The sequence below is a fragment of the Schistocerca serialis genome, chromosome 2 (assembly GCF_023864345.2).
Source record: "Schistocerca serialis cubense isolate TAMUIC-IGC-003099 chromosome 2, iqSchSeri2.2, whole genome shotgun sequence".
Taxonomy (NCBI): domain Eukaryota; kingdom Metazoa; phylum Arthropoda; class Insecta; order Orthoptera; family Acrididae; genus Schistocerca; species Schistocerca serialis.
The window spans coordinates 475,662,595-475,934,488 of record NC_064639.1 but is presented as its reverse complement, the minus strand read 5'-3'; the positions used below and the strand labels follow the sequence as shown (position 1 = coordinate 475,934,488).

The 271,894-nt window shown below is 42.3% G+C and overlaps 2 protein-coding genes across 2 annotated transcripts; one reads left to right on the top strand and one right to left on the bottom strand.

Annotated features, from left to right (window-relative positions):
* Positions 1-29,082: 29,082 nt before the first annotated feature.
* On the top strand, positions 29,083-101,941 carry LOC126456098 (G-protein coupled receptor 54). The gene is made up of 8 exons (XM_050091854.1): positions 29,083-29,188; positions 38,937-39,091; positions 53,340-53,643; positions 54,245-54,423; positions 68,893-69,036; positions 92,969-93,145; positions 101,551-101,822; positions 101,938-101,941. The coding sequence occupies exons 1-8, from the start codon at positions 29,083-29,085 to the stop codon at positions 101,939-101,941; spliced, it is 1,341 nt and encodes a 446-aa protein (XP_049947811.1).
* Positions 101,942-107,673: 5,732 nt separating this feature from the next.
* LOC126456097 (SET domain-containing protein SmydA-8) lies at positions 107,674-257,441 on the bottom strand. Its single transcript, XM_050091852.1, has 6 exons — positions 257,337-257,441; positions 225,192-225,451; positions 158,426-158,912; positions 144,030-144,867; positions 118,740-118,924; positions 107,674-108,084 (listed from the first exon to the last, which is right to left on the bottom strand). The coding sequence occupies exons 1-6, from the start codon at positions 257,439-257,441 to the stop codon at positions 107,959-107,961; spliced, it is 2,001 nt and encodes a 666-aa protein (XP_049947809.1). The 3' UTR covers positions 107,674-107,958.
* Positions 257,442-271,894: the final 14,453 nt, after the last annotated feature.

The following is a 271,894-nucleotide window of genomic DNA, read 5'->3' as shown; positions in this document are numbered from 1 at the left end:
ACAAATGAAATGTAAAACAGTATGTTGTCTGGTACAGTTTAGACTAGGCCAAATGTGACGTGAGCAGTGCTGTATCATTATCCATCAGGAAGTCAGGTGCAGTTTTGACTTTCTAAGTGACTCCTTCAATTGTTAAATTACTATTTATCTTCCACATAAGAGTACGTATCTCATAAAGTGCAGCAGATTAATTCATAAATATATTACCAACGTCTCTCCTGAGTGTTAATACCATAAACATAGTTCATACAATTAAAAACAAAATGTAATCATCGTCATTCTTCTACTATATATGCATCTGTTTATCAAGCATCTTACAGAACAATACAAAAGCTGAATGCAATAATGATCTGAACAAACAAATGTAGCTGCTTTTCCTCCTCCATGTGATCAAAGTACCACAGCACATTGCAAAGAACAATATCCACAATCATCAGTGTATCACTATGCTCAGCATAATTAAATAAATCTTCTACTTGTAAGTAACTGTGCACTCAAGGCATGTATGTATGTAGAATGCAGTCCATATATATTGAACTTTATATCAATTATTTACAATTGAGACTACTTTAAGTAGTTTGTTACTTTCATTGTTCATTTCACCACACAAGACTGTTTAGTCAAGACCAACTGAAATCTGGGGCTAATGCAAGGTGTCATACATTGTAATTTTTTTTTTCATCTCACGTCCTGCCATAAAGAATCTCTCTGTCAACTTAGTAGCTAACAATACTTTAATAACTGCCAATTTACTTGCTACATTCTATAGATTTTGCTGAATAATCTTAGATTACAATCATGCATCCTTTATTTCTTTTTACTATGTCAATTTTATCTGTCACACTTGTTAAAATATTCTTAGATATTATATTGTGTTGATTGATATTCTCAGAGAAACAACACACAGTAAACTGGGCATTTGTAGAAGTTACAACTTCATTAAAGACCTTCTCAACAGATGAAGTGAATGTTGACTTTCTGTAAGAAATTCAGTTGATCAAGGCTTAACAGCACAGAATATTTTAATAAGAGTGTCATTTCCAACTATAATGTAGTACAGTCTGAAAGAAACTGCACAAATATTCATCAGATCTTGATAAGATTTCAAAGTGCTCCAAAGATTGGCAACTTGCTTTAAATGTTCAGAAATGTAAAATTGTGCACTTCACGATATGAAACAATGTAGTAACATATGACTATAATATCAGTGAGTCACAATTGGAATTTATAAACCCATACAAATACCTGGGTGTAACAATTTATAGGGACATGAAATGTAATGATCACATAGACTCAGTTGCAGGTAAAGCAGGAAGCAGACTTTGATTTATTGACTGAATAAAAACGAAATGCAATTACTCTACAAAGGAGATTGCTTTCAGTTCAATCTTTTGACCCATCCTAGAATGCAGACCATGTTTGAGTGATCGATACCTGATAGGACTGATGGGGGATATTGAATATCTGGTATCCCAGTCTGACAATTTGGATACGCTGCCAGAAGGCATGAGCATAGATGATGGCTGCCAGGCGGCACCCCTATAATGTGCAAATGCTGGTGTGTCTGCCACAGCGTTTTGTGTGGGCTACACCCGCCCCTCTAGCCTAACGGCATCATGGGGTCACAATAAAGCCAGCTGCGAAGGGGCTCAGCTGTTTTCTGACTGTGCCCTAGTGTTGTTCATCATACACATCATTGTTGGTTCTTGATCTTGCTACTTCTAGGCTCTTGATTTGGTTTACTCTTCGGGCTTGTATTCTGCTATATCTGTCCACGGCTGTTGTCTTCATTATTGTCAATAGCTGTCCTCCTGTTGTTTTGGCAACTCACCGTCGACGCCCTTAGCTGGTCAGCCTGTGTCTTCGAGTCGTGTCAGATTATGGTTACTAGAATTTGCGACTAGCCAATTATGGATGAAAATTATGGATTGTGGATGCAAAACTTGTGCAGCTAGTGGAACAGCAGCAACAACAGCTGCTCCTGCAGTTCCAACAGCAAATGGACCTTTTGTGCCAGGAAATTCAGCTACTTTCAGATTGATTACAGGTGCAAGATTCATGACCTGCCCCGACTGTGGTCACATCCCAGGTAGAGTCCTGCCCACACACATTTCCGCCATTTAATGATACCAAGGAGGATTGGGACACACATTTACGGTGGCTGAAACAGCACTTCGCCGCATTTCAGATTTCTGATGACACTCTCCAATGGTCACTCTTTCTTTCTTGGGCGTCCCTAGAGACATTTTTCTTGCTTAAGAATTTGGCTCCCCTCTGAAACCTGGTTGCACTCACTTTTGAGGAACTGTGTTTGTTGGTGTCAACCTATTATTCACAATGGTTCCACATGGTTTCATCCCACTCAGAGTTCCTCAGTGCCACCAGCAAGCGAGCTAATCTTATTGGTCAAGGGTGATGGATTTGCAAGGTCTGAGTCTTGCAAAACCCCGTATGCTGATTCCACAATGCGTAACATAATGGTCCAATTGCCTCCCAATCCAGAAGTTCATGTTGCAGCCCTCAAGCTCAACAGTCCTTCTTTGGTTGACATACAGAAAGTTGTGCACTCTTTCAAGATCGAATAGGCAGCAAATGAACGTCTTATGGCCCGCCCCAAGATCACTGCGGTTCAATCACCGTCACAGGCTTAGAATTCTTGCCAGCCTTCTTCCCAGTGGCAGTGTCATGATTCGTCACATTTGGACGTATCAATGATGTGTGAGCAGCCAGTCCTGCCATGTCGGCACCAGCAGAGTCTGCCTTCTTGTTCTGACTGTTGTGTGAGACACCAAAGGGCAGACTGCCTTGACCATTGGGTGCATTGCACCTGTTGTGGCAAGGATGGACATCTCTGAACTGTCAGCCATCAGGTCATTCGAACCCCACTCCTAACTTGCATCATGGGACGATGCATGATCTTCAAGCTATTGTTCCCCAGGGCAATCCTTGCACCCCCCAGTTGTTTATTGATATCAAGATTACTCATCAGGAAATTCATTTCCAAGTCGACACGGTAGCAATTGTTTCCCTGGTCAATCTCCCAACACACTCTCATCTAAGTTACCTGGCAATGGCCCTGCCCTCTCGCAAGTTGGTTGCATTTGGTGACAGTTCTATTCCTCCCAGAGGTCAGTTCACCACTACGGCCACATACAAGGTGGTTACATGACTGCTAAAACTGTATGTTGTCAACATTCCACTGGCAACATTTTTGTCCTGGATGCTTTCTCACTGTTTGGGTTCCTCATCATGGATGAAGTTCAGGTCGTCTCAGACACGGTCCCCTTCCAGGAACTTTGTGACCTTTGTGCCTCTTTCGCATCTCTGTTTGAGCCTGGTGTGGTATGCCACCGGTTTTGAGGCACATTCTTCATTACAGCCAGATGGGATGCCCCATTTCTGTCATGCATGTCTTTCCAGTCTCCTTATGGACAGCCATTAATCTCGACCTCAACCGCCTTCATGACACTGCGGTCATAGAACTGATCAAAACTGATGAACTAGTGGCTGGTCAACACCCCTGGTCGTAGTCCAGAAGCCAAAGGGTTTCTCCAGCTTTGTAGAGACTTCAAGTCAATGATCAGTGCCCAAGCTCTGGTGGAAACCTATCCCATACTATATCAAGAGAACCTCCTCTCAAAGCTTGTTGGAGGTGAATGTTTTTCTAACGTAGACCTTGCTGATGCTTATTTACAGATTCCACGAGACGAGGAATTGCAACACATTGTTGTCATCAATATGCCATTTGTCTTATACAAATACAAACGTTTGCCTTTTGGGATTCTTCTGCTCCAGTGATCTTCCAGAAATACCTGGAACAGTTAACCACGTCCATCCCAGCTTGTACCAATTGCCTGGATGACTTAATTGTTATGGGTACTATGCATCAAGACTACCCATGTAACCTACATTTCCTTCTTACTACATTGTATGATACAGGGTTCGAGTGCCAGTTTTTCCAGGAACAAGTAGACTAACTGTGGCACTAGCTCACCAAAGACAGGATTCAGCCCACTGACCATAATATGTCTGCTATTGACTCTCTCTCTCTCATCCCGAAAACCTCCAGGAGGTGCTGGCTTTTTTGGGGAAAGGAATTATTATTCTAAGTTCCTTCTGCAGGCAGCACACATTATGCATTCTCTCAACTAGTTGCAGAAGAAAGGCGTTCAGTTTCATTGGTCGACAGCCTATGAGCAGGCCTACACAGCTGAAGCGCATGTTACGTTCTCCACCCTGCCTTACCCTCTTTTCCCCATCATGACCCCTTTGTTTTGGCTGCGGACGCTTCACCCTACCGCATTGGTGTAGTGCTGGCACACCATAATGATGATGGCATGGAGCAACCCATTGCCTATGTATCCAAAACACTGGCACCCACCCAATGCAATTACTCCCAGATCGAGAAAGAGGCATTGGCGATCATCTTTGCCATGAAGAAATTCCATGGGTACCTATTTGTTACCCTCATTACAGACCGTAAACTGCTCATAGCTCTTTTTGGGCCACACTCTCGGCTTCCTGAGCAGACAGCCCAGAAGCTCCAGCATTGGACTCTTTTCCTTAGCTCCTACTATTACACCATCGAGCACAAGCCTACAGCACAACAAGCAAATGTGGATGCCCTCAGCACCAGATCTGGTGTTTGACCAACTGGAGCTCTCATACATTGGATGGGGTTTCCCATTACCTCTACTCATGTGGCGGTGGCCCTCAGCACCAGATCTGGTGTTTGACCAACTGGAGCTCTCATGTCGACATGGAACGACAACACACATTGGATGGGTTTCCCATTACCTCTACTCATGTGGCGGTGGACACGCACCACGATCCTATCTTGCGGCCTGTCCTGCACTCTGTCCTCCATGGGTGGCCCATTTATTTTTCAAAGTCAGCTGTCGCAAGCTCTGAGCTCACCTCTCTCATCATTTGTCTGTCATCTACAATGCATCATTTGTCTGACATCTACAATGTGCTCCTGCTTTGAACAGTTCTGCAACACTAATGGTATCAAACACCTTTGTAGTCCTCCATTTCACCCCTCCTCCAATGCAAAGCAGAATGGATGGAGCACACATTTAAGTAACAAATGTTGAAGGCCATGGTTGCATCTACCACAGCAGTGGCACTCACGATGTTCCTGAGCACCTACAGTTCCACACCTGTTCATGACTACAGACCAGGCGAATTCCTTCACGGTCAATAGCCACTTACTCTCCTCCATCTCCTGGCACCCAACTCAAGGAACCCGAGACTTGACACCCTGGATGATACCCTCCTGGTTCATCTGTTTGGACATGTTCCTATGGGGCAAAAACCTCATGGATGCCAGCTACACTGGTGGCCACCCATGGGTGGTGCCTTATGATGATTGATAAACTGAAAGGTTTGGGGCATCAGCACATGAACCAACTCCATCCCTGCCTCCAGCCTACCCTTCCAGCAGTGGATCCCTCTGAGTTGGAGTCCCCACCCTCACACGTCCCCCACCTCATGAGTACTATTTGCACTCCAGGATACTGTCGGCAGCTCATGTAGGCACGGGTATGGAGGGTGAGACATCACCACTGCCTCTGTCTGCTCCGCATTCATCCGCCATACTGCAGATCCCCAGCGCAGTCCCTGACGTCCTGTGTTTTCTCTCCTAGCTGGCGGTGTCCACTGATGGCACACACCTGTTCACCTCTCAAAACATTGGTCAGGGTGCTTCAGGCCCTTTGTGCCCATTTTGGTTGGGAGAGATCTGTTATCTTGGTCCAACAATTGGACTGTTCACCAGAAGACATGGATGTGGACAATGGCTGCTAGGCGGTGATTCTATAACCTGTGAGTGCTGCTGTCACCACCACAGCGTTGTGTGCGAGCCACGCCTGTCATGCCAACCTACTGACGCTCATGGGGGCCCTATAAAGACGGCAGTGCAGGGGCTCAGAAGTCAGTTGTATTCCAACTGTGCTCTAGTGTTGTTCATCGTACAGATCGTTGTCGGTTCATGATCTTGCTATGTCTAGGCTCTCGATTTGGTTTACTCTTTGGATTTGTATGCTGCCATATCCGTCCTTGGCTGTTGTTGTCACCTTCCTTGTTGTCCATTGCTGTCCTTCTGTGGTTTTAGCAACTCATCATCGACACCCTCAGCCAGTCGGCCTGCGTCTCACAAGTCATGTCAGATTCCGATTACTAGAAAATGTGTGCAGAGAAGGACAGCACAAATGGTCACAGGTTTGTTGTATGCAAAGAAGAGCAGGATGAATGGTCACAGGTTTGTTGAGCTGTGGAAGAGTCTCACAGACATGTTGAAAGAGTTGAACAGGCAGACACTTGAAGATTGAGGTAAACTATCCTGAGAAAACCTGCTTGCAGAATTTCAGGAACTGTATTTTAAGGACAACTCTAGGAATATACCAAAACCTCCTACTTATTACTCTCCTGGGGATTGTGAGGACAAAATCAAACTAATTACAGTATGCACAGAGGTGTTTATACAATCATTCTTCCAGCACTCCATATGTAAATGAAATGGGAAAAACTGTTATCTAGAACAGTGGGAAGTACCCTCCGCCATGCATTTCACAGTGATATGCAGAGCATGGGTGCAGATATAAATGGTTCTGGTCTGGAGAGTTAATAATCAACTGAAAGAGCATACTAGGTTTTGCATGTAAAACTAGTATATCCCGTTCCAATCGTGTCACTGGTGTATCCTATCCCTTGAGATGGAGAGCCATCTGTGAAAGCAACCAAGTCACACATCAGTATCATTGGTATTACTACATCACTAGTTAGGTGAAAATTGACAGTCAGCCATTTCTACCCAAATCGGTGACAGTAGGAACTATGACCAAGGTATTATTAACCATCCAGCAGCTGAGAATGTGTCACACTGCAATATTATTGATTTCAGTGACTGCTTTGCAATGTGTGCCACCTTCCTTGATCATTTTCTCATTCCCTCTTCCCCCATACCCCCCCTCCCCTCCATCTCCAGCGCTTCCTTCCTCCCACCCCCCTCTTGCCAAGCCACCAATTTTTCCTGCCAATATCCCAGCAATACTTCATTCAACTTCAGTACCTTGCGGCATCAATTTTCCTCATCCCTGTCCTACAATCACCTCCAGCCCTGTTCATACATTATTTTGTTTATCTTTGTTCCCCTAACTTGTTACTTCACTAGACTAATTTTGCTCTAGCCTCCAATATATTGTTATATAAGAGGTAGTCAAATGAAGATAAGGCAGATGGAAATAAATTAAATAAACTGTTTAGTATTTCAAAAGTCATTGCAATAGTTAATACATTTATGCCACTGTGAGACAAGACACTTCATGGAAAAATGTTTGCAGCTGCCCAAAGAACCATGATGGTGCCCAGGTGTGCACATCTTCATCCGAAACAAATCGACGGCCAAAAATTTTTTCTTCAGGGCTCCAAAAATATGGTATGGAGGATGTGTAAGGGCTTCCCAGAGAAGCTTACGCAGTGTACTTGGAACAGACTTGTCAATATGTGAGCTTGCTTTGCACAAAGAAGTGCATGTATGGGTGCAATCGTGGTTCTGTAGGTAACTGAAAATATGTTTCCATGAAGGCACAGACCATCTTGTCTCTCAGTGGGATAAATGTATAGCAGTTAAGGTGATTAACAGTGAAATAATAAACTGTTTACTTACTTTTTTCCATCTGTTTCATTTTCATTTGACTGCACATTATGTGCTCTTATATGAACTGTTTTCTGATTGTTCATGTTATCTTTATCCTACCCCCGCTCCCCCCTCAGAAAAAAACTTTCTTCCAGTAATCTTAGAGGCTACTTCTAATTGTACCATTAGTGTTTCTTCCTGTTCCATTACCATATGGAGCACAGGAAGGATGACTGTGCAAATGCATCTGTCCCTGCAGTAATTAGCCTAATATTGCCTTTTTGGTGTACTTGGGAGCAATATGTAGGGGAGAGTAATATAATCATAAATTCTCTTACTAGTTAATAACTGCCATTATGTGAAGACCTGCATGGGATGGTTGGCATCTATCTTCAAACATTTTTAGCATTTCCATGATGCACTCTCATGAATCAAACAAACCCGTGGTTATTTGTGCTGGCTTGCTTAATATACATTCAATTTCCCCCATTAGTCTTATGTTTTATGGACCCTGCATATTTGACCAATACACGGTTATTAAAAATGATTGAAGCGATTTCACAGCTCTACAGTAACTTTATTATTTGAGATATTTTCACAATGCTTTGCACACACATACAAAAACTCAAAAAGTTTTTTTAGGCATTCACAAATGTTCGATATGTGCCCCTTTGGTGATTCGGCAGACATCAAGCCGATAATCAAGTTCCTCCCACACTCGGTGCAGCATGTCCCCATCAATGAGTTCGAAAGCATCGTTGATGCGAGCTCGCAGTTCTGGCACGTTTCTTGGTAGAGGAGGTTTAAACACTGAATCTTTCACATAACCCCATAGAAAGAAATCGCATGGGGTTAAGTTGGGAGAGCGTGGAGGCCATGACATGAATTGCTGATCATGATCTCCACCACGACCAATCCATCGGTTTTCCAATCTCCTGTTTAAGAAATGTCGAACATCATGATGGAAGTGTGGTGGAGCACCATCCTGTTGAAAGATGAAGTCGGCGCTGTCGGTCTCCAGTTGTGGCATGAGCCAATTTTCCAGCATGTCTAGATACACGTGTCCTGTAACGTTTTTTTCGCAGAAGAAAAAGGTGCCGTAAACTTTAAATCGTGAGATTGCACAAAACACGTTAACTTTTGGTGAATTGCAAATTTGCTGCACAAATGCGCGAGGATTCTCTACCGCCCAGATTTGCACATTGTGTTTGTTCACTTCACCATTAAGAAAAAATGTTGCTTCATCAATGGAAACAAGTTTCGCACTGAACGCATCCTCTTCCATGAGCTGTTGCAACCGTGCCGAAAATTCAAAGCGTTTGACTTTGTCATCGGGTGTCAGGGCTTGTAGCAATTGTAAACGGTAAGGCTTCTGCTTTAGCCTTTTCCGTAAGATTTTCCAAACTGTCGGTTGTGGTACATTTAGCTCCCTGCTTGCTTTATTTGTCGACTTCCGTGGGCTACGCGGGAAACTTGCCCGCACGCGTTCAACCGTTTCTTTGCTCACTGCAGGCCGACCCGTTGATTTCCCCTTACAGAGGCATCCAGAAGCTTTAAACTGCGCATACCATCGCCGAATGGAGTTAGCAGTTGGTGGATGTGTTAAGTTGAATGAAAAACCCGTTCGAAGTTGCAAATTTCACTTCTTTTTATTCACTGGATGACTAGTTTTGGACCAAAAAAATGGTATATCTGAAAATGTAAAAACCATGTCAAAATTGCAAATGAATGGTTACAGTGCACACAGGTAACTTGAAAATAGGTCTTGACCAGAAACTAGTCTTTGAGTGGAAAAAAGTGAAATTTGCAACTTGGTACTGGTTTTTCAATGTACTGCATTACACTGTTGTCCTTTCATGTAGTGCTGATGGTATTAAACTTAATCCATTGATGATTTCAAGTGCAAAACAATACCAAAACCTGAAATAGTGCCAGGTGTTGTTCACATGCATGACAAGGGTTGGATGGATGAAGCTGGTATGAAATTATGGATTAACAGAATTTGAGTGAGAAGGAGAGTTCTCTTATTATGTTAGATCAGTTTAGTAGTCATTTGAAAAATTCCGTGAAAGAGAAACTGAGACAGGGAAATACAGATCTTGCTGTGATTCTGGAAGGACTTACTTCACAATTGCAACCTCTTGATGTATCGATAAATAAACCATTTAGTGTTTATGAGTGAGGAATGGAACAAATGGATGAGGGATGAAACCCAATATGAATTCAAACCAAAGGGAGCTTTAAAATGACCTACAATCAAACAAGTGGATAAAACAATCATGGTCTAGATTGAGAGAAGCTGTTACTGTTAAATCTTTAAAGAATTGTGGCATGAGTAATGCTCTCGATGGCAGTGAACGCCGTCATATATGAAGAGTACAATGATGACAATGAAGAGAGAAAGAAGAAGAAAGTTCAGATTACGATTTTTGGGATTCTGAAGGTCAGTGAGGTTTTAACTAAAATTTCTTTTTTTATTCTGACTTTTCAAGATGATGATAAAAATGGTAAAATGTCACTTTTTAAAAAAATTGGTTAAAAATTAAAATGCATCTTGTAGTCTGTAGTGTCTTATGGTCTGTAAAATATGTTACTTACGTTATACAAATTGACTTACTGAAAGTAAAGTACTGAAAAATTTAATCAACCCATAATGCAGACGTAAATGTAATCATGTAATGCTGTGATATGTTAAACAGCAGTTTTTTTTGTGTTCACACAGTCCCATTTAATACTAAAATATACTTAGCCTTATGTTGAGCTCATTTGCTGCAATAATGTGGATCAATAAAGATACACATTTTTTATTCTTACATAAATGTTCTAGATATTTATTGATGACAACTTTTATGTTCTCATGTAGTAATTACAGATAAGGGCAAAGCTTATGGATCATTTAGGATAATGTTTGAGAATGGTGTTATTAATAATTTTTTGGACAAATTCTGTTGTTTATAGAACACATTTCCTCATTGATAATGGCACCTGCCACTTTTATGGTCAACTGCCTTTAGTCTGTAATAAAGATTGCACTTTGCTGATCCAGCTCTTGAAGAGCAAAGCAAATATGGCTTGCTAATTGATGCACAAATGCTGAGGCAGTGCTGATAATCTATACTGTCAGATAGGGGCTGGAGTGATACTATCTCCCCTTCTCTTGTGGTCAGATAATGCCATATTCTCATGATGTCAGTTCTATATTTCAAAATTAGGTTATGTGCATATAAAAAACTTCATCATCTCCATCTGTTTCAGAAAATCAGGTTAGTATGAAATTAAACACAAATACTCATAAACATGTGTTGTGTATATGGTATTTCAATTTAATGAAATCAACAAAAGAAAACCTTCAGTGTTTTCAAATTGAAGATAAAACATTTACAATAGGGCATACATAAAAATATGTATATAAACTGTTAATTCATGGAAAATATATATAGTTGAATGGAAAGCAGTAGTGAGACATTAGTTAAGGATATATAAGTAGAAATTTTGTAGTGAACATGATGAGGAAACTATCTCAAAATTTATTTTGTTTTCTAAATTATAACTGTCTATACTGGTATAGATTTATATAAATGCAGATGATTTGGTGATGCAAGTTTGTATTGGGCATCTGAAATGTTTGACTTTTACGTAATATGCTGTCAGTAATATACTGAGATAATAAGATATGTTGAAAAGACCAATTTCTCAATGGTTTTCAAAATCACATTTACTGAAAAGAAAGAAATAAATCACATTTACTGAAAAGAAAGAAGTAAAGTGAATATTACATTGTATGCAAATTTTATACTTCAAGAAATTATATCATATGAAATAAATGAATAGAGTAAAGCATCATTGAAAAATGTAATATTTAATCTTTTCAAATGTAGATATTATGAAATGTTGGAAATTCTTTTTGGTATTTGCTAGTTTCTTTGTTTTCATGAACTGAAACTACCTAAAGCAACTTTGAAATGTGTGCCCATTAAATGGCATAAGGTAGGCTGTTGGCGATCCAAAGCAGTTCAGTAATAATACGGCATATTTTATTAGCTATTTTGTCTAAGGCTTATTAGACTTTTTGGAAAATGGAACAAATGAGTTCTAATAACCAAACTATTTCTTCTAAAAATTATCCAGTTATCTAAAATTCAAGGTTTGAAGATCCCTGTTAACTGTATGTCACATAGAAATGTTCATTGTAAACTAATCTCTCTCTCTTCTGCACATATATAACTGTTATTCTTAGTTAAATATCAGCGCTATCATGTAGATGTTAATAGTATAAAATGAATAAAAACTCCTCACTATAACCGGAAAAGTAGTACCAAACCATTCTTCAAAGTAGTATTTTTCTTGTTAATTTTGTTACGTTAAAATTCACCCATTTTAAATACAAATAGAATATACAGATTTAGTGCTGTTTTGTTTTAATATTGTGTACATTATCAGTTTCTGGTAACTGCTTCACTTTGTTGATGTATATCTTGATGCATCCTACACTATTGAAGGTTCTAGTTCATGACAAAATTAGCAAATCATGAAGAATACATGAGTGGTAAAATGTATCTCACAGTCTCCACAAATTTACAGAATGGGGTATAAATAGGGAATCATGTTTTATGACTAATATTTTGCACAGAGTCATAAAAATGAACTGTATATTCTGTAAGTTGCAGCACCATACCCCTGCCTGTTGTATCCTGTGAAACCTTATCTATGGTACATAGTTTAGGTATTTTTGAAGCCCATCCAATATTTCACTCATAACATAAATCATACTTCTTACAGCGAAAAAAGGATTAAGATTAGTGTTTCTGCTTGACACAGACTATCTGTATTACGCCCACTTCTTCATTTAGTTGAATAACTACACATTTTAAAGAATATTACAAGGTGTACAACTTTGCTTCTGCCGTTTTTTCCCCAACATTTGAGGCTTTAATGAAACAAATTGGTTACACATGTATCATTCAAAGCATTTTCCATCACTGGCCACTACTTTCTCCCATCTTTCGGGCAGTGTATGAATCGCGCATCGAAAAAATTGTTCCTCTTTTGAAGCGATCCACAAATCAATATAATTTGTCACTTCTTCATGAGATTGGAAGCGTTGGTCAGTCAGGTCATGTGCCATTGATCTAAACATGTGATAGTCAGAGGGAGCAATGTCTGGAGAATACGGCGGGTGGGGTAGGACTTGTGTCCAAGTACATTTTGACCTCTTTTGCAAGGTGAGGTTGAGCGTTGTTGTGCTGCAAAATCACTTTATCATGCTCACTTAGTTTTAACACCTCACAGTACGCGACGCTGAGCTGGTCCCACCAAATGCAGAGCATGATCTTGGAGCCGTGAATCTTCGGTTTAGCCATCGATGTGGAAGCATGGCCGGAATATCTCCATGATTTTTTGCGTTTAGGGTTATCGTAATGAACCCTTTTTTTTTTGTCCCAGGTCACAATGCGATGCAGAAGTCCCTTCTGTTTTTGCTTCTGAAGCAACTGTTCACAAACACACAAACGCCATTCAACGTCTCTTCGGTTTCAGCTCACACGGGACCAAAATTCCTTCTTTCTGAATCATGACCATAGCCTTGAGACGTTTTGAAATGGCTTGCTGTGTCACTCCCAACTAATCATCCCAATTCTTCGTGAATTTGATGTGAGTCTTTACTCAGCAATGTGTCCAATTCTGCATCTTCGAAAACATTCTCACTTCCACCACTATGCTGCTCTACGAAGTTAAAATCACCATTCTTGAAGCATTGAAACAACTCACAACATGTTCTTTCACTAATAGTGTCCTTACCATAAGTACGTAAGAGTATTCGATGATACTCAGCTACTGTTTTCTTCATATTGAAACAAAACAGTAACACCTCCTGCAAATGATGAGAATTAGGCTCATAAACTGACATTTTCAATCAACAAATCGACTAATGTTTGAATGATGTTGTGTTGACCGAGGTCAGAGCTAACTGCCTGCTGCTGCGATCTGTTTCTTTCGACCGCTACTTTCCGTTTTCGCCACCTATCACCAAACGGTGGAAGCAAAGTTGTACACCTTGTATATGACATGAATAATTTGTTTTCATGTATCCAAATGTTTTGTACATTCATTGCTTTCTGAGTATTTAAAACTTTTATTTTTTTCACATAGGCCTATTTGTTTATGAGCTATTGTTTGTTTCATTTTGTTGAGTAACTGTCACATGAAATAAATGGATGAACAGGTATGTGGCTATCATAACACAAATGATGACAGTATATCAAGATTAAAGACATTAACTGAACCTACAACTTCAAATATAGAGTCAAACTGCTCTCAGAGGAATACAGACAGTGGCAAACTACTTACTTTTCTACAAGTTAACATATGTTGTATTAGAAATAAGATTTTAGAATTACACATTTATGTAGCACTGAGCATGTAGATGTTATATGTGTATCTGAGCACTGGTTAACCCAAGAACAAGTAAATATGTTTGTTCCCCAAGGGTATGTTGTGGGAGACGTGATATGTAGAAAACAGAGAAGGAATGGTGGTGCTGGAATTTTTGTCAAAGAGGAATAAAGTTTTCCAGAATTGATGTATCTATGTACTCCTCAGAACTAGATGGGGAGTTTAGTTGTGTAAAACTAATGAAGGAAAATATAGTGGTAGTTGGTCGATATAGGTCGCCAGATGGTGATGTAAATTTGTTTATTGAAAAATGTGAATTAATAGTTAAAAAGAAATTGAAGAGTAAAACAAGAATTGCTCTATGTGGTGATTTCAACATCGAACACATCAGAATATGCAGAGGCCAGTTGCTAGGACATTTCTGAATATGCTAAGGTCATTAGACCTCTATTGTACAAATAATTGTGCCACATGTAAGAATGCCTGCACAGACAATATTGTTGTGATTTTCCATAGGGAAGATTTTACAGTCAGACTTGCATGAAGTGGACTGCCAGATTATGAGCCACTACTCCTTACACTCTGTAAGAGGCAGCCAGTTAAAACTGAAGAATCTAAAGTAGTAATGATACGAGGACAAAAGGAAGAATATATAAGTATGTTTGTTGATAGATTAGGAAGTGCAGATTGGGACTTTATATATAATTGTCAATCTGGAAAAAGGGAACCTGAAATTACCTTTGATAACTTCTTTAAAAAGTACACAGATTTATGGTAATCTGGCTCACCAGTAAAAAAACAAATTAGATATACAAGTGAAAGTCTGAACTGGTTTACAGAAGAGCTAGCAGAAATTAGAGGAAACATGCATGTGCTGTACCAGATGCATAAGCAAGCCACTAACCCAGGAGCAGAACAGAGTGTGAACATTCATGGGTCATATCTGAAATGCAAAAAATACTACAAAGCTAAACTACTACTGGCAAAAAAGCAAGCAGTGGAAAACTATGTAGAAAGGGCTCCCAATAAATGCAAGGCAGCATGGCAAATAATGAAACAAGAGAATACACCAAAATGCACAGAAACAGCTATGCTTGAACCTGAGGAATTAAATCAGTAATTTTTAAACTCAGTTGAAGAAATAAGTAACATTATTAAAGCAACAAATTCATCTACAATGGACCTTGTTGGAACACCACTGCTTGTTAACCTAGTACTTCGATGGAGGGCTGTCACACCTGTTGATGTTAAAAGACAATACATTCAACTACCAAACCATTAGCTTTTATTTTTAATAAATGTGTAGAATTTGGAGTTTTTCGAGATGCACTTAACGTATCACAAATTGTCCCAGTTTTTAAAAAAGAGTACAAACATCTTCTCCAAAGCTACAGACCAGTCTCCATTGTTCCAATATTCTCAAAGATATTTGAGGCACTGATACACACACAAACAAGCAGCTTCTTTGAAAAACACAATATCCTATGTAGCAATCAGTTTGGTTTTTGCAAAGGGAAAAACACAACAGGGGCCATCTTGAAAATCATTGACCAAGCCTTAACAGCTTTTGAAAACAATAGCATGGTTAGATATAGTGGGAATTAGTGAAGTTCAGTGGCAGGAGGAACAAGACTTTTGGTCAGGTGAATACAGGGTTATCAATACAAAACCAAATAGGGGTAATGCAGAAGTAGGTTTAATAATGAATAAAAAAATTGGAGTGCAGGTAAGCTACTACAAACACCATAGTGAATGCGTTATTGTGGCCAAGATAGACACGAAGCCCACGCCTACTACAGTAGCACAAGTTTATATGCCAACTAGCTCTGCAGATGATGAAGAAATTGATGAAATGTATGATGAGATAAAAGAAATTATTCAGGTAGTGAAGGGAGACAGAAATTTAATAGTCATGGGTGACTGGAATTCGACAGTAGGAAAAGGAAGAGAAGGAAACGTAGTAGGTGAATATGGATTGGGGCTAGAATTTTGCACAGACCACAACCTAATCATAGCTAACACTTGGTTCAAGAATCATGAAAGTAGGTTGTATACATGGAAGAACCCTGGAGATACTAAAAGGTTTCAGATAGATTATATAATGGTAAGACAGAGATTTAGGAACCAGATTATTAATTGGATGACATTTCCAGGGGCAGATATCGACTCTGACCACAATCTATTGGTTATGAACTGTAGATTAAAACTGAAGAAACTGCAAAAAGGTGGGAATTTAAGGAGATGGAACCTGGATAAACTGAAAGAACCAGAGGTTGTACAGAGTTTCAGGGAGAGCATAAGGGAACAATTGACAGGAATTGGGGGAAGAAATACAGGAGAAGAAGAATGGGTAGCTTTGAGGAATGTAATAGTGAAGGCAGCACAGGATCAAGTAGGTAAAAAGACAAGGGCTAGTAGAAATCCTTGGGTAACAGAAGAGATACTGAATTTAATTGATGAGAGGAGAAAATACAAAAATGCAGTAAATGAAGCAGGCAAAAAGGAATACAAACGTCTCAAAAACGAGATTGACAGGAAGTTCAAAATGGCTAAGCAGGGATGGCTAGAGGACAAATGTAAGGATGTAGAGGCTTATCTCACTAGGGGTAAGATAGATACTGCCTACAGGAAAATTAAAGAGACCTTTGGAGAAAAGAGAACCACTTGCATGAATATCAAGAGCTCAGATGGAAACCCAGTTCTAAGCAAAGAAGGGAAAGCGGAAAGGTGGAAGGAGTATATAGAGGATCTATACAGGGGCGGTGTACTTGAGGACAATATTATGGAAATGGAAAAGGATGTAGATGTAGATGAAGATGAAATGGGAGATATGATACTGCATGAAGAGTTTGACAGAACACTGAAAGACCTAAGTCGAAACAAGGCCCCCAGAGTAGACAGCATTCCATTAGAACTACTGACAGCCTTGGGAGAGCCAGGCCAAACAAAACTCTACCATCTGGTGAGCAAGATGTATGAGACAGGCGAAATTCCCTCAGACTTCAAGAAGAATATAGTAATTCCAATCCCAGAGAAAGCAGGTGTTGACAGATGTGAAAATTACCGAACTATCAGTTTAATAAGTCACAGCTGCAAAATACTAACGCGAATTCTTTACAGACGAATGGAAAAACTGTCAGAAGCTGACCTTGGGGAAGATCATTTTGGATTCCGTAGAAATATTGGAACCCGTGAGGCAATACTGACCTTACGACTTATCTTAGAAGAAAGATTAAGGAAAGGCAAACCTATGTTTCTATCATTTGTAGACTTAGAGAAAGCTTTTGACAATGTTGACTGGAATACTCTCTTTCAAATTCTGAAGGTGGCAGGGGTAAAACACAGGGAGCGAAAGGCTATTTACAATTTGTACAGAAAGCAGATGGCAGTTATAAGAGTCGAGGGACATGAAAGGGAAGCAGTGGTTGGGAAGAGAGTGAGACAGGGTTGTAGCCTCTCCCCGATGCTATTCAATCTATATATTGAGCAAGCAGTAAAGGAAACAAAAGAAAACTTCAGAGTAGGTATTAAAATCCATGGAGAAGAAATAAAAACTTTGAGGTTTGCCAATGACATTGTAATTCTGTCAGAGACAGCAAAGGACTTGGAAGAGCAGTTGAACGGAATGGACAGTGTCTTGAAAAGAGGGTATAAGATTAACAACAACAAAAGCAAAACAAGGATAATGGAATGTAGTCGAATTAAATCGGGTAATGCTGAGGGAATTAGATTAGGAAATGAGACACTTAAAGTGGTAAAGGAGTTTTGCTATTTGGGGAGCAAAATAACTGATGATGGTCGAAGTAGAGAGGATATAAAATGTAGACTGGCAATGGCAAGGAAAGCGTTTCTGAAGAAGAGAAATTTATTAACATCGAGTATAGATTTAAGTGTCAGGAAGTCATTTCTGAAAGTATTTGTATGGAGTGTAGCCACGTATGGAAGTGAAACATGAACGATAAATAGTTTAGACAAGAAGAGAATAGAAGATTTTGAAATGTGGTGCTACAGAAGAATGCTGAAGATTAGATGGGTAGATCACATAACTAATGAGGAGGTATTGAATAGAATTGGGGAGGAGAGGAGTTTGTGGCACAACTTGACCAGAAGAAGGGATCGGTTGGTAGGACATGTTCTGAGGTATCAAGGGATCACCAATTTAGTACTGGAGGGCAGCGTGGAGGATAAAACTCGTAGAGGGAGACCAAGAGATGAATACACTAAGCATATTCAGAAGGATGTAGGCTGCAGTAGGTACTGGGAGATGAAGAAGCTTGCACAGGATAGAGTAACATGGAGAGCTGCATCAAACCAGTCTCAGGACTGAAGACCACAACAAAAACAACAACAACAGCATGGTATCACTGGTATTTTGTGACCTAAGCAATGCTTTCAATTGCATTCCTGTTGATGTACTACTGGGGAAACTAGAGTTTTATGGGGTGAAAGGGAGCACTTTAGCTATGATAAATTCTTATTTAAGCAAACGAAAACAATTCGTTTCAGTCAGAAGTGTACATTCTTGTGTAATGGAAATCAGCACAGGTGTACCACAAGGGTCTATCCTTGGACCCTTTTTCTTCATTGCAGCTATTATTGATTTACCTAAAAACATAGCCCACCCTGTCGTGTGTTATGCTGATGATACAACACTACTTACCACACATCAGAACATTTTAGATCTGAATAAACTAACAAAAGAAACACTTGATTAGGCCCTGGGCTGGTTGGCGCCAATAAGCTCTTGTGCAATCCTGATGAAACCCAACAACTTTAATGGGAACATAAAATGAAGTAGGAAATAAGTCAGCAAAACTCTAAGGTATTCACATTGACTCAGAACTGTATTGGGAGGAACATGTCAATCACGTATGTGAAAAATATCTCGGGTGGCATACCTTATCTTGAAACTAAGGGAGGTAGTGAGCTTGGAGTACCTTAGGGTGACATACTTTGGGCTATTCCAGTCACATATTTCATGTGGTCTGATTATATGGTGGCACTCTCCCCATATCAAGAACATCTTGAAAGTACAAAAAAAGTCTTATGTAAAAGAGGTCATAGGGAGCACTGTCGTCCTCTTTTTTCCAGACTCAGAATACTCACAATTATAAATTTATACATCCATGTGCCCGTACTCTATATTAAAAATAATATTTCAGAATTTATTGCCAGAGGGGCAATACATGAACACAACACCACGCTAAGGGTAATTTTGACGTAGTGCACCACAGATTAGCAAGAACAGGAAATTCCCACAAAGTAAACCCACTTAAAATGTTCAGTGAACTGCCAATTCATGTTCAGTCTATGGATATATTTTTTTTAAAATTAAGTGGTATAGCTGGCTGTCAGATCATCCATTCTATGACATTAAAGAATTCTTTGAGATGCCTGAGGAGGATATTAGCATTTAAAAGCTGTCCGTAGTTAAACGTATTATTGTGTGCTGTGGTTAATTGTGTGTAATTACATAGTGTATACAATAAACAATATAATACTATACTATATTAGATTATGGTATAGCTTATCGCATTAACTTTTAGAAGCTATCCTGGTGTAATTTGGTACACTGCCGTTCTTGAAATGTATTCTACAATGTACTGACACTTGTTTATTTTATTATTCTGTATGTACTAGTACATCCTGTATGACGAAGCCAATATCGTTGTAAAATGATCTATGGTGAATAAAATTCTTGATGAGTGGAGAATGTATAAAAGATGTTTACACAACAATTTCACTATTGTTTTCCAATATTGTTTAAACGATATAGATATACATATAAATATGTCTCATTTAGAGAGCTCTCACCAAAGACCTGAAGTAATTAATAACCATCAGTAAAATTTATCTACTTTTGTTATTAATAAGTGGCACATATAATTGTCACCATTATTCCAAATCTACCATTTAAGTGCCACAGTAGAACAGTTCAATTTCAAATCACAGAGTAATTAATTTTGTCAATAAAATGTGTAACTTTCCTTGTTATAGCATTGGATTGAGGTTACATTATTGTTGTGTTCTTCACATCTGTAAATCAACAGAAATTTGACAGTAAACAAGGAAAGTAGTGGTTCTTTCATTTAAAAATTATAGTTAACAATTAAAATTTTTCAACACAGCTTTTCTGTGATTTAGAATTTCATTTGCAACAATTTGTGTATGTATTATTATTATATACTGTATATTTTTGTGCCTTATTGGCTAAGTGCTGTACTACAAATCCAAAGGTGCAGGGGAATAGTCTTCGACTGGTCATAGGACTTGTCTCTGTCACTTATTGGTTCTTGAATCTTTGAAAGTTATTTATATATGTGGAAAATGCAAAGCTGCACCATAATTTATGGACCACATTAAACTGTAGGTCCCTCTGTAACTGCCAGGGAAGTCAGATCAAAAGCTGGACGAACGGAAAAGTCATATTCATCCACCATCATAATGGCTGATAATTCTCTTTTGTATTTAAACCAGAATTGCCACTTATTGTCCCTTCTATTCTTAATAGAGATTTATAAGTCATTTAAGATGTTAACCCCAGGTTACAGTACTCTGTTGTAAGCTTACACTACATGGATATTATTTGTACATCTTCTAAGTCTGGTTGTGTTTGTGTCATAGTTAACAGAGAAAGTGGTTTATTCTTAGCAATAAATGTCATTAAAGTGATAATCTACTGAATTCAGTATTATTCTCCAACATATGCAGGTAACATCTTTGACCAGAAACAGAGATGAAGAAGGATGTGCAACACTCTAAATAAAGTTTCTTGTGTCATATATACATGCAAAAGTATCATTATACAACTAGAAACAAATATCTATTCCACAAATGAAATTAACTGAGTACTGCTGAGAGTAGGAATAATGCTATATAGATCACATATCCATCTATATCTAATCTACATCTGTCTGTTTATGGGCCGTCAAGAGGAAACCTTTGTAGCCTACCAAAACCCCAAACATCTTATTTTGTGCAGGTTCGTTGATGATATCTTCATCATCTGGACCTACCGCCAAAACATCCTACCCTCATTTTCCCATAACCTCACCCATTCGCTTCACCTGCTCCTCTTCAGCCCAACATTCCACCTTTCTGAATGTTAACCTCCACCTCTCCCATGGCTCCACACCCATGAGAATCATCTAATTTTTGGGTATGGAATGAAAAGTGAACCTAATCTACTCTAATCTAGCCATACTTTGGTTCATATCAAATCAACTAACTGTCAACGGCAACTACATTTTGACAGCTGTCGACTCTTCAACACCAAAAAATCACTCTCATATAATCTGGTCACCTGTGGACAGCATGTTTGCAGTGCTGAGAATTTCCTTAACCAGTATCCTCAAGGTCTCACTAAAACTTTTACAGACAGGAACTCTCATCTAAATCTACTCCACAAACAGATTTCCCATGCCATATCCACACACACTCCTAATCCTCACATCACCCACAAGAACCACCAGCAAAGGAGAAAACTCCTCATCATCCTTTATTATCCCAGACTAGAACAACTTAGCCATATTCTTCACAAGGGCTTCAGCTGTCTACGAGGGTGGTTTGAAAAGTTCTCAGAATCACCACGAGAGGTCAGCACTAGCGCAATGAGTTGTTCATGTGATATTCATTGGACTGTTGCCTGTAAACATATGCCACATCAGTGCTCTTGGAAGAGAGCTGTGGTGGTGGCATGGCTCTGTTGTTGTTCCCACGCAGTGATTTGTGAAGATGGAAAAAATCGAGACTTGAGCAGTGAGTAAGTACTTCATAAAGAAAGGTATGAAAGCAAAGGGCATTCATGCTGATTTCCAGAATACACTGGAGGACTCTGCTCTTTCATATTCAACAGTTGCCAAGTGGACAAATGAATTTAAATCTGGTCAGGAGAGGTTAGATGATGATCTGCACAGCGGTCAGCCAAGATGTGTCACTACTTCAGAAGTAATTGCAAAAGTGCATAAAATGTTAAGGATGATCACTGACTGAAAGTACATGAATTGCTCACACTTGCCAGATGTCGTCTGAAAGGGTATATCACATGATAACTGAAGAATTAGAAATGAAAAAATTATCTGAAAGAAGGGTGCCCTGACTCTTGACGCTGGATCAAAAATGCATGAGAATGGACATACTGGAACAATGTTTGGCCCATTTTAAGAGAAATGAACACCACAGATGAAACTTGGGTACACTACTAGACCCCAGAGACAAAACAACAATCAAAACAGTGGAAACATGCTGATTCTCCGCCACCAAAGAAAGGAAAGACAATTCCTTTGGTGGGAAAGGTCATGGCATCAGTGTTCTGGGATGCAAAGGGGATTCTGTTTTCAGATTATCTCCCCACTGGGCAAACAATTACTGGAGAATACTGTGCTAACCTCCAGGACAAATTACAACAAAAGATACGTGAAAAAAGTCCAGGTTTTGCAAGGAAGGAAGTCATCTTCCATCAAGACAATGCGCCTGCACACGTGCCGTTGCCATGATGAAATTAAACAAACTAATGTATGAATTGTTACCACACCCACCTTATTCACCTGATATGACTCTGCCAGACTCCCATCTCTTCCCAGAACTGAAAATTTTTCTTGGTGGTTAAAGATTCACTTCAAACGAAGTATTGATAGCCAAAGTTAACAACAGTTTTGCAGGCCTGGAGGAAACTCATTTTCAAGATCGAGTCAAGGCACTGGAACATCGTTGAACCAAGTGCATTAATCTACAAAGAGACTACATTGAAAAATAAAAAAAAGTTTTTTGTGATGTAAGTTCTTTTTTCTACACCATTCCGAGAACTTTACAAATCCCCCTTGTATTATGGTGCCCGGAAATGAGGAACATCCCTCCAACACTCTTTTCTACCATAACAAAAGTGATGTTCTGCCCCCTCCCCCTCCCCTGCAATCCTGGTCCATCCCTATGCTCTACCCACTCCCAACCCCTTGCCTCATTGATCATATCCCTGTGCAAGATCCAGGTGCAAGACCTTCCTCATCCACCCAGCCAGCACAGCCTACTCCAGTTTGTCATAGGCTTATCCTGTCTCATCAAAGGCAGGGCCACCTATGAAAGCACCCATGTCATGTACTGGCTTTGTTGCAATTTCTGTATGTATATCATTACATGTGGGTGTAGCTATGTGCTCAAATGAATGGTCACATTCAAACTGTGGCCTAATAGAGTGTTGACCAACAGGGGTAGAAAATAATGCTGAGCATAGCATACTTGATTTCAGTGGCCACTTGATAACCTGTGCCATCAGAATCCTCCAGCTCCCCCACCACCCCTATCCTCCATGTAGCTGGTAGTTATCCTGCATCACATCCTTCATTCCTATAATTCTCCTGGCCCTAGTCTCTGTTAACCTCTGGCACCCACACACTCTTCCCCATAGTCTCCTCTTCTCCTCCACTGTTCTGTCACTCCATTGCAATTCACTCCCCCAAGTCATTATCGTGCATTACACAAACTCACTGGTTTCAGTGACTGTGTGCCGCTTTCCTATCCCATGTACCTGCCATCTCCTCCTGTCTCATTCCTATCTCGTACACTGACAGTCTCTCTCCAAACCATCAGTTACCCCATCTCTTTCTTCCCCTCATCCATTACACATTACACAACTCCTCACCCCAGTTTACCTGCCAATATGCAGTCCTGGGATTTGTATCCAGCTGGCACGATGTAGCTGCACAAGTGTGTGGGCATGCTTATGTATGTGTACGATAACTCCATAAAGGATTGATCTGAAAGCTAGTGAAGTTTTCAGCCTTCTTTGTGTGCCAGTCAACAAGTATGTGCTTCTATTACTTAGTGAGCTGTCACATATACTCCCAAATTATCAACTTCTATGTCTACTACAAACATCTGTGAAATTTGTGGCAGAGGCTACAGAGTGAAATGCTTTATGGAAGTCAAGGAATGCTGAATCTACCTGATTACCTTGATCCATAGCTTTCAGAGCATTATGCAAGTAAAGTACCATTCTTTTAGGAATTAGTGCTGGCTGTCATGGGTGAGATCTTGCTGTTTGAGATACCTCATTATGTTTGAGCCCAACATTTTAATACAAGTTTTGGCCACTGATAACCTTTCCATTGAGTGCCTGTATACCCCAACAACAACAACAACAACAACAACAACACAAGTTTTGTTGATCAGTTCTGCTGCCCTTCATATAGAGAAGTGTTACCTACGCTTTCTTCCACCTATTGAGTACAGTTTTTTGTTCAAGAGATCTGCAGTGTGTTATGGTTAAAAGAGAGTTTAACTCAATCACAAATTTGGTATATAATCTGGTAAGTGTTCTTCAAATAAGTAATGTGAACGCAGCCAGATGACATCATGAACAACCACGAATATTTCATCAGGATCACACCCTGCCAGTTTCAGGGCATAACCTGTAAGTTATTTGAACACTGCACTGCGCTAACTGTGGATGATAACCAGAATACAACAATCACAGTGGCCAAAAGCACAAACTCAGATGGGGACCCTGGTACATAGCATGGCAATGTAGGTGCAAGAGCCGTGAGAGGCGTTGGCAGCAGGAGGTGCAACACTGTACATGATTGGCGGCCATAACGTAACTCTGCCATGCTGTTCTTACCAATAGGGCTGGAACTGTGAGAACTTAGATGTGGTGAATATCCAGTTGAGGGCATCCACAGCAGACTGCGCCATTGTAGAGTAGCAAATGACAATGTATGGAAAATGAGAGTATGCATCAATGACAAGCAGCCAAAAGGTGTCGAGGAAGGGGGCTTCGAAATCCATGTGGATACATTCCCTTGGCTGTGTGGGTGCCAGCCACAGTGAGTAACATCACTGCAAGCTGGCCTGGTGAGCTACACACTTGGGACACACAGCAATCAAGTGTTAAATCTTCTGGCTGACATATGGGCAGTAGACGTAGCAGTGAAACAGCATCTTTGTCTATGACACTCTCCGGTGGCCATGATGTAAGGCCGTAAGATGTTCTGTTGGAGAGAAGGTGGAATGACCACCTGTGGCACAACATGTTGCTTCATCAACAAGATCACACCATTGACATGAGTCAGTCTGTGTCCCAGCACAGAATAATTATGGACAGAGTCTGATGCTTGGGCCAGAGATTATTCATGCCTTTCCCTCTGGATATTCTGCAACACCTGGGTAGAGAATAGGATCTGTGCTGACAGTCTGAGTGACACAAGAACTTGTAATAGCAAAGCTGTCCACTGCCTCCATCTTAACTTGGGAGAAATTTTTGTGTGCTGTGTCGAATGCCTTTGAGGTGGACACTATCAACTACTCTGAACCACCAGAATTGCAATGAGCCAGCGCTGCCCCCAGCCCAAAGCAGGATGCATCAATAGCCAACACAAGTTGGTTGTGTGGCTGAATGTAGCGAGGCAAGGGGCTGAACGGGACTGTCCTTCAAAGTCAAGAATGCTTTGTCATGTGCTGTCATCCAGATGATCAGCACACCTTTTTGCAGGAGCTGGTGAAAAATATGTATAGTAGCCACTTGTGAGTTGAATTTATGGTAATAAGCAACTGAAGAGCATTTTTTTCAAAAGTGAATAAATTTTCATTTTTCTGGAACTCAAATTTTTGTGGTTACATATCAAGTTGCAATGCATGGTCTACTGAAAGAGTTTGGTAAAAATTTGATATTTTCTGTTATATGTGGCTGAAAACTAAAAGTTTCTGAAAAATTTGATATTTGCTCTCAGGCAGTTAATCCACAAGTCAATAAATGCAAACTGTAGTTTTCTTCTGAGAGACTTGAAGGGCAAATAGCACTGTAGGATGTCGCTGTCAATGAAATGAAATGATTGTATGGCATTGTTGGCCAGAAGGCCTCATTTGGGGAAGTTCGGCCGCTGTATTCCAAGTCCTTTTTAGGTGATGCCACATCGGCGACTTGCAAGTCAATGATGATGAAAATGATAATGAAGGACACACAACATCCAGTTCCCTGCTGGGAATTGAACCCGGGCCCCCTGTGTGGCAGGCGGTCAATGATAATATGAGAGTGTTTTCTGGAATCAAAGAAAAAAGGAAATAAAAACAATTACTATAGGCAACCAATTGCTCCCAGAACCAAAATAGAAATTGGTGATTTATACAATAACATTAATTACTGATTGTCACTCAGTATAAGCCTGCTTTGTGAGGGAGAAGTTTGCAATAAAAGAGTAGGTTGTTAGAGTATAAAATGGAGCTTAATACAAGTGATTCAGAAAATGGTATGCATATAACTGAGTCTTCAAATGGTAGGAAGTCCAGGTCAGAAGTGAAGCAACCAAGAAATCCAAGAAGACTGAGAAAATGCAAGGTATTACCTGTTCACATGGACTACCAGATATACCAGTGAACTCAAAAGCCTTACGAAGAAAATAATGCAAAGCAGCTGATCACAGATGTGATGATACCTACTTTTCATCATCATGTAAATAGTTTAAACAAAATTGACCAGGGTAAATTATTACCAAAATACATGGTAATCACATCATCAAAATGCAGTAACATCAAGAAAGAAGGAAAAAGGAATAATACTTTTACAGTAAAGTACAACATGTGCACAACATTTCAACCAACATCTGGGGTGTCCAAAGACAGACTGTGAAATTTGGCCATTAAATATCATGTAACAGAGAAGTTATCAGCTGAAAACAACAGGGGGAGACGCAGCTTTACTAAAGATAAGGAAGTTACACAAGCTGTGGAAACATATCAAAAGTTATAAGTGTAGAGAGAGCCACTGCGAGGAAAAAGTCCAAAAGAGGATATTTTCCACCTGAGCTGAAGACAATCAAAATGGAAAAAGACTACTGAAAAATGAAACATATTCTTTCACCAACTGAATACTATGATATGCTGGAACAAAATCACATCATCAAGATAATAAAGACCTAGTAGTAAAGGATCTCAAATCCACTACTCTAAAAGCCCAATGATCTAAGATTCCTTCACTGCTCAGTGAGATATGGCTTATGAAAAGTCTAAAAAGAAGGCACTGTTGTCAGTATTGGACACTTACAATGGAAGTTCTGTAGAGGTAGAGGTGCAGAAAGCCAGAACTGATTATATGTCATAACTTATGAGACATTTTAACATACCAGAAAGAGCAGAAGAGTTTTCGAAAGATATTGTTGATAGTGATCAATAGATTTCCAGTTTAGTATTGTTGTAGCCAGTATTTTGTATTATATTTCAATAACATTTGTTGCTATTTTGCACTTTTTCTTATCAAATACTTATGGAAGAGTATGATACTATAGTGTTATATTATAGTAATTGGTGTAATTCTATGAAAAATGAACAAAAAAAGTAGCTTTCTTTGTAATTAATATTAAGGATAAAAAAGAAACAGAAGAAACACTTTTAAAGTGTATATAAAGGAAAGTTTTAACTTCCATCTTTGCATTTATTGATCTTTGAAAAACTTGGAAACTTTGTTCCTCTCCTCTGATATAAAAAATGAAAATTTTAGAAAACTCTAACACATAATCAGAATTATGCCTACAAAATCAATGTAAATTTTAAATTATTCCCTTTTGTAATTAATATTTTGGTATAATATTTCAAATATGTATTTCCTCAAAAATTTCCTCTTTTGCATTTATCAGCTTCTGAAAAAAAAAAACTCTCATCATCTTTGCCCAGGAAAGCCTGAACCTCCTTCAATTTAGTAAATTGAGGAAGAGTATCAGTGGCAGTGACATCTGTATCACTATTGGTAAATATGTGCCTGAGGTATTCAATAGAAGTTTGAAAGAAGTGAGATTTATCCAGATTAGACTTGAGACCTATGTCCTGCGGAGTTTGGAACAGAAGCCAAAGGGTGCCGCAGATGCTCTGTGACCATAATTTTGTCCAAATAGTTCATACAGCAGGGGACATGTTATGTGAGTTGCTCCAAGAAACACTGATAAAGAGCTGAAGCACCTGCCATCTCAAAAACCAAATGTTTATACTTGTAGAGACTGTAAGGGGCTTTCACGGTAAGCAGCTGCTGATATTCATCATTAAGTGGGAGCTGCTTATATTTCTCTGATAAATCCAACCCGGAAAAGTACTGTTCTTCTGCCAGTTTTGTCATCAATTCATCCAGATGATGGATGGGGTACATGCTGTTCACAGCCTGTGCTCTAATCGTCAACTTAAAATTATCAAAAAACTGGAGCTGTCCAGATAGTTTCTTGATGATTAAATGTGGTGTAGTTCATTTGCTGGATGAAATACAGCCAATCACAGCAAAAGCCATCAACCAGTTGAGTTCCTTCTTAACTTGATAACGAAGTGACATTGGCACTAGCCTATCCCGATCAAAACAAGGCTGCGCCTTTGGTTTAATGGTAATAAGGGCAGCAAAATGCTTAGACCAGCCAATCTCAGGTGAAAAGATGTCCAAAAAACTCTTGCAAAGTTCACCAAGTTCCTTGCAAGGTACTTGGTCAGAACTGGTTAAGCGATTCGGCAACTGTGACTCTAAATGCTGTGAAAGCATCCAAGCCAAACAAGTTCTCCATGAAAGCAGTATCCATCACAAGAAAAGTTAACAGGTGGACTATCACCTTGTATGTAAATTGTCTGAGATTAGTGATTTGTTGTTTGTTGTAATTTACAGCATGATGTGAAGCTGGAGACAATGACGGTGCACTACAGAGAAGATATACATGATAAGTAATTAGAGACATTGTGGCATCTGTATGTACTTGCAACTGAAGTGGCTTCCCAGTGAGACATACATTGATGATCAATTTGTTATAAGCTGTCACAGGGTTGTCACATGTAGAGTTGAAGATATTAATGTCCGTCAGTTGAAGGGCCAAGTATGGGACGCAAGTGGACATGCTTGACATGCGGCCACAATGTATGCTTTCTTCCAATGGTGGTGGTAGGAGGACCAATGCTTGGGACAGTTGGGCTTCTCATGTTCAACAAAACAAATGGGGAATGATTGAAGTGATTTGTGGGCAACAGCCCACCATAGATGTGTTCATGTGGTAGGTGGTTTACACACAAGCTGTACCACTGCAATTTCTGCCTCCAAGGATATGCCTGAACCCAAGTTCCTGCCATTGGCCAAGTTGACAGTGGCCACGTCTGCTCAGGAATCCAACTGGTGGCTTGCCATACAAGAAACTTTGAATGATGAAACAGGTGACACATTTTGTCAAATGAGAGGAAAAAGGGTTCCTGAAGTGAGGTCCACTTTCTTAACAACTGATACAAGAATGGGAAGGGGGGGAGTGAAATTCATGAGAGAAAAAGAACCTTAATGTTCTAAGCATCTGTTACCTTGAAGACATTTAAGTGGTGCTGTAAACACACCTCGTATGCCTCCCAGTGCTCTGCACACTCATCATAGGTGTGGAAGGGAGGTTGATGGGCTGGCAAATGTTGGGGCTGTGCCAGTAGTCTGGTCAACACCCTGTGCAACATGACACTGTATTCCTGCTGTTTATTTCCAAATGACACTGGCTTTCCAGTTGCTGCTGCAGCAAACTTTGAAGAACCGTCTCCAAAGACATGCTGATCATCATTATCAAACTGCCAAGAAATACACTTGAAAAGTCCATTCACACTCATCACCATTCACATTGTAATTCCACTCACAAATAAGAACATGCACAAAGTTCTAAATTTTTTAATGTGAACACAAGTACAGAGTAGAAGTCAGGCCAAGTTTATAATACAAACCACATTTTATCCTGAGAGGGGAGTCCAGTTACTACCAGCAAATACAGTAGCAAATGAAGAGAGTCTGCTCTGCTCTGGGAATATATGATGTTAGTCTGTTGCAAGCCATCAGTGGCACCTAAAGGCCATGGGACAATGCAGTCTTCTGATGTGTGATTGGGCTGCTACCTGATGGCTGGCCCTGTGCCACCTGCTGCTGGTGCAGGCAGGCAAACTGAATCACGATGGATTATGACTGCAGCTGGAAAAATGTTGTAGTAGCCACAGCACTGGTGCCAGTATAAGACAAGTGTTAACACATTGATTACCATAGCTACATCATCCAATCATGGGTTACCAAGACACATACTAGCAATCTTCAATTATATCTGGTGTAGGGTGAAGAAAAGCATAATTGCTCCTATTCTGAAACCAGGTAAAATCCACATAAAATAGACTGCCATAGACCTATCAGTCTCTCAAACAGTGTGTGTATGTTACATATATGAATGGTGAATTGGTGGTCATGTTGGATCCTTGAGATAAAGGGCGTTTTGTCCAACAGCCAGTATAGATTTTTGGAGGACCGATACACAGCTGACCACTTTATTTGGCTGGAGTCTATTACAAGGACAGCTTATGCCCACTGCCAGTACCTCAATGATGTCTTCTTTGACTTGTGGAAGGCTTATGATACCTCACTCCATTATAACACCCATAGAGGCCCCCTCCCAGTTTTTATCTGGAATTTTTTGTCCCTCCTGTTGTTTTGTGTCCAAGTTTGGACATCCTGTAGTATGCTCCATATACAGACGAATGCTGTCCCAGAGGGGTGTGTGCTAGGTGTGACTTTTTTTTCTGATAGCGATTCATGGAACTGCAGAGGCTGTGGAGCCATGATCTCATCATCACTATAGGTAGACAACTTTTATATTTACTACAGTTCTTCAACGACGAAGGCTGCTGAATGCCAGCTGCAAGATGCCACAACAAAAGCACAATACTGAGCTCTCACCCATGGCTTCCAGTTTCTTTTGTTAATAAGTGTTGGTGTGGTATGTCATTACCTTGATCCATGGCTTTCAAAATATCATGTGAGAAAAGTATGAATTAGATTTCTCATGATTTTTGTTTTCAGAATCCATGCTGGTTATTGTGGATGAACTAAGTCTGTTTGAGATACCTCATTATGGTTGAGCTAGCAGTGTATTGTGAGATTCGGCTACAAATGGATGTCAGTGATACAGGATGGTAGTTTTGTGATATTTGGCAACAAATAGATGTCAGTGATACAGGATGGTAGTTTTGTTGATCACTTATGCTACCATTGTTGGAGATGGTTATGACTTTTGCTTTCTTCCAACCATTAGGTAAAGTCTTTTGTTTTTGGAATGTGTATTATATTATAGTTAAAAGAGAGAATAACTCAGCCAGAAATTCTGTATAGAATGTGAGAGGAAATCTAGCAGTTCTTAGAACCTTGTTAAGCTTCAGCAATTTCAATTATATGCCCCTGCAACTGACATAATACGTTACATTCATCTTTGAAGTGGTGCAAGAATTACACTCTACAGCAACAAATGACTTAAAAATAAACAAGTAAATATAGAATCATTAAATTATATGATGTTCCTTGAACTGCCTTTGTAATCAATCAATCATGCAATGAAATAGCCCGGGGCAATATGTGCAGGTTGTCGGAGGCAGCCGTAGACTCCAGACAATACACAGGGGCATCCAACAACTGACTCATGGCCCAACAACTGTCACAGACAGTTGCCAAGTGGTCTAACTGATGACATACCCCACACATGGCATCCATGAGCAGACAATCTAGGTAAAAATACAACAAATGACTATTGGGGAAGGGCCACTGGGGCTCACCTGATGAGTGGAAGGATGATGACTCCAAGGATTCAAAAACCATTGCAGGTGGGAGTTACAATCCATTACGACCCTATGACTGGCATGACCCTTCTGGGAAAATGAGGAAGCACTGCAACACCACTGCACCATAATTATCAACAGCGTCAACACACAGCAACTCAGTGGGAGGCGAGGCTGCCTGGGGTACCCTGCAGAGCATAGAGGACTGTTACCGTGCATACCTAATTGAGCCACTTGCCAATTACCATAGAGGATGTTACTTGCAGCCACTGTCAGCTATGTGATTCTGCAGTTTAGGCAATTTTTGCTAAGGAAGGGTCGGATGATGTCAATGCCTGACTATGAACCTCAGGATCAGGCGCTAACTGTGTCCAGTCAGCGAGTCTTCATAATAGGTAGCACATGTGTGGCACACAAAATAACACTTGTATGAGAGGCCCTGCAAATCCAGGTCACATACGACTGCCCAAGGCACTTGTGGTGTTGGCTAAACACCAACTGTGCCACTACTACATGAGTTTCGTGTCTGAAATACTGTGTCAACAACTGACAAAGCTCATCAAAGGGGTGTTTCTTGGGCTCAAAGAAGGTATTCAAATTTTGGACAACTTTGCACAAACCCACGCTGCTGAACAACAGCAAGCTGTCCTAACCAACAGGATCGACGATACACCTTACCTGGCAGGGCACCAAGAAGCAGTGCAGGTAATTCTCCCATGTTTTCACAGACTCAATGAAACCAGCTAATGATGGTGGAGAAGAAAACTGCAAAAAAAGGTACATAGACCATTGCCAGCAGGGCAAGGGCATGAAGCAGATCTGTATTCTGCTGCTGCTGGTGTTCCTTCTGTAGGTGCAACCATTCCTGCCAGCACTGCAGAAATGCCTGGTTTGTGGTGGCCCAAAATTAACACTAGGTAAGGGAAACAAAAGCAATGTCATTGCACTACATCATCAGCATGGGCACTTCATGTGCCAATGATGATTCAAAAATAACTTGGGAACAGAACCTCATGAGAGGAATTGAACCTAGCCATTGGAGTCAATCTATGGGAAGCAGAGTCCAAAACCTTGTAGAGACATGCACATGAATAATCAGCATGCCATGGTTGGGGTGGATAATGACGAGCACTCAGCAACAACACTTGGCATGAAGTAGAAGGTGAGGTCTGCAGAGTTTGAACTCAGCATGAGCACCTGCCTCATTGGTTTACTGCCACCCACAGGTAAATACGTCTGTCAGTTGGTCTGTCTGACTTACATGTAGCATATCCCCTCCATGGCAGGTTTCCACACTATTCCACTGTGCAACCCACACCAGGTTTACTAAAACATTAATATAAAAGAAGGGTTGGTAAGTTATACTTATTCATTACCATATTATAATCTAAAACAAAATAAAAATTCACTTTTCTTATGTTCTTGTTTGTCCTTCTGCTATGAATGTGGCATGGTGCTTCCCTTTAATTTTTTTAAGAAACCAAGGCAGGTTTTTGTTCTATTGGACCATGATTCTAATCCTTACAGTATGTAGGAGATTGTTATTATCATAAGGTTATTAATGGCATTTTTCAAGCCTTTAATATTTTGGTGCATGATATTATATTTACTCTCCAATTTATTTATTTTTGAAATTTTAGTCTCTTTCTGTGCTGCCTGTCCAGACAAAAATGTTAAGAAAAATAAAGGAACCCTTTAGACCAAGTAGTCAAAGGAATTTTATTATGCAAGATCATGCAACCCCCCCCTCCCCCCCTCACCCTCCCACCACCTCTGGTGTATGGTCACCCCTCCCCACTGTCCCACCACCACCATCCTTATTCTCTTAGCTGAAAAGGTTTGCTAACCTCTCTTTCCCCTTTCTATTAAAATCTCCTAATATTATCAACTGCAACAGATCTAGTGTGAGCTTTCTAGGAAGCTTGCAGTAGCCCTCACAGTTTCCAGTTATCTTGCTTTGCAGCTTTGTGAAGTCCAAGTTGATTCACTGTAGTACAGTTCTGGCTACATAGACAGTTACACTGCTGAAAGAGGACGTCACCATCAGGGAAGACATCAACATGAAAGGATGGAAGTGGTTTGCAGCTGTCAGCATTTCTTCGATTACTACCACAGGTCCCATGCGAGCACAGGAGAATGTCTCCCATTGCATAATAATGTTCCCACAAGCCTGCATCCATCTGGCGCTGCACGTATCGAGCCACCGTTCACCTCGATGACAGTGTTAATGGAGGTGACCAGCGATGTAGTGTAGAAAAAATGTGACTCACCTGAAGAGCTAACACATTTACATTGATTGACAGTTAAATCCCAATGGTCCCATGCCCACTGCAGTTTTAATTGATGACGTCATTGGATCAACATGTGAACACACTGGGGTAGTCTGCTGTGGAGCTCCATGTTCACCAACATATAATGAATGATGTACTTTGAAAACACTTGGGCTTTTACCAACATTGTGCTCTTTTGGCAGAGATTACACAGGTCACTGTCTATCCTACTCTACAAAGCAGACAAGCCTCTGAACACAACATTCTGTGGAGAGTCGTGGACGTCCAACCACTTAGCACCTAGTGGTGGTTTCACTGTCCTTCTACCTCTTTCTGTAGATGCTCAACAGTAGCAAATGAATATTCAACCACCTTTGCCACTTTTGAGATACTCATTCACAGGCTCTGCATAATAATAATAATATACCCTTTGTCAAAGTCACTTACCTTAATGGATTTTGCCCAGATCAGAAATTATAAAACAGAAATGAATGGTAAATGATAAATATATTCAGTAATCACAAACCAAACACGAGGCTGCTTGGAGAATTATAAAAGCAGAACTAGGTACTACTAACAGAACTACTTGTGATACTACCAGTATCAAACTCAATGAAGTGAATAATTTCTTTATTAATTCTAGTAATGAAGGACACCCAACTCAACAAAATGCCTACTATAATCAGGCACTGATAAACATTTAGAAAAAAACAAAGTTATTCATATTGCACAACAAACCTACAACATCCTTATTCAAGTGCAGACAAACTGCTGTCTTTGATGTTGAAGTAGCAATAGCAAAACTCAGCAACTCAAAATCAGAATACTTGTATGGTCTGTCAGATTTTGTTAAAAAGATAGCAGACATTATACTACAAACACTCTGTTTACTAATAAGCTGACTTTTTATGAGTTTGTTCTTTTCCAGCCTGCTTGAAGATAACAGTAGTTATCCCTCTACAAAAAAGGAGACAAGTCATGTGTTGATAACTACTGTTCTATTTCTCTTATACCAACATTTTTGAGCAAATTTACAAACATTTCACCTGCAATGTAATGCTGACAAACTATCAGTATGACATCAGGAAAAATTCAGCTACACTGAAAACTGTTGAATTTGTTGTTTCGACAGTATTCAATGCCTCTGAAGCAAAATATTCTTTTTCTGCCCTACTGATTGACCTCAGCAAGACATTTGAATCTGTGAGTCATCAGATTCTAACAGATGGACTGAGGTGCTGTCTCATTTGAGATTCAGAACTAACCCTTATAGAATTGTATCTTGACAACAGGAAGCAAAACATACAATTAAATGGTATGAGCTCTGGAATCCTAGATGTTTCTCAAGGTTTTGTACTGTGACTCTTATTGTTTATAATCCATATTAATGACCTACCTATTATTATGCCATGTAAATCTGTTCTGTATGCTGATGACACCATTTTCATTGAAACTGGAAATGACATAGAAGATCTAAAGGAACAAAGCAAAGCCAACCTAAGAATTTCTAGTAACTAGTTTAAAGGCATTTAATTCACTGAACTGTAAACCAAAATAAAACATAAAATATAATATTTTGTTTATGCAATACTAACAATGACTTTATGTCAGTTAAACTTCTTGGTGTGCACTCGGATTCCAAATTAACTTGAAATTTCCACACAGATTCTGTGTGCACTAAATTATCAAGAGTCATACACCTTTAACATAAACTTAGAGCATTAGTGAGTGAAAACATGATCCTCAGCTCCTATAATGCATTTTTCGTAGCCGCATAACACGCTGCATACCGCTTTCGGGAACCCCACTGGGGTAAAAAGAGTTTTTAATCTGGCAGAAAAAGGTTGTCAGATGTGTAGGAGGTACTTTCAAAAACAATATATCTTGTAGGCTGATTTTCAAGAAACTGGGTGTCATAACAGTCCCATTATTATTTATTACTCAATTGCTTAGTCTGCACAAAAGAAAATCAAGAGAGCTACACATTAAGGTAATTATTTCATTGTCATAATACACATCACAAAGAAAAGACTGACCACCCTTTATGAGGCTAAGCAAGACTCACAATAGCTATACATACCTTGGAGTAAAACTGTTCAATGCACTGCCACACTATCTCATTACAAACATTTAGAAATGTTCTACAAAACTCGCTTAAGAAGAAAGCTTTCTATGCTACAGAGGAGTTTTCTGATAGTGCGAAAGAGGATGCAAAATTTTAACTTATACTCATTGTATGTGTGCAAATTTATATGATTTCATTATTTTATTTATTATTATATCTACCATTATGTGTTATTCAGTTTGTACAAACTATTAACATCAATAGTGTGCAAAATGATCGAAGATGAAATAAATAAATGTAGAGACATTAGCAGCAATTAACTGCAAAACAAGGAATGTTGTTTGGACAGATCATAGTGTAAACTTTTCCATTCAAACATATGATGCTTGTTAAATAAGAGAGGTGAAGTTCTCATCTCACCACAGGAAATTTTAAGATCTAAAATGTTTCTCTACAAATGTGTTAAGCATCACAGAATGTCATCAGGAAGTCACAGAAATTCAGCATATTTATCAACATGGATCTTACTATAGGCTTAATATAAGAAGAAGGGGCATGCGTATATACACTAAAACTGGAATAAGCTGTGAGGTTGTAAAGTAAATGAGTAATGCTTTGAACAGCTCTCTGAGTTTGGTAATAGACTTAGAAATTTACAAGATACTGATTTTGTCTGTGTACTGGCTTCAACAGGAAAATTTTAAACATTGTTTAGCACATAACAAGGATTTGTATGAGAGTTATCTGAAATAACTGGGAGGCTATAGAAAGTCAAGATTTCAATACTGATTTTGTGTCAAACAAAAGTGATTGATGGCATTGTATGTAACTGATGTATAGCTTCAGTTTGTTTCCCACAGTAACATTACCAACAAGAATGGAAGGACATAGCACAATAGAGGTTGATAATTTATTGCTGAATCTTCATGAAATGTGTGTGAGAGCCATGATAATTGGTTCATATGACAATGTTTATTAAATGGCAGCAATGAAACAGCACTGTTTTTCTTGTTAGGCTAAGAAGGGAAAGATACAGTTTCACACAATGATAACTGCTGATTCACTCATGCAATACAGAGAGAATTTACTGGATGAACAGTGGGAATGTGAAGGGTTAATGAAAATGAGAAACAAGTTCTTGCAAATTAAAACTCAAAATTTTTGAAACACTATGTTTATCAGTAATAAAATATACTAATGTTACAGTTTAATGAAATGTATTGGCTATCTATAATGTCCTTAACTGAGAGAGTATGGTTCATATAAGATTTGCACATATTATTTTGCTGTCAGGCAGGTAAAATGCAGACATGCGACAATAGTTTGTACACTCATAATTTTTAGCAGTTTTCTATGCTGGCTGTTAACATGAGGAATAGCATTGTGGATCAAAGGTAGAATACTGCTGACAACTTTTAAAATCTAGAGACATCTTGTATTTTAAGTTGTATGGAGAATAGTGGCAAATGGCAAAGCCGGTTTGAGATTTGATGACAAATGGCTCAGGGTACATTTGCTACTAATCAATATCCATTACATATTATGACTCTACTCCAAATTTATATTGAATCAATACATTTGTCTGTGTGCTGTAGTGGGGCAGGGCAGGATGCAAGTTCAATTTGCAAAAATTAAAAGATTGTAACTTTTTCTGGTGGCACTGGTGGCGCAGGGGGTGGGGGGTGGGGGTAAACCTGCCCTCTACTGGCTATTTGCACATAGACCCGTGACTTTGCCAGTATATGAACCACTGAGTGTGCTCTGTACAAAGGTACAGAAATGCTGTATGAAGTTGCATAAATTCTTTGTCTAAAGTAGTAAGATAATAACTAGAGCTGACAATGAGCACTGGCTTGCTTTTCATATCTGCTATTGTCCTAACATATATGTACACATGTAAACAATCCTAGAAATAATTTCCATAGTTATATGTGGTAATAGATTAGTAATAATCATAATTATTGGCTAGTATACTTTACAGATTTCACCTCTGCAGCTGTGTGGCCAGCTAGGCTGACTGTCATGCAGAGGAGCAGGGTTCAATTTCCCATACTGCCAGGGGTTTTTACTTGGTGTGAGGACTATAGGAGGTGCACTAACACCTGTGAGGTCAAATGAGGAGCTGCTTGACTGATTACTAGCTGTTGCAATATCAAGAAACCTGACAATGACCAGGAGAAAACATATTCTTATTGACAAACTACCCTACAGGAGTAAAACTAAACCCATTATTGGCAAGAAAGTATATTGACTCCTGCAACATAAAGAGCTAATTCCACATCTGTTAACCTACTACACGTTACTTTCCAAAGGCTTTAAAGATCAGCTCAAAAGTAATAATGTTTGTTGATTACTTGAACATACTGAAGAAGGGTCAAAAGTGAACTAAGCCAGATACAACCTAGGCAACAGATGAAGAGATGTACATATGCTGGAAAGCATATAGTTTAAATCTTAATTTTATGAAAACTCTTATTATACAGTTATAGGTAAATAAAAATGATTTGTATTGCCCAGAGATTGACATTGCTGGTCAGATACTTGATAAAACAATGGATTTCCTGTTTTGTAGTTCCCAACTGGATGAACAAACTGAGACATGGTCAGCACATTTATGAACTGAAGACAGGAAAATTGGTATTTTTTTTGGCGATATTTTGCCCCTTGCCATCCCACTGAAATATTTTCTGGCATACAACAATCAAAAGTTGATACATTATTTTCTTCAGAAAAGCAAGCAATAAAATATTTTTCTGACATTGATTAAAAAAATCTTACAGTTCTTATACTTGCTTACCAGCAGATGACAAACATTTATATGAATTGTGACTTATTCAATAACAATGCAAGAGACAGAAACAATTGCCATTGATACATTGTGATTTGTCAGTGGCTCTGATTTTGAAGTTGATGTTGATTTCTAAACATATTGTGTAACTCTTATGCAAGTGTGTGGTGTAGTGTATTGTATATTGTTTTGTATATTTTACAACTTCTTATTTTCCAGAAGAAATGTGTCTACCTGTTATTGATCATCGACCTTCTGATCAATGTGATAACTACAGCAGTACTCACAAAGGGATTAAAAATATCTCAGGATGTACTACAAATATATCATGGGAACATTGGGAGAATGGACAGATGGGTGTGGATAAAGGAGAAGTAAGTTTTCATTAGTTACATATTCAGATTTTTCAGATTCATTCAAAAATTTCTCAATCATGCAATACTGTTATTTGGGTGGTTATTTTTTTTTACAGATAATTTGCATGATTTCAGTCAGAATGGAATGGGTCAATTTATAGGCTGCATATATATGTCTCTCTCTCTCTCTCTCTCTCTCTCTCTCTCTCTCTCTCCCTCTCCCTCTCCCTCTCCCTCTCCCTCTCCCTCTCCCTCTCCCTCTCCCTCTCTCTCTCTCTCTCTCTCTCTCTCTCTCTCTCTCTCTCTGTGTGTGTGTGTGTGTGTGTGTGTGTGTGTGTGTGTGTGTGTGTGTGTGCGTGTGTGTATATTGCAGGTCACCAAAATACTAAAATAGCTTATATTTAATAAAGGTGGTAAAACTGAACATTTTTATGAGTCACTGAAAACTAAAGTAACAAGTGTGCTGGACTGGCGAATTTAGTGTACTACAATATAAGGATGTAGACAATGTGACATACAGAAGTTTGGATGGGTCCAGGGTGCATGCATGAATAGCCAAAGTGGTTAAGGAAGTCACTCACAACAAGTGGGAAATCCTTGTTTTCATATGCTGCTATTGTGTAGTAAAGCTATACCTAACATAGCTAATGTCAGGGAATTTGTAGTCAGTTAATTAATTTAAAAAAGTGTAATGTTGTAAAGCACTATATCTATCTCTGGTGTTTAAAAATCTTTGGTGCCATAGATATAAAGGAAATGCCACTATACATACACCCATTTGTCCAGTGAAAGAAAATTTATTATTATAATATTTTTTACATATTGCATTATATATTTATCATCTCATCACTGCTTCATAATGATATTGTACAAGCCAATACATAAATAAACAAACTGTGCCAATTTTAAATTATTATGTAGATAATTACTGAAGTAATAAATTTTATCCTTCTTCTCAGCTTCCTTTGCGAACCTTGAACTGTTCATTGTAATTCATCTTTGAAGGAAAAGGCACCAATTTTTATATAATACTTTTTTTGCAGTTAGGTAGTATCATTTGTTACCTGTGATATTTCCTGGATGAGCATCATTTCTATCTCCATGTGAGTGTTGAACAGCTCCAGATGGGCTTTTTAATGTAATTTTATCTAGCCTCTCACCACATTGTGGTTATGTGCTGATACAGTCGTGCTCTCGTGTAACATGCACCATCCATATTCAATTGTAGGCCTGTGTCATTGTACTTAAATTCTGCTACATACGATACTTCAATGGCCCAAGCTTAGTGTCCCACACCTTAAACATCCAAAAATGACTGTCTTTGTTCATGAGATCATTGGAGAGATGGTTCTAGATTACTTGTGATGTAATACAGTCTCAGAAGGAGGAAGAGCAGATTTATTATTTCTGCCATCTCATACTCAATGTTGTATTGCTTCTACAAGCAGTACTTGTCCTCTGTCTACTGGCATTTGTTGTATCACCATCAAATTTATGACATGTTATAAGTCCTTGAGTATCTCTTCACTGCACATCAATTGATCTAATCTAAACATGGAGAATTGTACAGTAGGAAGGCTGTATGCATGATTGAATGACATTGGCATGCAAAAAGAAAATAATTTTTGACCTTATTATGGAACGCAGCATTCATACTTGATATTTAAATAAAAAGCTAGTCAGGAGTTTGTGACGGATACCAGTCAGTACTACACAATGGCCTCATGCACTAACTGCTCACATCATCTGGGTAGCATATCATTTTATATCATAACTGATGTTGTTTTTATGTTAGGTTTCTAAAGTGGCTTAGTGTATGCTATACATGACCCATTATAAATATTATGTATCTTAGAGTCTTAGCCTGAGAATGGTCCCGTAAACCACATTTGGTAACCAGAATTAAAAATAAAAAAAAATAAAAATATTGCAATCTGGACTGCTTTTTATTAAAATGGAAATAGATATCCTATAGAAACTCACAGTCTCATATCTTACTAATTCTGTTGTAATCTTGTGCTGACTTGATTGTGGGTATTGTCCCCTTTGAGTTGATCTCATTTTCCCTTATGTAAAGGCTTTTTTAGTGGTAAGATCACTTGTAATCTTGTAAACGAAGCCCTAGCAGAGCCATGCAAGAAAAACTATCCTGCTGGTAATGCTGTACTGTTGCTAAGGCCTTTGCTTGTGTACATAATATCATTCTACTGGGGCAGCTGAACTTTTATGGTGTTCCAATACAATGGACGCAGTATTGACCCTTAAGTGGGTGTGCCTATGCATAAAGTGTTTCAACCACAAATAACATTGTCTTGTAGGGTTCCATTGTTGTTTTCCAACTGCAAGCCCATACCTGTTCCTCCACCAATGCTTCAGCTAACACAGTGATTAGTTGTGTTATCATATGTCCAAGTGAGCAGCAGTAATATAAAATTGCAATCTGTGCAAGAAAATGACCCAGATTTTAAGATAGCAGCACAATCCCACAATGAGGCAGTTGTCTATGAGATAATTAGTAATTGAATAAACATTTTTCAGGGCTGTGATGCAACTATGCCATCTACTGCTTTGAGGGAGTCATTACTGTAGTGTAATGCTTGTACATGGCAACAGAGTGACATAATGAATGTTTATTTCATTATTGTTTAATTGCACAGTAATTTAGCTCATGTAATATAAGTTTACTTTATCATTGTTTAATTAAACTAAGATTAAACTGTGATTCTGCTCATGTGGTGGCATTTCCCCACCATGTTGTAGTTCTGGGTGGAGATTTTAATTTGCCGGATATAGACTGGGAGACTCAAACGTTCATAACAGGTGGCAGGGACAAAGAATCCAGTGAAAGTTTTTTAAGTGCTCTATCTGAAAACTACCTTGAGCAGTTAAACAGAGAACCGACTCGTGGCAATAACATATTAGACCTTCTGGTGACAAACAGACCTGAACTATTTGAAACAGTTAACGCAGAACAGGGAATCAGCGATCATAAAGCGGTTACTGCATCGATGATTTCAGCCATAAATAGGAAAAATTAAAAAAGGCATGAAGATTTTTCTGTTTAGCAAAAGTGATAAAAAGCAGATTACAGAGTACCTGACGGCTCAACACAAAAGTTTTGTCTCAAGAACAGATAGTGTTGAGGATCAGTGGACAAAGTTCAAAACCATCGTACAATATGCGTTAGATGAGTATGTGCCAAGCAAGATCGTAAGAGATGGAAAAGAGCCACCATGGTAGAACAACTGAGTTAGAAAACTTCTGCGGAAGCAAAGGGAACTTCACAGCAAAAATAAACATAGCCAAAGCCTTGCAGACAAACAAAAATTATGCGAAGCGAAATATAGTGTGAGGAGGGCTATGCGAGAGGCATTCAATGAATTCGAAAGTAAAGTTCTATGTATTGACTTGGCAGAAAATCCTAAGAAATTTTGGTCTTATGTCAAAGTGGTAGGTGGATCAAAACAAAATGTCCAGACACTCTGTGACCAAAATGGTACTGAAACAGAGGATGACAGACTAAAGGCTGAAATACTAAACGTCTTTTTCCAAAACTGTTTCACAGAGGAAGACTGCACTGTAGTTCCTTCTCTAGATTGTCGCACAGATGACAAAATGGTAGATATCAAAATAGATGACAGAGGGATAGAGGAACAATTAAAATCGCTCAAAAGAGGAAAGGCCGCTGGACCTGATGGGATACCAGTTCGATTTTACACAGAGTATGAGAAGGAACTTGCCCCCCTTCTCCCCTTCTTGCAGCGGTGTACCGTAGGTCTCTAGAAGAGCGTAGCATTCCAAAGGATTGGAAAAGGGCACAGGTCATCCCTGTTTTCAAGAAGGGACGTCGAACACATGTGCAGAACTATAGACCTATATGTCTAACGTCGATCAGTTGTAGAATTTTGTAACACGTATTATGTTCGAGTATAATGTCAGCATGGGTTCCGAAAAAGACGATCATGTGAAACCCAGCTCGTGCTATTCATCCTTGAGACTCAGAGGGCCATAGACACGGGTTCACAGGTAGATGCCGTGTTTCTTGACTTTCGCAAGGCTTTCAATACAGTTCCCCACAGTCATTTAATGAACAAAGTAAGAGCATATGGACTATCAGACCAATTGTGTGATTGGATTGAAGAGTTCCTAGATAACAGTATGCAGCATGTCTTTCTCAATGGAGAGAAGTCTTCCGAAGTAAGAGTGATTTCAGGTGTGCCACAGGGGAGTGTCATAGGACTGTTACTATTCACAATATACAAAAATGACCTTGTGGATGACATCGGAAGTTCACTGAGGCTTTTTGCAGATGATGCTGTGGTGTATTGAGAGGTTGTAACAATGGAAAATTGTACTGATATGCAGGAGGATCTGCAGCGAATTGACGCATGGTGCAGGGAATGGCAATTGAATCTCATGTAGACAAGTGTAATGTGCTGCGAATACATAGAAAGATAGATCCCTTATCATTTACCTACAAAATAGCAGGTCAGTAACTGGAAGCAGTTAATTCCATAAATTATCTGGGAGTACGCATTAAGAGTGATTTAAAGTGGAATGATCATATAAAGTTGATCGTTGGTAAAGCAGATGCCAGACTGAGATTCATTGGAAGAATCTTAAGGAAATGCAATCCGAAAACAAAGGAAGTAGGTTACAGTACACTTGTTCGCCCACTGCTTGAATACTGCTCAGCAGTGTGGGATCCATACCAGATAGGGTTGATAGAAGAGATAGAGAACATCCAAGGAGAGCAGTGCTCTTCATTACAGGATGATTTAGTAATCGCGAAAGTGTTACAGAGATGATAGATAAACTCCAGTGGAAGACTCTGCAGGAGAGACGCTCAGTAGCTCGGTATGGGCTTTTGTTAAAGTTTCGAGAACATACCTTCACCGAAGAGTCAAGCAGTATATTGCTCCCTCCTACGTATATCTCACGAAGAGACCATGAGGATAAAATCAGAGAGATTAGAGCCCACACAGTAGCATACCGACAATCCTTCTTTCCATGAACAATATGAGACTGGAATAGAAGGGAGAACCAATAGAGGTACTCGAGGTACCCTCCGCTACACACCGTCAGGTGGCTTGCGGAGTATGGATGTAGATGTAGATGGTGTGTACCTTGGTAACATAAAATTACCTACTCCTTACATATGTACAAAGTGTGCTGTGCACCCGCTCGTGTTACAAAAATCATAATGCCCACTCAAGAGTTAATTTGATTCTTCTTTGACTCATATGATTGCATGATGTATAACAAGCATACTTCTGAAATAGGAATTTTAAAAACATAAAAACTTTGATATTACATATTTCTTAATCAGTTACCATTTTAATTAGTCTTTGCTCTTAAACACTAATGATTACATGGAACAAATTTTCAGAATTAATTTATTTGGTGATCTTTAATCCTTTAATATTTATTTTCCACTAGAGAGTCTGCAAGCTACTGTAGAAAGGCACCATTGTGTACATCATCCTGCCAGTTTTTAGCCAGGTTTGCTAGTAACTTGATACCTGAGTACCAAGGTTCTTTTTCAAGGATCACCAATTTGTGGTCCTTCTTCTGTGTAATGGAAATGATCATATGACATTAGTGGCTGCGAGAAACCAAGTGCAGTTGTTTGGCACCTGATGGAAATCTTTCTATTTGATGCTACTTCAGTGATGTGTCCATCTTTGTGATGAAGATGAGGTGAAATGATTATCATAGCACAAACACCCAGTCACTGAGAGAAGAAACTCTCTGACCCAAACAGGAATTCAACCTGGGACCCCAGGATCCAGAGGCATTGATGCAAACACTAGAGACCATGATCTGTGGATTTTCGTTGTGTCATATGTTTGTACATTTGCATTTATTACCCACTCTGACCATCTAGGTTTTTGAAGTAGTTTCTGCAAATGACCTCTTTTTTGCCTCCCTGTTTCTTTTTGCATAATGATTATTTGAGTTTTCCCACACAGTTACTTCAGACTGCAGGTACAGTTTGAAGAGTCCGTGGCAAACTTTGCATGGAAGGTATTTGTTCACATATTGTGACAGCTGCTTCATAATGACAGAGCTGAGATTTTTAGGCAAACAAGGTTAACATACTGTTTTCATTTCAGTTTACTGTCCATAGTAATACCTAAGAATTTAATGGATTCTACTTCCTCCAGCTTTGTTCCAAACACCTTTGTATCCACATGCTCGACTTTTCTTTGTCTTTTAACACTGCATATATGGTCTATTTCAGTTTTATAACCAGTTCATTTTCCATGAGTCATTGTGCTGTGATGTTTGCAGAAATATGTGTTTCTCCTGCAAACTGTTTTTGTCTTCATTCAGTACTGGCATGACATGGCATACAACATTTTATTCTCTTTCTCTTCTGTGCCCATATTGTTTACAAAAGGATCAACCAGCGATAGTCTCATTACTGATGCTGTGACATTCTGTATCTGTTTTATTTCTGACTAATGCATGCTGCTGATGAGTAGGGCAGTTTTCCAGGTTTTTTAATACATGCGCTGCCTGACAAAAAATGTAAAGAATCCAAAAGACATGGTCAATTGTCAATGTAACTTCATACATGTGCACAACATCAGCAGGTAAGTAAAAAATTAGACCTGCATTTCTCTGTGACAGCTAGAATGGCCACTACTATGCATTAGTGTTGTTTGTGTTTAGTGTTGTTACTAGTCCTGGTAGGGTGTGTGAAGGACATGAATAGAAGTAGACGTTGAGTGATCACTGTGAAGGACACGGGGATGCAGTGTACTCATGTTAGACAGTGTTATCAGAACCTGACAAAGTTTGAAAGGAGTCTCATTATGAGTCTCCATTTGGCTGGCTGCTCATAACATGAATATCCAGATTTGTGGGGCATTTGGACAGTGGCCTGAAGTTGGACTGTGTGGGTAGCTGAGGGCAAGGACATTTATCGGCAACATTCTAGTTGACCTTGTCTGACCACCACAAGGGATGATTGTCATATTGTGCACCAAGTGCATTGCAACCACTTCACATCTGTCCCTTGTCACCTGAGAACATGGTCTCCCTGTAACATTCTGTGTCATCCTGTATCATTGGTCAGAGACCAGCTCAGCCAGACAAGGGAATTACTGCCCCATGCATAGGCTGCCATTGATGCCATAACACAAAAACTGTGTTTGGAGTGTTGCCATGACCAGGTAGCATGGACTGGTGATGAGTGGCATCGCATAGTGTCATTGATGAATTACTGTTTTGCAGTGCTGCAGATAACCATCCTCAGCATATATGGTAGTGAGTTGGGTAGAAGTCCCATTCTTCCAATGTTTTGGAGAGGCACATTGGTGTTATTCCAGGCATCATAGAGTCAGGAGCCAGTTTGCCTTAAGAAAGGATACACAGGCGTCAATCAGTGAGTGCATCCAGGACAGAGGGAGGTATATTGATAACTGGGCTCATACTGCCAAATTTGACGCTATATTGTAATAACTGAAACAACAAGACATATCTTCTCAATCCATGAAGTTTCCTTTTGTTGCTTTCTCCCCTTCTGTGTGTTTTACTCTTTTTGCCAAGCAGTGTATTTTATAGCACAGTGCTGAGTGACTTGGAAAGCTCTAGAAACATTAAAAATACAACTCTTTTTTGTCTACAGTCTGTGTAATACATTCTGCAAGACTGGGGACTGATATACATACTCATCTAATATATTATGCACAACAGCTTTTGTAGACTAGATGACCAATAAAAATCTAAACCAGTCCAATCACAGCATTGTTTCAGAATGGATAAATCTATAATATCAGCTGTTTATCTTGTCTTTCCCTGAAATAACTTAGATTCAATCACTAACAATTCAGTCAGAGCACAATTACAGAACATATGCAGAGTCCCACAATCAAATCACAATTAAACCTTTCAGTTTATAAAATTACTCAGTTAAAAGATAAATGTCTCAGGTAATTATACTATTAAACAGTAGAAGTTCATAGCTTAATCATTCATGTTTCAGATAGCAAAACTCAATCACGTATGCAGATTCTTAGTAACTAGAGCATCTTGTTCTAACTTTGGGGATGCATGTAGTGTATGTAGAGCCAAAATTTACAAGATAAAATGGGAATTAAATGTATTAATAAAAATAATCAATTTTTGAAAACATAAGGTAACTGGACAGATAAAAAATCTACTCACCAAGAGTGGCAGAAGAACACACATATAAATGGTATTAGGTATGCAAGCTTTTGGAGACAGTGGCTCCTTCTTCTGGCAGGAGGGTTGAAGCGGAAGGAAGAGGTGTGAAGAAAAAGGACTAGCAAGGTTTAGAAAAAGGGGTAGAGTTTGAAAAAGTCACCCAGAAACCAGGGTAAGTGGATAATTATCAGACAGGATGAGAAGGAAAGATTAAGTGTGTTACTGATTGTAACTGATTCAATTGTTTTGTTAATTCATCAAGTAACATTCACATTCTAATGGCATATGAGTCAAATGCAATATAAATTTGTTTTGTTTCTGTAATTATAAGTATACTCCTTTATAGCACAATTTCATTTCTATCCTTCAGCTGATCTACTGTACATGAGTGTTTGCTGTTTGCATAGGAAATGACGAAGTTCTTTTTATCATGGTAGCATTCGGATTACTGTTCATCTTGTATAACAATAAATGGAAAATAGTATAAATAGTTTTTCCATATTATAATGAAATTATCCAAAAATCAATCATCTAAGTAAATCACATAAAAATATAATGGTATTTTGTGTAAGACATTTTGTGCATGTAAATGCCTTGGTAACACCCTCTATGCACAATCCATCATTGAGAAAATAATGTATTGAGAAATGAGAAAACCTCTTCTCCAAAATATTTCAAACACTATTCCATTTCACATATAATGTTACTCATGTAAAACGTAATTTTCATCTGTTATAGCTTTCAAAGATTACATATGTGGCCTGAAAAATAATCTCCTCACTTTAAGCAACTTTTACAGTGAAATGTACTTAAGCTAATACACAAGAGTTATTAAAGCCTCAAATTTTCAGCTTAGTATTATCTTCTTATAGCAACATCCTTTCCCAAAGCTTTCAAACAGATGTATTCAAATGCTGACCATAGATGTTGAAAATGCCAATTGTAAACACCTATGATTATTCTCAAAAGATTCTATACTGAATTTATGGCTGAGTTAGCCCCTCTTCTAACTATAATCTGCTGTAGATCCCTCAAGCAAAAAACTGTCCACAGTTCTTGGAAGAAGGCACAGGTCACTACTGTCTACGAGAAGGGTAGTAGAAGTGACCCACAAAACTACAGTCCAGAATCCGTGACATCGATTTGTTGTATAATTTTAGAACATATTCTGAGCTCAAACGAATGAGGTATCTTGCATGTAATGACCTCCTCAGTGCCAACAGCATGGATTTCAAAAATGTTGATCATGTGAAACCCAACATGTACTTTCCTCACGTGACATACTGAAAGCTTTGGATCTAGGCAATCAGGTAGCTGCTGTATTTCTTGATTTCTGAAAAGCATTTGACTCAGCACACATCGATGCTTATTGTCAAAAGTTCTAACAGCTGTGGATGACAATTTAACTGTGAAGTAAATAAACTAACTTCCACTTCTTTTACGAGATGACTTACTTGACATGGTTGAGCAACTTTCCTTGCTGGTTAGCCTGCTGCTGCAAACTCTCTTTCACTGTCTTCTTCTCTGAAGTATGTTGCTAGGTACAGGAATCTCTTAAGAATCTTTCTACTTATAAAAATAAGTAGACATACAAAGTTTCATTTGCTTCAGCTAACAACCTATATTTGAACTTCAGACATATTACAAATCTCACTCTTCATATAAATGTATACTGCTTCATAAGCCTCTTGTGTCTCCAAATGTTAGAAACAAACTAATTTACATATAAGAGAAAGTTGGCTTAAACACCATGTCCAGTCTCAACACGAGCCGTAATACACATCTTCCCTTCAACAAGGCTAAGACAAAAGTTTTTCTCAAGAGTATCTTCTCATTTGTTCTCGTTATTATAACAATGGTCACTGACACAATTAGCACAGAATAACATAGAAGCTCCATGGTTCTTCCGTAAACTTTCACTAAAACATACATGGATCGCCCGACAAGTACTTGTCATTACTGTTCGACTGCCGTGTCTACATTCTTCTCACGACTGAATTTCAAGCCTGCACACCCAAACAAGTGATGTGCAGTAGGTAAGATTCTATCATCCCACACTCACATCTAAAATATCGTGTGTTTGAGATGGTAGAAGGCTGAGTGGTTCTAGAATTTACACAGAAATTCTCAAAACACTACATATCCCCCCACCTCAGATTTGCACCTGGGGCCCACAACTGGAACTAATTTTTTTACAGTGTAAATCGATTCCACATTAATGCATTAGCATATGGCAGATTGTCGAGAGCAACATGTGGCTGTGAAATTTTGTTTCCTGTTGCGGAAACTACTGTAATGCTTAAGACTGCTTATGGGTATCTGCCTAAGTAAAACCAGAGTCTATGAGTGGTTTTCATGTTTTAAAAAATGGAGAAATTCCAATTGAAGACCAACCCTGTTCAGGATGCCACTCAATGTTAAGAAGTGATGAAAACGTTGACAAAATCAATGCCTTCATTTATGAGGACCAATAATGGAAGGATCATGGTGGTCAATGGAAAATACTTTGAAGGTGATCAAAATTTTGTGTAAAAATATTAAGAAATAAAGATGTTACAATGAATTTCCTATTATTATTATTATTTTAATTTTTTTATTTTAGGCGGGGTCTCCCCACCCCCCCCCCCCCCCCCCCACCCCCCACCCCCACCCCCCCCAATTATAAATTTGTTTGAATGCACTTGTTTTCACTTGACATTATGCATACACAATGGAAAATGGAAAAGTTGCAATATGCTTTTAACTTTAATTATTTCTTAGTATAACTGTACACTACATACCCTGCATCTACTACTCAGTTTCGCAAACCTGTAACGCTTTTAGATCACCACTGTAATATCCTTTGTTTTACCACTCTTTTAAACAGATAATCATTTTCATTGCAACTTACATTTTACGTGACACTTCATAATGTAGTAGCAGTATTTATATAAATTTTCACATAAAATTAAGGAAAGGCAACCATTCCCCTACAGTGAATCAACACATGGGCCACAGAAACACATAATGGAAAACAATATTCACACAAGCTTTCGAGCACTAGATCTTTTTCTAGCAATGGTACACACATTCACACACACAACAGCAGGTATGTCTGCTTGTGTCTGTATAGGTGTGTATGGATATGTGTGTGTGTGCGAGTGTATACCCGTCCTTTTTTCCCCCTAAGGTAAGTCTTCCCGCTCCCGGGATTGGAATGACTCCTTACCCTCTCCCTTAAAATCCACATCCTTTCGTCTTTCCCTCTCCTTCCCTCTTTCCTGATGAGGCAACAGTTTGTTGCGAAAGCTTGAATTTTGTGTGTATGTTTGTGTTTGTTCGTGTGTCTGTCGACCTGCCACACTTTCATTTGGTAAGTCACATCATCTTTGTTTTTAGATATATAGCATAAACATTGCGTGATAGTATCTCATTCTCTGATATGTTTGGAGTCATACTTTTCTTTAAATATTGCTCTAGTCTGCTACATTACCATATTATTATTTAGATCATTATGTAATTTTAGTGAGAAAGTTCTTTTACTGTTTAGTATAAGCTAATTATTTTGTCCAGTTGGTAAGTTGTTATGTGGCAGTGTTTATTGATTTATCTAATTCTTTCTTCCTTTCCCCTTATAGTAAAATTGTGGTGTTATCTGCAGAAATAGTACTTTATTGGCACCCATATTTAAGCTTAGATCATTGATACACAAAAGGAACAGAAGTGATTTCATTACTGATCCTTGAGGTACACAGTATTTAATTTGCTTGTACTCTGCTAAACATTCATTTTGATGGCAACATTAGTGTGTTTGATGCTCACAGCATGATTACTGTTACTCAAGCACGAACAGATTCAACTAGACATCAAATATGATACTTTACAGGCTTTGACAGTAGAATCTGATAATCCACATCTACATCAATGTCTGTACTCTGCAAATCACTGTGGAGCACATGGCAGAGGGTACATCCTACTGTACCATTATTAGTGCTTTTCATGTTCCATTCACTTATGGAACATGGGAGGAATGATTGTTTGAAAGCCTCCATGTAAGCTGTAATCAATACAATCTTGTCCTCAAGATCCCTACTGGGTCCATACCTAAGTTGTAATATATTCCTACAGTCGCCACTTAAAGTTGCTTCTTGAAACTTTGTAAGTAGGCTTTCTTGGAGTATCAAATGAAACTGTATGGTTCTAGAGAAGTTTCCAGATCTCAAACATCTATGATGTAGTTATGCAGACTGAAGTGATGAATGGAAATTTGCACCAAGACTGGGATTCAAATCTGGATCTCCTGTTCACCAGGCGAATGAGCTAACCATCTGCCACCCTGGCACAGGAGCTTCAAACAACTACACAGACTACCCTAGCATTCCAGCGCCCTTAACCCAAATGCGGCATGAATGGGATTTTGGATTGAGGAGGGAGATATGCTAGGGTAGTCCATGCAGTAGTGCAAAGTGACTGTGCCAGGGTGGCAGAGTGGTTAGCTCATTCACCTGGTGAGCAGGAGATCTATATTTGAGTCTCAGCCTTGGCATGAATTTTGATTCATCACTTCAGTCTGCATGTATACATCATAGATGTTTGAGAGTTGTAAAGGTCTGTGGAACCATATAATTCCATTTTATTAAAGCACTTATGCCTGGGTTTCATTTGATGCTGAGGTACTATTCCAGTATAATTGAAGAACCTCTGCAGTACTGTTTGAGTTTAGGTGAAATGGCAAATGGGCTGAAGCATGAATTGGAATCTGGATAAGAGGCATACTGGGGTAGACTGTGCAGTTGCACAAAGCCACTGTGCCGAGGTGGCATAATGGTTAGCACATCAGCCTACTGAGCAGGAGGTCCGGGTTTCAGTCCCATACTCAGTGTGAATTTTCATTTGTTACTTCAGTCTCTATGAATATTTCTTTGGGTAGTCTATGGCTATCTTCATGCATCTGCCAGTTCCATTTCTGCAGCATCTATTAACACTTTCCCAGGGGTTACACAAACCTGTGACTGTTTGTGCTGTTCTTCTCGGTATACATTTAATGTCCCTTGTTAGTCCTATTTGCTATGGGTCCTATAAATTTGAACAATATTCTACGATGGGTTGCATGAGTGATGTTTAAGCAGTCTCCTTTGTAGACAAAGCACTTCCTCAGTAATTAACAAATAAATTGAAGTCTGACACCCACCTTACACCTATGACTGAGCCTATGTGATCATTCCATTTACATCTCTACAAAGTTTTACACCGAATTATTTGTATGAGTGGACTGATTCCAACTGTGACTCACTGATATTATAATAATAGTATACTACATGTTTTTGTTTTGTGAAGTGCACAGTTTTACATTTCTGAATATTTACAGACAGCTGCCACTCTTTACACCATTTTGAAATCTTATCAAGACCTGATTGACTATTTTTCAATTAGAGGAGACCAGTCACTGAAAATCAGAAGTGCTGAGTCATCAGTACGCACACCCTTTTTTGAGCTAGAATAATACACACACACACACACACACACACACACAGAGAGAGAGAGAGAGAGAGAGAGAGAGAGAAAGAGAGAGAGTCACAAAAGCATGATTCACATGCACACACACACACACACACACACACACACACACACACACACACACACCCCTATACCTATTATTGTTATTCCATCCTTGACATTCCTAGTTTCAGATAAACTATGCAAGTTTCTAATCTTGTTTCTAGGGACTAAAATGCCGTTTGCTATCCCAGCCTTGTATTACGTTTTCTTTCACACTTTGTGTTAGCTATTGGGCATATCATATGAAGACTGCAATAAAAGACATTTACAAAAATATTACTTAATGCACCACAAAATTTTTCCCTATTTTTTTCCATATTTCATTTCTAAGTTTAATTCTAAGAGTGTCAGGAGCTGTTTATTTAAAGTATGTGTTTCACAACTTTTTTTCTTCTCTGGGTTTATTTGATTTAAGCTTGTCTTTATTAAATCATGATATGACAATGGTAGTTCTGTTATGTGACTTTCATATTGAATAATTTTGACCCAGACTACATATAAAATACAGGCAACAAATGTATAACAAGAAATTAATTATATGTCCTCTTTTCAGTTTAATTACAGCGCACATAACTTTCCAAATGAAATTTGGATAGTACGGGAGAACTGGGAAATTGCAGTGAAGATTCTTTTTGTCATCCCAATAGTGATTTTTGGCATTATAGGGAATGTTGCAATCATTAACATTGTTATGAGAAATACATTTCTGCGCTCACCAACTAACATGTTATTGGCAAACATGGCTGCTGCAGATGCTCTTACACTTCTTATTTGCCCACCTATGTTCCTTGTGTCAGATTTATTCCAAAACTATGTTCTTGGTAAAGGTGGCTGTAAAACTGAAGGCTTCTTTTCATGTGAGTATCTCTGTAACATTTTCTTAAAATATACGTTTTAGTGAAATATATTTTCATTACTTTTATTCTTTGGCTTCTCAGACTTAATTGTCATATTTTTTCAATGTTGAACCCATTTTCTGATAAGAAACATCACTAATATTGTAATCACAATGTTAGCAACACAACTGTAGAATGTGGACCAGTTCTGAGGACTCAAATTGGGCATTTTAATTCCATTTGAAATGAAATTATAAATTCTTACTGTCCATACCTGAGCTCTTCTGGAGCAATGGAATACAGTATCTCTTCATGTAAACCAATCATTTGTTTTGAAACTCCTCAGATACCTCTCAGAACTTTTTTGATAGTTCATTCTATGGCCTCTGAAGATATTTTTGTCAGGTTCCAAGTAACTCTAATACTTGACAATGGCAATTAATAATGGGTTTGGTATTTCACTGTGGCAAAAAATCCTTATACTGCTTGAGATTATATAAGCCACATTAATAATTTTTAGTAATATCACACTATTATGCAGTTTAAGAAATAATTATGACACTTATTATAACAGTTTGACTTGTAAACACTTGATTTATGAGCAATTTATATGCAAATACAGGTGCATTTCTACTAACAGCTGTTTTGAATCTTTGTATTGTGAGTTATGACCGCCTCACAGCAATTACATTGCCACCAGAAGCAAAATTAACTCACAATGCAACAAAAGTTATCATGGCAGTCACCTGGGCATCTGGATTCTTGATAGCACTACCTCTCATAATTTTCAGAAACTATAAGGTAAGAGACGCTTTTCAAAATAATAATGCAAGTTCTGCAACAATAAGGAGATCTTGCTTTTGTAGTATTTTCATATTATTGTGTGATGCGTTTAAGGAACATAGTAACTCTGAAAGTCCTTAACTTACATCTTTGTTTAATGTCAGTACTCATAAATATGAAATGATATGAAATTAACAGCTGGTTGGTTGAATGATTTGAGGGAGGGGACCAAACAGTGGGGCCATTGGTCCCATCGGATTAGGGAAGGATCGGGAAGGAAGTTGGACATGCCCTTCAAAGGAACCATCCCGGCATTTGTCTGAAGCAATTTAGGGAAATCATGGAAAACCTAAATCAGGATGGCTGGACACAAGTTTGAACCATCATCCTCCTGAAAGCAAGTGCAGTGTGCTAACAACTGCGCCAACTCACTCTGTGAAATTAATAATATGTTTTCGTTATTTTTAGGTTGTGGCATCATTAGATCAATCATTAATGTGAAGCACAGGATAAAACAGCCTCAGTCAGTTTCCTGTCCCATTCCTTTCCTAGTATAGATTGCTCTCCATCTGTAATAACCTTACTGCTATTGCCACTTCAAACCACTGCCTTCCTTCCTTTTACCCATGTTCTTTCCTTTGAGCATGTATGAATACTTCATATGAACATTTATGATTGTGTCCTTTCTTTTTAGTTTATCTGTCATTTTTTATTTGTATGAGAGCTGATTTTTTTCTTAGCTATCATATTATGAATAAGACCAAGGCCTTCAGTTACACTGTTAGCAAATAATCACCTTTGTTAGTCTCGGTTACTCAATTACCAGAGCATCTTCTTTGCTTGGGAGGGTTTTATCTAGCCTGATTTCCTATTTGCTATCTTAGCAGGTCCTCTGTTATCATCTTTCTTTATAATCAAACAATGGAAAATCCAGGATGGAATGTAACAATATTATGAAAAGTTGCTACTCACCATATAGTGGAGATGCTGAGTTGCAGATAGGCACAACAAAAAGACTGTCACAAGCTTTCAGCCATTAAGGCTTTTGTCAACAATAGACACACACACACACAAATGCAACTCACACACACGACTGCAGTCTCAGGCAATTAAAACCACATTGCAAGCAACAACACCAAGGCATGATGGGAGTGGCGATTGGGTGGGGGTAACGAGGAGGCTGGGGCATTGAGGGGGAGGGATAGTATGATGGGGGTGGTGGACAGTGAAGTGCTGTTAGATGGTGGGCAGGGGGGAAGTGGGGAGGGGGGGGGCAGAGAAGTGAAAAGACTGGGTGTGACGGTGGAATGATGGCTGTGTAATGCTGGAATGAGAACAAGGAAGGGCTGAATTGGTGAGGACAGTAACTAGTGAAGGTTGATGCCAGGAGGGCTACAGGAGCATAGTATGTATTGCAGGGAAAGTTCCCACCTGTACAATCCAGAAATGCTGGTGTTGGTGGGAAGGATCCATATGGCACAGGCTGTGAAGCAGTCATTGAAAAGAAGGATTTCATGTTTGGCAGCGAGTTCAGCAACAGGGTGATCCATTTGTTTCTTGGCCACAGTTTTTTGGAGGCCATTGATGCAGACAGACAGCTTGTTGGTTGTCATGCCCATATAGAATGCAATACAGTGGTTGCAGCTTAGCTTGTAGATCACATGACTGGTTTCACAGGTAGATCTGCCTTTGATGGGATAGGTGATGTTAGTGACTGGACTGTAGTAGGTGGTGGTGGGAGGGCGTATGGGACAGGTATTGTATCTAGGTCTATTACAGGGGTATGGGCCATGAGGTAAGGAGTTGGGAGCAGGGGTTGTGTAAGGATGGATGAATATATTGTGTAGGTTCAGTGGGTGGTGGAATACCACTGTGGGGGGAGGATGGGAAGGGTAGTGGGCAGGACATTTCTCATTTCAGGGCACAATGAGAGGTAGTCAAAACCTTGGCAGAGAAAGTAATTCAGTTGCTCCAGTTCTGGGTGGTACTGAGTTACGAGGAGAATGCTCCTCTGTGGCTGGATGGTGGGACTTTGGGAGGTAGTGGGAGACTAGGAAGAGAAGGTGTGGTGTCACCGCCAGACACCACACTTGCTAGGTGGTAGCCTTTAAATCGCCCGTGGTCTGTTAGTATACGTCGGACCTGCGTGTCGCCACTATCAGTGATTGCAGACCGAGTGCCGCCACACGGCAGGTCTAGAGAGACTCCCTAGCACTCGCCCCAGTTGTACAGCTGACTTTGCTAGCTATGGTTCACTGTCTACATACTCTCTCATTTGCAGAGACGGCCGTTTAGCATAGCCTTCAGCTACATCATTTGCTACAACCTAGCAAGGCGCCATATTCAGTTACTATGTATCCTGAACAGATAATATTGTGAATCATGTACTGTCAAGAGTGATGTTCATCATTAATAGATTAAAGTTAAGTATCAAACTAATTATATCCGCTTTCTGAATTCTAATTCCTTGTCAAGTTCCAGACCTCATGTCAGTATAGTCCTTCCCACCTCACGCCAGCCTGCGTGAGCTAAAACGCGTGCATTTCTGTCTCCTCTCGTAACATAGTGTTGGCTCTTCTGCCAACACAACAGAAGGCATGGGAGTTTTGTTTTTGTACATGGTTGGGAGGATAATTACAGTCTGTGAAGGCTTCAATGAGAACATTGGTATATTTTGAGAGGGACAGCTCATCACTGCAGATGTGACGACCGTGAGTGGCTAGGCTGTATGGAAAGGACTTCCTAGTATGGAACGGGTGGCAGCTGTCGAAGTGCAGGTATTGCTGGTTGTTTGTAGGTTTGATATGGACGAAGGCACTGATGTAGCCATCTTTGAGGTGGAGGTCAACGTCTAGGAAGGTGGCTTGTTGGGTTGAGTAGGACCAGGTGAAGCAAATGGGGGAGAAGTTGTTGAGGTTCTGGAGGAATGTGGATAGGTTGTTCTTGCCCTCATCAACAAATCTGAACCAGGTGAGGGGTTTAGGATTCTGGGTTTTTGGAAGGATTCCTCCAGATGGCCCATGAATAGGTTGGCATCGGACGGTGCCATGCATGTGCCCATAGCCGTACCTCAGATTTGTTTGTAGGTAATGCCTTCAAAGGAGAAATAATTGTGGGGGAGGATAAATTTTTCCATGATGACTAGGAAGGAGATTGTTGGCCTGAAATCAGATGGGCATTGGGAAAGGTAGAGTTCAATAGTGATAAGGCCATGGGTATTAGGAATGTTAGTAAAAGGGAAGTGGCATCAGTAGTTATGAGCAGGCCACCGTGTGGTTTCTTTATAACACAAGAGGAAACAAACATTAGTATCTTCTACGAAATTTCATATGAACTCCTGGATACCTGTAATTTACTGCCACAATATTTCAGCACAGAGTCTTCAGGTCATTTTCATGTGAATACTGATGATGTACACCGAGCTCCCCTATTCAAAACACCACCAACGAGATGCACCCAGTAGTCACTGTGCATGTACTGCTTGAGTGAGTGCAATACTCCTGCAAATCAATGCACTATACCATGCTCCCTCTGTGGTAAAAGATTGTCCCACTGGTATCAGATCAACCATCTTCACATAGTAAAACTGCAAACTGATTTAGAGCACAAAATTTTTCTATGACAGAATTCCATAGAGAATCTAACTGGAAACCACTGTCCCAATTGACAGGGGAGTCAGACAGCTGTATTTCCACTGATTAATTGATGGTGGAGCTTGAAAAGTTTTACTTATGAACTACAATTTTTATTTCGTTGTATTTCATCAAGTGACCAGCAGAAATGCAGCGCTCAGGGAAAGCAGGCTTGCTAATTTTGAAGGAAGCAAGTATGCCACTGGTGTTCCACATCGTTATCGTGAGCAATGCATGTCATTTGTCCTGTATAATATTTGCTACACTCACATGGAATCCTATAAACACCTTTCTTGTGCAACTCTTAAGTCTTCTTTGATGGATCCCAAAAGCACTGAGATTTTCTGTGGAGGATGAAAGATCACTTTAATCTTATTTCTTCTTAATATTCTGCATGTTTTCATGAAAACAACAAACTTTTCCCTGTTCTTCTGTTTGTTGATCTTTAGTGCTCTCTGTACTTGTTGAGATGAGTGTTCACTGTTCAGGAACATAATTTGTGGGTGTTTCAATTCTGCTTGCAAGTTATCATGATCTGACACGGTATGGCCTTGGTGGATCAAGGTTTTCAGAAAGCCCATTGTTTGTGCCAGATGGTGGCAACTAGTTGCCTGTGATCTTTATGAGTGTACTTTTGAAATACTGAATGTCAGTTCTGTCATTACTCTTATGTTGCACCAAGCCATCCAAAAATGTATGGGGTTCAGATGTTGAAGTAATTCTCAGAGACTGTCTAAACCATGAGTATCATAAACATATCTCCCAAATACAGTTTTAAAACAGTTGAGTTGATTGCTCACTCCTCAAAATCTTCCATAAAAAGGTTGACAAACAGGGGAGACAAAAGATGCCCCAGGGCAACTCTATCAAGCTGTTAAAAAAGTCCACTGTTAAATAACAAGTATGTTTAGAAGGGAGTGTGCTTGAACAATACTGTAATATCAACCTCATACCTTTTGCCAGTGAGATGTAGCAAGTCCACTAGAGGTGCATTTGAAAATGATTTTTCCAAGTACTTGGTATCTTTACTTAGACCCATTGTAGGCAAGCGTCCACATCATACAACAAAATCAACTAATTTTATCGACAGACTCAGCTCACTCAAGCCGGAAAGCAATAACTTATTGATAAGTTTTAATGTTGTTTCACTTTTTACAAATGTGCCTCTGGTGGGCCCACTTCCCATTGGCAAAAGGTTTGAGGCTGATTTTACAGCTCTGTTCAGGCACACTCTCTCCTTGACATACTTTTTATTTAAAAATGAGTTTTTTGAACAATTTGATGGTGTTGCTGTGGGTAGTCTTTTGTCTCCTCTGGTTGCCAATTTTTTTATGGAAGATTCTGAGGGGCCAGCACTCAACTCAGCTGTTTTAAAACAGTATTTTAGTGATATGTTGATGATATTTTTATAGTTTGGCCTCAAGGTTTTGACAGTCTCTTAAAGTTACTTCAACATCTGAACTTCACACACAAAAATATAGAATATACTGTAGAGATGGAGAAGATAGGTTGTTTGCCATATTTGATGGCTTGGTAAGAGTGATGATAGACTTGGACATTTCAGAGCACACTTATACAGACCTGTATTGAAGGCTGCTAGTTGTCACCATTCAGCACAAAAAACAGGCTTTCTGTAGATCTTGGTCCACAGAGGCCATACCATCTCAGATGACAATAATCTGCAAACGGATCTGGAGCACCTAAAAACCGTGTTCCCGAACCACAGATATTTGTCTCAGCAAGTGCAAAGTGTCCTACAAGCATAAAACAGAACAAAACAACAAAGACGATGAGATCTCCAAATGACAGCTTATCTACCTCAAACTCGAAATGTTTCACAAAAATAGGCAGAATATTAAGAAGACATGAGATTAAAGTGAGTTTCCATTCTCCATCAAAAACCTCAGAGCATTTGGGATCTATCAAAGATATCAAGTTCCATAAGGCAAATATTTATAAGATTCTGTGCAAGAATAACACATATTATACGGGATGGTCAGAAACAGTCTGAAAAGCTTGTAAGGGTATTGCAGGAAAGGTTATGCTGAGAAGCAATTGTTAAGAAAAAATTCAGTATGTTGTACCATTTCTGAGTTAATTACCATTGAAGTTAGTCAATCAGGTCACTGCAAATGCAAATTCAAGTGCCCGCTAGATGCAATAAGTGTCAGTTGTTCTCATAGTGTAGATGATAGTGCAAAAGAGTGTTCAGCCTTTGGTTCATGTTTGATCATTACTATAGTGCCATCTCCAATTTTTGTATTGTTCTCTTGTTTTAAGAAACCAAATGAAGTTTGGCAACATCATTTCTGGTAGGCTGCTTGAATTTGTATGCACAATGCCCTGACTGGCGAACTTCAATGCTAATTAACTTAGGAACAACAGAACACATCAGTTTTCTTTCTTGGATATTATTTTTCAGCGCAACCTACCCAGCAACACTGTTTCAAGCTTTTCATATTGTTTCTGACCATCCTGGGCAAAAAATGTGAACTGTTCAAGATTGCACTGGGGAACAACAGTGGCCTACTTTCCTCCTGCATCCCAGCAAGCCCGCTATGACCGACCATTGTATTTCTACTGGTTATTGAATGAAATACACTGAAACAAAAACTGTAGCCCATGAGTCAATCTTTTGAAGTTCTGTTATTGATGAATAAGTGGAAATAAACAATCTGTTGTTGCATGCTTGTAACAACTCAGAACTACACTTGTGTTCCGTTAGTTGAATACAGGTGCTGATGACCTGCTGTTGAGAACCATATACACACCACCAACACTGCCACCACCACCACCCCAATACAACTCCCTTATCATTTGGGATTGTGACATCCAGTTAGATTCTGGACGGAATCCTGTCACAAAAATCTGTCTGCTCTACACTGCAATTTGACTGTGAAGATGGTTGATATGATATATGGTGTTATTTCACCACAGAGGGAGTGTGGCATAGTGTAGTGACTTGCAGGAGAACTGCATCCACTCGAGCAGCACATGTGCAGTGACTGCTGGATACATCACACATATGCCTGGGCGGGGGGGGGGAGTCTTCAATTAGGAAGCTCAATGTATTTCATTAGTATTAACCTGAAGTGGTCCAGAAGGCTGTGCCAAAATATCATCGCAGCAAGTTACAGACGCCAGCAGTTCAGCCACAATTTAATGAAACTATCTATATGCTGGGAGAGTTTTAAAAGTCCACATCAAATCATAGAAACATTAATTGATTTTTGTCGTGGGGAAAAACATCTTATCATTAAAGGTTTTTGGATTTCCTCTCACTTTCTATTTGACTGATAACTAGCTTTTTCATTTTTGTAAGATTTTCACTCATTCCACTATGGTTTACTCTTATATAATGAAAAAAAGCAGTACATCACTGACTGTGAGTAATTGTTACTAAGACGGAAGCAATATTGTTTTCGATGATGGTTTCACAGACACTCATGTTGACTGTTCAACTGTATCTACTGTTGACTAACCACAGCATTGTCCTAGATGCCTATTTAAAGATTTAAATGGGTCAGTTTTTATAAAATGTTAAAATACAGATAAATATTTATTTAATAACTTTATAAAATACAAGAAAAGTAAGCAATACTTTTACACATATACTAATAAAGTTATAATAATATGGAAGGATATATTGCTACTCTCCATATACAAAGTTGCAGACAGTCACAACAAAAAAGAATGCTAGAAGTATTTCAGTTTCCCAACCAAGTCTTCTTTAGAATTAGAAAACTCACACATATTCATACAAACACAAATCATACGTACATGGTCACTGTCTCCAGGCACTAAGGCCTAACTGTGACAGTATCTGACATGAGCAGTAATCTAACTAGGATGGATAATGGAGTAAGGAAGGAGTGAGGGGAAAAGAGGTGGGGGGGGGGGGATCCGGCTAAGGGTGGGAGAAGATGCTAATGCTGCCTATGGGTGTGGGGTGTGTGCCATGTCATGGTGGGGGACAGGATAGGGCTGTCAGGTGCAGCATCAGGAAAATGTTGGGTGGGAGAGGGGGGGGGGGCAGAAATTGGAGGGAGAAAGCAATAGGAGAGAAGAAGAGATGAGGAAAGGACTATCTAGGTGTGCTGGTGGGACAGAAGACATGTGTAGTGCTGGAGTGGGAGCAGAGAAGGGAATAGGCAGGTGGGGGACAGGGAATAGTGAAGGTTGAGGCCAGAGGAGTTACATGAACGAAGGATATGTTGTATGGAGAATTCCCACCTGCACAGTTCAGAAAACCTGGCATTGGTGGGAAAAATCCGGATGGCACAGGCTATGAAGCAGTCATTAAATTGAAGCACATCATGTTGGGTGGCATGTTCAACAACTAGGTAGTCCAGCTGTGTTTTGGCCGCAGTTTGGCATAGGCCATTCACGTGGACAGGCAGTTTGTTAATTCTCATGCCAACACAGAATGTTCACGGTGGTTGCAGCTGAGATGGTTCATGTCATATGGCTACTTTAATGGGTGCTCTTCTTTTGATGGGATAGGAGATGCCTGTGACAGGATTGGAGTAAGAGGTAGTGGAAGGCATGTATGTAACAGGTCTTGCATCTAGATCTGTTGCAGGAATGTAAGCCATGAGGCAAGCAGTTGGGAACAGGGTTGGAGTAGGGATGGCCAAGGACATTTCAAGATTGGTTGGACTGTGGAATACCACAGTGGGATGGGTGTGGAGGATTGGGGAGAATATTTCTCATTCTGAGGCACAATGAGAGGTAGTCAAAACCCTGGCAGAGAGTGTGATTCATTTGCATCAGTTCTGGGTCATAGTACGTCACAGCAGGAGTGATTCTTTATGGCCAAAAAGAGTATGTGAAGGTTGGTAGGTTAATAATGAGACAAGGCATGCAAGATCTGTTTCTAAAAATGGTTGAGAGAGTAATTTTGGTTTGTGAAGGCCTCAGTGAGACCTTTGGCACATTTTGTGAGGGACTGCTCATCACTACAGATGTGATGACCATGGGTGCCTAGGTGCTTGGAAGTGACGTCAGGGTGTGGAATGGGTGGCAGCTGCTGAAGAGGAGGTATTGTTGATGGTCAGTAGGTTTGATGTGGTGGAAGTGCTGATGCAGCCATTCTTGAGATGGAGGTCAGTACCAAGGCAAAGAATCTGTGCATACAGGTACATAACAAGTGCTAGTGATGGTCTGAGGGCATCCTATTCTTGTACGAACACGTCTTGCCAGTAGAGGTGCTAGTGCTGAGGTACATGAGTGGTCAGTGTCATACATTCAATAGCTTAAAACAGAACGAGCATAGTCATGAACTAAAATCATACCATTTGGCAAAATGTGTGTCTAACTATAAAACAAAAAATAAAATTCCCATTAGAAATAAAAATTTCGCTTAAAGTCAGAATTAAATGTATAAAAAATGTTATAGAATCTATTAAAAGAAAACCTTTTATAACAAAAAGTAAATAAAACACAACATTATGTGAAGGATTGTTAAAGAGTACTTACTTAACTAAAATTCCCAATGGTCTATAGCACATCAGAAGGCAATCCACTGGTGCCAGCTTGTGACCTCTGTGAAATGTTTTGTTTTCCTGTGGTGGTGACTGTAATGCCACCACTGGCCAGTGTACTTGGTCACACACCAAGTTGCTGCAGTGTGTGGTGCCATTCAGATTAGTAAATTCTTAAACACATCAAAATAGGCATTCAGATTTAACTCGTGCAACTTGCAAATAAAACATAGTTTCATTCTTCATTGCCACATTCACTGAAGACACCCACTGATGGCTCATGGACTGTTTCCAGTTACTTGCAATCTAAAACAGTTCCGATCTCCACTGCTGCACACACTAAGCTCTCCCACTGATTACACCTGGACTGTGAAGATGCTGCTGTGCCCACTGCACCATCTTGAGACTCCATATTCAACTATGTGCCACTGTACACCTGGAAAACTAAAACAACAGACATTACTAGCACACATTTTACATTTTTCACCTTGACACATGATTTCCTTTTGAAAACAATAAACTGTAATTATGTACTGAAATACAAGGTGCTGTATTTATCCCTTTCACTACTATTCACTACTCTGAGTCCTCTAAGTAATCTTTAATTGTTTAATATACATTATTTCTGAAGAATAAACAGACCAGTTTATTACTTATTATGTTTGTGGCAAGACAATATGCACAATCTCTCTTTGTTGGTTATATTTAATATCCTCTGTATGTTAACAAAAATAACTACACCAATATGTTTTATATTTGTTCTGCAGTAACTTGTCGCCTGCTCATAGTCATTCCATTTGGTCATTTAAAATTATGAGGCAGAATTATCAGACATTTTTTAGCTGAAATATTTGTAACTGCTTATATTTACCAATCAACACAATGCTGTGACCTGGATTCATCATATCTGTACATCAAATTGCAGGTGATGAATGCGTGTCACAGCAATACGTTAGCAGTTAAATACAACATACTGTGAGTTAATGGTTACTCATTGTGTACAATGTCAGCCATATTATGTATCTTCAATATATACTTATATTCTGTAGTATGACAACTGGTCTATAAGATCAGAAATGATGATGACATGTAACGTAAACAGGTCAGATATATTTTAACATGCACTTGAGTATGGCTATAGAGCCAAAATCATGATTTTGTGAAATGAATGAAGAATAATTTACACTCAAGTGGCAGAAACTTCTTTCAAAAAATTCTACATGACTGTGGTCCCCCTTGAAGGAAAAAAAATTAGTACTTTTTTCCTTTCTTCAGAGCAGTTCTTACAGCTTTGCTCTCTGTCTACTGAATTTTTATACTAAGTGTCTTTCATAGATGAAGACTTGCTTGTAGTTTTAATGGTTGCTTCCATTATACCACGTAGTTATAATTAAACTGAAAGTGTTCTTGAGTGCTGCATAGGTATGTTCATTAACTGGTGCTTTTGTGGAGTATGTTGAAAAAAATAATAGCTCCATTTAATGTCAACAGATGAAAATATGGCGCTGTAAGCAGCCAGAATGTGGTTTGGATCCAGAAAAAGAGGAGGAATGATGAAACACATTTTAAGAATGGTCCTGGTCACATTTATTAGGTTGTGTCACAAGTTGCAACACGTGTTCAGTATGGTCTCCTAATTCAGCGCCACATGCTGCATCCATAACATATCATGGTCAACAGTTGCTCACAGCATATCCAGTGCAACTAGAGTGATATGTCATCATATGCTAGCCTTCGTATCAGGAAGAGTTCAGATACATCCATGGTGCACACAGTCTTTCAGAAATCTGTGCAACCAGAAATCACATGGTTTTAGGTTGGGGGATCTGGATCTCAAAATTGCTTAGAAATGAAGCAGTCATCACCAAAGGTTTCTCAGAGCAAATCTTTCACCTGGAAAGCAACATGTAGTGTCACTCTACCCTCCATGAAAATAGTGGTGTGGACACAGTTGCATTTTTGCAAATCTAGAATCAAGTGTTGCACAAGGAGATCCTTATAATGTGCAGATGTCACTACAAACCTAAGAGTCCCGTGAGGTCTCATCTCCCTAAAGAAAAATGGACTGAGAATGACGGAATTCATGAATCCACATGGCACAGTCAAATAAGCTGAGTGCAGTGGGTGTTCCTGCACGACATGTGGCAGAGTAGAACCCCATATGTGATAGTTCTGAACATTCACGGCACCCTATAAAGTAAAATGTGCCTCATCCATCCAAAGAATATTTCCTGACCACATGTCTTCTATTTCCATGCATGCGGTGTTGTAGCCTCTTTTCCAAAACTTGGTTATTACTTCAATTTCACATTATGTGACATTCAGTTTTTTACTAATTCATCATCACACATCTTGGAAACCTCACTTTAAGGCCAACAAACATTCAGTGAACACAAAAATAGCATTAGTCCACAAAAACCAATCAATAATAGTTTCTGATTGAAATTTTTTAAGTCCAAGCACAACTACATTAGTATCCAAAATTAAAGCAACAAATGGAATTTTTGTAAGGCTGCATTATTTTGCCACAGAAAAGTACAAACAGGTGATAGTAAAGTATAAATAAAGTAAAGAATACAGAACGTAAACAACTGCAACATGCATAATGGTAGACAAGAATGTTCTTCATTTTTTCCAACTTGATGGATTTACACACACATTCCAACAACTGCTTAATGAGCTCAGTATGGGGTGTGACCACCTCTGGCAGTAACACAGGCCTGACAATGGTGGGACATTCAGTGAATGATGTCATCAATAATACCCATAAATAACACCCATTTTTCCTGCAGAGCTGTTCACAATTCTTGGGGATTGGTTGGTGGATGCTGGCGTGATGTAGCCCATATCCATAGTGCATCACAGACATGCTCTGTGGGATTCAAATCAGAAGAGTGAGCAGGCCAAGCCATGCATACAATATCTTCAATTTCTAAGAAAACATCGATCACCTGTGATCTATGACGTCAAGGATTATTGTCAAATGGTTCAAATGGCTCTGAGCACTATGGGACTCAACATCTTAGGTCATCAGTCCCCTAGACTTAGAACTACTTAAACCTAAGGACATCAGACACATCCATGCCCGAGGCAGGATTCGAACCTGCAATCGTAGCAGCAGCGCGGTTCCAGACCGCAGTGCCTAGAACCGCTTAGCCACTGCGGCCGGCAATTATTGTCCATCAGTACAAAGTCTGGGTCCACAGCATCTCACAACAACTGCACAGCAGTTAAAATTTGCAATTTCATGAAGAGCTGTTTGAGTGATCAACATAATCCCTGCCCACACCATTAGGGATCCTCCTCAATTTGGTATCTTTCTACAATGTCTGGGTCCTGAAACCATGTTCCACATTCCCTCCAGATATGAATCTATTGAGAAACACTCTCCAGACCAAATTGGGACTCATCTGTGAAAAGAACATTGACCCACTGTCTGCCTGTCCAGGTGGCATATTGGCAACTCCACTCTAAACGTTCCCTTGTGAGAAGACGCGTCAGAGGTACACTTGCAGCAAGTCTCCAAAATACAGGCCACTCTGCTGAAACATTCTCTATGCTGTTTCCCTTGATACATGATGTCCAGTGGACACTGCGATATCAGATGCCAGTTGCAGTGCAGTTCTTACAGTACTAAGGTGGCACCATCATGCCCTTACAGCCAAATAATGGCTGTCTGAAGTCACACATGGTTGACCCTGCCCCAGTCTTTGGGATACATTTTTGGTCTCTAAAAACTGTCACCACATCTGAGAAACAACAAAGTGATTCACATTAAGCCATATCAGTTTGCGACTATCCTGCTTCCATTCTTCCTATGCAAAGAGTCTGGTAGGCATATTCTCTGTGCCATACTGCACTGTCTGTGGCTGTGTACACATCAAATGTGGATGTGGGACTACCTGACAAATACTACACCATTTGATGGGTGCCCTGATGTCATCACTGTATTGGTCATCTGCTGGCCAGAATGCCATCTTCCATGCAGAACGTGGTCTTACAGACATCTGTTGAGAGTTGGTATGATTATATTGTGACTTAGACACAAGATGGAAAATAGCGGTTCATTGTTTTAATTCTGGACACCAGTGTACTTCATTGAGGTTGCAAACTATGATTATAATATTAAGCACAGTTCCATATAAGTCTTATAATGGTGGAAACCACATGGTCATCAAATAGAAGCACTATATAGAAATGTTATACAATTTCATGCAGTGCAGATAACAGGCCCCTTACTCTAATCAAAAAGTAAATGGGAAAGCACAGCAGTCACTATCCCAATACAAGACAATACATTCAAAGTAAACAGCAGAAGTCACGATTCACATCAAAGAGGAAGAATTGTATAATCAAAGCAACTGAAGGGAAAACTGAGAAGTGCCCTCACAAGACATGGGTGATGTTATGCACATCAGTACATCAATATCTTCCACCTGTGCATTCAGTGGCTGTACTGAATCACCAATTGAGACAAAAATGTACATTTATCTCAGACTGCCATGTGCACATCTGTAATGCTTAACAGTCTTGTGTTCCATACACTTAATATCATTTCCTGCTCCCTTATTAGAGTATCAGGTATTGCTATATGTCAGACATTGTACAGCACATTGCTGATTGGACAGTGATGTAGGTGCAACTCATATGAATTTGGCTTTATTTTGAACTTTTTTATTGTTGTAATTTCACAATAATATGTCATGGAACATACTTACCATTACAGTAAATATTTAATTTCTTTTCATAATGAGTTTTACCTACATTAAAGAAGCTACTGTAACTACCTGAATTCTGTACCAGCTACTATTCTGAAACAATGTTTGCTATCATTCTTGGGATCTGTTTGGCTGAGCTAAGAACACCATTTATGCAGTTCTCCATTATTGTGCCTAATGGTTGTTGTTGAAATGTGCACAGAGCTGATTATAGCAATGTTGTACTTGTGGTGACTAATTCAACAACTGCTAAGTCAACTACCTCCACTGTTTTTGCATTACTTAAGGGCCATCTGTAACTTATGAAATGCTGCAAATTCAATAAGAAGTCCTTTCATTCGATTACAGCTAATGAAGAAATTTTGGCTTCATTGATAAGTCGTTGGCATCTTTTGTGCCAAGTCACGCTGCATCACTCAAAACTGATTTACAAGTAACAATTTGATGCACACAACTCTGTAAGGCCAGTGTAAGCAGCATAGAAATAAGTGACCATTTACATATTTTTCTCAGTAAATTCACCTATTGATTCTTGTATAACTCTTTTGGTAAGATGTCCCTTCATTGTTACTCCTGTTGAAGGAGAAATGTATTTTCTCCCTAAAATATGTATGAATGTTAACCTTCTTTCCTGTGAGACTTGTTGTTTTTCAGGAACGACAATGGAAGAACTTCCGTGAGCAGTACTGCACTGAAGACACTACAGTGCTTCCTGTATATTGGTATATCATACTAATATTACTGGTATGGTTTCCACTGAGTGTAACTACAATGTCATACACAACTATATTTTTGAAGGTATGTTCCTTTTCTTGCTTATCCTTAAGTGTATTTAAATAAAATAGGAGTTTACTGTCCATAAGAAATAAAGTGAATGGCCAGAAGTGGAACTGCAGACTATTGATAGCTCATTTGTTTGCATAACAGAACATTGATGTAAGAGATCTGAAATAAGAAATGTAGCTCTAAACTTATATAACCTAACATTCAATTATACCATTACAGCAGAGCCACCATGAGAGTTGGTGGATCTTGCATGTATGTAAAGGAAGGGATTCTGTATAAAGCTGGAAATGATATTATTACATTAAGTGAAGGAAAATTTGTAAAAATGCTAGCTGTAAAGATAAGAAATCCAGACATGTTCTGAAGGATAATTATGCTATGCATTTGCTGTTCTCCCAGTGGTGAGCTCGACATATTCGTTGAAAAAACCAATCTAAGTATTGTACATGGTTTCCATTCCTAAGGGCAAAATGATAGTTTGTGATGATTAAACATCAATGAAATGAACCAAGATGGCTTCTGCAACACATTCTTGAAAATTAGATACAGCTACAGAATATCACTGTTAGCACTGCCACAAAGGTAACTAAGCATTCAGTATCAATTATTGATCATATACTAAGTGGCATAGAGAAAAAAAGTGATAATGCTCCTATAGATAACCATGGTCTTTCCGAGCATTCCATAGCTGTAAAACACATAACTAAAATACTCAAATACAGAAGGGTTTTCTCTAAGCTAAAAAGAGTTTGAACTATGAAACATGGGAAGACATGCACAAGGAGACTAGCACCAATGGTAAGCTTTGAGAGTTTCTATCAATATTTAAATTCAAATTTGCAGAAATGTTTGCAAAAGTACTAAGAATTGTTAAAGCAGAAAACAAAAATAACTGTATGACCAATGAGATAAGAAAATCCTGTGCAACCTTCAGGCAACTCAGCCATCTAAAAATAACCAAAATGATCCTGCATTTCAAAACAAATACTACTCATACAGAAAGATATATAGAAAAGTATTATTAGCACTGAAAACGTCCCAAAATGATAAAATTACAGAAAAAGGAGAATACAACATAAAAGTGGCCTGGAACATTACATAAAAGTTAACATATAAATTCAGTGCAATGTTACCACAATAAGTGATCCCAAAAAAACTAGCAAGCTTTGCGGATCAGTACTTCAGCAACATATTTACCAAGAGACAACAGAATTTTGACAAAATGAAATCTGTACAAACACTGACCTATGTTCCAAGCACAATGATGCTGTGACCCTCACTGCAGAAATGCTAACAATTATTGTGCACAGGCATAAATAAATACACACCACCAGTAGCTTTCTAGGGACATCAAAGCATGCAGCAGTCATGCCTTTCTACAAGAAAGGCAATCCAGAAAATATAGCAAGACATGGGACCATTTCATTACTGTCATTGTTTTCAAAAGTAATAGAAACCACCATGAAAAATAGACTGATGAGGTACTTCATGAAGTACAATCTTCTGAGGAAAGAACAGTTTAGTTTCAGGTGTGGTAAAAGCATAAGGTCAGCTACAACTACAATTTGTTAAGGAAGCACTAGACAAAGAACGTCAAGTAACAAGCATCTTCTTAAACTTTACCAAAGCCTTTGATACAACAGGCCAGACAATTCTAAATATACTGGTTGTGTGGGGAATAAGGGGCGTAACAAATAAGTAGTCTCAGCAATACAGAAAAAAACAGAGTGCAATGGGTGGAGAACTCTTATACAAACTCCAGTCAAACTATAAAACATCTTTCTAACCCAGTCCTCCAAGGATGTGTACTGGACCAATATTCTCCTTGATATCTATCAAAAGTATTCCCCAGAGTGTGAAACACAGTGAAATAATATTTTTTGCTGATGAAAGTAACATTCTAATCAGTGATGAGTTACCAAGTTTACTAAAAAAAAAAATAACCAAACAAACACTCATGCATGTATGGATATGGTTATAAAAGAACAAATTAACACTTAAAAAAAAAGAAGGTAACACTATTACCTACTTTCCACATCAGCAGAAAACCCAACAGTAACTCTCTAAAAGTGAAAGATGAGCACATAGAATGTGTATCAAGAAAAAAAATTTCTATCTTGTTATTTGACATTGTCAGATTGGAAGATATGAAATCTGTTATGTTAAAATATGTGGATAAAAAATGACTAGGTAATTGAAGTGAGGAACACTGTGTCAGGCAGCGCACTCATCAGGTGGGTGGTTTAGCCATTTCTTGGCCACAGTTTGGCCATTCATATGGACAGACAACTTATTGGTTTTCCTGCCCATATAGAATGCAGTACAGAGGTTGCAGCTTAGCTTGTAGACCACAAGCCTGCTTCTTTGATGGGATAGATGATCCTTGTGACCAAACTGGACTACCTGTGAAAGCAGTTATGTGAATTACAAGTTAAGCCGCAACCACAGTGCTGATTTCTACATGGGCATGACAACCAACAAGCTGTCTGTTCACATGAATCACCAATAACAGAGACCAAGAAACAGCTGGATCATTCAGTTGTTGAGCATGCTGCCCAACACAACATTCTTCTCTCAATAACTGTTTCACAGCCTGTGCCATCTGGATCCTTCCTACCAATACTAGTTTTTCTGAAGTGTGCCTTGTATGGGGATAGTGCCATTGGACAGAGCCTGGCAAGAAAATGGTTTTCTTATTTTAAGAAGGATCATTTTTGCATTAGTGACTCTACACATTCATAGTGACTCTCCACGTTCAGCAAGATGTTTGAGGTTTGATGAAGAGCATTTAAACACATTAATCACAATGATCCACACCAGTGTAATGGCTTGTGTGGGTATGTGGCTGCCTCCACTGCTGTCACCCCTCTATTGAACTCCAACAGAAGAATATGTCAGAAATAATCCATTTTCTCCACTTGGCACTCTACAGTATCTCCAACTGACAAAATCACAATATGTAAATTCAAATAGAAACAGTGAACTACAAATAAAAAATGGTAACCAATAAAGAAACCGCTAGCAACTGGAATACCAACATACAAAACAAAAATTATATGAACTTATGCATCAACCTAATACATCCTTTTGAATCTGCATACTGCAGTCATGTCTTGGTATCCCTCTGCAATTCCCTCCCCCCCCCCCCCCCTCCCCCCGTCCCACACACACACACTTCCCCCCAGTACTAAATTAGTGATCCCTTGATGTCTCATAATGTGTCCTATCAGCCAATCCCTTCTTTTAGTCATGTTATACCACAAATTTCTTTTCTCCACAATTCTGTCCAGTTCCTTCTCATTAGTTACATGATCTACACATCTATTCTATGGCATTCTTCTGCAGCATCACACTTCAAAAGCCTCTATTCTCTAATGCCACAGACCAGAAAAATGCATTCAGGGAAGATTTCCTAACACTTAAATCTCTATTTGATGTTAACAACAAATTTCTCTTCTTCAGAAATGCTTTTCTTCCCATTGCCAGTCTATGTTTTATATCTGCCCCGCTTTATCCATCATTAGTTATTTTACTGCCCAAATAGCAAAAATCATTTACTATTGTAGGGCCTGATTTCCTAATCTAATTACCTGAGCTTCACCTGATTTAATTTGGCTACATCCCATTACCCTTTATTTGTTTTTGTTGGTGGTCATCTTATATCCTACACTTTAATTCCCTCTCCAAATTTTCCTTTAGTGCTTACTGAATGTAAAGACTGAATAGGCTCACTTCCCTCTTGACCACCGTTTCCCTTTCATCTCCCTTGACTCTTACCTGGTTTGTAACTGTAACCCCCATTACTGAAACATTCATCATCTTTCTTGGCTCATTTTCTTTTCACATTCCTCACCCCAAAATTGAGAACTGGTAACAGGGTGAACATTAGTTTCCCAAATGATTCTTCTTGGTTTCTATTCTCCCTTGATTTTGCATTGATACCTCCTAGTGTCTGTTTTTGTAAACAAACTTCCTATCAATATTTTCATTCCTATCTCTCCCACTGCTACTAAAATACCTTCTCACTCCACCCCTACCCCTCCCTCCTCTTGAAAATAATTTCTATAATTACCAAAAACTCTTCTTCCCAGATTCATTCTACTCCAGTTCTAATTTTATCTTCATGTTGATAATTTAGTGCTCTACAATATTGTCTGCCGTTTCTTTCCAAAGCTCTATTCATTTTGTAAATAACCTTCACAGGTTTGCCGCTAGATCACATTGTGCAAATTCCACAATATTTCCAGGGAACAACTGTCCAACAACGTTATCCGGTGGCAAACCCGTGAAGACTATTTACAACACATCCACCGAGAAAGCTTGAAGAGTTACACCTTATTCATTTTATCCACATATTTAAGACACTGTTCAATAGAATCATGTGGGCCATAAACTAATCCCCATTGCAATCTTCGTAGTACTCTCTCTTCAATGCAATGATTTGTGTTAATTCATCACATGCCTCTTCCAAGTGCACTAATGTTAGTAGTTAATTCTTACAATAATCTCTCATGCTCTCAAAGCTTTCTCTGTATTTTGGCTCAGTCAAAAATTCACTTTTAATCATTACCTATTCAGATTCTGACCAAAATTTATCCAAAAGCACATTTCAAATTCTACATAAGACAGTTCTTGACTAGAATTTTCATTTTCTCAGGATAGTGCTCCTTCTTCCAAAAACTTTTTAACAAACAGTTTTCAGACTACCTCAATCATCTGGTACAAAACTGTCTCTACGATGCTGAATAAAATATATTGGATGTAAATTACTAGACACTGAAAAACTTTAGACTGGTTAATCTGCCCACATGCCACCACTATTACTAAAGAAATTTTTTAGTACCACCCCTTACTGTAATTCTACCAATTTCTTTGGCACATCAGCAAAGTTTCCTTCTAGCATGCTGTTGGGATGTTGTAGCTGAATGTTACTATCTATTCAGCTCAAACATCCACGATATCAGAAAACATACATCCTAGTATAGTTCACTTCAAGGCAGCACTACGTGCATGCTATCAATATCTAAACATACACTGCTGTGGCAAGACAGCACAAGAATAGAAATATGGCAACATAAGGTAAAAGCATACATAATTTATTAACATTGACTATTTACAATAAATGTACTTAACTTTCTAAGTGATGCATTGCACTGGCGTGTTATTTCTGATGCATTTGAGTGTAAATAACTTTGTTGTCTCTTGGCATTCTATGATTTAGTCACTATGACTGAAAATCCTTTTTAGACTCTTGTGTTTAGCTGTAGTGTTGCTCCATAAATACCAATTGCTGTTTCAGAACTGTAGTCGCTGCAGAACTTCGTAACTGTTTGTAGAAGAGGTGGAACTGTAATTGCTTCTGAATGGACCTCTTGGAATTGTGCTCTGTTGTGTAATTGCAGGAACTGTGGCAGAGCTATGTTGGGACTGAGGGAGTATCAGCAGGGTGTCACCTTTTGTACCTTTTGGCAGAATGCTCTCCATCTACGCTCATTAGTTGTGGAAGCAAAGTAGTCCAAGGTTACCAGTGCTACCTGTTGCAGCCGGCAACAGTATCAGCTGACGGATATGATGTGTCAGTGATGTGGTGTGAAACAAGCAAATATTCCTGATGAATGAGAGTCATCTGGAGGCAGCTGCTCTGAAATGAGAAGGTGCTTGGCATGATGTGAAGTTATGTACCTTTGTGGTGGTGACCGCTCGTAGTGTTGCTGTGAACCATTTGAACGATATAAACAGAACACCTAAAGATTATTTTTATGAACATCTACATCTGTTTTCACTACCTTTTCTGCCATTTAACTTTACATCTATTTGAGATGTATTTTATTTATCGTTACAGCTGAGAAAAATCTAATTGATATTGCAAACTATCTTTTACTTCATTTAATCCCATGCTTAAACTATAATCCTCACTTCCAAATAGCTTCTGCACACCTCCAAAATTTGTTTTTATTAGACTCTTTTGGAAATTCTTTCTTGAAAACACTGATTCTGTTTTATACCTCATCCACCCAAATATCAAAATTTTTTAAACTGCTTTCAACACTAATTCTTTAATTCTCTGAATTCTACCATGAATTCCAAAAGTTATTTTCTTCTCTTCCGGTTAAAAAGTTTCAGTTTTGGCTATTTCACACTCTTTTGTGCCATAACTCCCGAAAACTGATTATTCTTTTGGGATTCCAATGTTTCACTTTTACATGGTTCATTATTAATCACTAATTGTTCATGAAAATACTTCTACATCTACATACTCTGCAAGGTGGAGGGTACCACTACTACTACTAATCATTTACTTTCATGTTCCACACACAAACAGAAGAAGGAAAGAAAATGACCATCTCTATGCCTCCATATGCACCCTAATTTATCATATCTTATCTTCATGGCCTTTACGAAAAATGTATGTTGGTAAGAGTAGAATCGCTCTGCTGTCAGCTTCAAATGCCAGTTCTCTAAATTTTCTCAATAGTTTTCCTGAAAAAGAATGTTGCCTTTCCTGTAGGGATCCCCATTTGAGTTCCAAAAGAATCTCAATAATATCTGCATGTTGTTTGAACCCACCGGTAACACATCTAGCAGCCCGCCTCTGAATTGTGTCAATGTCTTCCTTCAGTCAGACGTAGTGTGGAGCCCAAATACTTAAGCAGTACTCAATAACAGGTCACATTAGTGCCATATATGTGGTCTCCATTACAGATGAATCACAGCTTCCCAAAATTCTCCTAATAAACCGAAGTCAACCATTCACCTTCCTTACCACAGTCCTCACATGCTTGTTCCATTTCATATCGCTTTGCAACATCATGCCCAGATATTTAAATACCACAACTGTGTCAAGCAGGTCACTACTAATGCTGTATTCGAACATTATGAGTTTATTTGTCTTTCTTATCTGCATTAACTTACATTTAGAGCTAGTTGCCATTCCTGACACCAACTAGAAGTCACCATGTGTCCTCGTACAATCACTCAACTTCAGCACCTTCCCAGACACCACAGTAATCAATCGAAGATTGCTGCCCACCCTGTCAGCCAGATCATTTATGTGTATAGAAGATAACAACAGTCCTATCACACTTTTCTGTGGCACTCTGGATGATACCCTCGTCTGTGATGAACGCTCATCATTGAGGACAACAAGCTGGGTTGTATTACTATAGAAGTCTTTGAGCCACTAACATATCTTGAAGCCAATTCCATATGCTCATAGCTTTGTTAACAGTCTGCAATGGGACACCACATCAAATGCTTTTCAGAAATCTATAAATATGGAACCTGCCTGTTTCCCTACATCCATACTGTACACTGTATCATGTGAGAAAAGGGCAAGACGAGTTTTGCCCAACCAAAGCCATTTAAAACCTTGCTGATTTGTGGACATAAGCTTTTTGGTGTCTAGGAAATTTATGATATTCAGACTCAGAATATATTCAAGAATTCTGCAGCAAAGTGATGTTCAGGACCTTGGTTTGTAATTTCCTGGATCTGTCTCTTACCTTTCTTGTATACAAGTATCACCTACCGTTTTTGCCAGTCACTTGGGACTTTGCTCTGGGTTAGAGACTTGCTAGAAAGGCAAGCTAAGTAAGAGACCAGTGCCAAAGAGTACTCTTTGTAAAACTCAATTTGGATTCCAACCAGACCTTTTGACTTATTTCTTTTTTTTTTCTTCCTTTTTTTTTTTTTTTTCAAATCTTTCAGTTGTTTCTCTACACCAGGGATGCTTATTATCATGTCATGCACAAGAGAGTCTGTGCGATGGTCAAATGACAGTATGTTTGTATGATTCTCCTGCATGAATGATTCTTAAATGTGAAATTTAACTCTTTTACTTTTATTTCACTGTCATCAGCCACAGCACCAGACTGGAAACAAGTTACTGGATTGAAGCCTTAAAACCGCTTAGTGGTTTTACATAGGACCGAAATTTTTTTGGATTCTTGGCCAGACCTCTGGCTGAGGTATGATGGTGGTAGCAATTGTATTTTTTGCACATAGTTCTTTTCACAGATGCATGAATCTCTATTAACCTTTCCATGTCATCATTTGTGCATTCTCTTTTGAATCAAGAGTATTGCAGCCTTTGCTTTCTCATCATTTTCTGAATTTCACTGTTAAATCAAAGTGGCTCTTTTCTGTCCTTAATCCACTTACTATGCACTTAGTTTTCAGACAACAATTTACAGTCTTTTTAATCTTTTCCATAATTCCTCTATATCCATCTTACTAGAACTAAGTGATGTTAATTCATCGTCTGAGTGAGATGCCAACAGCCACTTGTCTGCTAGAAAGAGCAGACATATGTCTGCTTGTGTCTGTACATGTGCGGATGGATATGTGTGTGTGTGTGTGTGTGTGTGTGTGTGTGTGTGTGTGTGCGCGAGTGTATACCTGTCCTTTTTTCCCCCTAAGGTAAGTCTTCCCACTCCCGGGATTGGAATGACTCCTTACCCTCTCCCTTAAAACCCACATCCTTTCGTCTTTCCCTCTCCTTCCCTCTTTCCTGGTGAAGCAACCGTGGGTTGCGAAAGCTTGAATTTTGTGTGTGTGTGTTTGTGTTTATTAGTGTGTCTATCAACATACCAATGCTTTCGTTTGGTAAGTTACATCGTCTTTGGCTATGAATTGCTAGGTGCTATGTATCATTGATCATATGGTGTAGCAACATACATTGCACAAGATCGAAATCCATAATGTCGCGATAAAATTGGAAGCATCACCATTTCCAACATTTACAAGCAACTAGCTATATCCTGGCCAGTCCATGTTATATGAAAACACCATCATCCTGTAATAAACATGGGTGAGTGTAACAGCCACCATAGCCTGGATACCCCCTACCAAAATGCTGCAGAAGGAATACATCCTTGGCTAATCCCAAAACAGTGAGGAATTGTGCCAAAACTTGCTCGAAAATGGTTATTAAGAAACAGTAGCCTCACGCTTGATGTGGTTTGATGACAAATATGAATGGTACAGTAGAAAGCCTGATTTTCAGACATAAAGTTGGTAAGCATTAACAGTAAAGAAACTTGGAAGCAGGGCTCCCACACATAAAGGAATAAGACAACATTTAATTTAAATGCTGTTGCTTCACATCTAGTAGCAACATCAAGAGAACCAAAAGACAAAGTGTGTACAATTAATGTGAAACGAGAACTCACAAGTAAACCTACCCAAGTGATACACTTTGATTTAGATCATCTTTGAAAGTGAAACACATCCTCAAAAAAGTTAAAAAAGTTGAGTTTAGTATTGTTCTGAATTAATACTGTTGAAATGGTAACAGATATTTTTTAAAAAAACTTTGAATAAACATCCTATAGTTTTTAAGGTATGTTACAATGGTGCACCCAGATCTGTTAAAAAAGTATTCTTTAAAAAAGATCCTCTCCGCTCCCCACTACTTTCATTTCAACATTTGGCTAATACCAAAAAGTGTAGCATCATTAATACCAAATTCAGCCTCATATGATGAAGTGGTATTTCAAAGGCACATTTGTCAGAAATAAGCTAAAATATCGCTATATTGCTGTACATGCACCTGATACGCATCCGCTTCAATGGCATTCTTTTTAAATGTGGTGTATCGTTTATTTTATTTTTTCCCAGTTATAACATTTTCAGATTTACTTATGTTTAGTTTGAAGTTGATTGTACATGGTTCTTGTATCATTATTGTAAATCTGTACAGTAATGAGGAAGTGCAGAATTGTATGGGTCAAACCAGTGCTGGATGCACTTTGATTTTGCACACCAAGCACATTGGGGAATTGCAATTTCGTGACAGGAGTTACAAATAGGATCACAGTTTTTACAGCAATAGTGAACAGGTGACTCACATTTAGGTGGTGTCTGTTCTACGTAACTATTCATGTACCGTTTATATTTAAAAAGGTTGGCAAACCTGGAAGAAGAAAACTGATTGTGAATGAAAGTTTGAATTTTTAGAATATTGTTTCTTAATTGCAAGTTAACATTGTAATTATATAATTTCATCTGAAAATATTTTCAAGAAAATTTCCCACGGGCAAAATTTATTTATGTCCAGTGGCTGAATCTTATTTATTTATTTATTTTTATTTGGTGCTGTGACATCTTGTGTGGATATAGAGTGAGTATACCAGTCATTCTGAGAGGAATTTTTTAAATATTAACCTCTTTGCCATGTTTATCAATTGTGCTAAAAATATTTATTTTGTTTTGCCTGGTCCATGAATCTAAATACTAGAGATTTTTCATTTGTAGTAGGTATATAAATCTCTTCAAACCATTTCCTTAGAACCTCCATTCTCCATTTACCATACATAGAAGTCAACACAAGGATATTATCTGTGTTGTATATATCTTTTTCAACTTTTGGTCTGAACTTGCCATATTTTTCTTTCAGAACCAAGAGCAAAGGGGACATTAAATTTCTGCTTGCACCTGTATTGTATTCCTTTGTGTTAAGGATTCAGGGATTTTGCAAGAATTTCAACTTTGGATGCTCCCCTATAGGATAATGTTCACACTACATGCATTTCCAAATTGAAACCTTACTGGTCAGAATTATACATATTGACCTCTCCAATCAATAGTTTTCCATTTCACTGTCTCCACAACTTGATAAGCTCCACATCATGTGTTGGTACTGATTTATGCATGGCAATTTGAAATTTATCTAACAAATACCTGGAAATACGAGGGCCGTTCAGAAAGTAACCTCCGGTTGATTTAAAAAAATACACCAAGTTAAATAAAAATATTTTAATATATACATCTTACAACTACATCTTTGCACTATTTTTCTACATAGTCTCCATAGCGATTGAGGCACTTATCGTATCTCTTCACAAGCTTTGAAATTCCTTCTGCATAAAAATCACCCGCTTGTGCCTGGAGCCAGCCTGTGACTGCATCTTTGAGCTCTTCGTCGTCATCAAACCGCTGTGACCCGAGCCATTTCTTCAAATGCATGAAGAGGTGATAATCACTTGGCGCCAGGTCTAGGCTGTAAGGTGGATGGTTGATAACGTCCCATTTGAAGGACTCAAGAAGGGCCGTTGTTCTGCGAGCAGAGTGAGGACGGGCGTTATCGTGCAAAAAAACGATACCGGAAGTCAGCATACCACGGCGTTTGTTCTGTGTAGCCCATCGTAACTTTTTTATTGTTTCACAGTACACATCTTGATCAATGGTCGTACCACGTTCCATGAATTCAACCAACAACACCCCTTTGGCATCCCAAAACACCGTTGCCATCAGTTTTCTGGCAGAAAACTCTTGCGAGGCTTTTCTTGGTTTGGTAGGCGAATTTGAATGTGCCCACATTTTTTGATTGTTCTTTTGTCTCAGGGTTCACGTACTTAATCCAGGTTTCATCACCGGTCACGATTCTGTTTAACAATGGTTCTCCTTCGTCCTCATAACGTGACAGAAAGTCTAATGCAGAGGCCATTCTTTGAGTTTTGTGGTGGTCGGTAAGAATTTTGGGCACCCATCATGCACAGAACTTACGGTAACCCAATCTTGCTGTCACTATCTCGTACAAGAGAGTCTTATAAATCTGTGGAAAACTGACATTGAGAAACGTCGATTTTCATGAACTTTTGCATCAACTGTCTGAACGAGTTCGTCAGTCACCAATGATGGTCTACCACTCCTCTCTTCATCATGAACGTTTTCTCGTCCACTTTTAAATAAATGTACCCATTCACGGACAACTCCTTCACTCATAACTCTTGGTTCGTACACGGCACAAAGCTCACGATGAATAGCTGCTGCAGAATATCCTTTGGCTGTAAAAAACCTTATGACAGCACGCACTTCACATTTGGTGGGGTTTTCTCTTGCAGCACACATTTAAAACTGCCACAAAAACTAAACTAGCGCAGGTACAACATTCACTCGACCACGGCTTGATGCCGACTGACCTGTTGAGTGCGTGAACGCACAGATGGCGTCGCTACTCCCCCCACAACCCGCACTGTGACCAATCGGAGGTTACATTCTGAACCGCCCTCGTATGTAATAACTTTTCATTTGTCATCCCACCTGCAGCAATTTGTGCTTGCCATTTACAAAGATCTTTTCTCTTTTTGACTTTTATGTATCTATGTTTTATAGTTTCATATTTGTTTTTACCAGAGTGCCAAAATGTAATGGCTTTTTGTTTATAATCAAGATAAATGTCAAATTTTGCTTTTTTATCATCTTTTACTGTTTCTTCATAATGTTCTTCAATTAGGTTAGGGTCTGAAATTACACTTTCAGCTTCAAAACATAAACTAGTATGACTTCCCATAAATATATCAGTGTCAATAGCAGCTTCAATCAAATTTTCTGTGATGGAAAAGTAATTTCTCCTTTAGCGATAATAGTTTCCACATTATATTGTGGCTGATCATCCTTTGTACATAACAAATGCAAAATATTTTTTGGGTTCACAGACATTTTCCCTATATACTGTACTGTTTCTCCTGTATGGACGTGGGTTTAAAAAAAAAATTGTAACTAAATATTGTGATAAATTTTATAAATAATCGACAAGCATGCCAAAGAAGAAGAGATAGAACTACAATGGACATGTTATTCCATGGACTCTTGTGCTTCTATGCATGAACTATCTTTCCTTTGTCTGTCACTTATCTTATCTGCTTGGATTTGGACCTAAGAGGACGTTCTTGTGTAAAGCTCATCTTGCTGTACCAGGTTATAATGTAAGTTGTACTTAAAACCCGAAAAATATAATGGTTATTTTGTCAAAAGAATTTGTGTCGGTTGTCAATCAATTGATAGTCTGATACCTTTATTGTCTTAAGTAGATATGGTCCTTAACAAAGAATTTTCATTGTTAGGCGCCATCTTAGAAAAATCTTTAACATTTTTCTTTTAGCTCAACTACGAGACGTGCCGTTGGTTAGGATAATTAACTTTACTTCAGATCCCACGAGACCAGAGGCAGCTACTAATAATTTAACAATTTTATTTACAGATTTTCTTTATATAATGAGATAAAATCCCAGGCAGAAAAGGTCTGGTCACAGGATTCCAGTTCCATTATAGGATTTCATTTGTAGATGCTACTCTTGTTATCTTATATTGGGGAATCGACATGAAACCACGATAAGTTACATATTACAGTAGTGTTCATTGAACAGACTTGGCAAATGTTCTCTGGTGCAATAGGCACATCCGTAGTGTTGGGAAATAAGAAAAGGACAATTAATTATCGATGATTATGTAACCACCCTGAGAACTGAGCTAGTTACTGAGTGCTTATACAAGTCGGGCTAAATTAAACAACATATTACACTGTTAATAATATTCCTACATTAGTTACTTCTCTTTTATGCTGAGCCATTGCATTAATGTGTGTTTCTTTTTTGTATAAGCCATGGCTCATATTTTATTTTATTACATTACACTAATAGTCACAAAACAAATAAAAATTTTTATTTTATTACATTACAATACATAATTGTGTGTGTGTGTGAATAGACTGTATGTCCAACACTTGTCACACCGGCAGTACAATGAGTAATGAGAACTAAGCATCCCAGCCTGCAGAGCTTCCCTCACACCACTTGTTTGTTATTCCACTGCCCATGCACCTGTGTAAGATTGATTGGCCAAGAGAAAGAGATGGATATCATCTCTGCCGTCCCACTCCTGTCATGAAATCACATTTGTCTGAGTTCTTAGTGCATAAAATCAAAGAGCATTCAGCATTTTTTTTTTTTTAGTCAGACAATTCTGCATTTACTCGTTTTCCTCGTTACTGTACAGTTTTACAATAATATTACATCAATAATGCACAAACAATTTCAAATGAACCTAAGTTAAATCTGAAAGGGTTACAACTTGGAAAAAGGAGTACACCAAATGTAAAAAGAAATATAAAACAACATATTTTATATTTTGTAAAATATATAGAACAGTATATGTATAACATACACTTATTCATCTGGGAATGACCTATTAAACAACCCAACATGGCATGTGGAATTGAAGGGAAGACTTATCACGTGTGTGCACACCAATATAGAGATATTTTAGCCTATTTTTGACAAATGCATCTTTGGAATGCCACTGCATCCTTTAGTATTAACAATGCTTTACATTTTGCTACTACTCAAATGTTGAAATGAAAAACAAAATAGTGTAGGGGGGAGCGCAAGGGATTGCAAAAATAATGGCTTTTGACAAATTTGGGTGCACCATTATAAAGTACATTAAAAACCACAGAACTTTTATTTGAAGCTTTTTTTGTGTCTGTTTCCATTTAATGATATTCATTCAGAAATATTAAACTCAGTTTTTAGCAAGGGGGCGCATCACATCCTTAATGGCCGTATGGGCACATATAAAAAAAATGTGTGTGTTTTATTTTGGTCTACTCTACAACATATTCAAAGCCAATCAAAATCAAATTGTATGCCTTGGGTAGCTTGACTTGTCAGAACTGTAAAAGCGAAAGCCACTGAAACTGAAAAAATTCTTTCCCTCACATGCATAGAAGTTTCAACAATGCTTAAACATGTCAAGCCAGTAAGAGCTGCAGGTTTTGATGATATCCATCGTGCGTTCATAATAAAGTGTGGCAAATACACAAAAGTATGGATGTCTCATTTCTCCATGGACATTATGCAAAATGACAATATACCACAAGAATTTAAACATTCAGAGGTAACTGCTATGCTAAATCTGAGCAACCCCCCCCCCCCCCCCCCCCTCATAAACTAATAGCCCTGCTATCTGTGACCTAAAGCTACTAGAGCAACATATCAATAATAGGATCAGTTCCAGTAAGATGGGCACTGAGGTTATGGGTGAAGTTTAAACAGATTGTAAATCATGCTCCGAACAAGTGTATAGTTAGTAAGTGGCTTAAAAGCAGAAAGAACCACCACAGTTTAACAACAAATTTCAGAATATGCTGTGGAAGCAAAGGCTGTCACACTCTTGGCTCAAAAGAGAATGCACAAATGATGACAGGCAGAGGTTACTAGAGATTTGTGTATCTTGGCAAACTTACAAAAATTGCCACCATCATACCTTAGCAAAAGATCTGGCCAAGAACCAAAGAAAATTCTGGTCTTATGTAAAAGCACTAAGCAGGTTTAAGGCTTCCATCCATACACTGATGCCACATCTGGAGTGGTGGTTGAAGACAGTGAAATGAAAGTAAGAGAGTTAAATGTTGTGTTTAAGAAATAATTTATATGGGAGAATCATATAAACATACTGTCATTTGACAGTCATGCGGACTCCCTTATGGATGACATAGTAATAAGCATCCCTGGTGTAGAGGAACAGCTGAAAGAGTTGAAGACAAATAAGTCATCAGGTAAGGATAGAATCTCAATTTGCTTTTACGCGGAGTACTCAATGGCATTGGCCTCTTACTTAGTTTGCATTTATCATGACTCTCTCACTCAGCAAAGAGTCTAAGTGACTGGATAAAAGCACAGGCGATTCCAGTATATAAAAAGGTTAAAAGAGCAGACCCACAGAGTTACAGACCTATATCCTTAACATCAGTTTGCTTCAGAATTCTTGAATATATTTTGAGTTCATATATAATAAATTTTGTAGAGACTCAGAAGCTTATATCCATAAATCAGCACTGTTTTAGAAAACATCAGTCTTGCAAAACTCTGCTCCTTTCTCAGATAATACATTGTAAACTATGGACAAAGGGCAATAGGCAGAGTCCAAATTTCTAGATTTCTGAATAGCATTTGACACAATGCCTTACTGCAAACTGTTAATGAAGGTATGAGTATACGGAATAGGTGCCCAGATATAGAGTGGCTCAGATGCTTCTTAAGTAATAGAACCCGTTGTTGCCCTCGATAATGTGTCTACGTCAGAGGCTTGGGTATCATCTGGAGTTCCCCTGAGAAGCCTGACATGACTGCTGTTATTTTCTATACACATAAATGATCTGGCAGGCCTGGTGGGCAGCAATCTGCAGTTTTTTTGCTAATGATGTTGTGATGTACAGGAAGGTGTCAACGTTGAGCGGCTGCAGGAGGCTACAAGGTGATTTAGACAAAAATTCTAGTTGGTGTGATGAATGACAGCTAGCTATAAATGTAGAAGAATGTAAGTTAATGTAGATGAGTGGGAAAAACAAACCCTTAGTGTTTGAATGCAGCCTGCTTGACACAGGCAAATCATTTAAATATCTGAGTATGATGCTGCAAAGCAGTACAAAATGGAATGATCATGTGAGGATTAAGGTAGGGAAGGCAAATGGTTGACTTTGATTTATTGGGAAAATTTTTGGAAAGTGTGGTTAATCTGTAAAGCAGACCACAGATAGGACACTGGTGCAACCTACTTTTGATTATTACTTGAGTGTTTGGAATCCATACCAGGTTAGATTAAAAGAAGATGTAAAGCAATTCAGAAGTGGGCTGCTAGATTTGTCACTGACAGATTCAAACAACATGCAGATATTATGGAAATGCTTTGGGAACTCAAATGGTATTCCCTGAAGAGAAGGAGATGTTCTTTATGAGGACCACTATTGAGAAAATTTGGAGAACCAACTTTTGAAGCTGACTGCTGAACAATTCTACTCCGACCAATATACATTTTACATAAGGACCATGAACATAATATATGAGAAATTAGGGCTCAAATGGAGGCATATAGACAGTCATTTTTCCCTCACTTTGTTTGCAAGTGGAGCAAGAGAAGAAACAATTACTTGTGTTGTGGCTTACAGAGTATGTATGTAAAATTCTTTAATTGTATATCTAAAAACAAAGATTTTGAGACTTACCAAACAAAAGCGCTGGTAGGTTGATAGACACACAAACAAACACAAACATACACACAAAATACAAGCTTTCGCAACAAACAGTTGCTTCATCAGGAAAGAGGGAAGGAGAGGGAAAGACGAAAGGATATGGGTTTTAAGGGAGAGGGTAAGGAGTCATTCCAATCCCGGGAGTGGAAAGACTTACCTCAGGGGGAAAAAAGGACAGGTATACACTCACATACACACACATATCCATCCGCACACACACAGACACAAGCAGACATTTGTAAAGGCAAAGAGTTTGGGCAGAGATGTCAGTTGAGGCGGAAGTAAAGAGGGAAAGATGTTGTTGAAAGACAGGTGAGGTATGAGTGGTGGCAACTTGAAATTAGCGGAGGTTGAGGCCTGGTGGATAACGGGAAGAGAGGATATACTGAAGGGCAAGTTCCCATCTCCGGAGTTCTGACAGGTTGGTGTTAGTGGGAAGTATCCAGATAACCCGGACGGTGTAACACTGTGCCAAGATGTGCTGGCCGTGCACCAAGGCATGTTTAGCCACAGGGTGATCCTCATTACCAACAAACACTGTCTGCCTGTGTCCATTCATGTGAATGGACAGTTTGTTGCTGGTCATTCCCACATAGAAAGCTTCACAGTGTAGGCAGGTCAGTTGGTAAATTACGTGGGTGCTTTCACATGTGGCTCTGCCTTTGATAGTGTACACCTTCCGGGTTACAGGACTGGAGTAGGTGGTTGTGGGAGGGTGCATGGGACAGCTTTTACACCGGGGCGGATGCAAGGGTAGGAGCCAGAGGGTAGGGAAGGTGGTTTGGGGATTTCATAGGGATGAACTAAGAGGTTATGAAGGTTAGGTGGATGGCAGAAAGACACTCTTGATCGAGTGGGGAGGATTTAATGAAGGATGGATCTCATTTCAGGGCAGGATTTGAGGAAGTATCCTGTCACAATTGGGGCACTTTTGGGGTTCTTCTCTGGGAGGTTCTGGGTTTGAAGGGATGAGGAAGTGGCTCTGGTTATTTGCTTCTGTACCAGGTCTGGAGGGTAGTTGCGGGATGCGAAAGCTATTTTCAGGTTGTTGGTGTAATGGTTCAGGGATTCCGGAGTGGAGCAGATTCATTTGCCACGAAGACCTAGGCTGTAGGGAAGGGACCGTTTGATGTGGAATGTGTGGCAGCTGTCATAATGGAGGTACTGTTGCTTGTTGGTAGGTTTGATGTGGACGGACATGTGAAGCTGGCCATTGGACAGATGGAGGTCAGCGTCCCACTTCCAGCTCCACTTCCTCCAAAACCTCAAAATTCCAGTCAACACAATCTGGAACCACAACACCCTAATTCAGTAGTTAACCTTTCCTCCAAACCTCTCTCCCAATCTGAAACCTCAGTCCTATCCAAGGGCCTCACCTTCAGCCCCACTCCCAGATTCAACCAAACAGCCTTTGTCAAATATTTACTGTCCTACACTCGTACTCTCTGCTGGAAATATCACTTTGCCACGAAGAAAAATGATCCTAATCCTACTCCTAATGATCCAACTCCCCAAGACACTATCCAAATTGAACCCTGCCTGTAACAGTTCCGTCCTCCGTCACAGCGGGACCCACCTCCTCTTCCTCAAAATCACCCCCTCCAAACCTTCCAGGAATTTCTGACTTCCATCCTTGCCTCTCAATCCTTCATAAAAAACCTTAATCCTACTCCCAACATCACCACTGCTGAAGCCCAAGTTATCCGTGATCTGAAGGCTGAGCGTTCCATCGTCATTCTTCTGGCGGACAAGGGTTCCACGACAGTGGTACTTGATCGTTGGGAGTATGTGGCTGAGGGTCTGCGTCAGCTTTCAGACAACACCACATACAAAGTTTGCCTAGGTAATCCCATTCCTGATGTCCAGGCGGAGCTTCAAGGAATCCTCAGAACCATAGGCCCCCTACAAAACCTTTCACCTGACTCCATCAACCTCCTGACCCCACCAACACCCTGCACCCCTACCTTCTACCTTCTTCCTAAAATTCACAAACCCAATCATCCCGGCCACCCCATTGTAGCTGGTTACCAAGCCCCCACAGAACGTATCTCTGCCTACGTAGATCAACACCTTCAACCCATTACATGCAGTCTCCCATCCTTCATCAAGGACACCAACCACTTTCTCAAATGCCTGGAATCCTTACCCAGTCTTTTACCCCCGGAAGCCATCCTTGTAACCATTGATGCCACTTCCTTATACACAAATATTCCACATGTCCAGGGTCTCGCTGTGATGGAGCACTTCCTTTCACGCCAATCACCTGCCACCCTACCTAAAACCTCTTTCCTCATTACCTTAGCCAGCTTCATCCTGACCCACCACTTCTTCACTTTTGAAGGCCAGACATACCAACAATTAAAGGGAACAGCCATGGGTACCAGGATGGCCCCCTCGTACGCCAACCTATTCATGGTCACTTAGAGGGAGCCTTCTTGGTTACCCAGGCCTGCAAACCCAAAGTTTGGTACAGATTTATTGATGACATCTTCATGATCTGGACTCACAGTGAAGAAGAACTCCAAAATTTCCACTCCAACCTCAACTGCTTTGGTTCCATCAGATTCACCTGGTCCTACTCTAAATCCCATGCCACTTTCCTTGACGTTGACCTCCATCTCTCCAATGGCCAGCTTCACACGTCCGTCCACATCAAACCCACCAACAAGCAACAGTACCTCCATTATGACAGCTGCCACACATTCCACATCAAGCAGTCCCTTCCCTACAGCCTAGGTCTTTGTGGCAAATGAATCTGCTCCAGTCTGGAATCCCTGAACCATTACACCAACAACCTGAAAACAGCTTTCGCATCCCGCAGCTACCCTCCCGACCTGGTACAGAAGCAAATAACTAGAGCCACTTCCTCATCCCTTCAAACCCAGAACCTCCCACAGAAGAACCCCAAAAGTGCCCCAATTGTGACAAGATACTTTCCGGGACTGGATCAGACTCTGAATGTGGCTCTCCAGCAGGGATACGACTTCCTCAAATCCTGCAATGAAATGAGATCCATCCTTCATGAAATCCTCCCCACTCGACCAAGAGTGTCTTTCTGCCGTCCACCTAACCTTCGTAATCTCTTAGTTCATCCCTATGAAATGCCCAAACCACCTTCCCTACTCTCTGGCTCCTACCCTTGCAACCACCCCCGGTGTAAAACCTGTCCCATGCACCCTCCCACCACCACCTACTCCAGTCCTGTAACCCGGAAGGTGTACACTATCAAAGGCAGAGCCACATGTGAAAGCACCCACGTGATTTACCAACTGACCTGCCTACACTGTGAAGCTTTCTATGTGGGAATGACCAGCAACAAACTGTCCATTCGCATGAATGGACACAGGCAGACAGTGTTTGTTGGTAATGAGGATCACCCTGTGGCTAAACATGCCTTGGTGCACGGCCAGCACATCTTGGCACAGTGTTACACCGTCCGGGTTATCTGGATACTTCCCACTAACACCAACCTGTCAGAACTCCGGAGATGGGAACTTGCCCTTCAGTATATCCTCTCTTCTCGTTATCCGCCAGACCTCAACCTCCGCTAATTTCAAGTTGCCACCACTCATACCTCACCTGTCTTTCAACAACATCTTTGCCTCTTTACTTCCACCTCAACTGACATCTCTGCCCAAACTCTTTGCCTTTACAAATGTCTGCTTGTGTCTGCGTATGTGCGGATGGATATGTGTGTGTGTGCGAGTGTATACCTGTCCTTTTTTCCCCCTGAGGTAAGTCTTTCCACTCCCGGGATTGGAATGACTCCTTACCCTCTCCCTTAAAACCCACATCCTTTCGTCTTTCCCTCTCCTTCCCTCTTTCCTGATGAAGCAACTGTTTGTTGCAAAAGCTTGAATTTTGTGTGTATGTTTGTGTTTGTTTGTGTGTCTATCGACCTGCTAGCGCTTTTGTTTGGTAAGTCTCAAAATCTTTGTTTTTAGATATATTTCCCCTCGTGGAATGTTTCCCTCTATTATATTCATATCATAAATTATTTAATTGGATAGATAGGATGTATGTAGATGTAGATATAGACGTAATCTCAGTTGAAAAAACAGGCTTCTGGCCAGAGCAGTGCTGCACACATCAAGTTATGTCAGTTACTACCTACACTGAAGCAATATTTCAAAGAAAACTTAAAACTGCAGTTCTGTTCATTGACCTCCCTGAGGTTTATGATATAGTGTGGAGAGAAGATGCGATACATGAGCTTCTTCACATAATTCCCTGCAAACCAACAGCTCAGCTAATCAACATACACTAATTGACTGAGTGTTCCAAATAGCATGTGACCCAACTTCATTTCCCCAAGAAAATTACAGAATAGTCTACTGCAGGAATCATTCCTTGGCCCACTACTCTTCAGTCTGTATACTGCACAGATGCCAAAAACAAAATCAAAGAAGTTTGCTTATACTGATGAGTGAGTACTTGCAACAAGGTGTAGCTCAATAGAATCATCAGAAGAAATCCCTATAGTGGATGTAGACATAGTGGGAAAGTACTTTTGCTAATGTAAACCAGTCAAATGGCACCCAATTGGAGGTTTCCTGCTTCCACCTAAATAATGGACTCATTGAAGAAACATCAATATATAGTTCAGAAACATTACACTTACTAACAATAAAACACCAAAATACCTCAGTGTAACCATTGATATGACTGTATCTTTTACAGAGCATGTAACGAAAACAGCTAAATAGTTGAAAACAAGAAACAACTTCATCTAAAACTATGTTATAGAACCTGGGGAGTATTAGCACCCACCCTGCACTCTTCTGCTGTAGGTCTTGTCTTGACGTCCAGCTAAATAACATCCAGAGAATGATTGCTGGTGTTATCAAATCAACTCTTATACAGTAGCTACCCGTACTAAGCCACATTGCACCCATCTCAACTATGACATACAGATGTTCTCACAATGAGTGTAAAAAGCTCGTTGATAATATAAATCTACCAGTCCATGAAGATATTGGTGACGCAAACACTAACTGACTGTGCTGTATGTAACTACCAACCAAAATATCAGAGGTCATTGTGGAAGATGTGTTCAATCTTACAAATGCATGGACTCAAGAATGGACCGGACAACAAAATAATAATACACCATATGTCACCCAAAAATTGCTAGCATTTGACTTGTCTTGCAAACCATAGTCATAAACAAAACTAGAACCAAACATGGCAGCTGTGCCTTTTTTCTTTTTTTCATTTTTCTTTTTTTTCCTTTTTTTCCCCCAAAAATGGAGTAAGCATCAATTCCCACTTGTGATTGTGAATATCCGTAGCCCACCAGGCACAGCAGAAAAGAATGTACCACAGGATTATGTGACAGTAGGCAGGAAGACTTCCTGCTGGCAACTCCATAGTTGACAGATTATACACTCCTGGAAATGGAAAAAAGAACACATTGACACCGGTGTGTCAGACCCACCATACTTGCTCCGGACACTGCGAGAGGGCTGTACAAGCAATGATCACACGCACGGCACAGCGGACACACCAGGAACCGCGGTGTTGGCCGTCGAATGGCGCTAGCTGCGCAGCATTTGTGCACCGCCACTGTCAGTGTCAGCCAGTTTGCCGTGGCATACGGAGCTCCATCGCAGTCTTTAACACTGGTAGCATGCCGCGACAGCGTGGATGTGAACCGTATGTGAAGTTGACGGGCTTTGAGCGAGGGCGTATAGTGGGCATGCGGGAGGCCGGGTGGACGTACCGCCGAATTGCTCAACACGTGGGGCGTGAGGTCTCCACAGTACATCGATGTTGTCGCCAGTGGTCGGCGGAAGGTGCACGTGACCGTCGACCTGGGACCGTACCGCAGCGACGCACGGATGCACGCCAAGACCGTAGGATCCTACGCAGTGCCGTAGGGGACCGCACCGCCACTTCCCAGCAAATTAGGGACACTGTTGCTCCTGGGGTATCGGCGAGGACCATTCGCAACCGTCTCCATGAAGCTGGGCTACGGTCCCGCACACCGTTAGGCCATCTTCCGCTCACGCCCCAACATCGTGCAGCCCGCCTCCAGTGGTGTCACGACAGGCGTGAATGGAGGGACGAATGGAGACGTGTCATCTTCAGCGATGAGAGTCGCTTCTGCCTTGGTGCCAATGATGGTCGTATGCGTGTTTGGCGCCGTGCAGGTGAGCGCCACAATCAGGACTGCATACGACCGAGGCACACAGGGCCAACACTCGGCATCATGGTGTGGGGAGCGATCTCCTACACTGGCCGTACACCACTGGTGATCGTCGAGGGGACACTGAATAGTGCACGGTACATCCAAACCGTCATCGAACCCATCGTTCTACCATTCCTAGACCGGCAAGGGAACTTGCTGTCCCAACAGGACAATGCACGTCCGCATGTATCCCGTGCCACCCAACGTGTTCTAGAAGGTGTAAGTCAACTACCCTGGCCAGCAAGATCTCCGGATCTGTCCCCCATTGAGCATGTTTGGGACTGGATGGAGTGTCGTCTCACGCGGTCTGCACGTCCAGCACGAACGCTGGTCCAACTGAGGCGCCAGGTGGAAATGGCATGGCAAGCCGTTCCACAGGACTACATCCAGCATCTCTACGATCGTCTCCATGGGAGAATAGCAGCCTGCATTGCTGCGAAAGGTGGATATACACTGTACTAGTGCCGACACTGTGCATGCTCTGTTGCCTGTTTCTATGTGCCTGTGGTTCTGTCAGTGTGATCATGTGATGTATCTGACCCTAGGAATGTGTCAATAAAGTTTCCCCTTCCTGGGACAATGAATTCACGGTGTTCTTATTTCAATTTCCAGGAGTGTATAAATACCCCAGATGTTTGTCTGTAAGGTTTTGTTTTATATATGTTATACTACACATTCTAAGTCAAATTTTTTATGGATCAAAAAGCCATATGATGAATAGTGTTGGGAGGAGTGGTGGCAGAATCAAGTGAGATTTCTGTGAAACTGTTCTCAGAAAAATGTTGAAAAGCTACCCAGGGAGAACAGCGGAATCTTATACCAGTTCTTCCTCACTCTACTACATTTGTTAAGCATGATCAGTTTTGATATACTGTATGAACAAACAAATTATTTGCATTGTAAAGTTTTTGAATGGAATAGTTAACATTTGTTCTCTTTTACAGCTTGATTACTATGAGAAAAAACTACAGAGAACACATCAAAAAGTATTTGTCAGCTACAAAACAAAAGTAGCTCGAACTATGTTCATTATTTTAGTAGTCTTTGTGATATGCAGAGGTCCTTACACTGCTCTTATATTTGAAAGATATGTCTGGCAAGCACTAAGTCAAATGAATCAAGTAAGTATGAATTTGAATGGTTTTTTTCTAATTTTTTAGTAGAAGTAGTACCAAGCTTCCAGATTTTTAGGAATAAAGTACTGCTTTCATTATTATACGATTTGTGGGAACTTTTAGAAACAATTAATGAATGTTAGACTATGGCATCATAGGTCTAAGGTTTAATCCCTGCTCAGTCCTGTGTTTTAATCTGTCACTTATCACTTCTTTCATCTGTAGCAATGTTAACATGAAAAATACTGATTTACCCAATGGCTCAGAATCCATATTAAACTGTAGGTCCTCCTATAACCAGTTGGAGGCAGACAAGGTGTACCACCTCTAATAGGACCATGTCTAGTAAAGTGCTGTGCTCATCAAACCAATCTTTGGGTTGATGGCAGCTTTACTTAAATTTAGTGCTGTTACCATTTTATGCATCTCAACTTGAAGAGTAATGTTCAATGTGTGAAATGCGTCAAAGATCAACATGGTTTGAGTGAGACAGCTACAAAATGAAGTTATGCTTCTAACATGGAAATTAAGTAGCACTTGGTTGTATTTGCCATAGTGGCATGGAGCAATAGTAAGTAGTCAGAATATAGTACATAGTATTCATCTACATCTGCATCTATATCTACATCTACATTCATAGAGTCTCACATGTACATAATATGTATTAATGTGCATGTGAGGCTCTATAATAAATACTATACTAAAGAGTGATTATCTGTGATGATGCATTGCCATAAACAAGGATATATGCAGTAAATGGTAGTAAAACACAAATTATCATTTTTGATTAAACCCACTGTTAATGAAAAGCTGCAGCATTTGTGTACATATTCCAGCTTTTGAGTATATGTAAGAATAATATGAAGAAGGAGTGAAGGATAATATCAGTTTGTAGGAGTAGTAAGAAAGAAGCGGTAATTAAAAATTCCAATCTAACTGCAGATAAATTACAGGTAGTGTTACAAGCAATATGTGCCTTTACTGTTAACATTTATATTTCACAAACTGTCAGCAGAAATATGGTGGAAGGTAACATAATAATAATGATAATAATGATTAATAATAATAATAATTCCATGTTGCTCAGTAGCCTGATGCAAGTCTTTCAGTTGGATGCCACTTTGGTGATTTGTGTGTCCCTAACGTGCCCCAGTAATACTACTGGGTTAAGGGAATCATCAGTTTAATGTGGAATTCAAATTGATTGTCACTCCTGGTGAATCTTCACATCACTGAGAGGTGAAGGCTATATTAAAGGGAGACTGAACTATTTTGTGGTATGGGCTGGGATTGAATACTGTGACCTTTTCGGTTTCCAGTCATGCACTTCATCACACACAGGCAAAACGGGGAAGGTACATGATGCCCAATACTAAACATTTTCCCACCCCCTGTTCCAAACTGCAGTAGAAAAGAAGATTGTGTGTACACTTTCATTTGTGAACATACATAATGGGTGTATGGGGTAAAATATATTGTTCAGCTTCTCCATGAAGACATAGATCCAACTGATTCTACTGTTGCTTCCTTGCTCTGTATTCCAGTAGTTTATCAAGCAGCTCTATGATGCTCTCCTGCTTAATAAAACTTTTAAGAAACCACAAAGTTCTTTGAGGCTAATTATCCTTGGTAATGATCCCAGAACATTGAAAGTATTTGAGAATGTCTTGAGTGGACTTACATAAGTAATTTCTTTTGTAAGTGAACCATGCCTTTTGTGGATTTTGATGGTGGTCACCATCTGGAGATTGCTTCTGTTACTATTATGTACACATGGGTATTCCATCTAAGTTTGTTGAATGTGATCGATAATTATATAATCATTGTACCTTATTCTTCTTATGTACCACATCTTCTGTTCTCAGATATTGTCGTATTTATTTGTTATTTACATCCATTAAATAATATTTGCTGATCTCAAGCAATTGGCCCTCTTTTAACTGAACTTTTTTAAATTGTGTTACATACCTCTGTATATACTAATATCTGTGAAAAATCCAACACCAAGGAGGATACCTATGAATGAAATTAATTTTACACCACAGATTAGGTACAGGAATATAAAGAAATAATTATTAATACATCTAAAAACAAAGATGATGTAACTTACCAAACGAAAGCTTTGGTACATCGATAGAGACACTAACAAACACAAACACACACACAAAATTCAAGCTTTCGCAACCCACGGTTGGTTCATCAGGAAAGAGGGAAGGAGAGGGAAAGACGAAAGGATGTGGATTTTAAGGGTGAGGGTAAGGAGTCATTCCAATCCTGGGAGCGGAAAGACTTACCTTAGGGGGAAAAAGGGACAGGTATACACTCACACACACACACATATCCATCCGCACATCCTTTACATATGTCTGCTTGTGTCTGTATATGTGCAGATGGATATGTGTGTGTGTGCGAGTGTATACCTGTCCCTTTTTCCCCCTAAGGTAAGTCTTTCCGCTCCCGGGTGTGGAATGACTCCTTACCCTCTCCCTTAAAACCCACATCCTTTCGTCTTTCCCTCTCCTTCCCTCTTTCCTGACAAAACAACCATGGGTTGCGAAAGCTTGAATTTTGTGTGTGTGTTTCTGTTTGTTAGTGTCTCTATCGACGTACCAAAGCTTTCGTTTGGTAAGTTACATCATCTTTGTTTTTAGATATATTTTTCTCATATGGAATGTTTCCCTCTATTATATTCATATCATTGAAATAATTATTAATATACAACTGTACATGGTGTCTCATTTTTAGGGCTGAATGTAGTAGAAACTGCCTTATGTTGCAATCAGTGCCTCTAAATATTGTGGTTCGGTGTCAAAGTCAGCTCAGAATGTTACTGAATAATCATCTATCCTATGGTTTACATGCAAGTCCGAAAAGTGTCATCAGTGATTACTGGAGGATTTTGATTAACTATTTCCCAGACGTTTCTTATAGGTGATATGTGAGGTAAATTTACAGACCAGGAGGTACCAACTGTTCTTCAGAGATGACTTGCACGTTCAACACCTTATGTAACCAGGCACTGTTCTGCTGAAATATTGCGACTGTAGTTGCCTGAAAGAGGTGTTTGGGTATTAAAAACTGGTGTAGCAGATGCTACTCAAATTATCCTTAATATGTTAGAGCCAAGCCTTATAATATAAAATGTTTCTTTGTTGACTATTTTAAATATGTAACACATAAATTTTATCATAATGAATGTTCTGGAGTGTACAATACAGATGTAACTGCTTTGTAACTGAATTGCTTATTTCTAAAGGGTGTCAACTCATGAATGACAAATTATTCGGGAGGAAGAAAAACATTTCACAGTCTTGTTTACTAATAATTTAATGACAATTTTTTTTCTATTATGTAAAAAAGTTCATTTTCTGAAACTTCCCGGCAGATTAAAACTGTGCGCCAAACCAAGACTTGAAGCTGGTGGGACCATGGCCTTTCATGTGCAGGTGTTTTATAAATGAGCAAGCCAAGTATGACTCGTGAACCATCCTCACAGGTTTACTTCCACCAGTACCTGATCTCCTACCTTCAAAATTTCACAGAAGTTCTCCTGTGAAAGTTGTAAGACTAGCCCTCCTGGAAGAAAGGATATTGTGGAGATGTGGCTTAGCTATAGCCTGAAGGATGTTTCCAGAACATATTTTTCACTCTGCAGCAGAGTCTGCACTGATATGAAACTTCCTAACTTGTTAAAACTGTGTACTGGACTGAGACTTAAAATTAGGACCTTTGCCTTTCACCCATATTGCCCACTTTTGTAACATGTAAGCTACAGTCAGATAAGAGTCCACATTAATGGGGAAATGGTTGTAGATTTTGTAAAATATGCTGCTGTATGCTTTTTTTTTGAGTCATCAGTCTTCTGAATAGTTTGACATGTCCGGATGAATTCCTATCCCAAGCTGACCTCAACTCAAAGTAGCACTTGCCCCATACAACCTAAATTATTTGTTACATGAAATGTATTTGCATTTGCAAATATGGAGAACAATCAGCTATGTAACAGATTAATGACAGTGAAAATTTGTGGCATACTGGGACTCAAACCTAGATTTCCCACTTATTGGTAGTGGCTTCCTCATCATTAGGCTATCTGAGCATGCATCACAGCCAGACTCAAACTTTCGTATCTCATCAACTATGTGTGTCTACAACCTGCACTTGTGCATCCATTATGTATATTCTCATACGGGGGAGACATTTTAATTGAAAGTTGCTTGCCTGGTGTTGATGGATAAATATGATATTGCAGTGTCTGTGTTGTTCAGAAATATGATGCAATGTTCCTTTGGAGATGCATGCATACTAGATGTATTACAATCTTTGTGTTCTTCCACACCTTTTACCCTACACAGCTTCCTCTACTGCCATGGAGATTATTCCCTGATATCATAACATGTGTCATATCAGCCTGTGCCTTCTTCTTATCTATGTTTTCCAAATGTTCCTTTCTCCACTGATTCTGTTCTCCTCTTTTCCTGCTTTACCACTATCTGTGATTCACTGCCATACAATGCTGCACATGATTCACATTTTCAGAAATTTATTTCTCAAATTAAGGCCTATGTTTGATAAAACTTTTCTTGGCCAGGAATGCCGTACTTGGTGTGCTAGTCTGCTTTTTATGTTCACTTGCTTTGTTTTGCTTACAAGGCAGCAGAATTCTTTAACTTTGTCGACTTTGTGACCACCAATTTTGATGTTAAGGTTCTTGTTATTCTCATTTATGCTGCTTCTCATTACTTTTGTCTTTTTCCACTTTATTCTGAATCTATATTCTGTCCTCATTAGACTTATTTCCATCCAACATATCCTGTAACTTTTCTTCACATTCACTGAGGATAGCAATGCCATTGGCAAAAGTTGTCAGTCATATCCTGTCGCCAGGAGTTTTAATCTCATTCTTGGACCTTTCTTTTCTTTCTGTCATTGCTTCTTCAATGTACAGCTTGAACAGTAAGGGAAAAAGACTGCAATTTGAGCACTTCATTCTTGGTCTTCCAATCTTATTGTTCTCTCTTTGTTCATTACATATTGTATATTACACATCTCTCCCTATATCATACTCCCATTTTTCTCACAGTTTCAACATCTTATGGCATTTTATACAGATGAGTGCTTCTGCTAGCTCTGCATATCCAATGAACACATATTGATTTTTCTTGAGTCTTGCTGTCATTATCAAGTGTAATGTCAGAACAGCTGATCCGGTGCCTTTACCTCTGGTAACCCATAACTGATCATCTAACAGACTCTCAGTTTTCTTTTCTATTTTTCTTGACAGTAGCTTTGATGCTTGAACTGTTAAGCTGATTGTGTGATAGTTCTCAACTTATCTGTCTTTGATCTCTTCAGAATTGTGTGGATGACATTTTTCCAAAGTCTGATAATATGTCACCAATCTCATACATTCTACACACAAGACTGAATAGACGTTTGGTTGCCAGTTTCCCCAATGATTTTACAAATTCTGATGGAATATTGTCTACTACGTCTGCCTTACTTGATCTCAAGTCTTCCAGAACCCTTTTAAATTCAGACTCTAGTACTCAATCCTTTATGTCTTCCATATTGACATCAGTGATCTTCTTTCATGTTGTCAGACAATTCCTCCTCCTCACAGAGGCATTCAGTGTACTCATTCTACTATTTTGTTATCTCCTTCATGTTTAACAGTGGAATTCCCATTGTGCTCTTAATTTTACCACAATTGCTTCTAATTTCATTGAGGAGTGTGTAGATTTTTCTATATGCCAAGTCGGTCCTCCATACAGTCATTTATTTTTTGATTTCTTCATATCTTTACTCCAGCCATATCACCTTAAATCCCTGCACTTCCGTTTATTTAATTCTTTATATTGCTTTATCCCTCTCTTTCCCTGAACAATTTTATACTTCCTTCATGTGTCAACCAAATGAAGTATTTTTCTGTTAGTCAAGGTTTCTTCACAGTTACCTTCCTTGTATCTTTGTTTGACCATTCAGCATATGTGATTGCCCTTTTTAGAGATGTACACCCCTCTACAACTGAACGACATTCTCTGGTGTTCCTTAAAGTAGTATCCACATCCTTACTGAAGTTCAAATGTATCTCGTCATTCCTAAGTACTTCAGTATCTCAGTGCATTCCACACTGATTCTTCTGGATGATTCTCTTAAACTTATGTCTACTCTGCATAATTACTAAATTGTGATCAGAGTCTATACATGCTCCTGGCTATGCCTTAGAATCTAGTATCTGATTTCAGATTTTCTGTTTGATCATGATGTAATCCAGCTGGAACTTCCTGTCTCTCCAGGTCTTTTCCAAGTATACCTCCTTTTCCTTTGATTATTGAACAGAATATTCATTACTGCCATCTGAAATTTATTGCAGAACTCAGTTAGTCTTCCTTCACTCTCATTCCTACTGCCTAGCCCACATTCTCCTGTAACCTTTTTTTCTATTCCTTCCCATACAATGGCATTCCAATCCCTTGTGGTTGTTAGATTTTCATCTCCTTTTACATACTGAATTACTCATTCAGTATCCTCATACTTTTACTATCTCTTCATCTTCTGCTTGCAATATTGGCATGTACACGTGAACTATTGTTGTTGGCATTGGTTTGTTGTCAAATGTGATGACAAAAACCCTATCACTGAACTGTTCACAGTAGCTCATTCCCTGCCCTACTTTCATATTCATAATGAATCCTAATCAAATTATACCATTTTGTGCTGCTGTTGATATTACTCTATATTCATCTGACAAGAAAGACTTATCTTCTTTTCATTTCACTTCACTGACCTATACTACATCTAGACTGAGCCTTTGCGTTTCCCCTTCAGATTTTCTAACTTTCCTACTATGTTCAAACTTCTGACATTCCAAGCTCCATCTTGTAGATTATTATCCTGTTGTTGGTTATTCCATCATTTTCTCATTGTCTGCTCCCCCTTTTGCAGTCCCTTCCTGAAGATCCAAATGGGGAACTAGTCTGGAATCTTTCACCAATGGAGGGATCATCATGATAATTTTTAAATTACAGGACACATGTCCAGTGGATACCCATTATATTTCTTTAATGCAGTTGTTTCCATTGCTTTCTGTATTCTCATGTCCTTGATAATTGCTGATTCTTCCACCTGTTAGTGGCATTTCCCACTCCAATGGCAAGACAGTGAACCTCTGACCACTACTCTGGACGCTTTGACAAGGCTTCTGGCAGAGCAAGGGTGACTTCTTATGCTGCAAGTCTTCAACTGCCATTACTGATGATATTTTATTCAAAATTTAAGCAGTGGCAGGGTTTGGACCCTTGACCCAGGGCATTTTGATTACTAGTTAAAGATGCTACCCCTAGACCATGACCACAGACAGAACAGTAGCATTCTTAAAGTTGTACGAGTGCGGTTGCGACATCCATATACATCCTCAGTGTAATGGTACAGCAAAGAGCACACTCCATTAGCATCTTTCTTGTCTTGGCCCTTGCAATAACAACAAAACATACCTTCATTTTTTCATGTTGTATATCTCAATATTAAAAACACGTGGCATACTATAAAATGATCATTTTACTGTTTTTTCATCATTGTTTGAAATTTTTCAACTTTGAGCTTCTTATCTTAATATTATCTGTGGAATATTTAATAAAAGTTTACAACAAAAATCACCAATTATTTCAGCATGATTCCAGGTCTGCAACACATCATTTTCTAAAGTGTGACACCTATTGGAGTTGTTCCCCATTAGAAACAATTGCAGACTTAAATCTGCTCTCTACAAGTGGCAAGACAATGTGATGCCCCATTTTATTATTGAAGAATGCATCCATCTCTCAAAAAACCAGAACAGACAAAACCTGCATTTTCAATTTTTGAGGAGTTTGTTAACAAGCAGTTCAATTAAAATAAGCATCAGATATAACTTTTATAGCTTAAGTTCATAAGGGGAGTTTACACATGTTACTCTTTGCTTGGGTGCTGTCTTTGGTATCAGTTGTGCACTGGAAATGGACTTATAATTCAAAGCCTAGATTGCACAGAAATGAAATTTTATCAACAAAGCATGAAAGTATTAACTAATCAATTAAAATCATTGCTGTATCTTCTGCTTTTATGTTATTCCCTATACAACAATATTTGTATCATCAGTGTATGACAGTTCACAACAGATCTCTGTTGTTGTTGTTGTTTCATTTTCTGTTTTTGTATTGTACATTGCCTTTAATTTTGTTATAGGGGAACAGAGATATTACTTCTATTACAGTATTCATTTGTTTCTCAGTAGAATGCTCAGCTATTATTTTGCAATTTTTAGTTTTTATATATGCTTAATATGAATAACATACTTGACCTGGTGTGCTTGAAAAAAAAAAAAATTTTGAGATTTGTTTTAAATGTTTGTGCATCACTGGTTCTTACAGGTGACAGAGAGTTTTCACGAGTTCTGGTTTGCAGCAAAATATTTTCTGTATGTCAATGCTGCTATCAATCCACTGATATACGGATTCACAAATGAAAGCTTCCGCCGGGCATTCCGCACGTTACCGGTGTCCAGATGGGTTTTTGGTAACAGTAATATCTTAATGTCTCCTTTACGGGAGGAAAAACAACGGCACTCCCCAACTCCAGCTCCCAAAGAAACTAAGCACAAAACAAAGAAGAAGAAAAGCAAGAAAGAAGAATATGAACAGAGGCAATGGTTTGTTGAACCAAAACGTTTACACTTAAGTACACTCACTACACAGTTATATATGTGACTTAGTCCATCCCTCAATCACTATGATCAACTGTTTCTATTTTTTTTTCAGATAAGCAATTATGGAAAATCCAGAATATAAGATAATGTGTATAAAAGAGCTAATTGCTATATTGCTATAGAGGAGATGCTGAGGTGCAGACAGACATAAGGACAGGAAATTGCTTTAATTTCAAACACACACACACACACACACACACACACACACACACACACACAGAGAGAGAGAGAGAGAGAGAGAGAGAGAGAGAGATCCAAAAGCTGAATGTTCTTTTCTTCACTACTATCAGCTGCACAGTATCTCCTCTGTTTTTAAGTAGCAATCTGTCCTATCGTACATATAAAATATTAAAAAAAGTTATGTATCATTGTCAGTAACAACCAGGTTGCTCTGGAAGAGACTCATTTGTCTTGTGTGTAATGAAAGAAAAATGATGAAAGCTATCAATACAATTGCTCTTCCATATGACACCTCAGTGTAATAATCATTATGAATGTTATTTGGAGATTTAACACAGAAAATGGAGTTCAGATACATACATTTGATATTTAATCCTATCATGAAATTACTGTTTTGAGTAACTGATGTGGAACTATAAAGTAGAACTTCTGTGACACCCACTTACACTACATGTTCAGAATCTAAATTGATAAATTCTCTTATCAATGACACAAAACAGTCTTTTTTTTTAAATGCTGGAATGTATTTACAGATCAATTATTTGTCAAGTGTAAAAGGATACTGTTTTAATGTAATGCCATGTGTTTGTTGTCCAATGCTGTTACATATAGTGACAACACACAAACTAAACAATTCTTAATAAAGATGTAAGGTTATTTGCTATAAAATAAATAACTGAAACATTTCAGTCTTTAAAAGTGAAATAAATTATTGCAACAGGAATCAGTTTTGAACACTTTCAATTTTGTTTCATTTTATTAATGCAGAAAGTAATTTGCATTTGTCTCTACAACATTTGGAATACATTTTTAACCAATTATCCATGAATTTCAAAAATAGTTTTTAAACTGCAAATCATTTCCGGAGGCAGATATAGATTCTGACGTTTTATTGGTTATAAAATGCAGTTTGAAACTGTAGAAGTTGTCAGAAGATAGGAGATGAAGGAGCTGCGGCCTAGATACAGTGAAAGAAGCACAGATTGTCAACAGTTTCAGAAGGAGTATTAGGCAACAGTTGCCTGAAATTGGGGAAAAGTATAGAAAGAAGACAAGTGGATAGTTTTGAGAGATGAAATAGCAGTGGCAGCAGAGCATCAGATAAGCAAAAAGAAAAGGCAAGTAGAAATCATTGGTTACCACATGAGATATTGAGTGTAGTTGACAAAAGTAGAAAATATAAAATTTCAGAAAATGAAATAGGCAAAATACAATACAGACATCTAAAAACTGAGAGTGACAGGAAGTGTAAAATGACAAAGCACAAATGGCTAGAGGAGAAAAGAAAGGCCATAAAAGCATGTATGACCTTGGGATAGATAGATGCCACCTGCAGAAAAATTAAAGAGGATTTCAAAGAAAAGAAAAAAAAAGCAGCTGTTTGAATATCTGAAAGATGAGAGGAGCATATATCTTGGCTGTACAAGGGAAATGAAATTGAAGATGATGTTATAGAAAGGGAAGATGGAGCTAATGAATCATCCGTTCAATAATTTATGGTTACAAGATACTGACATGAATTATTTACAAAAGAATGAAAAACTGGTAGAAGACAAAATCAGTGAAAATCAGTTAGTGTTCTGGAGAAATGTAGGACCATGTGAAACAATATTGACCCTGCATGTTGTCTTAGAAGGTGGATTGAAGAAAGGCAAATCTACTTTTCTAGCATTTGTAGATTGAGAAAACTCTTTGACAACATTGGCAGGAATACATTCTTTGAAATTTTAAAGGTGATGAATGCATAATGCACATAGGATAAATAGAGGGAGAAAATGGTTATTTACAACTTATATAGAAACCAGGCTGCAGTTACAGTATTTGCAGGACATGAGATGGAAGCAGTGGCTGAGAAAAGTGTAAGACACGGTTGTAGCCTATCTTCCATTTTATTTAAACTGAGTGCTGAGCAAGCTATAAAGGAAACCAAGGAGAAATTTGAAAAGGGAATTAATGTCCAGGGAGAAAAAAGTTAAATCTTTGATGTGTGCTAACAACAAATTAATTCTATCAGAGACAGCAAAGGACTTGGATGAGCAGCTAAGTAGAATGGATAGTGTAATAAAAAGTTGTTCTAACATAAACATCAATAGAAGTGAAACTACAGTAATGAAATGTAGCTGAATTAAATCATTTGATGCTGAGGGAATTAGATTAAGAAATGAGACACTAAAAGAAGTAGAAGAGTTTTCCTATTTGGGCAGCAAACTACTGACCATGGCCAAAGTGAAGTATAAAAGTGCACCACGAAGGAATTATCCAAATGGGGCAGAAACTGGTTGATGCACTGATCATGTACAGACAAACAAATGATTACAATTTCAAGAAAATTGGATGATTTGTTCAAAAGATAGAGATTCAAAAATTGAGCAAGTCAACTCAGTGACATGATGGTCTAGACCTGTGGCCCAAGTGCAAGCCGTTTTTCAGTTTTTTTAATGTCCTCCTGAGAGATAGCATGCCAAATTATTTTCAATTGGTACATTAGATTGTCAAAATCCCAAACTGGTTGGAGGGCCCTGTCCATAGTGCTACAAACATTCTCAAATGGTGAGAGATCTGGAGATCTTGCTGGCCAGGCTAGGGTTTGACAAGCATGAAGGCAAGTAGTAGAAATGCTCACTATGTATGGATGGGCATTATCTTGCTAAAATGTAAGCCCAAGTTGACTTACCAGGAAGGGTAACACAACAGGGTGTAGAATATCGTCTATGCACTGCTGAACTGTAAGGGTGCTGTGGATGACAACAAAAGAAGTTCTGCTATGAAATGAAATGGCACCTCAGAACATCACTCGTGGCTGTCAGGCCATAGGGCAGGTGACAGTTAGGTTGGTATCCCACCACTGTCCAGAGTGTCTCCAGACACATCTTCTCTGGTCACAGGGGCTCAGTTTGAAGTGTGATGCATCAGTGGAGATAATTCTACTCCAGTATAAGAGATTCCAGACCAAATGTGCCTGACACCATTGGGAATGGGCTTGTTGGTGTACAGAGCTCAATGGTAGTCAGCATGACATGCACTGTGAGCTCAGCCCCCTTTCTGTGAGCACCTTATTAATGATCTTTATGATGACTGAAGCCGTAGTTGCATGTTGGATAGCTGATAATGGTGAATCTGGGGCTTTGATTGTCTATTTGATGACTGTTTGGTCCTCATGTTCTGTCATCTCTCTAGGTCAACCGCTTCCTTCTTGACACTGTGTTCACCCATTCCTGTCAACATCGTTGTGTGGACATCATTCTCATTCAAATGATGAGCAATTTACCAACTACTCCAACTGCCTTCTTTGAGCCCAACCACACATCATCTCTTAAAAACTGACACTTGTGTATATTGTTCAGACACCTGTCTGTGAGGCATAGTTACTGTCTGACTGAATACAAGGAATGAAATTTGTAAAGACTTTATGGCCCAGTATTGACATTTCCCTGTTTACTATCCTTGGCAGATGCATGGTGAAAATGTGCTGCACCATCTTGCATTCATCCATCGCTGCCAAAATTTACAGTTTTGCAATTTCCTTCAATACTAGTACAAATATCAATTTGTGGCCAGTTTGCATATCTTCTTCATGGTGCATTGCTCTTTTTGTGTTAAAATGTATAAATTAAAGTGTTAGGCAGTCTTCTCTGTAGGTATTTGTCTGGAGTGTAGTGATATATGGAAGTCAAAACATGAATAATAAGTATTTCAGGCAAGAAGAAAATAGAAGCTTTTGGAATGTGCTGTAACAATGTTGAAAATTAGATAGGTAGACTGAATAACTAATGAAGAGGTACTGAATCTCACTGAGGAGAAAGAAATTTATGGCATTATTCCACTTAAAGAAGGGGTTGGTTAGCGAGACACATACTGTAACAAACGAATCATCAGTTTGTGAATGGAAGAATTTGTGTGTGTGTGTGTGTGTGTGTGTGTGTGTGTGTGTGTGTGTTGGTGGGGGGGTTAAGCATTCTAGAGGGAGAAAATGGCCAGAATTCAGTAAGCAGGGCCAAATGTATGTAGGTTGCAGTAGCTATGGAGAGATGGAGAAGCTTACACAGGGTAGACCAGCATGGAGAACTGCATCAAAGCATCATCAGACTGAATACAAAAAACAACAACAACAACAAGAACTTGAGCAAAAATTACCTTACAAGGTCAAGTTACTTTAATTTGAAATCTGTCAATATTATAGACAAAAACCATTACCATCAAGACATGAAAACCCTGCAGGGAGCAGGGTCAAAACATATTGACCATTATGCCACAGAAAGCAATTTACGAAGGTAGTGCTAATATTTGCAAGATCTTGACGTTAGGACTGGACACTGGAATGTATCCTAATTAGACCCCACAAGCATCACTAAAATGTATTAAGGGTTCACTCTCCCATTCTTGGTAAAGCAGTCTGCTCTCACATAATACCATATTTTCATTTTCTATTGCTTCCAATACTTTGCCCCATTCTATAAAAGCATGAGATAAATTTTTAGATGATATGTTGTTATTAATATATCACATTCCTGTTGCATTATAATCTTACCTGTGTTACATGTAATTGTGTTCGTGCTATGAGGCATGATACTACAGTTTGATTTTAACCTAGTTAATCCTCACAGTTGACTGATTTGATTAAAAAGAATGACTTCATGAACACCAGATATTCTAGAAATTTTTTATTTATAGTAAAGTGATAGTACAGTTTGCTTCTGTGGATATCTGAAAGTTGATTTTTAAGACAACTGGTTTTGGAAGTATGCTATAATGTATCAGTGAAGCTTCTCACTATTAAGAAAACTAGATTTTTTGTTTTAATACTATAAAAAGCAACCAGGAAATCCACTTGTTTCTCAGCCACAGTTTGTCAGTGGCTATTCGTGCAGACAGACCGCTTGTTGGTTGTCATGCCCACATAGAACATATCACAGCGGTTGCAACCTAGCTTGTAGATCACATGACTGGTGGACCACCCGGTTGCTGAGCACGCTGCCCTACATGACATCCTTCATTTCAATGGCTGCTACGCAGCCTGTGCCATATGGATACTTCTCACCAACACCAGCTATTCTGAACTGCGCAGGTGGGAAATTTCCCTGTGATATATCCTACGTTCCCACAAGCCTCCTGGCCTCAACCTTCAGAAGTCCTTGTCCTCACTCATCCAACCCCTTTCCTGTCCCCATTCCAACACTACACAGCCCTCATTCCACCACTGCACCCTGTCTTTTTACTTGTCCCCTTTTCCACTAACCTGCCCCCCCCCCCTCCCCACAGCCCACCGTCTTGCATGTGTGTGTGTGTGTGTGTGTGTGTGTGTGTGTGTGTGTGTGTATCTTTTTGATGAAGGGCTTACTGGCTGAAAGCTTTCTTTGCGGCAGTCTTTTTGTTGTGCCTATCTGTGACTCAGCATGTCTGCTATATGGTGAGTGGCAACTTTTCATTTCATAATATTGTTACATTCCATCCTGGATTTTCCATTCTAGATTTTTTGTTTTCTTGATGTTACAAAGTGTTACATCCTAAAACTATTACACACACTGAGGCTATTGTAACAGATGTACTGTTTACTTGAATGGCTTGTAAAAATAGTTTTGTAAATATGAAAACATGACAGGTAAAGGAATGTATTCATAACAACATTTTTATTAAACCATACAATAAATTTTCTTTGTACTTTTCAATTAATGCTTCAAAATTGATTGTAGATTTGAAAGTATACTTAACTTATAAGATATTGTATATAGTAGGTTCCATCCATATTACATTATTCTTTTTGATATATTGTATATAAAAAGATATACAAATAAAGCAACACTTCATGAAACTATCATCACAGACAGAACATTTTATTGCATAAATATTATTGCCTATCCTAGTTTCTAAGTTATTAAATAAATAAAATTGGATTTCAGTCATCATTTAACTCTGTAGCGAGGGCTTCCAATTTTTCTTCAAGTAATTTTGTCATGTCAGGCTCTGACTGGAGAATTTTTGTTGCATCTTGCAACAGAGTCATTGCTTCTCCCATGATTTCCTAAGAGCAATAAAACAGAAGTCAGGTTACAGTGTTACCAAACTACAAATGAAAAGTAAACACATATGCAAAACATTAAACTGGAATTAATTTTCATACAGTCATTAATGGAACATTGTCAGATTGGCACCATGTCAAACATACCTTTTCAGCAAGTCAAGACAAAACATAAAGCAGCATAAATTACAGGAATGTGTCAAAGTTAATTGAGAGGAGGATCAATATTGAGTCAGGAGGGACAAACAAAACTTCTGAGGGGCTGAGGATTTTTGTGGAAATGCTAACAACAGTGTTGCTGGGCTTATTTTGACTCTGTATTTAGTGGGATGTTGAAAGGGAGTCTAGGGGCTGTAGCAAGGTGAAAAGGTCAACTAGGCAGGGTCTGGGGACCATGAGGGGTTGACAAGGAGGAACACTGTGGGTAGGCTAGTAGGCAGCAGGTGCAGAATCCCTTGCACCCCAGCATCTAGAGGAGCATTTCAGGCATCACCTCCACAAGTTAAGCAGCCTGCTAATTTCCTACTGCTGCCTTGGGGCACCACTACCCTACACTGCAGTCCTGTTGGTACTGTAATCCAGATGCAGTATGATGGCTGACAGATGGTGTAATGGCCACATTGTTGCAATGTAATAAAATGGAGTGGAGTAATATGGAGTAGCAAATTTATTGTGCATTTCACAATAGACATAGACTCACAAATGTAGGAAGAGTCGGCCACAGTACAGTAGGAACTATTTCCAGTCATACACAACAGGTGTAGCATAATGTACACTCTATTCTCAAGAACAACTTTACATACGTCTCCAATGAATACTAGTATAGAATGAACTGTATTTCCTCTCACTCTGTCCAAACATCACCCACACTGCACGATCCAGAGACACTCAAGTCTCACACAGAGGTTGATATCACTACATGTTGATGGGATATTCTGTAAAGGACCTTGTATTGCTCAGCTTCTACAAAAGTATTCTTATTCTCATATACTGATACATTACTGCCATTAATACCAACAGTATCACAGAATAACCTTTGATCATTCATCTAATCTCTGTATTCTCTTATTCATCATGTTCCATAGAGACTATCATGATGATGAACTTTTAAAGATGTGGAATGAGACAACATATACATCATCAAAGTGAAACAGCTGTTGAGAACTATAGTAATGGCAAACCATCATTAAACTACTACAAACTATATGTGCTTACTCAAACTAAATTTAAACTTGCAAACTTAAAAGGAATGCTGCTACTTGGAAAAGGTAAACCTATCACTGCTGATAATCTCCTATTAAAAGCCTAAAATCTTTAATGAAAAACAGCAACAGAGGTGCGATCAAAGCAGAGTGCTGTCACTGAACTGGAAAACCAGACCATCATAGATATTCATAGGCACTTGCAGAATGTTTGTGCAAATCTGGCAGTAAAGGAAAACACAGTGAGTCATTGGGTGAGGCACCCATCATCATCACAACAAGATCATGCAATCCTGTCTGATTTCTCATGTGTGGACGGCTGCAAACAGCTGTGACTCATGCAGTGTTGGAACATGCAGATACTCTAATTTGAGGTGATCAATAGAATCAAAATCAAACACCTTGCTGCTCAATTGGATGTCCCTGTTGGTAGTGCCGACAGCCTCATCCACAAGTTGGGGTGCTCAAAGGTGTGGGCCTATTAGGTTCCTCCCCACCTAACGGAAGACCATAAAGAGCAATGTGGTGCCATTTGTGCAGAGTTGCTTGTGCGTTAAAAGTCTGATTGTGACAATTTTTTGTTAAGCATCATCACAGGTCACTGAAACATGGGTTCATCAATTTGAACCAAAAATAAAATGGTAATTCATGGAGTAGTGTCACAACACCTCTCCTCCAAAGAAAAAGTTCAAAGCTGCACCCTCAGTTGGTAAAGTCATGGTGACTGTCTTCTGGGACTCTGAAGTGTATTGTGCTATCCTTAGGAAATTGAAGAAATGGCTTCAGCATGTTCATCACCACAAAAATTCTAATCAACTTCTTCTTCTCTGTGACAAAGCAAGGCCTCACACAAGTCTGTGCACTGAAGAGCAGCTCACAAAACTTCATTGAATTGTTCTTCCTCATCTGCCCACAGCCCAGATCTTGCACCTTCAAACTTCCAACTTGCATCTGTTTGGCACAATAAAGGATGTGCTCCACATGATGCAGTATTTGGATGACAGGGAGGTTACTGATGCCGCAAGACGTTGGCTCTGATGTCGACCAGTAGAGTGGTACCATGTGGCCATACAGGCTCTCCATGTAATGTGGCATAAACCTGTCACATTGAATGGAGATTATATAGAAAAATATGGTTTTGTGGTCAAAAGAGTGGGGAATAATATGGTGTACTGGAATCCTGAATAAAACCAACCTGCTTTCTGAAAAAAGAAAAATATGTTTTGCTTTACTTGCTGAACAATCCTCATAGATAATCAGATAATTTGTAGAGGAAGTGGCTCTGGAGGCATGGGCTTAGCTTCTCTTGTTGCAGCCCTTGAGGAAGAATGGGCTGCTATTCCTCTATTAAAGGCAAAGGGTGGACACATCCCATAGAATGTCCACTGTTGATCAGATAGCATATAGTCATTGTGTACATCATTATACAACTAAAACTGATTTTTGATTTGGGACATCAGTCTTATGACTGATTTGATGTAACCAGCCATGACTTCCTCTTCTGTGTCAAATTTTTCATCTCAGAGTTGCACATCCACCAAAATTCCTCATTATTTGCTGGATGTGTTCCAATCTCTACTCGTCCCTTACAAATTTTGCCCTCTATGTCAAACATGTTAGGACTGATGGCCTCAGAAGTTAAGTCCCATAGTGCTCAGAGCCATTTGAAGCATTTTTTTTTCAAACATGTTTCATCATCCTGTTCTTTCTTGTCAGTATCTTCTACACATAGCTCTCCTCACCAATTCTGAAGAAAATAACCTCATTTCTTATCTTGTTAATTCACCTATTTTGCAACAACCTTTCATACTATCACACCTCAAGCACTTCAGACTGGCTGGCCTTGGCAGCCAGAGTCAGTGGTCATGTGTGTGTGAGTTGCATTTGTGTGTGTTTTCTTTGTTTGTTGGAGAAGAAGGCCTTGTGGCCAAAAGCTTCCATGTTTAGTAGTCTTTTTGTTGTGCCTGTCTGTGACTCTGCATCTTTGCTATATGGTGAGTAGCAATCAGTCCTTTTCCAATATTGAAGCTGTATAAAAAAGGGGTTTCAAGAGCTATGTCGATTTTGGGTTGCTCAGGTAAAGTGTAGCCCAGGGTCAGTATACCACCAGATGAATATGAGAAACATTCCAAAACTGTCCTCCAATTTGTAAGTGCTATCAACTTTTAGCCACCTAACACTGCACAAAGGTAATCGTTGTCATACCAGTTTCTCACAATATTGTGCAGCATACCAATTGGAATGGGAGAGTTCATAGTTCTGTGACTGCATGTGGCAAGGCATTCACACAGACTTTGAAAAGGTCCATATTCTGAAAAATGCATTTTCTTAATTTTGAAATTTCATACCATTTTCCCTCTACTTTTGTGCAGAGAATGGTATTTTTTCCCTCGAGATTAAGTACAAATGTAAACACCTACAATATAACATGGCTGTTTTCTTTTGAGTATACTACAATAGCTGCTGTGTAAAACTGAATGCAAATCAACAAGGCATCATAGGTTTCTTTTTCCACAGATCAATGGTAAAGTACTGTTGTGTATAAAGGTGAGGGAGTGTCCTTTGGGAATTTAGGAAAGATCACTGGAATGTATACTGCTGCTACATTTATGTGTTGGGAATTTGTGATGGAATCCTTGTGCCATGGAGAGAGAGAGAGAGAGAGAGAGAGAGAGAGAGAGAGAGAGAGAGAGAGAGAGAGAGAGAGAGAGGGAGGGAGAGAGGGAGGGAGAGAGAGGTCCCTTCCTGTAGCTCAGTGAGGCCTGAATGAGGAAGACATTATTGCTGCATCATTGTGTAAAGGTTCATATCCATCACATTTGCAGATCAGCACCGAAACTGTAGCCACAGCAAGTAATGAAATAATTTTGCATAAACGGAGTGACAATGAGAAAACCAGATTCATGCAGATGGTCAATGCTAAATCTGCAGTTTAGTGGGGTTGCAGACATTGATTGCTAGAAATATAAGAGAATTCAGTAATGAATACAAAATCTGTAGCCAGATTCCAGGAGGAGGTATGTGGTCCCTCTTGTCCCCCTTACAGACACCTATGGCCTTAACCCTCTCCACCTTGCCAGATGGACTCCCCACCACTGGCCACAACATCTCCTCTAGAGGCACACGACTGACTCTCCCTTTGGACCCTTGGCCAATGACCTTGCAGTTCAGCAGCTATAAAGGAACAAACTAGACATGAGCCCAACACTTTGCCTGAAGGTAACAAGGGAAATTTGTTGAAATGTTGTGAAAATGCAATAAGATGATGTCACAACTGCAGATAACCTGAGAAGATTTCATCTCTCAGAGTAAGCTTACTTAATTCAAACAAGGCCATTCTGCAGATGAAGCTGATATGTGACTTAATATGTACCAACATACCAAACCAAAATTTCATTGCTGTCAAATGTACTTGCTGTGCCAGATTGAGAGCTTTATACCTTGACCTCATATTCCCTCAATTACCATATTAAATCTGAGTGAATTCTGTTACATTTTACTCACAAAGAAAAGTCACTAATAGTTAAGGATACTGAACATTGGTTGTCCATGTCATAGTACAGTGTTTCAAATATTCCTCTAGAGAGGGAGAAATAATTTTATTAATACAGTGTCCAACAGCTTGAAATTAAGGGTATTTGCAACAGTGTCAGTACTTTCAACTTGTTTGTGGATTCCATTTTGTTGTACATCTCTTACTAAGCACTAGGGCCTCTGACTTTGTTTTTTGTACAGAAAATCTATTCGTAGTGGTGAATATGAACCATCTTTTTCTGTAAATTGGAATGATGACAATGAAGCTTTGTGCCAGACTGGAACTCGAACCTCGATTTCCCACTTCAGATGAGCAGTTACCTTAACTGCTTCGGCCATTCAAGCACAAATTCCAGCCAGACCAAAACTTCCATATGTCATCATCCATGTGTCACAACTTGCATTCATACAATGAGGAATGAAGCAATGTTCCTTTGGACATGCACGTATGTACAAAAGATCATTTCTTTGTACTTCTTAATAACAAGGCGCTGCTGTTTCATATTTATTCACCAATTCCAGGCCCCTAACTGTCAACAAATACAGCCTTCCCAGACAGGAATATACATAACATACAAATGCAGGTCATGACATGTCAATGGCAACATATCTGGTCTGGGCAGGATTCATGCTTGGATGGCCAAGCATGTATGTATGTATGTATGTATGTAAAGCAGTTAAGGTGACCGCTCTTGTAAAGCAGGCAATCTGGGTTTGAGTCCTGGTCTGACACAAAGTTTCACTGCCCTCATTCCAACTTACAGCTGTATATCGTGTCTATTGATGGCTATAGTCACTGCAGGGTCTTTGAACATGCGTACTTGTCCAAAGGAACATTGCGTTGTACTTCTTAATAACACGGGCACTAATGTTTTGCATTACTTTTTTGTGTACAAAGGTGTCCTTCATTACCTGTACTAATTTTGCAATAATACAATATTAGCTTACATCTGTATAGATGTCCCTGTGCGTTCATTCAGCCATTTAATCATTCACAGATCATGCTCTGTAAATCATGTGAAATTAGTCAAGTTATGCAGAGTGTTCAGGCTCCTTCTGTAAAGTATACTAACCACAAATTATGACTAGGGATAATTTACTCACACTAATTATTATGAGAAATAGAAATGCCTTTACTTTTAAAAATGCCACTGCTCTGGCTCTTAAACTAATCAGATGCTGTTTTAGGTGATATTTAAAATAAGCAATTTATGTTACTTACAACAGAATATTATTCGCTGTCTACATACTGGCAAGGTCAAGATCTGTTTAATGCAACCATTACAGCTCATCAGAATTTACAGGCCTGAATCCCAATGTTCTGATAAATAGTAAAATGAGTGGCTAATAAAGTATTCTTCTACTTTGTTATTGAATTTTTGGAGATTTTTCAGTCTCTTGCCTGATCTCTATCACCAACTTCCTATTAACTTTTGCACCAGAACATAAAACTCACATTCCAAACTCTAGATTGGGATGCTTAGAACTAGTATTAACTAGTATTGTGGGTGTGAAATACATAGTTCATCTAAGGGGAGTTAGAACGGAATTTTTTTTTTCACATTTTCAGATTTTTATTTTGTTACAAAATTTGCAATTTTCTGAATGAAATGACATATATATTACTTATAAACTCATATAGGAAGTATTTTATTTTATTTTTTTAAATATAATCTACACCAGTTGAAAATGTTTAAATTTTTACGTGCATTACTTCAAGATCTAATAAAATTGGTATTTTTTTTTATATAGAAGGCTGTGGATTGTTGTGTTATAAAGGTCATGTCCAGAAGAGGATGGTCACTAGGTTGAAGAAGTTGAAATAAAGTTTGAGAGACAAGAAACTTTCTGATGGTAAAATCATAAGAGGCAGGCTGACAGACAAAATGATAGACGAACTACAGCAGTGTTATGGGATGGCCATTAGAAATAATACTGGGAATTTATTGAAAATGAAGCAGGCAGTATGGGCTACCTTCTTCCACAGACTGTCAAATGATGAAAAACCAGTATATCAATTAATGGTGCAATTACTGCAATACCCAGTACTCAAACAGGAAGCCATAAACATTCCATCCCAGCAGCAGTCATGGATATCATAAAACCTATTTACAGAGACCTGGCAAATCCTGAATTACTGAAGAAGTGTCTGCATGGTCAAACTCAAAATCCCAATGAGTCGTTCAATAATCTTATATGGACTCGCTTACCAAAAAATGTTTTTGTTGGAATGAGGACACTAAAGTGAGGGGTCAGTGATGCTGTTATTGCTTTTAGTGATGGAAACACTGGTAGGGGGAAAGTGCTACAGCATATGGGAATTAATCCTGGAGAAACTGCATTAGAGAACTTCAACAGATGGACAAGATTTGCATTGATAAAGCAGATTATGCAGCACAGTTGGCCACTAAGGAGCCCAGAAAGAAGAAAAGAAGAAAAAACTTGGAAAAAGATCAAGATAATGATATACAGTATGGTGCAGGGTGTTTCTGAGTGACTAAAAATAAAAAATTAAGCATATGTTAATGAGTTACAGTGTTTTGAAACTTTAGAAGCCGTTCCTGAAAATTTACATTTTCTGTTGCATTTTCCCCCTAAATCTCAGAAACCACTTTGAGTAGAATATTCAAATTTTCAGGTAGTAATAACATACATATCCTGAGTCTGCGGAACTTAAAAAAGAACATAATGTTATGTATAATGAAATTATTTAGGATAATATACAAAAAAGTACACAACATTTCAACCATGTAATCAAATAATTGTATTTCCAAAAGGAGTGGCTGAAGCATAATGATTGTAGTTCAGTAGACCCAGAACATAAAGTTTAATGTCCTGTAAAAGTTTCATGTCAATGGCTACAGTGGTTCCTGAAATATAGGGAAGCCAAGTCACTAAATTTAACATTGTTGGGATAGGGTGTTCCAACTCCCCTTAAATTAACTCCTGTTATTAACCAGAATTACCATCAGGGAGAATGTTTGTTGAAAGACATGTGCAAGAACTCTTAACTCTCTGAAGAGACTTTTGCAAGATGTTTGGTTATTTGCTTTACAGAATATTCTTGGCACATACTTCTATATGGTAAATGCCTAATTGATCTTAAATGCATTGTCCCAGAAGATTATGCAAATCATCCCATCAGCAGGTGAACATAGTGAGACACATTTCTAACAAAGGGAACTCCCCATCACTCCCCCCCCTCCCCCCCCCCCCCGCCCCCTCCCCTGATTTAGTGGTAAAATGGCCCAGTGGATAGCCCACCAAAAACTGAACACAGATCAAGCAAGAAAACAGGAAGAGGGTCTACTGAACCACGAAAAAGAAGAAGAAGAAGAAGAAAAAGATGAGGAGAGACAGTAAACTGTCAAAGCTCAAGATGTGCAACATCGTGCGAGTTGCAAGAATCATGGTGTTGTGGTTGTGTGATCATGGTGATGGACTACACAGCAGGAGATCTGTGTTCAAATCTCCCTCGTGCCCCCTTTCTCCCCCCTCCCCATCATAAAATTATCTTCCACACTCCACCTCACAAAATTATGAACTTTCAGTTTGGTCATTGATGTATCTTTTCTCCTCCTGTAGTCTTGGCAATTGGCGTATTATACAACATCATGATCACATAACCACGATGCCATTGCAATTTAAACTCGATGAATGTTGCACATTGTGAACTTGAACTGTTCACTGTTTCGATTTTGGTTCTTTTTGCAGGGTTCAGTACACTTTCTTCCTGTTTTCATGCATGATCTGTGATCAGTTTTTGAAGGATAATGCACTGGACCATTTTACTGCTAAATCTGAGAGGGGTGAGATAGGGAGTTTCCCTTATAAGAACAAAGTAGCCACAACTGAGGTTATTGGCTAACTTATTCAGGTGCTGGTGCCACATCAAATCATTGTCTATGTGTGTGCCTAGGAATTAGACACACGGAGTCTCATCCAGAATGTATTGATTGATCTCTATTTATGGCACCTGCAAGTCAGTTTTAATGATTTAGTTTCTGATATGTACATGTGTATGATAAGGATAATTTAACTACTGATATTTCATTTTTCTTTTAAGTTTCAGATTTTGTAAGACTCCCTTTGTCTTTATGGATTATACTGTATGAGTGCCCTTTGATACATGTGCTGCTTCTAAGCTGAAAACAATTTCTTTGTCAGTATTAATTCCAAGTGTATTCAAACATATTGCCCTAAAGAAAGCATTGGTAATTTCTGGGACTGAATAAATGCTCTTGCCTGAAGCAATGAGACTGAGACTATGCTATGTGTGGTCTGAGTAATTGTATATGGAGTCCGAGAAGTTCCTGTACCCCTCTTCCCTTTATACAATTGGGGAAACAGTTGTTTCATTGTTATCCCTGCTTTAAAGCCTATTCAAAGCATTATAGTCAGTACTGTATTATTTTCAATATTGCATTGTTTCAGTTGTGAAATTATAACTAAGGTGAGCAGACATAGTCCAATGGTGTGTGTGTGTGTGTGTGTGTGTGTGTGTGTGTGTGTATGTATGTGTGTGTGTGTGTGTTTCTTGAGAGGGGGGGGGGGGAAGAGGAGGAGGGGTGCACTAATTTCATCAGATAATGGAGAAAATGATGAAAACAATAAGTGGATTTAGAGATTGTTATGGTAAAGTTCTGCTTCATAAAGCAACTCTGCTTGATTGGGAGAAACTTGCATTTACTTCAGACAGGGTCAGAGGCAGTCATATGGCATTTTTTCACTTTGACAGTTACACTAATATATGTTAATGTGTTATGTATACTGGCACAGTGGTAAAATCAACACTAGGGTTGCGTGTTTTCCATTTTACATATGGACTTTACATGTGGGGTATTTCAGTCTGTAGTTATTATTGTTGTGTGTAACTCTCATTGTGGTTGCTATCATGTACTGCTCCCTCCTGCACCACCACCTACACAGAAAAATTATTACCTTCAAGAAATTTACAGTGGCTATGGACCTGCACATAGATAATGTGGAAACTCATGAAGTATGTGTAACAATGTTTCTACTTAAAAAACAAAAACTTAAAAAAGAAAAACAACTCCTAGATCTTACAGTCCATGACATGTAACTAAACTGACTGCAGGGGTATTAAAATGTGAAGAAGACTCCATGGGGAAAACTGGAATATTGCAAAGTAACTGTACACTTTTTTAGATCCTTAAAAGAAATTGTGGCAGTGCCACATACGACAAAGATAACATGTGATGGCAGAAGTTGGATGCTGCTATCACAATTTACATTTTCAACAATCATGCTTCATCCTGGGGTAGTGCTTCACCAGACAGTGCATTCCAGCACCACAGAATACATCGCTCCCACAGTCACAGCCATCCACAGGATAAAGAGGAGTGTCCCCAGGACACCATGCGCCAGAAGCGAGAACGCTACCGCAAGACCACGAGCTGCTTTTTAATAATCACCTGTTAGGACATCAACAATTTGCCTTATTTGCTTATCTATTTGTATAACGTCTGCTACATCTCAGATCTTGGCTTATTGGTTAATTCATTTGAACTTGTGCATTATGCTAGTGATTGTTTCACACCAGTCTTCACAGCCAGTTTCTCTTTGTTATTTACCAAAGAGTGCTTCTCATAGTCACAATATCCCTGTCCAAGCATGGTTTGTGTAAGTAGCTCCACACCGTACTCATTCCTGAGCACTGCTATTGTTTAAATAAAGCTATACCATGACAATACAATATTAAAGTTGGAATACCAAATGATGATGTTTCTTTGAAATATAAACACATGAAGACAGATATAATTTCAAATTTTAGGCATCAGTTCTGGGGTGTCAAGCAAAACAATAGGTCCTGTTCTACAAGGGACTATTTAGGGCTAAATGAGATTCCAAAAACAACTTATGATAAATTAGTGGTAAACATATTGTATGTGCTGTATGTACCTGAGCTGCAGACTTTGTGATTTTGTCAGCATTGAAGTCTCTCTTAGCTTGAACCACCATGGCAGCTTGTAGCTCATACAGCAGTATACCCCTCAAGCGTGACATCCCTGGTTCCAGAACATCAGCAACTTCAAGCAATTCATTGCATAATTCCACTTTTCTGTTCACTTGTTCATCTGTTAAATCTGAAAATTGCAGAAACATCTATATTATAAAAGCAATATATACATTGTTCAGAAGCTCATGACAAACCAGCTGACTTTTTATACAGGATGTTTCACAACTGCTGTTACAGGCTACCAGGAATAAAGTTTTGATAGAGAACCCAACTCCAGAAATGTGTCATTTGGGTATAAAATACACTCGAAGATCAGATCACTTTCATATCTCCTATTTCACAACAGGATACATAATGGTAAGGCTATAAAACACGTGTATCAAGACTGTTTCCTGATTGCCTCAGTCTTTCACATTCCATTTTCATTTAACTACAACAACCTGTTACACTCGCATCTAGGGGAATTGACTGTGGAGCTCCTTGTTTGCACTGAGGATAGTGTTTGCACATTGGGGTTTGTGAACTGTGTGTGTGAAAGCATGCATCACAGATACACATTTTGCAACAGATAGCTTGGTCACCACATGGACCAACTTACGCAGAGCACACAGGTCAGAGCTGATTGTCTCCTCTGTGCACATACTGCAAAGTAGGAGATATGAAAGTGATTCAATTTCAGAACTTATTTTCCATACATTTCAGGCCTTCAAAACTTTATCTACTAAGACCTCTCTACAGTGGTGGCTTGTGACTATACATACTGTGTGTTCACAAATTTTTAGATTCAGATAAATAAGAAAGCACAAAATTAATAGTGTCTGCTGAATAACAGTTATGCTTATCAACATATTTATACACCTACAGCCACTGCCAATAATAATAATAATATTAGTAATAGTAGTAGTAGTAGTAGTAGTAGTAGTGAAAGGATTGTTTTTGTGGAATTTTGTTGTTTTGTGCATAATTAAGTACAGTTTGAGTTAAGATCAAAATAAGATAAAGCTTTTGCTACTCTCTGTTTCACATTTTTGTGTTAGTTGGAGGTTTTGTGCTTTTTTCATTTTTACACACAAATGTACAAGATCTGCAACACATGTATTAGTTAACAAATTAATTTCTGTGCTAAAAATTACACATTCTTATGTTGCACCCACACAACAACTTAATCTTATTATACATTACTTTGTTAAATGCTCGCTTGTAGTCATGCTTATTTGATTTTGTCATTTTCTTAGTCAACAGATCTGGTCTGGGTGGCCCTAGTTCCTTTGCGGCTAATGTTTCCTGGTAATTTTCTTTTCCGTTAGCATTTAAAACAGAGTTCATGTTGACACCACACACAGAAGCCAATTCCAGCAAAGTAAACAACCAACTCCAAACACAAACTGCCGTTTGTGGAAATTATTACATTCAAGTAGTACTGTCTACCTACACGGCCACTTGACTAGAACACAAATGAGCAGCTGAGAACCATATGGACCAAAAGCAGAGCGTCTTAGATCTCATATTTAAGTGAATATCAAAGAACTCAGTAAGATTTCTTTTCGTGAATGTTTATATACATACAGGTTAACCTGACCCACCATAAGATCAACAGACGTCAGAAGCATGAGTAATGGCTACAGCCTCACAATCGATGATGACGTGCTTTATAGTTCACTGCACCTCAAATGGATTACTGTATGATAAAATCCAAAATTTAATGCAATATCTAGAGCCCAGCAAAACAGTTTTTCTATCAGTACCGTAAACTAGGTCTACTTTGGGACTGGTGAGGTAAAATTAGGACAGTGACAATTTTGTTTTAAATTTCCTGCTGCTGCAACTTGTGAGATACATTGTTGCTTCTGAGGCCTCTACAGTCTTTGTTCATTGCTGTCATCTACTGGCTGTCTCCAAAAATTTCCATATACAACCTTGCTTTGTGTCATTTTTGACTTCTTGCAAGTTTGCTGCAAACTTTCACATACGCAATTGGAACGACAGTTGGACCACGATAGACAGGTAAATATAACAAATCGTACATGCTTTAGCTACAATTTCTGTGAATATAGAATAAAAAATTCTATAATTAGTATCTAGTTTGGCTGCTTTTGTCACTAATGAGATTTTCACGGGGCAACTTTGGAACTGTCCCAAAGTTAGCCCACAGATACGTTTTAACTGATTTTGATTATCTATTTTGTTTTAGGAGCCATCAAAGTATGGTTCAGAAATATAAACGGGCCCTTGGGTCAAGGGTATACAGAAATTATACCGAGGAAGTCTCCAGGAGGTTGTTTAATGCAATTAAAGCGAAAATCCTGATGTACCCGAAGGCGTCTCAAAAGTACGGCATTCCAAAAAAAACACTTCTACTAAAAAAATAAAGGAATTGGGGAACAGTTGGCAGGCATTGTGTATTTACAAAGTCAGAAGAGGAGCAGTTTGTTTCCCATCTGATAGCTTTATCAAGTTTTGGATTCCCCATGTGGACTTTCGACCTCCGTTACAGTAAAGGCTTACCTTAACAGATGCGGCAGGAAGGAAGCCAGGTTTAAAAACAACTTTCCTGGAATAGACCAGGCAAGGCAATTTATGCAAAGGCACAAAGCTATTTTGAAGCACAGGGCTGCAAAAAACATTTCGGATGCAAGAGCAGCAAACGACGAAGAAATTGTGAATTCATTCTTTGACAATTTGGAGAAAGAGACGGAAAGTGTTTCCCCCTGGGAATAAGTGTAACTGTGATGAAACTAATTTGGTTGGTGATCTAGGGTGTTCAAAAATAATTACTAAAAGGGGAACAAAGTACCCAGAAAAAAAAATGGAACTCATCAAAAGCGTGTACCTCCTTAATGGTATGTGGTAATGTAGTGAGAACACTTTCCCTCTTTACATAAATTACAAGGCCAACAAATTGTGGGATACATGGACGGAAAATGGGCCATGTATAACAGATCCAAGAGTGGGTGTTTTGACAGTGAGTGCTTTGAGGATTGGTTTACTCAGTTACTCCCACCTATTTTGAAATGACAAGATGATGTTAAGCTTATTATAGATGACGGCCTGAGCTACAGCTGTGTAAAGAGTACCGACAACATAAAATTCGTTGCATTGCCACCGAATGCAACCCATCTTCTGCAACCACTTGATGTTGCGTGCTTTTGACCTTTGAAAGCAAAGTGGCGGAAGATCCTTGGGATGGAAGTGGGCAGCAGGTGCAGCTCTGTCCCCGAGAACCAATTCCCCACCTTGCTTAACAAGCTGTGGAAATGCGTGACCTCAAGAGGGGATAACTTGAAAGCAGGCTTCCAGAAAGCTGGCATCTACCGCTTGAATCCCCAAATAGTGCTGTAAAGGCTTCCATCATTCACAATGGTCCGGGAAACAAAACTCACTTCAGTCATCAGTGACACCTTTATGGATCACCTCGTGCAGAAGAGAAATGAAGCAACTCAGAAGCGTCAAATGGTGAAGCATAGAAGGGTAAATTTCCTGCAGCAAAGAGCATTTCTGCAGAAGACGTTCTTGCTGCCAGGATGAACGACCCAACCACTTCATGAGTAAAAACTAAAACTGCACAGAGTGCTCCTCACCTGACAAAGACAATAATAAACGAAGAGGATACAGACAGTGACACTGATGAGAGCTCGTCTTCTGTACCTTATACAGAATTGTATGACTGTGTAAGATGTTCTGGATGAGGAAGATGGATCTGAAGACACTGAAGAGTCTGCACCAATCTGCTTCGTTATGCCCCACGGGAACCAAACAGAGATGTGTGTGAGGGGATGTATATAATTGCTACATACAGAAGAAGACTGTATCCAGGACGAGTTACAAAAGGAACAATGATGGGTTATATGGTGTCCGCCATGGGAAAATGTGGAAACTAGTGGAAAAGCCCAAGAAAGATGCTCTGCAATATGCTGCGGAGGACGTTATCCGAATCATCAGCCCGCCGGAGCAAGTTGGTCGTCGGGGTATTTTTTATGTAAAGGAGTAAGGACTGTATGAAATGGACTGAATTTTATCAGATGTCTGATTTTAGTTTTTGATTTGCAATTTTTTTTCATGATTTTGTATCTGTTCACAGTTTCTTAAACGTGTTAATGAGTTAAATCTATTATATATATTTTTAAAAATTTCTGTGTTCCTAATTACTTTTATGTCATTGTAGTGGAGCCAATACTGGTCAAAATAAAGAGTAGGCAAACTGACATTAGGATAGTTATTTTTATGTATTGACTGCAGCCTGAAAAATGACTAGTCCCAATGTAACCCCAACCGATGGGATAAAATTGGGACCAAATCATGTGGGGCTCAATTGGCAAGGAACAGTTACACAACAAAATTCCTTTCTCATTCTAAAAGAGGAAGGTTAAATCTATCAAACTACCGATAACTTACATTTAGTCATTTAATGCACTATACGTTTTCAGTAAACAATCCGTCACAAAGTAGCCCATGTTTGTGGTATAACTAGGACAAATACTGATGTCTGATCTAATTTTATTACACAGTGAGGAATGTGCTACCGTCTAACGCATTGGTTTTCAAACTGGATTGGGAGGTCGAAGGAGGGGGGCGCCCGCCCCCCACCCCTACAAGGTAGGTGTGGGGAGGTATTACAGGGGGCGCGGCCCGAGCGAGCGGTGCCAACGCACTATGTTATTAAAAAAGTAGCTATTTAATTAAACAAGTAGCTATTTAATCAAGACAAATGTGTTAGTAGTTACGACGAAATGTCTACTGGGTAGCCAGTATTTGCTATGTATTCCGAGATTCATTTTCGTCTTCGATCACCAGCCCGGTAGTAAACGCAGTAACTGACATCAGCCAATCCGATCGGTGGAGTACGTAGCGAACGAGTTCAGCTGAAGTGCGAAAACTTGGCCGATCGTTGAACATCAGCTCGATTCCTAACACTTTGTGCCAACTGTCTTCTGTATAGGATTTCTCGAGTTGTTCAGTCAGTATTGATCAAGCAAGTAGTTTAGTCGTGTGTGCTTCTGATGTGAAAGTGAACTGTAGACATGTAATGTTATTTGTTTCTTTATTTCGTCATGCGTTTGTCGGAGAAATGCAAATACAGTGATGCTTACATTAAATACCGTTTTGTTGCTGTACAAGACAATGGCGTTGACCAGCCGCAATGTGTTTTTATTAAGAAGCAGTGGTTTTTATTAAGAAGCAGTGGCGGCCGGTTGGCTTCAGATTAATGGGGCGCAACGTCTGACCAAACAATCGCATGCTACATTTTCTCTCTTCAAAACGTTTCTTGAACGGGGAATATTTAGCATTTAGTGTATTAGCAAGTGACGTGATTTAAAGCTTCATCCAACAAAACTTTTTACTCTGAAACTAAAATATAAAAATTTACTCACAAATATATAGTTTTAAGTATTTTCTGCAGGCAAGACAGTAATTTATGGAATAACAAACATTACAACGACGTTTTTACCTAAATTAATAGTTTTTGTAGACGAAGTCAATTCCGCTTTCCTTCGCTTGAGTAAAATGGCCAATTCCAAGTTCATTGAAATTATGGAAACCCAAAAGTGTTTTTTCTATAGATCAAGTAGCTAACGCACTCAGTCTCTCTTCTTTCATTGTATTTCTTGTGAAAGTCTTTGATTCTTTTCAGTGTGGAGAAAACATCTCTCGCTTTCCGCTGTTGTCATTGGTATTGTACAAATAATTCGTAATACTTTCACTGATTTCGGTAAAACAGCTCCTAAATTATTCCCGCAGATACAGTTCAGAAGTGTTAAAGCTGCGTTTGCGGTTTGGAAATCACTTATACTCTATATGACTGTCAATTCCTGTCCCAGTTCATTTTCGTTCAGGCCAAATAATGTAACTGTTGCCTGAAATTCTTTGTCAGGGAATAACAGCTTGTTTTGGAAACAAACTGTGCTGGAGTAACATAGTTGCTGACAAGTGATTGTTAAATGCGCTCGTCAATATTAGCCTTAATCTTCCTTTGCAACAGTTCTGTGTGAGTCTACAAAGCGGAAACGTTTTGGGCTGGCGATATCTTCTTTTGCATTTACCCCAATGATGATCAAGATCAAGAGAATTTCTCGTCAGTTGTTTCGGTGACTTGAAATCAGAAATATCTCTATGTTGCAGCTGATTAAACAAAATGTCGCAGTGAGGCAGGATCTTACTGAAAAACTCAAGCAAAAAGAGAAACTCTTGGTTCTTGTTGAGAAGTTTCCAAAGTCCAGCTGCTTTCCTGGTTGTCGAGTAGTCGTTGCTGTCATCGTCCTCATTGATCCCAAGACACTCAGCTGTTTCTTTCTTGTAATTAAATACGGTGTTTACACATCGCGTTTTAAACTTCCATCTTGTGTCAGCATTGCTTTTACTCTAGCCGCCACTCACAACTGAAGCTCCATCATACCGCTGAGCTATTAGTTTTTCTGGAGAGTCGGCTATCTTTAACCTTTTAAGTTCGTTGAACACTTCACTACTTATTCCCGCATCTGTATGAACTTTGGTGTCACATTTATGAACCATTTATATAATTCCCTTTTACATTCATATTGAACAATAAATACGAGCTGAGACAAGGTTGCACAATCTGTCGTTTCATCAACTTCATTTGCGCCTTAATCCATTTACGATATTTCTTTACAAATCACCTCACGGCAAACAGCATAAATACAGTCCTGCGGCTCTTCCTGATTTGTTTTGGAAAGCCCCAACAATACGCAATAACTGTTTTTCTTCAATATGTTCCTGCAATGTGGGATTCAGTTCTGCCTTCAGGTTGACCAAACCCCGCAAAATGCAAGGATTCTCTGAAGTATCCGTTTCGTCATGTCCTCTTAGTGCAAGTTCAAACTTCACGCAGAACCGATACAGTCGATCGACTTGCTAAGGATGTAACGAGTCTTAGAAACATCTTCGTTAAACTTCCTGGCAGATTAAAACTGTGTGCCCGACCGAGACTCGAACTGGGGACCTTTGCCTCTCGCGGGCAAGTGCTCTTCCATCTGAGTTACCGAAGCACGACTCACGCCCGGTACTCACAGCTTTACTTCTGCCAGTACCTCGTCTCCTACCTTCCAAACTTTACAGAAGCTCTCCTGCGAACCTTGCAGAACTAGCACTCCTGAAAGAAAGGATATTGCGGAGACATGGCTTAACCACAGCCTGGAGGATGTTTCCAGAATGAGATTTCCACTCTGCAGCGGAGTGTGCGCTGATATGGAACTTCCTGGCAGATTAAAACTGTGTGCCGCACCGAGACTCGAACTCGGGACCTTTGCCGGAGCACTTGCCCGCGAAAGGCAAAGGTCCCGAGTTCGAGTCTCGGTCGGGCACACAGTTTTAATCTGCCAGGAAGAATAATAAAAGCTTACCTAACTGACAGAACCTGCATCATACATGTAGGAAAAGAAAAATCTGAAGCTTTCACCCCACAAGCAGGGGTACGCCAAGGACGAATACTATCGGCCTTACTCTACACATCATATACCGTCGACATCCCCACTGTTAGGACACTAACCGAAAGCGTAGGTCTGTATGCAGTCGATACAGCATACTGGTGCACAAAACTGAAAACAAACACTGTCCAACGGAAGACGTATGACTACCTCACACGACTAGAGCAATGGATGACCAAATGGAGAATTCGCCCTAACCCCAACAAAACACAAACAGTTCTTTTCAAACACAGACATCTGACAATAAAACGAAACAAGATGACAACAAGACGACAACGACATCCGACTAACACTATGGAACACGCCACTCTCACTAAATAACTCAGCCAGATACCTTGGAGTATATCTATACCGACACCTGAACTGGAAAACATACCTGAATCACCTTCTAAACAACACACGACTACGACAAAACTTAATAAGACTGGTGCAAGGACGCTTCCACGGCCGCAGCTATGAAACAGTCCTACATGAGTATAAAACGTTCATAAGACCAATACTGGAATATGCAGTCGTCCCACTCGGAGGAATACAGGCCCACGTAGCGGAAAACTCTACAAAACAGAAAGAAGACTAATACGCAGCATCACCAAGTTAACCCCCACAACCTCCAGCAATGAAGTATACACAGGCATAGAACCACTACAAACCAGAGTGACCAAACTTTGGGCGACATACTCCACACCAGGCCGGACATGGAGGAATTGGAGGAGAAAACAGGAAACCTAAGTATAAATACATTCGACCCTCACGCACAGTAGCCCAAAACACAGCCAAAACATTCCCTGACCTCATCCCAATCCTGCAACCCCTAATTGCAAACACAACAACACCAACTCATCTTGACGAAAGAATAACAGATTAACCACAAACACTCATGCACGCACACACAACAGACCACCACAAGAAACACAAACAATCTAAACAGCACCAAACACCGTACACCCCCTCTCAAGATAAATCAACAATCAAAAACGTACCGACCGAGCGAGGTGACGCAGTGGTTATTACACTGGACTCGCATTCGGGAGGACGACGGTTCAATCCCGCGTCCGGCCACCGTGATTTAGGTTTTCCGTGATTTCCAGGCTGTAGCGCCTAGAACCGCTCGGTCACTCCGGCCGGCGTTAGTTAGGTTTAAGTAGTTCTAAGTTCTAGAGGACTGATGATCTCAGAAGTTCAGTCCCATAGTGCTCAGAGCCATTTGAACCATTTTGTTGCCCCATCGTGCAGTATTGATCTTGTGGCAGTTCATGAATGCACTCCTGTTTAAGATACATTGAAGCTCCAAAGAAACTGGTATAGGAATGCGTATCCAGAGATATGTAAACAGGAAGAATGCGGCACTGCGGTCGGCAACGCCTATATAAGACAACAAGTGTCTGGCGCAGTTGTTAGATCGGTTATTGCTGCTAAAATGACAGGTTATCAAGGTTGAAGTGAGTTTGAACGCTGTCTTATAGTCGGTGCACGAGCAATGGGACACAGCATCTCCGAGGTAGCGATGAAGTGGGGATTTTTCCGTACGACCACATCACGCGTGTACCGTGAATATCAGGAATACGGTAAAACATCAAATCTGCGATATCGCTGCGGCCAGAAAAAGATCCAGCAAGAACGGGACCAACAACAACTGAAGAGTCTCGTTCAACGCGACAGAAGTGCAACCGCTTCGCAAATTGCTGCAAATGCTGGGTCATCAACAAATGTCAGCGCGCGAATCATTCAACGAAACATAATCTATATGGGATTTCGGAGCCGAAGACCCACTCGTGTACCTATGGTGATTGCACGGCACAAAGCTTTACGCCTCGCCTGGGCCCTTCATCACCGACATTGGACTGTTGATGATTGGAAACACGTTGCTTGGTCGGACGAGTTTCGTTTCAAATTGTATCGGCGAATGGACGTGTACGGGTATGGAGACAACCTCATGAAACTAAGGACCCTGCATGTTAGCAGGGGACTGTTCAGGGTGGTGGAGGCTCGGTAATGGTGTAAGACGTGTGCAGTTGGAGTGACAAGGGACGCCTGATAAGTCTAGATACGACTCTGACGGATGACACGTACGTAAGCAGCCTGTCTGTTCACCTTCATCCACTCATGTCAATTGTGCATTCTGACGGACTTGGGCAATTCCAGCAGGATAATGCGACACCCCACACTTCCAGAATGGTTACAGAGTGGCTCCAGAAACTCTCTTGTGGGCTTAAACACTTCCACTGGTCACCAAACTCCCCAGACATGAACATTGTTGAGCATGTCTGGAATGCGTAGAACGTGTTGTTCAGAAGGGGTCACCTCTCCGTACTGTTACGAATTTATGGACAGCCCTGCAGGATTCATTGTGTCAATTCCCTCCAGCACTACTTCAGAAATTAGCCGAGTCCATGCCACGTCGTGTTGCGGCGCTTCTGCGTGCTCGCGGGGGCCCTTACACGATATTAGACATGTGTACCAGTTTCTTTGGCTCTTCAGTGTATGACAGTGCATCGAAATTGGGGCTCCAATAATGACTTCACGAATCCGTGCAGTATTTACACTGTAGTAGTAACACCGTAGTGACGAGAGAGAAATTAATACATACGTATTTCTCCGTTCATAACCTCCCTCTCCACAATAAGTCTTTACTAATTTCCTTTTTCAACCCCCCCCCCCGCCTCCCCCCAAACACAATGAGATAATAGGTCGCATTTTCAGGTGCTTGCTGTAGTTATCACTGCATTATTACTATGAAGGTGGGTTGAAGTGGAGTGTCTCCAATTTTAGCGGTAGAGTAGCGCGACAAGCAAAAGTTTGGGAACCCATGATGTAGCGGGATTTATGCTAAGTAAACGAGAATAAAAGTCTGCTTCAGTGTGCCTTACACTTGTAGTTGAGTGGTGAGGGCTAGCTATTCATGGTGTGATTCGTGCACGTTGTTAATCGAATCTGTATGTACACTCCTGGAAATGGAAAAAAGAACACATTGACACCGGTGTGTCAGACCCACCATACTTGCTCCGGACACTGCGAGAGGGCTGTACAAGCAATGATCACACGCACGGCACAGCGGACACACCAGGAACCGCGGTGTTGGCCGTCGAATGGCGCTAGCTGCGCAGCATTTGTGCACCGCCGCCGTCAGTGTCAGCCAGTTTGCCGTGGCATACGGAGCTCCATCGCAGTCTTTAACACTGGTAGCATGCCGCGACAGCGTGGACGTGAACCGTATGTGCAGTTGACGGACTTTGAGCGAGGGCGTATAGTGGGCATGCCGGAGGCCGGGTGGACGTACCGCCGAATTGCTCAACACGTGGGGCGTGAGGTCTCCACAGTACATCGATGTTGTCGCCAGTGGTCGGCGGAAGGTGCACGTGCCCGTCGACCTGGGACCGGACCGCAGCGACGCACGGATGCACGCCAAGACCGTAGGATCCTACGCAGTGCCGTAGGGGACCGCACCGCCACTTCCCAGCAAATTAGGGACACTGTTGCTCCTGGGGTATCGGCGAGGACCATTCGCAACCGTCTCCATGAAGCTGGGCTACGGTCCCGCACACCGTTAGGCCGTCTTCCGCTCACGCCCCAACATCGTGCAGCCCGCCTCCAGTGGTGTCGCGACAGGCGTGAATGGAGGGACGAATGGAGACGTGTCGTCTTCAGCGATGAGAGTCGCTTCTGCCTTGGTGCCAATGATGGTCGTATGCGTGTTTGGCGCCGTGCAGGTGAGCGCCACAATCAGGACTGCATACGACCGAGGCACACAGGGCCAACACCCGGCATCATGGTGTGGGGAGCGATCTCCTACACTGGCCGTACACCACTGGCGATCGTCGAGGGGACACTGAATAGTGCACGGTACATCCAAACCGTCATCGAACCCATCGTTCTACCATTCGTAGACCGGCAAGGGAACTTGCTGTTCCAACAGGACAATGCACGTCCGCATGTATCCCGTGCCACCCAACGTGCTCTAGAAGGTGTAAGTCAACTACCCTGGCCAGCAAGATCTCCGGATCTGTCCCCCATTGAGCATGTTTGGGACTGGATGAAGCGTCGTCTCACGCGGTCTGCATGTCCAGCACGAACGCTGGTCCAACTGAGGCGCCAGGTGGAAATGGCATGGCAAGCCGTTCCACAGGACTACATCCAGCATCTCTACGATCGTCTCCATGGGAGAATAGCAGCCTGCATTGCTGCGAAAGGTGGATATACACTGTACTAGTGCCGACATTGTGCATGTTCTGTTGCCTGTGTCTATGTGCCTGTGGTTCTGTCAGTGTGATCATGTGATGTATCTGACCCCAGGAATGTGTCAATAAAGTTTTCCCTTCCTGGGACAATGAATTCACGGTATTCTTATTTCAATTTCCAGGAGTGTATTTGGCCCATAAGGCAACTACGTCATGCCGGTTGCGCACGTGCAAAAGCTCCTTAAAACGTGCACAACTGAAGGTGTACTCGCGACCCTGATGCCAAGATTCACAGAATCTAGAGGAATACCAACGTAGCATAGCGCGATCGATTTAGTGCTGTGTACCGGCCGTTGTGACCAAGCGGTTCTAGGCGCTTCAGTCTGGAACCTCGCGACCGCTACGGTCGCAGGTTCGAATCTTGCGTCTGGCATGGATGTGTGTGATGTCCTTAGGTTCGTTAGGTTCAAGTAGTTCTAAGTTCTAGGGGACTGATGACCTCAGATGTTAAGTCCCATAGTGCTCAGAGCCACTTGAACTTGAATTTAGTGCTATGTATTTCAGATTACCGAATCTACGTCACGTTGTTACCGCATCTATATTACGTTTAATAGCATCCAAAGAAAAATAACCAACAAATCCTCAAGGTGTCAGAAGTTGGGGTGTTCACGTACACTTGCGCTCTTACACAACAGCTGCCACTGCCTTTCTACGACCCCTAGAAATCTATAATAGGAGTTTTGCAGCATCCTGTGTTGGTATTTCCAACACTTGGCACTTGTAATTCATTAAATGTTTGTTGATTTTAAATCTTTGGTAGCCAACTTGCATGTTTTTACTGTACTGATAAGCATTATTCAATAGATGTAGTAAAATACTCGTTGTGTAAATTGGCTAATGCTGAGATAAAAAATTAAAAAATGGAACTTCTGAGTAAATTTCATCTTATTGTGGCATCTCGTAAATTAATTCGAATCTAATATGACAATACTTAGTAGAGTACTTTGATATTCACGCCAAACGAAAGGCTGAAGACAGATTTACTGTGGACATCCATCCCGCGGAACAGTGACAGCAGTATTGCTTGGGGGTGAAGGAAAAGAGCTGAATTTCCACTGGACAAACTCCCGTAACTGATAACTCGTGAATTTGCAATGAAGAATGTACCACATTAAGATTTGTGTCCAACCAACATCAAACTGCTTGTGCAGAAAGAAAATATGGAGGTTTCATAGAAATGTAAAAGACCTTGCAAACTTTTCCTGCAAAAATTTTCTAAGGAATTCTCAGCAAAGTATTTTGAAAAATGGAAGTTAAGGTCAGAAATAAATATTTAATTTTTATTGATAAAAGCAACTAGCAACTTACTGCAACAACTTATGTTCATGGGAGTTAATCAGTATTACAGCTGCATTATATGTATTGTTCTGATTAGCCGAGAGGTCTAAGGCGCTGCAGTCATGGACTGTGCGACTGGTCCCGGCGGAGGTTCGAGTCCTCCCTCGGGCATGGGTGTGTGTGTTTGTCCTTAGGTTAGTTAGGTTTTTTAGTAGTTCTAAGTTCTAGGGGACTGATGACCTAAGATATTAAGTCCCATAGTGCTCAGATCTATTTGAACCATTTTTTTGAACATTATAACATTACGGCGGACTATCTGCATCCGTTCATGCTTGATGTCTTCCCCAGCGTCAATGACATCTTCTGGCAGGATAATTGTCCATGTCTCAGGGTGGTTTGAGGAGCATGATAGCGAAATCACATTGATGTCTTGGTTACCAAATTCGCCTGACCTGAACCTGATGGAACACATCAAGAACGCTATTGTGTGTCAGATACTTGCCTACAGACCAATGCCCAGTAGTTTATGGGAATGTCTGTTGACGTCTAATGCCACGCAGAGTCGCTGTTGTACTGCGTTGCAAAGATGGATCAATACGCTGTTAAGCAGATGGTCATAATGTCGTCGCTCATCAGTGTCTGTATCAGTACATCATAAGAGAAAACCTGTACATCTTATTAAAATGTTGTGATGGTATAACAACAATCCATAAATATAAACAGCTGGCTGAAACCTTAAGTTGATAGCAGTGAAAGTTTTGGGGAACATTTAAGCGTATATGGAAAGGATAGGCAAATGGGATATTAAGGTGGTGTATTTGTCGCAATAGATAAGAAACTCAGATCTACTGAGATAGAAATTGAAGCTGCGTGTGAGATTTTTCGGACAAGACTCAGTGTCAGGGGATGGCATAAAATAATAATTGGGTCCTTCTTTCATCTCCTGAAGTTACAGAAAACTTTAGGGAAAACTTCAGTTCACATGTGCGGAAGCTCCTCAGTTATACTGTAATAACTTGTAGAGACTTTAATCATTCAACAATTAATCGGGAAAATTACTGTTTTGTTAGTTGTGGACCTGATAAGACACTCTGTGAAACATTACTAAATGCCTTCTCTGAAAACTACCTAGAGCTGGTAGTTAGGAACATCGCTCATGATGGGAATATACTGGATCTAACGGCAACAAACAGATCTGACCTCTCTGAGGATGACCGAGCGAGGTGGCGCAGTGGTTAGCACACTGGACTCGCATTCGGGAGGACGACGGTTCAATCCCGTCTCCAGCCATCCTGATTTAGGTTTTCCGTGATTTCCCTAAATCGATTCAAGCAAATGCCGGGATGGTTCCTTTGAAAGGGCACGGCCGATTTCCTTCCCCATCCTTCCCTAACCCGAGCTTGCGCTCCGTCTCTAATGACCTCGTTGTCGACGGGACGTTAAACACCACTAACCTAAGACCTCTCTGAGGATGTCCACATCTAAACTGCTATCAGTGACCATGTCGCGGTTGTGGCAACAATGATTAACAAAGTACGAAGGACACTAAAACAAGCAGAAAGTTCAGTAAACTTGATAAAAAGTCAGTAATGTCATATCCCAATGAAGAACTTGAAACTTTCAGCACAGGGAAACAGCATGTAGAGAAACTATGGCTCAAGCTTAAAAGAATAGTTGATCACTCACTGGATAGATATGTACCCAGTAGAACAGCCCATGATGAGAGAGAATCTGCATAGTACATAGTCACTGTAAAGAAACTTCTAAAGTTAGATAATACTGCATAATAGGTGTAAAACAAAGCGTAGGGCTATAGATAAAGAGATGCTGAATGGAAAGCGTTTGGGTGTCAAGAGAGCAATGTGTGATGCCTTCAGTGACTACCGTAGCAGAATATTGCAAAACGATCTTCCACAGAACCCAAACAAATTCTGGTCGTATGTAAAGGCAGTTAGTGACACCAAAGTTAGTGTCCAGTCTCTAGCGCATGAGACGGGAACTGAAACTGAGGGCATCAAAGCAAAGCAATAGCTGAACTGTTTAACTCGGTTTTCAAATGTTTCTGTACAAAGGAAAACCCAGGAAAATTGCACCAATTTAATACTCGTAACACTGAAAAGGTGTCTGATGTAATTGTTAGTGTCAGTGGTATTGAGAAACAGCTGAAATCGTTAAAATGAACGAAGCTGCAGAGCCCAATGGAATGCCTGCTAGATTCTATACAGGATTTGCGGCTGAGTTAGCTACTCTTATGACTATAATCTGTCGTAGATCCCTCGAACCAAACCCGTGTACAGTTCTTGGCGAAAACTACAGGTCACACCTGTTTACAAAAAAGGGTAATAGAAGTGAACCACAAAACTGCCGCCTAGTATCCTTGACATCTATTTGTTGTAGAATCTTGGCACGTATTCTGCGGACAAACATAATTAGGTATCTCGAACAGAGTAACCTCCGCCATGACAACCAGCATGGATTCAAAAAACGTCGATCATGTGAAATCCAACTCGCACTTTTCCCAGATGACGTACAGAAAGCTTTGGATCAAATCAGGCAGGTAGCTGTAGTATTTCTTGATCTTCGATAAGCATTTGACTCAGCGCCACATCTACGCTAATAGCCAGAGTACTCTAATGTGGGGTAGAATTGAAATTTGTGGCTAGACTGAGGACTTTTTGGAGGGACGACACAGCATGTTTTCTTTGATGGAGAGTCATCGCCAGATGTAGAAGTAACTTCGGGTATGCTCCAGGGAAGTCTGTTGGGACCCTTGCCTTTCATGTTGTAGGGAATATTGATAGTAACCTCAGACTTTCTGCAGATGATGTAGTTATCTGTAATGAAGTACTGTCTGAAAGAAGCTGCATAAATATTCAGTCAGATCTCGATAAGATTTCAAAGTGATACAAAGATTGGCAACTTCCTTTAAAGGTTCAGAAATATAAAAGTGTGCACTTCTCGAAACGAAAAAAAAAATAGTATCTTATAACATCAATGAGTCGCTGTTGGAATAGGCCAGCTGATACAAAATACCTGTGTGTAACACTTTGTAGGCATATGAAATGGAATAGTCACATGGGCTCAGTAGTGGGTAAAGCTGGTGGTAGACTTTGGTTTATACATGGGAGGTGCAATTAGTCTACAAAGGAGACTGCTTTCAAATCACTCGTGCTACCTAACCGAGAACATTGCTAAATGGCGTGGGACACATACCAGATCGGACTATAAGGGGATATTGGTTTGTTGAAGCCGTGGGAGAGTGTCACTGGGATATTGAAGAAACTGAACTGGAAGACTTTTGAAGACAGACGTAAACTATCCCGAGAAAGGCTGTTAACAAAGTTTCAAGAAACGGCTTTAAATGAAGGCCCTAGGAATACACTACATCCAGGCGCTTCAGTCCGGAACCGCGCGACTGCTACGGTCGCAGGTTTCGAATCCTGCCTCGGGAATGTATGTGTGTGATGTCCTTAGGTTAGTTAGGTTTAAGTAGTTCTAAGTTCTAGGGGAGTGATGACGTCAGATGTTAAGTCCCATAGTGCTCAGAGCCATTTGAACCCTTTGAGTACACTACAAGCCACACAATCGGTCAGACATGGATCGTGAGGATAAGATTAGAATAATTACTGCACGCACTGAGGCGATGACTCATACCTCCCGCGCTCTACACGTGAATGGAACGGGATGAAACCGTAATAACTGCTACAACGGAACGTACCGTCAGCCATACATTTCAACGTGGTTTGCGGAGTGTAATTGCAGACGTTGTCGTAGATACAAGGTTAAGTAATTTCTCAATAATTACTTAGAACAAATGTTTTCAATTGGTAACTGAATCCCTCCCTGCCAAACGCGGTTCATACTGAGGCGATATGGTGTGCGATACGACACATGATTCGACCTGTGGTACGATGCTGAACCAGCCTGCACTGGCGGGCGCGTGGAAATGTATCGTAACACCAAAATATACTTGATGTAGAGTAATGAAATTTCGAGAATACATTAGTCTAATATTTTTTAAGTGATTAACAGTCCAAGATTACAGTTAATGTACGCGCGGGTACATCAACCGCCAAAATGTTGAATGCAGTCATGAAAACGTGCATGCATCGTTTTGTACAAGTGCCAGATGGGATGGAGTTCCATGTCTGTTGCGCTTGGTCGGTCAATACAGGGACGGTTAATGCTGTTTGTGGATGATGCTGGAGTTGTCGTCCGGTGATGTCCCACATGTGCTCGATTGGAGACAGTTGTTGTGATCGAGCAGACCAAGGCAAAATGTCGACAACCTGTTGAACATGATGGCTTACAGCAACGGTATACGGGCGAGCATTAACCTGTAGGAAAACATCCCCTGGAATTTTGTTCATGAATGGCAGCACAATAGGTCGAATGGCCAGACTGAGGTACAAATTTGCAGTCAGGGTGCGCGGGATAACAATGAGAGTGCTCCCGCTGTCATACGAAAGCGCACCCCACATCATAGCTCCAGATGTAGGTCCATTATGCCTAGCACGCACATACAGGGTGTTTCAAAAATGACCGGTATATTTGAAACGGCAATAAAAACTAAACGAGCAGCGATAGAAATACACCGTTTGTTGCAATATGCTTGGGGCAACAGCACATTTTCAGGCGGACAAACATTCGAAATTACAGTAGTTACAATTTTCAACAACAGATGGTGCTGCAATTGATGTGAAAGATATAGAAGACAACGCAGTCTGTGGGTGCGCCATTCTGTACGTCGTCTTTCTGCTGTAAGCGTGTGCTATTCACAACGTGCAAGTGTGCTGTAGACAACATGGTTTATTCCTTAGAACAGAGGATTTTTCTAGTGTTGGAATTCCACCGCCTAGAACACAGTGTTGTTGCAACAAGACGAAGTTTTCAACGGAGGTTTAATGTAACCAAAGGACCGAAAAGCGATACAATAAAGGATCTGTTTGAAAAATTTCAACGGACTGGGAACGTGACGGATGAACGTGCTGGAAAGGTAGGGCGACCGCGTACGGCAACCACAGAGGGCAACGCGCAGCTAGTGCAGCAGGTGATCCAACAGCGGCCTCGGGTTTCCGTTCGCCGTATTGCAGCTGCGGTCCAAATGACGCCAACATCCAAGTATCGTCTCATGCGCCAGAGTTTACACCTCTATCCATACAAAATTCAAATGCGGCAACCCCTCAGCGCCGCTACCATTGCTGCACGAGAGACATTCGCTAACGATATAGTGCACAGGATTGATGACGGCGATATGCATGTGGGCAGCATTTGGTTTACTGACGAAGCTTATTTTTACCTGGACGGCTTCGTCAATAAACAGAACTGGCGCATATGGGGAACCGAAAAGCCCCATGTTGCAGTCCCATCGTCCCTGCATCCTCAAAAAGTACTGGTCTGGGCCGCCATTTCTTCCAAAGGAATCATTGGCTCATTTTTCAGATCCGAAACGATTACTGCATCACGCTATCTGCACATTCCTCGTGAATTTGTGGCGGTACAAACTGCCTTAGACGACACTGCGAACACCTCGTGGTTTATGCAAGATGGTGCCCGGCCACATCGCACGGCCAGCGTCTTTAATTTCCTGAATGAATATTTCGATGATCGTGTGATTGCTTTGGGCTATCCGAAACATACAGGAGGCGGCGTGGATTGGCCTCCCTATTCGCCAGACATGAACCCCTGTGACTTCTTTCTGTGGGGACACTTGAAAGACCAGGTGTACCGCCAGAATCCAGAAACAATTGAACATCTGAAGCAGTACATCTCATCTGCATGTGAAGCCATTCCGCCAGACACGTTGTCAAAGGTTTCGGGTAATTTCATTCAGAGACTACGCCATATTATTGCTACGCATGGTGGATATGTGGAAAATATCTTACTATAGAGTTTCCCAGACCGCAGCGCCATCTGTTGTTGAAAATTGTAACTACTGTAATTTCGAAAGTTTGTCTGCCTGAAAATGTACTGTTGTCCCAAGCATATTGCAACAAACGGTGTATTTCTATCGCTGCTCGTTTAGTTTTTATTGCCGTTTCAAATATACCGGTCATTTTTGAAACACCCTGTATGTTGGCTGCAGGTACTCAACTGACTTTTTTCTAACCAACACAAGGCCATCACTGGCACCGAGGGAGAACGAGCTTTAATCAGATAACACAACAGACCTCCACGCTGCCCTGCTCTCGCATGATACCACTAATGTCGCAAATAGTAGTGATTTGGGATGAGTGGAATGCATGTCACAGGGCGTTTGGCTCGGAGCTGTCCTTGACGTAACCGATTTCTAACAATTCGTTATGTCACTGTAGTGCCAACTACTGCTCAAACCGCTGCTACAAATGCTGCTGCAGATGCAGTAACGATGAGCCAGAGCCGTACATGGAACACGATGATCGCCCCTCTCAGTAGTGCCACGTGGCTGTCCGCAGCCCGAGCTTCTTGCGACTGCTCGTTCTCGTGATCACCGCTGCCAGCAATCATACGCGGTGACTACGTTCCTTCTAAGTCTTTCTGCATTATCACAGAAGGAACATCCGGCTTCTCGAAGCTCTATTACACGACCTCGTTCAAACTCAGTTTTATTTTTTGTTTTATCGTATGGCTAGGGCTCCCCGTCTGGCAGACCGTTCACCGGGTGCCGGTCTTTCAATCTGAGGCCACTTCGGCTACCTGCAGTCGATGAGGATGAGAGGATGATGATGAGGACAGCAAAACACCCAGTCCATGGGCGGAGAAAATTCCCCGACCCAGCCGGGAATCGAACTCGGGCCCAGAGGACTGACAATCCGTCACGCTGACCATTCAGCTAGTGGGGGCGGACTTCAATCTCAGTGAGGTGTTGTAGAGGCGTCTTTATTGCCTGAAAGGCATTCTTGACTAGTGTCAACTCACCACCTCCAATCTCAAAGACAACTAACGTTCACGACAGTTACAGCGTGTATTCAAAGCAAACTTAATCTGCATCTCTAGCGTCTCTCTTATCCGACTGGAGGGAAATTTGAATAGACACCATCTTTCATATGTAGAAATACACCTATCAGCTTTCGTTTATATCGCTCAACTCTTTGGTGTTGCGATTTTCTTGCCGTCAGTTTAGTTGAAGCGACTTGACTGATTCACAACGGGATGACAGCGATTTTACACCAGCACCTGTTTCCGTCACATCACCCGGCACAATACAGAGTGCTGATCCTTCCACACCACTTGTGTCGTACGATACACGGCTAGGGAAATTTAGTCGTCCGATGTGCCTAAAAAATTGTTTCATATGGATGAAACAAAGCTACGTCTGTCGCTGTAGCTAGTTTCTCCTTAAACTGTTACTTTTCGCGGGAAAAATAATAAAAACCAAGTTATTTTTCGTGCGTGTTCTCTGCTATTCTTATGAGTCGATGATTTATTAACTTACGCGTTGTTAAGCTTGAGGCGTTGTATACGAGCTGGTATGAAAGTTTGAAGAACTAGTTTGAAATGAATAACTGGAGATATTCCTTAGCCCCTACGCGTCGCTCCCGCAGGGATCACGAAGACAAGGCTAGGCAACCACAGCGTTCACAGAAGTACTGTAGCAGTATTCTTCCCGCGCTCCACGCGCAATGTGAACGGGAAGGAGCCGTAGCATGTGGTACAATTCTAAGTACCTTCTGCTCTGCACCTCACAGTAGTTTGCAGAATGTGTATGTAGATGAAGACCTATATAAACATTATGATGCTCTCTGACGACCAAATTATTTTAGCCGGTCGTTGTGGCCGAGCGTTTCTCGGAGCTTCAGTCCGGAACTGCGCTGCTGCTACGGTCGCAGGTTCGAATCCTGCCTCGGGCATGGATGTGTGTGATGTCCTTAGGTAACTTAGGTTTAAGTAGTTCTAAGTCTAGGGGAATGATGACCTCAGACGTTAAGTCCCATAGTGCTAAGAGCCGTTTTTGAACCAAATAATTTTACGAGAGACCGAGGACAATCTGTCCTAGTCCACATATGCGAAGACTATACAATTTTAACACTTGTCACAGAAAGATTAAGATTGTGGTTTAAAAAGAAAAATATCTGTTACGTTCCAATGGTCATGCTTCGTAAGTTTCGACTTTCATCTTAGATCGCGATCTAAGCTACCAGCTTGAAAATTTCATACCGATTAAATCAAATAGGTAGCGGATGATGTGTGTTACAATACACTGTACCCTAGACAACAAACTGCAGAAATAAAAAAATGAAATTTTTTTTAGGGGCGTTTGTCTTGATACACGGCTGAGAGCTTTTGGACATTACGAAAGCTAGAGGAAACGCATTTGGAGGGAACTGAAATGAAATTTATGAGATACACGGCAGGTTGCTGTCTGAGGCGTGTGATGAGGAAAGAAGACGTCAGAACTGAGCTGGGAGCCTATACAGTTAATGAATTAATAAGATATAATTATTCGAGTAAAAATTAATTTTTAATATACCATGTTTTTAAATCTGAGTAAAAGTATTAAAAAATTCTCCTTGCCCCATAGAGATTCCTTACACCACACAGGCAGTCCGGAAAATTTGTGATTGTGAATTTTTAGTAGCTATGAAAATACTTGTAACATAAAAAACGAAATATGTGGGGCGCATGCAGTATTTAACTGAGGTATGACTAATTCATTTCCTTTACCCTACGTTTTTTATTTTAACTTTTGCAAGTATTTTCATAACTATTAAGAATTCGACAAACTGCCTATTGGCTTCTGTCTCGGGTTCTTCGGCCGACGTTCATCTAATGATTTTTCTGACGTTTCGCCAGCACGAGTAGCTGGCATTGCCAAAGCTTCACCCTCCATTGCCGGTGGTGGACTGGAGGCGAGCTCGCGGCGCGCCAACGTCCGAGGGCTTCTCCGCGGTCATTTCCGGTGCGGTTCTCCTCTTGCTACCTGCGACGGTCGTTCGCTGCAGTACGGGAAGCCGGGATCCGTTTACCTTAAGGCTTTCCTCTTTCTTGTTGAAACTGTTCGCGTGTTTTTGGATTTCTACAGCTTCTCTGAACAAGCGCGTGTGATAGTGCTTGTCTACAGCCAGAACTTCCGTGTCGGCGAATTTTATTACGTGGTCGGTCTCATTCAGTGCGTGCTCTGCCACGGCCAATTTCTCCACCTGCCCCAACCTGCAATGTCGCTTATGCTCTTTGATCCTGGTGTTAATTGATCGTCCAGTCATTCCGACATAAACTTTTCCGCATGTGTATGGTATACGGTATATTCCCGACATTGTAAGTGGGTCTCTTTTCTCCTTCGCCAATCTAAGACACTCTTTGATCTTCCTTGTCGGTTTGAAAATCTTTCAACAAGAAAGAGGAAAGCCTTAAGGTAAACGGATCCTGGCTTCCCGTACTGCAGCGAACGACCATCGCAGGTGGCAAGAGGAGAACCGCACCGGAAATGACCGCGGAGAAGCCCTCGGACGTTGGCGCGCCATGTACATATAGTCTGCGGCCGCGAGCTCGGCTCCAGTTCACCACCGGCAATGGAGGGTGAAGCTTTGACAATGCCAGCCACTCGTGCTGGCGAAACGTCAGAAAAATCATTAGATGAACGTCGGCCGAAGAACCCGAGACAGAAGCCAATAGGCAGTTTGTCAACAAGTGGCCACGAAAGCCTTAACAATTTTGTATTAAGAATTCACTATCACAAATTTTCAGGACTATCTGGACTCAGATGGAAATATGTTGAGTTAGTAGAAACTATTTCATATTTTTCAGTTCGATTTAAAACTGTGATATACTAAACTTTATTTTTATTTAAATAATTATTTATGGTTGCTTGCTCCTGTGTGCGTGAAGTTTTCAATGAGTTTTAGAAATTAGGAGCAGATTATGCGAGAAACATGTGTTAAAATTTAGGTTTATTTCAATATCTTTTCACCTAATAAATCTGAAGCACAATAGCGCTATACCCACCTACTATTAACATAAGTCAGCCTTTTTAATTGTTATTTTCCAAAAATAAAATAAATAAGAAAGCAAAATTACTTTTATCTGAGCTTTTAATTATTTATTCTTTTGTCATCAGTCTTCTGACTGCTCCCGTGTACGCCTTACATGCCAATATCTGCCTGACCATGATGTAATCTGACTGGAATATTCCAATATCTCCTTTCCAAGTATACCTCCTCCTCCTTTTGTGATCCTTGGACAGAGTTTTCTCTATTACCATCTGGAATTTATTGCGGAATTAACTTAATCTTTCCCTCCTCTCGTTCCTACCAAGCTCATATACTCATATACTCATTCCGTTCCTTACAACAGCATTCCTATCCCTCATGATTATTAAATTTTTAACTTCCTCTGCACACTGAGTTACGCGATCATTGTCTTCACATGCTTTCTCCATCTCTTCATCCTCTCCTTGCGACGTCAGTATCTTATACCTGAACTACCGTCGTCAGTGTTGGTCTGCTGCCATTTCTGAAGAGAACAACCCTATCTCTGAACTGTTCACAGTAACTCATTCTTTGCTCTACTTTCCTTTTCATAATGAATCCTAGTCCCATAATACAGTTTTCCGTTGTTGTTGATTTTGCCCTGTACTCGTCTGACCAGCAATCCTTATGTTCTATCAATTTCGCTTCACTGACTCGCACAATATCCAGATTGAGCGTTAGCATTTCCCTTTCCAGATTTTCTAGCTTCCCCACCACGTTCAAACTCGACTCGTAGAACATCATCCTTTCGCTGATTATTCAATTTTTTTCTAATGGACACCCTCCTATTGACAGTCTCCTCCCAGAGATCCGAATGTGCAACTAGTCCTGAATCTTTGGCCAATGAAGAGATCATCGAGACACTTTTTCAATCACAGGCTACATGTCCTGCGTATACACATTACATGTCTAATGCAGTGGTTCCCATTCCCTTCTGCATACTCTTGCCGTTGATGATGGCTGATTCTTCGATCTTTTTAGGGGCAGTTTCCCACCTCAAAGGCAAGAGAGTGCACTGAACCTCTGTCCGCTCCTCTGCCCTCTTTGATACCCCCCGTTGGTAGGATGAGGGTGCCTTCTTATGCTGGAAGTCTTTGGCTGTCACTGCTGACGGTTCTTATTCAAGTGGCGAGGATGGAACCCGGGTTGCAGTACGTTTTGATTACTAGACAAAGACACTACTGTGACCCTTTTTATGAGATTTTTATTTCAGTACTACGTTTATATCTGCAGCTTTGCCCTTGCACATGTACTTCACGTATACTGCAAATATATCCTCATCCCCCTCTCACAGTTCATGTTCTTCTTTCTCTCTTTCTGCCCATCTGCTCCCCGCCTCTCTCTCTGTCCGTCTTCTCCTCCCCCTCTCTTTGTCCCTCTCCTCCTCTCTCTCTCTGTCTATATCCTTCTGTCTCCCTCTCTTTCTCTATCCATCTTCTCCTCCACCTCCTCCCTCTCTCTGTCTGTCTATCTCCTCCTGTCTCCCTTTCTTTCTCTATCCATCTCCTCCTCCTCCTCCCATCGCTATCTGTCCATACCCTCCCATCTCTATCTGTCCATACCCTTCCATCTCTATCTGTCCATCTCGTCCTCTGCCTGTCTCAGTCCACCTCATCCTCTACCTCCCTCTATCCATTTCTCCTTCCATCTCTCTCTGCTTGGCTGCGCCCTTTCACATTTATACCAGTGAAATGCATTTAGACACTAACTGCATTCATGCTGATCATGCAGGGCTGTCAAAATGTCAGGTGTTACCAAACTTTTTCACCCCACACCTATGCCTTCTGAACATACTGACAACAAAACGAGTCGACATTGCAGTCTTATCCAGTTCTGAGCTCTGTTTAAAATTTCAAGTCCCTAACTCATCGCCGGCCGGAGTGACCGAGCGGTTCTAGGCGCTACTGCCTCGGGCATGGATGTGTGTGACGTCCTAAGGTTAGTTAGGTTTAAGTAGTTCTAAGGTCTAGGGGACTGATGACCTCAGATGTTAAGTCCCATAGTGCTCAGAGCCATTTGAACCCTAACTCATCGAGAACTTAGTTTAAAATCGACTGCAAAATTTGTACCGAACAGACCGAATTAATAAATACATGGTAAAAAGAGAGTAAACAGCTAGTTTGTATCGACAGCATGCGAGAAGAGAGAGTAGCAAAACAAGTACTCAGCTATAAGCCAGAATGAAACGAAATCGTAGAAGACCATAGAAGAGATATTTATGCTGAAAATGGAACAAGTGTGGGTCCCTAATCTTCGAAAAGGAGAATGAGAAGAAGAATTGGCGTCACATCGCGACAGGTGTCTTCTGGTCAGCAACACAACAGACAAGCACTTACCGGCTAGAGAATAACCAGGAGAGTTGCCGTACATCTGCGACAGTGCGTACTTGACCTCGAGCACGTGTCCGTTCTTGGGATGCAGCGCGCCAGAGTACTTGTTGAGGAAGTCCTCCAGCGGATCCGGCCGCGTCTTGTCGAGCGCGTCGATCTCCTGGCGGATGGCGTCGTTGCCCCAGGCGATCTGCCGGCCGGGTATGGAGTGGCCACAGCTCTCGCACTTCCAGACGGCGGTCGAGTCCAGCGGCTGCGTGGAGACGATCTTGTTGGTGGAGTCACGGTCGGCGGCGCGGCAGCGGGAGCAGCTGATGGCGCCCACGTAGACGCCCAGCTCGGTGGGGTCGGCGCAGCGCGCGCACGTGCAGTCGAAGCATTTGGAGGTGCGCAGGTGCGCGCGCCGCGCCAGCGTTCCCCACAGCGTCTGCGTGTACGTGGCGCTGATGACCTCACCCTTCTTGATGGGCACCGTGGCCAGCACGGCGATGCGGAAGTCGGGCCCCTCGAACACGTGCCTGGTGTTGGGCCGGCAGTCGTGCGACAGCATGGAGGCGGCCGCGTACAGGCCGCGCGCGCGCACCTCGCCCTCCTCGCGCCGCACGTCGAACGCGTTCGTGTCCAAGATGGCGGCCACGCGCAGCACCGCCTCGTCGTCGAACTGCGACAGGCCCAGCGCGTCGCGCACGAAGCCCACCACGTTGTTGCGGAAGATGGTGTACAGCGTCGTGTTGCGGCGCTCGTCCAGGTGCGACTGCAGCGTCAGCAGCGTCTTGTACTTCTCGGGGTCGCTGTCCTTGAGCAGCAGGCAGCGCAGTGGTGCGATGGCGCAGTAGGCGGATTCCTGTGGGCACACAGGCAAATTAGCTGCGGGTAGAAGAAGGGGTATGACACACACCTCCTTCCCCGTACAACCCCCCCCCCCCCCTTCCTGTCACACTCAACCCCCGCTATCCGAAAAAGCCATTTGATTAGACGGGTTTCTAATTTTACACGTATCACTTTCCAAATTTCACTGATAACTTTCGGAGAATAAGGCAGCATGAAAACTGAGAGTCTCGAAAATGGGAAGGGATTTTAGACATTGCAAACAATGTTTAGCACAGGACAGCAAAGGATACTTTTAAGTCACATTCCTGGCGGTAACACATGTCGATGGGGTTGCTGTATAACAAGCGGCGAACAGCATTCCAGGTAGACAACAACAAATCAGTCACAATCTGTTAATCCACTTATAAGATGTAATATTAGCACCTGTTTCGATAGCTTAAATGAACTTACATTCGATAATCTAACCATGCAGGCTCATAAAATCCGTACAATTTGTGTAAAAATTCCTTAGATCGTCGATGAGCAGCGACCACCTGATATTTCAAAGAATATCTTACGCGCCACGGCGCAGAATAAGAATTGTTCATAAATTGTATCGAAAGAGATATTTTATGTTTCTTATTTTTTTGACAGCTGAAGAATTGTAATCCTCTTCTGTTACCACAGTCCTGATATATTTTTTAAAGACGGCGGACGCGTATGTGGCGTGGTCCGCAATCACTAATTAGTTATTATAAAATATTACTACTGTTAGCAATACTGACTAAGGTAATTAAATTGGTTATTGCGCTCTCAAATGCTGTAGTGCCTGCTTATTACTTGAAGTATTTGTACGCTATCCATCTCCTATTAATGGCAACAGAAATAACGGTGTTTTTATAGTTTTCATACAGCTACCAGGGGCCGACTGCACGTCGGCAAACGTCGTAGTTAAGGCAGAAAGCGCATTACCATTTACCTTGTTTGTGATTTAAATCCAATTTCTTTTAACGTGTGGTGTAGCACAGCAAAGAAAATTTCCAGCTCTGTCTGGTTCCTTAGATTTCTCTGTTCGTAGTTGCTATGTCTCGGTCGTGATCGAACATAATCACGACACAAATAAATTAAGTGGCAATGCGAACTCTTTTCTTGATCTTGAGAACGCTACGCCTTCTGCAAACGATTTCAAGTGACATATAAACTATCACATACAGTACTTAAGTTTTTTTGAAAAGTCTTTGCTCTTCTCGCCAAGAAGTGGTGCAAAATTCAGAACAGATTTCTGAATCTTCACAAGAGAATAATAATTTAATCAAAATATAAACATTAAAAAAACACTACAAAAACCATGCAGGCCACAGGATGTTGAGTAAGGCAACACAGAAAAGGAAAGACCCACCATATGCAAAAATGAAGAAAAAGTGCAACACTGGTTCTCCGAACCTACACGCAAACGACTGAAAGAAACAGCACCCCATCACCTTTGACCCTGTGTTTACAATTGCAGTAATACTAATAGTGCAGACTTTGATTTTACATTGTACCAGATGAGTACCCGTCGTTGACAGGTTATGTTTTTATTCCAGTTTTCTTAGTCCCTTCGCTCTTTCTCCCTTCTCTGTCCATCTGCTCCTTCGCCCTTTCTGTCTTGTCCTCTCCAATTCTCTCTCCACATTTACACCCCCCACCACAAAAATCAGGTTGCTTGTTCTTATCTGCACAGTATTTTCTTCCAGATAAAAAGCTGTGTGCTTACCAAACTGGGTTGAAACCGTATACGCACATACCATATATATTTCACAATTATTTAACGCATTTCACACATATTTATACTCATATTCCATCGAATCTCTAGGGACTTTTCTCGTGACGCTTCTTTTTCACGCAGCTCTACGTTTATGTCATCATATCTCTTGAACTATGTGTTGTACAATGATACAATTTTGCATGTGCATCCAGTGTTATACGTGCACACCTCTGCGGTATGTTTTGGAATAGGGTTGTTAGTACACGAGTCTGAGGCAGCAGTTTTACTGCAACAACACCGAAAATGAAGTAAGCGATAAACTTTTTATTCATATCATTTTGTTGGTTGTGAGCGACAAAACGACTCGTAACGGTTTGAAATTACGCTGACGGGAAAAAAATATCAAGGCCAAAAAAAAAATTAAAGTGGAGTAATTAAATTTTGGGAATACATCTATCAGGTAACATATATAAATGATTAACATTGCAAGATCATAGGATAAACAATTGCAAATGTGAAATGTTGGTACATTAATAACCGGTATAACCACCAGATTGTTGAATGCAAGCACAGAAACAAGTATGCACTGTGATGTAAGTTGCTGGATGTCAGTTTGCGGGATGGAGTTCCGTGCCTGTTGCACTTGTTCGGTCAATACAGGGGCGGTTAATTCTGCTTGAGGATGACGCTGGAGTTGTCGTCCGATGACGTCACATACGTGCTCGGTTGGAGACAGATCTGTTGTTCGAGCAGCCAAGGCCACATGTCGACACTCTGTAGACCACGTTGGGTTACAACAGCTGTATGTGGGCCAGCGTTATCCTGTTGGAAAACACCCCCTGGAATGCTATCCGTGAATGGCAGCACAACGAGTTGAATCACCAGCCTGACGTACAAATTTGCAATCAGGGTGCGGTGGGTAGCCGTCAGACCGTAACTCCTGGTGTAGGTCCAGTGTAATTAGCACAGAGACAGTTTGGTTGCAGGCTCTCAACTGGCCCCCTTCTGACCAAAACACGGCTATCACTGCCACCGAGGCAGAACCAGCTTTTATCAGAAAACACAACAAACCTTCACCCTGTCCTCCAATGAGCTCTCGTTTGACACCGCTGAAGTAGCAAGTGGCGGCTGCTGAGAATAGAGTGGCGCTAGTAGCGACATTATGAGGATGCAAATCAGGTTTGCTTTAACTACACGCTGTAACAGTCTTCATCGTTAGTTACCTTTGAAGTCGGACGTGCCGAGTTGATGTTAGTCAGGAATGCCTTTAAGATGACAAAACGCCATTACAGTATCTCACTGGGTTTGAATGAGGCGCTCTAATGGGACTGCGAGACGCTAGATGTTCAGTCTGCGATACCGCAGAAAGTCTGTTAATAACTGCTGGTAGCGGTGGTCACAAGAATATAAGTCTCACCAAGACTGGGCTCCGGACGGTAACGTGGGACTACCGAGGCGGAAGAATACAAGTTCAGCGTATGGCTCTGGCACATAGTATTGCATCTGCAGCAGCAATCTGGGCACCAGTTGGCTCCACGGTGACACAACGAACTGTTACAAATCTGTTGCTTCGAGGACAGTTGCGAGCCAAACGCCCTGTAGCGTGCATTCACATACCCCAAACCACCGCCACTACACATACAATGAAGCTTTCACAACCGAATGTTTCAGATGCTGAGAATTCTTCAGGGTTGTATGGCCGTGGTCCATGGAACTCTTCAATCCCTGACGTTTCGTCCAAGGCTACGTTGGACATCTTCGGAGATGCTCCTGGTTGTGCTGAGTCTTGCCGACTGACGAGTCGGACGTCGAAGAGCGGCCTAAATACCGTAGAAATTGGGCGTGGTCTGGATTTCACGTGACAGCAGAGATAAACCTTGTCAAAGATACAATTTTTATAAGTATCGATCATAGTACGTCAAGGATAAAAAGTACTCATCGATTCTGTAGCGACACTGTCCATATACCGCTGAGTTTCATGGCTTCTTCTTTTCTGTTGAAATTATCCTCACGTTTATATATTTCGATGGCTTCTCTATATAGCCGTGGATAATAGTTCGTCATAGTACATAAAACTTCAGTTTCCGAAAATTTCACTTCGTGATCACTCGACTCAAGAGCATGTTCCGCCACGGCTGACTTGTCTGTTTTCCCTAGTCAGCAAAGACTTTTACGTTCCTTCAATCGTGTATTCACACTTCTCTTTGTAGTTCTAATGTAGACCTTGCCACACGTACACGGAATCTTATATACGCCACTTCCAGACAGAGAGGCACATTTATCCCTAACGGAACGAAGTGCTTGGCCTATGATCTTAGTTGGTCTGAAAATCGATAGAAGGTTATGTTTCCTTAGAATCTTGCTGTTTTCATCCGTTACTTTTTTTTGTGAAGGGTAGAGAAACCGTGTTCTTCCATCGCTGTGTCCTATCGTTGTAACAGGAGGCCTAAGAACAACTTGTACTTGTTCAATGTACCTTCTGACCTCCTTATTGCGTTGTGGAGGACGATGGTTCAATCCCGCGTCCGGCCATCGTGATTTAGGTTTTTCGTGATTTCCCTAAATCGCTCCAGGCAAATGTCGTGATGGTTCCTTTGAAAAGGGCACTGCCGACTTCCTTCCCTGTCCTTCCGTAAACCGATGAGACCGATGACCTCGCTGTCTGGTCTCCTCCCCCAGACAACCCAACCAACCTCATTATATTTTATCGCTTGTAACATGCAGGCTGCTAAGAAAAAGTTTTCCGTATTTTGAGATATGGTAGCACAGGCCAAAACAACAAAAGATGTTCAGTAAACATGGGCTCCAAAATCGTTACCCTAAGAGCTATAGGTACTCTTTCATCTTCTCTACTAGGAAACACATCTCTTCTACTTCAAGCTCTTTGCTGTTACGAAAGACCCACGGAATGGAGTAAACAAATAAGATCACATTTTTCAGTTGCTGTGAAACAGCAGAGCTTCTAATGTAACCTGCTTCTTCCGTTTGCCAGACCAAACAGAAGATCATGTCTGCCACTCCCCGTGTGGGATAATAGGCACTCATTATGCAGGTAGATGCAAAGACAAAACTAAAATGTAAAAGCACTTCACAAACTTAGAGGGAAAACACAAACTAACGTATATGCTGCAGTTAAGCAGAATTATGGTTAAAAATGGCTCTGAGAGTTATGGGACTTAACATCTGAGGTCAACAGTCCCCTAGAACTTAGAACTACTTAAACCTAACTGACCTAAGGACATCACACACATCCATCCCCGAGGCAGGATTCGAACCTGCGACCGTAGCAGTCGCGCGGTTCCGCACTGAAGCGCCTAGAACCGCTCGGTCACTACAGTCGGCCCAGAATTGTGGATACGATTTACAGCAACAACGTTAACAGATGTTTACTGCATAGTGCAGCCATAGACAATAACAGAGTAATGTGCAAATTGTTTGCTACATTCTGTAGATGGTTCTTAACAGCAAGGGGAAAAAATAGCGGATATGAAGTGCTCACAGTTTTGAAGGTACGCATTGTAGAGTCAATGTTCATTGGGCATTTTTGTCTAGTACTGGTCTACACTGCTAACTCTTAAAATATGGTATACATTTTTAACACATTGTATATGCCGATGTGAGAAGCAAGGGATAGCAGTATGCGCATATACGGTTGGCGATGGTATCGCGTATACAGGATATAAAATGGCAGTGTATTGGCGGAGCTGTCATTTGTACTCCGGTGATTCACGTGAAAAGGTTTCTAACTAGATTATGGCCGCACGACGGGAATTAAGACTTTGAAGGCGGGCTGGTAGTTGGATCTAGACGCAAGGGACATGCCATTTCAGAAACCGTTAGGGAATTCAACATTCCGACATTCGCTTTTTCGAGAGTGTGCCGGGAATACCAAATTTCCGGCATTATCTCTTACCACGGACCACACAGTCGCCGACGGTCTTCACTTAACGACCGAGATCAGCGGCATTTGCGAAGAGTTGTCAGTGCTAACCGACAAGCAACACTGGAACAATCGCAGAAATCAATGTGGGACGTACGACGAACGTATACGTTAGGAAAGTGCGGCGAAATTTGGCGTTAATGGGCTTGGCAGCAGACGACCAACACAGGTGCCTTTGCTAATAGCACAACGTTGCCTGCAGCGCCTCTCCTGGGCTCATGTCGATATCGGTTGACCAGTAGAGGACTGGAAAACCGTGGCCTGGCCAGATCAGTTCCGCTTTCAGCTGGTAAGAGTTGATGGTAGGGCTCGAGTGTGGCGCAAACTCATCGAATCCATGGGCCCTAGTTGTCAACAAGGCACTGTGACCTTCTGGTGGTGGCTCCTTGATGGTGTGGTTTGTTTTTCCATGAAATAGATTGGGTCCTGTGACCCAAAGGAACCGATCATTGGCTGGAAACGGTTATGTTCGGTTACTCGGAGACAATTTGCAGCCATTCACGGTCCTCATGTTCTGAAATAAGGGTGGAATTTTTGTGGATGACAATGCGCTATGTCACTGGGCCACAATTGTTTGCAATGTGTTTGAAGAACCCTCTGGACAATTCGAGAGAATGGTTTGGCCGCCCGTTTTACGTTTATGGGAGATAATCGAGAGGTCAGTTCTTGCACAAAATCCTGCACCGATAGTACTTTCGCAATTATAGATCGCTGTAGAGACAACATGGCTCAATATTTCGGCAGGATACTTCCAACAACTACTTGAGTTCATGCCACGTCGAGCTGCTGCACTACGCCGGGCAAAAGAAGGTCCGATATGATATCAGGAGGTATCCCATGACTTTTGAAAATGAAATGAAATTTCTGGTAAGATCTTATGGGACCAAACTGCTCAGGTCATCGGTCCCTAAGCTTGCGCACCACTGAATCTAACTTAAACTAACGTACGTTAAGGACAACACACACACACACACACACACAGACACACACACACACACACACACACACACACACACACACACACACACACATGCCCGAGAGAGGACTCGAACCTCCGACGGGGGGAGCCACCAGGACCGTGACAAGGCGCCTCATACCGCGCGGCTATCCCGCGCGATTCCATGACTTTTGCCACCTCACTGTACTTAACGCACACAAATATGCTGTGTTTTACCATTTTATCACTTATAAAGGCTGTTCCTTAACAACCAGTATTATTATCACTGGGGTAAGCAGGCACAGCTCATTTCCTGCCAAACTGTGGCAATCGTTAATCACTGATACCTTCCACGGAAACAGTATCCATCCCACGGAAACACCAGGCCAGAAATAAGTCTACACGTTGCGCGTGAGTATTTCTTAAAGTTCGATGTGTGTAAGCGAAGTCTTGTGTGGCCGTCACCATCTTCCATATAATCTTTCCAAGTAAGTGCGTTCTCACGTTATTTGATAATATCAATGTTTCGGACGCTGTTGGAAGTGTTCGTTCCAGGTTAGTGTTTTCGTTTAAATACATCACTCTAAGTGAGGTGGCTAAGTGGTGAGATACTAGAGCTGTATCCAGGAGAGGAGCAGTTCAAATACCCGCGTGGCCATTTAGATTTAGCTATTCCGTAGTTCTCCTGAATTGCTTGGTGTAATTGCCAGATTGGTTCTTCGAAAAGAGCGTAGCGTTCTTTCCCAGTCTGACCTTCCGCTCCGTCTCTACTTACCTCCTCAAGAACAGGACGTTAGATCTGAATATTCCTTCCTCCTTTGAACCACTGACCTCCTAAAAGCGAGTCTAGTGGCTTACAAATGCCCCATCTTGTTCGGCGGACATTTCAGCAGAGAATAACCTCATCCCAACAGTGATTCTTCCCGCTATCTTCATCATGATCATCTTCATATGTCACAGACAACTTCCAAGAACCATCTTCTACTTGAAGGAAACCGGTAATGTGCAGCCACTTTGTGCGGTTCTGCTGGGAAATGTGATCGTGTGCGATATTCGGTTTTCCCCATCTATGATGATTTTGAATTACTGTCGGGTATTGAGCCACGTGAGACCGCCCAAGTGGTACGATGTTTCGGCGAGCTGTTGCCTTCTTCAGGCCAAACTTGATGACTGTCTTCCGTTGGATGCCGTCTTATTCATCCTGTTCCTCACCCGCGCCGAAGTCGACAGCTGTAGGAGTGGATATATATATAAGACCTCGCCCAGCGGAAGACAGTCATCAGGACCACCTTTTCGTTCCTCGCACGAAGTTCGTGCCCGACTCGGAACGAGTCGGTAGATTTCGTAACGGAAACATTTTGTTACTCACCATTCTTCCTTCCCGCACAATCGTGCCGACTTGGGTGTTATGTATTCCTCCAATTTCTTATTTTCAACAGAGTAGTTCGTTAGTGACATGGTGTACCGAATACATTTCCTTCCTTGCTATATTTACCTTCCCGCATGCAATTCGCGTCCTACTCGAGCGGGGTCGACAGTATTCGTAATCCTCTTAATTCCTTCTCTAGCTATTTTTCAGCCGTGCGGCAAATCACCGCACGTTCCCACTGCAGAGCCCTGCCTCACTCCTGCGGAATTGCCGTGTCTGCCTGTAGTGGCGTGTGTGCCGTAGCGATGAGGCGATTCATTTCGGAATAATTTTGCTACGGCAACTTGAACTCTTATCACTAAGGTCAGCCACGGAAACGGTTCATCAGTACGTAGAAGAGAAGAATTTGTTAAGAAATCCACTGAAATGACACGTTCATGAACACGGAATAAATTGCTAGCACAGCAAAAAACTGTTTATTTGTAATGATTGCAGTGGTATTGACGTTCCGTTAGGAGTAAGGAGAGTGACAAGTAACGAATAGTACAGACTTTATTATGCATCAATGATCGAAAATCTATGATTAACTGAACACAATATCAAATCAAGCTTTGTGAAGCGAGGACATATAGGTGTTTACTTCGCATTGCTACACATATGTAATGTAAAGTAAATCTATCTGAACAGCCCTGTAGTGCGCCTATGACATTTCTTAAAATGAATGGGCCATTAGGGACGCTCAAAAATAATGAGCAAACAGCAAAAACACATTGTGAAGCTGATAAGACTCTCCCTTGCATATCTCATGATGGTGCAAAAAACTGTCAAAAAGCCCAGTTTATTAACTACAGTCCACTTCCCTCACCTACCAAAGACCTATCTTGCTATGTACGTCACAGGCACCAACGATGCTGCTGTCACGGTAAAATCCTTCTGCGATACAGTGTCAAGACATAAGAAATCCAAGAAACAATCATGCACCTATGTTGCAACATTTGCATCCATTGAGAATAATCAACAGAACAGTAACTTAACGAAAATTAAGGTTGGTGTCTGCTTTTCACGATAAAATCGATGAAGTAGGGTTTTAAATGCGCCTTGGACACTTCTGTCTTTTGATTCAACATGCTGCCCTTGGAGACTTGTGTCCTTGGGTTTAACATGTCGGTACATTCATCTATTAAAGCGTAAAATGTCTCTGTTTCCTCTAGATTTGACAATGGCCAAGCTTTTCCTTCTGGATGCATTACATTCAAATTGTCTGCGCTACTTGATAACGAATGATGCTCATTCTTAAGGTGCTTTGTTACCGCCAATGAACCGTTCTCTTTACTAATTTTTAAACCCTTATAACTTGCCACGAACTGCTGTGCTTGTAAGGGTTCAGTTTAGATCAAACTGTAAACGTAATTAGTTTTTGCGAAACGTTTTCTTTGTCTTTCGTTCCCCCTACAAGAAAATTTAAATTAACCCAGTTAACAAATTAAGCGACTAAGACGGTGTTGTAAGAGAGCGAGAGGACATTGAAACTCTCGTGCAGCGAGCATGCCCTCTAGCCTAAGCAGCTTTTGTAGGACAATCTGATTTTCCGGCTTGGTAGGCCGCAAGAGTCCTGCATCAATTTTTTCGTCTCGGCCTCACTTACACTGACCGTTTACAAAAAATGGTTCAAATGGCTCTTAGCACTATGGGACTTAACAGCTGTGGTCATCAGTCCCCTAGAACTTAGAACTACTTAAACCTAACCAACCTAAGGACATCACACACATCCATGCCCGAGGCAGGATTCGAACCTGCGACCGTAGCGGTCGCGCGGTTCCGGACTGCGCGCCTAGAACCGCGAGACCACCGCGGCCGGCGACCGTTTACACCCTGTACAGGTTGTTGATACTACTTACCAAAACAAGAAAAGAAGTCTAGTAAACATGGGCCCTAAAATGTATACCTTGCGAGATATGAGCACTTGTTTATCTTCCATATTTTGAGACATATATTTTTTACTGCACGATCTTCACTTTTCGTATTCTGGGAGGAGGTATTACGGACCAAAACAAGAAAATAAAGGTCCAGTAAACATGAGGTCTAAAATGCGTACCTTAAGAGCTATGAGCACTTGTTCAATAAAGAGGTGTATTTTCCAGTAGCGAAGGTAAAAAAGTGCTCATAATTCTTAAGGTATGCATTTTAGACCCCATGTTTATTGGACCTTTTTTTTCTCATTTTGATCCATACTATCTCCTACCAAAATGTGGAAAGCAAAGAGCTTGCATTAAAAGATGTCTTACACAGTACAGAGATGAGCAAGTGCTCATGGCTTTGAAGGAGGTCACTTTTTTCTTTTTGAGTCATGAGTCTCCTGGCTGGTTTCATGCGGCCTGCAAGAAACTCGTCTCCTGTGCCAAACTCCTCACACAGAGTAGCTCTTGCAACCAACATCCTCAATTATTTTTTGGATGCATTCCACGCTATGTCTTCCTTTACAGTTTTTACCCTCTGCAGCTCACTCTTGTACCATGGAAGTTGTTATTGCGTGATGCCTTAATAGGTGTCCAACCATCCTAGCCCTCCTTCCTGAAAGTGTTTTCTGTATATTCCTTTCTTCGTAGATTCTCCAGAGAGCATTCTCATTTGTTAACTTACCAATCTACCTAATTTTCAGCGTTCTTCTGTGGCACCACTGCTCAAACGCTTCGATTCTCTTCTGTTCCAGTTTTCCCACAACCCATGTTTCAATACCAAACGGTGCTGTGCTCCAAACGTACATTCTCAGAGATTTCTTTCTCAAATTAAAGCCTGTGTTTGGTATTAGTACACTTCTCCTGGCCAGGAATGCCCTTTTTGTCAGTGGTAGTCTGCTTTTGATGTCCTCCTTGCTCCGTCCATAATGGGTTATTTTGCTGCCTAGCTAGCAGAATTTCTTAACTTCATCTACATTGTGACCATCAATCCTAATGTTAAGTTTCTCGCTTTCTCATTTCTGCTAATTCTCATTACTTTAGTCTTTCTTCGATTTACTCTCGGTTCATATTCTGCGTTCATCAGACTATTCATTCAATGCAGTAGATCTCTAATTCTTCTTCAGTTTCACTGAGGATAGCAGTGTCATCAGCGAATGCTAACAATGATATCCTTTCACCTAGAATTTTAATCCCACTCCTGAACCATTTTTTAACTTTTTTTAAATTTTCGTCATTGCTTATTCGACGTACAGATTGAAAAGTGGCGGCGAAAGATTACATACCCGTCTTACACTTTTTTTAAAACGAGCAATTCGTTCTTGGCGCTCACACTTATTCTTTCCTCCTCTTGTACTTATTGTATATTACCCCTCTTTTCTTATCGCTTACGCTGTTCTTCTCAGATTTCGAAAATCTTGTGCCATTTTACATTGTCGAACCCTTTTTCTAGGGCGACAAATCCTATGAACATATCTTCATTTTCCTTTAGTCTTGAGGCCATGTTTACTAGACTTTTTTGTTTTGTTTTGGTTGGTTCTACCACCTCTGAAAATATTCGACGCAGTTTTTTCAACACCTTGTATGTTCTCAACAGATAAGAGTACCAATACTTTGTAAGGGATATGTGTCTCGACAATACCGAATACGGGAGGTAGAAAATTTAATTATTAGTTTTACAATTCTAATGGCAAGAAGTCAGCTCGCAGAAATACCTCTCCATTTGGATGACGGCGTTTGGTTGAATACGCGGTAACATATACAGGGTGGTCGATTGATCGTCACCGGGCCAAATATCTGACGAAATAAACGTCAAACGAAAAAACTACAAAGAACAAAACTTGTCTAGCTTGAAGGAGGAAACCAGCTGGCGCTATGGTTGGCCCGCTAGATGGCGCTGCCATAGGTCAAACAGATATCAACTGCGTTTTTTAAATAGGAACCCCCATTTTTTATTACATATTCGCGTAGTACGTAGATAAATATGAATGTTTTAGTTGGACCACTTTTTTCGCTTTGTGATAGATGGCTCTGTAATAGTCACAAACGTGTAAGTACGTGGTGTCACGCAACATTCCACCAGTGCGGACGGTATTTGCTATGTGATACAATACCCGTGTTAAAATGGACCGTTTACCAGTTGCGGAAAAGGTCGATATCGTGTTTATGTATGACTATTGTGATCAAAATGCCCAACGGGCGTGTGCTATGTATGCTACTCGGTATCCTGGACGACATCATTCACGTGTCCGGACCGCCCGCCGGATAGTTACGTTATTTAAGGAAACAGGAAGTGTTCAGCCACATGTGAAACCTCAACCACGACCTGCAACAAACGATGATGCCCAAGTAGGTGTTTTAGCTGCTGTCGCGGCTAACCCGCACATCAGTAACAGACAAATTGCGCGAGAATCGGGAATCTCAGAAAAGTCAGTGTTGAGAATGCCACATCAACATCGATTGCACCCGTACCATATCTCTATGCATCAGGAATTGCATGACGACGACTTTGAACGTCGTGTACAGTTCTGCCACTGCGCACAAGAGAAATTACGGGACGATGACAGATTTTTTGCACGCGTTCTATTTAGCGACGAAGCGTCATTCACCGACAGCGGTAACGTAAACCGGCATAATATGGACTATTGGGCAACGGAAAATCCACGATGGCTGCGACAAGTGGAACATCAGCGTCCGTGTTGGGTTAATGCATGGTGCGGCATTATGGGAGGAAGGATAATTAGCCCCCATTTTATTGATGCCAATCTAAATGCTGCAATGTGTGCTGATTTCCTACGTAATGTTCTATCGATGTTACTACAAGATGTTTCACTGCATGACAGAATGGAGATGTACTTCCAACATGATGGATGTCCGGCACATAGCTCGCGTGTGGTTGAAGCGGTATTGAATAGCATATTTCATGACAGGTGGATTGGTCGTCGAAGCACCGTACCATGGCCAGCATCTTCACCGTATCTGACGACCCCGGATTTCTTTCTGTGGGGAAAGTTGAATGATATTTGCTATCGTGATCCACCGACAACGCCCGACAACATGCGTCAATGCATGGTCAGTGCATGTGCGAACATTACGGAAGGCAGACTACTCGCATTTGAGAGGGATGTCGTTATACGTATTGCCAAAGGGATTGAGGTTGACGGACTTCATTTTGAGCATTTACTGCATTAATGTGGTATTTTCAGGTAATTTAAAGAAACCTACCTGTTACCAACTGTTCGTCTAAAACTGTAAGCCATATGTTTGTGACTATTACAGCGCCATGTATCACAAAGCGAAAAAAGTGATCCAACTAAAACAATAATGTTTCTTAAGTTACTACAAGAATATATAATAAAATGGGGGTTCCTATTTTAAAAAACTCAGTTGATATCCGTTTGACCTATGGCAGCTCCATTTAAAGGGCCAACCATAGCGTCACCTGCTTTCCCCCTTCAAGCTAGACGAGTTTCGTTCTTTGTAGTTTTTTCGTTTGACGCTTATTTCGTCAGATATTTGGCCCGGTCACGATCAGTGGACCACCCTGTATAAATGCGAAGACGGTGCGGTACTTCTAGTATGTTAATGTGAGTGCAGGTGCGTCGTGTGGAAGAGATGGTGGCTGCAGCAACAGTGGGCCGCACCTTGTGGCCGTCGCGCACGGGCGGCGCGCCGCGGAAGCCGCGCTGCCTCATGAGGTCGCACTCTGCGCGGTGCGCGGCCGCCCTCTCGCAGGCGGCGCCGCAGACGGGCCAGCCGCAGCCGGCGCAGGCGCGCGCCGACGCCTCGCGCAGCCGGCGCAGGCAGCCCAGGCAGGCGGCGTGCGACGAGATCTTGGGCCCCAGCGCGAGCGGCGGCTCGCGCAGCACCAGCTCGCCGGCGCGCAGGTCTCGCGCCGCCACCAAGTGCCGGCCCAGCACGGCGTCCACGGCGACGCGGTAGCGCGCGCACTGCGCCCGGTGCGCGCGCCAGTGGCGCCGCTGGTGGTCGCGGTCGCAGTAGAAGGCGGCGCGGCAGCCCGAGCAGCACTGCGACGCCGGCGCGCCGCACACAGCGCACGCGCCGGGCGCGCCGCCGCCGGCGCCGCCGTCGCTCTCCCCCGCCTCCGTCTCGCCGGCTCCCGGCCTCGGCCTGAGCCACAAACGACACACCGCCGTCAGTCCCGCTGCAACACCCCCACAGAGCTAGTTTCAAGGACAAATTTTGTAGTTGTTACTGGGAGAGGAATGGGGTTGGGGGCTGCATGCAAATAGCATGTAATAACACTCATTTGTTGTGTAAATTCCGAAATGAGGTTTCCACTCGAGTGTTCTGAGTAATTTCGTTATATTGTGCGTATCAGGAGGATTTGCCGATATTCAGGGATACTGTAATGTGACTTAATTATTCGTGTAGCTCCGACATACATATTTTTATTCATACTTTATGACCTCATAGTACTCCGCAGGCATATTAAAACTAAGCTGCATCGTTTCGATAGGTCACGGTACCTTTGCCGCATGCCATCTTTACCTCAAGCCGAGGGTGTGCCGTTTTGAGGTAAATAAGCGGCAGTGTGATAGCGGAGTCGGACGGCGGCGAAATTCTTGAGGTATCCGCTTTTGAGCCTTTGTATACTGGAGTTTGTTTTTGGTTTGGTCCATTCTATTGTATTGTATTGTAAACCGCGGACCTAGAAACGACGGAGAGGCTCTGTCCCCGCCGCAGCTGCAGTGGTCCACAACCCCACGACGACTACCGCAGTCCACTTCACTCCTCCGCCGCCCCACACCGAACCCAGGATTGTTGTGCTGTTCGGCCCCCAGTGGATCCCTCAGGGAACGTCTCACACCAGACGAGTGTAACCCCTATGTTTGTGTCGTACAGTAATGATCGTGTACGCGTACGTGGAGAACTTATTTGCGCAGCAATAGCCGACATAGTGTAACTGAGGCGGAATAAAGGGAACCAGCCCGCATTCGCCGAGGCAGATGGAAAACCGCCTAAAAGCCATCCACAGACTGGCCGGTTCACCGGACCTCGACACAAATCCGCCGAGCGGATTCGTGCCGGGGACCAGGCGCTCCTTCCAGCCCGGAAAGCCGTCCGTTACACAGCACGGCCAACCGGGCGGGCTTGGTTTGGTCCATACTACCACCTCTCAAAATATGGAGAAAACTAGCTTGCAGCAGATTTATGCGTTTTGCATTTCTCACAGCTTGACTGACTCTCTTCCGCTTCTGCTTGTAAGTAATATGATTTTTAAGCGTGCGGCGCTGTTTATATGCCCGATATGCAGCAACTCTTAGAATCATGAAGCGTTTTAGTTCTTCAGTTAGTCAAGGAGCAGGTTTCCTACTTACTTTTCCGGTATTTAAGAAGGCATATTTCTGATATACACTGAAGCGCTAAAGAAACTGGTGTAGGCATGCGTATTCTAAAACAGAGATACGTATGTAAACAGCATAACACGGGACGGCCGGTGTGGCCGAGCGGTTCTAGGCGTTTCAGTCTCGAACCGCGCGACCGCTACGGTTGCAGGTTCGAATCCTGCCTCGGGCATGGATGTTTGTGATGTCCTTAGGTTAGTTCGGTTTAACTAGTTCTAAGTTCTAGGGGACTAATGACCTCAGAAGTTGAGTCCCATAGTGCTCAGAGCCATTTGAACCATTTTGTTAAGTCCCATAGTGTTCAGAGGCATTTGAACCATTTGAGCAGAATACGGCGCTGCGGTCCGCTACGCCCATGTAAGACAAAAAGTATCTGGCGCAGTTGTTAGATCGGTTAATGCTCCTGCAATGGCAGGTTATCAACATTTAAGTGAGTTTGAAAGTGGTGTTGTAGTCGACGCTAGAGCGATGGGGCGCAGCATCAAATGGCTCTGAGCACTATGCGACTCAACTGCTGAGGTCATTAGTCCCCTAGAACTTAGAACTAGTTAAACCTAACTAACCTCAGGACATCACACACATCCATGCCAGAGGCAGGATTCGAACCTGCGACCGGAGCGGTCTCGCGGTTCCAGACTGCAGCGCCAGAACCGCGCGGCCACTTCGGCCGGCAGGGGGCGCAGCATCTTCGAGGCAGCGACGAAGTAGCAATTTTGCCGTACGACCATTTCACGAGTGTACCGTGAATTTCAGGAATCCCTTAAAACATCAAATATCTGACATCGCTGCTGCCGGAAAAAGATCCTGCAAGAACGGGACCAACGACGACTGAAGAGAGTCGTTCAACGTGATAGAAGTGTAACCCTTCCGCATATTGCTGCATATTTCAATGCTGGGCCATGAACAAGTGTCTGCGCGTGAACATTCAACGAAACATCATCGATATGGGTTTTTGAAGCCCAAGGCCCACTCGTATCGCGCGGCTCCCCCCGTCGGAGGTTCGAGTCCTCCCTCGGGCATGAATGTGTGTGTTGTCCTTAGCATAAGTTAGTTTAAGTTACGTTAAATAGTGCGTAAGTCTAGGGACCGATGACCTCAGCACTTTGGTCCCGTAGTCCTTACCATAAATTTCCAATTGTCCCACTCGTGTGCCCTTGATGACAGCACGACACAAAGCTTTACGCAGCGCCTGGGCCCGTCAGCACCGACGCTGGACTGTTGATGACTGGAAACACCTTGCTTGGTAGGACGACTCGTTTCAAATTGTATCGATCGAACGGACACGTACGGGTATGGAGACAACCTCACGAATCCATGGACCCTGCATGTCAGCAGGGGACCGTTCAAGCTGTTGGAGGCTATCTAATGATGTGGGGCCTGTGCAGTTGGGACCCCTGATATGTCTAGAAACGACTGTGACAGATGACACGTACCTTAACATTCTGTCTGATCACCTGCATTCATTCACGTCCATTGCGCATTCCGACAGACTTGGGCAATTCCAGGAGGACAATGCGGCACCCCACAGGTTCAGAATTGCTACAGAGTGGCTCCGGGAACACTCTTCTATGTTTAAACGCCTCCACTGGCCACCAATCTCCCCAGACATGAACATTATTGAGCATATCTGGGATGCCTTGCAACGTTCTGTTCAGAAGAGATCTTTACCCCCTCGTACTCTTACGGATTTATGAACAGCCCTGCAGGATTCACGGTGTGAATTCCATCCAGTGCTATTTCAGACATTATTCGAGTCCATGCCACGTCATGTTGCGGCACTTCCGCGTGCTCGCGGGGGTACTGCACGATATTAGGCAAATGTTCCAGTTTCTTTGGCTCTTTAGTGTATTTTTCCTTAAGTTCGTGTCAGCTTTCACTTGACTGACATTTTAGCTATGATTTGCAAACTGTTCTTCTCCAAGTCTGGGCAGATAAACAATCCTGACAAACTGCTGTAGGCAGCCCTCCCTTGTCACTGGAGTTCCTCACTACACACTATCGCCTAGTAAACAAAATACACGTATACGAGATACCCTAAAGGATATGCGACTGGTATGCAGTATTCATGGCGTCAGTTCCCTCGAACACTACTTCAGACATTAGTTGAGTCCATGACACGTAGTGGTGCGGCACTTCTGAGTGCTCGCAGGGGTCCTACACGATGTTAGGTAGGTGTATCTGTTTCTTTGGCTCTTCAGAGTAGCTTGCAGTAGAACAGATTTGTTTGACAGTGACGAAGATGGGAGAGTATGCGTTTTAGAGGAAATGTTTACTAACTTCTTTTTCCCCTTCGAATGATCGTTTCTGTCGTATCCCTGAAGATACTACCTATTCTTGAGTGCTGCTCGAGTGTTTGCGATCCGTACCAGGTCGGATTAAGGAAGGCATCGAAGCAAACCAGAGGCGCGCTGATTGATTTGTTAACGGTAAGTTCGAACAACACGTAAGTGTCACGGAGATGCTTCGGGAATTCAAATGGGAATTCGTGGAGGGAAGGCGACGTCCTTTTCGAGAAAAATTTGAGCCGTGGCGCCTCTAATCTTGGTGGCATGGCATTCCACTGGCGCCACTAACTATTTAGGTTGCCGGTATGGATTCGATCGTGTGTCGCGAACTAAAATCTTTGGTCGAGGTGTGTGTGTTGTTGGTTTGGATGGGGCCTGAAGAGTCAGTTGGTTGGACGGCACGTGGTTTTTGGGGGATTCCGGCTGTCCGGCGCGGGTGTCGAGGAACCGCGAAAGTTTATATCGGTCGGGGGCAAGCCTTACCGGCTGGCTTAAAGATTGGCAACGGCGGGTTGCGAGAAGACCTACGGACGTGGAACCTGGTTGACAAGTTCCCGGCCTCCTCTGCAAGCTTAAATTTTACGGCACCTTGACGACAGCCTGTAAGGGCTGGAGGAGATAACACGCTGGCTGGAATCCTGCGACTCAGGGCTCCTTCACACCTGAGTGGAGTTAAGTATTATTTTCTTATTTTTGAGTACTTGTTATTGTAAGGTCATGTGTGTGTTATATGAAATTGGACCTGTTATATTAACGCGTCTACAAGTGACCGAGTGCAAGATCTTTGGTCGGTGTTACTAATCACAATTTCTGTTCCAGGTCATACGTCATACAAATGTGTGAGTATTCCCTGTTATAAGTTCCATGAAGGAAATTAAATTGTAACATAATCTGTGTGAGAGACAAAGCAGTCTTGGTACAGGTGTATGAATTATTGCATCAGCAGGCGCTGATATTTTCACTTCTGAATAAAAGTAATTTTAAGGAGTGTTAAATGTGTAACTTATATCGGTAGCTGCTTGTGCTATTCACATTTTCCACTCCTTAGGCATTCTTGTGTGTAGCCTTAATTGCCCAGATTACTCTTTTGATGTGTGTTTGCAGGGTATCTTTGGCGGCAAAAGACGCGTTCCTGTTCTCTGGGCTCTATTTAACATCTTTACTTGCACTTTCTGCCATTACCGACCGGCGAGTTCATGGCGAAAAGCAGCCAAGTTACGGAGCGCCGCGAAAGAGTACACTCCTTATTGGGGTTTTGGAGGTTAATGATTTCACGTTAGGTAGCGGAAGAGTACGCTAGCCTCTCATAGTAAACACTTGTTGCTGTACGGCTACTGAGGCGAGTCTCGCTGTCACAGAGAAGGGTGTGCCGGCCGCTGTGGCCGTGCGGTTCTAGGTGCTTCAGTCTGGAACCGCGTGACCGCTACGGTCGCAGGTTCGAATCCTGCTTCGGGCATGGATGTGTGTGATGTCCTTAGGTTAGTTAGGTTTAAGTAGCTCTAAGTTCTAGGGGACTGATGACCTCAGATGTTGTCCCATAGTGCTCAGAGCCATTTGAACCCATTTGAGAAGGGTGTTCGGATTCTGAGGACAGAAAGCGAGCTGAACTACGGTCCCCAGCCGCTAGCGCCATTGTCTTCAGCATCATGCTACGAGATTGGTTAGACGGGCCAACATTGTGATCAGTTCCGAAGGGATGCGGTAATAGTTAACTCCCTTCAAGAGCCAGTTGTTCCGTTTTAATACGCCGCAGACAGGTAGTTCGCTTTTAGCGTGTGCTTTGGCGATCTCTCTGAAGTTGGAACATAATTTTCTGTGTTCTTACTATAATTTACTAACTATACTTACAGTCACTAGTCGTATTCGTGTACTGTCTGCACAACGTTGTATTTATCGTGCCAGTCCATCTGTGGTAAGTTTACAGCTCACCATTAGAGTCCCTTGTCTAAGTATTTAATGTTCAATTGTTTATCTCCGTGGATAACTTAGATGCTATACTTTTTGTTGTTTAGATCATCCTGTAAGTAGGCTGTTTAGGTTTTTTTATCGGTAACGCCACGTAGCGCTCTGTATGAAAATCACTGGCTGTGCGGAGTGCAGTCTGTGGCTGGTTTGCATTGTTGTTTGCTATTGTAGTGCTGGGCAGCTGGATGTGAACAGCGCGTAGCGTTGCGCAGTTGGAGGTAAGCCTCCAGCAGTAGTGAATGTGGGGAGAGAGATGGCGGAGTTTTGAGAGCGGATGATCTGGACGTGTGTCCATCAGAGACAGTAAATTTGTAAGACTGGATGTCATGAACTGATTTTATATTTTTGAACACTATTAAGGTAAATACATTGCTTGTTCTTTATCAAAATTTTTCATTTGCTAACTATGCCTATCAGTAGTTAGTGACTTCAGTAGTTAGAATCTTTTATTTAGCTGACAGTATTGGCGCTCGCTGTATTGCAGTAGTTTGAGCAACGAATATTTTTGTGAGGTAAGTGATTCATGAAAGGTATATGTTATTGTTAGTCAGGGCCATTCTTTTGTAGGGATTTTTGAAAGTCATTTTGCGTTGCACTAAAAATATAGTGTGTCAATTTAGTGATGATCAGAATAAGTAAAGTGAGAAATGTCAGAGTACGTTCAGTTCTGCTCAGCTGTTTGAGAATCAAATAACGTAAGAGGTTTGTCAGCACAGTCATTCATAAATTTTTCTAAGGGGACGTTTCATAATACTTTTTGTTGTTTATATGATCCCTCGTCTCATTAATATGTCTGTGTGTGGTATGGTACCTATACTACTGGCTGTGGTGTCACCGCTAGACACCACACTTGCTAGGTGGTAGCTTAAATCGGCCGCGGTCCATTTAGTACATGTCGGACCCGCGTGTCGCCACTGTGAGATCGCAGACCGAGCGCCACCACAAGGCAGGTCTCGAGATACGGAATAGCACTCGCCCCAGTTGTACGACGACTTTGCTAGCGACTGTACTGACGAAGCCTTTCTCTCATTTGCCGAGAGACAGTTAGAATAGCCTTCAGCTAAGTCCATGGCTACGACCTAGCAAGGCGCCATTAACCGTATCTGAAGATAGTCTTATTTGTATTATCAAGAGCGATGTACCACAAGGATGGAATAAAGATAAGTATTCGAGGAGCTGCATACTTTTCTTATTAGCTTTCACTACTTATCCTGTTCCAGAATTCACGCCCGTCTGCGTTAGATAGCGTGCATTTAGGCCTCCTATATCTACAAGGTGTTGGCACATTTACCAACACATCATTGGCGACGAGGATGGGATTCGGCGTCCACTGGGATTTGCAAGTACGCATCTGCTAGGTCCAACTTGGAAAAGTATTGACCCGGGCACAGTTTATCAAAAAGATCTTCCGGGCGGGGTAAGGGAAAAGTTGCAGTCACTAGTTGTGGATTCACTGTTGCCTTGAAGTCCACACAAAGTCTCAGTTTTCCGGAAGGTTTTGGCAAAATTACTAAGGGTGAGGCCCAGAGAGACGCTTGCACACGTTCAATTACAGTCCTCTGTTTTACGGCTTCTTCACCAAGGACATTGGGGTATAGTGCGAACGAAACAACTTGCTCGTCAGCACTGTACTTGGTTCGGAATCGATGCTGCGATTACGAATATGTGTTCTTCTTGCATGGCGTGTGCCGACCAACAATCCGCACCGCCGCGGAAAGTCTTTGCATGGCCAAAAGCCACTTCCCCTTGGCAACGCTTGCACATAGGTTTTGCTTGTCCATTCTGGAATGCTCGGTGGTTGGTTCTGGTAGATGCTTTCAGTAATTTTCCTTTTGTTGTCCGGATGTCTTCCACGACGTCCTCTGCCACCATCCAAGCGTTGTCTGCTATCTTTTGCATTGAAGGTCTTCCGCAGACTATTGTTTCCGACAATGGCCCACAATTCATGTCCGCAGAATTTCAGTCATTCTGCCAGGCCAATGGTATTCAACATCTGACATCCGCGCCGTTTTCGCCTCAGTCGAACGGTGCCGCTGAAAGATTGGTCCGGACTTTCAAGTCACAGATGTTGAAGTTGAAAGAGTCGCATTCTCGGGAGGACGCATTGTTGCTCTTTTTGTCTTCGTATCGCTCTCCGCCCTGAGATGGTCGCTCGCCGGCTGAGTTGCTCCATGGTCGTCCTCATCGAACCTTGATGTCTTTGCTGCATCCGCCGCATCAGGTTCCTGTGCAGCGGCAGACACCTGCTTTTGCACCAAGCGACGTTGTATTCTATCGCAACTACCGAGGTTCACGGCGTTGGCTCGCAGGGCGCATTCTTCGCTGCCTCGGCCGCGCGATGTATTTGGTTTTGGGGGCCTCTGGTGCGTCGGCATCTCAATCAGCTGCGCCTCTGTCGTCGCACGGGTTCTGCCGCTCCCCGTCTGCTTTCAGCGACGGTGCCGTCCGGTCAGCGCCCTGGGGACCCATCTACTGGCTCGCCTCATCCCCAGGTGTTACCGACGATGCCTTCCATTTTGCCCCATGGCGACGCGCCACCGCAGCCGCCGCCGCCTGTTCTCCCGCCGGCGCCGCCCGCATTCGACGCTTCGCTGCAGCCGCCAAGCGCCTCCCTGGGTCACGCGGCGCCGATCGCTTCCCGGGACCAGCTGTCCTCCGCCATGGACCTCTTGCCCGCTTTGGACCACATGATGTCATCGCGCGTCGGATACCCCGACGCAATGGAGGTCGACCCTTCGGCCCCTCCTGACTCTTTACGGGCGCGTACACCGCATGTTGACGTGCACCCTGGACTAGGTTTTCAGGCGTTTCCTAGCTCCCCTCGGACCGAATGGCCGGGTGCGGGTGGCACAGCCTCGCCTGTTGTTAGGCTCCCCACCTCATCGCATACGTCAACATGGGGTCCTCCCCACGGCGGGCGGAAGCCTTATAACACGACCGTTCGCCGATTTGCGGGGGAGGAATGTGGTGTCACCGCTAGACACCACACTTGCTAGGTGGTAGCTTAAATCGGCCGCGGTCCATTTAGTACATGTCGGACCCGCGTGTCGCCACTGTGAGATCGCAGACCGAGCGCCACCACAAGGCAGGTCTCGAGATACGGAATAGCACTCGCCCCAGTTGTACGACGACTTTGCTAGCGACTATACTGACGAAGCCTTTCTCTCATTTGCCGAGAGACAGTTAGAATAGCCTTCAGCTAAGTCCATGGCTACGACCTAGCAAGGCGCCATTAACCGTATCTGAAGATAGTCTTATTTGTATTATCAAGAGCGATGTACCACAAGGATGGAATAAAGATAAGTATTCGAGGAGCTGCATACTTTTCTTATGAGAATTCACTACTTATCCTGTTCCAGAATTCACGCCCGTCTGCGTTAGATAGCGTGCATTTAGGCCTCCTATATCTACAAGGTGTTGGCACATTTACCAACACATCACTGGCCATTAAAATTGCTACACCACGAAGATGACGTGCTACCGACGCGAAATTTAACCGACAGGAAGAAGATGCTGTGATATGCAAATGATTAGCTTTTCAGAGCATTCACACAAGGGTGGCGCCGGTGACGACACCGACAACGTACTGACATGAGGAAAATTTCCAACCGATTTCTCATACACAAACAGCAGCTGACCGGCGTTGCCTGTTGAAACGTTGTTGTAATGCCTCGTGTAAGGAGGAGAAATGCGTACTATCACGTTTCGGACGTAACCTATCGTGATTGCGGTTTATGGTATCGCGACATTGCTGCTCGCGTTGGTCGAGATCCAATGACTGTTAGCGGAATATGGAATCGGTGGGTTCAGGAGGGTAATAGGGAACGCCGTGATGGATCCCAACGGCCTCGTATCACTAGCAGTCGAGATGACAGGCAACTTATCCGCATGGCTGTAACGGATCTTGTCGCCACGTCTCCATCCCTGAGACAACAGATGGGGACGTTTGCAAGACAACGACCATCTGCACGAACAGTTCGACGACGTTTGCAGCAGCATGGACTATCAGCTCGGAGACCATGGCTGGGGTTACCCTTGACGCTGCATCACAGACAGGAGCGCCTGCGATGGTGTACTCAACGACGAACCTGGGTGCACGAATGGCTAAACGACATTTTTTCGGATGAATCCAGGTTCTGTTTACAGCACCATGATGGTCGCATCCGTGTTTCGCGGCATCGCGGTGAACGCACATTGGAAGCGTGTATTCGTCATCGCCATACTGACGTATCACCCGGCGTGATGGTATGGGGTGGCATTGGTTACACATCTCGGTCACCTCTTGTTCGCAATGACGGCACTTCGAACAGTGGACGTTACATATCACATGTGTTACGACCCGTGGCTCTACACTTCATTCGATCCCTGGGAAACCCTACATTGCAGCAGGATAATGCACGACCGCATGTTGCAGGTCCTGTACGGGCCTTTCTGGATACAGAAAATGTTCGACTGCTGCCTGGCCAGCACATTCTCCAGATCTCTCACCAACTGAAAACGTCTGGTCAATAGTGGCCGAGCAGCTGGCTCGTTACAATACGTCAGTCACTACTCTTGATGAACTGTGGTATCATGTTAAAGCTGCATGGGCAGCTGTACCTGTACCCGCCATCCAAGTGTGGTGTCACCGCCAGACACCACACTTGCTAGGTGGTAGCTTAAATCGGCCGCGGTCCATTTAGTTCATGTCGGACCCGTGTGTCGCCACTGTGTGATCGCAGACCGAGCGCCACCACAAGGCAGGTCTGGAGATACGATATAGCACTCGCCCAGTTGTACGACGACTTTGCTAGCGACTACACTGACGAAGCCTTTCTCTCATTTGCCGAGAGACAGTTAGAATAGCCTTCAGCTAAGCCCATGGCTACGACCTAGCAAGGCGCCATTAGCCTTACATAGTTTGATAGTTATCGTATGAAATGTCTCATCAAGAATGCTGTATTCACAACAAGGATAAATAAAAGTTAAGTATTCGAGGAGCTGCATACTTTTCTTATTAGCATTCAATACTTATCCTGTTCCAGACTTCACGCCGGTCTGCGTTAGATAGCGTGCATTTCGGCCTCCTCTATCTACAAGGTGTTGGCACATGTGCCAACACATCACCAAGCTCTACTTAACTCAATGTCCAGGCGTATCAAGGCCGTTATTACAGCCAGAGGTGGTTGTTCTGGGCACTAATTTCTTAGGATTTATGCACCCAAACTGCGTGAAAATGTAATCACATGTAGCCGGCCGAAGTGGCCGTGCGGTTAAAGGCGCTGCAGTCTGGAACCGCAAGACCGCTACGGTCGCAGGTTCGAATCCTGCCTCGGGCATGGATGTTTGTGATGTCCTTAGGTTAGTTAGGTTTAACTAGTTCTAAGTTCTAGGGGACTAATGACCTCAGCAGTTGAGTCCCATAGTGCTCAGAGCCATTTTGTAATCACATGTCAGTTCTAGTATAATGTATTTGTCCAATGAACACCCGTTTGTCATCTGCATTTCTTCTGGTGTAGCAATTTTAATGGCCAGTAGTGTATGTTATCGATGGCTAAACTCTCTCTTTTGTGTATCTGTTGTGTTTATTAAACTTACGGAAAAACGCTACGAACTTATGCACCAACTTAATAGTAAATAATTTCGTTACATCACACATGAGCCAACGACAAATATTAAATTCCGCTTGCTTCTGCACAATCTTTTACACGTCCCCTTCGACAGCCTAAATCGAGGCATGTTATGAAGTATGCACTACACTGATTCCAGCTTGGAAGCAATCTCAGTGGTGAGACTCGACAGAAAAAATTCAGATTTTCACTCTGCAACTTTTCAGTCATTGCAGATATTTTCCAGTAAATGTGGATCGCCTGTTGGTTCTACCAGCAATGATCGGCGTGTAACTGCACGATACAGTATGCCACGTTGGTAGGCAAGAACCGGGGAATCAAGTAGAGGGCCTCTTTCTGTACCAGATTAACGCGTCGGATGAGACACAATCCGTTGCGAGAATGAGGCTCTGCCTACACGGTGTTCCCTTCCCCCTGGCGCCTATCCAGCAGGTAATAATGTACTCCTCTTGTAACGCAAGGTTGTCGTCGGCGCGAACCAGAATAGCGTTTTCAGAAGTAGGCAGTCGACACGCTTAGCTACTTCAAGAGGAATTTCACCAGGGATGCAGTGGGCTTTTAGCACTTTCAGCGAGGATATTCTGCAACTTTTAAGGCACATTACTGTCATTATCATTACAATAGCACCACAGAAAACAATTCGGATGTTTATGAAAGGTTATAGAAATGTTCGTAGTTAAACTTTCAACCTGGAGTAATTCGCCGCTGAAAACTATGTCGGTCCAGGAATCGAAACCGGACCTCTTCCTCTCCCAGACGACACTGTACCATACGGGTACTGTTTGCAGTGAATGAAGCGTTACACTCCACTGAAAGTGATGCAGGTTCCAACTTCGGACCGGTAGGCAGGTTTAAGTTGTGATTCAGGTGCATCTCTGCTCACATCGTTATCTACACTCCGTCCTGTAAAGTTTTCGTACTGTGCGTGACGAAGGATCCGTATTATACCAGATTAGTTTGCCCCCATTCCTATACCATTCGCGGATGGTGAGCAGCAAGAGAGGCTGTCAGCATCCCTCTGTGGTGTGAACTCGTGCTGATTGCGAGTATTTCTTAACACTCAAGAAAGAGTTTTTGGAATTTTGTGAATTTTTTATTTGCTGTGCGACCTTTAATCTTGAACAACCCCCACCAAAGGGACATTAACCAGCAAGATTGTCTTTCTTGTAACTTTGTTCATTACAAAGATAAGAACAGCAGTACATTTAAAACGTAATATATTTCTTATTCGACAATCCATTCGCTCTCTTCAAGAGATGTTCAAAAATATCTCACAGTGTACCATTGTAATAAACATCACGTTGTTAAAAACGTAACACAAAATTAATTTTGACACTCCTGTACTGATACAAGGTGTAAGTGTCCAGGGTAACGTTACACGTCCTCTTGCTATAAATGGCAGTAAACAAATGGACACACAAGAAAACTGCACACTGGGTCATTTGGTCAACTGTCTTCCGATTTATTGGTCACTTAGTTACGTATTCCATTGACTATTTTATACAATAATCATAATTATGTGGAACGAGTCATTTTACAGTCACATCGCAAATTAATTCGTAAACATGGCTACATGTTGAACATTAGTAAGTTTTTTTTTTAATGTGCAGATGTGAGTTAGCAATTCCTACACATCACCTTCTACACATTACAACAGACATCCTTCAACAGAACAGAAGCAGTTGTCAACGAGAAACGTTTTCAGTTTGTTTTCGAATTTTACTTTGCTGTCTGTCAGCATTTTATATCACTAGGTAAAGCGATCAAAAATGTTTGTTGCAGCATTGTGCACCCCTTTTTGTGCTAAAGATAACCTAACATGGAGTAATGAATGTCATTTTTCCTTCTGGCATTATAATTATGTACCTCGTTGTTTCTTTTGAAATGTAGTGTGTTACTTACAACAAGCTTCATGAGGGAATAAAATACATTGTGAACCACTAGTTAGCATGCCCAACTCCTAAAACAGATGTTTACAGCATGATCGTGGGTGAGCACCACAGCACATTTATAAGCAATGAACAGCTTTCTTAAATATGAGCTACCCCAGAACATTATTCCATATGACATTATTGAATGAAAATATGCAAAATACATCAACTTACTGATTTCTCTCGCCAAGATTAGCAATGATTCTAAGTACAAGTGTGGCTGAACTAAGTTATTTTAGGAGCTCCAAATCGTGCTTTTTCCAGTTGAAATGCTCATCAGCGTGGTCACCTAAGAATTTTGAACTTTCCACCCTATTTATGAATTTCTCAGCATGGGTTACGCATATCACTGGTGTAGCGCCCTTAGAGGTTTAAAACTGACTATATTATGTCTTTTTAAAACTGAGGGTGAAACTATTCACAGAAAACCAATTGCTGATGCTTTTAAGAACACTGCTTACCATTTCTTCTGTTTCTATATGAGTGCATCGATTTATTACAATACTAATGTCATCTGAAAAAAGGACTAATTCTGCTTGTTGTATATTACACGGAAGATCGTTTACATATATGAGGAACAATAATGGACGTAAGAATGAGCCTTGGGGAACTCCATACGTGATTTCTCTCCATTCAGATTACGTTCCTTAACTGTTTTGGTTGATTTAATAAGTACAACTTTCTGTACTCTTTTGGTTAGATATGCCATTATCCAAAGGTTGGCTATAGTGTCGATCCCATAAAACATCAGTTTACGAGGAGGAGAACATTGTGATTCAGTCAAGTGCCTTAGGTAGGTCGCAGAAAATCCCAACCGGCGATATTTTATTATTTAATACTTGTAAAATTTGGTGCGTGAACATGCAAATGGCATTCTCAGTAGAGCATCTCTTCTGAAACCCAAACTGTAGTTTGTTGAGGATATTATTGTTGCTAAGGTGAGATAATGTTCTAGATTACATCACCTTCTCAAAGCTTTTGGGAAATGATGTCAGCAGTGAAACAGATCGGTAGTTACTGACATCTCGCTTATCACCTTCCTTAAAGAGGGATTTAACAACGGCATATTCCACTCTGTCTGGAAAGATGCCTTCAGGTAGTGATGTATAACGTATTTAGGATAATACCAGGCATATTATTTTGGGAACAACATTTAGTACTCTATTGGGAACACAATTAAAGCCAGATGCCTTTTATTTTTGAGAGAATGAATAATTTTCTTAATTTCGGATGGAGAAGTTGGTGGGATATTCATACGAGTGAATTTTATGAGAGTTATTTTTACAACTTACTACTGTGATTTTTGTCTTGAGTTGTTCGATCTGAAACTTTCTACTACATTTAAGAAATGATTATTAAATGTATTGGATACCTATGACTCGTCATTTATAGCCCTTCGATTCAGTGTATCCTGTTCTGTGGCTGGTTGCCCTGTCTCTCGTTTCACAACATTCCGTACAGGCTTAAGTCTTTTGGCGGAATTACTGATTTCTGACATTATATGCATGGTCCTTGATTTTTTAGTAAATTATCCTAATAATTCTGTGTAGTTTTCGTAATGTGCAACTACAACAAGATCTCTACTTGTTCCTACCAACAGGTACATTTCCTTTTTCCTTAATCTTTCTAGTGATCCATGGATTTTTTCATGGCTATTTAAAGTTCTGTCTGATTAGCTTACGCGGAAAGCTATTTTCAAATAATGATATGAATTAATAATGGACAAGATAAAATTTTATGTTAGCAATTGGTTCGTTATAAATTTTATCCTCGGTCATCTCTTGTGAAGTACTCTTAAAAACATTTGTCCTGGAGTTATTAATCAGTCTTTTTTTTGGGGGGGGGGGTTTAGGGTGCAAAACATCTAAGGTCATAAGCGCCCAGTAAAGAACCACAGAATGCTGAGACCGTGAGGGGAAAAAACCTTTACGAGGTCCAATACAAAAGGAAAGAAAAAAACAAATCTAAAACATCAAGACATTACGGAAGAGTAACTAAAAGACGTCGACAAGACACCGGAGTCACCAGGTAGAAATCAAATCTCTTTCGCCATATTACTGCTTTTTAAAAATCTTAAAAACGCGAGCCACAGCTCGTACATTATCTGCTAAAATGTCCGGCAAAGCGGGCGGCAGCCCGATCCCGAGACGTAAGTGGCTAAAATAAGAGCAGAGGATCAGGAAATGTCTGACTGTTAATGGCTGGCTACAGAAAGGACAGCTGGGTGCAGGTCGCCACTCAACAAGTGGCGGTGACTAAAACGGCAGCGCCCTATTCGCAACCGAGCTAACATTACTTCCTCACGGCGAGACGGCCTGGAGGAAGTCGACCGGGCTGTTGGGAGAGGTTTCACTTCTCTGAGTTTGTTCCCATGAAGGGAGCACAAATGGTCATGCCAAAGTGACGTGATATCCTGATAGAGGAAAGTACAAATATCTTGTGAGGGAACAGAGTAAGAGGCAGGCCGACCCAGGTGGACGGCGGCCTTGGCAGCAGCATCAGCAGCGTCATTCCCAGGCAATCCATCATGGCCAGGAACCCACAGGAACATCACTAGGGCTCCCCCATCCGGGAACAAATGGAGGCAGTCCTGGATCCGTCGAACGATGGGGTGGACTGGATCGGGATCATCCAGACTCTGAAGGGCACTCAGGGGGTCAGAGCAGATCACACAGCGAGCGAGCTGGTGCCTACGGAGGCAGTGAACAGCCTGATAGAGAGCAAAAAGCTCTGCTGTAAAAATTGTGCACTGCTCGAGAAGCCGGTATTGAAACTTATCAGCCCCGACGACAAAAGCACAGCCAACGCCGTGGACGGACTTCGAACCATCAGTGTACAAGAATATGCTATTGGAAAGTTGCGAGCGAAGTTCGAGAAATTTGCAGCGATAGGTCAGCTTGGGAGTCGAATCTTTCGGGAACGAGCTGAGGTCAAAACGAACACAAACCTGTGTCTGATGCCAAGGTGGTGAAGGGCTCTCCCTCGTTCGGAAAGTGGCAGGAAGTGTGAACTGCAGCCGTTGAAGCAGGTGACGAAAGCGGACGCCGGGAGGCCGCTGAGAAGAAACGTACATCTGGTACTAGCGGTCAAGAATGTCATAAAAAAAAGTGTAAAAGGTTGGGTGGCCTGGCATGGAAGAAAGCCGACACGCATACCTACTGAGTAGGATGTCGCGCCGGTATGACAGTGGTAGTTCACTGGCTTCTGCATAGAGACTCTCAACAGGGCTAGTACGGAAGGCACCAGTGGCGAGACGGATCCCCAAATGGTGTATTGTATTTAGACGGCGTAAGATAGAAGGCCGTGCAGAGGAGTAGACAATGCATCCATAATCCAACTTGGAGCGGACAAGAGATCAATAGAGACGGAGGACAGTCCGGTCAGCCCCCCAAGAGGTACCACTTAATACACGAAGGACATTGAGGGACCAGGTGCAGCGTGCAGCCAAGTAGGACACGTGGGGAGACCAGCTGAGTTTCCTATCGAACGTAAGCCCTAAGAACTTCGTTGCATCCACGAACGGGAGAGCATTTTGGCCCAGTCGCAAGGACGGTGGAAGAAATGCCTTGTACCACCAGAAGTTGAAACAAACGTATTTGGTAGCAAAAAAGCGAAAACCATTTCTGACCCTCCACGAACAGAGACGGTCCAGACAACGCTGAAGACAGCGTTGCAGGAGACACGTCCACTGGGAGCTGCAATAAATAACAAAGTCGTCCACGAAAAGAGCCTGAAATGCCAGCTGGAAAGCAGTCCATAATGGGGTTGATGGCTATGGCCAAGAGGACGGCACTCAGTACGGAGCCCTGAGGCACCCCATTCCCCTGTGAAAAGGTGTAGGATAAGGAGGAACCCACACGTACCCGGAAATCTGGGTCCGTTAAAAATTCCCGAATGAAAGTGGGAAGACGACCGCGGAGGCCCCATGTGTGTATAGTACATAGAATGCCTGTCCGCCAACAGGTATCATAGGCTTTCTGCAAAGCAAAGAAAACGGCCCCATTCTGTCACTTCTGCAGAAAATTACTCATGATGAACGTCGACAGGGTGACGAGATGATCAACTGCGGAGCGGCACTTTCGGAACCCATACTGAACATTAGTGAGAAGATAGTGTGACTCCAGCCACCACTCTAATCGACCATTGACGATGCGTTCTATCACCTTAAAAATACTGCTGGTAAGGGAAATTGGACCATTGCTGGAAGGAACAGATTTATCTTTACCAGGCTTAGGTAGGGGAACAACAATAGCTCCACGCCAAAGCGTGGAAATACACCCTCAGTCCAAATACGGTTGTAGGTATCGAGGAGAAAGCGTTTTCCCACAGGAGGAAGATTCTGCAGCATGAGGACGTGGATTGTATCAGGCCCAGGAGCAGAAGACCTGGATGAAGTGAGAGCACGCTCGAGCTCCCTCATAGTAAAAAGAGTATTGTAGCATTCTCGATTCAAAGAGAGAAAAGAGACTGCACGAGTCTCCTCCACCTATTTCCCAGGAAGGAAGACAGGATGGTAGTGGGTGGAACTTGAAACCTCCGCAAAGTACCGACCCAAAGCGTTGGAAACATCGACAGGGTCGACTATGACGTTTCCCGCCACAGTCAGACCAGAAATCGGGGAGTGGGTGGTAGTCCCGGAAAGCAGACGCAGGCCACCCCAAGCGAGAGAGGACGGAGTGAATCTGTTGAACGAACTGGTGAAGGAACTCAGCACGCTTTCTTGCTTTCCTTAATAGTGCGACGGCACTGCGCACGTAGTTGCTTGTAACGGATGCAGTTCGTTAACGTAGGATGACGGTGAAAGACACGAAGCGCAGGTGGTCGGGCACGAATCTTATTGCTGTACTCCACAGTCCATCAAGGGACCGGGACCCGACGGGGAGAAGCAGTAGTACGAGGGATAGAGCATTGGGCAGCCGAGAGAATAGCGTCCACGAGGTGCTCGACCTGATCATCGCAGCAGGGACACGGTCGGTCGTCGAAGACTGCCAAGGAGGAATATAGCCTCCAGTCAGCAAGAGAGAATTTCCAATGAGCGGGCCGCTGTGGCGGGGTACGATTGTACAGGCGAGTCACACAAGGGAAGTGGTCACTCGAGTAAGTATCGGAAAGAGCACACCACTCAAGACGTCGAGCGAGTTGGGCAGAGCAGATCGAGAGGTCTAAGTGGGAATAAGTGTTTGTGGAATCAGAGAGAAACGTGGCTTCGCCGGTCTAAAGTCACACGAGATTAAGATGATTAAGAAGATCCGCCAAAAGAGAACCTCTCGGGCAGGCGACAGGCGAGCCCCAAAGAGGATGATGGGCATTGGTGTCACCGAGGAGCAGAAAGGATGTAGGAAGCTGAGCAACAAGCTGCATCAGGTCCGCTCTAGTGACAGTGGAAGACGAAGGGATACAGATGGTGCAGAGGGAAGAGATAAATTCGGGAAGGAAAACACGGGCAGCAACAGCTTGCAGGTGGGTGTGCAAGGCGATAGGACGACGACAAACATCATCTCGTAGAAGCAGCATGACCCCACCATGAGAAGGAATCCCTGCCGTAAGGGGAAGGTCCATCCGTAGTGAAGTAAAATGGGAAAGAGCAAAATGGTCTTGAGGACGTAACTTGGTTCCTTGGAGACAGACTACAAGCGGACATTGCGATCGCAGGAGCAGCTGGAGGTCCACCCTGTTAGACCGAAGGCCACGGATATTCCATTGTAAAAGGGCCATAAAATTTAGGAACACCGGAGAATGGAGAAGAAACACACCTCGAGGGCCGCTTAGGGCGAGCCGTCGAGTGAGGACGGCCCTAGAATCCACAGGCGGAGGATCTTCGTCCATCAACTCGGCGGGATCAATGGAGCTTCCCCAGTGTCGGTCAGTTGAAAGGGACCGACGAGTCGAAGAGGGGGAAGAATGTTTGCCTTTGGATGATTGTTTTGGCTTTTGGCGATTGGCAGAAGAGCCAGACGGCTGCGAACTCGGGGTACGCAAGAAATCTTTCCTGGAATATTCCTTTTTGAATTACGGTTCGCTGGCTGCGTTGCAACCGTCTTTGCCGGTGAGGGCGAAGAACGGGTAACAGAATATACAGCCCGGGAAGCGGGAGATGGAGTGTCAGCTTGAAGGCGATGTGACTTTGCCACCATCGAACTGAACTGTAAGTCACAAGTTTGCGTAGCCATGTTTTTCATGGGACGGGGAGAAGCTAACACGGTGCTGTAGCTTCCAGACGAAGTTTTACGGCTCGCCCACAGTTTCCGGGCAACAGGAAAAGGTACCTTCTCCTTCACCCTTACCTCTTGAACAGCCCGCTCGTCTTGATAGACGGGACAAGAACGAGAAGCAGCAGCATGGTCTCCATGACAATTAACACAGCGGGGGGAAGGAGGCGGACAGGCGCCTTCGTGTGCATCCCTGCTACAAGTGACACATTTGGCTGCGTTTTTACATGACGTGCTGGTATGATTTAAGTGGTGAAATTTATAACACCGCAACGGATTGGGAATATAAGGGCGCACAGAGATGACTTCATAGCCTGCCTTTATCTTGGTAGGAAGCGTTAACCGATCGAAAGTCAGGAAAAATGTGCGTTTGGGTACCAACTCGGCAGCTTCCTTTCTCATAACTCTACGAACTGCAGTAACGCCCTGATCCGATAGATAATCAGTTATTTGGTCCTCCGTCAAACCATCCAACAGCCGGGTGTAGATAACACCGCGGGACGAGTTAAGTGTCCTGTGAGCCTCCACTTTTATAGGATATTCGTGGAGCATTTGGGCATCGAGTAGTTTCTGGGCCTGGAGAGCACTATCAATTTCCAAAAGCAGAGTACCATTGCGGAGACGAGAGCATGACTTCGCAGGGCCGGCGATGCCATCCACGCCTCACGCCTTTCTGTCTAACAAAGGGGTTAACAGTAGCAAAAGTCTGGTTTTCGTCTAAACGTGAGACTACTAGAAATCGAGGCGCAACAGAAAGAGGCATTGAGGCAGGAGCCTCATTCCACTTTCGTTTATGGGAAACATTCGGAGAAAGAGAAGGAAAGTCAGTCATTGGGAAGAAGTCCCCCGTGATTGCCAGCGTCTCCGATGGCGCGCTCCTTCCAGCAGGGGCCTTCCAAAGAGGAGCCCCCCACCTTAGGCGATTGTCCCCACCTTAGGTCACACCTCCCGAACGACAAACGGAGGGACCAATCGGCAGAGAAGGGAGGTAACAGCTCAAGCAATCACCCCTCCCCTGGCCTGGCCTGTACCAGGGGAGTACGTGTGGGCCCTACATGCCAACCCAGCACCTTTCAACCTGGGGCTGGGAGTTACCCGTTACCCAGTCTCCTGCTAGGAAGCAAACGCGTGGGTGGCTGTCAGGCACACACAGGGAGGAGAAGAAGAGAGAAGAAGTAAAAGAGGAAAGAAAGAATGGCCTCAAACGCCACAACGGAGGAAAGAGAGATCGGAACAAGGAAAGATCCGAACAAGGAAAGTGCGGAACAAAGAAAGAGCGGAACAGGGATAAATGAACAGGGAAAAAGGAAACAGGGAAAGAGCAAAACGAGGAAACAGCTGGACATGAAAAGGGCAGTACAGGGAAAGAACGATACAGCAAAAGAGCAGAGTAGGGAAAAAGCTATACAGGAAAAAAAGCAGTGTATGGAAAGAGCGTTACAGGGAAGGAACAGTATAGGGAAAGAGCAGTACAGGAGAGAAGAGTCCTACAAGTAGACCAACGCAAACGAGCTTCAAGAACCCATGGAGGCACGAGACATCTCCCCAATATAGGGGAAAATGACAGGAGAGGAGGAGACAAGCAGCACTGAAAGAGAAGCGGTGCTGCGAGGGCTGGGGCCCCGTGGTCGTCAAGCATGTCCTCATCAATGTGCGATGAGCCCCCTGGAGGGATTAATCAGTCTAACCGATTTCCCCTGAGGACTACTCATAATGAAAGGAACTATGTTATTTATCCTATCTAACTCTGCATCATAGCCGGAGGGGGCATTTTTTACTGGGTAAACATTTATTGTCTTGCTTTGAGTTTCACTAAAGAAAACATCCATTAGGGTCCTCCTGCCTACCCACCCGTGTTGGAAACTAATTATTGAGATGTGATCGACAGTATGATAAAAGTTCGTGTGAGTGCAATGCAAGTCAACTAAGAGAACGTAAAAATACTACTCATCTACGACAAGTGTGCGTTTCCCTTGTGTTTCCACTTGCTTACTGTCGTCTCCAGCACATGGACGAGGAATGTTACCCCGGATAACTACACTTTGTGTCAGTACGGGAGCGTCAAAGTTGATTGTATATTATGTTTTTAATAACGTCATGTTTATGTGACTGGTACACTGTGATTCGTTTTCGAACGGGTCTTGAGGAGAGGAAGTGGAAAATTGAATAGAAAACATAAGTTGCTAGTTTCAAAAAGACTCTGTGTCCTTCACATCTTGGTAACGAATATTCACAGTTACAAAAGGGCAGTCTTGCTGGTTAATGTCCCTCTAGTAGCTAAACAATATTTTCATGACTTTTTTTGAACAAAATTTTGATTCTGGATAAGAAGTTATTTAGAATGATAAAGTTATGTATGCACTACAAGTATATCCCGTTACCGTAACTTGGTAAGTATCCTAGAAGTAAACTAGTGGTCAAGAATTAATTGTTATGGGATCCTGTAAGAGACGATTTGATGTAGGCGTTATACCACTGTAGGATTCTTCCAGTCAACGTTAGTCAGACATACATCTTCCCAATTGCCGGATTTATGTTTTCGTTTCCCCTTAAAACAACCGGAACACAGACGCCTAGATACTAGACGACTGTGATCAATTCTGTAAGTATCGGATCTTTCCGCCTACTTACTCTGTTTTGTCATTCTGTTCATGTCTGTTTAGGATTAGTGGTCAGTCTTTGTAACAGATTGATCATCTTCAAGCGTCCCTGCATTCTTCATTTTGTAATTTATATACTATACACTAGGAAAAGCATCCAGACCTCTGTTTGTGGACATTGAAATGGGGTGTGTCCACCCTTCGCCCCTGAGACTGCTTGAACTCTGCTGGGGACACTTTCAATGCGGTGCCAATGTCGGCGGAGGAATGGTGGCCTATTCTTCCTCAAGAGCCAAAACAAAAGAAAATATTGATGTTGGACGCTGTGATATAACTCATCCTAAAGTTGTTTCATTGTGCTCAGGACGGAACTCTGGGCACAAAACCAATGCCTCACAGATGCTGGTTCATGACAGGGTACATTGTCATTACTGATGCAATCATCATCTCAGATCTATGCATCCTCTGTAACCAGTACAGAATTCTGTAAAATGTGTTCACATCTTTCCACATTTATTGTTTTTTAAGGAAAATAAGGGGATCACACCCTAACCACGAATATCACTTCGATACCATACCACCACTTCCTCCATACTTCACTATTGGCAAAACACGTGACGGTGGGTAACGATCTCTAGGGATTCACCAAAACTAAATTCTTGCAGTGGATCGTTACACGTGTAGCGTGATTAATCACTCCAAATCACTAGTCTCAAGTCATCCACTCTCCAATGGTATGACTCTCTACACCACCTCAAGCGTCGTTTAACATTGGCTACAGAAATTTGTGGCTCTTGAGGAGCTGATCAACCACTGTATCCCATCATTTTTAACTCTCTACACACAGTAATTGTACCAGCTGGACTGCTGGTAGCACTCTGGAACTCGCGAGTGATTTCTTCCGCTGATTTCGTGCGATTTTTTTACAACCACTCTGCGGAATGCTCGACGCTTCGTGTCCATCAGTGCAAGATGTCTGCCTGCTCTTGGTGTAGCCGAGGTGGTTCCTTCGCATTTACACTTCACGATCTCGTCACCAACAGTCGACTTGGGCAGCTTTAAAGGACTGAAATGTCCCTGATGGAATTGTTACTATGGTGACGTCCAATGACAAGCTCATGTTCGAAGTCATTGACGTCTCCTGACTGACCCATTCTACTGTCATTGCTTCTCTACTGACAACACGATACTTCCCGCCACCTTTTATATTAGCGAGTCCGCCAATCATGATAACTAGCAGGCACCTTTACAATAAAAAGGGGTATCCAGATACTTGCTTCGCATCTGATGACTCTCCAATATAGGGAACGATGTACTGAGTGTTGTTGGGAAATTTTGAATCCAGTCGCATATCCTTTAGGGCATCTCGTATACGCGTATTTTGTTTACTAGGCGATAGTGTGTAGTGCGGAACTCCAGTGACAAGAGATGGCTGCCTACTACCACTTGTCAGTATTCTTTATGTGCACAGACTTGGTGAAGTACAGTTTGCAAATCGCAGCTAAAATGACAGTCAAGAGAAGACTGACACGAACTTAGGGAAAAATACACTGAAGAGCCAAAGAAACTGGTACACTTGCCTAATATTGTGTAGTGCCCCTGTGAGCACGCGGAAGTGCCGCAACATGACGTGGCATGGACTCGACTAATGTCTGAAGTAGTGCTGGAGGGAATTGACACCATGAATCCTCTAGGGCTGTCCATAAATCCGTAAGAGTACGAAGGGGTAAAGATCTCTTCTGCACAGCACGTTGCAAGGCATCCCAGATATGCTAAATAATGTTCATGTCTGGGGAGTTTGGTGGCCAGTGGAAGAGATTAAATTCAGAAGAGTGTTACTGGATCCACTCTGTAGCAATTCTGGACGTGAGGGGCGTCGCATTGTCCTGCTAGAATTTCCAAAGTCCATCGGAATGCACAATGGACATGATTGGATGCAGGTGATCACAAAGGATGCTTACGTATATCTGCCAAAGTCGTATCTAGACGTATCAGGAGCCCCATATCACTCCAACTGCGCACGCCACACACCATTATAGAGTCTCGACCAGCTCGAACAGTCCCCTGCTGACATGCAGGGTCCATGGATTCATGAGGTTGTCTCCAGTCCCGTACACGTCCATCCGCTCGATACCATTTGAAACGAGACTCGTCCAACCAGGCAATGTGTTTACAGTCATCAACAGTTCAGTGTCAGTGTCGACGGGCCCAGGCGAGACGTAAAGTAACAGCTAGTGCACTGATCAAAGATACGCGAGTGGGCCTCCGGCTCCGAAACCCCATATAGAGGATATTTCGTTGAATGGTTCGCACGCTGACAATTTTTGATGGCCCAGCATTGAAATCTGCAGAAATATCCAGAAGGGTTGCGTTTCTGTCACGTTGAACAATTCTCTTCAGTCGTCAGTGGTCCAGGTCTTGCAGGATCTTTTCCCGGCCGCAGTGATGTCGGATATATGATGTTTTACCGGATTCCTGATATTCCCGGCCCACTCGTGAAATGATCGTACGGGAAAATCTCCACTTCATCGCTACGTCGTGCACTGACTATAGCACCACGTTCAAACTCACTTGAAGCCATTGTAGCAGCAGTAACCGATTTAACAACTGCCCAGACAAGTGTTGTCTTACATAGGCGTTGCCGACCGCAGCGCCGGACCTGCCTGTTCCCATATCTTTGTATTTGTATACGCATGCCTATACCAGTTTGTTTGGCGCTTCAGTGTAGTACTGTAGTTAATAGGAATGAAAACGAAGACAGGAATGCCTCAACGGAAAGTTTAGACAGAAGTGTAGACTTGAAATATTAAAAAAGAAAATTTTCAGTAATGCACAGTGGTATTGCTTCTTTAGTGGTACAGTTTTTGAGAGGTATTGTTGAATTGAGTGTATCTGCCAATAACCATATTTTTATATGTTGACGAAACGTGGGTAAACCAGAGTCATAGCGAGTTGTCCCGTGAGTCAATAGCCTTCGCGGGGGTTGGATAACAGCGAATTACAAGAACAGAACTGTACGGAGCCGAGAGAGGATCGGAGGTAGCAGGCGGATCGTTGCAGGATGAGGGGCGCATTTTGCTCTTGCCTTCCAGATCCAGGGTCGGTAGCGGCCAACAACTTGCATCTCGAAGCAGACTTCCCGCGAGCCTTTGTTTAAGACTGGGTGAGCAGTTTCTGGAACATAACGCTAGAATTTAGTTACGCAATCTTTCTTGTGCGTCTCCGCCACTGTGTTTGTCTAAGTGCGAGCTTGCTAATGTACGGTGTTTGAGAAGTGAGCTTTTCTGACGGCACGCTGTTATTATAGCGACTGAGAGCTGTCGTGTTTGGCTAAGCAGGCTCCCATGGGGAAAATACTAGTTTGCCCCTGATATGTACACTCCTGGAAATTGAAATAAGAACACCGTGAATTCATTGTCCCAGGAAGGGGAAACTTTATTGACACATTCCTGGGGTCAGATACATCACATGATCACACTGACACAACCACAGGCACATAGACACAGGCAACAGAGCATGCACAATGTCGGCACTAGTACAGTGTATATCCACCTTTCGCAGCAATGCAGGCTGCTATTCTCCCATGGAGACGATCGTAGAGATGCTGGATGTAGTCCTGTGGAACGGCTTGCCATGCCATTTCCACCTGGCGCCTCAGTTGGACCAGCGTTCGTGCTGGACGTGCAGACCGCGTGAGACGACGCTTCATCCAGTCCCAAACATGCTCAATGGGGGACAGATCCGGAGATCTTGCTGGCCAGGGTAGTTGACTTACACCTTCTAGAGCACGTTGGGTGGCACGGGATACATGCGGACGTGCATTGTCCTGTTGGAACAGCAAGTTCCCTTGCCGGTCTAGGAATGGTAGAACGATGGGTTCGATGACGGTTTGGATGTACCGTGCACTATTCAGTGTCCCCTCGACGATCACCAGTGGTGTACGGCCAGTGTAGGAGATCGCTCCCCACACCATGATGCCGGGTGTTGGGCCTGTGTGCCTCGGTCGTATGCAGTCCTGATTGTGGCGCTCACCTGCACGGCGCCAAACACGCATACGACCATCATTGGCACCAAGGCAGAAGCGACTCTCATCGCTGAAGACGACACGTCTCCATTCGTCCCTCCATTCACGCCTGTCGCGACACCACTCGAGGCGGGCTGCACGATGTTGGGGCGTGAGCGGAAGACGGCCTAACGGTGTGCGGGACCGTAGCCCAGCTTCATGGAGACGGTTGCGAATGGTCCTCGCCGATACCCCAGGAGCAACAGTGTCCCTAATTTGCTGGGAAGTGGCGGTGCGGTCCCCTACGGCACTGCGTAGGATCCTACGGTCTTGGCGTGCATCCGTGCGTCGCTGCGGTCCGGTCCCAGGTCGACGGGCACGTGCACCTTCCGCCGACCACTGGCGACAACATCGATGTACTGTGGAGACCTCACGCCCCACGTGTTGAGCAATTCGGCGGTACGTCCACCCGGCCTCCCGCATGCCCACTATACGCCCTCGCTCAAAGTCCGTCAACTGCACATACGGTTCACGTCCACGCTGTCGCGGCATGCTACCAGTGTTAAAGACTGCGATGGAGCTCCGTATGCCACGGCAAACTGGCTGACACTGACGGCGGCGGTGCACAAATGCTGCGCAGCTAGCGCCATTCGACGGCCAACACCGCAGTTCCTGGTGTGTCCGCTGTACCGTGCGTGTGATCATTGCTTGTACAGCCCTCTCGCAGTGTCCGGAGCAAGTATGGTGGGTCTGACACACCGGTGTCAATGTGTTCTTTTTTCCATTTCCAGGAGTGTATTACAGATTCAATGTGCTCTCATTGGATGTCCTAGCACCTAGCGCTGAAATTCAAATGTTTCGTTCTTAGCGCTCGTGCGGAAGTTGTTAACTGATTATTAAATAACCTTCTGTTGGCTCCGTATACGAAAAGCATTCTGTTGGCTATCGACCAGTAACTGCACTTTCTAGTCGTATGTTTTGGGTACTCTCATGGTTGTTGAATTCTTACTCATGAGTGGAAGTGTTTATTGAAGAGTGAACGTTGTATTTAGTGTACATAATGGATTTTATTTCTGAACTGTCGAAAAAAAATGTTTGGCTTAGCCTGTGGCTCACTGAGTTGGCATATTTCTGCAGTATGATAATATGTATCTGCTCTTTGTTTTAAAACTTGTACTTTGTGTGCTTTAAAAGTAGATAATTTGGGTTTCTCGGCTACACTATGGTGAGGCGTCCAGGTCCCCAGTGACGTCAGGACAATCTTGTTTACGCTCCTCGACTCCTGAATCAGCCTGAGAGTTTAGTACTTCATTTTGAGAAATCTGTTACGATTTATTAATGTTTTTGTGTTTATTGTTTAATTCAGGATACTGAAAGTACTTTCTGCTCTGTTGAAAGCTGACTGCTTGTATTGCTGTTTGAAAGAAGAAATGATATTAGAAATTTAGATTGTGCTGCAGTTTTCCCATTTGATACCTCACAGCAGCACACTTAAGGCTAATTTCTGTTCAGTTTAAAATTTAAAGGATCAATCTTAAACAAGAAATCTGTTTCTTGATATTTAAATATTCACTATTCAGTTTGAAGTTTAAATGGCTGTTCCTGTAATTTAAAAAAAATACTGGATTACCTCTTGGCTCCTTGTTTTGTAATTGACTTTTGTTATAAATAAATGTCGTTCAGTCTTGTAATCATTACTAATGATGCTCAGCCACTCACGCAGTCCTTCCACGTCCTATCCCATGAGTGCTACATTTGGTATCAGAGCTTGGTTACCTTTGGGAGAATGGATTAATTGACTGAACAACCTTGGTCAGCTATGTTGCAACAATTTTGATACTAGTGATTTTGGTAATATTTTCTTATTTTGTCAGAATATACTTGTTTGTCGACTTTTTTTAAGGCGAACTCGGTGGTGATATGGGGTGTTGTCTGGTAATGGGAGTTGGCTGTCTGAGGGAGGAGCAACTCAAGTACGAGTTGCATATTCATTGCCAATTGGAGGACGGAGGCATTGGTGAACTGTGTTCACATTTCCGTCGAGCAGCGATGCTTCCAATACAGGTTATTGGGGAACGTATTGGTGAGATTAGTGCCGCACTGGAATGATGCACCTTTCCGATCTTAAGAAAAATCTCACACGGCCCTAAAAGGTAGCTGCTGTGTCGTCCGAACAAGACACAGCCAGGGCAAAAGCGCTTCAGGCGCAAAGGTGCGAGCTGGTCGCCATACCATATAGACTCGCCACTTGCGCGAGTTCCACCAGCACCACGGGCGGCGCTGAGGATGAAGATATCGACTTCACCTCCGCCAATTGGCGGCCGAGTAGAATCCTCCAATGACCGGATGACAACGGACAGAAGCCTACTCGGAAGATAGAAGAGCAGCTCTAGGCCACTTGGCTATACATCATCGTCCAGGGCTCACTTAGACAGGGAACGTCGTTAAGGGAACTCTTAGAAGTGAACAGGCAGTTGTAAAATTGCATTAGCCATGTACTGTATAGTCTACCTACGACTATTTGCACTTAGCCATTGAGGGCTTTTTTTGTTATATTACAAGCAGTGTTGACTTAAGTCACAAGTATAAGTACACCTTTTTAACTGATTTATATGACTTTGTTACGAATTTGTTGGAGTGTTGTAGAACCTTCGTTCTCCTACCCTGTTGCCTTACCCTAGGGCATAGCTCTGTAATAGTTGCACCAGAAGCCATTTCACGAACTGACAAACTCGGCCTACCGTAACAACAGTGGCAACTCGGTCGCCACAGCAGTAGCGAAACCTTTACAAAAGCAGCCACCCATAGCAAGCACAAGCGTTCTGAATGAAGATGCGGATTATGCACTGGTTTAACTGAATTGAGCATTTACGGCTGGTAGTACCGGATTTACAATCAAAGGTGGAGGTTGCGAACTGCAAACTAAAATAATGCAGTTACAGATGAAACTGGGTGCTTTAGAATGGGCAGGGGGTACAGACGAGAGTGAAGAAGGCAATGCTTTGTTATTAGAGAAATCGGGAGATTCTTCTAGCACAGAGACATGGAGTGTGGACAATGAGACATGTCATTTTGCTTAGTTGTCAGATCCACTTTTAAGTGTGTCGAAAGGAATGGAGTACCTTTCCATCGACAATGTGCAACAACTAGTAAAGTTTTTATAGTTTTCTGTAAATTTAGAGAGGCAAATTAATGTGTTCAAGGTTGCATGGATTGTAAATTTTCACGTGTTGTATCTATTTTGTCGAGGTTCATTGGATGACATTTTGAGTGCTGTCCTGGAAGACCACGAGTCTGGGGAAGTTGCACACTAGGATTCTGAGGTAACATTTGTCGGCCAGGCTTAAGAGCAACCTGATTAACCAACGTATTTTTCGTGTTTAACACATGGGGAGTCATTGAACGAATACGTACGGGAGGTTCGAATGGCAGCACTTGCTTTTGATATCCAGCTGTCAAGAGTCCGTGGGGGTAGCCACTATTGTGCAGGGCACTGAAACCAGAAGATCGGTCCCGTGTTTTATTCACTTACAGCGACTTAGACTGTTTGATGACTAGCTTGACAGAAGGTATGAGGCGTGGGCGCGATGAGGGATTAGGAAATTTGGAAATTTGTGGTAAGATCTTATGGGACCAAACAGCTGAGATCGTCGGTCCCTAAGCTTACACACTACTTAATTCTTAAACTAACTTACGCTAAGGACAACACGCACACCCATGCCCGAGGGAGGACTCGAACTTCCTACGGGGTGAGCCGCGCGGACCGTGGCGAGGCGCCTAAGACGGCGCGTCTAACTCGCGCGACGATGAGGGATTACTTCAGTTAAGCGGCAATGACGCCGGTAAAGGCGACGCAACCGGTAACGCTAGTCGTTTTAAGGGATATTGCTATCGCTGTGTCGAGACGGGCAACCTCGCTCGCGATTGTCACGGCGAGCAGAAAAAGGCAGTCGAAAAGATGACGCTGAAAGGGACGCAAGCAATTTGTTTTGCGTTTTGCCGACTGCTCGCAAATAGGTCAGAGCAGTGACTGACAGCCCACTTCACTTTGTCTGCGTGACTCTTAATCACTACCCAGTCTGTGCATTATTACGCTCAGGGAGAAGGATTTCTTTATTAAATTATGACTGGAACCTCAGGTATCGCACTGTTTGGAATTTTTCAGAATTACAGTCCGTCACGCGAACCTGTACCGCGTTTAACGGCCAACGTCTCGCTTTGACTGGTTTGTTGCGTGTGTCCTGTAGGATTGGTGATTTTCCCTGGTCATTGGAGGGTTTAGTGGCGAGAGAATTGGGGACTGATTTGTTGTTAGGATGTGATTTTGTTAAAAGGACTAGGTTAGTTTTGGATTATTCACAAAGGTTTTCCATTTCAAATTCAGTCCATCTGTAAGATTTTGCTGGTGTCGGCATGATAAATTCCAGGGTGATTGTTTCAGTAGCAACCGATTACGGTGGGTTTGATGTGACTGTCTTGTCCAGCGAAGAATCTCAAGAATTACTGAAGGTGGTACATAAGTTTCCAGAGGTTTTGAGAGATAGAGTATGGGTGACCAAAACATTTGAATATTGTATCCAACTGTTGGATGAGATGCCTGTTAAGACCTTACAGGCTGTCGTCTCCCAAAAAAGACGTTGTGTTCGACAGTGGAAAATATGTTGAGTAAGGGCGTTATCTACATCTCCTTATGTCTCTCCGATTTTCTTGGCGATAAAGAGGAGTGGCGGAGGACATAGACCAGTATTTGATTATCGGGCTTTGAGTCGTAAGATAGTTCTGGCGTCCATTCCCTTTCCAGATTTACATCATGCTGCACTTCGTTCACCAGGGCACGGAATTTCATGGTGCTACATTTGATCCAAGTGTGTTACTAATTCCCCTGGCGGAGGATTCCAAGTGGCCGCTGCATTTACCACGGATTGGAACTTGTACGAGTTCAGTCGGCGGCCCTTCAGTTGTCAACGGGAGCGGATGGTTTTATCTCTACTCCTCGATTCGGTGTTGGGAGACATTAGGTTCCGATTCGTGTGCAATTACCTGGACGATGTAGAAGCTTACATTAGATCTTTTTCTGAACATCTGGAACACCTTCGTCAGGTCCTGTCGCGACTGCGGAAGGTGGGATTGACAGTGAAACCCTTCACGGTCAATCTGGCGCGTCAGGAGATATATTTCCAGGGGAATTTGGTCTCGGCCAACGGGACGAGGAGTGACCACTCGCGAACTCGGGATGTATACAAATTTAGGCCTCCCAAAACTAAAAAGGGAATAGCGAGGTTAGTGGGGATGATAAATTTTTTGGAGAATGCATTCCCAAGTTTGCTGAACTGGCGCGTTGGAAAGGGGGACCCTTTAAATTGACACAGAGCCATCAGGCAGCCTTCGATGCCTCGAAGACTGCATGCTCTGGTGTTGGCTGTCCCAGATTTCGACCATACTTTCATCTTACAGACCGTTCATTTCAACTCAGGGATAGCGCCAGTATAGTTCGATGAGCAAGACAGAGCTTGAGGAGTAGCGCCGTATGCCGATACTGCCTTGGAGGCCCTTAAGTGGGAGATGTGTCTCAGAGCTGGATAGTGACAGATGGTGACGCGAGACTGGACGCGCACGTAGTTTACGTATTAGCCGGTGGAAGACAGTATTGGTTAGGGGACTGTGATTTAGTTTCGATTGTGCTCACAAGAGTGCACTAAAGTAATAGAATGTTTTTCATAAACTGTTCTAGTATTTTCATAAAGTATTATTATGTTTTTTTGTGTACGTAAACTCTTATAAAAGTGCTTTAGTAGTATGAATGATGCGTGAGTGTGGTTTAAGGTTAATATGAAGATAATTGTTTAACGAGTTATGTTGTGGGATTTAGTGTGGGAATATTTCGAAGAAGTATGAATGCGGACGAAGGGGATTTTTGTAGAATAGATTTGTAAAGTACGTTTATGGTAAAGGGAAAGTTAATTCAGGTATAAATAACAATAGTAAATAACTTTATGCATAAACAAAACTTCAGCATATTAGATAATTACGTCGGTAAAAAGTGAAGTCGTTAGGTTTACTATTTTGCGATTGGTTATTGATGAAAAGTGCGGACTGACGCGGGAGATTGTTGTTTTGCTTATTGGCTGTTGAGTAAACTGACCAATGGTAAAGTAATATTCTCCGCGCGCCTTTCTCTGCTGGTAGAGAAGACTTAGAGTATTCTAGAGCAGTCGGAGCCTAGCCATGAAACAGTTCGGACGTGTGTAGTAGTAGTTCCGATGGAAATGATAATTTTCCGGATCTAGCAGTGTTTCATACATCAAAAGTGTTGTAAAGTGACGGCATAATTATTCCGATGGGTGTGTAGAAATTTCGGAATTTTTAAGTGAATTTTGTGACTAGAAAAGACATAAATTCCGCGTGGCGTATTGAGCAGGTCGGTGGCTTAAAACTGTGACAGGATTAGGTACCGACATACTTAATATTTGTCGAGCATTCTCAATCAAAAACAATCCGTATTTTTGTAGCTATTACGTTTTCGGGAAATGCAACACCACAAACTTGCTAACGTGAGAAGATTCCGTCGCAACGAAAAACGCCTTTCTTTTAATGATGTCCAGCCGAAATCCTGTATAATTTCTGTGACGCTCTCTCCCATTTTTCGCGGTAATACAAAACATGCTGCCCTTCTTTGAACTTCTTCGATGTACTCCGTCAGTCCTATCTGGCAAGGATCGCACACCGCGCAGCAGTATTCTAAAAGAGGACGGACAAGCGTAGTGTAGGCAGTCTCCTTAGTAGATCTGTTACATTTTCTAAGTGTCCTGCCAATAAAACGCAGTCTTTGGTTAGCCTTCCCCACAATATTTTCTATGTGTTCCTTCCAATTTAAGTTGTTCGTAATTGTAATACCTAGGTATTTAGTTGAATTTGCGGCCTTAAGGTTAGACTGATTTATCGTGTAGCCGAAGTTTAACGGATTCCTTTTAGCACTCATGTGGATGACCTCACACTTTTCGTTATTTAGGGTGAACTACCAACTTTCGCACCATTCAGATATCTATTCTAAATAGTTTTGCAAAATGGTTCAAATGGCTCTGAGCACTATGGGACTTAACTTCTGAGTTCTCTAGAACTTAGAATTACTTAAACCTAACTAACCTAAGGACATCACACACAGACATGCCCGAGACAGGATTCGAACCTGTGACCGCAGCGGTCACGCGGATCCAGACTGTAGCGCCTAGAACCGCTCGGCCACCCATCGTTTTGCAATTTGTTTTGATCTTCTTATGACTTTATTAGTCGATAAACGACAGCGTCATCTGCAAACAACCTAAGACGGCCGCTCAGATTGTCTCCAAAATCGTTTATATAGATAAGGAAAAGCATAGGGCCTATAACACTAGCCAAAACATACTGTACTTCGTAAACAAAAGGATTCATGGTACTGACGGAGAACTCGTGCCGAACTGCCCGAATCCTGTAGCGCTCCACAAACCACAATCAAAAAGTTACGTAACTGATTGTATTGCATTGGAACAAGGATGTACGGTTTTGATGATGATGGTGTTTGGTTTGTAGGGTGCTCAACTGCGTGGTCATCAGCGCCCGTACAATGTTCCAATTTTTCCACAATCCAATCTTTTACGCAGTCCAATGTAGCCACTATCACTAATGATGATGATGATGATGATGATGATTAAATGATAAGGACAACACAAAGACCCAGTCCCCGGGCAGGGAAAATCCCCAACCCGGCCGGGAATCGAACCCGGAACCCCGTGATCCAAGGGCAGCAACGCTAGCCACTCGACCACGAGCTGCGGACGTACGGTTTTGTTCGTATCGACGTATCATTATCGGTACGGTCTAACTGAACTAATGTGGACACAAGTCAAAGGGCACGTTGGAGAATGAAACATTTAGAAGTACTGACGCAAAAAGCCTATGTCACTAAGACAATGACTGAAAAATTGTGCCGGCGGAGGTTCGAGTCCTCGGGCATGGGTGTGTGTGTGTGTTTGTCCTTAGGATAATTTAGGTTAAGTAGTGTGTAAGCTTAGGGACTGATGACCGTAGCAGTTAAGTCCCATAAGAATTCACACACATTTGAACGTTTTTTCAAAAAATGTTTCATTCAGTTATCTTGATCGCATTGGACGGACTTGAGAATAGGTCGCCGGTTTCTATTCTTAAGAGTTGTGACAGTTCCTTGATGCCCCAGGATGTGATCTATCTACCGATGACTTCTTACAGTCAAGTTTTACCATAACATTTTTTTCTTCCTAATTCGGTTCGGTATCTCCTCATTAGTTATTCTATCTACCCAGTTAGGGCAACTGGTTATTGTCCATGTTTCACTTCCGTACAAGCCTAAAATCCAATACCTTCAGAGAAGACTTACTAAGATTTAGATATGTGCTAGATGTTAAAAAATTACTGTTTAAAATAATACTCATTTATTATTCTGTGTCAGTTGTACACTTTTAATTAGGTTACATGTTTTGATCACTCAGAATCATCTTCAGAGGTCCGCCCCTTGTAGCTGAGTGGTTAGCGCGACGGAATGTCATACCTAACGGCCCAGGTTCGATTGCTGGCTGGATCGGAGATTTTCTCCGCTCAGGGACTGGATGTTGTGTTGTCCTTATCATCATCATTTCATCCCCATCGACACGCAAGTCGCCGAAGTGGCGTCAAATCGAAAGACTTGCACCAGGCGAACGGTCTACCCGACGGGAGGCCCTAGCCACACGATATTTCCAATTACATCTTCAGATCTAAGTAGTTGCGTCAGTAAACAGATTAGTCTACTGAAAACGGCATGTCAGAGTACTCTATGTGGTTCTGAGCATACCAGACAGGTTGCTGATGCAACTACTTAAATATGAATATGTGCGACTGAGACGGAACAATAAATGAGAATTACCTTAAATATCAATGCAGCTGATGTTTCTCACAAGACGAATACGTCGGCTCTTGTGAAATTCCTCTTTGTCAGAAACGCTTTACATCCTCTTTCCTTTAAACGTCATCAAAAAATGTTCAAATGTGTGTGAAATCTTATGGGACTTAACTGCTGAGGTCAACAGTCCCTAAGCTTACACACTACTTAATCTAAATAACACACACACACACACACACACACACACACACACACACACACACACACACACACACACACACACACCCAGGCCCGAGGGAGGACTCGAACCTCCTCCGGGAGTAGCCGCACAGTCCATGACTGCAGCGCCTTAACCATTAGTTATCTTTCTGCCCAAGAAGCTAAACATATCTACTAATTTTAGTATCTCATTTTCTAACCCAGTTATTTCAGCGTCACTTAACTATTCTTCATCAGCCTTGTTTTACTTGTGTTGTTGTTCATCAAATAATTTCTTTTCAAGAGACATTCCATTCCACTTGTCACACTGCAACACAGCACTTAACGCTATAAAGCAGCGTTATTACGGAAATATTTAGTTCTATTCTTTTTCACAAATGTGTATTTTTTAAAAATTTCTTTTTTATACCGGGTTTCCCTCCCAAGAGTCGTCAGGTGCGTTATCGCTGGTGTTCCAGCAGATATTAGCAATTCCGTTTTTGCAATGTGTAGCTGGAGTAGGCCCAAACAATTACTGCACGTCACGTCTTTCATACGACGCCAAGTGTCGACGGAGAATTTTACGAGCCTGTTCGATACAGCGCTCCGAAATTGTTCTAGTTCGGTATTAGTTTCATCGACACGTATTAATAGAGAGTAAAACACAAAGAATAGCCAGTGCTCTAGCAGCGACTCAGTGCGCTCCATGATTGTCGGTAGGAGTTAGCGCGGGCCAGAGCAGTGCTCTCGCTGCTAGAGTACTTGTTACTCTGAGAGTTTTACTCTACCTTTCAACACATATCGGTAAAACAAATATCTCAGTAGACTAATATGAGAGCGCTCTATGGAATGGACATGTAAAATACCGCTTTAAATATGATTTTGTTTGTAATGGGAAACAAATCGACGCTTTCTGTTGACACTGAGCGTCGCATGAAAGACGTGACGAGCAGTAATTGTTTGTGCTGACTGCAGCTACACACTGCAAAAATGAAATTGTAGAAATCTGCCGCAACACCAGAGAAACCGTGCGTGGCGGCTCTTAGGGGAGACACCCTATATACCGGGTGATCAAAAAATCAGTATAAATTTGAAAACTTAATAAACCACGGAATAACGTAGATAGAGAGGTAAAAATTGACACACATGCTTTGAATGACATGGGGTTTTATTAGAACAAGAAAAAAACACCCCATATTGCTAGACACGTGAAAGATCTCTTGCGCGCGTCATTTGGTGATGATCGTGTGCTCAGCCGCCACTTTCGTCATGCTTGGCCTCCCAGGTCCGTGCGATTATTGGCTTTGGGGTTACCTGAAGTCGCAAGTGTATCGTGATCGACCTACATCTCTAGGGATGCTGAAAGACAACATACAACGCCAATGCCTCACCATAGCTCCGGACATGCTTTACAGTGCTGTTCACAACATTATTCATCGACTACAGCTATTATTGAGGAATGATGGTGGACATATTGAGCATTTCCTGTATAGAACATCATCTTTGCTTTGTCTTACTTTGTTATGCTAATTATTGCTATTCTGATCAGATGAAGCGCCATCTGTCGGACATTTTTTGAACGTTTGTATTTTTTTGGTTCTAATAAAACCCCATGTCATTCCAAGCATGTGTGTCAATTTGTAGCTCTCTATCTACATTATTCCGTGATTTATTCAGTTTTCAAATTTATACTGACTTTTTGATCACCCAGTATAATCAGCTTCAGTATTGTTGTAAACTAAACACGAAAAATAATTTTTTTATAAACAGAATACTCTTTGAAACGATTAAAAACAGCATTGCAACATTTGTACAAAAGACATATTGGCAATGTAAGGGAACATATTACATCTTCATTCTAAATCACTGAGAGGTCAAAAGAAACTCACTGGCGTGTGAACACTTAACAGTGGGCGTGGCATGGGAAAACATGGCATAACTGCGTGTGAGGAAGGACGCAGGTGCTAGTTTCTCTCGCGCAGCGAACATGTGTGCGACAGTGTCCTGTAGTTGCGGGCCCGGATAGCCGAGCACGTTAACGCGCTACTGCCGGGATTCCGGCACACGAGCCACATCCGGCTCTAATTCTACCTCGCAAATGAACGACGAGGACTGGAAAGACGGCCAGCTTGGGTGTGGTTTTTAGGCGGTTTCCCCTATAAAACTAGGTGAATACTGGGCTGGTACCCATGTTCCCCCTGAGATTAACGTTACGAGTAAAGTTTCGGAAACGTTCTCACACTTGGACATGTGATGTCCTCTAGACGCACAGTGGGGTACATAGATTCCTTCCTCGGGGACATGGTAGTCATGTAGCACATCCGGTCATACCGTATCACTAACACGCCCAAAACCAGTAGAACAATGCCGAGCATGTAGAGAAAATGGAAAAATGTATGAGACGTAGAATGTTCTATGGTTGCGAAAGGCTAGGCCCGCCGTTAGGGTGGTGGGGGGCGTAAGCAGAGTAAAAGCGCTGCGGACCCAGCCCTGCAATCGGGGCGCGATGGCCGAGATGCCTTACTAAATAAAAACCGAAAGCAAGTTTTAAAATCTTGCCTTTATGATTTTGACTAAAAGGCCTTGGCCACGGCATGTACACTCCTTCCACTTTTCGGCTTTACCTTCTTTGCTTAGTACTGGCTTGCCACCTGAGTTCTTGACATTCACACAGCTGCTGCTCTTTTCCACAAAGGCCTTGCCTTTTCCTACAGACAGCATCTACCTTTCCCAGTGATGCATACTTCTGCGTACCTGTGTATCGCGTCTAGGCATTCTTGCTTTGCCATTTGCGCCTCCTATCACTCATTTTTTTAGACGTCTTTATTCACTTTGCTTGCTTCATTTACTGCATTAAAAATGTTTGCGTTTATTCTTCCTTTGCAATCGCTCAGTATACTAGCATATCGTAAGGACTGCGGGACAGTTCAGTTGTATTAGTGCTGAAATGGAGGCGGAATATCCATAGTAAATATCTCAAATTAAATTTTATTCAAATACATAGATTAACAAAAAATAAAAAATCCATCCTGATATCACTACTAAAGAACTCTTGCCGAGATTACGCGCATCGTCGCGAGAAGCCGCACAGAAAGATTTTTCATACAGGAGGAAACGAACGCAGATGTGTGCGGCCTGAAACGGGTCGTGTTTTTCAAGTGCCACTGCTGACTGATCGTGTCTGGTAAGTCCATACATCAGTAGAACCAGTCTTATTACTTCTGTGTCTGGACTCTTAGTGATTGTGCCAGCAGAATAAAGGACTTGGAGTATTTCTCTTTATTCAATCACTCTTGATGCGGCGAACAAAGACCTTAAATTTCCTGACCTGTTGTCTAATGATTTCGACCTCAATAACACTCTATACGTAACAAATATTACTAAAATAAATGATTATGAGGGTATCTCAATAGCAGACATGTATATATTGCTAGGCTATGTGTTTTAAACTTTTTACAGGTTTTCGATATCTTGCTTATGATTTGCCTCCAATCGATCATCTAAACGACGATGTGTATAATACGCCCTGTTACTTTCTTGGAGAATGAGCATTTGTGCTATGACTTGCGAAGACTCCTGCCAGTACATACTTCGTAATTCATTGCTACGAAACAAATTTCAACAGCGATCAACCTCTGCGCTTTTAACGCCCAGATTTTGACATTTGTGAAGTGCCCCACCATCTCCCTTTATCTGACAGAAGGCGATAAAGAAGTCACAAGATTGTGTTATCTACACTTGTTATCATTATCGATAATGATATCTGTACTTCTTATCAATGCACAAAGGGACTGCTCTCTTACCGTAACAATATGTGTCACGTCTAGAGACCAGTTATTCACAAACTGTTCTGTTTTACTAAGTTTGTGAAACCATGTTCCGAGTTTCGAATGACAACGTTCCGTGTCAGTGCAAATCTGTGTGCCCTGTGACAAACAGCGATAGAGTGCGTGCCCCCATAGCAGCTACCCTACATTGTGGAAGATATTGTCGCTCACCTATTTTTTACGCCGCTTTCAATTGGCAAGTAATTTATCGCGCCGTGGTTTGCTGTTCATTGTTGCGGTCCTTGATAGGTGTAGGTGATTTCTTTCATCAGTAGGCTGTACCCAAAGCCGCTGACTCTTTACCTCGTATTTAGGTAGAAATCAGTTGTTAAAAATATCTGTACAAGTTGCCTCGAACTGCGAAAAGATTCCTCGTAAATAGCCGTACGTACAATACATCACGAGACTGCCGCAGATTATCAGCTACTGAGAAGCGATTCGTGGCACAATCGACTGGAAACTAACCAACTAATTAATTTACTCGTTTGCAGAGGATCATGACATCTGGTGATGAAGCCCAACATGGAATAGCAGCACAATAAACAGGACCACAATAAATATAGGTGTAACCTAGGAAAGAGACGAGCATTCGTCAGCGAGTAGTCAATATGGGCATAGGAGTATTATATGGAAATATGCAACGTTAGCCGAGTTTAAAAAGTTGGAATAAATTTAGCCAATAATTCTTTGTGTCAAAACGCGCTCTTTATATCAATGCACATTGACAGAGCGTTAAACAGCTAATTAACCGTGTTCATGTACCGTGACGGTAAGTAATGAAATAGCTCTTAGTTTAATAGTTACGTTACCGCTCTCAATTGCCTTTCCTAAGTTCTGGAAATGTAGGAGCGTATCGTCTCGTTTTTTCTTAAGAATTGCAACAATCATGGACCTAGATATTACAGTAACTGAAATTTATAAGGCGACACTGTACCAATAGACAAATGACATCATTAACATGGGGAACGTTAAATGTTACGAAACAACTAACGATTGACGTCACTAAAAATACGAAAACATTAGTTATTTCCACCCTCGGTAGATTATAGTTGCAACCTTCCACCATGATATGGAACGAATGGAACGAAAATATTGTAGATTCTCTGAAAATATGGCAAAAACCTGCCCATTTACGTGATTATTAACGTCTTTATTTTTTACACACATTTTCAATGGCTCTCTTTCCCTCTTTTACACACACACACACACACACACACACACACACACACACACACACACACACACACACACACACACACACAAACAAACAAACAAACAAAATCGCACTACTACAAAAGATAACAAAATAAAATCAAACTAATGGGAACACCACGGAGATTGGGGACTGGGGCCGAGACTTTCCTGTTATCCGAGACTTTCCTGTTATTAGAGCTGTGGAACATGTTAAGAACTTAGTAATATCACACTACAGTGGGAATAGTGGTTCTGAAAAAAAAAAAAAAAAAAAAAACATGAATGAAACTCTGGGATGAACAAGACAAAGATTGGTGTTACACATTCGTTGACTTGACCCATTCACAACTAAACTGTCACCTTCCAACCTATCCTAGACCTCAGGCTACACTATAGTTCAGTCTGTCGTCGCAACCCCATCGAGAAGAACGCACATATGTCTAGTATAGAATTGTCCAAAACATATTTCTGTTCAGTGGATCACCATTTCCACTAGAGTAAATTTGTTTTACTTCATGTCTGCGCTCACAAATTTTTTGTCATCAGGCGACCGGTTTCGGTCTAAAATGACATCTTCAGATCTGTTTTATAAAAACATGTCCTACTACACTGGAGCCATAGTGTCATCGTCAAATGCTAAACACATGCCAATAAGGTTCCAGTGTATTAGGACAGATCTGAAGATGGTCATTATAGACCGAAACCGGTAGTGCGATGACAAAAAATTTGTGACCATAGTAGTGAACTAAAGAAAATTTATTCTATGTTCGGATCACTGTTCAATTCGCGACCATGTCGCAGCTTGTGATTTCCACTAAGCCTATATGAATCTTGTAAACAAAGTGATGTAAGCCACCACATACAGGAAATAAACGACATATTATAAACAAAACATAGACTGACATTTAAAACCGATACATACAGTCACATCCGAGACGCCACCTACGTAACATATGATCTCCCTCTTCGGAAAACACATCGATGGTTTGCGTTGTTCACGAGACCTCACACATAATTCATAGAAATCTAATATGTGTGAAATGCCTACCAGAACAGCACCTGCAGTTATTTTGATGACATTTGTTGCCTTCGCCAACTTCCAACCAAACTCTCACCTCTCAACCTAAACTGGACATCACACTAGGTTATAGTTCAGTCTGTCACAGTAACGTACATTCGAATAAATAATCTAGAAGCAAAAGAAAAATTGTCAAAGTTCTTTTCTATCTCTTTCTGCGCCCGGTTAACGTCATACACCACAACATCAACCCACCGGGTACTCTATTCTGTAAACATCTGTGGAGGCCGGTCAAAAATAATTCAAATGGCTCTGAGCACTATGGGACTTCACATCTGAGGTCATCAGTTCTCTAGAACTTAGAACTAGTTAAACCTAACTGACCTAAGGACACCACACACATCCATGCCCGAGGCAGGATTCGAACCTGCGACCGTAGCAGCAGCGCGGTTCCAGACTGAAGCGCCTACACCCGCTCTGCCACACTGGCCGGAGCAGGTCAGTCGCTACAGTTCATTTTCACTGTGTGTTCGTACTAATATTTTCTACTAATGTAAACAGGCACATCCACAGAGAAGTTTGGCGAGCTCAGGTCCATTCACCGATACGTAAACACGGGACCGGTTGCCCGAGCGTCACCGCAAAAAAGTCGGACGTGAGGAATGCGAGCCGGCACGCCAGTGCAGGTAGACCTGGCGTCAACAGAACAGCTGAAGGGGGCAGACGGCGCTCGGTGCACTGAGTTGCCTACCTGGCGACGAGGTACCCGCGCGCGCGGCGTGCCTGCGAGTGAGATGCCGGCAGTCGGCGAACCTGCGCCGGAATGCCGGGTTACGTCTGCGGGCAGCAGGTGAGCGGCCAGCGGAACCGGCCGCGTCACTGGCGGCGAGGCGTCGCTGCTGCTATCTCCGCTCCTCGATCCCTGCCCCGGCAATTCCGTCCGGCCCCGAGGACGTGAAAGCCGCCGCGGCCGAAACCGGACCGCCGAGATACGCCAGATAGCGCCGCAGTGCGCGGCTTCCCACCGCCTCTCCTGCCTGCTCTGTCACTCAAATAAGGCGGCAGTATTTCTCGTACTAGCAAGAGCAATAGCAGTGACTGCTCCCGAACTAATATTTACATTCGAGGACAGTCGGGACGTCCTATCTCGCCAAAGTTAAATTTGTTATCTGTATGTACCTTCGTCTCTGGAACTGCTATAGCTGGAACTTCGAACTTTTCCACACGCATTGTTGTTCCACTGAACTACTGGGTGGTTGCAGCTGCAGTTTAGCTGCGCGTGGATGTTCATTGTGGGATGCAGTTCTCGTATGGCAGCAAATCTTCGTAGATGTGCTAACGCGGAACCGATTTACGTTGGAAAAAATCAGTTCCAGTCTTTACCACTAGGTGCAAACCTGGCGTTGTAGCTACACCGTTTGTACGTCAATATCACATCCACGCTGTCATTTGACAAGCCATAACGTGAGTGAATATTATACGAGATGGGACAACACTTCTTGTGGATCGTCCAGTGAAAGATCTGCTTAATGAAATCTCCCACGAACGTCTTATCTCTTGAGATTTTTCAGATGCATGCTTTACAAGATCATCTGATCCGAGTCCATGTGACTTTTGGTGGTGGGGATATCTAAAAGAACACATTTACCAGGACACGCGCAGTCTCTACCTGATCTGAAGCCCAGTATACAGGAATACGTTGCTCACATTCCTCCGGAACTGCTGCGAGCAGCTGTTGCTGACGGATGCAGTATCTCGTCGATGGGTCCGGTGCTCGTATGGAACAAACTGTAAGCGGCGGTTAATAATAAAATCAACATTATGTACTTCTCACTCGTTTGACCTTTTCTTCCCAGGTCCCGTTCCTAATTCATTACATCTAGAAACATTTCTTTACATCTTTTATGCATTCACACCATCAGATTTGCAGCTGGTGACCAAAATTGGAACTCATTTTTCTCCAGCAGATATCGGTTCCCCATAACGCATTAGCATATCTACCAAGTTCCTCTGCCATACGATAGTTACAGCCCACACACGACCTCTGTGAGCAGCTGCACTTTAATTGTAACCATCTAGTAGAATCAATCAATACTTCTTTCTTGTAGGTAAAACATTTGTGATTTTCTTTACCGCTAAGCCAATTTAATTGGGAAAAATCTCATTAAAACTCTCTGATTCAGATAATAAGGCAGTGAAGCAGTTCTTGTCATGATTCTAGGTCGGTGTTACCGTTGAACTATTTTGCAACGTTTCTGAAAATTTGAATGTGGGTGGGTAACGGTGAGATAACGGTACATAAATATCAAATGGCAGAAAATATGATTAAAGTAACTTACAACAATTCACAAATCACTCTGATTACATAATCGAAAGAGCCCTGCAGAGTAATCAAGGTCATTTCCTGGTTCTTTTTCTTCGCCTAGAAGCTTCTTCTTTTTGCTGCCCTTTCATTCTTGTTAAATAAAAACCCCTGTCGTCCAAATGGGGACAGAGGACCTAAAACTGAATGTGGAATCCTAACCTCGTGTCGTTCCTGGCGACTTCCCATTTCTCTAAAAGGAGAAGGCTAGAATGAAAGCAGACCAAAAATTTTCGCTGTCCGACCAGGATATGATTCCGCGATCTCTCGGTTTCCAGGCACACGCTTTACCACTTTTTTCGTATTATTTTATGTTTTTATTTCGCTGTTCGCGTGACAAGGGATGCAAGCCATCTAAAAATTTATTATCTTGTATCAAGTCATAAGTTTTCCAATACACCACCAGATCCGACATCAAGATGCTTTGATGATATTAATACCAGGAACAATGCTAACCCCTTCCAGCACCTCTAATCTATTCAGTTGACCATTATTAAATGAAATAACAGCATCACTAATCGCTCATATCAAAGTTTGTAGCCCAACAAATACATTCTTAGATACACAAGTCCATATGAGATTGTTAAATGATTGTTTTTTTTTCTGGGTACATCCATGAAATTTTCTGAGAAGATCAGGAGAATTCAAGTCCCTTAATACTGGTTTAATTGCTCCCATAACAGTCATTGGGACAGTATTTTTATGGTGGTAAGAAACTCCAGTAGCCTGAGTTATTCTGTATTTGCAGCACAACTGAGTACTGCGTGGATCATCTGATGATCAGTGTTAATATGATGGTCATACAGCTTACTCATTTCCTGTAAATTAATTTCGTTATATCTTATTGCCATGCCGTAGCGTTGCTGAAATTTATTTTTAATTGTTGTATTTTGATGAGTGAGCTTTAATGAAACTTCCTGGCAGATAAAAACTATATGCCGGAGCGACATTTGAACTCGAGACCTTTGCCTTACGCGGACACGTGCTTTACCGACTTTTTTATTTTATTTTACATTAAACAAACTTTACCTTTTTTTGAAGTTACGATATCATCCTCCGGGTGATCTTCACTAATGAGATGATGCGCTTTCTCGAATAACTAAGGAGGAAAGAGAGAGAAAAAAAGAAAATCTCCGCTGGTGGGTGAGCGTAAGAGCGGTTCTCTCCGGAGCTTCTGCCTCCGGGCACGTCGTCTCGTATAAATAAAGGAGATAAGCGTTCCGTCATGGTCACTGTATGCCTCTTCATCGTGTTCAGACTCAGATTTTCATACCCTGGGGTTCCAGCTACGCTGAGGATCCCGTAACGCACTCCCCAGAAAATTAGAAAAGTATGGTTGATATTTCTGGTTGCACACAATCGCCGTATGTCTTTGATGCAGGAGGTTCCACAAGTTCAGCACCTTCTCCGGGCCGTCGCTAAGCAGATAATGCACCGCCTGGTCTCGCAGCCATGTCACCGCCTTCGTCTTGGTTCTGAGCTACCCAAGCACGACTCACGACCCGCGTCGCAGCTTTACTTCCGCCGGTACTAGGTCTCCTACCTTCCATACTTTACAGAAAATCCCCTGCGAAACTTGCAAGATTAGCGCTCCTGGAAGAAAAGATATTGCGGAGACATGGCATAGCTACAGCTCGGGAGATGTTCCCAGAATGCAGTGTAAGAACGGCAAAACGACGCAAAGTTCGCGTCCTCACGTCCGGTGTACACAGTCCCCTAAAGCAAACCAAATCCTGTGTTTTATCTTGTACTTCTTGATTTTTTCGCTGTTGTGAAGGTACTTTCACAGAAGCAAAGGTAATTATGGTAATAAACTGAGTAACGAGCAGCGGAGGTGATGGACCCTTGATACCAAAATCATCAGAAGGTATCCATGAACAGTTTCTGAAAGTTTGTCCGTGGAGTTCTGGTTCATCCTGTATATTACTTGACGTTTTTCTGAAACAGGGGTTGTTTTATTCAGCATTGAAATACACCAGGTTATTCCCCAATCTTTTAGCTACACAGCACTAGTTTTCAACGTAATCTCCATTCAATGCTACGGCCTTACGCCACCTTGAAATGAGGGCCTGTATGCCTGCACGGTACCATTCCACTGGTCGATGTCGGAGCCAACGTCGTACTGCATCAATAACTTCTTCATCATCCGCGTAGTGCCTCCCACGGATTGTGTCCTTCATTGGGCCAAACATATGGAAATACGACGGTGCGAGATCGGGGCTGTAGGGTGCATGAGGAAGAACAGTCCACTGAAGTTTTGTGAGCTCCTCTCGGGTGCGAAGTCTTGTGTGAGGTCTTGCGTTGTCATGAAGAAGGAGAAGTTCGTTCGGATTTTTGTGCCTACGAACACGTTGAAGTCGTTTCTTCAATTTCTGAAGAGTAGCACAATACACTTCAGAGTTGATCGTTTGACCGTGGGGAAGGACATCGAACAGAATAACCCCTTCAGCGTCCCAGAAGACTGTAACCATGACTTTACCGGCTGAGGGTATGGCTTTAAACTTTTTCTTGGTAGGGGAGTGGGTGTGGCGCCACTCCATTGATTGCCGTTTTGTTTCAGGTTCGAAGTGATGAACCCATGTTTCATCGCCTGTAACAATCTTTGACAAGAAATTGTCACCCTCAGCCACATGACGAGCAAGCAATTCCGCACAGATGGCTCTCCTTTGCTCTTTATGGTGTTCGGTTAGACAACGAGGGACCCAGCGGGAACAAACCTTTGAATATCCCAACTGGTGAACAATTGTGACAGCACTACCAACAGAGAGGTCAAGTTGAGCACTGAGTTGTTTGATGGTGATCCGTCGATCATCTCGAACGAGTGTGTTCGCACGCTCCGCCATTGCAGGAGTCACAGCTGTGCACGGCCGGCCCGCACGAGGGAGATCAGACAGTCTCGCTTGACCTTGCGGCGATGATGACACACGCTTTGCCCAACGACTCACCGTGCTTTTGTCCACTGCCAGATCACCGTAGACATTCTGCAAGCGCCTATGAATATCTGAGATACCCTGGTTTTCCGCCAAAAGAAACTCGATCACTGCCCGTTGTTTGCAACGCACATCCGTTACAGACGCCATTTTAACAGCTCTGTACAGCGCTGCCACCTGTCGGAAGTCAATGAAACTATACGAGACGAAGCGGGAATGTTTGAAAATATTCCACAAGAAATTTCCGGTTTTTTCAACCAAAATTGGCCGAGAAAAAAAATGTGTTGCATTACTTATTGAACTGCCCTCGTACATATAGGAAATGACTGCGTATACGCACAGAAGCTCTTACGGACGCCTACCAAGTGGAGTCCGTCCCTCCAACAGCAGCAACGATCTTGACACGGCCTCCAGTTGAAAGAAAGATATCGAAGGATTGGCCATGCACCGTCAACCATGGCCACACACCTATCTGCCTCAGCTTACGGAGATTGTGATGTGAGGTGAGCAGGGCGTGTGCACGAGCTGCCTCATATCCGTAGAGCTGTGTTCAAACAGAATTTCGGAGAGAAGTGGTGACGCCCTGCCTTCCGCAAGGTACAGCTTGCCTGCCGTGTGCTGTAGACCGACAAAAGGTTGCATTAGATCGATATTGCGGCTGCACAACATTCCGTTTCCTGTACATCACGCTCGAAAATTTACCCTATTTTCGAGAGATAATCTTCCAGATAAGCCAGCAATCAATCTGATGTCGAAATACAAAACCCTGAGTTCTAAACAAGTTCTCCGAAGAAAAAGACCTTAATCGGTTTTCAGATGGTGTTGAATTCGGGTCTTCCTGATTTACTGTATTAGCCGCAGAAGTGAATACAATTTGAGAATAACCGCCTCTGTAACTAACATTGTTATGACAAGAGACCACACATCTATTACTGACGACTTTCTCAAAATTCATTTGGGTGGAAACAGAATTAAGACATTTTACACGGTTCAGAATGCATCTGAGGTTAACAGCTTAGGTGACACGTTCCGTAAAATTCTTAAAACGTGACTGTGTTACCGAGGGACGTGGCGCAGTGGTCAAGATGACGGACTGGTATTCGGGAGAATGACGGTTCTAGGTATTCCATTATTTTCCTTACTTGCCTAAGGCAAATGCCAGGATAATTCCTTTTAAAGGGCGTAGCCGAAATCTTTCCCTTTCTTCCTCAAATCCGAAGTTGGGCTCCGTTTCTCCGCCCCGTCGTCGAAAGGATGTTAAGCCATTACCCACGGAGGATGTAGTCCACTCCATCTAGGTGATTCATCCACCTTGTTATACAGTCCTTATTGTGATCTGTTGTATACTGCGTTTAAATTCTCTCCTTATTATAACGTTTCTTATCCTGTGGCAGTTATAAGAGTCGAGGGGCATGAAAGGGAAGCAGTGGTTGGGAAGGGAGTGAGACAGTGCTGTAGCCTTTCCCTGATGTTATTCAATGTGTATATTCAGCAAGTTGTAAAGGAAACAAAAAAAAAAAAAAATTCGGAGTTGGAATTAAAATCCATGGAGAGGAGATAAAAACTTTGAGGTTCGCCGATGACATTGTAATTCTGTCAGAGACAGCAAAGGATCTGGAAGAGCAGTTGAACGGAATGGACAGTGTCTTGAAAGGAGGATATAAGATAAATATCAACAAAACAAAACGAGGGTAATGGAATGTAGTGGAATTAAATCAGGTGATGCTGAGGGAATTAGATTAGGAAATGAGATACTTAAAGTAGCTGATAAGCTTTGCTATTTGGGGAGCAAAATAACTGATGATGGTCGAAGTAGAGAGGATATAAAATGTAAGATGGCAATGGCAAGGAAAGCGTTTCTCAAGAAGAGAAATTTGTTACGTCGGGAATAGATTTTAATGCCAGGAAGTTGTTTCTGAAAGTATGTGTGTGGAGTGTAGTCATGTATGGAAGTGAAACATAGACGATAAATAGTTTAGACAAGAAGAGAAGAGAAGCTTTCGAAATGTGGTGCTACAGAAGAATACTGAAGATTAGATAGAGAGATCACAGAACGAATGAGGAGGTATTGAATAGAAGTGGGGAGAAGAGAAACTTGTGGCACAACTTGACTAGAAGAAGGGATCGGTTAGTAGGACATATTCTGACGCATCAAGGGATCCCCAATTTAGTATTGTAGGGCAGCGTGGTGGGTAAATCACACGGGGAGACCAAGAGATGAATACGCTAAGCAGATTCAGAAGGATGTAGGTTGCAGTAGGTACTTGGAGATGAAGAAGCTTGCACAGGGTAGAGTAGGATGGAGAGCTGCATCAAACCAGTCTCAGGACTGAAGACCACAACAACAACATCCTGTTTGTGCTGTCTTTCACAAAAATGTCATTTTTTTATTATAACTTAGTCGTTGGCCTGCCTTCATACTCTGAACAGGAATCGTCGTTGTTTTGAGTAGTTCTCTCATGGTGCCTTCTGCTTATTTCCCGAACGGCACTCTAGCGTGGCACTTGGTAATATTCTGTGGCTTGTTTCTGCTAATAACGCTGCGCCTGAAAAGTGATCGTTTCCTAGTCTTCTGTGTGGTGGATCTGCTCTAGCCTGGACCTGACTACCATCGTAGTTAACTGTATTAGAACGCCTCTTGTTTTCCACATGTAATTCAGTACCTTCGTCCAAATATTTGTCCCAGTGAAGTTGAAACGTGTTGAAGTAGCCAGGTCCACGTACAGGGACGTTAGATCCTAAGATAATGCACACATAAGGTCGTAAAATGCATACATGGTGCTCCTGAAAGAAGGCGCAAATAAAATGGAAGAAAGCTGCCTTTCTGAGAAGCATAAATTTTATCTGTGAGTGTAAAGTTTAGCTGCATAGATAACCCTATCGTACTGTGCGAATGAAGAGAGTAACTGATGTAACTGCTACATGGCCTTTGTCAACATTTGACGTGCACTAACGTATACGAAAACCGTGGCATCTAGAAAGACAGAATTCACGGAAACGTTTAACCCACAGACTGGGTGCACTATAACACTAAAACACAAATCTTCGATGAGGCGTCATCAACAAATGTACAAGTAACTTTAGGTGTTCTTCACCATAGTGTTGGATCCCTTGCTAGTACACTCTAAGGCAAAGAAAACAACGCACCATGAAGGAGTTACACAAATTGGTCAAAACTGAGATACATTCGGTTGTCGTCGGAAAATGAAAAACTGTCAACTTTGGCGGCCTATGGATGAATGTGTAACACTGCAGTGCAATTTCACCGCTCATTTGGCAAGGATAGCAAACGGGAGACAACCTGGGCATAATGATGACGATGATGATGTCGCATACCCCGAGGAGCGTATGGGACGATGCGGGAGACCGGCACCGCTGTGCTAGGCAAGGTCCTAGCGCAGGTGGTTTGCCATTGCCTTCCTTCGACCGTAATGGGGATGAATCATGATGATGAAAAGACCCAGTCATCTCGAGGCAGGAAAAATCGCTAACCCCGCGCGGGAATCGAACCCGGGACCCCGTGCACGGGAAGCGAGAACGCTACGGCAAAACCACGAGCTGCGGACTTCTGGGCATAAAGTCTTTGTGAATTTCACTCCGTGTACTCATTTGGATAGTAACTATGCCTCACAAACAGGCGTGTGAGCAATATATGCAAAAGTCAGCATTTGAGAGAGACCGTGTAGTTGGGCTCAAAGAAGCCGTTTGGAGTAATCAGCGAATCGCTCGTCATTTGGATAGGAGCGATGCCACTATTCGACGATGTTGGCAGGAATGCGTGAACCGTGGCCGAACACAACGCCAAGAAGGAAGTGGACGACCTAGAGAAACGACGGAACGAGAGGACCGAGCAATCGTCGGAGAGGCACTCAGAGACCTGGATTCATCACTATCATCGATCCGACTTGCAGCTGGTGCTTCAGTGAGCACAAGGACCATTAATAAGCGCTCACAGGAAGGGGGCTGAGCTCACGGCGCCCCTTGCGCCCACTACCGTTGACCTCTATTCACCAACGGGTCAGTTTGCATTGCCGCGTGGGGTAGCCGCTCGGTATGAGGCGCCTTGCCAGCGTTCACGGGGATTCCCCCGTCGGAGTTCGAGTCCTCCCTCGGGCATTGGTGTGTGTGTTTTGTCCTTAGCGTTAGTTTAAGTTAGATTAAGTAGTGTGTAAGCCAAGGGACCGATAACCTCAGCAGTTTGGTCCCATAGGAACTCACCACAAATTTCCGAAATCTTTTAGTTTGCGGTGTTGTCGGGCCCATTCGGCCTGGAATCTCACTGAAAGGAGTAGAACGGTCTTCAGTTCCACTTGTAATGGAGCCCCGAGGACCAATGGAGAGGCGTCCGGAGACATAGGTTGGTACCTGACTGTCGCCCAGCGTACAGCCCGACAACGAGCATTGATGGTTAGGGGTGCCTTTTCTGGTGCCATTACTTTTTATAGCAGGGCCCATTTGGTTGGCACTGTTACAGCACAGAGGTACGTCGACGATATTCTACGTCCCGTTTTGTGGCCCTTCTTGGCAAGCCGCCCTGGGCTTACATTTCAGCAAGATAATACCCGCTCGCACAGGGCGAGAGTTCCTACTGCTTGTCTTCGCGAATACCAATCCCTCCCTTGGCCAGCAAGGTTGCCAGAGCTCTCCCCAACTGAGAAAATATGTAGCAATACGGGCAGGTCCCTCCAACCAGATCGGTAATTGACTATGTAACGCGCCAGTTGCGCAGTTGACACGTTATGTCTCAGGAACACATCCAACAACTCAGGCAATGCCAAATGCCATAACTGCTTGCATAAGGTCTGCGTTCCATTATCGGCTTGCCTGGTGTTTAGATGAAAAGAAATGAAGCACTATAAGTGGCCATAGTTCAGATCTTGGGGGTAGAGAATGATAAAAAAGAAGCTGCATCAGGTGGATATATTATTTACGTCGAAACAGTCACAGACGCAACTCTTTTTTACATATAGACACACAGGAACCAATACGTGACCCACAAACAAATTAAAAACAGCTCCAACCAAGTTTTTGGTGTGTTTTCTCTTCATTGTAAGGCAAGTGCTGTAACTGTTAATCCCGTCCCATATATTCCAGACCGGCAACTCCTCTATAGCATGCTCATGCCGCTGGGATTCGTAAGAAGATCATGCTCTACAATGGTTCGTATGTGAAGCAGCCTACTCTTCTCTTCACTTCCACTAATTTTCATTCCTCTCCCCTTCATAGAAGTATTTCTTCATTCCTCATTCTGTCAGTCCATTCTACTTTATGAATTTTTCTCCAGAATCACACTTCGTAACTACACTCCTGGAAATTGAAATAAGAACACCGTGAATTCATTGTCCCAGGAAGGGGAAACTTTATTGACACATTCCTGGGGTCAGATACATCACATGATCACACTGACAGAACCACAGGCACATAGACACAGGCAACAGAGCATGCACAATGTCGGCACTAGTACAGTGTATATCCACCTTTCGCAGCAATGCAGGCTGCTATTCTCCCATGGAGACGATCGTAGAGATGCTGGATGTAGTCCTGTGGAACGGCTTGCCATGCCATTTCCACCTGGCGCCTCAGTTGGACCAGCGTTCGTGCTGGACGTGCAGACCGCGTGGGACGACGCTTCATCCAGTCCCAAACATGCTCAATGGGGGACAGATCCGGAGATCTTGCTGGCCAGGGTAGTTGACTTACACCTTCTAGAGCACGTTGGGTGGCACGGGATACAAGCGGACGTGCATTGTCCTGTTGGAACAGCAAGTTCCCTTGCCGGTCTAGGAATGGTAGAACGATGGGTTCGATGACGGTTTGGATGTACCGTGCACTATTCAGTGTCCCCTCGACGATCACCAGTGGTGTACGGCCAGTGTAGGAGATCGCTCCCCACACCATGATGCCGGGTGTTGGCCCTGTGTGCCTCGGTCATATGCAGTCCTGATTGTGGCGCTCACCTGCACGGCGCCAAACACGCGTACGACCATCATTGGCACCAAGGCAGAAGCGACTCTCATCGCTGAAGACGACACGTCTCCATTCGTCCCTCCATTCACGCCTGTCGCGACACCACTGGAGGCGGGCTGCACGATGTTGGGGCGTGAGCGGAAGACGGCCTAACGGTGTGCGGGACCGTAGCCCAGCTTCATGGTGACGGTTGCGAATGGTCCTCGCCGGTACCCCAGGAGCAACAGTGTCCCTAATTTGCTGGGAAGTGGCGGTGCGGTCCCCTACGGCACTGCGTACGATCCTACGGTCTTGGCGTGCATCCGTGCGTCGCTGTGGTCCGGTCCCAGGTCGACGGGCACGTGCACCTTCCGCCGACCACTGGCGACAACATCGATGTACTGTGGAGACCTCACGCCCCACGTGTTGAGCAATTCGGCGGTACGTCCACCCGGCCTCCCGCATGCCCACTATACGCCCTCGCTCAAAGTCCGTCAACTGCACATACGGTTCACGTCCACGCTGTCGCAGCATGCTACCAGTGTTAAAGACTGCGATGGAGCTCCGTATGCCACGGCAAACTGGCTGACACTGACGGCGGCGGTGCACAAATGCTGCGCAGCTAGCGCCATTCGACGGCCAACACCGCGGTTCCTGGTGTGTCCGCTGTGCCGTGCGTGTGATCATTGCTTGTACAGCCCTCTCGCAGTGTCCGGAGCAAGTATGGTGGGTCTGACACACCGGTGTCAATGTGTTCTTTTTTCCATTTCCAGGAGTGTATCTAACTACATTTTAACTTTCTTTTTGACTGTACGTGATACACTGCCATGTAATCCTACGCTCAAGATAAAATACTTGACCAATCACTTTCTTAACTATATCGAAATTCTTTTTGCCATTAACAGCTTTTTCACCTTGTCAAAAGTTCTCATACCCAGAGGTATTCTACTTTTTGTTTCTTTGACACAGCTTCCGTTTCCTGTCACCAATCTTCCTAAGTATCTACAAGATTTCACTTGTTCCAGATTCTTCCCTTCCAATGACAGGTTCACGGAACCTGCATGTTTGTTGATTCTCATCACTTCGGCCCTTCCTAAACTTATCCTATCGATACTCTTTTCTCACTTTTACGATCTTCTCCAATTGCAGTTCTTTCTCTCATCATTTGCAATATTACTTGTCTACATGTTTTTGCCTACAATTATGCGTCTTGCTTTTTCTGGAGCTTTATCCGTTAATTTCTCAGCATAAACATTGGAAAGCGTATGTGACATAACGCACCTCTGCCTAACACATCTCCCATTATCTGTCTCATTACTTCCAGTGTACACCATCGTCTTCGAAGGTGTTCAGGAGGACACTTGAGTCCACTCGGTTTAACGCCTTTAACGCCAAACATAACATTTGTACATTTTCTTGTCGGTTTCTGGCATTATTTGTCATATCATTCTCCAACATTGAGTAGCATCTCTTCTTCGTTTCCGTCCTTGAATTGAAACTGATGCTCGCTCATATTTTATCAGTTTTCTTTCTGATCTTCTGAGTAAAAGGCTACAAACAACCAATGCCGAGTATGAAATTACGATGACGGAAAAAATTCGCAACACGATGAAGAGTTGTGGGACATAAACGAAAGTTGGTAGGTGTGTTTCTATTTGTGAAAGATGGTGTGTATTCAAATTTTCTGCCTGTCGTATAAGAACCCCTATGAGGATGGAAATGAGGTTTGCTTTAAATATACATTGTAGAGGTCGTGAGCGTTAGTTGCCTTTGAGATTGGACGTGGTGACTTGATGTTAGTCAAGAACGATATTGTGTAGTAGGACTACGAGAAGTTTGAAGTTCCTTCTGCGATATTTGCAGAAAGACTTGGAAGGAATGTAGCCACTATGTATGAACGCTAGCAGCGGTGCTCATCAGAATGTGCAGCCTCAAGAGGACAGGGCTCCGAACGGCTACGTGGCACTACCGAGAGAAAAGACCGTTGTGTTCGGCGTATGGCTCGGCGCATTGCACTGCATCTGCAGCAGCAATTTGAGCAGCAGTTGCCTCTACAGTGACACAACGAATTGTTACAAATCGGTTATTTCAAGGATAACTCCGAGCTAGACGCTCTGTAGCATGCGTACCACTGACCCCAAACCACCGCTATTTGCGACTTCAGTTGTGTCAAGCGAGAGCTCATTTGAGGGCAGGAGGAGGAGGCTATTTGAGGGCCTGCAACCAACCCGTCTGCATGCTAGACACCCTGGATCTACGTCTGGAATTATGGTCTGGGGTCCCATTTCATGTGACAACAGGAGCACTCTCGTGGTCATCCCACTGCAAATTTGTTCGTCAGTCTGGTGATTCGACCTGTTGTGCTGTCATTCATGACCATCATTCCAGGATGTGTTTTCCATCAAGATAACGCCCGTCCAGATATCGCTGTTGTAGCCCAACAGAGTGTAGTCATGTTGCCTTGGCCTGCTCGGTTACCAGACCTGTCTCCAGTCGAGCACGTATGGGAAATCATCGGACGACGAATGCAGCATCATCCACAAACAGCATTAACCGTCCCTGTACTGACTAACCAAGTGCATCAGGCACTGAACTCCACCCTAAGAAACTGACATCCGCAACCTGTACAACATAGAGCATTCACGTTTTCATGCTTGAATTCAACATTCTGGCGGTTACTCTGGTTATTAATGTAGCAGTATTTCACATAACATATCTCGCACTTACATTAACCTGCGATCTTGCCAGGTTGATCACTTACATATTTTACCTAGACAAATGTATTCCCTAAATTGCATTCTGTAAATTACTTATTTTTTGGTGTTGGGTTCGATTTCCGTCATTGTAGCTTTAGTGTAATTTTTACATTTTTGGATATTGCATTTCTTTGGACTATTTTAATTGGAACGTCAGTCAAATGCCCTCGTCATACATCCCATTGATAAGCGTGGTTAATCTGAATACTGATCTGTTTCGCAAGGCGTTTAGAGCTTCAGCGGGTACTTTATCAGAGCTCATCGCTTTCTTCTTTCTGAGATCCTTGCTAGCCTTCTCCACTTCTCCACAACTGAATATCTTTGGTCCACGGTTCACTTCGTCACATTCTAATAACGTGGCTCTTATTAAATCATGACGCAACTTGTACGTTTTTCTTTCTTTCCCATACGAGACGCCTTTAAAAACGCCTTAGACGAGAAGATATACCGCTAACGACAATAGGTAGGAGAAAACGGGGTATTCCGCCCGAGACGGACCACTGCGCAATCTTTATCAGTTGGTCAATGGGTGTGAGTTCGTGTGCCACTACCTATAGCTCAGCGGATAGCGCGCCGATTCGACTGTGGCAGAAATAACTTACTTTTCAAGAGTTTTAGTTAAGTGACAACCAAGAGCCGTTAAGTATTTGAGAAATTTGAGATACTGTGTTATTATCGTAAGTGAGGCACTTTACTATTGATTGTGGATTTTCATGATGATAACTTTCATGTTACATGGGCCCATTAGAAACATGAAATATGGTTCTTTCATCCGATCTGTTTTCGCCTTAAGTCCTGTAGATATACAGGTTTACAGTGAGGTGAAAAAAAGCATGGGGTACCTCCTTTTTCTTGTTGGACCTCCTTTTTCCGGGCAAAATGCAGCAGCTCGACGTGGCGTGGACTCAACAAGTCCAGTCGTCAAAGGTACAACCGATACGGTCACGAGCCCAGGAGAGGCGGTTCAGGCGATGTCGTGCTGTTAGCACAGGCACTCGCGATCGGTCGTCTGCTGCCACAGTTCATTAACGCCAAATTTCGCTGCATGGATATGTTCGTCGAACGTCTGCTGTTATTTCACGTAGTATTACTTGTCTGTTGTCCGCCCCGATAGGTGAGTGGTCAGCGTGACGGATTGCCGTCCTACCGGCCTGGGTCGAGGATTTTCTACCCTAGGGACTGGATGTTGTGTTGTCTTCATCATCATTTCATCCCCATCCGGCGCGCAGGTCGCCCAATGTGGCGTCGAATGTAATACGACCTGCACCAAGGCGGCCGGACCTCCCCCGTAAGGGGCCTCCCGGCCAATGACGCCAAACGCTCATTTTTTTGGCTTGTCTGTTAGCGCTGACAATTCTACGTAAACGCCGCTGCTCTCGGCCTAGTGAAGGCCGTCGGCCACTGCGCTGTCTGGGGTGTGACGTAATGCTTGAAAGTTGGTATTCTCAGAACAATCTCGGTGCTGTGAATCTCGGAATATTGAATTTTCTGACGATTTCCGAAGTGGACTGACCCATGCGTCTACAACGAGGACCCAAAGAAACAGGTAAACCTGCCTAATATCGTGTAGTGCCTCTGCGAGCACGCAGAAGTGCCGCAGCACGATGTGGCATGGACTCGACAAATGTCTGAAGCAGTGCTGAAGGGAACTGAAACTATGAATCCTGCAGCGCTTTCCATAACTCCGTAAAAGAGGGTGGAGATCTCTTCTGAACAGGATGTTGCAAGTCACCCCAGATACGCTCAATAATGTTCATGTCTGGGGAGTTTGGTGGCCAGCGGAAATGTCTAAACTCAGAAGAATGTTCCTGGAGCCACTCTGTTGCAATTCTGGATGTGTCGGGTGTCACAATGTCCTGCTCGAATTGCCCAAGTCCGTCGGAATGCACAATGGACATGAATGGATGCAGGTGATCAGACAGGATGCTTATGTACGTATCACCTGTCAGAGTCGTATCTACACTTAACACGGGTGCCATATTACTCCAACTCCATACGCCCCACACCATTTCAGAGCCTCCACCAGCTTGAACAATGCCCTGCTGACATGCAGGATCCATGGATTGATGAGGTTGTCTCCATACACGTACACATCCATCCGTTCGATACAATTTGAAACGAGACTCGTCCGACCAGGCAATATGTTTCCAGTCATCAACAGTCGAATGTCGGTGCTGACGGGCCCAGGTGAGGCGTATAGCTTTGTATCGTTTAGTCATCAAGGGTATACGTTTGGGCCTCCAGCTCTGAAAGCCTATGCCAATGACGATTTGCTGAATAATTTGCACGCTAACACTTGTTGATGGCCCAGCACTGAAAGCTGCAGAAATTTATGGAATGGTTACGCTTCTGTCACGTTGAACGATTCTCTTCAGTCGTCGTTGGTCCTGTTCTTGCAGGATCTTTTTCCTGCCGCTGCGTTGCCGCAGATTTGATGTTTTATTTTTAATTTTTTTTCCATTTATTGAGTTTCGATTCCCTCCCGCCCCCCCCCCCCCCCAAAGGGGGTGGGCGGGCAGCAGCTTAGTACGCCGCTCTTCAGCCAACAGAATTTTTAAACCAGAAGAAGAAGATAATAAACAATAAAAGCAAGTGACAAAGACGGTGAGTTAAATTGTAAAATGGCGGAAGAATTTGGAAGTTAAAACATAAAACAAAGGGGTAATGCTAATAAAATACACAGGAAGCAGACAGGTAAAATAGTAGACAGACAATAAAAAAAACATAGCAACAGTCTGGTTTCTGTTCGCAAGAGATACAAAAATCACATGCAGCTACAGTATGATTTCTGTTAGCAACACTTTGGAAAAGACGCACAACACTGAACACTCACTTAAAACACTGCACTACAAAGTTGGCACGAAGATGTCACGCCACAGCCAAGGCCAGATGGAGGGGGGGGGGGGGAGACCTGGACGGATGAGGAGAAAAAAAAGGGGGAAGGAGAGGAAAACTGAAATGGGGGCGGAGGAGCCGATGGAGGGAGTGGACACATAAGGGGGGGGGCAGGACAGACGCAAGAGGGAGTGGGGAAAGGCAGAGGAGGGGAATGTAAAAGGAGGGGGAGTCGATGGAAGCCACCTTGTGAAAGGAGATGAAGGGTGTAGAGATGGAAGGTAGGGGGGACACAACTGTGAAGGCGTCGCAGAGGGCGGGGATGGGAGATGAGAGGAGAGGAGCAACCAGGGGATGAGGGGGATAAAGGTGGCGGGAGACGTAGAGGACGTGGATATGTTCGAGGAAGAGGAGCAGATGGGGGAAAGGAACCAAATTATAGAGGATCTGCCTGGGAGACAGGAGGCGTATACAGAAGGTCAGGTGGAGTGCATGGCGCTCGAGGATCTGGAGGGACTTATCGAATTTGGGGGGGGGGGGGGCTGATATCAAGTTCGGACTGGCATAACAGAGGATGTAACGGATTAAGGATTTAGGTGTGAAGGATAGTAGAGGGGTTCAACCCCCATTTCTGGCCAGAGAGGAGTTTGAGGAATCAGAGGCAGTTGTGGGCTTCGGATTGGATAGAGTGGAGATGAGCAATCCAGGTGAGGTGATGGTCAATGGTAAGGCGAAGGTAGGTGAGGGTGTGGGGGAGAGGCGGACAGGATGGGCGCAGATGGTAAGTTTGATGTTTTGTCGGATTCCTAATATTCACGGTATGCTCATGAAAGCTTTCATGTTAAATGAAATGGTTGTACGGGAAAACCCCTACTTCATTGCCAACTATCACATCACGTTCAAACTCACGTAAATCTTGATAACCTGCCATTGTAGGAGCAGTAACCGATGTAACAACTGCGCCAGACAATTGTTGTTTTATATAGGCGATGCCGACCGCAGCGCCGTATTCTGCCTGTTTACATATCTCTGTATTTGAATACCCATGCCTATACCAGTTTGTTTGGCGCTTCATTGTAGTTCCAACCACCATGCGGCGTTCGAAGTCTTTGAGTCTCGTGGTGCGGCCATAATCACGTCGGAAACCTTTTCATATGACTAACCAGAGAACAAATAACGGCTCCACCGATGCCCTACACTTTTATAACGTGTGCACGCGTTTCTACAGCAATCCGCATATGTGTATATCGCTTTCTTATGACTTTTGTCACGTCAGTGTATAATAAACAGCTGGTGGTTAATAATTTATTTTTTCAATTGTTTTTTTTTCTATACGCTTATGATATTCTCTCATTCTGTTCGCACTATGAGCACTTCCAACGGCTGGTTCCACAACTGCCTAGTGCCTTGTCTAGACTCCAGGTGTGTGAGCTACGTCTCGAAACCCATTCGGCAATGATGTGGAACTGTTCAGCGCTGTTCTACTTGAACGAGCACCTCGGATGGCGTGGGAAGTCACACAGCCAGCTGTGTCTCATGAAATTCCTCGGCTGAGCAATTACTTTCTCGGTGAGATTTAAGTCACGTGCCTTTGCAGATCAATCGAGGTGTCCGAATTCCGCTCACTCAGAAAGGACATAAGCCGTTCACAGCCATGGGTGGATCGACGGTAGCGACACTACAATAAAACTCACCAGCTCCCACTTACACCGTCCACGTGCAGTAAGACAGAAATAGGACCACTCTGGACGGAAGCAGATAGGTAACCGGTGTCAAAGCTCTCCCTTCAATGTCTATTCGTGGTTTTGTAAAATGTCCGCACATTGAGTCTTCATTACTTGGGACAACAATGGCATGTTACATTTTGTGTTACTCGAAAAGAAGGTCCTCCGAAGGGCCGACTGCTTTAGTCGGTATCGAAAGGTTTCACGTGAACCAAATAAGAAGATATTTGACCTCTACAGTAGTTGAATCCAAGTTAGACAGGTGAGGCTTGTACCTCCGTTGAAACCTACCAGATGTCTACGGAAGCTTGACTGGACGTGGTGTCTTTCAATGGCCGAGGATGGTTGTCAGCTGATTCTTCGACATGCCTACATGCAGCATAAAGTTCAGAAGCTGCTCTGTCGGTGTCACAGCCACTGACGCTGCTGATAGAACGCAGTGATGAATGAGGCTTTCCTAACACTGACTAACGCGGTCCTAACTGTTGTTGTGACCGTTGCTTTATTTGAGGCGCCATTAGCATGGAATATCAGAGGTTCCACAGAAAGCATAAACGTAGCAGTATGACGTTCACTTTACACCTTTCAAATGATCGGTTTTAATGAAGAGTCATTTATATCTTTAATTCACACTAATCTTTATCAAAATTCAGCCGGGCGATTTCTTCGAAAACGGCCGATGTTTGGATAGGTGAACAACCCGTCATTACGAAGGCACGAAACTTAAGCCTTCGGTCGGCGGGAATACTCTGATAAAGAACCGTAATACGGAATGTGCTGGAAGACGACATACGTACCGTAAAACAACTAGCACCACCACACCAATGCCAAAAGTTATCGACAGTGAATTAATTAGCGACGGTTAAGAGAGTAGTATTAACTCTGTCCCTGTTGTGTCTGGCCAAAAAGAGAGAGCAGAATTTCAACAAACGCCTGCATTACTATTTGTCAGATCGCTTGTTAATTTAGTCTCAACTGCTTTGCTGATAAAATTATCCCAATGGCTGGAAGTGCAAGCCAGTGTCTCTGTATTGTTATTTTGCATAAATGACTCCCGTCAAGAGAATGTTCTGTAGTAATAGACTCATTCAGGTACTGTAAATGTGTGTGACACTTATGTTTTTTTACACCGATCCTTCACTGCCCCTGCGGTCTGTTCAGTTGCACTTATTGCACTCAACACGTCATCTTTGCAGTTCCTTGTCAATAGAAACTGAAGCAGTAGCATACGTGCCACCAAGGCAATATGCAGCAAATAGCTTCAACCCGCCGACATGGCAGGCTCACATCCGTTGCAGAGTCGAGGCAACAATGTCAAAGAAACTGTAGGGCACTTTATTGCATGCCGACAATTGACGGCATCCCATGCCGTGGTCACGATTCAAAGTCTAGTACACATTCGTTGCTGCATCTACTAGTTCGATATATGCATCATAGCCGTATCATAATGCCGTGAATAAGTCCAAACGACAAACCCACTTACCAGGGATCATTCCGCTCTCATCGAATTCACAGAGACATACTGACACTTGCTTTTACTCTTACACATTCCTGTTTTCCTTGACGTCTTTTGAGTGTCTAAGCTTGGCACAGCAGTGTTTCTGGCGACTGCGGCACGACGGCATTTGTGCGACATGCAGACGCAGTGTACCAGGTGGTTATAATTAAAGTACAGCTATTCACGGAGCTCCAGTGTGACAATGAAACTTGGTAGGTATGCTAATGCGCTAATGCGGTACCGACTTACGCTGGGAAAAAAATTGGCTCCAATTTTGGCCACCAGGTGCAAATCTGGCGCCGTACAGCATCTTGCCCATGTCCCTGGTGGGACTGTCGATATTTTTAAAAATTTCGGAAACCGGTATAACAACATTTAATATAAAGTCATCATCTGTTTTCGATACATCGATACGTCGATGTATCGGCGGAAAGAAAATCGACGTGCCTGCCTATAAAAATATCGGCTGCACATTGTAAATATAGGTCTAGTGCTGGTTTTAGAGCTCTATATTTAAGTATTGATTTATTACCAGATATTCTGCAAATCAACAAACTAGCAGTCTGCCTATCCCCCTTAGAGCAAGAACTGAAAGGAAAACGGCGCACGTCCACGCTTGGTGATAACCACTTTCCTAACATTGGTAAGTGCATGTAAGTGGCACAATAAAAGGTGTGCGATCGGGCCGTCGATCGGTTGCGTCACATATCGGATTTGTCCGGAACACTTCATGTCGTATTCCCTGTTTTTTTCATTTCTGCAAACGCTAGCGACCTAGCAGTTGTAGTGTCGAAACTGCGTGGTGAAACTGAACGTTGCAGTTACTGTTGGCAGCCATCACACGTCTCAACCCCAACACAACGACCAATCTTGTCATTTAAATTTTTGTTCATAATTTTCAGCAACTGTTTTTGAGGAATGTCAGTGTAACAAATAGCACACTATAATAAAATGAACATCACGTTTTTCTCACTTGATTGACATTTTCTGTGCTGCACGGCTCGTTCTCACTCCATTACATACAGAAATAATGCAATATGTATTTCTTGCATTCGCAGCGCTAGATTTGCACCTGGTCGCCAAAACTGGAACTAATTTTTCCAACATAAATCGCTTCCGCATTAACGCATAAGAACATCTATCAAGTTTCGCTGCCATACAATAATAACAGCCCACACTGGACCTCTGTAAGTAACTGTAATTTAATTATAATCACTAGGTACTTTATTACGTGGAAGATTTGAGACTCTCTCAGGCTTTATTGGTCATATACAGCATACATGATCTATTTCGGAAACACGTTCCACCATCAGATGTATCTGGAAACCAGTCACATCCAATAGATTCAGTGACATACATCCTCGCATGGATAGCCGAGAACCACCGATATCCTGTTGTACCTCTGTACCAATAGGTAAAACCACGTTATGCGAAACCAAGTTATGCGAAAACTTTTGTATCTTTTACGAGAAACCCACACTGATGGGGTGCGTACCAACCAAAACTTTACATAATAAAAGTTGTACAAAAAAAAAAAAAACCTTCGAGCTGTTTGTAACAGTACAGTAAGTTGAAATATTTAGATCTTCATATAAATAGTAAACTGTTGTGAAAGCCTATGTGCAGGATCTTGTTCATAGACTAAATGCTGCCATTTTTACTATTAGAGCAGTATCTGAAGTAGTCAACTTTGCTTATTTTCATTCGTTTATAACGTATAGTGTTATATTTTGGGGTTAACTCTTCCCATCCTCAAAGCGTATTTTTGGCTCCGAAACAAACGGTCCGGGCAATAAGTGGTGTATCCCTTCATGTTAACAATATCAGCTTATTCCCAAGAATTAGCAGCTTTTACTCCGTTAATACTAGGCAGAAATCCAATCCATATATGGATCGCATCGCCTTGGCTCTTGATTAAAAAGGCGTGAGGTATTCTGCCGCATACATTTTCAATAACCTACCACAAGAACTCAAAAATCTTAGCAGTAATCCGTGCACTTTGAAATCTGAATTGAAGAGTTTCCCCATGGGTCACTCCTATTATGTCGAGGAGTTTCTATGTTACATTGCTGATTGCGTTTATATAAACGTAGAGCGTGTCTTTTTGTAGCATTCATAAACATTTTATTTAATCTATTATTACTTTTCTGTTGTAATTTCATTTTCTGACACGTTCTCTGACAATGGAGATTTGCTCCTCAATTTGGTCCTGCGGAATTACGAGTATAAAAAAAGGCACTAATTTTACTAACAACACAAACCCTCAGCGCAGCCTGAACATCATTCCTACAAAACTGGATACCCTTATGGTAAACAATTTTCCCTCTGCTCTGGCTCAAATAGCGAAGTTTAATGATAACCACCCAATACATAAGTTCGATAACAGAGAAAATAATGTAGTATTTAAAAAAAATTATAACTTGCTGGTCTAACCTCCTCGAGAGTAACTAAATTAACAATACTCACAGCTCCGCACAAAGAATAATTTTTCTTACCTTCACGTACATACATAAATCTTTCTTTCACTTGTTGCAAGTTACAGAGAAAAATACGTTATGTGAAAGACTCTGCATGTAGACAGAATAATGGACTACACTTTACTATCGGTAACCAGATTTTAGAAGCAACCGAGTAACAGTCACTTGCATAAAAACACACTGAGGTGACAAAAGTCATGGGATACCACCTATTATCGTGTCGAACTTCCTTTTGTAAGGCGTAGTGCGACAATTCGACGTGGCATGGACTCAACAAGTCGTTGAAAGTCCCCTGCAGAAATACAGAGTCATACTGCCTCTATAGCCATCCATAATTGGGGAAGTGTTGCTGGCGCAGGATTTAGTGCGCAAACTGACCTCTCGATTATGTCCCATAAATGTTTCATATGATTCGTGTCGGGTGGTCTAGTTGGCCAGATCATTCGCTCCAATTGTCTAGAATGTTCTTCAAACCAATCGTGAACAACTGTGGCCCAGTGACATGGCGCGTTGTCATCTGTGTGTGTGTGTGTGTGTGTGTGTGTGTGTGTGTGTGTGTGTGTGTGTGTGAAATCTTATGGGACTTAACTGCTAAGGTCATCAGTCCCTAAGCTTACACACTAGTTAACCTAAATTATCCTAGGAACACACACACACACACACACACACACACATGCCCGAGTCAGGACTCGAACCTCCGTCGGGACCAGCCGCACATTCCATGAGTGCAGCGCCTTAAACCGCTCGGCTAATCCCGCACGGCCTTGTCATTTGTACAAATTCGGTCTTTATCCGGGGACATGACGTTTAGGAAAGGCGAAAAATTGTCTCCAAGTAGCAAAACGTAACCATTTCCAGTCAACGGTCGTTTCAATTGGACCAGAGGTCCAAGTGCATTCCATGTTAAGCACAGCCCACCCCATCATGGAGCCACCACCAGCTTGCTCTAGCCTTGTTGACAGCTTGGTTACATGGCTTCGGGGAGTCTACGCCACACTAGAACCATACCATCAGCGCTTATCAACCTAAGTGAGGACTCATCTCACCAGACCCCGGTTTTCCAGTGGTCTAGTGCGCAAAACGATACGGTCAGGAGCCCAGGAGAGGCACTGCAGACGCTGTCGTACTACTAGCAAAGGCACTCGTGTCGGTCGTCTGCTGTCGTAGCCCATTAACGCCAAATGGCGCACGTTCGACACTGATTTTTGCGGTTATTTCAGGCAATGTTGCTTGTCTATTAGCGCTGATAACTATACACAAATGCCATTGCTCTCGGTTGTTAAATGAACGTCGTAGACCACTGAGTCGTCCGTGGTGAGAGGTAAGACCTGAAACTTGGTATGCACGGCAAACTCTTCACACTGTGGAATTCGCCGGCCGGAGTGGCAGAGCGGTTCTAGGCGCTACAGTCTGGAACCGCGCGACCGCTACGGTCGCAGGTTCGAATCCTGCCTCGGGCATGGATCTGTGTGATGTCCTTAGGTTAGTTAGGTTTAAGTAGTTCTAAGTTCCAGGGGACTGATGACCTCAGAAAAAAAATAGTTCAAATGGCTCTGAGCACTATGCGACTTAACTTACGAGGTCATCAGTCGCCTAGAACTTAGAACTAATTAAACCTAACTAACCTAAGGACATCACACAGATCCATGCCCGAGGCAGGATTCGAACCTGCGACTGTGGCGGTCGCTCGGCTCCAGACTGTAGCGCCTAGAAACGCACGGCCACTCCGGCCGGCTGACCTCAGATGTTAAGTCCCGTAGTGCGCAGAGCCATTTGAACCATTTTGAACTGTGGAATTCGGAATATTTAATTCCTTTTCGATTTCCGAAATGAAATGTCCCATGCGTGTAGCTCCAAGTACCATTCCGCGTTCAGAGTCTGTTAATCCCCGTCGTGCGGCATAATCACGTCAGAAACCTTTTCACATGAATGCTAGCGGCTCGAATGCACTGCCCCTTTATACCTTTTGCATGTGATACTACCGCCATCTCTGTACGTTTATATCGGTTTCCGAAAAGTTCTGACATCTGAGTGTAATTGCTTCTGTACTGGAAATAATCTAAGTAAAATACTGTGAAATTGACTTTATTTTACATTAAAATATTTACAAAATTTTTAATTATCGATGAAGAGGCGAGATCATTTACGATTCGTGCAATACGGCATTTTATTGGGGACGGAGGAATCGGTGGAAGTCGGGTGACTTCGGGCAGGTACGGGCTCCTTCCGCCTGTGCCAAGTTTATCTAGGAAACAATATGGCCGACCGTAGTGGCCGACCGGTTCTAGGCGCTACAGTCTGGAACCGCGCGACCGCTACGGTCGCAGGTTCGAATCGTGCCTCTGGCCTGGATGTGTGTGATGCCCTTAGGTTAGTTAGGTTTAAGTAGTTCTAACTTCTTGGGGACTGATGGCCTCAGCAGTTAAGTCCTATAGTGCTCAGAGCCAAACAATATAACGCGCCGTTGTAGCAGGCACTGTGCATGTAGAGCTAATTCCAGTGTGCTACCTGCCCCGTGAGAAGGAGAAGGAGGTGGAGGTCGTAGCCGCCCCTCTGCTGCTCCTCGGCACCTGTCCCGCCACCGCAACAGCTCTAATACTGGGCGACGATTACGTGAGCACACTCTCACCGGCCCCCAACGAAAGTGCCAAGTTGAATTGTGCGTGAAGTAATTGGCACTTGTTTCAGTGGAATACAGCCTTGGCTCACGGTCGGAGATCCCGTTGTCGCCCACCGTGACCCCGATGGGCGCACGAGTGCTGGAGCGTCGGCGCGGCTACTCACCGGGCAGAGCAGTGCAGTGAGTCCGCTGGAGGAGGAATCCCCCCGGCTGGTGAGTCAGGCGCCGTCTGGAGCCGAGCGGCGGCGGCGGCGCGCGGCGGGCCACTGTCCGGGACACGAGAGGCAGAGGCAGAGGCAGAGGCAGGGCAGACACAGGGACGGGGCCCGCTACTATTTCTGCGCTGGCAGCCGCCAGGCTGGCCTCTCGACGGCGTCGCCGGTGCGCGCACTGGCCGAGCCCGGCGCTGCCGCCGCCGCTGCCGCTGCACACGGCACGACGCGCCGGGACAATGCCGACACGCGCCGGCGCCCCGCCGCGACACGCCCCACACACACAGGCACGCCGGGCCTATGCGCTACCGTCTACTGTTTACTGAAACTGCAGGGCTGTGAATGGGGTGCATTTCATTTCCTCCATCTGTGCCGATTCCCTAAAAAAAAAAAAAAAAAAAAAAAAGGGTAGTCATAAGTTTGAATGTAATTAGATAGCGTAACAATACCGAATAGGAGACACTTTCCTAAAGTTTTGCAAAATATTGCTTATTTTGTCACGAAAACTCCACTCTAGCATGTCCCAAGCATGGCTGAGGAAGGAGGCGGAGGAGTAACACCTTTTTTAAAAACCTTGGTTCACCTGGCGTTGGTACTAGTACCTCGTGGGGGTCCCTTGTCATGGTTACAACAAAGACTGCAGTGCCCGAAGAGGCAACATGGAGCCAGGCACTCGCTACAATAGCTCGAAGAGCGGAAGCAGCCAGCCCTCTCTGCCGGTGTTTAATTAGCAGAAAAGAAAATGGGAGGTGGAGGTCTTAAGCCCTGGTCAGTATTCTACCTAGGAGAAGGTGCTCTCATTAAAAACCTGGTACCATAAGGTGGGGATTGCTCAATGGCCTAGTTAGCTATCCATAGAAATAAAACCATAACTCGTAAGTCTCTAAGGAATAAGTTGGATAGCTTTCAAAGTCGACGACAAGCCCATGATAAAGGTTCAGATAGTTCAAATGGCTCTGAGCACTATGGGACTCAACCGCTGAGGTCATAAGTCCCCTAGAACTTAGAACTACTTAAACGTAACTAACCTAAGGACAACACACATATCCATGCCCGAGGCAGGATTCGAACTTGCGACCGTAGAGGTCACGCGGTTCCAGACGGTAGCGCCTAGAACCGCACGGCCACTCCGGCCGGCCATGATAAAGGAAAAAGAGTTCGTGTTAAATATGTATTGTGTGTAGGTACCTAGAATATAAGAGAAAGTTTTAATACGCAAAGAAATATAAACATTGTTCTAACAATAGAAACAAAGAAGAAACTCACAGGAACAAAAGTTTTAAATAATTACTCATTAATTGACAGTTGTGTCAAACAAACAAGACGAGTACAAATGGGGAAGGCGTTCTTACAGGTTAAAAATGGAAAAGAAAGATTTTTATGACTACAAAAGTGAAGGGATGGTAATTGCTAGATTCAGAATTGATAGAGGACGATTATATGTCATAAAAGTTTATGTACTTGAAGCAGGAAGACACAAAGGTTCTGAATTATTTTATGAAGAGTTGCAAAAAGAAGAAAAGTAAATATAATAAAACTGATCATTTGTTAATATTAACATACTTAAATGCAATAAGTACAATACACACATTTGGTGAAATGACTTTAAATGAAAATGGTAAGACATTAAGAGATATTGCTACATTCAATCAGCTGACAGTTACAAATAACTTCTCCAGGGAGAAAGATGTAAATAAATACACTTGGAATGCAAAATGTTAATGCTCAATAATTCACTATGTAGTGGCTAATAAAAAAACAAGCTCTCAAATTCGAGATACTCGTGTACCTAATGACAAAGGGTCTGATCACTTCCCAGTTACTTCGATAATTGAAATGTGGGGACTGATGACCTCAGCAGTTAAGTCCCATAGTGCTCAGAGCCATTTGAAATGTGGACAAGATGGAGGAAACAAACAAATGTAAAGAAAACCCAAAGTCAAAACTTGAAATACAAACTTAATCTTTGACAGGAAGGAAGCATAAGGAACTGAATCACAAAGAAATGCACAGGAATTGCAAGTGATTGAAAGTAAAGACAATATTGAAGAAGTGTGGGAAAGATTAAAAACAGCAATGTTGAAAGTAGCTAATTAGGTACTAGGGGAAAGCATAGAATCAAACCAGAAAAGGGGTCTGAAAATGTGGAATACAGGTGTGGCTAACAATCTTAAAGAAAAACGAAATGCTTATAACACCTATTTCCAGACACAAACAAATGAAGCCTCAGAAATAGATAAACAAAAAACAAGTAAAACAAAGAATTTACTAGAAGTTACCGTAGTCAACCCTCGAAAGATTCATTGCTGATGTTGCACATGACGTTCAAGGAAGACAGAATGCAGCGTTTACACTTATGAAGCATATGAATAATCTTGCAAACGTAGAACTAACAACAGAAAATCAATGGGCACATCCCAACAGAAATTATGGTACAATGAAAATAGTGAATAAAGTTAGTCTATAAAAACTGATAGTACTCAGTAGGTCAAATAGACATAAAAGAATTGAAAGAAGCCTTAAATATAACAAAAAATGGAAAAGCTAGTGTCCTTGATGGCATTAATGCTGGATTAATCAAATGTGGAGGAACCACTTCAGAATTTTGCTTCCTCTGCTTTTTAAATGTGTTGGAAGAATTGTTCTGTACCTGAAGAATGGATTAAAGCCAAAATATTTCTATATTTAAAAGATGCAATGACAAAGACACAAGAGGTTACAGAAGAATAAGCCTACTAACTGCAGGAGAGAAAATGAGAAAATTCTTGATGAGAGGCTACAACTAACATCAATGCAGCAATTTCAGAAGGACAATCAGGCTTCAGAAACATATATTTGTGCAATGATAATATATCTGTAGTAAAACAAATTGTTGAAAAACGTTATGAATTTGGCTCAGAAATGCATTTAGCATTTACTGATATTGATAAGGTAAAATGACACCTTTTGTAGAAAATATTGGAAGTGAGAGGTTTTCCTAGACATCTTTTTAATACACTAATAAGTATGTGTGTAAACACAAATATAGTTCTAAGCTCATTTTCGAAAATGACAAGGTGCAGTTATCACCCACTTTATTTAATTTATATATATTGATGATCTAGTTATGAAGTGGAAATACGAAATACACTTAGAACTTAAATAGGATCTAAAGTACTATTAAATGCTCTGATTGTTATATAACTATACAGGAAACAGAAGATAATGTACAAAGAGTAGTATATAGATTGAGCCAGGTGGCAATATAATACAACTCAACTGTATCTACAAATAAGACAAAGATAATGGCTTTCAAAGGAAAGGACCCAGCCAGATAGAAAATAATAATAAATGAGGAAATTTTAGAAAAATGATTCCACTTCAGTTACCTATGATATGATATTAATTTTAAGTATAACAAATATCTTGAGAGGAAGGTCAATAAATATCAAGATATCTGTGGAATGATTGAAGGAGCTATGGCAAGAAAAACAACAAAAGACAGATGAATGAAATTCAGTAGGGTTGTGGCTGTATCTACTCTTGTATATGGTTCTGAATCAAGGACAGCATCAAAAGTTACTGAAGTTCATGAGATATTTTTTCAGGGTAAATTTCAGTCATCAGTTGCAAACAAATTTTATTATGCTTTACCAGTTCTGTCAAATTAATTTGTCATCTTCAAAAGCCTACAAAAATATTATAAATCTTTAGACCTTGGTTATACATTTATGTGAAGTATAAAAAGTATATTACAGGAATTTACTTAGGGCAGATGTCAATATCTTCCTTTCAAAAGGATAATGACAAGGTATGTTCAGAAATTTTTGTATTGTATATGATTATTTAAACACTGTTTGACAGTAACAGCATCACATCTATGTATCTACTGTGCTAACAACAAGCAACATTTTTCAAAGCATATACAAAAATATAAGACAGGCATATAATGAAGTTATATATAACACATTTGTAAAAACATGACTAATAAAACTAATATATAAAAGGGATGGACTAATTTTCACATTATGTAAAAGATGATGTGTAGTCAAAATAATATCTATTTTTTAATGCAAGTTGACCATTCAACGAATCTTTTGAATTTATATAGTTCAAATTCTTCTAAAAGGTTCATTTTGTACACTTTATCAATTATATGTGAAATTTCCATGTTAAGTAAGGATGAGGGAGGAAGTGTGTGTTTCTCTGTTTTGAGGTGTTCTGCAAAAATTGACTTGTATGAATTCTCGCCATCTTGATTGAGCAAGTGCTCAAGTGCTCGTGAAGCTGGGTCTTAAAAGCCCCCCCCCCCCCCCCCATCTGTCCTATATAAAAACTCAGACATATATTACACTGTATTTTATATAATCCAGATTTCAGAAATTTGTCAGTTAGAGGTTTATGATCATGTATAAAGAGCAACTTGGTGGCATTATTGATGGTAAAGGACACAGCGTCGTCATATTTGTTTGAATAAATTGGCTCTATGATATGAAATGTTACCTAGAAATGGAATTGTAGTGTACTTCTTGACTCTAAGGCCATTTCACATATTCTTCTTTGTTTTATCAACATAAAATTTTTGTACAATGTTTGCTTCATATCCGTTACTGACCGCAACTTCAAGTTAATAAGCTTGGTAGCGATAGAGAAGGGGTTAGGTGCAGTTGCTCAACAAAGAATTCATACAAGCCAACATTGGCAGATTACCTCAAAACTGAGAAACACGCACTCCCCCATCCTTTCTTCCTATTGTACTCAATGTTACCACTCTTGCTTTTAATCCAACCGGAGGCTGTTTTGACTTTTTTATATGCTGAGTCAGTCTTTCTAACGAACATTTCGTTTCGAATTTTTTTGCACTTTCCTGCAGCTATTTCGCGTTGGCTGTCCTACACTTCCAGTTTATTTAATTCCTACTTGATTTATATTGTTTATTTTTATCTTTCACAGAACAATTGTGTACTTACTCCTTTCGTCGATCAATTGAAGTATTGGTTCACTTACCCAAGGCTTCTTCAGAGTAACTGTATTTATCCAACATCTCTTCAACTAAACTGCCTACTCCCGTACTCTTTATCATAGTATCCTCATCCTTAACGAACTTCAAATGCGTCTTATCAAAATTAGGAAGGTACTTCCTATTAAATATTATTGCCACATTCTGCCAAGCACCGAGGGAAAATCCAGTTAATGTTAGACAGTCTAGAAGCTCAAGTGCTACAGCTTAGCATTAACGTAAGTTTGTTTTTGCAGCTTTTGTCGAGTGAACCTCAACATTAAGTGGTCTAATTAACAACCCCAGCGAAACAGTATATTAACCAAAAAAGGATCGTAACTGGTGCCCTAGATTAGAATCTGTCTGTATTAGAAATGTTCTGACACTCTAACTTAGAAAACAAAACAGCTAAATCAAAAATAGCTATTTCAAAGAGTAACTGACTGTCGTACCTGCACATACTCTTTAAAACTACTCGCTAAACAAAATTACTGAAAATAAAATGAGTACACTTTCATATTAGTTTTCTCTGCAAAAAAAAGCCATTGATCACTAAATTAAAATAATAATAATAATTAGTACAATCATACAATTATAAACTCCACCTGCAGGAGTTACTGGGTGGAAGTAGTAGCTCAGTGGCTGCTGTTGCCCGTCCCAAGCCCGAATAAAGGAGAAGGCTAAAAGTCAAGAACACCAAGAGACATTTGTCAAACACAGAAAAACATCAGCTGCCTTATGGCCTAACTACCCTTATGGTGACAGTGATTTAAATTTAATCTGTGGCTTACTCGCTCTGAGTTCAGGTCAACCAGCTGAAATCAACCACGGAGAACTTTTCTCGATGGAAATACAAGAAATAATACAGCTACCCCGGCCGAAGCTGAGAAGATCGAAAGCAAACCTGGCCATTCGGATTATGGGGAGAAAGGGAGGTGGGGGGTAGAATTAACGCTGGGAAGAGTCGAAGCGTCCCTAAAAACCCCAAACCCAAGAGAAAGCAATTGCTTGTATCTCAACATACAGACGCTGACTAAATAGGACAAATGGGGACGCTGACGGAAATCTGTGACCAATTCGGAATCAGCATACTTGTTACACATGAAAAGCGATTTAATGACAGTGACCACTTTGATTCTGGAGGATATAGTATCTTAAAAGGGAAACGTACAACCAAGCTGGGAAATTTAGAGGAACAGTTTTCCTGGTGTAAAACAGTACCGAGTATTTCGTGGTAGATTTCACATCACTCTGAGAACGCCTCTCCATACTCACAGTTAACTGCGCCAAGAAAGTCTACGCGCATGTGAGCCGTGCGTCATAGCTCGAGTGCGGAGGTTGAGCACCATCTTTGCCGGTTAGAGGGCCTTTGGATTTCTCTCTCTGTTGGAAGAGAGAAAGTGGGTTGTGCGGAAAGAGAGTGAGCAGTCGGAATAGGGTGGTTGTGGTGGATGGCGTATACAGTGAAACGGAGGGGCTTCCTGGAGTGCAATTGATCTGCATTCCAGACGCATGGTTTATCCAGTGTGAGCGTTGGCGGGCGGTGTTTCCTGTGGAGGTCGGTGCGGCTGTTGATGTGCCTTGGTGGACCAGCCTAGTCCTGCCCTGGCTGCACTTGTTCACCTAGTACCCGGGTTCCTCCCGGAGAATTCGGCGGGATTCGGCGAAACCCACAGGTCGGGTCCCCTTTCTGCACTAGACCACCGGAACGCCTTCACCATAGGATTTTGCAGGGCACTGAGTTAACGCCTTCTTCGGGCTCCTTAGTCGAGAAAAGACCCGGTTGCCCTTCCTTCAGTTTATGGTGAGCGTCATTGTATGTTCTCCAGCGGATTTCTCCGTTGTCGGCTGTTGGCTGCGTTTGAAGCATCTTTGCCCTGGCCTTCCACTTTTTCAATTTTTGCTATGCCGCGTTCCCTCGTTTTCATTAATGTGAATTTGGAACTGTTTGCGGCAGGTGCTCACGAGGGGAAACTGGCTTATGTTTAGAGAAAATGTTTTAATAAGTTTTAGGCACCTAATTTTAAATAGAGTGCAGACGGTTATTTCGGTGATTAAGCCGTAGAAGCCTGTGGCTAATTCAGAGTCACATCTTGTCACGATGTTGGCCTTAAGTAAAGAGATTCGCTTTCTTTAGTGGCACTAACTTGTTTCTTGCACCCAGGAAATTTTTTCTTTCCCCTTAAATGCCACAAAAACTTTTAACGTAAATAAGTGAAACTTTTTTGTATGATGCTTACCTCAGTTAAATTCTATGTGAACTATGCCAAGACCAATTCCACGAGTACAGCTGAAGTTCTTAAGAGCCTCTGATTTGATCATCAAGCTAATAATAAGCCACTGGTATATTTTGTATTGTTGACGCTAGTTTGAGGGCTGCTTCTGGATTTATTAAGATTGTAGTGACATTGCTTCTGCATTTAAGATACTTGTAATTTTGGTCCTTGACTGGTAGCAGTTCTGGCTTTAATGGCGTATCTCGCTCGAACCTGTTAACTTTAACTAGCATTACGCGTTGAGTTAGCAATCAGTGACGCTTTAATCTTAATATTAGTTACTGGACTTCTTTTAGAGCCGTGGCAAAGGCTTTGGTTTTATTCAACCTGTTCAGTGCTTTTGAGAGCTTTGCTGTATATGTGCACTACCTACCATCTCTCGGCTTCTTGTCGCTGGGTCCCGAGATCTACGTCAGGGGTCTGCTGTGTCGTCTGCAGGTTTGTGTCCTGTTCCTATGTAGGGCCACTCTATTACTTTATTATAATTTTCAGGTTATGGTGTGCTTCGGCATAACTTTCAATATAAATGATTAGTATTTAATGTTTTGATGAATTTTGTGAAAAATCCTTAAAGAATATCTAAACAATTTCGCTTTTTGCATTTCACATTTAACGCCTTTTCCTAAGTTGAGCCTTGTTTTAAAGAGTACTTGATCACAAATTATGTTCACCAACTTTGATTTCATCAGGAACCGTTGTGCACGGCGACCGTAGATTGTAAGCAAGAAGAGGCACACAGCAGTCGGTCGCAATGCCATTACCTTTTATTATGCTTCTAAATCTATATTTAGGCTACAAACTGCCTTCTTCAGTGCTAAAATACAAGTAAAAATTGTAGGATCAAAATTAGTTTACCTTTCAAAGAACAATAAGTAAACATCATGTTATGATGTTCATTAGTTTTCCCCAGCCCTTCCTTGAGGGCCTGTTAGTTTGTGTCCTGAGATAAAATCTCTTGTTTCCTGTGTCAACTTGTAAACACACGTGATCCAATTAACAATGATTCTGGCAAGAAGAAAGTTCAGAAAATCTGGTCGCCACTTGAACAGGTACTCACCAAGACCCCTCAGCACCACCTCAAGATCCTTCTTGGAGATTTCAGTGCATAAATCGACAGAGAACGGGAGCACAAGCACATCGCTGGGAAGACCTCAGCACCCAAAAAGACAAATACTAATGGAAATTGTCTAATAAACATAGATGGAATGGCCAATCTCCATATACTTTGAGAAGTCACCGTTGAAGAAGGCTTGGAAATCACCAACAAACCACACAGTGGGAATATTAAAGTCATCACGTGGCGCTACGAGAAACTATCTCCAGAGATCTTGACTGAAACCGTTGTGTTTTGTGGAGTCTGATCATCACCTCCCACTGATCAAATTTCGTTACATACTCATCAGAAAGAGGTACTGAAATTCTAAGCCCAGGCATATAGTGTTATGTGACCGTTTTTTCCAAGCTGTTCCATAACTCAGTTATGTAAAACCCACTAGAATTGGAATAAATTAATCTCCAACAGGAAATGAAATATGAATTAACACCAATGATTGCAAAAACGTTCAAATGTGTATGACTTCCCACGGGACAAAACTTCTGAGGTCATCGGTCCCTAGACTTACACACTACTTAAACTAACTTACGCTAAGGACAACACACACACAACCATGCCCAAGGGAGGACTCGAACCTCCGGCGGGAGGGGCCGCGCGATTAGTGACATGGCGCCTCTAACCGCGTGGCAACTCCGATCGGCTCCGGTGATTGCCGATACTTAAAAACTTCCAATGTTAAAATGCATATATAGCAAAGTAAGAATTTTTTTTTTAAAAGTGGGGTGGAGTTCTTCCACGCCCTCACCGGCATGACGGCCAACACAAAAGATATACTGCCATCTCTGCCTACTGGCTAGTTTTCGCTAAGTGAGGTCTCGCAGGATATGGGTACTGCGATGTTTGCGTACGTTAGGATTAATTATTAATACGCGCTTAGCTGGAGATAGATAGGGTCGAAAGTTGAACGAAGGGTAGTGGTCTGAATGGCAGAGGAAAAAACAGTGACGAGGCAAGAGCTAAGGGAAAGCAACCTCTGCGATAGTGGATCCCAATGGTTCAAATGGCTCTGAGAACTATGGAACTTAACATCTGAGGTCTTCAGTCCCCTAGACTTAGAACTACTTAAATCTAACCAACCTAAGGACATCACACACATCCATGCCCGAGGCAGGATTCGAACCTGCGACCGTAGCAGCAGCGCGGTTCCGGACTGAAGCGCCTGGAACCGCTCGGCCACAACGGCCAGCTGCGATAATGGGGTCGGGTAGTAAGGGCAGTATCGGATCGCTTGCTATCTGTGACAGATCATGCAGTGGTTGGGTAAGTCAGTGGTGGGTATCACACAGGCAGATACCTTTGACGTTGTGAGGCGTTGTTACTCAGCGGCTGCAGCTGGGTATCTTCGTTAACTTCTCGACCAGCATCAGCATATCTGTACTCTTCATCGCTTAGTGACCGATACGTCACATACCGGGTTAACATGTGGGGTAGTGTTGGCGATTTGTTTGTGCGTTAGTGTGTGAGCTTGTTGGCTTCCCTGCTATTGCCTGTTGGTCTGCTGTTGTAGCAGCTGGCTTATCCAGCCAGTATCGCTGATGTGCAGGGGCTTGCCGATGTTCTCGCTTGCGAGTGTTGGCTCGCCATAGGCGGTTATACGCTAGCTAGCAGTGCCTCTGGTCGCTTATGCTTCTATTTATAGTTATAATCATAGTTCCCCAGAGTAAAGATGAAAGGATCGTTCAAGTGTGTCGAGTTCCTGTAAAGTTGTGTCGAGAGTTTTTTTTAATACTTCCTTGAGGTTGCAAAGCGATAGTCATTGTGAAGATCCACGGTGCGAGTGTAGCGCGGAGCATTGCTAATGATGCGTAGCACTTTATTGTGTATGATCTGTGGGCATCGCAAGAGTGTAGGAGCTGCGTACGTCATCAGAGGTCTATTCAGTCTCATGTATATGGACATCGACACCCTCCTATTTAGTGTGCTTTCTCTGTTGAGCATTGGGTAGAGTTGTTTGAGCATCCCGTGCTCTCTGTTGGCAACGTACTCTGAGTGGTGCCCCGATGTACGAGGGCAGTTCAATAAGTAATGCAACACATTTCTTTTTATGAAACAGGGGTTGTTTTATTCAGCATTGAAATACACCAGGTTATTCCCCAATCCTTTAGCTACACAACACTATTTTTCAACGTAATCTCCATTCAATGCTACGGCCTTACGCCACCTTGAAATGAGGGCCTGTATGCCTGCACGGTACCATTCCACTGGTTGATGTCGGAGCCAACGTCGTACTGCATCAATAACTTCTTCATCATCCGCGTAGTGCCTCCCACGGATTGCGTCCTTCATTGGGCCAAACATATGGAAATCCGACGGTGCGAGATCGGGGCTGTAGGGTGCATGAGGAAGAACAGTCCACTGAAGTTTTGTGAGCTCCTCTCGGGTGCGAAGACTTGTGTGAGGTCTTGCGTTGTCATGAAGAAGGAGAAGTTCGTTCAGATTTTTGTGCCTACGAACACGCTGAAGTCGTTTCTTCAATTTCTGAAGAGTAGCACAATACACTTCAGAGTTGATCGTTTGACCATGGGGAAGGACATCGAACAGAATAACCCCTTCAGCGTCCCAGAAGACTGTAACCATGACTTTACCGGCTGAGGGTATGGCTTTAAACTTTTTCTTGGTAGGGGAGTGGGTGTGGCGCCACTCCATTGATTGCCGTTTTGTTTCAGGTTCGAAGTGATGAACCCATGTTTCATCGCCTGTAACAATCTTTGACAAGAAATTGTCACCCTCAGCCACATGACGAGCAAGCAATTCCGCACAGATGCTTCTCCTTTGCTCATTATGGTGTTCGGTTAGACAACGAGGGACCCAGCGGGAACAAACCTTTGAATATCCCAACTGGTGAACAATTGTGACAGCACTACCAAAAGAGATGTCAAGTTGAGCACTGAGTTGTTTGATGGTGATCCGTCGATCATCTCGAACGAGTGTGTTCGCACGCTCCGCCATTGCAGGAGTCACAGCTGTGCACGGCCGGCCCGCACGCGGGGGATCAGACAGTCTTGCTTGACCTTGCGGCGATGATGACACACGCTTTGCCCAACGACTCACCGTGCTTTTGTCCACTGCCAGATCACCGTAGACATTCTGCAAGCGCCTATGAATATCTGAGATGCCCTGGTTTTCCGCCAAAAGAAACTCGATCACTGTCCGTTGTTTGCAACGCACATCCGTTACAGACACCATTTTAACAGCTCCGTACAGCGCTGCCACCTGTCGGAAGTCAATGAAACTATACGAGACGAAGCGGGAATGTTTGAAAATATTCCACAAGAAATTTCCGGTTTTTTCAACCAAAATTGGCCGAGAAAAAAAATGTGTTGTATTACTTATTGAACTGCCCTCGTAAGTTTCCAAACACCGAGGTATCTAACTTTCTCTCTGGTTCGTATTGGGCGTGTATGTAGTGTCTGTCTACCGTGTTGGTGTTTGCGCAGTAGCTTCGGTCTGCATGTGAACAGAACTGCTTCGCACTTGCCGACTTTTACTTTAATGCGCCATCCTTCAACTCAAGGCTCGGCAGTTCTGAGTGCCGTCTGCATTCGTGAATTTATGTTGGGCGGTTTACAGTCTTGTGCAAGGAAGACTGTTTCATCGGCGTGGATGGCCAACGTCGTGATTTGTGTTGATGGAAGATCATTAATATAGAGGTTGAACGAGACAGGCTTCCTTGGGGTACTCCAGCTTTGATACCGTGTTGTGTCGTTTTTTGCCCTGCACATCAGTGTTAAAACAGCTGTTCGTGAGATATCAGAGTATGACAAGTACGAGTCCGTCGGGGAAACCAGCATCGCTTTGTTTGCGTATGAAGCCGCTGTGCCAGAGACGGTCGAAAGCTTTTTCGATGTCCCCAGTGGCTTTTTTCGTGTTGTAGCCGTATGTTATACGTTCAACTACGCTTAGGAGTTGTTGTGTTGTTGAGTGGTGATTCTTAAAGCCGAACTACTTCAGCCTCAGGGTGTCGTTGGCAATGCAGCTCCTAGTGATGGGTTTCAGTATTACCTTTTCGACAATCTTGATGAGCGAGCACAGCAGAATAATGGGTCGGTAATTTTGTGGGAGCGAGTGATCTTTTCCTGGCTTCTTGGACATCAGGACCTTGACCACCTTGCAGAAGTCAGGGAAGTGCTGATGCTGTAAGACGGCATTCGTCGTGTGTGCAAGACGTGTAAGGTATTCTACGGCTCTATCTGTGAACTCCTGGAGGACACGATTTTGAATGCCATCATAACCAGGGACTTTTCTAGCATTGGAATGCTTTATAGCTCAAGTAATTTCGTTTGTACTAGTACGTCTGATTTCGTTACGCGTGGGCTGGGCTGCAAGTTGTGTAACCTCTTGGTCCGTTTCAAGTGTGAATAATTGGTCCGAAGGAACCAGATTCGACACGAAGGACGCTGCAAGCGTTGTGGCCATAAGCTCTGCCTTTTTCTTCGCGGAGTATGCAGGACGAGCTGGGCCCTGTACGGTAGGTATGTAATGTTTATCCCTGGCAAAGTGTCTTGTATAGCGATACCAGTACAGTGTTAGCTCCGTTGAACTTGACCCTGATGGCCGTAGCCTCTAGTCTCTTAAGTGCCGGGAACTCCATGTTCGTGTGTTCTATGCCTTTGTGTTTGATGATGGCTGTCCCGCACCTTTCTTCTGTTCTCCGGTCGGTAAGACACGCGCAACAATAAGATAGAAGCAAAAACCTGGGATGTTTAGTTGTTTGCGAGGCGTAAGCAGCGTCTTGTTCAAAAGAGCGATTCGGGTACCCTTTCACTCTACGAACGCAACTATTTCTGTTCTTTTGTTTAAGATCTCATTGGCATTCTGAAACAGGTTCTGTGAGTCTGTGTTGTCATTCGCGTTATGGGGCTGGTGTGTTAGCCATGAATTGATGTAAATAGTGCTGTGATAATAGTTTGTATGTTAGTCCAGTTTAGCGAGACCGACATGAACCGTGTGAAGAGTTGTGAGACAGACCCCGTAATCTTCATGACTATTTCGGTGGTCATGAGTCCGAGGAATAATGCCTCCATTATTCTTCACAGTGTTGTGTTTATGGCTCTGAGCACTATGGGAATTAACATCTGTGGTCATCAGTCCCCTAGAACTTAGAACTACTTAACCCTAACTAACCTAAGGACTCACACACATCCATGCCCGAGGCAGGATTCGAACCTGCGACCGTAGCGGTCACGCGGTTGCGGGCTGAAGCGCCTAGAACCGCAGTGTTGCGTTGATGTTGGGAGCGTGGGCCTGTGGGTTGTCGGTAGTGTTGGCGACCGCTCGTACTTGTATTTGCGTCGGATTTGGTCTGGCTTGTGAGTCAGCTGTTTGTGGAGTAGTTGTGGGCGCCTATGTGATCTCTGTGGTGAGTGATTCTGTTCTATGGGTCGTTGGGTTGGTGTCTGAATTGTGTATCTGAGCGATGGTCTCTTATTGGCTGTGTTCTTCTTGTGGTGTAGTCGTATTCCATTTGTTACGGTTGTTACTCCTCCTCCACTTGCTCTGAGGCTGTAACTCTCTCTGTATGGGTGCATTTTCTGTGGCTTGTGGTGGCCTGCAATCCGTGGCGTCGCGGGATAGGGTCGTGTTGTTATTTGTGTGCTGTGCGGGTGTGGTGTTGGATGTTGCCTGTTTTTCTGTGTGTCTGTTGCTGGGGAGCTCGCTTTGTAGGTGCGCAGCCCTGAGGTTCCTCAGCCCGCCTCACCTTGTTGGAGTTCCAGCTACCAATCCAGCAAATGATATTCCACCCCTTACTGTTACTGGGAGGGGAGGGGGAGGGTTCGGTTTCGGAGCTGTGATGGCGGCAGGTTTGGCATGTTTTCCTGGTTTGCTCCTCAGAGCCTCCTTGTAGGCAATGCACCCACTGTAGTAGGCCGGGTGGGCCCCACCACTGTTGGAGTATTTGCGTGGTGCTGTAAGGGTGAGTTTGCACAGTTGAGCCGTGTGGCCACCGGCGCATTTGCGGTAAGTGAAGCGAGACCCATCGAATACACGCACGCGCAAAGAGCTGGCAGATGTGGCATTGTTGGGAGGTGCGCGGCGTGTTGTAGATTTATACATTTACGATCATATGAAGTAATAACTTCATCCTCAGCAGGTCGCGTTATTTAACATTGTCGACCAGCTCAACCATACAGTTATGCGGAAGTATCTCACTCTTTCGATTAACGTGAATGCATTCCCAGCCTAGGGCAGTGAGTTCGCTGTGTGCTGTTTCGGTCGGGGTTCGAGCATCTACCCCCTTGATCACGTATTGCTGTGTCTTTTTCAATACCGGTACGGTTGTATACGTGAAGTGTTTCTGTTGTGGCGTAGCAAGACAGCCACGCCACGGAAGTAGCCGAAAGGCACGCGTTTAGTTCACGCAGGCAAGAGATAGGTCTGTAACAGGATACGTAATGAATGCTATAAAGAAAAGTACGTAGCTTCTGGAATACTTAACTTTAATCCATCCTTGGTACATCGCTATTGACGATATAAGTGAGACTCCATAGATACATGCAATGTTACTAATGGCGCCTTGCTAGGTCGTAGCCATTGACTTAGCTGAAGGCTATTCTAACTATCTGCTCTGCAAATGAGCGAGGCTTCGTCAGTGTGCATCGCTAGCTACGTCGTCCGTACTAGGGCGAGTGCTAGTCCGTATCTCGAGACCTGCCTTGTGGTGGCGCTCGGTCTGCGATCACACAGTGGCGACACGCGGGTCCGACATGTACTAATGGACCGCGGCTGATTTAAAGCTACCACCTAGCAAGTGTGGTGTCTGGCGGTGACACCACAGTTTCACTTTCCTTTCTTTCAGAAAGTCCAGTAGATTGGAATAATCTCTTGTTCGCCACGTACAGCGCGGCATAGCCCCGAACGCGTTTTGAATAATAAGTTGTGGGGATGTGTTTTTTAGTAAATTGTTTGTTTAAGAGACTAAGGTGTCTGCAGTTGTGTACAATGACTGGTGGGAAGCCGGTCGAGGATTATTTGGTTCTGCGTAGCTGCGAGTGTACTTGGATGTGATTTAGTCGCAGGGTTGTTTGTGTTGTTCCTCGAATCGTTGGTGTTACTACTTGACGCTGATGGAGTTGGCAACAGCACTCGGAGGTTGCCTCGTGAGTTTGTGGGCTCATTAGTCTGTGTGTCTTTGCGGCGTTTGTGGCGTGGAATGACCTGCTGCCACGATCCGCTTTCTGTATTCTGTGTGTCCTGTGTCGGCTCGGGCTCTTTCGGTGCCCGAGCCGCCAGAGATTATAGAGGGGCCATATCTAGGGTATCTGCAGGAGGCACTTGTGTGTTTGGTGCGCGTGTTTGTGTTGGTGTGAGGTCATCCTGCACTAGCAGCTCGATCAGGTCTTGCTGCTCGGCGACCTACCGATCCTTCAAGGCAACTGCCGCCTGGAACGTGGTGACTGGGCGAGGACACTGTCGGGGACAGCCGGCATCTCCGACGCTGGTGCTGCAGCCATGCTGCGGGTAATTGGGTGGGATCGGCTGGGGGATCCTGCATCTTCCCAGCGCAAGGAATTTTATTTGGTAGGGAGGGATCCGACATCTTTTACTTTTTTCTGAAAAGAAAAAAGTTTCAATATGTGCCCTATGGAAGTGGGGAATCCCAAAGCTCTGTCAGCGCAGAGTGCAATGCGCGGCGCTCGAAGGAAGCGCGGGAGGGAGAAAAAGCCTGCAGCACGTGGGAATGACCAATGCAAACTGGTCCCTGGTACTGCCTACGGAGTCCCTAACAATGGACGGGAGAGTTTTGCCGGGGAAGTGCGCAACAAGAGCTGCGTAAGTTAAGAGTCGTCGATGCTTATCCACTGAGCGCTCTTGAGAGCTTCAGTAGATGTTCACGAACGGCAGTTACGCCGTAGCTTATTTGCCACCACTCCGTAAAGCTATCCTTAGGCAGCTACGCCATATGCAGAGAGTAGCAGTCGGCTCGCATGGGCTGCTTGACTGCCAATTCCCATGTCCCCCTGACCGCCCCTTACTCCCCGACAACCAGCCCCATTCATGCGACGGGCATTCCAAGTAGGTATACTGTTGGACCTGGCTGCGTTTTGTGGAACGAGAGCTAGAAAGAAAGCCGTCCTGGCGGCGGACAACACAGATCTCCAGGAAGTGACAGGCAACAGTCTGAATTTCATGAGCGGTGTAGCCATGGGATGCATGCCACGGAACGGCAGAATCCCAGAAGAACTACTTTTGTCGAGCAAAGTAGTAGCTGGTAAAACTTTGATGCCCAGGTACCTCCACACCGAACGTTTAAGGAAATTTAAACTGGTTACTATTGGTTCACTTAAATAACCTGTAGGTGTGTAGCGCCGGAAATGCATATCCTCCTATTTCCATCTATTGTACTATAAATTTTTTTTCTTATTTCGTTACCTGAAGATATGACATTTCTGTGTCTTTATACATTGTAATTGTTTTACTAACGCTTACTTTCCATGTTAGAGCTCATTTTATTACTTCTCTTCAAATCACATTAATCATGGAATGGAAACACACAGCAACAGAACGTACCAGCGTGACTTCAAGCACTTTGTTACAGGAAATGTTGAAAATGTCGTCCGTTAACGAGGATACATGTACCCACCCTCCGTCGCATGGAATCCCTGATGCGCTGATGCAGCCCTGGAGAATGGCGTATTGTATCACAGCCGTCCACAATACGAGCACGAAGGGTCTCTACATTTGGTACCGGGGTTGCGTAGACAAGAGCTTTCAAATACCCCCATAAATGAAATTCAAGAGGGTTGAGGTCAGGAGAGCGTGGAGGCCATGCAATTGGTCCGCCTCTACCAATCCATCGGTCACCGAATCTGTTGTTGCGAAGCGTACGAACACTTCGCCTGAAATGTGCAGGAACTCCATCGTGCATGAACCACATGTTGTGTCGTACCTGTAAAGGCACATGTTCTAGCAGCACAGGTAGAGTATCACGTATGAATTCATGATAACGTGCTCCATTGAGCGTACATAGAAGAACATGGGGCCCAATCAAGACATCATCGACAATGCCTGCCCAAACGGTCACAGAAAATCTGTGTTGATGACGTGATTCCACAATTGCGTGCGGATTCTCGTCAGCCCACACATGTTGATTGTGAAAATTTACAATTTGATCATCAGAATCGAGGAAGTACAGTACATACTGAGCTCTAACATGGAAATTAAGCGTTTCCGGACACATGTCCACATAACATCTTTTCTTTATTTGTGTGTGAGGAATGTTTCCTGAAAGTTTGGCCGTACCTTTTTGTAACACCCTGTATATATATTTGCATTTATGTCGATGTATAATTGGTTTTACGCTGGGTCTTGCCTAGGGAAAACTATGCTATCTAACGATTACATCGATAGGTCGTGTGGAGAACCAAGTGTTTAGGATCTCTGATAGTGTTATCTCTGCCGCGTGGAGCCGACACCCCCGGGATAACAAGGCCGCCCAGCAGTGTTAGTGACGTCACACTAAGCGGCCCATAGCCGACGCAGCAGTCCACGGACACCTCCGTACAGACGCGCCTGATGCTAACGACCTTCTGTCCGTCATACAGAAAGGAGCGAACTATAATTCGAACCAAAGACCAAATTATATATATACTTGTAAACAGCATAAAGGTTCATAACGAAATACCGATTACATATACGGGCAGGAATAAATTTAATCGATTGAGGAACTTTGCCACTATTTTATAATTGTCAGAACACTATTTAGCTTTAAAACTCGCATACAGGTGGTGACAAATGCCAACTGACAGCAGGACTTAACATATTCAAGCTATTACACTGAAAGTAAATTATCTCAAACACTGTCATACATAGCAAAATCCTCACAACTTTCGTTTACAATAAGGTAACAAGAGTTCGCTTTATCTCATAAAACACATGACTATTGTGAATTTACTCATATGTTCATGGTGACAGCTCTTTTCAAGAATTTTTACAAGTGTATCCCCAGTAATAAAGAATGGAAACAAAAGAGAGATATCAAATATTCTCCTTTTAACATAGACATCACTGAAGACAAGATTCTGTCTTGCACTGTGATACTAAGGGACTGCTCTTTCCTTTAAGAAAAGCCTGACAATTTGAAGTTCACTCTGCTATTGAAGATACACTTCTTGAAACAATATTAAAAAATGTTATGAAAGGTAAGGAAATGAAAAACAACCAAGTGCATTACATGTAAGAATGTGAGCAAAAGGCTGAGGCTCTCTTTACTTACCATTTTCAATCTCTCTACAGCTTATTTCCTTTTCCACGTAGAAATCACCAAATGCAATCAAATTATTGCTGTCTGTTACTAACAAAGTGCTTTCCTATTTAGAAAACCTGACAATTTGATGTTCATTCTGCTACTGAAGATAAACACTTTTCAGAGGAGTTCTAGAACCTATTCCTGCCCGTATATGTAATCGGTATTTCGTTATGAACCTTTATGCTGTTTACAAGAATATATATAATTTGATCTTTGGTTCGAATTATAGTTCGCTCCTTTCTGTATGATGGCCAGCAGATCGTTAGCATCAGGCGCGTCTGTACGGAGGTGTCCGTGGACTGCTGCGTCGGCTATGGGCCGCTTAGTGTGACGTTACTAACACTGCTGGACGGCCTTGTTATCCCGGGGGTGTCGGTGGAGCGCGGGCAGAGCAGAGTCTGGAGCATGCGTGTGGAGTGACGCTCCCGCGAGTTGCCGCGCTTCCGGGGTTTGGCAGCATGTGATTGCGCTCGACTTGCTATGATGGCACTGTGTCGCGGACGAGAAGCATTAGCATGCACACATCAAGAGCCCGTTTCGCCTGGTGACCGTGTCGAGAAAAAGGCGCGCCAACATCCAGCTTCCGCAACAGCGACCTCCTCGATCGGCGACTTCAATCCTTCAATCAACCAACAAGAAAGACTGAAAGCACGTAAATTTTTAGAACTGTATGGCAGACCTCAGCTTTTCAGACTGTTCCATTTGCCTCACGAAAGTACAGCAACTTAGCATGAACCTTTGTTGCTCATTGTCCCAATTGCATTACCAAGCAGGGTCCCTTCCTTTTCCGGAATGATCCCGAGTGTCATTGAAATTCAAACGCCAGCATTAAAGTAATATCATTCCATTTCACTGCTTTAATTTCAAAGTTCAGTTAAAGTATTCATAGATGGCTACCATAACCAAACAGAATTATATTTAGATTACACAAGCACAAATTAAGAGTGCGAGTTTTGTTACCATATTTTAGCTTACCTGTGACTGCAGTTCAGCTTGGTACGTACTAAAGTTTACTATTGATAATTGTTCAAAATCATTTAATTCAAGTTAAAAGTTAAATCTCTTATCTCTAAATTGCGCAGATTCAAGCTGCTTTTGAGGTGATTGTTGAGGTAGCCCAAGACTAACCTTATTTTATTTTATTTCGTAGTGCTTCAGAACCAAAGTTCACTATTAATTTCAGTCACTAAATTAACTTTCAATTTTCCGGTTTTATTAATTCTTTTGCTAAATTAAGTCAGAGTGTAGCGAAATTTATTGTTTCTGACAAACATTCAGTTTTCACAAAACACGTTTCAACCTTCAGTTGCCACGCTTCTAGTGCTAATTATGTGTGCATTAACCTTTATTTTTTAGTTATTATAGTAGTTGTCCATAGGACTGGCGACCGCAATTTTCCCCAAATCTCAGATATTTAATTATATTAACTTTACCATTTTTCAAAATTAATTTCCGTCAATTTCATTTGCATTTTTCGTTTCCTTTAAATGTAACCCTTTCCTCCCTCTTTACCGACAGATTAACTTCGGTAACGATTGCTTTTCCCAAATTTCCATTAGGTACACGCGGTTTAATTTTTACTGTCATTAAGGTCGGTAAGTGAGGGGGAGGTTACAGGTGGGAGTAAGAAGTGCGACTGTGCTTACAGACGTTTTACCATATCGACCAGAGCACGAAAGTAGGCAGAGAGAAATGTTCAAATGTGTGTGAAATCTTAAGGGGCTTAACTACTAAGGTCATCAGTCCCTTAGCTTACACACTACTTAACCTAAATTATCCTAAGGACAAACACACACACCCATGCCCGAGGGAGGACTCGAACCTCCACCGACACCAGCCGCACAGTCCATGACTGCAGCGCCTAAGACCGCTCGGCTAATCCCGCGCGGCTAGGCAGAGAGAGGCAGTAAGTAGATTTTGGAGCGACAAGACGGACAAGTGTAACTGGTTAACAACCGGAGCAAAGGAGGGAGAGCAGCGTCTTGTAAGATAAATCCTTACTAGTCGGCAACCATAAGAATTAGTATTTAGCCAATCAAATTACACGACGTCGAAAATCACAGAGAACAAAGTTATCCTTGTCGGAAGCACTCTACAGATAATTATTCTTCAGGTAGCATCTTCTTAGACAGGTACCTCGATGGCTAGCCAACTCCTCGGTCAAACTTCATTTCTAGATGACGTCCTCTCATCCAGGTTCATTTGGGACGAGAGTCTCTCATCTGGCTAAACTGAACTGTGACGCAGACAGAGAGGAGTTGTTGGTATCGAGCCAATGACAGATTCTGTAGCCACTTCAGGTGCCATTTGCAAACCATAAGTAACGTGGGATCCATCAGCGACAGCGAAGCTAACTGTAGGGAAATCTGAATCATTCGTAACGATGTTCAGTAATTTCAAGATGCATTGCTAAGACTTGCTTGCAGTTAGACGCCCAGTGAGCTCTCAACTCCAGCAATAGATGCACACGCACGTCTTTCTGTGGTATTTTTTGTCCTTTGGCAATAATGGAACAACTTACACCAATGCAGTTGTTTTGTTCAAATACATGTGTACTTGAATCACGTTGTACTTCCACTATCCAAGCTAGTGAAAACAACAGTTTACTCATTCATCTCTGAATATCTACTGCAATCTACATCCTTTTAGACATGTTTACTGTATTTATTTCCCTCTATGATTTTTACCCACACACTTCTCTTCAGCACTAAACTGGTGCTCATGCGATGTCTCAGAACGTGACCTACCAACCGATCCCTTCTTTTAGTCAAATTATGCCACAAATTTCTTTGCTTCCCAATTTTCAGCATTCTTCTGTAGCACGATATTTCAGAAGCTGTTCTCCTTGTCTAAACTATCGTCCATGTCTCACTTCCATTTCTACAATCCCTCTCATCCTCCCCCTGTCCCATTCAATCTAGCCATGAAAATTACAAGTTAGGATATTTGAAAGCTTCTGATAAAACTTACAATGAAAAATCTGTTTTTACACGTTACTGTTCTAAAATTCAGATTTTTAAAACATAATTTCTTATAACCAGAAGAATAAAACCTCAAAATTTGATATAAACACCGGGTGCTGTGCCTGTTCCCGTAGCAGTGTCACTTTGCTCGCGACTTCTGCTCGATACAATCGGCACAAGTCAGTGGTCTTCGTGAGTAACACATCATGTTGTCAACTGTTGTCAACCGCAACGTACATCCAGTTGCATTGTGGTTGCACGGTGAACGTGTGTCCACTTACAATTAACAAAGGATCTAGTGATAAATGCGATGAAGATATTTGTGGCCCATCGGGGTCACATACAGTCTCGACTTCCCAAAGAGTTAGGAAAATCGAAACACTATGTGTCGTCAGACACGGAGTTACATGTTGAGAAAATGCTTTAAATATCATTTGTCTTCTACTCACTGAGTTGCATTTAAATTTATATTCATCATACGTTGCGATTTAATACTCGAGTACTATTTTAAATCTCCTGTGCTGACTCTTTCCAGTTCCTTGGGGGGTGACAGACTGCAGCGCCAAGAACCGCACGGCCACTTCGACCGGTTCAAAAACCACATGCGAGATTTTCATATTCTCTCGCTCGCTGTATGCGAACTATTAGTCCTACACAAATAAATGAACGGGAGACTTTTGTAGAAAGGGCGATGTACTTGAGGGCAATATTATGGAAATGGAAGAGGACGCCGGCCGCGGTGGTCTCGCGGTTCTAGGCGCTTATTCCGGAACCGCGCGACTGCTACGGTCGCAGGTTCGAATCCTACCTCGGGCATGGATGTGTGTGATGTCCTTAGGTTAGTTAGGTTTAAGTAGTTCTAGGTTCTAGGGGACTGATGACCGCAGCTGTTAAGTCCCATAGTGCTCAGAGCCATTTGAACCATTTTTTTTTTGGAAGAGGACGTAGACAAAATGAGATGGGGGACATGATACTGCGTGAAGAATTTGACAGAGCACTGAAAGATCTAAGTCGAAACAAGGCCCCGGGAGTAGACAACATTCTATTGGAACTACTGACAGTCTTGGGAGAGCCAACGATGACAAAACTCTACCATCTGGTGAGCAAGATGTATGAGACTAGTGAAATACCCTCAGATTTCATGAATATAATACCTCCAATCCGAAAGGAAGCAGGTGTCGACAGGTGTGAGAATGATCGAACTGTCATTTTAGTAAGTCAGGGCTGCAAAATACTAACACGAATTCTTTGCAGACGAATGGAAAAACTGGTAGAAGCCGACCTTGGGGAAGATCAGTTTGGATTCCGTAGAATTGTTGGAACACGCGAGGCAATACTGACCCTACAACTTATCTTAGAAGATAGATTAAGGAAAGGTAAACCTACGTTTCTAGCATTTATAGATTTAGATATAGCTTTTGACAATGGTGACTGGAATACTCTCTTCCAAATTCTGAAGGTGGCAGGGGTAAAATACAGGGAGCGAAATGCTATTTACAATTTGTGCAGACGCCAGATGACAGTTATATGAGTCGAGAGGCACGAACGGTAAGCAGTGGTTGGGAAGGGAATGAGAAAGTGTTGTAGCTTATCCCCGATGTTATTCAACGTATACAGTGAGCAAGCAGTAAAGGAAACAAAGGAAAATCCTGGAGTAGGAATTAAAACCCATGGAGAAGAAACAAGAACTTTGAGGATTGCCGATGACACTGTAATTCTATAAGAGACAGCAAAGGACCTGGAAGAGCAGTTGAACGGAATGGACATTGTCTTGAAAGGCTATAAGATGAACATCAATAAAAGCAAAATGAGGGTAATGGAATATAGCCGAATTAAATCAGGTGCTGGTGAGGGATTTATATTAGCAAATGAGACAAATAAAGTAGTAAATGAGTTTTGGTATTTGGGGAGAAAAATAACTAATGATGGTCGAAGTAGAGAGGATATAAAGTGTAGACTGGCAATGACAAGGAAAGCGTTTCTGACGAAGAGAAATTTGTTAACATCGAGTATAGACTTAAGTGTCAGGAAGACTTTTCTCAGAGTATTTGTATGGAGTGTAGCCATGTATGGATGTGAAACGTGGACGATAAATAGTTTAGACAAGAAGAGAATAGAGGCTTTCTAAACGTGGTGCTACAGAAGAATGCTGAAGATTAGATGGACAGATAACGTAACTAATGAGGAGGTACTGAATAGAATTGGGGAGAAGAGGAACTTGTGCCTCAACTTGACTAGAAGAAGGGATCGGTTGGTAGGACACATTCTGAGGCATCAAGGGATCACCAATTTAGTGTTAGAGGTCAGCTTGAAGGTAAAAATCGTAGAGCGAGACCAGGAGTTGAGTACACTAAGCATATTCAGAAGGATGTTGGTTGCAGTAGGTACTTCGAGATGACGAAGCTTGCACAGGATAGGGTAGCATGGAGAGCTGCATCAAACCAGTCTATGGACAATCTGACTTCGAAAGCGTGTAGGTAATCCTCTTTATAGGCGAGTTATGTGCACTGAGCGTACGTGGTTCAGTCTGATAAAGTAACACTTTTCTACCTAGAAACTTGAAATATGTAGATCCAAAATAATCTCGTCGAACATTATATGACAAGCAACCACCACTCTCGGAATCTCCACGCCATCATTTACCTTCTAATCTATAAGGCATGCAAAGAATGGCAAAAGAGTTCCTCTGAATGCATTTCTTAAAAAGTGTATACTAATTTCAGTAGTGACTGACTCTGACAAGTATTCCCACTGAAAGCAGAGAACATCTAAGGAAACACTCTGTAGTTAAATACAGGTTGCACAGTGCACACATTACCACGAAAGTAATACAATCATTATAATCATTAAACACGAATTTATCATTCGGAAGCTTCAATTCAGTTGATAATTGTTTCGATTCAAAATATAGCCTCTAAAACAAGGGAGAATTCAACTGTCTGTACATGAAATACGTACCATACTGGGCCACCACAAAGGAAAGAACTGAACAACAAATAATTTAATGTGCATTGGCAAATGCTAGAAATATTTAACTAAACGTGTGATGAATTCAACCAGCCTATTATTCAGATGGGCCAGTGATAAACCGATTCTGTACCATGTGCCTCGATACTAACCACCTCACTCAACAACCAACGGTAATTTTGGACATAAGTAAACGCAAATTAAAGATGTGCAAATTCCACAAACAGTATTACGTCAAGCTGTGCGACTCTAGCCGGAATCAACAAGCATGCAAACATTCACCAGATATTGTCAAGTAATAAATTAAGTATACCATACCTTTACAAAATACACTATGATATATTCGCAATATATTCATCCATAATAAGTCACTGGATGTACGGAATGATTGTACTATTTGATACTTCTCAACAGACATTTTATTTTTGACCACAGTACATATTTATGATACTGTTATTTCTTGCGCCACTGACGTCAAGCAGAGGAAGTTACATTTTTGAGTAACTAGTAACCTTTTGTAGCATTGCCTACCATATGCATTTACTCATTATTACTTACATTAGGCCATTGCCACTCAAAGATTCAAGCGGCCTGTCAGGATGGTGTCACCAGACATGTTCTTAATTTGGTTTCCTGAAACTGAACAAGATTGCAACACAAAAATTAGACGTGGTTTGGTAGTAAAGATCGAACCTAAGCCACAGGATGATGCAGTCTTGTGCACTATGATCTAAGCAGGAGAACAACTGACACTAATTGAGTCTTGTGAGCCACTTGAATTTGCATGCACAACGGCCTGAATGACGAATTTCAGTGCTAATTAACTCGGAAACGGTGCAGTGTATTGAATTTTTTCCTTAACAATTATCTCTCAGCACAACCTCCCCTGCAACACTCTTACAAACTTTTCACACCGTTTCTGACCATCCTGTATATGGTTTCCAGGGTACAGTATCCTGTTTATCTTTATATACCTTTCTACTTTGCTCTCTGTTCATATCTTTTGAGTTAAACTTCCTCCTACAGTAATTAGAGCCCATACCTGATAATTAAAGTGCCAAAATGGCTCTGAGCACTATGGGACTTAAGAGCTGAGGTCATCAGTCCCCTAGAACTTATAACTACTTAAACCTAACTAACCTAAGGACATCACACACACCCATGCCCGAGGCAGGATTCGAACCTGCGACCTAATTAAGCTTCCACACATGTCTTAAGTACCTCTGTACTTTTCATTAAGAGTGGCCAATGCAATACGTCACACGTTCAAGCAGAGTTACAGCAGGTGACCACCCGGAAACACCGACAGGAAACGATGAGGCTGTATTCCGCTAGACTTCTTTCTGTGTATCAAACGGACACGCATACAGACAGCACGTGACCGAGCTCACTTGCCATTGGCTGCCGCTTCCACTCGCCAGACTATATCACTCCAGACATCCCTTCTCAGATAGTGAAAGACTATCACACTTTCAATAGTGGATCAGTTTGTACAGATAGTCTTTGAAGTATGCTTCAGATCCATAATATGCAGAAGAAAGAATAATTTTGAAAGTTGCCATTATACCAAGAATTTTCAAGGCTCTTCAACCAATCAACCTGATTTTCATTGGGAATTTCTTATTTCAGTATTACTACTCTGGAAGATACTGCTTCCTGTCGGTTCTTTTCACAAGTTTATTTACCACAGATTGAGAAGCACCAACTGTGCTTCGATCGTGAGCCTTCCGTCTGCTTTGAGGATCTGCATCAGCTAAACTACTCTCAGGAAGATCGCTCTCCATTGAACTCGTATCTGAATTAATAACTGTGTGCAAGTATTAAAGGGGTGGCCCCAGTAAATGAGTCCTGGGTGTTTGACTTCTCAAAATCATTAATGGGATACTGCATGGGAAAGGGATTCACTAACTACGGAGGTAAAATCTTGGCCCAGGTGAATCTAAGTTTATTATAATCATTCTCAAAGTCAAATAATGACATTAATATGGACCTTAATTAAACACATTAGAAAATAAATAAATCAAATAAATGAAATACAACTAGCACTGACTAACTTGACAATGTTTTTCAGTAAAGGAATCAGGGTTCAGAAATGATTATCATCCTAACGAATTAATCAAATGAAACATACCCACAGCGAGATTCAGCAAGTCAGGTTAACAGGAATTCATGGAGAGGCTACGACCCAGGTTATGACATCAGTCATTATTTTACAAGTGATTCACAGTTATTAAATAATTAAAGAACAGTAGTAAAACACAATGGAATAATATTTTAAAACGCAGCAGTTCTTAAAACAGTGAGTGGAATGCTTGGAATTCAAAGGAGCTCTATGGTTTAATCAATTTAACAACGATATCAAAATGCCATCAGGCTAACACAATGGTTTTAAATTACAGGCCCAAGATTTAACATAGTCCTTTAAAGGATCTGACAGATTTAAAGAAAGGTTTTAAAAGTAAAATGTAAGAACGACTAGCACAACAGGCAAAATGTTTAATCAAATTTAAATCTCCATCCCAACAGAATGATTCTAAATTATAGACCAAAATTTAACAATGTCTTTTCAGAGAGCTGACAAATTTAAGCAATACAAAGACCAGCGAATGGCCCAGCTGGCTAGGGAAAACTTGATACAGGAAGGACACGGCACCAGAAAGAGGTCCAGGCCAAAAGACGAAAAATTCACGAACTCTGAAAAGATCTAGGCTCACGCGAACCAGTGAAGAAGGAACTTAAACAGCAGTCACCATGATGTAGAGCTGCTTCGCACAAGGGAACGGCGGCGGTGAATCTCAAATGCTGGCCAGTAACATCGTGCCGCCGGTGAGCTCAACCTTATCAGGCCGGGGGAATTGCACGCATAGACTGCAGAAACAGCAGCTGGCCCATCAGGCAACAGCAGGGCGCTCGTAAAATAAGTGTCATGCGACAATAAGATGCCCAGAAACACCAACGTATCAGTTAGTACGATAACACACATTCAGCAGATAGCTGTCTGAACAAGCAATCCACAATAAGGTACACCAACAGCAGGCAAACGATGATTAACAGTCTAAACTAAGAATTTCAAGAACAGTGCAATCTAAACACTGGAGAGAACCAAGAATAAGTAGGCCTATATTAATATTGCCAAGCTACAAACATAATTTAAATATATTTAAAATAAGCGTTTTGAACTTCCTTACCTTCTCTCAAAATTATTTCGAGTAGCTAGTTCAAGAGCCCACGCGAATAGCAAACGATTGTGAAAACACACTTGGCCTCTTAGCAACAAATAATCCAGAGTTAATAACGAGTATCAAAACCGATTCAGGGATTAGTGAACACACGGTCGTCGTAGCGAGGTTGAATATTGCAATCCCCAAATCGTCTAAAAATAAGCGAAAAATTACCTATTCAAAGAAGCAGATAAAAATTCACTTGACGCCTTCCTGAGAGACAATCTCCTCTCATCCCAAATTAATAAGTGTAGACCAGATGTGTCTTAAATTCAAAGAAATAGTATCGTCAGCAATTGAGAGATTTATACCAAATAAATTAACAAACGACGGAGCTGATCCTCCTTGGTACACAAAACGGGTTAGAACACTGTTGCAGAAACAACGAAACAAACATGTCAAATTTAAACAGACGCAAAATCCCCTTTATTGGCGATCTTTTACAGACGCTCGAAATTTAGGGCGGACTTCAATGCGAGATGCTTTTAACAGTTCCCACAACGAAACTTTGTCTCGAAACCTGGCAGAGAATCCAAGGAGATTCTGATCGTATGTGAAGTATGTTAGCGGCAAGAAACAATCAATGTCTTCTCTGCGCGATAGCAATGGAAATACTATCGAAGAGAGTGCTGCTAAAGCAGAGTTACTAAACACAGCCTTCCGAAATGCCTTCACAAAAGAAGAGGAAGTAAATATTCCAGAATTTGAATCGAAACCAGCTCCCAACATGTTTAACCTAGAAGTAAATATCCTCGGAGTAGTGAAGCAGCTTACACCATTTAAGAAAAGCAAGTCTTCTGGCCCAGACTGTATACCAATTAGGTTCCTTTCGGAGTATCCTGATGCATTAGCTCCATACTTAACAATCATATACAGCGGTTAGCTCGACGAAAGATCCGTACCCAAAGACTGGAAAGTTGCATAGGTCACACCAATATTCAAGAAAGGTAGTAGGATTAATCCACTAAATTACAGGCCCATATCGTTAACGTCGATATGCAGCACAATTTTGGAACATATATTGTGTTTAAAAAAAAAAACGGTTCGAAGAAAACGGTCTATTGACACACAGTCAACATGCCTTTAGAAAACATCGTTTCTGTAAAACACAATTAGCTCTTTATTCACATGAAGTGTTGAGTGCTGAAGACAAGGGATTTCATATCGATTCCGTATTTCTGGATTTCCGGAAGGCTTTTGGCACTGTACCAACAAGCGGCTTGTAGTGAAATTGCGTGCTTATGGAATATCGTCTCAGTTATGTGACTGGATTTGTGACTTCCTGTCAGAGCGGTCACAGTTCGTAGTAACTGACGGAAAGTCATCGAGTAAAACAGAAGTGCTTTCTGGCGTTCGCCAAGGTAGTATTATAGGCCGTTTGCTGTTTCTTATCTACATAATCGATTTGGGAGATAATCTGAGCAGCCGTCTTCGGTTGTTTGCTGATGACGCTGTCGTTTATCGACTAATAAAGATCAAAAGAAACTGAAAAATGATTTAGAAAAGATATCTGAATGGTGCGGAAAGTGACAGTTGACCCTAAATAACGGAAAGTGTGAGGTAATCCACATGTGTGCTAAAAGGAACTCGTTAAACTTCTGTCACACGATAAAATCAGTCTAATCTAAAAGCCGTAAATTCAAGTAAATACCTAGGTATTACAATTACGAACAACTTAAATTGGAAGGAACACATAGAAAATGGTGTGGGGAACGCTAACCAAAGACTGTGTTTTATTTGCTGGACGCTTAGAAAATGTAACAGACCTACTAAGGAGACTGCCTGCGCTACACGTGTCCGTCCTCTTTTAGAATACCGCTGCGTGGTGTGGGATCCTTACCAGACAGGACTGACGGAGTCCATCGAAAACGTTGAAAGAAAGGCAAAACGTTTTGTATTATCGTGAAATATGGGAGAGAGTGTCACAGAAATGATACAGGATTTTGGCTGGACATCATTAAAAGAAAGGCGTTTTTCGTTGCGACGGAATCTTCTCAAGAAATTCCAATCACCAACTTTCTCCTCCGAATGCGAAAATATTTTGTTGACACCGACCTACATAAGGAGAATTGAACACAACGATTAAATAAGGGAAATCAGAGCTCGTACGGAAAGATATAGGTGTTCATTCTTTCCGCGCGCTATTCGAATGGTTCAAATGGCTCTGAGCACAATGGTACTTAACATCTGAGGTCATCAGTCCCCTAGAACTTAGAACTACTTAAACCTAACTAACCTAAGGACATCACACACATCCATGCCCGAGGCAGGTTTCGAAACTGCTACCGTAGCGGTCCCGCGGTTCCAGACTGAAGCGCCTAGAACCGCTCGGCCACAGCGGCTGGCTCCCTATACGAGACTGGAATAATAGAGAATTGTGAAGGTGGTTCGATGAACCCTCTGCCAGGCACTTAAATGTGATTTTCAGAGTATGCATGTAGATGTAGATGTTGATGTACTGGTTCTATTAATAACATAACGGTTAGATACCAGTACAAGACGCCAGACAGACAGTCAGGCTCCACGAATCAGGTAAGGAATTTCGCTTTACAACACACAAGGGTGCCAACACAGAAAATGTACAATTCTGCGACAGCGCACTCGATACACTAGTATATCCGGCCAGATCAGAATCTAATACATAGTTAAAAGAGCACGTTATCACCGACGTTCACGGCATGGCAGCAGCAGCAAGCAGCACCTGAGACCGCCGTTACGTTCCCACTGCTTGCACAGGCGGTGACAGTAATAATGTTGGGCATCATTTGCCAAGGAGAAACAGTATTAAAACCGAATAATAAGAAACTATCTCCACGATAGTCACACCCAGGAATCGCAGCTAAGCTACTTTTCAGGAAACCAAGACAGCGCAATCAGCGTACACTGAGTAGGCAGGCTCAAACAGTTTCTATAAGCGATACAGAACAAACTAACGGCGAATCCGATTTTCCTGTAAAGCACAAATTCAAAACTCGGGGAAGAATGACGTAGGGCAGGGCGATAACAATGGAGCCCGCTAGCGCCGCCAAACTAAGTCACAAACCATGGTTCAACAACAGGAAAGATGTACCCTTTCAGCGCACCGAAATCAGCTAATCGCAATGAAATTTGTTCACATTGCAACGGTTCCCTTACAGCGAATCGACGAAGACACCGATCACGGCGAATGACAAAACACGTTTTCTCCAACCGACTTCCTCTTCGTCCCCGGTGACAGTCCGATCCATACCAAACCGCATCGCAAACATTTCAAACCGCAAGACGCAGTCCGGCGATCAAACGCAAAACGAACCGAAGAGTCGATCTGCAGATCGCAATCGATACGAGCCGACACGCCTCACACAGCTGAATACGCAGTGACTGTAGGACCATGCAGACTGAAGACGAGAAAACAACACGCAACTACTGCTGAGCCCCTGGTCATACACAAGCCTGCATGAATTTAATTAAGTGTTGCTAAACGTCTAATTTCACTCCATCCTAACCAGACAGATAATTTCACCATAATGCAAGCTGCGTACATTGGAAGTGGCTGCCAGTTCTACTCATCAGACAACGAGGTGCCCGCCTCTCCATATAGAAATTCCTCTCGCTGCTGCAAGCCGTCACCAAAGTCTGGAGGCTCTTGTCTTAAGCCTGGACGTGTGTGCTGCCTCGAGTCTCCACCAGTCTCTCTTTCCTCATTTCCTCCGCATCTCCTGTCTCTGCTCGGAGCAGAGTCCGCACTACAAACACAGTCCTCTAGTAAGACAAAAGCGTGCCAGACTCTGGCCCGTGAGGAAATTGTTAAAGCGTTGTTTGTTCTTCCATCACTGGATCGGCGTAAAACGTTCTCCAGTCAGCCGGCTTCCCACCGACGCCGCTTGTAGAACATTCTGTGTCACTTTACCATCTCACTGATGTCATTTTCAGTTTGCCAATCCATGATTTTCCCACATGAAAAATTTTCAGACGATCAACTCCTAGCCTCTCACTCTCTAGTAATTTTTAAGGACGCCCAATGAAAATATATGCTGCCCTTTGGAGGCGGAATTCCTCAAGCCACCAGGGCTGGTCTCGGGTCAAAAGCTGAATAGCGTCGCTTCTTCGGGAAGGCAGGAGATAGGGATCTGTTCAAACTGTTTCGCACGGCACCTTTCTTCTGAGACGTCAATGGGTCCTCTGCAAAGTGTGCACCGACGGGGCTGGACCTGCTTGTAAAACGGCCATTTATTCTTAGAATTTTAGCCAGTATCATAATGCATGCACTGGCCGCCTGTGGGTCCTGGAAGAAACTTGCGAGGCCACCAGAATGGCGCCTAATACGTAGAACAATGTTGGTCGGATCAGTACCTGCTCCCTGGCTAACCCTCCTACTGCAGGGTCATCAGAGGTCAGCCCCTGCCCTTTATAAAGTATCTCAGTAGGGACCTCGGCCTGCTGACCCTCGTATGGCATCCGCTGGCTCCACACATTAAGGATCACAAACGAAGTTAACTATTTCACATGCAAAAATTGCAAGGCGTAATAAAGTAGCTTAATGGATAGAAAAAGATGGCTCGATCCTTACAATCACTGATATCATTGCCATAATAAGTAACAAACATAAATCGATCGGTAGAAACATACCTGTAATTGTGATTAATGGTATTCATGGAATAAAATGATATGTGTCAGGCCGGGAATGGACTAAATTCTGTCAAGATGCAGAAGAGCGCCGGCTGGTGTGGCCGAGCGGTTCTAGGCGCTTCAGTCTGGAACCACGCGACCGCAAGAGTCGCAGGTTCGAATCCTGCCTCGGGCATGGATGTGTGTGATGTCCTTAGGTTAGTTAGGTTTAAGTAGTTCTAAGTTCTAGGGGACTGATGACCTCAGAAGTTAAGTCCCATAGTGCTTAGAGCCATTTGACCTTTTTTTTCAGAAGAGCTCTTGACTCCATAGGACAGTCACGAGCCCTTAGGCCATAGTAAGCTCTGGCCACAAACCACTTCAGGTGGATTAAGGAAAGACCAACCCATCAGCTCCAGACAACAGGAAACCTCTCCTACCTGGCGTCTCCAAAAGCCAAGAGGACAACCTCACTTGAAAAATTTACTTAGTTTGCAGGATGAACGGCTAGTCGTACGGTGTTTACAAAAGCCAAATGTACCACCTCTCGAGAACTACTACTCTACAAGGCACTCTTTTCATAAATTTCTATGTTACTTTCATATTGTATTCAACAAATATTCTTGGTGTCAAACATAAATGTGGTAGAAAGAGAGCCTCTTACTACAGAAAGTAGTTGCTGTTATGTGGTGCCCTGTGTGCACGTTAAAACTGCACACCGTCGTCACAGGGCCGAATGGGTGTAGGGAACAGCTCCGAAAAGAAAGCTGGCAACACAGATTAGCAACAATTTACAATAATGTATTAAAAGAAATAGTTCGAAGTTCACTTGCACTGATCTCTCTTTGCACTCTGATCTAGTCCTGAGTTCAGTGAACGATAACTGCGATCACTTGTAGAATCTCCCATTTGGCTGCCTTGCCGGCGACTGTAGATACAGTTCTGTTGCTGTTTACACTTTGCAAATACATGGCGGAGACTTTCTTCTGAGGAGCCTTGTGTCCGCTTATATCTCTTGGTGAATGGATGCCCACTTTGGAACTATTTGAGCGACGACTGGCAGAATCAAAACATAGTCCGTGTTATGGTGGATGGTGGGTCTTCTATGGTGGCTGACCATGTTATCCCTCTCTGGAGGCTGGCGTTCCCTTGTGGCACGTTCTCTGTGTACAGCTATGAACCGTATCTCTGGAGTACACAGCAATTACGTAGAATCAGATGCCTAAACTTATAATGCAAATACAATAAATATACGGAAAAATAATAGGGCCGTTCCGAAAGTAAGTTTCGTCTTTGTTTTACACACGGAAACTTTACTGTCAAAAGTAAATACGCCACGGCATCATGAACTGTAGACCTTCAACTATTTTTAGACGTAGTCGCCACCGACATTGAGACATTTATTGTAGTGTGCAATCAGTTTGAAGAAACCACACTGGTAAAACTGTGTGCCCTGCGGTGCAAGGAATTGTCACACAGCCTGCTCCACCTCAGCATTGATTTGGAGGTGATCTCCCGAAAGTGTGGTTTTGAATGTGGGGAACAGGTGAAAGTCTGTGGGGCAAAATGGGAGCTGTAGGCGGATGATCCGAAGAATCACATCTTCCACGTCCCAGAACACTGTGGCCGTAACCTTTCCTGTAGAGGCTGACACTACGAATTTTCTCCTCACTGGTGAACTGAGATGTTTCCACGTTAATGAGGCGGCCTCGGATTCTGGAGTGAGGTGGGTGCACCAATGTCTCATTACCTGTGATGTTTCTGAAAATGAACTCATTTTCCTCTTGCAAACTGACCGAGGCTAATTCTCATTCTTGCATCTTCTGAATCGGGGTGACGTTTCTCGGCACCCATCTTCCAGACACTTTTCGGTAACCCAACACATCACGAACCATGCCATGAGCATTGCCAATACGTAGTATGGACGCCATGTCTTACACCGTTATGTACCTATCCGCTAACAGCATGACCTGTACTCTAACAACGTTGTTTTCATTCTTGGATGTGGAGGGACGCCTACTTTGACCTTCATCCTCCACATTGTGCCTTCCTGTTCATTTCTCTATTTTTTCTTCTTTTTTTGCAAGACTCTTCTTGTGGGTGTTGCTTTACTTTCTATATAACAGACACGCGTTTAGTCAGGTTACAAGTTCTGCCAATCAGATCGTTTTTTATTTACTTTATGTGACTAGAAATTGTTCTGGACGTTTGAATGTAACTGATAGTAATGTTAGGTTCTTCCAGAAGGCAGCACTTCAAAGGAGTGCAACTGTTAAAAGAGGTGCAGCAGAACCGATGAGAATGCCCTTTACTGACACTACCAGTTTATAAGAACAGTACAGATTCACGAGTGTTAAACAATTTTCTGTAGCTGGCCTGCACACGAAAAGTTGACGAGTCGGTAGCAGAATAAAGTCAGGTTCCTTTTTAACGTTCTGTTGATGGCGTGGCCATTAGAGACGGAGCACAAGTGCGGTATTAATAGAAGGAGGAGGGGGGGATATTCGTTGCGTCCTTTTGACGTAAACCATTCTGACATTTGCCTCATGCGATTTAGGGAACTATGAAGAACCTAAATCTTAATGGCTGAAAGAGGATTTGAACCGCCATTCTCAGAATGTGAACTCGTCCTACTAACCACTGCACCACCTCGCTCATTCGAGGTGTTGGATTAACATGTTTGGCTCGATATTTTCATGAAGCGGAAATAAATTGTATTTTATCCCTATTAACTAAATTAATTTTGTCTGATTGCTAGACTGTTGGTAGATTAAATGGGAACTATTGGTGGTGCGTACTTTCCGGTCTAGTGATCAGCTAAGAATCTTTCAGTTCAGTCAGATGGTAAGCAGACTCAAATACGCAGTGTAATAGAACATGAGACTGACGCTCCCTATTTAAGCAATTTTTCAAGTGTAGGAGATTGTAGCGGACCCACAATAAAAGGTGCACTCATTTAGCTGCAATATAATTACATCGGAAAGCAAAATTACGGGCAATGCGCAGCCTCTGATCCGTGAAGAATACGCTAGAGGACAGAAAAAGAAGAGGCGAACGTTTTAGTACTAGGAGTGAAGGGGTACGTATTAAGAAATTACTAAGAATTGATTAATAAAAGCCGGCCCGGGTGGCCGAGCAGTTCTGGGCGCTACAGTCTGGAACCGCGCGACCGCTACGGTCGCCAGTTCGAATCCTGCCTCGGACATGGATGTGTGTGACGTCCTTAGGTTAGTTAGGTTTAAGTAGTTCTAAGTTCACGGGGACTGACGACCTCCGCAGTTAAGTCCCGTAGTGCTCAGAGCCATTTGAACCATTTGATTAATAAAAAGGGTACGATCCGTATATGTTTCGGGCTGAAGCAATAGTAGTTTCGTGAGCTAGGTGCAGTCTCTGAAATGACCTGTTCAATAATGTATACTCTGTCGATCCAGAATATATGACGTCCCCTTTCCCGTAGGAATAAATAAAGTAGGTCACCGGAGGGAAGTATAACGTTGTACGAGAAACACATAACAGATGATAGAACTTAATACACTGAAGAATCCCATGCCTATATAGCTCCAAATGCCCACGGACAATGTACAGTATGTTGAGCAGTGACGAGATATAATACTTTGGATTTGGTCTGTCTGTGCATTTAAAAACATGAGAGCAGAATGTAATGACAAAGAACTGTAACACATTACTGAATTCAATGAGACAAAGAATCAATAAGGCGTTTGACCTCTTTCTAATATACTGTAGGTTCCCTTTCCAAAGATGATCGCCGGCCGGTGTGGCCGTGCGGTTCTAGACGCTTCATTCTGGAACCGCGTGACCGCTACGGTCACAGGTTCGAATCCTGCCTCGGGCATGGATGTGTATGATGTCCATAGGTTAGTTAGGTTTAATTAGTTCTAAGTTCTAGGCGACTGATGACCTCAGAATTTAAGTCGCATAGTGCTCAGAGCCATTTTGAAACCAAGATGATCAGTTTTTCGGTAGTTCGTGGTGACTTATCGTTGTTGTCTGATCACTTAAATTCACGTTCGAGGCACGTTCGGTAGACGTTAACTGCGGGGATCTGCCGCGTCAATATCAAAACTGCTGTATCTTGGGGAGCTTTCAAGGTGGTTTCATTAGCGTGTACACGGGTATTGTCATGCTAGAAATCTCATTTTCGGTGTTTTCAATCAGGCTACTAGCCACTAGGTTGAGAATCTTGTCAATATACTCTTTATGAAACATTTGATCAAAAGTCAATATTAAAGACCATAACGCCTAGGCTTTGTCCGTGAACCTTTGTCCAGTGATATTATCTCAATTTCTCTCAACTATAAGTTGCTGCACACGTTTGCGAAATTCCTTATGGGCAAGACAGAAGAGCATTTTATCATCGAAAATTACACTGTTGAACCCCTGAGTCCAATGCATCTATCCCAAACACAAGAACAATCTTACACATAGAATTATGAGGCTGGTGGTGCACTTACTCCAGGGATAGGACCTCATAAGCCACCGCCAGTTAAACTATGAATAGTTATTTTTAGTTTGAAGTGTGATGCTGCATTTAATGAATCTGCGATACTGTTATTCATTGTATATACTACCTCGGAACAGCAGGTTGTGATTAACATCTTAACGTAAACTTCGTAACGTCTGAAACACCTTGTAACTTGTTTTGTTTTTCTGAGATACTCTTACTGAGGTGCAGCAAAATTTTAAACTCAAAACAAAAGAACAATACAGATCCCTGATTCGGCAGGGTAATTCCATTATTTTAATGCGTTGCAGCTCTTACGGTATTGGTCTTTAGCAGTTTTCTCGCTTTAAAAATCTATTCGTCGTCCGTCTAAGCTAGAACTTTGAAAAAAATGCAGTGTTTTATGTGGAAGCTCCCCAGTTACTTCGTTTTCAGCAGTCTCCAGGCGTCAATGATGTGGTGTTTTTGTCTCCTTTCTTTCTATCGTTGCTTAGCTTGTCTTTTATTTATCCCGTGTCTTCTTTAACGGCTCCGTTTGAGCAGACACTGCTGCCAAGAAGTATTTCTGTCTGACTGCTCTGCGAGAACACACAGAGAAGGTTGGGAGATCTCGCTTTCGGTGTGCGGCAACGTCCTACTCGCTCGTATGACTTGGCTTTCGCGTGTCGTGCAGTGCTATGGATCAAAATTGTTCGAGCAACAGAGCAACTACGCATGCACCGTGTTTCACATCTTTAGGGTCAAACTAAGACGCCGGAGGATCTTAAACTGAGCATTTTGAGATTAGGAAACGATGATCGGATATTTAATGCCTTAAGTGTGGGGCACGTGTCTGTACGCAGCCTACCTTTTTACTCAGAAATTCATGGTGCTACCTTCAAAGCAATAGGCAATTTTTTGCGATGTTCCCACGGTGGATTTTTTCCTATTGTGTATGGTGATGTTCACTGGTACAAGAGGCTGGCGACGAATTGGATGGTACTGTCACAGATGCTTGTCTCACTGTACAACAGCAACATTTGAGAGAGAGAGAGAGAGATCAGTATTGTGTGCGCCATAGCATTGAGATTGGCGGTCACCACTTTCAACAGTTCCAGTGTGCTGTGAGGCGCAAGATGTTCTTGGCAATAAAAGGCTAAATATCCATTTCCACCGATTAGTTCCTCATATCAAAGTGCTACACCATTTATATAATGCCCCTACGATGAAAGTTTGCGACACCCTGCGGAAGTGCAAAGAGTATCCGAGGATTCACGAGGTAAGAAATTTATTTTTTGTCGCTAGAAGACGTGAGACTCATTTCATGCTCTGCTGTAACGTGAAGAGATGATGCAGTTCGAGAAACAGGAAAAAGAGCAACTGAAAGGCAGTGCGAAAACAGATCCGCTCTAAAGACTTTTAAAATTGTTTTGTCTGTTCTCTTGTTGAACTTTCTTGTGCGACAAATGCCGTCAGACCAGAATCGCTAATAGCTACGAGACTAGTAATGACAAAACAATGGTTGATCCCACATCGAATAGATCGTGTCAGTATGTGTTCGTTGTGCAGTACTTGTTTTGCCTGTGACGTTACCGTGTAACTGTAGGCGCATGTGCGCATTTGTTCTGAATTAGCTTTGCGTAAAGGTGTACCGTGGAAACCCGTTTAGCTAGGACATTGATTCGTACGTTAGTATTGTGAAGAGCTTGCGGAGCACTACTGGGACCCAAAATCAGGCAACAGAAATATTCGCTGGACTATAATTGAAAACTTGTGATTTATCTAATCTAAAGTCAATATACTGCTCTGTGTAGCCATTTCATTAAAGAGATTGACGATTAAATTACGTATTAATAGGAAACACTTGTTATTTTATTCTGACATATTCACAAAAAATCTACAGCCCGAATCCGAACTGCGCACACAGAAATCTTTTGAGATGGCAGTAGGGCTATTTTCAGATGTTCAATGACGTAGTGTTGCAAACTGCAGGTCAAACAAAGTCTTGACTTGTACCTAAGCACCTTGTGTGGTGGGGAAAAGGCGGCATTCAGTATTTCCTCCGAACATTTATGCCTGTAGGTGCAGACTGAACCACACGACACCCCATCAGGATCTATTCATGTTAAGGAAACATACCGTTAGAGCAGTCTACGAAACGACGAAGCAAGCTATGGACCTGGCCGTAGCGGGAACTAATATAGTAGCCGGCCTGTGTGGCCGAGAGGTTCTAGGCGCTTCAGTCTGGAACCGCGCGACCGCCACGGTCGCAGGTTCTAATCCTGCATCGGGCATGGATGTGTGTGATGTCCTTAGGTTAGTTAGGTTTAAGTAGTTCTAAGTTCTAGGGAACTTATGACGCGCAGTCCGGAACCGTGCGACTGCTACGGTCGCAGGTTCGAATCCTGCCTCGGGCATGGATGTGTGTGATGTCCTTAGGTTAGTTAGGTTTAAGTAGTTCTAAGTTCTAGGGGACTGATGACCACAGCTGTTAAGTCCCATAGCGCTCAGAGCCATTTTTGAACTTATGACCTCAGATGTTAAGTCCCATAGTGCTCAGAGCCATTTGAACCAACTAATACAGTAGCGTGAAGAAGTACAGCCACGGCACATTTCCAAGAAGTGCGCATTGTATCTCGCAGTGCAAGCGAGGGAAGTGACCGCTGATTGATAGACATTACTCCCTTGCAAACTGACAGCGTGCGAGGATTGTTGTCGAAATAAATTGTAGATTAGCATCTAATTACTGAATATGCTAGCACTGATGTGGATTTGGTTCCAAATGCAATTCCCATAACTGACTCAAAAAGCAAAACTTCCCGGCTATCATTGAGTAATTTGGATAAATAAATTTGTTGACCCAGCATAGGAATACCTCCTGGAAGTGAAGTCTTTTTTAATAATACTGTGCGTCACAACAAGCAGAAGAATAAACCACCTTCTTCTAGCTCGCTAAAAATGTAAAATAAAATTCTGGCTGACCATTTATCACACACCTTATGAGCAAGTTGCAAGGAAAGGTAATCTTTTGGGATTAGTTAAGGACCACCAACTTTCTCCTGGTTGCAGCATTAACAAAACTTGCAATTAAAATATCTTCCCTTTCGACTGCTGCCATATAAACCACACGTAAACCACATAGATGTGATCTAGAATCTTGCAAAGAATGAGATCTTTAGTCAAGACCATCACTCTCAGAATGAAAAAAAAAATTAAAAAAGGTTGATAGGTTAGCTGCTATGACATTAGATAACTGTAGAAAAGTGGTACGTCACGTAAATACAGTTTCTAGTAACGGCTGGAAGACAAATGTTTAAATGGAAGAGGAAATCGAAAACATGCACATCAGTCGTAACGGATTCGGACGAATAGTGGCAATTATCGTCCGCCACTGATATGGCGGGTGATGAATCGACAGATACAGCTAAGGGAGAAAGTGGCACCACTGAGGAAAGTAGTTAAGCTAATGTTTCTTTTCTTATTTCAAACAAGCATTCAATTACTAATAAGCGATTTCTCTGCCTCTGGCAATAGCGAGGTCGACGCTATACATGACACTGGCGTATAGAGGTGAAGCGTGTGACAACTTCCGACTTGTGTAATGCAGGCATGTACACTTGACAGCACCAAAATATGCATGATTGCAATTTGAATTATCCGCTATGTTACACAGGAGCCAGTCACATCACGGGTGTACGTACCCTCTCATAAAACTAAACGTGAGTTTAGTACGAGGATTTAGATTTCTTTGACAGTTAAGATAAGGACGAATCCTCTAAAAAGATGCAAAAAGACTGTACCGCACTGAACCACTGGTGAAAAATCGAAGAAGAAACGGATCTAACTAAAAAAGAAAAAAAAAGTGGCATAGTCGGCGGTGTAATGGGCAACTGTCCGGCGATAATGTTTGGTTCGTATATGGCGTAGTGCAATTTTCTTTTGCGCTACTACGTTAATTTGTTTAAGCTGTGGAAATCACGAAATTAATCATAGGTCATCATAGGTTCTTAGAGCGGGGTCAGGCCAATTTTCTCGCATAGTCTGTTTAATCTTTGTCCATATGTTTTCGATAGGGGTAAAGTCCGGTGCAGAAGGAGGAGAATCGAGAAGAGAAATCTCATTATGTTCTGCAAACCAACCCTGCACCATCACTAACATGTGTACTGGAGACTGGTACTGCTGGAAACAGATTACTATCTCAGGATATAAATGTCACACTGATTGAACCAGAATATTACTCATAATCTGGGTATGCTGGGTAGCATCGAGTCGACCATCTATCCTGTAAAGCATTCCAAGTATAAGGGAACACTTCAAACCCCAAACCGTCACAGATTCAAGGTCGCTGCAAGATGGCTAATGAGTGTATTTGGGGTCGAAACGGGCACTTCGTGGTCTATATACTCGTACCGGACCATCAGTCGCTGAAGATAATATCGATTCGTCGGAAAATAACACGTTCTGCCAGATACGATTGATATTTTCCTCGGCAAACGCCAATCAATAGTGTCAATGTTTATCTCGGAGGCTCTCCTTAATGGCCGCACGCTTGTTAAGTACACGGGTGTGCAGAACTTAAGCATGAAAGTAACTTTCACATGATGAGTCACTGTCAGGTAACATAGATCGTTGAATCTCGTACCAGACATGGAAAGAAGTGCTAAGATACAGTACAGAAGGTAACTGACACGAACAGAAATGACACTCTTATTCAAAGGCAATAATTACACTGTGGAGAAAAAATGTATTCAGAATTGCGAATACGATTAGACATCAGGGGTACAGTGCATTAGCGACGCATGAAAATTTGTGCCATACAGGGATTCGAACCCGGATTTCCCGCTTAACGTGGACGGTCGTCTTCAAAGCGTCGGCTATCCGTATACGCCTCCCAGAGAGATCCAAATCTTCATATGTTACATTGTCTACATCTCTTAATGCTTATATACTTTCGGTAAACCCAACACAGGGAGACACAATGTTGCTATCGCCATTATGGCCTGCTTTGGCATGCCTGCCTGAGGGTCAAATATTGCTGACGATCTACAGACGTACGAACTAGACAAAATCTATTCAATGTCGCCTGCTGGCCTGTTCAGCTCGCGTAATTGAAGCTCTGTTGTCTGCTGACGGAACCCCTTCCTTGTTAGGCCGCACGCATACTATAGGTGTGAGAGCGGTTGTAGGTCTGCCGGGCGAGCAGCCTGTGCGTGACAATTTTCGTGCTCAGCGTAGCCGGCGCCGGCCTGTGATTTTCGCGTGAAGACGGTTGAACTAACGTCGATGAGGTGAGTTTTCACCACGGCTCTCCCAGTGCTGCTCAGACCTGCACCTGAAGCGTATGCATTTAAGCAACGCATGCGCACCGACAACTGTGTACACCACGTATGTGCCTGCATGGCTTTAAATAAGGGACTCAGCGTACTGTCGCCAGTACACTCCTGAAAGAGAGAAGACTCTGCTTCGATATATCGTGCAAGCATGTTACTAACATATGGCAGTTTTAGATTCCACAGTACTGCAACAGTTGAAAGGAACCATTTGAATCATCATATAAATCAGTCAAGATACGAAGGCTGTTCGGAAAGTAAGGTCCGGTCGGTCACGAAATGGAAAGCAGAATGAAATCAAAAATTTTTTATTCGCAACAGTTTAGTCACACCTTCCAGCTAACTCTCTAAATAGTCACCGCTCCGACTTAGACATTTGTCGTGGCGTTTTACAAACTTTCCGGCACCTTCGTCACAGAAAGCAGCCGCCTGTGCTTTCCGGCAATTCTCTACGCTGGTCTGCCTTTCGTTGTTTGTGCCAGCAGCGAGTAGAAATTAACATCGGAGCGAGTCAATTAAGGGCTGTATTGTGGGTGATCAAACACTTCCCACCGAAAATGCTGCAGGAGCGCCTTCATTTCCCCTGCAGAATGCGGCTGAAAGTTGTCTTGAAGAAAGAAACGCATGACATTTATGATATGTGGGCTGCATAGCTTCACGAAATCCACACACTTGGCGGAAGACACTGTTGTTTTAGGCAGTTCTACGTGATCATTTTGCGCTCTGATCTACAAAGAGCGACGTGAAACGATCGACAGGTACTCTAAAGACAATGCTCAACACATCTGTGCAAAATTCCATCGGATTTTCTCAGTGGTTTCCATTTTGCGCCTGATTGGACCTTGCTTTCCGAATACGCCTCGTACCTTAATTAAATCGCTTCACTGGGAAACCGGAAAAATGAAACGTTGTTTCCGTCTTACTTTATGGATCCAATGGCTGATTTTCTCGAAGGGGTATAACGCTATTAATGACGTGTGAAAAAAGTGTCTTTTTGTTTTTTTGAAACCGATTCTTTTAAAGATCCAAAGTTGAACAGAAATGTTTTTGTTAACAATATGTTCAACATTTTAAGATACAACTCTCCTCCACTCACCGGCAGATTTCCACTTGCTTTCGATCAGTCGTTTTATGATGATGACATCCAGTGAAATTTGAAACTACTGCCCGTAGAATCGTAATTTTTGCAGCGGAGTAACAACGGATAAAATTGAATTTTCCTAGGTAATTTCACATATCCTTGCGAGTAATCATCACATCAGTGAGTTACCAATTTTTAAAGCAACTGCTTTCTACAATATCGAAGTGCTTCCTGTCAACGTTGTCTGGCAATGAAGATGAGAGTGAAACTCATCAAAACGTCGCGACTTTTCGATGATCTCATCCAAATGATATCCTTTGCAGCAACTGCCATTAAAAAAAGAAGCAAGAGATATTAAGATCGTATTTACCTCATCGTGTCTAAAACATGACATCTACATCAATACTCCCCATACCACCTGACGGTGTGTGTCGGTAAGATTCTGGTGTTAGTTCCAATTTTTCGAATTTTGTGGCTGTGATCATTTCGTAAGGTGTATGTGGGAGGAAGTAATGCGTTGTCCGACCCCTCCCGTAAAGTACTCGCTGCAATGCATACCATACCGTTGCTCAGCCTCCTCTGGCACGGTTATTTCATAACCGGCAACGTGCGACGCAGCCCTATGGGATTCGCGCACAGGATTGCCTCGCTGCAATGTCTATGGCTGGTCTTCGTGTTTTACGTCGCGGTTGGAGCAGATCTCCACCTTGGCTCCTCCGGAGACCCAAACTTATTTTAGATTTGACTCGTTTTAAGAAGGATGGCACCCCAGATTTTACATTCCAGTCACTTTTTTTTAACATTTTAGATGTGCATCCCGGTTTCACTGTCGTTTACACTGATGGCTCCAAACAGGAGAATTTCCTTGGCTGTTCTGTGGTGTTCCCTGACCATGTTACCCGGATTCGCCTCCCTGCTGAATATACCGTTTTCGCAGCGGAGCTCCACGCGATCCTGACGGCACTGGAGCAGATGCATCGAGTTCGGGGCGATCGCTTTCTTCTCTGCTCCGATTCTCTTAGTGCCTTACAATCGCTGCAGAACCTGTACCCGACTGAAGAGATGGTCCAGCTGATACATAGCCAACTGTACTTGCTCCAACAGCGGGGTCAAGAGGTATCCTTCTGCTGGGTGCCTGGTCATGTCGGCATCTGGGGCAATGAACAGGCTGATCGGGCTGCCAAGGAGGCCTGCAGAGAGCAGGATGTGGTCCAGTGTCCTATCCCCTTGCAGTCAGCCATCGCTGCACTCCACAGGAAGTGCATGGAGTTGTGGGAGGACGAATGGCTGGCGGTGTCGGCCAATAAACTGCGGTCGGTAAAGTCAACCACTCGGCCGTGGCGTTCCTCCTGTCGGTTGCTCAGGCGGGAAGAGGTGGCCCTCACATGTCTTCGGATCGGGCACTGTCCTCTGACGCATAGCTATTTATTACGGCGGGAGGATCCTCCGTTTTGTGATGCTTGTGGTGTGCACATCTCTGTCCGCCACATTTTAACAGACTGCATTTTATACCGTGATGCAAGGGCAGAAGCACAAGTTGATGGTGATCTGCCCTGTGTTTTAGCTAATGATGAGACGTGTGTGTCTAGGGTTTTTAAGTTTTGTGATGTGTCTGGACTCTGGCCTAAACTTTTAGGCTGGAGGTTTTAGTGTACTGCAGAGTGGCTGACACCTCCCTTTTTTTCCTTGCGGTCAGCCGGCCACTTCCATCTGCTACATTGTTTTAGCCCCCTCTCTCGTTTTCTTCCTGTGTTGTCCATGTTTTACTGCTGACGCCCTGCTTCATCCCATGCTTCGGTGTGGGTGAGCACATCTTTTCCGATGATTGTTTCCCGTGTTTTATGTTCCGTTTTATGTAAATATTCTGAGCTTTTTTTTTTTTTTTTTTTTTTTCTTGACACCCGTCTCACTATGATACTGAACGGGCGCTGAAGACCTTGTTGTCGTGCGCCCATAAAACCCCTCTACTACTACTACTACTACGTAAAGTACTCTTTCGAAATTTCAATAATAAACCAATCCGCGCCGTTTTTCTCAGCACAAGTTAGTGTAAGTTGTGTGGAAATCTAGGGACCGATGACCTCAACAGTTTGGTCCCTTAGGAATTCACACACATTTGAACCTGTTTTTTGAAACCACTCTGTGATGCACAGTGCCTCTCCTCTAGTGTCTGCCAGTGGAGTTTGTTGATCTCAGCTTTAACGCTCTCGCCCTGACTAAACGACCCATGACGAAACGCGCCGCTCTTCGTTGGATCTTCTCCATCTCTTTTGTCAGACCTGCCTGGTAAGGGTCCCATATTGATGAACAGCACTAAAGAATCGGTCGAAAAAGCGCTTTGTAAGCCACTTCTATCGTGGATGAGTTACATTTCCTTATGATTTTTCATATCAACCTTTTCCTACTATTTATTTTATGTACTCGCTCCGGACAGGTACTGCTAGATATTTTACGGTAGTTACTGTGTCCAGGAATTTGTCATTAATAATGTAGCTGTATAGTAGTGGATTACTTTGCTTATGTATGAGTCCTATGTTACGTTTGTTTACGTTCAGAGACAACTGCTAGTCACGCACTGTTCATTAATCCTCTGTAGATCCTTTGCAAATCGTTGCTGTCTTTCTGTGCTACTGTCTTCATATAGGCAACCGCATCGACTACGAACAGCATCCACAAACCTGCGCGACTAGCGCCCGAAGGGAAACACACGTTGGTCACTCAGAAGAGCAGAATCGTACATTCGTGTTATTCAGTAAAAAACTCACTGTCCATTTCCAACCATTAGTTCCTCTTCTATGCGTCTTCAGTGTAAGATCTTGTAGTATGCGTACAATTTTGACACTAATACTTTGGATCACCCTGTATAGCTTTCGCAATGGGTCAAGATTACGCAATGAGACTACAACAAGAGAGCTCGAATCGGGAATATCCTTTTCTTTATATTGGTTTGATGCGTAACCTCGTCTTCTGCGTTAACGTTTTCATTTCAGAGTACACTTAACATAAATCGTTCTCATTCCTCAATAGTTTCTTGGCTCTGTGGCTCCCTGTGTTAGGAGAGAAGTTATTCCCCGATGATGTCTTAGCCCATGTGTTTTATTCTGTGCCTTCCTCATGTTCCTATCCTCGTCGATTTTGCGGAGAACCACCTTATTTCTTTCCTTCTTTAATAGCAAATCTCAAAAATTTCCTTTTTCTTATTTTCCAGTGTTGTCACAGGCTATGGTTAACTCCATACACTGCTTATAAAGTAAGGAATGATGAAGTTCTCTGCATAAACGGCGAGGAAAGGAATATATGGAAAACTGACAAGAAGGGATAGGATAATAGGACATGTGTTGAGACGTCTGGAATAAGTGGCAAGGTACTAGAGAGAGCTGAAGAGAGGTAAAAATCTGTAGGGAAAGACAGTGATCGGGACACGTCCAGCAAACAGTTGAGGACTTAGGTT

Bases quoted from the DNA above. Each gene is read 5' to 3' on its own strand.
- LOC126456098 (XM_050091854.1), top strand. From the start codon at position 29,083: ATGCCTGAACCCAAGTTCCTGCCATTGGCCAAGTTGACAGTGGCCACG. The intron at 39,092-53,339 runs GTAAGTTTTCAT...TCCTCTTTTCAG, and splicing joins TGGGTGTGGATAAAGGAGAA to TTTAATTACAGCGCACATAA. The intron at 54,424-68,892 runs GTAAGAGACGCT...GTTGTTTTTCAG, and splicing joins TAATTTTCAGAAACTATAAG to GAACGACAATGGAAGAACTT.
- LOC126456097 (XM_050091852.1), bottom strand. From the start codon at position 257,441: ATGCCATACGAGGGTCAGCAGGCCGAGGTCCCTACTGAGATACTTTAT. The intron at 225,452-257,336 runs GTACTGATCCGA...TGCCGTGTGCAG, and splicing joins GAGGGTTAGCCAGGGAGCAG to CGGCAGCGGCGGCGGCAGCG. The intron at 108,085-118,739 runs GTACATACAGCA...TATTGCTCTTAG, and splicing joins TCACAAAGTCTGCAGCTCAG to GAAATCATGGGAGAAGCAAT.